The sequence below is a fragment of the Ostrinia nubilalis genome, chromosome 2 (assembly GCF_963855985.1).
Source record: "Ostrinia nubilalis chromosome 2, ilOstNubi1.1, whole genome shotgun sequence".
Taxonomy (NCBI): domain Eukaryota; kingdom Metazoa; phylum Arthropoda; class Insecta; order Lepidoptera; family Crambidae; genus Ostrinia; species Ostrinia nubilalis.
Window position 1 is genome coordinate 3,814,890 of NC_087089.1, and position 288,358 is coordinate 4,103,247.

At 37.3% G+C, this 288,358-nt stretch overlaps 12 protein-coding genes and 1 long non-coding RNA gene across 13 annotated transcripts; 6 read left to right on the forward strand and 7 right to left on the reverse strand.

The window, feature by feature from the left end:
- The first annotated feature begins 11,551 nt into the window (after window positions 1-11,551).
- On the forward strand, window positions 11,552-15,314 carry LOC135079809 (chymotrypsin-2-like). The gene is made up of 5 exons (XM_063974422.1): window positions 11,552-11,669; window positions 12,854-13,034; window positions 13,524-13,770; window positions 14,250-14,396; window positions 14,863-15,314. Exons 1-5 carry the CDS (start codon window positions 11,621-11,623, stop codon window positions 15,001-15,003), a joined length of 765 nt encoding a protein of 254 aa, XP_063830492.1. The 5' UTR covers window positions 11,552-11,620; the 3' UTR covers window positions 15,004-15,314.
- A 15,223-nt stretch (window positions 15,315-30,537) lies between these two features.
- Window positions 30,538-32,083, forward strand: LOC135079817 (deoxynucleotidyltransferase terminal-interacting protein 2). Its single transcript, XM_063974432.1, has 4 exons — window positions 30,538-30,748; window positions 30,835-31,199; window positions 31,399-31,563; window positions 31,808-32,083. The coding sequence occupies exons 1-4, from the start codon at window positions 30,661-30,663 to the stop codon at window positions 32,063-32,065; spliced, it is 876 nt and encodes a 291-aa protein (XP_063830502.1). The 5' UTR covers window positions 30,538-30,660; the 3' UTR covers window positions 32,066-32,083.
- A 151-nt stretch (window positions 32,084-32,234) lies between these two features.
- On the reverse strand, window positions 32,235-34,322 carry LOC135079824 (estradiol 17-beta-dehydrogenase 8). The gene is made up of 7 exons (XM_063974443.1): window positions 34,180-34,322; window positions 33,969-34,106; window positions 33,670-33,863; window positions 33,315-33,420; window positions 33,099-33,183; window positions 32,899-33,014; window positions 32,235-32,569 (listed from the first exon to the last, which is right to left on the reverse strand). Exons 1-7 carry the CDS (start codon window positions 34,220-34,222, stop codon window positions 32,484-32,486), a joined length of 768 nt encoding a protein of 255 aa, XP_063830513.1. The 5' UTR covers window positions 34,223-34,322; the 3' UTR covers window positions 32,235-32,483.
- Window positions 34,323-38,790: 4,468 nt separating this feature from the next.
- Window positions 38,791-45,890, reverse strand: LOC135086112 (paired box protein Pax-6-like). The gene is made up of 3 exons (XM_063980899.1): window positions 45,626-45,890; window positions 39,492-40,006; window positions 38,791-39,316 (listed from the first exon to the last, which is right to left on the reverse strand). Exons 1-3 carry the CDS (start codon window positions 45,639-45,641, stop codon window positions 38,840-38,842), a joined length of 1,008 nt encoding a protein of 335 aa, XP_063836969.1. The 5' UTR covers window positions 45,642-45,890; the 3' UTR covers window positions 38,791-38,839.
- A 7,417-nt stretch (window positions 45,891-53,307) lies between these two features.
- LOC135078199 (uncharacterized) lies at window positions 53,308-54,321 on the forward strand. The gene is made up of 2 exons (XM_063972789.1): window positions 53,308-53,452; window positions 54,008-54,321. The coding sequence occupies exons 1-2, from the start codon at window positions 53,335-53,337 to the stop codon at window positions 54,319-54,321; spliced, it is 432 nt and encodes a 143-aa protein (XP_063828859.1). The 5' UTR covers window positions 53,308-53,334.
- A 556-nt stretch (window positions 54,322-54,877) lies between these two features.
- Window positions 54,878-56,745, forward strand: LOC135078211 (zinc metalloproteinase nas-13-like). The gene is made up of 4 exons (XM_063972800.1): window positions 54,878-55,036; window positions 55,398-55,608; window positions 55,922-56,058; window positions 56,496-56,745. The coding sequence occupies exons 1-4, from the start codon at window positions 54,878-54,880 to the stop codon at window positions 56,712-56,714; spliced, it is 726 nt and encodes a 241-aa protein (XP_063828870.1). The 3' UTR covers window positions 56,715-56,745.
- A 2,063-nt stretch (window positions 56,746-58,808) lies between these two features.
- LOC135086113 (low choriolytic enzyme-like) lies at window positions 58,809-62,409 on the forward strand. The gene is given in 7 exon segments (XM_063980914.1): window positions 58,809-58,887; window positions 58,890-58,940; window positions 59,402-59,626; window positions 59,893-60,002; window positions 60,375-60,585; window positions 61,259-61,395; window positions 62,151-62,409. Coding segments are annotated over 7 exon segments (1,017 nt in total). The 5' UTR covers window positions 58,809-58,823; the 3' UTR covers window positions 62,370-62,409.
- Window positions 62,410-63,130: 721 nt separating this feature from the next.
- On the reverse strand, window positions 63,131-67,346 carry LOC135079835 (astacin-like metalloprotease toxin 5). Its single transcript, XM_063974453.1, has 6 exons — window positions 67,179-67,346; window positions 66,394-66,597; window positions 65,239-65,348; window positions 64,480-64,690; window positions 63,887-64,023; window positions 63,131-63,291 (listed from the first exon to the last, which is right to left on the reverse strand). The coding sequence occupies exons 1-6, from the start codon at window positions 67,294-67,296 to the stop codon at window positions 63,196-63,198; spliced, it is 876 nt and encodes a 291-aa protein (XP_063830523.1). The 5' UTR covers window positions 67,297-67,346; the 3' UTR covers window positions 63,131-63,195.
- Window positions 67,347-70,992: 3,646 nt separating this feature from the next.
- LOC135080079 (nuclear hormone receptor FTZ-F1 beta) lies at window positions 70,993-115,285 on the reverse strand. The gene is made up of 17 exons (XM_063974759.1): window positions 114,930-115,285; window positions 94,436-94,877; window positions 93,358-93,473; window positions 89,991-90,129; window positions 89,354-89,532; window positions 88,237-88,402; window positions 87,508-87,643; window positions 86,648-86,786; window positions 85,881-86,017; window positions 85,098-85,309; window positions 84,069-84,205; window positions 83,634-83,714; window positions 83,066-83,290; window positions 77,335-77,471; window positions 76,112-76,227; window positions 75,841-75,995; window positions 70,993-74,990 (listed from the first exon to the last, which is right to left on the reverse strand). Exons 2-17 carry the CDS (start codon window positions 94,521-94,523, stop codon window positions 74,883-74,885), a joined length of 2,271 nt encoding a protein of 756 aa, XP_063830829.1. The 5' UTR covers window positions 94,524-94,877; window positions 114,930-115,285; the 3' UTR covers window positions 70,993-74,882.
- Window positions 115,286-115,725: 440 nt separating this feature from the next.
- Window positions 115,726-129,305, forward strand: LOC135080173 (ras-related protein Rab-9B). The gene is made up of 5 exons (XM_063974858.1): window positions 115,726-116,205; window positions 117,832-118,032; window positions 122,300-122,442; window positions 124,614-128,593; window positions 128,752-129,305. The coding sequence occupies exons 1-4, from the start codon at window positions 115,996-115,998 to the stop codon at window positions 124,744-124,746; spliced, it is 687 nt and encodes a 228-aa protein (XP_063830928.1). The 5' UTR covers window positions 115,726-115,995; the 3' UTR covers window positions 124,747-128,593; window positions 128,752-129,305.
- A 1,402-nt stretch (window positions 129,306-130,707) lies between these two features.
- Window positions 130,708-138,032, reverse strand: LOC135080184 (retinol dehydrogenase 14-like). Its single transcript, XM_063974868.1, has 5 exons — window positions 137,549-138,032; window positions 137,028-137,263; window positions 135,871-136,110; window positions 132,838-132,910; window positions 130,708-131,534 (listed from the first exon to the last, which is right to left on the reverse strand). The coding sequence occupies exons 1-5, from the start codon at window positions 137,831-137,833 to the stop codon at window positions 131,355-131,357; spliced, it is 1,014 nt and encodes a 337-aa protein (XP_063830938.1). The 5' UTR covers window positions 137,834-138,032; the 3' UTR covers window positions 130,708-131,354.
- A 1,439-nt stretch (window positions 138,033-139,471) lies between these two features.
- LOC135078220 (uncharacterized) lies at window positions 139,472-209,297 on the reverse strand. Its single transcript, XM_063972811.1, has 12 exons — window positions 208,212-209,297; window positions 155,421-155,518; window positions 148,463-148,676; window positions 148,162-148,308; window positions 147,861-148,016; window positions 146,729-146,880; window positions 146,118-146,308; window positions 145,497-145,607; window positions 143,612-143,706; window positions 142,737-142,988; window positions 142,195-142,315; window positions 139,472-141,735 (listed from the first exon to the last, which is right to left on the reverse strand). Exons 1-12 carry the CDS (start codon window positions 209,223-209,225, stop codon window positions 140,519-140,521), a joined length of 3,768 nt encoding a protein of 1,255 aa, XP_063828881.1. The 5' UTR covers window positions 209,226-209,297; the 3' UTR covers window positions 139,472-140,518.
- Window positions 209,298-210,431: 1,134 nt separating this feature from the next.
- On the reverse strand, window positions 210,432-211,530 carry LOC135086119 (uncharacterized). Its single transcript, XR_010260302.1, has 2 exons — window positions 210,902-211,530; window positions 210,432-210,541 (listed from the first exon to the last, which is right to left on the reverse strand). It is a non-coding gene; the product is annotated as an uncharacterized LOC135086119 (long non-coding RNA).
- Window positions 211,531-288,358: the final 76,828 nt, after the last annotated feature.

The window sequence follows — 288,358 nt, forward strand, 5'->3', positions numbered from 1 at the left end:
AAAACACAGAATTTCACTTATGTATATTATTGCATTTAATACACCTTAATGACGTCACTAGTCATTGAACAATGTCACTAGTGTGTTTGGTGTCTTAGTACCATCATCATCATCATTTTACTTATAGGACGTCGACTGGACAAATGCTTCCCGCAATAATGCCACCCTGTACTGTTCTCATCCAGATGCCTCCTACCTTCACCAGATCGTCGGTCCACCTTGTAGCCTGCTCACATTATTAAATCCATAGCTTAGTATATCCAATCCAAGGCTTTTGCCTTTTATACCCATAGCTAGGTACGTTCTACGTAGCCCGCCTGGCCGTGAGAGGTGGTGAATATTTAAACGAGTGCCCACTTTTCATCTGCCCTCCGGACCGGAGCACTTTACTTGTTTTATAGCGATGTGGTTGCAAAATTGAGATCTCGTTATTCTATACCAGATTTGGAACGAAATGGATGTTGGAAAAAATCAACTTGTTTCCTCTTGCGGGTAAACCATGGATTTCAAAGCATACATGCTAAATTATTTAAAAATGTGGGGCTTTCGGATCTTTGTAGCATTGATAGGAGTCAGTTAAAATATGTAGTTGTTAGGTATCTAGCTCCAGATCATCATCGTGAAATGATGTACAGTTTCTGTTAACTTCTAAAATAATTTCATCATCATCATTTCAGCCACAGGACGACTGCTGAACAGGTCCTCCAATGATTTCCAAATTGACCTGTTAGTAGCGACTTGCATCCAGCACCTTCCTGCTTTATGAGGTAAAATAGGTTAGTTTTGGTCTTCTACTGCCTTTATATAGCTGTGGTTTAAATAAATAAAATAAATGTGAGATAAAATACGCCCGTATTAACAAATATTACTAAGAGGTCTTACAGTGCGCGTGGACGCACATGAACCAATCACAGACCTCTATTCAACGCTGTGCGTTCGATTTGCTGCTTCACTTAAGCAAGCATCGTTTGAGAATACGGGCGTTAGTCTTCTGTGCATCAAATAATGTTCATATTTAGCTTGAACAGTTTATTAGAGTAGTGGTCACATTTCAGTTTGAAATTTGTCACGGTACATTAATTCACTCTGCACAAGCTCATCGGTGTTCAAACACACTATATTCTCGTGGACGTTTATGAGCTTCACTTTGCAAACAATATAAATCTCCAACATATTTAATGAGTAGAATACTCTTACTTAATATTATTTATTATTCAGGTGGCCATCAATATAAATAATTTTGAAGTTAAATGATTAATAAATTGTACTTTTTTTTCTTTAACTTATTAAATTAAAATTTAGTTCTGGTAGTTAAATAAAATGGACTGGATACGTAACAAAAAAAGCTAGGTCAGTTACTTTTGAAGATGTTGAAGATTTTCTAACCGACCGTTTTTCCTTGCACAATGGACAAAGAAATTGATTTCAATCGATTCATGTGGCAATGGTTGATCTTCATTTATTTGTGACAATAACCTAATTAGTTATACCGATACACACCAAAAGGTAGGCAATTATAATAATATCGCTTGGAAACACTCCGTCATTATCCTGCTAATTGCGGGATTGTTTGCTGCTCCGATTAATTTCACGTTTGAGTTTGAGTGGGTTCGAATGGAACCTTTTGAGGTTTAATTATTAAATTTCATCATGATTTACTAGTGGTTGTCAAATTATTACCTTATTACCCATAAAATACGGTAAGTATAACAAAAGCGAATAAAATCTAGTTTTTTTTTAAGTTTCTTCAAGAGTATTAACTTTTATATCTACCTGAACATTAGCTTGTTTAATACGTACATATTTTCATTATTTCCACACATAAACCATCTTTTCAAGAAACAGGTTTTTATTTTAGAAAACTTAACCTTACCTTTGTTTATTCTTCAGTAAACTAAAATACTCCATATTTGGAAATACAATTTGAATCTTTGAGTAAAACATATTTTGAAAACAATTTGTAAAGACACTTATGAATTGATATTGGTGATTCATCCCTCTCTTAAAATATAAATGGAGAATGATATTTGCAGCCTACCGCTCTGATTTTCACTGCTCAATACATTTCTATAAAACATTTCATTCAGAATTAAAATTATATTCCGTACAAAGGAACAAGATTTCATTTCGTATTGCGAGCGAGCGATTCGTTGTATCACCGAAAACATTATTACATTTACCAAATTAAATATATTTAATTAAAAATATTGTACTTATTTATCAAAGCAAAGCTTTCAAAACCTTGGGGTATAAACACAGTTCAAAACAAGCGAAGTAAAAAAAAAGCTTGTAAAAATGGGAAGGCGCTGAGGCCTAGCTGAAACAACGTTACAACAGTATTTTATATCTCTCTAGATATATAAAAGCTAAAGGTCACTGACTGACTCACACTCTCTCACTCACTCATCACGAAATCTCTGAAACTACAAGTGCTAGGAGTCTCAAATTTTGCATGGGGTTCCTTTTAGAACGTAGGTGCTCACTAAGACGGGATTTTGCAAAATTCTATCTCGCACGAAAACGCGTAAGAAGTCGCGGGCGGCCGCTAGTTACAAATAAACACAAAGAAATCATTCACCATCATCATCATCATCATTTCAGCCATAGAACGTCCACTGCTGAACATAGGCCTCCCCAAATCTTTCCACGTTGATCGATTGGTAGCGGCCTGCGTCCAGCGCTTCCCTGCTACCTTTACGATGTCGTCGGTCCACCTTGTAGGTGGACGTCCCACGCTGCGTTTTCCGGTACGCGGCCTCCATTACAGAACCTTGCTGCCCTATCGGCCGTCAGTTCCGCGTACTATGTGCCCTGCCCATTGCCACTTCAGCTTGCTAATCCGTCAATTCCGTAAGAAATCATTCATACAGAGCAAATAGATTGCATACCTAATACTTATTTCCTCCACAAAATGATAAAAGATGTTACACACAACACTAGCTTAATCCCCCGGGACGCCTTTTATCTCGAACACGGCTCTGCACTCTTGTCGAGTGCCAGTTTAATAACAACACGGGAAACTATGAACAGCTAGTGCGCGCCAATGGGGACTGGAAATTCTTACAAGTCATATAATTATTTTCTGAAAATATTGAATTAAAATGAAAAAACTAACATGAAATGTTTTATTCAGCGACATTTAAGAGTTCAACAGAAACAAACAAAACTAAATGAAATAACAAGCATGTCACCGATACGGCATCCACCCAGTATCACCATAACACGCTGGTCTTCTGTGGATACCTCAAAGAGCAAGAGGCTATGCTAATCATATTGCAATACAAATAACAGTAGTTATTACTTAATTTAATTGGTTAACAATGATTTTCCGACTGGTTTTACTCGTTCCAATATTACGTTAACTCTACAACTGCTTCGGGACAATAAGTGGATCATAATAAGTGCTGAGAAGAAGCAGTGCAAGAAACTCAGTCTCCTTTGTAAGCTATTGTAAACCTACTCCATTGCAATACATCTTAGGCAACTAAATATAAGCACCTGTCTTTAATTTACTTAATCACAACTAAGTTCGCAATAAAAATGCAAATAAAGTGCGGTAAAACTGGACTCGAACAGACATTGAACTGTCTCTGTATCCCTAACGTTAAGTTTAAACTAATACATGGTCGGCTCTTCGCAAAGTTTTTCAGATTTATTTGTTTCGCCATATAGGCAGGCCTCCCACTCAGTGGACCGACGATCTGGTAAAAGTAGCGAATGTGGGGAGCGCAGGACTGGTCGTTCTGAAATTCCTTGGTTGAGGCCTAGTTTGTTACAAACATTGCCAGTCTCTACAGGTGCACACAATGCTTATAAAATGTACCATTCAACTAGTACAGAAATAGCTCGGCTTTTAGCTGAACGAGTTAGATTTTTGTTTGTCTAATGGGTTTTCTGTTCCTTACATTTCTCCCTAGGTCAACCATTTTCAACTTATTGGGTCTAAAATGTTGTAGGCCAAAACAGGTTTATTTTTTTCGTGTTTTATTGGACTACTCTGGACAAGTAAGTGCTCAAAAACAAGATCCTCAATGAAAAGGTAGCCGTAAGCAGGCCGCTACCAACCGATCAACATGGAAATCACTAGGGGAGGCTTATGTTCAGCAGTGGACGTCCTGTGGCTGAAATGATGATGATGATCTCCAATCACAGACGAACTGGAACGTTCATGCGAACTACTACTTAAACGGGATCCTTCAAACAAACAGTTCCTGCAAAAAAACGGGATATCCCTATGGGAACCAGCCCTTTCATTGAACCCAACACATTGAATATTACATTGTGATCGCTGAAACTACTAATCAATTCTGAAATTAATTTCGGCAGCAAGCAAAAACGTTCACTATTCGCTAAGTGCCAAATGCTATTATCCCGAGTTATCTTGCGACCCGAAAACGCTTTGAAAAGCCTTTTCAATCAATTGATAATTCCCCTATTATGAAACGACACTCGAGTACGAGTCTACACTTAATAGATTTGAGATATACCTAATTGGTTTCAGTATTACGCAATAAATCTTAAAATAAGGCCTTTTATCTTGCTTAATAGAAAATGAATAGCATGATCTATAACATCACCTAAAAATCAAAATTAAACATAGTTTAGTAAAACCAATATTTTGGCACTTTAGGTACATGTCAGCCCTGCCAGCGCTTCGAGACAAACATTTATGGCAAGTGCTGAGAAGATATATGAGTAAATACTCAAGCGTTTTCATTAACCAAAGGGCATTCAAATGATCCGTACCTTTTACAAATTCTCATCATCATCATCATCATCATCATTTCAGCCACAGGAGGACTACTGCTGATAATGGGTCTCCCCCGATGAATTTCCACATCGCCCGGTTGATAGCGACCTGCATCCAGCTCTATCTACATAAATTAAAAACTTAAAAATATCAACTGCCTTGAGAATTGAACCCACCATCATTGGCTTGCCAGGCGACTTTTTATATCCTTGAAAATATTTTTTTTATGCATAACAAGGCAAGGTCGTGCCTGTAGGAGTAAAAGAGAGAGAGTATTAAAAATACAGACACAGGGTAGACATCGGTGTCGAGTTTTACTGCAGAGTAGACCGTTTAGTTAATCCTCCCGGAATTGTTATTCCGAGCAGTTATCTTTATCCTGCAGTTAAGTCGACCCAGGTAAAGTTAACCTTTAGAGGTACTTTCAGCTTTAAAATAAGTTTTAAGTAAACGTACACTTGAAAGCACTTAGTACAGTCAGAGTCAAATAGTTCGTGACAAAGTAGCCAAAAAGTTCGCAACACGTCTTTGTCACAATTGGAATAAGGCTGTACAGTCAACTTTTCGACCATTTTGGGTGTCGAACTATTTGACGCTGACTGTACTTTTATGTAACGTTTTATTGTAAAATCGCACTTATAATCTATACTTATAATAAATCTGCAGAGAGGTCAATTCTGTACATGAAATATATTTTCAAAATAACTATCAGGGGGTACGATACTGATGCCAAAAATGCAATCAGTAAAATTTTTGTCTGTCTGTCTGTCTGTATGTTCCTTATAGAAACAAAAAGTACTAGACGGATTTTAATGAAACTTGGTACAAATATTCTTCATACGCCTGGGCAGGTTATAGTATACTTGGGAATTCCCACGGGAACTGGAATTACCGGGAAAATCCTTTTGTATTAAAAATCTAAACCGCTTAAGTTAGACGCTTCAAATTTGGCATGCAGGTACCTTAGTAAACTTAAAGCTTAGTTACAACAGGATATTGCAAAATTCTCACGGGAACGGGAGTTAGCGGAAAAAAACATTTGTATGAAAAAAACTAAACCGCGTAAGATAAATGAAGGGGGTAAAACGGGATCCACGCGTACGAAGTCGCGAAGTACGAACTACATAAGATGCTAAAAATTAGTTACCTACATAAGCAATCGTCGTTTCACAACACAAGACTTCCATTGCTGGACAAAGGCCTCCCCCAAGGATTTCCACAACGACCGGTCCTGTGCTGCCCGCATCCAAGTACCACCCGCGACCTTCACCAGATCGTCAGTCCACCTAGTGAGAGGCCTGTCCACACTACGTCTTCCGGCTCGTGGTCGCCACTCGAGAACTATTTTTAGCCAGTGTCATTTATTAAATTAGTATAAAGGTTAGCTATTATGGAAAACAGTCAACGATGTAAAATACCTCTTTTTGAAAATGTAAGTATAATCATTAATACTATGCTTGACTGCTTGTATACAAAATGAAAGAATTGAAACTGAGTATTTTGCCGTTCTGCAGAATACTCAACCAATATGCTAATTTGCCGACAAAACAAACGCTGTTTAAGAAATTATTTACTTACTGATGGGTTTCTTCTTCTGTTGAATATTGCCCGTTACTTACCTTTAATTATATTATATAAGCAACCATAATATTCCTTATGCATACTTTTAAAGTTAATTAACTCAGTGCTTTTAAAATAAAGCGCAATATTCATAAATTAGCCAGCGTGGCATTTGTTGAAGGTGTGCAAAAATAGAGTAAGACCACGTTTATGTTGAGAGCTAAGCGCGGAGCTTAAAGCTTCACAGGAAAGGTACCAACGCCCGTATTCACAAACGATGCTTGCTTAAGTGAAGCAGCAAATCGAACGCACAGCGTTGAATAGAGCTCTACGATTGGTTCGTGTGTCACCCTGTGTGTCCACGCGCACTATGAGACCTCATAGTAATGTTTGTGAATACGGGCGTGAGTAGCTTAAATTATTATAGATCGTTTCATCCACGAAGACGCGCCCCACCATTGTTCCGCTAATGTTTGAGTGTTATCGGTATACGCTAAAATATCAATGAATGCACACGCACACTACAATAATGACGCTCGGATTGGTCGGATCAAACTTCCCGCACCCCGCGCTTCCCTCGACCAAACATTGGTGGCGCGTCTTCGTGGATGAAAACTATACAAAAGTTTTTAAAACTTATGCTTTAACACCATCCATCTCGTAGAGAACAAAATGGATAGGTACGCAAGTAATAATCAAATTAAATCAAATCTTCTATTCAGTATTTAGGCCCCTATTCACCCTATAAAATGTATCGGACTTTCTCATTATTTCCGTCCATTTTATCCGCTTAGCGCCCATCTTATCCGCCTAAGTTCTGTGTACGAACATGAACAGAATCCACACGTAATTTAATGGAAATGAAATATGAATGTGGAAAGGTCAGTCTCGTGTTGACTTTGCTTGTTCGTCTTTGTAGCTTTCATTTTATAGTTTGTTCCATTTCACTGTTAATATTGGTTCTAGTTAGTCCTTATAGAGTTCTTTTATCATTTGAGCTCTAACAATGCCTCGAAGCCGTCGCGTAATTTCGAAGAATTATTTAATAGCAATTGTGAATGAAACAAAATTAATAACAGCTAGGTTACCTAAGTCTAAATTCTACTTTTTCAGCCGTATCTCCTTTTTGTACATTGTTCATAATAAAGTTAATTACATTTCGTAACTCTACACCAGTATTCTTCAACCTGTGGGTCGCGAAGCCTCTATAGGGGGGGGTTGGAAGCCTCTATAGGGGGGTCGCAAAGCCTCTATAGGGGTCGCGAGAGGTCGTAAAACTACCTCAGTAAAATAAACAATAAAGTTTTAAGATAGATTTATCCAAATCTAATTATGCAAATGCGTAAATGTTGTATGGATTGAAGTATTCGGCCCCTACAACATCTTTGTAACATTATAAAATTCATGAAACAAAAGTGAAAGGTCGGGATTGTGGTCACCAAATATTTTTTCATACTAGGGGGTCGTGTCATGAAAAAGGTTGAAAAACACTGCTCTACACAATTTATCATTTGTTATGGTTTTGAATTCGAATCAGTTAGTACAGGACGCACAGGTACAGATGCATGACTATAGTCTGGTCTGTGAGCACGTAGAATTTGGTCCAATGACCCCTAGATACCCATCCTTGTCGCTCGCGCGTAATTATGTTGCTATGGCGCACGCCCACTCACTGCGGGTGCCAGTCGCACAGTCGCGACAGCAATATAATTACGCGCGAGCGATAAGGATGGGTAGCTAGGGGTCATTGGAAAAAATTCTACGTGCTCACAGACCGGGCTTTAGTAGTTTTATGTCTACCTTAATATTTTAAAGAGGAAAGAATTGATTTTTTGTATTGAATCGGCTCCGAAACTGAAAAATTCTTTCACCATTAGAATTACATTATCCCTGGTGAACATAGGCCAAAGAATATTTTCAAAAAGGCCGCTACGAAGTTCGCCTGGTCAGCTAGTAACTGTAATACATCGCTGAATATTCATACCGACTTCTGAATCCGTCGATTTTCAATCAGAATACTCGGAAATTGGGGATAAGAGGGATTTAAATACATAGGCTGATCGAGAACATGTCGGATTTGAATTTTAGATCCCATTTCAATGTCAAGTCTGCTTTTTACAGCATGTAAAAAACCTCTTTCCCCCTTTCCTGATCCGATAGGGGGCTCTGGCTATTATGTATGTATTCTGTGCCTCTGGTGCTTAAAAACAACTTTTTTTATGGCACCAAAATCGAAATGGCAGAAATAATCATTTGACTTCTCCATAACAAACCAGTCGGAGAGTATTTTATAGTAATTATGATTTATGTGTGTTTCTTTATGGTCTGCGAGAAGATATAAATATGCGTGCATATTAAACTAAGTAGATAGCAATTTTGAGATTTTGAGTAATTAAACACTGCAAAATAAATAATATTAACATTGGACCAATTTCTAATGGCGCTGAGTAATAAATTAATCATTAATTAATTTCAACGTAACGAGTAGATATGTGTCATAATTTGTTTCACTATCAAGATTACCTACAAGAATACAAGTACTCCAGATTATAAAAACATACTCGTATCTAATTGTAGCTACTTACATAATTGCCTACATCACAAAATTATATTTACAAAAATCTAAGAATTATTAAAATCTTCATATTGTTTTCCGTTTTCTATTTAAGGCATAACCACATATTTCGTCATCATCATATGTTCTTACAGAAAATGTCACCTTATTTTGTTCTGCGTTAGTTTCAGTATATTGCTAAGCACAGTTCAAAGTACCTACCTACCTAGGTACACATACTCATACTCGTGTCTTGAGGGAAAATCGAGAGCTCAAGAACATCCAGCACGTGTTTATATAGGCTGTTTCTTTTCTTATTTGAATAAGAAATATCTCTATAACATACAACAACATATTGTAACCTAAACCAATTGTGTTGTGTACTATCCCTAAATAAATAAATAAACTGCTAACAAAAATAGTGTGCTCTTATTAATTTAAATTTTCATCATTTCAGCCAAAGCTCGAAGGAAGATAGGCCTCTCCTAATGATTTTGCAGATTAGCCGGTTGGTATCTACTTGGTAGCGGCCTACATCCAGTGCCTTGATGCTACCTTTATGAGATCGTCAGTCCACCTTGTGGGTCATCCTACGCTGCGCTTACCGCTTACGTGGCGCGTCTCCCTGCTATTTTCATGAGGTCGTCTGTCCACCTTGTGGGTCCACCTGCGCTGCGTTTACTGGTACCGGGCGTCCCCATTACGATGGCTCCTACGTATAAGGGCGAAACTGCCGCTTACGCCTTTTTCCAATTATTTAAGCAATGATTTCACTTTGCTCTAATCTATAACATCAGTAAGAAAAAAAAAATTTTTTTCCATTAGATACAAAATAAAATTTTAGGCAAATATGCGTATGTGCAAAACTACGCCACGTATAAAGCCCAATCATACGATTCGTCAATCTATACGAGTAGTTGCTTACATAAACATATATTTTTTATAATCCAATGCTTAAATAAAGCCATGAAAATATTTAGCAAATTGTTTTATTTATAAATTATGATACATTATATAGTTATTTAATTTTTAGCGTTAAGAGTCGCATCTCAAACTAACTTGAAAATATTAAATAACTTGAAAAAATCGAACTGACTAAGGCATCGTGGGTTCAATTCCCGCCTTAGGCAATTCGATTTTTTCAAGTTATTTATATTTTTTAAAAATATGACACATTATGTTAAAAGACCTAACTAAATCTCGAGCACAGTATATGGGCGTATTTGCGTTAAAACGTAAAACGGTACATTAAACGACTTTTTCTAACTGATTTATTATTGATATAGCACATGATAACAATTAAAATAATTACATGCATAAATAAAGAGAGTAATCGCTTAAAATATTATATTTACGTTGTCATTTAAGTCTCTTTACGTTGAACAATATACATGAAATTATAGAAATATGCCGACGTAAAAGGGCAATGCGTAAAATCTCAAAATATATAAGAAAAATATAAAAATTGATAACAGCAGTAGCAAAAGCATTACATGTTAAGGCTAAATGTGAAATTTCATTAAATTCGTTTTAGTAGGTCAGAAGATATGACCCAAAAATATGGTTCTGGCCACTAAAATGGCTCTCCTGTAAAATTTACTTTTTTCACTTACGCCAGTATACGTAGGAGCCATCGATTAGTACATTACGTCATACATTTGACAAACAAACTGCATTTCAGTTTGGCTGCAATGGTTTTGATGTGACTTCTACCACCCTGTATAAGTGATTACACCACTCAACGATAGTCGAAAGTCAAACAGCAGCATAATGAGAGGCTCTTAATCAGCGAAGATTGATGAAATTACAACATTTAGAAGTACTAGCCATCGAGCACTACTCAAGATTAATGTGTACTTACACTGAGCAAATACTACGTCGTAGACGCCGTAAGGGCGAGTGTATACTGGAGATAACAAAATTATCGTATTATTTAATAGTCTGGACGAAAATATACTTGGTAAGTATATGAGACAAATCAATCTTAAAAGATTTGAACTGCGATCTCCAATCCGTCTGCCAAGAAGCCTAGGGATTATGGCAAAACCCTTCTATAGTGGAGGAGGCCGTTGATGATGATGATGATGAGACAAATATTGAAGGTGGACTCGAGGAGAAAGAAGGAACGGTGAAGGTCGAGATCCAAGGAACGCTGGTTCGAACCCCGCCGCCTATGGACTATTGTGGTGAAATCACTTGTAACACAAGCAAAGTTAGCTTAGTACGAGCTTATAAAAAAATGTAAAGATTCTAGATTCGACTTCATAGCGATGAGGATTTATTATGAAGTAGACGAGAAGCCTCTCTCATATTTCTCACTTCTTCTTGCAATCAGGTCAGTTATAACAACTGAAATCACAGTCTCGAACTACCCATAAGTTGATGGCGAAAACAACTTGACACCAAAAACAGTCTTGGTGGTAAACACAACTCGTCAAAAACTTATAAAATACTATTTGAATGAACATAAAACCCTAAAAGAACTACAAAAAAGTTTTTAAAGCTTTCTGCAGACTAGCCATAAAATCGAGAATAAATAGACACAGAGCGTCCAGTCTAAAAGCCCTTATAGATCCAAATAAAAACGTAGGTCCTTAAACTTAGTCCAATCGAGTAAGTTGCTGCAGATAACAATCTATTTCAGACTATATCGTTCTAAGAAGGGTATAAAAGGTCCAATATAGTTCACAAATAAGTATAGAACGTTAGAAGCGACTGCTGACTTTTCGCGTCCAATTTTTGTGATCAGCTTTAAAATGATTGCTTTTCTTTTAATTATTAGTCTTTGCGGTTTTTCCGTTCACGGTGAGTTTTTATTATGTTTTTTCAATTTGATTTGAATTATTTTACGATTATTTCTCGCTGTTTCGTGTGATCATTGATAGACAAATAAAAGCTGGCGAAAGCTACTATTTGGTTAAATTCACAAAATGGAGTTTGAATTATTCAGTTTCTATTTGCTTCAATTGAATTAGCTGATGTCTAGTTATTTAGATAGATAAGTAATTCGGTTTCTGAGTAATTTTCTTGAAATTTTAGCTGATTGAAAAGTAAACTAGTTACTGCGTTTAACGAATTGGTTTTACTTTGAAACTAAAACAGATCGATCATTAATTATGCAATCATAATCGAAATAGTAAAGATTTCAGATGTAACCTTTACCACCCTTTACTGTAATTCAGTCATTATAATATAAATAGAAAAAAAATTGCCAAATAGGTAGTTGTAACTGTTCTGAATTAAAATGCATAATTACATTCGGCAATTGTTTTTTACAGGTCTAGCGCATACGCATTTAACTAAGTTAGTGCCTGAGGAAGGTGACATAATAATATGATGTGACAGAACATACAAGTCTGTGGGTCTAGACAAAGTGCAAATTATAATCGCAAACCAGTCGAAAAGTGGTCGAAAAGCCCCTTTTTTGTATGGAGTTTTGACGGATTTGATTTTCGATTCGATCAAAAAGTGCGTTTTGTCTAGGGGGGGGTTGAAGCACCTCTGAAGTCTCGCTGACAGTTGACATTACAAGCACGTGACCTCCCGTGCCTCTCCCATACCTCAGGCACTGACGCAGTTTATGCGCTAGACTTGTTATTGTCTTAAAAAAAATTACAACAGTAGAGCTTTTTTGTGAAAAATATTATTGGCAGGTAGCTCATAAGATAGGCCCCCTTAATTGATGTTTATTGTCCGTGGTGCAAAGGTTTAGTATCTTTTCATAAAGGTTACTAAACCTTTATTTGTCACCTGTCACCCGCTTTGCAACAGAGGGAAGTCGAACCTTAACTTCGAACTCCTCCTATGTTCTTCTGATTAATTTCGTTGCGGGTCCAATGACAGTTTAACTTTCCCCCGGGACAAACTTGCCCTTCATTGGTTGGGTTTTTGTGGCGGTCAAACTGTAGATCCTGGCTACACAAGAGTAGCAGCGGTGGGTAAGAGAGGTAACAATAGAGCAATTAACAGCCAATTTGTTCCCTCATCAGGGTCTGCCATCCCGACTTATGACATCAGGCTCCAGTCGCCCCGGATTGTGGGAGGGGTGGACGCGCCCGACGGTGGTATACCCTACCAGGCCTCTCTGAGGACCATCTTCGACTCGCACTTCTGCGGCGGATCCATTCTGAGCAAGAACTTCGTTCTGACTGCAGCCCATTGTACTGTCGGGTATGTGCGTTGAAAAATCACGACCTAGTGGTTCACGTATAGAGGATAGAAGTCACGGGGTTTTGATTCCTGCACTATACAAACATTTTGTTATATAGGTACCTTTAGTTCTTATTTCCAAATATAGCCAGGAAGAGTATGTTCTAGACTAGTTATATCGTATGTACGAGTAAGCCATTCTATTCAAAATTAATTATTATTAATAACATTGACACTGTACTTAGCTCGAGGGACTTATTGCATGTCACATTTCAAATTTTAAAGACTGTAAACCCTTGAAAAGGAGGCTGACAATAGTGACTGAGTTTCTTGCGCTGCTTCTTCTCAGCACTGGCCCATTTATTGTCCCGAAGCAGTGGTAAGGTTAATACTGGGACGTGTAAAAGTTCTATTTAAAAGCCTATTTGCAAAAATAAATGAGTTTTATGAGTTTTTTTTTATTTATGTCACATTGTGTTATAAAAGTTAAAACTTCTATTTCTCTTCCAGCCAATACCCAGCGTTCATCAAAGTAACGGTGGGCACCAACAGCCTCGTCAGCGGTGGTCAATCCTACGCCGTCTCCAAGCTCATCGTGCACGAGGATTACGACGCCTCCCTGATCGCCAATGACGTCAGCTTGGTCAAGCTTGCCCAAGACATTGTATTCTCAAATAGGGTGCAGCCGATTGAGCTGCCTGCTGGTGATACAGAGGCAGGAGCTGATCTCGTGCTCACTGGCTGGGGAAGGACTTCTGTAAGTAGAGGTTTAGTCTCCTTTTTGATATCAAAGCTTCTTAAGCAGTTACTGAATCCGAAGATTTCCAGACTCGCTGATGTTCCAACTTTGTTAGAATTTTATATGTTGGTCAGGCTTGTCAGTCTCAAAAGACATGTGAAAGTCAGATCTAATTCCGACACTATTAACAGCACGACCCAATCATCGGCCAACCAAAAATCGGTGGTCTGCGCCGTCAATTTAGAACTTAGGCCCGCTTGATAATATTTTTAATTGTTTCACTTAGCTTAATACCACTTCTTATCGACACAGGGCATATGTGAGGGTGTGGTCATTATGATGAATTCCCCCTGTGATGATAGAAATAAACATTATATTGTTCATGTTGTAAGTTTTATTTAACGTGCTTCATATGCTTAACCAATTACCTTACTATTACCTTACCTTACTTACCTTATTATTATTTCCTCATCGTAACCGTTACTTTCCCACCCCAGTACCCAGGAGAGCTCCCCGACAACCTGCAGATCATCAACCTGAAGGCAGTCAGCGTGGATACCTGCCAGTCCCTGTACAGCGGCATCAACCAAGTTTTCAGCTCGCAGATCTGCTCCCTCACCAAGAGTGGCGAAGGAGCTTGCCACGTAAGTCGCTTCATCATCATCATCATCATTATTTCAGCCATAAGACGTCCACTGCTGAACGTAGGCCTCTCCCAATGATTTCCATGTTGACCGGTTAGTAGCGGACTGCATCGGAAATCGCTTGTACGAGACATAAATTGGTAGATCAGGATCTCCGATAAAATTAACGAACGAGATTCAGCCTGTATTATTCAAGCACATACCTATAAATATTTTATCCATAATTCCATCCAGAACTTTTTCGTAGAACAGTGATTCAATCAACGATTAATATTGCTCTCTCAATTACAATCGTAGCTTTTTAATTATTCCATGAAAAACGTCTGTCAGACTCCTTGAAAAACTCAAGAAAACATTTTAGCTGACTCAGTTGGGTCAGCTAATCTGACAGACTCTCACGAAATTTATGTGACCGTCACTAATCGAGTTCATGGCAGAATTTTCCATGGTTTTTATCATTTCTCAGGGTGATTCTGGCGGTCCTCTTGTTGAAAACGGCAAAGTGGTGGGCATCGTCTCTTGGGGCATGCCCTGCGCGCGAGGCTACCCAGATGTCTACACCCGAGTCCACTCCTTCAAGGATTGGATCGTGAAGAATCAGCAGTAGGAGAGAAGAACGTGGAACCTAGTCTGCGAGGCGGTTGCGTACTTTCAGCTTTGTCTCTTCTCTTAAGGCAGCATCTCGAATATACGCACGTTTTGCAGAATACGGCCTCAAAATTCTTGAGGTTTATACCTATTTGCCTACCTACCTAGTTATCTACTTCTAAACTATTTTTCATATTAACTAGGACTTAAATAATGCGTCTAATTCTGAAGTTCTGGAATACCAACCGGCCATAAAATGTAAAAATATACCTAGATAATAAAAATGTTTTTTAAATAAAAAAAATCTGCCTTCTTAATACATACAATATCTACCTACATTTTTAAATACCTTAAATACCTACTAGGCATTCATAAGCCAGTTTTTTTATATCTTGAAGAATAGTCATAGGGCCTATAGGCTTATCTTTTCCTTTTGACATAAAAAACGCTACGAAACATCATCAATATGAATTTAAGCAATACTCAACCTCTGAGGTCAATGTTATTGATGGTAACCTTTTTGAAAAGTTCCCTGAGCACGATTAATGCGGTTCTGTCATACCTTTCATAGCTCTGCTCTAAGCTGATTATGATAAATGAAATTCATGAAAAACACGATGTCACTGACCTCGGGCTTTCACGTCCGTAAAAATTTCCACAAATGTTGAAGAAAACACAAAAAACACATACCCTTACTGTAAGGGATACGAGGGATCACCTTTATAATTTGTATTCACTACATGTTTGGTTTGCTACATCATCGGAAAATAATCTGTACAAATCGCGTGGGATATCTGAGATTTGGGAAAAGTTCAGCATCACAATTTCTTGTAATATTTTCCTCGATGAAAGTCAATATAACTTGCTGTTATGAAAACATTTTTTTTTTAAGATTATTAGCAATTTGTATTGCCCAAATTACTAATAGTCCGCCCTTCCCATTAGCCCCTCGAGTAAAGCTAAATAAGCTTGTGTTACGAGTGGGCTCACCACAATAGTCGAGCGGCGGTGGGATTCGAACCCGCGTTCCTAAGATCTCGAGACGGAAATTACAAAGACTTAGTTAAAGATAATATAAACATAATTATATCTAATAATAAAATTAAAAAGTTGATTTCTCTAGCTACACATTGATATCAGAATTTTTTTCTTTTAAATTATGTTAACCAGATACCATACCTTCTTTGTTGGCCAGAATACTGAATTCTTATTGATTATCATTTTAGCCATAGGAAGTCCACTGCTGAACATAGGCCTCCCCCAATGACTTCCACATCGCATGGTTGGTAGCGACCTGCATCCAGCGCCTTCCTGCTACCTTTATCAGGTCGTCTGTCCACCTTGTGGGTGGACGTCTCACGCTGCGTTTTCCGGTACGCGGCCTCCATTCCAGAACCTTGCTGCCCCATCGGCCGTCAGTTCTGCGTACTATGTGCCCTGCCTATTGCCACTTCAGCTTGCTAATCCGTCGGGCTATGTCAGCGACTTTAGTTCGCTTACGGATCTCGTCATTTCTGATTCGATCTCGTAAAGAAACACCGAGCATAGCCCTCTCCATAGCACGCTGTGCAACTTTGAGCTTCTGTATAAGGCCTATAGTGAGGGCCACGAATTCTTATTGATATGAACATCTAGTAATTTAAACATTAAAACATACGCGTACCTATGTAATTATAATAATATTTTAGTTCTGTTTTGCAATAAATGTAGGTACTGCAGTGCTGCACCTACCTTTCAGATGGAAGCATCAATATTGACAATCAAACACTTTTACTGTTACCATCAAGCATCAATTAACAATGCAATTTGCAGGGGAAACAAAAGAAAATTACCTTTCATTTTATTGCACAAAGAACAGAGAACGCTATAGATAATAGGTTGGTCTTGTATAAAACAAAGATACGAAAAGAGATAAATTGATCGATAAATACTGAAAGTACTTTTTTCTATGAGATATAAGTCTTGCTGACATTGAAGGGTACCTACTCAGATCATCGTCGCTTGCCTCTCTAACTGACGTAACTGACATTTAGCAAAATTTTCAGGCGATTAGACAGATCGATTCGTCTTGCGAAATTGATTAAGATGGTGTAGATAACTCAGCTTCGAAAAAAATGTCAGATACGTCAGTTAGAGAGGCAAGCGACGAGATAATGCACTATGGCTGCACACTTCGTTCGTTCCAACCAAATGACGTCCACTGCTGGACAAAGGCCTCCCCAAGGATTTCCACAGCGACCGGTCCTGCGCCGCCCGCATCCAGGCACCTTCCGCAACCTTCACCAGATCGTCGGTCCACCTAGTGGGTGCCTACACTAGAGTGCACTTGAACGGTGAACTTTGTACCACCTATATATATTTATTTACTTATAGGTACAACAACAGAATACAATCTCAAACATTTTTATAGAAAAACATTAGTTTTTTGCATTCAAATTGAATTCCTATAAATTTTGCACACAACGTTTACATAGAACAGATACAATTAAAAGAATGTAATGTGAGTACATAGAAAATAACGTAGGAATATGTTGAAAGTGTTGAAAGAATGACTCAAATCGGTCAAGTGTTAAACATTGTAAGAATTCCCATACCCATATCGCGAGCCGAACCACTGACCCTTCAAAGCTCAGGTTTTTCCTATTTTGAAGGTCAGGGGAACAACAAATTTGCTTAAACGAAAAAAACAAGAAAAAAACGTAGTTTCAGTAGTAGCTTATTCAATGCAAACAAACAATAGACGTAGACCTACGAAAATCTTCTTTGAAATCTTTCCACATTCCAACTTTCCAATAATACTGAATGTTTAGAGTAGGCGCACACCGTTGATTTTTAGTTGGCCGATAGTTGTGCCCGATTTTAATTTGTATGAAGAATCGGCCAAACCGAATCGGCGTAGTGTGCGCCCTCCCATACATGCCCATACTGATCAACTGCCCGACTAAACTATCGGCCGACGAAAAATCAACGGTGTGCGCCTACTCCTAGGTTTCCCTTTAATCGAAATCATCTCGTTTCCAGCCCAGTGAATGCATAGCGAGCTGACAGTTTCTAATTATGCCTAAGCGTCGGATAAACATAAATATTTATGACGTACCCATATTAACTCGTCGCCGCTTAAATTTATCTCGGGCAAAATATTCGTTAACAATTCAGCTACAATGAACGAAGATAACAACATTGTGACAGCAATTTTAAGCTGATTTGTTTTTTTTTTTAAATCAGACGAAACCACTTCTGACTGATTTTGTGCAGTCAATAGTGGTTTTGACTAACACCCTTGGTCAAAACCGCTTTTTGACTGGTAAAATCAATCGAAAGTGATAAGGGCGTCAGTTAATAAAACCACTATTGACGGATTTTTGCAGACAAAAGTGGTTTTCACCGATTATAAGTTTTGATTGTAACATAATATACTTACATTACCTATAATAATTAAACTTTCTGATTTAACAGTATTTGCGTTTTCGGTTTAGAGAAAAAGTTAGCACTCAAGTCAGTCAAGTGCGACTTTATTTGTTAGCCCCAGATTCCGAAACATATTGTTAGTTAATGTTAACTGGACTTCTCCACCTAACAGTGTCAATACCTACCGAAATAAAAGGTCATCATCATCATCATCATTTCAGCCATAGGACGTCCACTGCTGAACATAGGCTTTCCATGTCGATCGATTGGTAGCGGCCTGCGTCCAGCGCTTCCCTGCTACCTTTACGATGTCGTCGGTCCACCTTGTAGGTGGACGTCCCACGCTGCGCCTCCATTCCAGAACCTTTCTGCCCCATCGGCTGTCAGTTCTGCGTACTATGTGCCCTGCCCATTGCCGCTTCAGCTTGCTAATCCGTCGGGCTATGTCAGCGATAATATTTTGGAAAACATCATCATAGAACATTGGTTGACAGAAAATCAAATAATTTTTTTTTAATTACATCCATGTTGGGTTTATGTGACAAACAGTTTGTATGATAGAAAATTGCGAAAATATTGTAGAATTTTGCTTTTCGAGTTCAAACGAAAAATATTTAATATAAATTCGGTAGGTATTTAATCTCTGCTCCTGCCGAGTTTGCGGAATTCGAAACCACAGCGTTGAAAGGGATCTCATGGAAATATACCTACCTACTTTAAAAATGAAAATTATTGCGTTCGAATTCATATTACGAGTATAGAGTCAATTTAATGTTGAAAATATGTAATAGGTACTTATTTTAATGATTTTTCAGTGAGTGTTTTTTCATAGGTAGGTAGGTAGGTACTTTACTTGATTTTTTTATTGGGTCAATGCATAAGTACTTTACATAATATAAAACAAGACCCTCCCGCTGTCTGTACGCTTAGATCTTTTAAAATTAAAACTAACGGAATTTAATGCGATTTTTATCAAAAGATAGAGTGATTCGAGCATTCTGGGAGTGGGTAGTCAATGCGAAAAAACGCTCAACGGTTGGAATGTGCGGGTGTCAAAATGTCCATACGGACCGGCTGTTAGTGTGGCAAAAAGTATGAACGTCGAAATGAGCAATGGTTAAAATGATCTGAAGTTAAAATGACTTCGGGTTTATTCGAACAAGCGTCTTATTGTATAATAGCTAACGTGAACACGTGCTTAAATGCATCAACGTAAAAATGTAAAAAAAAACCATGGTAATAATGTACATTTTGACACTGGGTCTTTTTGACGTTCATACTTTTTGCCACACTAACAGCCGGTCCGTATGGACATTTTGACACCTGCACATTCCAACCGTTCAGCGTTTTTTCGCATTGACTCCCAGAATGGATTCGAGAGAAAGGTTTTTATAATTATAAGTTTAGTACATTGCACTTCGAACTCCTCCTATGCTCTTCTGATTAATTTCGTTGCGGGTTCAATGACAGTTTAACTTTCCCACGGAACAAACTTGACCTTCACTGGTTGGGTTTTTATTGGCGGTCAAGCTGTAGATCGCTACACAGGAGTTGCGGCGGTGGGAACGAGAGGTGGGAAAAGTCCCGTGATGGACGATTCCTTTAATGCCCTTATAAATAAGTAGCTATTCTATCGAAAACATCATTTCTCTTGTGAATAAACCAGGAAATTCCCACTAAACCAACCCATTGAATAGTTGAATATTTAACGTGGCCAAATTGCGGTAAGCGTTGTCGGATCGGTTCGCTCTCGTCTCGAAATGATGTTCCCGCAGGAATGTTCGCGTTTCGATTGTGGGAACCGTTCCAATACAGATAAATTTTTGCGGTAACAGTTGCTGACGTTGGCTAAATTAGGTAATTATCTTTAAATAGGTATTATGAGCCCGGCATTAAAATAACATTGTATTTACAAATTCGAGTTAATAATAATGGTTTTTACAATTTTGATATTAGGTACATCTAATAGACTAATATGAGGTTTTGATGATGAACCTTCAACATATCAAAATTAAAATCAATAATGTTTTCAGTAGTTACTTAGACCCTTTCCAGTGCACTTGTACACGTCCCAAATACTATAGCTTGCCCTACCACCACTTTGGGACAACATATGGGCTGGTACTGAGAAGAAGTGGCGGAAGAAACTCAGCCATCTTTCATCCATCAGCCATATTTCATCCATCAGCCATATTTCATATCAGCAAAACAAAAGCGCTAACTATAGGTATCTCATCAAAGGTAAAATAGCATCATAGTATAGCACATAGGTAATCTTGATCAGTCATGGGGACAATGAGGCAAGACGGCTCCGTAAGCGTATCCGTGATATTTAATTCAGGGCTAATGAAGTAGGGTCACCATGATTTGAAGAAAGGACTAAATTAAAACGCCATTAAAAAGTATTGACGTAGTTCACGAATGGAGACCAATGGCACAATGGCGACATGATGACTTCACCCGCTTCGATCGAAAACGGATTTAAATTTGACAGTTGATTGACGGATAGCGGGTGTTAGTTAATGGTAAGCATCAATGTGATTTCGACGAAGGCAGTAAATAGGTTTACGAGATCGAATCAGAAAGGAGGAGATCCGTAAACGAACTTAAGTCGCTGACATAGCCCGATGGATTAGTAAGCTGAAGTGGAAATGGGCACGGCACATAGTACGCAGAAGGGCAGCAAGGTTCTAGAGTGGAGGCCACGCACTGGAAAGCGCAGCATGGGACGTCCACCCACAAGGTAGGTAATAATAATTACTGCCTTTAAGTGAAGTTAATGCCTTATAACGGAGTTGTGAAGATGATTAATTTCATATGAAAACATGGATTTGAAACAAAAATATCAGTAACAGGCTTTAGTTTTGTATTAGGAATCTAGGCTAATATTTCGCTCAATCCTTGGCAGACTGGTCAAACCACAATAAATTCTCTATTTTACCATAACTTATGGTAACCCTCAAGTCTCTCCCTCATGGCAATAATCTCGTACCCCGTATCATATTGTGCCACTGCGTCGACATAGTATCCCTCACTCTCCTTAACCAACTCTTTGACCTCACGTTTGTACACCTACCCTAATAAACCCGTCACCCTAGGGTAAAACCTAATGGTAGTAGTTTGTGCGTCTGTACTAATATTAGGTAATTGTCATAGTAGCTTTGTACGTCTGACTGTTAGTTTTTCACTTGGCACCAGACGATATGTTTTCCCGAAGTGATTACATGTGAAAGTTGTGTTTTACATTAGCCTTTAAAGGGTTTTCACTAAAATAAAATGTGAAAAGACAAAATGTTAAATTAACAAAATAAAACAGCAATAAAAGTGATCTATCAACGCACAGCCCAAACCACTAGACGGATCGAGCTGAAATTTGGCATGCAGGTAGATGTTATGACGTAGGCATCCGCTAAGAAAGGATTTTACGAAACTCCACCCCTAAGGGGGTTAAACGGGATCCACGCGTACGAAGTCGCGGGCGGCCGCTAGTTATGTATAAATAATTATTAGAATAATAAAGTTCATAATATCCACATAGAACTAAGGTGCGTGTATCATTATGAAAATTCCAAATGCCTTTACCAATATTGCAAAATAAATGAAATGAATAAAATAATTCCGCTAACCAGTTATATTAATGCTAACAATGTATTATGAATAATATTACTTAAATTCTGAACGTAAATAAGTGTGTTTAATGTTTGTTTATTAATGCTTACACAAAGGACGAAATATTTCACAATACAAATTACACGTGTAATATCAGAAACATTGAAACCTATTAAAATTAAATTATACTTGTATTAACACGCTTTAATTTTGTAACAGCTTTTCGAATTTCCAAATAAACAAATAATAATATTTTGACATAACATAATAATATCACGAATCGCTTCAAGGCATCAGAGAAAAATGGAGTTTGTCTACGCTTCCCACCCTGGCCAGACGGGTTAGTTCGCATATTTTTGTCCCTTAGCGCTCCTGCACACGACGCCACCGCGCCGTCAAAGCATAATTTCACCGGTTCGGCTTTGACGGCGCGGCGGCGCGCGGCGCGGCGGTGGGCTTTAACGCGGCGCGTATGAACAGTGAACGGGCGCGGCGTCGGCGTGGCGGCGGCGCGGTGGCGGCCTCGTGTGCAGGAGCGCTTATTAGTCGCTTTTTACGATATCCACATGAAAAATAGGAGTGGTTCTATAGAATAGAATAGATTTTATTCTGTCAGAAGTATACGGCAGTTTAACTCTGTCGAAACCACATGCACGATGCCTAATATTACCATAGTAAAGTTTTAAGTTTTTAATAGCCTTGGCAGCCCTATAGTTTCCTCATTTCCTGCACAAGCAAAAGAAACGTGTGCTCCATATTAAAACCTTCATGTGCAGTGACCATGCCGTGCACGTAGATGAAGATTTTTAAATTAAAGTTACCTTTGAATAGAGAGACAGAGGTGTGTATGAAAAAGTAGTCGTGTAATTAATATTTCAAGAAGCTACGTCTATGTTATACAGAAAAAAGTACTAAAAAAGTACTAAAAAGTACTTTTTAAGTAATTTTGGTTCCTTCGATGTTAAGCAAGGATATCTTACACTGTCCCCTATATTATACTGTTCTCTCCTAGAGTTGTTTAGAAGCGATCGCTCAGATAAGACGGCCTAAATTGTACCGTTTTAATATTGTATCCTTTATTTATCTGTTTGTGTGGTGTGCGAAGGGCAGGGCACATAGTACGCAGAACTGGCAAAACTGACGGCCTATGGGGCAGCAGGTTCTGGAGTGGAGGCCGCGTACCGGAAAACGCAGCGACGACATCATAAAGGTAGCAGGAAGGCGCTGGACGCAGGACGCTACCAACCGGGCAACATGGAGAGCATTGGGGGAGGCCTATGTTCAGTAGTGGACGTCTTATGGCTGAGATGATGATGATGATGATGTGGTGTGCGAAGAGTAGGTATAGAGATAGTAGCTATATCTATCTACGACTTATGTTAAACATTTTTCTGAACATTGCAATAATATGAAATGTTACTGAATAAATCTTCCGCCAATGCAATAGGTAGTTTGAGTAAAATCAATAAGTCTCGTACCCGGAAGCGAACAAAGGATTAATAAAACGGACTTCACATTTTGTGTTGCGGCTAATTTAACGTCTGGCACGAAAACGGTCAAGTGCGAGTCGTTTAGTATTGAATATTTAAAGTCAAAGTCAAAGCTTTTATTCAGTACTTAGGCCCTTTCCAGGGCGCTTTACATTCTTTAAATGAAATAGAGTTCATTAATTTTTTGTACTTAAATTAAATGATGTCTTAATTACGAGCATAAATCGTCACACGTCTACGCTATAGGTTCTTTGGCTATTTAAACTCAGTACATACTACCTTCTATGTAAAGGCCTGTATACATTGGTCATACTTACTTTCAAAACAAACCAAATTACTTTATTTGCGTTGCGTAATTCCAGGTAAATAATACAGGGTTTTGGTTAATTCAATACAAACTGACCTCAAACCCTGTCATTTATATTATCGGCGAGCCTAGCCGGTTCATTTCAATTCAATGTGGATTCCTAGAAATAAGGCCTGTTTAGACCAAACGGACTACTACACATCCCGATAAACACTGACAATAGTAGACAAACAGTGACAATAGTTGTAATAGCTGTTATTTTCCATCAAGCACGTATAAATGTGCTGAATACTGTACGTGCTGGGTAAAGGTGCTCCCCTAAACGGGAGCATTGGCGTGTAACGTTACAGATTCGAACATTACATCAGTGAGGGAACAAATCCGGGCGCATCTTGTAATGATACAAAAGGAGCAGAACCGAGCATTACTATGCGCACCTTGATATATCTTGATACTTACAACTTTATAATGTATTGCTCAAAGTTGAATCTATAATGTACATTACACGTGAATGCTCACGGTGAGGGGTTATTGTGTGCTTATTAGAGCATTGGTTTTCATACTGAAATTTTCCGGCGGCTAGCCAATAAGTAATTTGAAGAGCAATCGAACTAAATGGACTTACTTTTCCCATGAAAACTTCCAACTCGGACTGATAAGATTCAATTGGTAAAACGAATTAGGAACACTCATTGGGAAGTTTTTGATGGAGATCTGGAAAAGTCAGCTGTTTTTGCTGAACTAAAATCATAGTAGGTATAATTTACGATAGCTGTAACTACCTACAACTTTTTAAGACACAGTCAAATAAGAACTTGGATTTATTTAGGACTTCGTCCTAGTAACGACGAGGTCAGGTTAAATCTTAAAATGTAGTTTAGTCAAGTAAGGTGAATACTAGGTTCTGGTACTAAATAAACCCTGATAATAAATGTAATACTTAATGTACTATTTTCTATTTATGATTTTACCCAATAATCTTATTTGAAAAATAACTTATTTCTTAGGTAACACATTGATGTTTACAAATAAGTATTTAAGATAGCAATTAAATGCAGAAATATTTTAACTTTACCTACTATCAAATAAAATTCAGAAAGCAATTATTAATCCGATATTAACGAGACCTCTCTTCTCGGAACGGCCATTTTTAAAAGTTCTCCAATAATGAAAAATATGAAGAGCTCTTCGACTGTCCCAGGTATTATTTGCTAGGCTACGACTATTTTTGTTCTGATTTTATTAATACAATACGATGCGAATTAAAAACAGATATGTACCATCTTAGACTGCATCTCACTTAACACCAGGTGCGATTGCGGTCAAATACCTGCCTTGTCTAGCATTAAAAAAAAGTTACAATACACCAAAGCTTTTCACATTTTTGTTGAGCTTAACAAATGTTACGTGATAATATTATTAATAAATTATTACATTCTATATTACGAGTAATTATCCCGTTCCAATTAATTACCTAGGTAAATACTTGTGGACTAATTATCGAGTTTTTGCACATCGGTGAACATTACTAGTTAGCTCAATCCGTTAGATTCGCCCGCGTTAATTTCGACTTGTTAGAATGTTTTTATCCTTCCAATTCCATATTCTAATAGACTATTTATTCATCAGGGATAATGTAGAATTCTAATGGTGAAAGAATTATTCATACCGCTTAAGTAGATACGGAGCCTATTTAATACCAACAAACAATCAAATCTTCCCTCTTTATAATATTAGTGTAGACCATTATGTGTTAACTTTTATTTAGCAAATAAACTCTGTTACATTTCAAGTTAGCCGACAACCCTGTGTTGAAGCTTCATAGCACTCACGACGCTCAAAACATGAGCAGTTAACAAAACAAAGTTCTCATCTTAAAACAACTTGAAGAGCCCCATGCAAAATAATGCAAAACTGGGTAATTACGAAAGAGTCTCTACATACAAGACTTAAGAAGTTCCACTTAGAAGATATTAAAGAAAACTGAGCTAAAACTGTGGCACTTTACGGAGTTGTAATAGATGAGATGTTGCATCGAAAATGTAGAGTCGACGTGCTAGAAACTTCACCTAATTGAAAGACTAATTTGGTAGAGTTCTGTAAAATGAATTTCTAAAAAATGGGTTAGAGAGTCGCATCTACCTTTTTCTTACATTTTTGTCAATCTCAAATTGTCAATGTCAAATTAGATAATTTTAACTGAAGAATAAGTTTGATAGTTTCAGCATGGGAAATATATCAAAATGACAAGCTTATTCTTCAGTTAAAAGATATCTGACGATTGAAAAATCAGCCCTTAGGTAGGGTACACAACCAAATATTTCTGTTTATACTTTTGCCCGCAGCCCGCCCACTTGAAATTCAGTTTCTCACAGAAAGACTTTACTTGACACTTATCCTAGTAATTTGGCCAATCATCTCAATATTGTTTATCGCAGTCCATATTATATCATTCTGATGTATAAACAATAATACTGTGAAGTTTCATCAAAATCCGCTCAGAACTTTTTGCGAAAAGGAGTAACAAACAGCCATCCACACATCCTCAAAAATTTTCACATTATAGGATAGCTTAGTAGGATATTAGTGAGATTTATACGTCCCAAAAGAACCGTAACGCACATCACTAGAGCCAAATGACGTCGTTCCCAGTCCCAGCGGTCGTAAAGGGCGCTGCAACCTCGCAACTGCACTAAATGCAAATGCACTCGTATAGTTTTAGGATACGTAGCGAGGGACGGTGGACCGATGACCCTGGGTGAGATGCTACTATGGGTTGCCAACTCATCCGATTTTTCTTGTGTTGTTATTGAATAGTTGCAGGTTTTTTCAGAATTCATCCCCTAAAAGGGTCAGATAATCAGCATGGGTATTTTATGATCCGTTAAAATACTAGTTACAAAAACAATACGCGATAAAAACTTGCTGTGACAGAACGAAATTCACAAATTCACGCTGGCGAAACCGCGGGCAAAAGATATTGCCATAATACCATGTATTCTTCATCACCATAATCATCAAATCAGCCACAGGACGTCCACTGCTGAACATAGGCCCAATGACTTCCGGGGATCTGAAAGTCCCTATTTTTGTTTTACACTACTTTTCAAAATAAATCTAAGGTAAGGGACCCGCAGCTCAATAACTTTAAAACAAGTTTACAGCTCGCAGCTGTAAATACGAGCAAACTAGAAGATAAACCGGATCTTTAAATTCTCTCCAGTCTTCCATTTTACAAACAAGATCCAGCGAAAATGGATCGTGAATCGTGATAGCGCATAGTGACGTTTGGTTCCAAGTTTCCAACTTATCTAGAGTTTAAACTTAAAGTTTTATGCAGTTTATTTTACTTTAGGTACACCATTATTAGACTAAAATTTGCGGACTTGATACAATCTTGTAAAAGTAAATATAAATTGATAACAACCTAGAGTCCTAGATGTGTCATTTATATGAATTAATATAGCTCTGCCCGCAACTTCGTACGCGTGAAAGTGAAACATTTTTCTTCACTGCTCCGTCTCTATTGGCTGTATGTTGATGATAATAGCCTTCCTCGATAAATGAGCTATCCGACACAAAAATATTTTTTCAATTAGGACTGGAGTACTTCCTGAGAGTAACAAACTCTTCAGCTTTATAATTAATATAGATTATAAATTATCGTCGTCACAACTACATATCTTATATCACTCTCGAGTGATCTACGAGTATGTAGGTTTAATAATAGTATTTTAACAATAAATCTATGTGTCATTTTAACACATCTCAAGAGCTAGATTACGAGGTCTTACCACAATTATTAACATCAGATAACAGCTATTGAAGATAAAGTACCTATTGTCCTTTTGTCAAACATTTCGTAATACAATAAGATAGATAATACTTTAGGTAGGTACAATCCCTAATTTTGAGTGAAGTATTTGTAACTCTACTGGTATTATCAAACTTGAATTTGAACAAAAATAAACGCAACTTTTTTGTTTCACTTTCGAATTGATATAAACAATAATACTTATCATTAAAAGTTCTAGGATTAAACCATTGAAATTGAACTCAGTTAATTATTATTATCGATGGACAAAGGAAACTCAATACCTAAACCATCGTGGCTTACGTACAACAAACTAAATAGAACAAAACCGACGGCCATGTTTTAGAATACACTTGTATGCTGCTGCAAAATCGGTGCACGTTTGCGGGCCGATTACAAAAGGTATTTATTTAACGCAATAGCAGTGGTCTCTATAATAATGTAATGATAGAGACAATTCAAGAAACAGTTTATAATCGAAGTAAAATGTGTGTGAGCCACACCTTTGCGTTAGGAATTAGGAGTAAGTAGATTGATCTGCTGCCTTCTCCACTCTCTGTCATAAGGGTCCCCTACGTAGGTTCGAAAAACGTTGTAGCGTTTGTTGTAGTGAAAACGTTTTTCGAAGCAGCGTCGTTCGCGACTAGGTACCTAAGTACGTCATTCGAGTCCGTAAGCTTTCGGACCTATGAGGCAGGGGAAAACAAATTCGCAACAGCGTTCGTCGCTACGTTTTTCGAACCTACACAGGGGACCCTTTCATAAATAAGTCAAAGTATTTGCTTCTGCATAGTAAATTAGAGAGGCTGAATGCCCTGATGATTACGCTTTATCTTTTTAGGTCTCTTTTTTCGCTTACTAAACGAGTTATATAAGCTCTACTGACCAACAGTCTCCTTCTGTTTCCATAATACAGCCTCTGCTCCCCAACATGTTCTGTCTGGGAGTTATTGAACTTGTTGGTGCATTTTCCGATAGTTTCCAACAAATGACTCTGTTTTATGTATTGTTTATATCAGTTTGTACTCGTGGGATTTTCTCTATTAGGTACTCTTAATTAGAGTTGGAAACGAAGGCGTTCTGGCGAAGCGACTACGTGCTGTTATTCTTCTTTTTAACTTTTTAACTAGAATGAATTAGAGAAGCATTTAGTTTATTTATTTTTACCGTTACCTTTTACGTTACGTTTACGCTATATTTATGAAAATAAAACAACGGAAAATGCTTGGATTACGTTTACTTCATATTACGTTTTTATTTTCCCTCAGAACAGCTCTAGCGGAAAAGGGCTCAGCCGAGCGAGGTCTTGTCACAGACAAAAAAAAATCTCGCAGTATTACAATGTAAGCAGGTTTGGTACGTACACAATATAGTTGGTCTCTCAGTAGGACTATGTCAGGCTAATACCTGAATTAGGAAAATCCTGTATCTCAGGTAATATTATAATGTTTATTATCGAAATAAAGTAAGTCCTACTCTAGATTTGAAGTTTCGTATCGTATCAGTTAAAAAAACCACTCACACTCATGGACCAGGGCCAGGTAACTGTTTGTTGCATTTTTTTCTAGCCACTCTGTAGTCATTCAAATCAATAGGAATTTTGAAACCAGAGCCTATTTTATGACAGTAAACAAACAAAAATTGGGTCAATGCCTCAGTGGCGACCCCTAGCGGTCGATACCGTTCAAGGGCGGGATACTGCACGCTGGGCGGAAAAGCCTGAGAGTGACAACTCTCAGAATAATAGTGTGGTAACTAATTATAAGAACGAATGAGGGTTACTTTGAAAGGTCATCTTATTTATATAATTTCGTGTATTTCGACTTTTCAGTTAATTTTGAAAAAATGTGGGCAAAAATTTTAGTGAACCTCGTAAAACATAAATTAGTTACTATTAACTTTATTGTTACACACCAGATACAGGAACAAAAACAACTGTACTGGACACAACAAAAAATGAAAAATATTCGCTATTGCGATATTCTATAAACTCAATAATTTGCAATTATTGTTCGTGTTTGACACTGTAATACGCATAGGACTATTATTTTTACTTTTGTTAATTGTGTATTTTTTTTTTATAAATTAAAGATCTGCCGCCCCTCAAAATTTACTAAAAAAAACTGTCGTTGAGTCCGTTTGTAAAATGGGGTCTATTTTGGCTTCTAAGGACACCGAGACAGACTGCCTGAAAACGGGACTGTATAAGTGACCATAATGTAAACAAAATTCCTGTTAGGTGTTACCATAGGGGTCACTTAAAACTTGGGGATTGATGGTGAAAACGGGCATGTCCCGCCCAAACCGGCACCTTTGGTCACGTCACGTTATTATGGTCTGTGTTCTCCTGGCAAAAGATCGTATTTCCCCCGTTCAGAAATGTGAAGGGTTGTTCAGGCAACAGCTTGAGTTTGACACGACACGACTCTCCAAGAGCCTTGAATAATAATGTGCATTGCCCTTGGGAAATGCATGACGTAGAAGTAAGTATCGTTTGGATTCGTAGTAGTTTAAATTTAGTTTTTTTTTATTCCAGATTATCTGCATGATAGAATAGTAACTTTGCATAACTTCATTAATTTAAAGTCTCTTGGCTTGGTATAAGTCGTATACAATAACAATAACAATAACGAGAGGAGATGTTATACAGATATTTATTTGTTTCATTACATATTGTAGGTATATACCTACTGTGTTAGATTATAACTGGACTCTGGCGTGGCGAGGACGTAGTAGTCCACAGGTACAGGGTATACCCCTACGCACTCAGGAAATAATTACTATTTAATTGAATATTAATTAATAATACATGGCGTATCGCATTTATGGGCATAAACTGTTTGCATTTGGTAGAAGTATAATAACGATTAACGTTATTCAGTATTGTAATACAACTTTTACAACCACATTACCGAACGAGTATGACATCTGTCATCTGTCAAACTTTGTTGACTAGATCCATTGAGATCCATGCTTGTTCTTGTTTAATTTTTGCATTCTATTTCTTTTCTGATTTTATTTGGCCCTCGTTTATCAATGACATAAACGATGGATTTTATAATTGATACAGCTGGTGATGAAGAACTTCAAGTAAAAACAGAATTGCTAAATGAAGAGGAGACACCTTACTTTATAGGTTAGTTTTGTGAATCAAAAAAATAACATGAATCCTAAATTATGTTTAATTCAAGGGAAGGTGTAACATATTTTTACTTATTACAGATAAAGAACAAAGAACACATGCGATCCTACAGTTGTTTGAGAAAAAGAAAGAAGAATTGGACTCCAAAGCTTCAGCAGAAGAAGAATTGCAAAACAAACTGAAGGGTTTGAAAATCGACAGCGTCTTTGATGAATTCTTCGATGAAATGAAATGGAATCATGCTATTGCTGTCAAAAACGAGAATAAACAAAGGCTATTCCACTTTGAACAGTTGGATGTTGAAACTGGCAAGCTCAAGTCTAAAATAGGCTCGGTAGATGTTGAGAAAGAAATGCAAAAATCTATTCTGCACCCGGGAATAGAAAAAGAGCACAGTTTACCTGCATATTATGTTAGCCAGAGGAAATTAAAAGCTATGAGGAAGGTATGTATCATAATTTGAACTTACTTTGACGTATTATTCTAAAGAATAGGCCTTAAAAATAATAAGTCTAACTTGTGCCTAATAAAGTCCCAGCTCTACTCTAAAATTATCACTGTCAATTTTAACATCTGTCTACAACACTAATCAGTTGAACTTGTATTCAAGATTATTTATCGTCTTTTACTTTTGTAATTTGCAGAAAGAACGAGAGAAGACCAAGGGTCCCGAATGGTTCAACTTACCAGCCCCTGAGATGACTGAAGAACTCAAGAATGACCTTGAGGTCCTGAAGATGAGGTCAGCTCTTGACCCTAAGCACTTCTACAAGAAGAATGACATGGAAGTGCTGCCTAAATACTTCCAGGTGTGTATAAAAAATCTATAGTTAGTTACTTACTACATATAAAAAGTATAAGCTAAGGGTTAGATATGTATGTTACCTCTTGTTAGGATTACCCTTCTGCCATGTTGCTTTATTGATTGCAATATTGACACTCACCTATACTTCATTTGATAAAATTTTATGTACTCATCTGACACTATCTAATCTCGTTTATAATGCAATGGAAGTAAAGCAGTAAATAAATAAAGTCATGGAAAATTTACAGGTTGGTCGTATAATGGATTCCCAACTTGACCATGTCAATGAGCGGTTAACCAGAAAAGAACGGAAGAGGACTATGGTGGATGAACTGCTGGCCGATGCTGAGTTCCAGAAGTACAACAAGAAGAAATATAAAGAAATCATAGATGAGAAGAGGAAATCTGAGTACAGAACGTTTATGAGAGATAAAAGACAGAAGAATAAAGCTGAACACAAGAAAAATAAGTTAAAAACAAATAATAATAATAAGAAAAGTAAATAAATGTTGGTACCATTACTTTTTAATCATTTTCATACTATGGAAAACCTTACACCTTACATAATTTGATGATATACATCTCTATCTTCACAATGACTATTGTTTTATAACACACTAGATAAACGTTTTGTACACTGAATAATCTGATAAGATAATAATAAAAATCCATGCATATTTTTTTAACTCATTTATTTGCAAACCTATCACCAAAATGGCATAAAATATGACTCTTATAAAATACATTCTATTAAGTATCAAAAACCATCAAAATTAATATTTATTTTGTTGCAAGATAAGTAAAATATCACAGTAAGATGGAAGTTCACTTAGTTTCGACTTGAATATTGTAGCATTAGATTTATATTATTTTGTAATATGTTGACTTTGTTTAATGCCCATAGACATGATTTATTTAAATAATTTAAAATCCACCAGTCACATCAATTGCAGCACCAGTTACAAACGAACTCTTGTCAGACGCCAAAAATGTGATCACTTCAGCTAACTCTGAAATAAAAAATCAATTATTAAAACATTGTTACAATATGTGTACAGTTGACAGCACATCAGAATATAAGAATACTAGCTTTCCGCCCGCGGCTTCGCCCGCGTCGAATTTTGTCTGTCACAGAAAAACTTTATCGCGTGCGTCCCTGTTTCAAAAACCGGGATAAAAACTATCCTATATCCTTTCCCGGGACTCAAACTATCTCTATGCCTTTCATCAAAATCGGTTCAGTGGTTTAGGCGTGAAAGCAAGACAGACAGATAGAGTTACTTTCGCATTTATAATTATTAGTATAGATAGCAAGTAATATCCATTCTACTGTACTAACCTGAGGGTTTACCCATTCTACCCAGGGGCACCAATTTCAGGATGCCTTGTAAAACTTTCTCAGGTACTGTATCTACCATAGGTGTCTTTATAAACCCAGGCAAAATTGCATTTACTCTGTAACAAAAGTAAATTTTAGATTTCCCAATTAATTAATGACTTAGGTAACCTTGGTAATAGTTTAATTAAGTAGAACTTTACCTTATGTTACTCTTCCCTAACTCTTTGGCTGCAGACTGGGTCATACCAATGACACCTGCTTTACTTGCAGCATAATTTGTTTGACCTGCAAAAATTAAAGCAAAAAATAAATTAATAATCACACCCTTTTCAAACCTATTTTGCTTATAGATATTTTATAGAAGCTATTTTTTTTTTTGTTAATTATATTTTATTTGAATGAAAAGAAAAACAAACCCATGTTTCCATATTTTCCTATGATACTAGATATGTTGATGATGGAGCCAGGCAATGAAGCTGCAGCCATTGCTCTGGCAAAAGTTTGCATGACTAGGAATGTTCCCTGAAAAAATCAAAAGTTGAAATATTGATCCCATCAAAAACAATACTTGTCAAAAAAACCAAGTCTCGCAACTCAGTTGTTCTACGGTAAAAAATTGTGAGATCCATGTAATACCAAGTCCAGGCCAGGAAATCTTTAACGTTTTACATAAATTATTGACTTGGCCATCGCACTAAATAATTTAATTTACACGTGTTTTCATTCATTATCTTCATTCTACCACCATAGTTCGAAATAATGAAAACAGACCTTCAGGTTAACGTCAATTACAGCATTATAGTCTTCTTCTGACATCTTCAGGAGCCAATTGTCACGGGTGATTCCAGCGCTGTTGACCACAATAGTAGGTGGTGCCTTATACTGCTTTAAGATAGTGTCCAATAGGTTCTGTACTTGCTTTGAATCAGCCACATTCAACTCTACGGCACTGTGGTCTCCAGTTGCTATATAAAATTAATTTTATACATTAGTTCTCCACAGTAAATTTGTACTGTAAGTGTAATTTATCAAATTTTTTATCTAACAGGTGAAGAAGGCGTATACAATACCATTAGCTCCTGACGCCAATGCAGTATGAGTTTTGATGGTCTCCAAAGCACTTTCATAGTTCTTGTCTGCTGCAATAACCGTTGCACCTTCACGAGAAAGGAGCTGACATGCTGCGCGCCCTAATCCAGACCCAGCACCTAAAATCATAAAAGGTTTGGAAAAAATGCATTTTCAAAAGAATAATGAAAGAACACAGGTAAATTCTCTTACCAGTCACTAAGGCTAGACGTCCAGCAACAATTCCGGCGACCATTTTCGTCAAATAATTTATGCTTTCTGTAATATCTGTTAAATTTTATTTTTACCAAAAACCACTGTGCCCAAAGTTTGACTTTGAACTTTTGACTTTTATCAGCGAGTTCAGCGACGTTGTCGCTTTCGTTCAGAAATCACAAAGAAACCGTTTAACGTGGTAACGTTATTAGTTACAGGTTTGTAGCGTTTGTTCTAACATTTTGTTGTGTTGATTAAGAAATGCATTGCTAAAAAATCAATTTAATTACTCCAATTAATAGCCTTTTACGTACTTTCCAATTGGAAAAAAAATAATTTCCAGAAAAAAAAATTAAATTAATTTAACAACTTTGATAAAATTACTTCTTTTTTTGTACAGTCACGGAATGAAGGTTCGTCAGTTTTCAAATTGATTCCTTCAACGAATCGCGAGCACATATTACCTTTTGAAACTATGTTACAGAATAATCTTGAGTTAGAGAAAATAATCTTTAACTGTTCGTCAGTAAAGTTCAAAATTATTCAGATGTTGATGTCAAAGTTGTTTGACGATTTATCTTGTCAAGAAGATTATTATGATTGATAAACTAAAACCTTTTTGTTTATTATTTTATTATTATTTCTATTAAATAAAAAAAACTAATGTCAATTGGTCAATGTCATCATTGCATTGCACTGAGCCCCGAGCCCCGATTACGGTAACTTTTAACGTTTCCAATCCAGACGCGCTTCTGATTCTGCGATACGATTGGTCGTTCAACAGCGTACGTCAGCTGTTTTGACCAATCGTATCGCAGAATCGATGAAGCGCGTCTGGATTGTTAGACGTTAAAAGTTACCGTAATCGGGGCTCTGATGGGATAGAAAAATAAACAAGCAAAACCTTTGGGTCTAGACAAAGTGCAAATTATAATCGCAAACCAGTCGAAAAGTGGTCGAAAAGCCCCTATTTTGTATGGAGTTTTGACGGATTCGATTTTCGATTCGATCAAAAAGTGCGTTTTGTCTAGGGGGGCTTATTCGTTAGCAAACGTCATATTTATTTAAATGTTAGCAGCACTGTTTCTTGCACTGTTATGTTGGCAGGTTTGACTCTAGCGAAAACCGACACTAAGGTGACGAACCTTTTCTGCTTTTCATTCCGCGACTGTACTTTACCTATCATATTTTTCCACGTCCCTAATTTTGTGTATAAATGTAGGTAGGTAGATAGAGAATAAAGCACATCAGATCATAAGACTACAATATTTTTTTTGTAAAATCACCTTTGACTGTAAAAAATATTTTTACTTTTGCAAGTAATGATAATAGAGGGACAAAAATACAAGACAACTACAAGTTAATAATATTAGTTTATTGCTATATTTTTAAAGATATAATTTGTTTAACTTATTTATTTAACACAATCATTTTCTGAAAAGATCTTGTCACTTTTAAAGATAACCCTTGTATTTCACTTAACAAATTACAAATACCCAATCATATCAGGCATGTTTTAGTTAACAAGAAAAATCAAAACAATATGAATTAATAAAATTTTAAGTCAGGAGCGACCACAGGCTTGAACTCTTTCCAGAGCTTTTCAAATCGGGCCTTGTACTGATCCACGATAACTTCTTGTGAAGTGACGATTACATCTTCCCAATTCCCATAAAGAGCTTGGTTCGTCCAATTCAGAGAACCCGTCATCACCACCGGTGTCACTTGCTCATCATCTGTCGACGCATCAATCAAGTAGAACTTATGGTGCATCAGTCTAGTGGATTTCATCCAACGGACTTGAATACCTTGTTTCTCCAACCTTCTAACCATAGAGCCTTGAGTGTAAGCCATATCTGCATCAATTAAGACCCTCACTTTAACACCTCTGAAGTGAAGCTTCATCACCGCATTTGCTACATCCATATTGGTCAACACATACATGCAAATATCCAAGGTCTTTTTAGCGCCATCCAGGTATCCCAGCAACTTGTCCATACTGTGGGTAATCTTGCATCTTGAGTGCTTGCTTTGTCTGAACTTTCCTTCCATGTATTCAAACATAATGACATCGTGTATCTCTTTACGGGTCTTCTTCTCCTTCTTTTGGTAGAACTTGTAAAGATAATGCGATGTAAATGCAAACGAAACAATTAACAGGAAAGGCCTGCTATAAAACAGCGATAGAACCATTTTGTGACTTAAAAATTACTGCGGTAGTAGAAAATATATGTACATTTTATTCTAATAAGTATTCTACACTACTCTACTAATTTCAACTAATTATTTTACATTTTCTAAACTTTGCCAACTTTCGGCGCGGTAGTTTTCTTTTTGGATGTCACATTTGACATATTATGTCATTAACTGACAGCCAATATTTTTTTTAAAACTAAGTTAGTACTTATGAAATCAAATATTATACAGCTTTTGTGTAGGTTCGTCAGTTGCAGGTTCACTTGGGGTAACTGACAAAATACAGTTTTTCAGTAGAGCCGTTTAAAGTTTTTTTTCGTCTTAAATCGGACATAACTTTTTTCCTATTTAACCTTTTTTGGATCTGTTTTTACAGAAATGCTTAGAATTCTACGCGGTTTTAGATTAAATAAAAAGAATTATCTAATATGTCTTAGTTAAGGAAATAAATTGCAGTTACACCAATGTATTTTTGTACTTTTGACAGTTACTGTTCAGGTCTGTCTAATGACGGCCTAGGTAAAATGGTAGAGGTAGCAAATGTACGACCAAGCTCCTTGGCCGCTCGCCTGGCTGGCGAGAAACATTTTTTCTTTTATGTGTTTCTTTTTCGATTGTCACTTTTTTCTCTTCTCTTTACTTTTCTACTTCGAACTAAACATGTAATTTGATTTTATTATACAATATAATTTTATTTTACACCAGAAAGCCTTTCAATCAATAATCTCTCGTAGTGACAGACGTAATTCGTTCAGTTACACTAATTTTACACCAATCTTTTGGAAAAAACATAGGTCAAATTGGTGTAAGTACTGCCAAATTTAAAATAATTTGATGTATTTGCTGGGTTTTGTTTACTTTATTGCTGTATAATTTATGTACAAGTATTAAAAAATAAGAGAATTCATGAAAAAAATAACATTTTGTCGTTTTCTTTATTTTTTTTTTAATTTTATTAGAAGTAACTTTTATTTTATTCAATAAAAAATGTTAAAAAAGCCACGAAAATCAAGAAAATAGGTGTATTTAATTTTTTTAAGACAGAAATATTGAAATAACTAAAGTATTACTGTGAAACTAAGTAATTTGAATATTTTTTTAAGCTTTGACTTACCAATACCGTATTTAGCTCTACGGGGCAACTTAAACTGAAAACAAAATGGATTTAATTTCCCACCTCTTCATAGCAATATTAAATTAAGGTCATGAGTACTACAACAGTAACAGTAACAGAGTAACAACACGTTAATGTTAGCAAAGCGCAGTGACGCCTAGTTGGCTGGATAGTTTGCTCAATTTCAATAATTTTTTTTTGTTGAGCTAACTTTAACTTCTTTAACTGATGCTGATGGTATAATAATAATGTAATATGCCTTAAAACTTTCTAAATTCCTATTTTAATAAACCTTAGCAAATCAGTGTAATTGCAAAGTTTTGTAGCAAAATTTTTACATTATTACAGATACACCAATTCAACCTGGTAAAATTATTATAATGTCAGTTACACCAAAATTGTGAAGGAAATCTGAAAAGTTCACACCTGAAAATGTCCGTGTAATTGTAATTTTTTTAAAGCTAGAATTTTTTTACGTATACCATTCGAAAGAGCAGAAAAAACTAAGAAAAACTGTATATTTAACTCAAAAACCGTATTTTGTCAGTTACCCCAAGTGAACCTGCAACTGACGGTATGTCGCGTCTATAATACAGGGTGGAAATGATAAGTGATCTCACTCGATTATTTCTAAACTATACAAGATATCTAAAAATTGGTTACTGATCCTGAAAGTGCTTCACGAGCTCTATCCAACGGTATCAATAATAGGTTACAAAATAAACTGGATCTACCCGAAAATTCAATGTTTCCAGCTTTCATATATTTAGTAAAACCACATAATATTAAAAACTATACAAGATATCTAAAAACTGGTTACTGATCCTGAAAGTGCTTCACGAGCTCTATCCAACGGTACCAATAACAAGTTACAAAATAAACTGGATCTATCCGAAAATTCAATGTTTCCAGCTTCCATACATTTAGTACTGCCACAGTCATGGCACTCATGTCTTGATAAATTATAGCAAGTAAAGCCTAAAACCAATATTTTCCATGATTAATTGTAAAATACAATGCAATTTACGAGTTCAATTTAAGTGTTTATTATTTAGTAAAAAAATTAACACTTCTAATATTGTGTGGCTGGCATACATTTAGTATGGAGACTGAAAACATTTAATTTTCGGATAGATCCAGTTAATTCTGTAACCTATTACTTATACTATTGGAAAGAGCTCGTGAAGCACTTTCAGGATCAGTTACCAGTCTTTCGATATCTTGTATAGTTTAGAAATAATCGCGTGAGATCACTTATCGTTTCCACCCTGTATATTTTCAATAAATAAAACACAAACTACGTCCAGAAAATGTTATTTACTCACATAATTCATAATAATGTACATCTCATAAAGTAATATTATTTATACTAAAATCATGGGGGCGTAATCGTAGATTCAAGTTGTAAGAACTATGATGTGCGGGTTGTAAAGAGCCACTATAGCCACTAATAAGTGCGCACGAACCGTAAGAATTTTCCGTTGAGCCTCCGTAGCCCATTACACCTTGGCTCATCAAAGTATTTGAGTTAGGAACGTATTGCCTGTTTCCCATATTTTGCATCATCAAGGAATAATCGTTTTGGTATAGCCCTGAGTTTGGGATGGGGATGCCGATGTTTAAGTTCAGATTATTAGCTTGAAAGTGATGTAGCCAGGGTTCTTTGGTGTTTCTGTTGTAATCTGGTCGGGGGTCAGCTTGGTTTGGGATTCCGATTGGAACTGGTATAGGTTCAGGAGATCCGTGACTTGTGGATGACCGGTGACTGGACAATGCAGATCGTTCATTTCTCCGGAACTTGGCCCGTCGGTTTTGAAACCATACCTAGAAAGAAAAAAGTAATGAATATCTTTATTTTTATACCTTGTAATTTCCCAGCATCAGTATTAACTGATTGAGTCCCAGACGGCATTAATTAATGTCATAACAATTGATTATCTATTGTGAAGTACCTATCTAATAGATTCGCGGAGCATGAAGGATTAATTGACAGACGTACCTGAACTCTAGCTTCAGTCAAATTGACTCGCGCCGCCAAGTCCTCTCTAACAAAAGCGTCTGGATAATGGGTTTTTTCGAAAACCTTTTCCAATGCTGCCAGCTGTTGGCTCGTAAACGTGGTCCTGTTCCTCCTTGGCTTCTTTCTATCGTCTGTTTTTCCTTCTTTTTCTTCTTCTGACTCTTTCTGGCTTTCTCTTTCTTTAGTGCCTTTTGCTTCATCGTACTTCCTTCTCATTTCGTCGTAGGTGTAGCCAGGTTTGATGTATTGTCGTTGGGTGTCTTTAGGGTACCACATTAGGTCATTTTGGTAAGAAGGGTCATAGGTACCGTTCATCTGGCGTCCAGCTGTGAGGTGATGGAGCCTCAGAAGACTGTCTTCGTGGCATTTGATCATCTGGAACAGGTTGTGATTGGTCTCAGTGTAGTTCACGTGGTTTATCCCGTAGTTGGCTTGGGCTGCTGCTTTCATGTCGTAGTTTTTTACGGCCTCTGGTCTGATGCCATTGGGAGTATCTGAGGAAGAAAGTAGATATTTAAAAAAAAATTCCAACAACCAATATTATGGATTTAATTTTATCTTCTAGGAGTTAAGTTAAGTACCGTTAAGTTCTTAAGTACCTACTTTGAAAAGAAATCAATAGGAATAGGATGTAACCTGTACCAAATAATTAGTCTGTAATGAACGTTCTGGTCTGGTACTAAGAAATACTTACAGGTATACTTTTAATTAAGTAAGGTAGCGTACAATAGTGTGTTAGATACAATTTCTTATGAAATTTATTGAATTATTGATGGCCTACAAACAGTAGCTAATCAAATAACCTTCAGATTTAATTGTGAATTCCACATGGACTAACAAGACACCGTATACGTAGGTAAAGTTTGCGAAGGTCTTCTACTAATCACAAACAAAGATCTTTGAGTGCGCACGCACCGACGACTGTTCTCAGTGGGGCGTTGTTGGACGGCGGACGCAACCCTATCAGTTTCGCGGCACGTGGTAATGATTTGATGCTTGTTTGGACACGAGGTAGTCAAGAGTCTTTATAAAATCATCTGTATTAGATCATTATGATTGCCTATGTACGTATTATAAATCAAAGTCTTCTGCCGCGTTTGTGTGTGCTCGCGATAAACTTAAAAACTATTAAAAGGATAAGTATTCATGCAGTTTTCACCAATTAAGTACTCGGACTAATGATAAGGCATATAGGTAGGTCTTCAGATAACAAGTAATTTACTTGACTCATATTCTATTAACTTCGTTAAGTTGAGACTGGCTGTGGCGTTCCTCAAGGATCTATCTTGAGACCGATTAACAAACCGGTGTTTATTTTTTTTATTTCTATATGAGTTGTAGCTGGATAAATAAATTATTACTACCGAATACACCTATATACGAAAAAATAGTATTGCTCTCGTGATTTTTCGTAAACGAATATAAATCTGCATAATAAACTTTATTTTTTAAACTATTCGTCATACCTACTATCAATTTTTATTGAATTTTCCCAGCAGCGGCTCCTTTCATATGTATTTTAAATTAAGGTCCGGGAAATTAAAAATACATTAATAGATCTGATCAGTTCTCGTCTAGTTAATTCGCTGAAAACACCTGCGGGCCTAAAAAGGCCAAATCACGCAACATTGCTAAAAGGAATTCATTTCCAGAATTCATAGCAGATCATAAGCAATTCCTCTAATTTTCATAAAATGGTCTTACATTTTGGCAGAATTGCCGCAATTCAATTCATTCGCAGATTCATATTCGGCGTCTATGTTGCCACATGTGAATAATAAAAACCGTACTTTACCGGTTATCATTTCTACGACTTTTTTACATTTTAAACTGAAAATCTTAAACAATTACCTCATATCTTGTTTTAAATTAATAAAAGTAATTTAATAACATCAAAATATTTGAGTTTAGAAGCCAAAAATGAGAAATGAAAAATCATTCACTATTTTATTTACGACTGGCAACAAGTTAGGTGTCGACTTAATGAAGGTCAAGTCAGGGTGCGGAAACTTCCATACAACGGTCATCAAAGTGAAACTTGCTTCCAAACAGCGACATCGGTGAATAAATTCAAATACTTTTTAACTACCCTAAAACGCTCTAGATGTCGCTGCTCCTGTTTCCTTCATATTTTCATTTTTTTCTTAATTAAAATATATTTGAGAATATTGTTAATTACAATGTGAAAACATTTTTTAAATGAAATTAATTTGTTTTAATTTAAAACTGAACGGTGACATTTTTTGTTATAATTTACATAATATAGTAGAAATTACTATTTAACATATGGCAACTTTGTTTTTCCTCCAAAATGGCCGGTGTTGTGTTTGTTATGTTAAATGCATTCTTGTTTTCTTAGCCATCATTTAAGTGTTCTGTGGCCCTATTAAAGTATTGAAGAGTCGTCGAGTCAAATTCAAGTTCATTCCTTCGTACCTGCTGCTGTTCTGGTTCATCGGAGTTTTGTTCGTTCCTTCGTGAATCGCGAAGAAACTTTCTGTTATGTTCACAAGTGATCTGAGTTTTCTCAAAGTGCAAATGCTTTTTTAGTGTTGTTGAAAACTTTGCGAAAAGACGCTTTTGGTGTATAATATTATGTGTGTTCATAAATAAAGTAAAATTATTAAATTCAAAAGTTTTTGTATATTTGCATTTCCATGTGCAATGTAGAATTTTTCCAAATCCATTGTTTTGAAAATAATACAATACGTACACCATAAAGATAAATATTTTCAAAATAATGGATTTGAAAAAATTCTACATTGTACATCATAAAAACAATAATTCTTTTGAAGGTTATGAGGGCCTATGTGTGCGTGAACTGTTTGTATGTGTGCGTGGACTTTATGTATGTATGTGTGCGTGGATTATGTATGTATGTGAGCGTTACGTACGTAGGTTAAGTACAGGGAATTTAACACCAGGCTGTCAATTAGTAGGTTCAAAAATTTGACAGAGAGGGTTCTCTATTTCCTATGTATTACTTTTCTCTATGGGTCAAGTTAATGTAAACAATACCATTGTTTAGACACGGATTATTATGGTTGAACTAAACTCTTATGATTTAGGCGATAAATCAAGGTTTTAAGTGATTGACATACATTCCAAGCGTTATTTTATGTTATTGACAAAAGAAACAATATTCGCTTAGTGTGATAGGGAGGGATTGTGCAAGGTTTCGTTTATGCATTTTGTTGTGGAAACTCAGTGTCCTTCAAAAAATTATGCACTTATCTTAAAATAGAACTCAAACATAAAAGAAAATACGTATATCCTCTTAATATTGAATAGTGATCCAGCTAATTATATTTTTTTAACCGAATTAAAAAAAGGAGGAGGTTATAATATGTTCGACTGTATGTATTTTTTTTTTCTATGTATGTTCACCGATTACTCCGTCAATTGTGGACCGATTTTCAAAATTCTTTTTTTGTTCGATAGGGTACACTTCTGAGGTAGTCCCATTGTCACCAAGTCAGGATCTGATGATGGGATCCTAGGGAAATCGAGGGCAACCCTTAAATTTTATAGGCACGTATATCGTTTTTCAAACTTTTTCTTAAGTTATTTAATTTTTTGCTCCTGGAAATCATCATCTAATATTAATGAGCTGATGATAGAAGGTAAAACTCCTTAATGATTAGGAGTTGGAGGATAATTCTTTTAATTTTATAGATAAGTATAGTTTCTAAAGTTATTCAAGTGTTTGCATCAGATAGTCATTAGGTACAACTCCATAATGCTTAGGAGTTGGAGGATAATTCTTTAATATAGGTACAAATAGACCAACAGTTGTATTATTTTATGTTTTTAAGCTGGGCTGACGGTTTAAGGTCTTTTTAGGTTGCCGATATGGTAACCTGTATTTTGTAGGGAATATTATTTTACACTAGACATGAAGAATATGGTCTCAATGTACTGTCTACCTTCAGTGGTAACATCAAGGTAATAATTAGTTAACAAGAAATAGGTTAAATTTTATAAAAAAAATTAAACCAACTATTATTAATTATATTTTAGTTTTTTTTTTGCTTTTAAATAGCTACCCTCTCCCTACCCTCCTCAATCCTGCCCCTAAATCGTGGACTCATACCTAGATAGTTATTTACTATAGGATTTAAATTAGGTAGGTACCTACTTAATACTTGTAAGAATCGATTGAGGTATAGGTACACATTTTTCAACAAATATTTTGAAGTTTTATAATGCATTTCTATTTCTAATTATATTACTCAATTCTAAGTCCAAAGCACCCTTTGCGAACACCCCATACTAGCCTAGACGATGTAAAACACTTTCCATAATACATAAATGCTCCCAAAAGTTTACATAAAGGCCTAAATATGACATAATTAATTTATTTTTTAAAATTACGAACTAGCTGAATTGTAAGATGTTGCTCTCGAGTAACTTCTTATGATTCTGCTAATTGACACATTAGCAATTCCTATTTTGTGGGCCATTTTACGATTTCTCATACAAAACTGTCAAATAAATGAATTGCCGAATATGAATTGTATCCGAATCATAATATGAATTGCCGACAAGTGGCCATTTTGTGTTTTTAAATCTGAATCATATTATGAATCTAATGAGAATTGCTCAAAGCGGCCTTTTTAGGCCCGCTGGATGCGGGTAGCGCAGGAACGGGTCGTTGTGGAAATCCTCGGGACAGACAAAAATAAATAGACACTCACACGACATAAAAGAATAAACAACCTACCTACTTTCTGCTTTCTATAATTTGTAAAGTAGGACAAATAATTTTATATTACCGCAGATAATTTTAATCAACTTTATATAAGGTCACCTCCAAAATACAGAAGAGATTTAAGGGACAAATAAAACATCTTAAATTAATTCGTTTTAGACAATACAACCATATTTTTAGAATGCTAGTTTTCGAGATTTTTTGATGATAATATGTCGAGTGAACCCGAAGTGCTCAGTGCGGTCCGGAGGCATGGCATCGATCGTGCCAGACAGTGCATCCGTCACGTCCAGCAGCTTATTATGTAAATCATGTGAAAATGACAGAAAGGGTTTAAAAATAAAAAATTAAGTACATTTAGTTTGTTAGGAACATGGACCTGTTAGGAAAAGTAAAAACAAAAACTAGCCATTTTTTGTTTTGTTTTAATGCTAGGGTCAAATTTTTCTAATATAATTATATGCCCTATTAAAATTTCGTCTGTCTTTTGGAGGTGACCTTATAGAATGAGTTAGGTAGGTTAGGTCATAATAAATATTTATGTCATCATAGCTTTCCGCCCGCGGCTTCGCCCGCGTGGAATTTTGTCTGTCACAGAAAAACTTTATCGCGCGCGTCCCTGTTTCAAAAACCGGGATAAAAACTATCCTATGTTCTTTCCCGGGACTCAAACTATCTCTATGCCAAATTTCATCAAAATCGGTTGCGAGGTTTAAGCGGGAAAGCGTAACAGACAGACAGACAGACAGAGTTACTTTCGCATTTATAATATTAGTTGGGACTAGTTGGGATGAGTACCTATGTAGGTATAAAATGCGGCCAGAAGTTCAACTTTACAATTTTATTCATTTAATTTTTAACTATAAATTTTAAGTAAGTGAGTAAGTAGTTTTTCTCAACTTTAAGCGAAAGGTATGTTACTTAATTTTCAAATCTTTAGGAGAGAAGTAAGTATAGGTAGGTACTATCCGTTCGCTTTAAGTTTGCTGCTGGCGGGCGATACGACGTCACTCGAAGTATTAACAAACTATTATTTAAAATATTTTTTATTATTGATAAAAATTGTGTGTTTGGGTAAAATAAGACACATTAGTTGCGTTTAATCGCGGTTGGGGGAGGGGACGCGCATTCCACGGGCAAACTTAGCGCGAACGGGTTGTACGAAAGGTTTCTGTAAGGCAACACCATTTTTATTTGGCAAATTACCTACTATCTGAAGGACTTAAATCTATCTAAGTAATGTGAAATAATTATTTTATGATTTTTTAAGTAATAACCTGCTTTGGTAGTTCCGCGACGGCACATTTCCGTCAGTGTGACAATGGCCTAAGTAGTTTAGTAACGGAAAGTGAGTTTTTAAATAACAAATCTACTACTTCACAGATTAAAAATATAGACATACCTTTATTCTGCTCCATCTTCACGAATTAAACTTAAAAATTAATTTACAAAGTCGTTTCTTTCAATAATCGGGCACTGTCACTTCATTTCAAAATAAAATCTTCACTTGTCCACTTCAACTTGGATGAGAGCCGGCCGCATCGAATAATCGTTATTAATTCACTAACTTATTCAATTACTTTATTTAATTAAATAATTCGACTAACTCGGTCTAATGTGCGAACTAATGGAGTCGGTGCCGTGATCTGGCTCTCTTTGGCACTGCTCAGAACCTGTGGGGGTTAAAAAATGTCTTGTTAACATCTTGCCGCCTAAATACTCCCACAAATGTGCAAAAACTAGGAATCACAACCCTATTACATTCAGCTAAGATTGAAAGTTTAAAACTTTTATTGGCTGCGAGCCTTTTTGTTCTATCGATCGAAAATGCACTTTAAATTGAAGACGCAGAATTTAAATTGCTTTTGAGTTGATCTCGATGGGTGTTCCTCTTGGTTCTAATTTTGATTTTGTCTGAAACAGTGCAACCGCGAGGCGTGGTTTTTCTTCAGCCCGCCCGCGAGCCGATAGAAAAAAAAATTAAGCGGGAACGGATTTGAAGTAATAATTGACACGTCAACGCGTATTATTTATAGTGGGCGACGAGAAAATTAAAACAAACCTTTAAAGTAATTGGTTCTGATAAGTTTATGTCCGGGATTCCAACGCGGATGTGGAAATTAGTTTTTATGATCAACAAAATTATGCTACAATGTTGGGAGAGACATCGTGTTTTACGCCGCATGATTTGAAAATAGTGTTCCATTTACAATTTTGATGATTGAGCAGAAAAAAAATCCGAATCCCGGCTGGTTCTTTTTTGTAGGTAAACTGGTAGATTTTTTACATTACGGTGCCGCGCCGGACCAAAATCTCAGGTAAACCTGACTGTATCCGTACGTTTAGTATTTGTAATACCTATTAGGTTACAGAGTTTTAACATAAAACGGCACTGTAAAAGAGTCCTTTAAAAAATTTACTCAGAGGTAAATGCAGGATTTGGCCTGAACTCTTCGTGGATGCAGGCTACATGGCATGGCTCTCCCGTTTTTAAACACTCACAACAAAAGAATAAAACTTATGAGCAATTATTATTTATTGTTCTCCATACAATCCCAATTTCACAACCGTTTATGAATTAGGTACCTACTAACTATCTATATCTTAATTTTGAAAAAAAAACGTAGTCTGAAAAAACTTATAGGAACTTTTTGTTAATGATGTTTTTGTTTTAGCCTAGGCGCAGACCACCGACCACCGACTTTTGCTTAGGCGATAGTTGCATCAGTAGGTATGGAGATGTGTGAAAGTGCGCACATTACACCGATTTGGTATCGGCCGATTCTTCATACAAATTAGAATCGGGCCCAACTATCGGCCAACTAAAAGTCGGTGGTCTGCGCCTAGGCTTACAGTTTATTGTATTAAGTACGGCTACAACCTTTGTTTTACTACCAAGCCAAGGGTTGGCTGATCCAATTATTATCCCAGACATAAGAGTTTGCCAAATCTACAATTAAGATGTGAAACTGTGGCGTGATGCGATGTGACGGTCGTTTCTCTATTGCCAAACGTTCTTCAACACTCATCATCATTAAAGTTTCAGTGTGCAGACGTCCGACATATTTTTTTCACATCCAATTATCTGGTCCAGAAATTGTACGACGGCATTTAGAACTTTACTCGTACTGCGCTAGATCTCAAGCTAAGAAAAGCTGGTTTAAGGTAGCAGCAGACAACAGCAGCCGCAACATTTAATGGCATATTATTATATCAATCCTAATAAAATTGAGAGCATTATTTCCAAAGTTCGATTCTTCTGATCGCTTCGAAACTGAATTAAGTAATTATGCATCATTACCATCGTTTCAGGTGGTTTCAGCAACGGGCGTCCACTGCTGAACATAAAGGCCTCCAGTCCAGAATGGCCGGTTGGTAATGGCTTATATCCAGTGCCTTACTGTTGCACTTTTATAAGGTCAGATGTCCACCTTGTGGATGAACGTCCCACGCTGTGCTTGCGCAGAATCTTGCTGCAGACAAGTTGCGATCATGAAATCGAATCAACAACAAAATTGTCTAAACCAGAAGTTCTCTCAGAAAAATAAGTAGGCAAATATTCTCGCCTGCTGAAGAAGGCAGATGAACTTAAAAGCATCATTGGCGATCGCGCGTAACACGCGCGGCATCCGCCCGCAACGAGCCAGCTCTCGCCGGGAATAGAACGGGCGACCCGTCGCATCGAATTAGCGGGAAACGTCCAAAAACCACTCGTCTGCGCCCGCGCGGCTACAAAGTCGCTCGGGGTTCTGTAGAAGATAAATTTAATCTCGAAATAAAAACGTTTGATTAGTTTAGTTTTAATTAAAGGGTTGACTAGCTTTTGTGTGCTGTTTCGCCCGCGCTGAACTGCTTAACATTCTTTATCCGTGGAAGCAGATATTGAAGCGGTCACCGTTGACTGTTCTCAAATGACGCAAGCCGTAGAAAATCTTTATTTTCTTTATCCAATCTGATGCGTGTAATTTTCAAAACATCTTTTGTCGAATCGGTTACTGAAAAATGTTCTTGTTCTTTTTTTCACCACATTCTTTTGTACTTCTTATTATCAAGGCTAAATGATGACGTACCTATTACAGTCGCTGGAGGACACTATGGAATTCCGGAAAAAGGCTTCACTGCCTTAGTACGAGTAGTGGAGATATCGCCATCATAGACAGGGCGGCGAGTCCAGAAAGTTACTTATACTTAACTAGAACTTGGTTAAAGTTATGTTGAAGTCCTATTGTTGCTTTTAAATTAACCGTTGAATTTTCGCTTTGTTTTGCGACGTTTTGGTGAACGATCTTTGACTTGCTTCTGCCTACCAGTTTTTAAATGTCTTAAATATTTCAACAGCGAAAAATTGACCAAAAAAAATTTATGATGTTTTCCATTCCAAAATACTCCACCATAAACAAATGTAACAAACCGAAAATTTTACAAGGAGCAACAACATCTTCAAAGCTTGGCAGTACGTTAGCAGATGCTGTGTCATTATTTCGTCAGGAAATAAAATAAAAAAGAACTGTTCTATATTCAAAAGCAAGCGCGCAAAACTGTCATGGACGCCATAATTGGGGGTGACAGTTGCCGGCGGAGCGCGCGCGTCTCGTTGGATGGCGCACCGCGTAACGAAACACATCTTGTTCTTTGATTATTATAAACGGATCAACATTAAAGCAATGTGATTCAATTTGTGTTTGTAACGGTGCCAATAGAGTCGTCGATGTATCTAGTTTCGTTTTTCAGACTAACAATATAATTCAAAGTGGAGGAGGATAGGTCGACGAACGGATAGCCGTCGTATTCGATTTGAAACTTCACTAAATTGAAAGCCAAAGCTTGTAGGTTTCAGACCCATCTGATGGGGAAATTTTCTGGGCAAATATGCCTGAAAACTGTAGGGCGGTGCGAGTAAACCGAGAAGTGGGTAATCTTTAAACAACTAATGTTGGAACTGACAGTATCGTGACTGAATGTCCCAGTATTCAGAAGCTATTGTAGTTAAAGATCACATAAAAGCTTTAAAAAGTTTTCAATCTCTATTCTAGGTAAGTAATTAAGTAATGAAGAAGGTAATTTTGAAGACAAGACAGATGACGGTAGCTGAACTGCTGCTTTCGTCCAAATATCTGAAATCACATCACCAGTTATTTATTGATCCTTTGTTTAAGAATCCCTAACATAAAGGTTCTACATTTAGATCTTTTTCAGAATTCCCATCCTAATTGGACCTTAGTAGGTCGTCCCTGCACTTTGCAAGCACACAAATCATCGACACGTCAGTTTCCGAGGAGTTTATTGTCGTCGGTTGTTCCGACACGGTGTGGTCTATTGCAACATGTTCATGCTCACGCAATAGCCCGTGGAAGAACGCATTTGTCACGTGTTCATCCGGTGTGGTGGCCATGATTTGGGAAGGTGACTACGGTACTACACACCACAGCCGCTGAACTGTTGGGACATTTTTTTCAGTGAGTGTAGGATCTGAAAAATGCAAACCTCTAACATAATTTGCTCCCCAACAAAATAAACCAGAAACAGGAACACGCGGAAGTAAAGTAAGCAAGTATCGCTGCAAATGTAAGAATTTTCAGGACAGTTAAACACTTGGGTGGATTTCCTTCCAAATGGAAATAATGTATCGTAATTAAGTACGATGGAGAAATGAATCATTCACCTAGCTATTAAAGCACAAAACATATGGAGTACAATGGATGGATAGATGATTGGAAGGAACCGACGTCTTACCAATTTCAATCATTTATTAAAAAGCTTTAAGAGGTATGGCCTAGTTGTATTGTAATACGTCACCTGTCCGCCATAACCCTTAAATCATGGCGACATGCTCACGCGCATGACAATTACGGCAAGTCAGTGCGGCCATCGCTCATGTCTGCTCGCGCAGGCGCCTGACGATTAATTAACGACGATTTTAGCGCTCGCAAGAAAAATACCCAAAACACACAATTAACACGCAAATAGAATAATTGATGACGGATTGTGCGCACGATTCGTTCGGCTTTTGCGGGAACTCTATATTTGGATCAGTATTTTTGTTTAGTTAGTTTTGTTTCATGCCTTTCACACACATCTATTAAGTAGTCTCTTTTAGATCGCAATTTTGGAACGTTACGTTTTTTATTAGTTTTGCAATTTCGTCGGCTTTAAACTTATTGACGAAAATTCTCTCCTTTCCTACTTAGCTAAATTATTACTACTGAGCATAATTATTTACTACACCTAACCCAATTTGAGATGCTAATTAGTGAACGAGTTCAAAAAGTAAAGAAAATGGTTCATTTAAAATGTGTTCAGTTCTGAAAAAATAGTATTGTATTTCTTAATTTTTATTATGTATCATAGTGGATTCGATTTCTCCATCAAGTATCAATTTGCTTACTTTAGTAACGTAGTTCAAAAAACCGCCTACACCACCTACGAAGCCCGACACATCCAAAAAACTTAATTGGTTGGAATATTCATCATTTTTGGGGACACGGCTCATCTCTGCGCACCGCCGTGTTGACATGCGCGATAAATGGCGACGCTAACGGGCCGTGCGAATCGCGACGCACGCGCAACCGGAAGCTGCGGGCGCCACTGGTGGCGAAAAAAATGAACTTTTTGCGAGTGATACGAGAGGTGAGCGATAGCTTCACCTAAAAACTTTTACTACCATTAGGTACCTATATTGTCATAATCAATCGGGAGAACACAGATGCACAAAGTTGTTTTTTAATTTGTGCAATCCATAATAGGTATGAGAATCGAACGCAAGGTCTTCAGATTTCCGAATCGAAAAGTTGTTGACTCTCTGTTCTCATCCTATCCTAAAGAAGTAAAGGAGTTGAAAATCTTAATGCAGAGTTTTAGGAAGACACCACTTATTTCCAACCATGATTCAGAAATTTGAACGCAACAAACGAACACACTCAGATATTTTTGCATTAGCTAGTTTTTTATGAAATCCCAACGAGCCCAGAGAATTTGTTTTCAGACTTTCAAACTACAAACAAGCCGAGATAAAAGTAAATAGATAATTTGATAATTAGATGTTTCCTGAGGAAACATTAAATCGGTAACCTCGTAATTTGTAGACAGATAAGTTTAATTCAAAACACTCCACCGAAACTCAGAGCAATGAAAATAAAAAACTGTGTTTTTAAGATGGTCGTTAAGGTTTGACACTTTTTTACTGTTTTATCTGTAACCTATGTCACGTTAAGTGCATGTCAGTGTCATGGTGTTTTACCACATTTGCAGTTGTCATCCTCTAGAGATTTAAAAGTCCTGACGTACCTTTTTGTCCCGCCATTCCACTTTTTGCCGCATAAGTGGGTACTAAGTAGCTGAACTTAAAAAAGATACAAATATTTATAAATAGGTAGGAGTCTGTAATTTGAATAATTCTCTTAACCATGCATCAATCAATTTGTGCATTTGCACTCGGTAATTTCTAGAATTCATTCAATATTTTTTTAGTAATAACGTTAAAAGTCCGTTGCCAATCATATTAAAATACATTTTACTGAAAAAATAAACTGAAAAATATTTCTGTTTTTCTTTGTATCACGAATTTACCTGAGTGTTTTTCAGCTTTCAAACAGAACGTAACTTTTCACTCAGCACCACATTCAAATTTAGCGATTACTAAAGTTATTCAAATTTATGTATGCGAGTCATTTCTACTAGTACCTTAATATGTAAGTCTAGACATTAGCACGTCACTACCTTGTTTAAATACCACGCAATCTTGTATACCCATTCTTATGATACACCATACAAGAATGCATGGTAAATTCAGTGAACTGCTCCTGAATCGAATGTACCTACTACTACTATTTCTATTTATTTATATTAACCGGCAGACAGTGGTGACTGAGTTTGTTGCGGCGCTTCTTCTCGGCACTTGCTAAATGTTGGTCTCGAAGCGCTGGTAGGGTAAAAAGATTATGAGACATGTAGAGGCTCCTTAAGAGCAAATGACGATTTGTAAGAACTATTTATAAGTCTAAACAAATAAAGAAATTTTGACTTTGACTTTGACTTTGAAAAAAATATTCAAAAATAAAAACGCCTTGCCATTCCCAAAACATAATTCTCAATGGGTATCATTGTGCAGCAAGTGTAACCGAATCCGGCGTTCGGCGAATCGTTTAAAAACGGCGACCACCCCGCCTTTCGGCGATCTCACAAGCTCGTCTGGATGTCAGCGCCGGCGGGCCGTGACCTGTCACTTTGACTGACATGACATGCCACTGAAACTATGATACCCCTTGGATTTGCTTGAAAAACATTCTAAGAAATTAGCAGAATATAGCACTTACATACCTTCATTTATTTTCAGATCTGTATATCGCATTTAATCTAAAATTCGATAGGTCCTCACGACTTCCGCGTAATCCACGTAAGTAAATCACCAATCTCCATCCTAGACTCCCCTACTGTTATTTTGAAAATTTTAACTTTAGTTAATGATCAGTACTTACCTACTTCTTGTGTAAAATCGATTGCAGTGTTTACGGATACGAGCATTTTACCGATCATTCAATAAATACATTATCTTTGATAACGTAACAAAAATGCCAGCTTGCCGCCAAAATAGCTGAGTAGTATTTTTGTACTTTGTACTATCAACACAATGTCTTAGTTCCAGGATCTGTCTTGCATGCTGGCTGATCATCATCATAGATTAAAGGGTATGTCCACCAATCAACAATGTTCCAGAAAATATCAGGGATATTTATTTTGGTGATAGTTTTTGAAGTACTGGATCGCTGAAATTGACGAATACCTCCGGGCCGGGCATTTTTCTTAGGCCGATGATTTAACTGACCTAGGCTGGCACCTTACCCAATTCATAATTTAAAAAGTAAGCTTATTTATTATCTTTTAGCTAGAAGAGATTCTTTCTTTCAATAATATCACACACAGACAATTGCATTACACGTGCAAGTAACTAAAAATCACGATATTATAATTACTTAAATGAGCATATTATTATCAGTCCCCTGTCAAAATTAATCGGATAATGTAATAATTAGGCACCTCCTACCTACTTAAAATGCTATCATTTCGCGATGCTTATAAGTAGGTGTTCTCGTGGAAAACCCACCAAACGTCACAATGATCAGGCTCCTTGCTCTGTCTTGCTTGCTGACGCTGGTGGCTGCTGGCCCCAGGTTTATGAAGACCAGGGCTGAGATTGAGGAGTATAAGACGCTCCTGGAGAAGACTAGAGAAGGTAGGAACTGGATTAGATATTTTGAACCACATAAAACCATGATTTTAGACAAGAGTTTAAAGGTCCCAACAAACCTAGAGGAAGAAGTGGCGTGTACTGAACAGTTCCGCTATTGTGTATAATGACGTCATAATAGTGAAATGAACTGTGTGTCTAATGCCCGTTTTCACCATGAATCCGTAATTTTTAAGTGACCGCTATGAAAACAAAATTCCTGTTAAGTGTTACCATAGGGGTCACTTGTGAAAATGGGCATAAGACTCCGAACCTATCAAAGTTTGCACCTCTACTAAAAGTTCATTAAAGCTTTTGATATTAAAAAAATATAGGGACTTCCTTACATCATACAAGATTAATTGTAGATTCTAATTATAGTTTTCACTTTTAAGTACCTACGAGTACATATTTAAGTTTGCATTTTGTGAATGTTCATGGTGTACAAATAAATAAATTCATTTTGAACAAAGTGTCCTTTCCCTATGTTGTCTGGTAGAGATCGCTTCCTAGTTTTTCCTCCTGAAATTTTATTACATGCACACTTACACATTATTTCAGACGATGGCCTTACTCTCGAGGAGCGCATGGAAGCGCACCCTCAATCGAATGCCTGGGAGAACAGTGGCAAGTTCCAGGGTGACATCTACCTGGATGACGACATCATTGAGGACCTGGTGGACAGCTATGCCACAGGAGATGAGGAGGGCCGCATGGCGTTCACCAGACCCAACAGCCGTTGGCCGAGCAACACCGTCGTGTATGAGTTTGGACACAACGAGTTAGTGAGTGCAATCAATTTGTATATTCAAACTTTTAATTATAATACGGGAGTATTCCCTCCCCTCGTTCCCACCGCTGCAACTCCTGTGTAGCCAGGATCTACAGCTTGCCTGCCAATAAAAACCCAACCAGTGAAGGTCAAGTTTGTCCCGGGGGAAAGTTAAACTGTCATTGGATCTGCAACGAAATTAATCAGAAGAACATAGGATGAGTTCGATGTTAAGGTTCAACTTCCCTCCATTGCAACTTTTAATTATGAATATTATTAATCTTATCATACTATAATTAGTAAATTCCACGGCTGGGGGTATACCACGACGTAAACATCAACATTATTCGAACCAAAAGCTATCGCATGGCACGTTTTAAAGTGCAAATAAGTTACGTCACGTGTGAAAAATTCAAAATTTTGAAAATAGGATGCTGAATAAAATTATAATTTGACCATTTCCATTTTGGGCTTGCGCTATAATATTGCCATAATCTTGAGAGTGGTAACTAAACCTAAAACTCTATATTTTATAGTTTTTATTTTCACTTGCTAACAGTCTTATTTACTGGATGGGCTTCCTTACCAGTCATCTGCCTATATTATTGAAGCTTTTAATCACAATATAACTCGAGAGAGGCATCTAAGTATGATGAAAGATGTCTGTTAATTCTGTTACTATAAGAATTGAACCTAAACCATTTACAGCCTTGGATCAACAAAGATGGATCCTAACCACCATCGACACACTCCAGCAAAGAACCTGCGTCCGATTTCGCGTCAGGACCGCTGCTGACCGCAACTTCGTCAGGCTGACCGTAAGTGAAATAAGTTACAAAATCAAAAAAATCAGTTGAATCGCATTTCTTTGATCGTTGTTCTCTTGTATTGGCTCTTGTTAGAAAGTCCGATGCCCTAATTTTGAAGTGACCCTTATGGTAGTTAACAGGAATTTTGTTTTCATAGGGGTCACTTAAAAATTAGGGATTGATGGTGAAAACGGACACGAAGCTCCTCCTCTCTGTCACATACGATTCGCTCAGCCCTTAGCGGCCATCCTTTGAGCTAAAGACAGTTAAAGAACTCAGGGGTTTCACACCTTGATGCAGTCAAGCTGTCAAACGGCTGGTTCCTTGTCTAAAAAGACAATATTAAAACACAATAATCTTAAACCTACAGGGAAGGCCAACTGGTTGCTACGCCAGCGTCGGCTTCGACCAAAACAGGGGCATTCATACGATGAATGTAGCACGTGACCAGCCTGGCCAAGGCTGCTTGAACTGGGTCGTCATCGTCCACGAGTGGTACCACTTGCTTGGATTCTTCCACATGCAGTCCACCTACAATAGGGACGACTACGTCCGGATCCACTGGGAGAACATCGAGAGAGGTGCCTTTGAAAATAAAGTAGCATTATTATACTAACTTAGGTCGCGCAGCAAGAGTTGTATCTATAAATAAAATTTTGCGTAGTCTGACTGAAAAACGCTTTCTGTGACTCTTGCAGACTTTCAAAAAGCTAGCTAGTGTATTCGATATTTGAACTTGAATATAAATAAATACCTATTTGTGTTCTGTATTAAAATATTAGATACATCAGTGTGAGTACCTACGCGTTCGCTTCAACTGCTGCGCGACCTATAACGTAGCCAGAATTTGGAAAAATTGCTTTATCTTGAATTGATTTACTATGATTTTTACAGGGTACGCCTTTGCCTTCGACCGTTATGATAACAGCATCGTTTCCAACTTGGGACTTCCTTACGAGTACAGCAGCTGCATGCACTACGGAACCCACTTCTTCAGTGCCAATGGGCGCCCCACTATTTCTACCACCAGGGTAAGAACTTGGTTATGAAATAGCACCGGTCGTCTGTCTGTATGTTTCTTTAGCGCCATTTATGTATTAAATGAAACATTATTTTGTTTATTATCTATTCTCTAACGTGGATTGCAGGCCAAGATGTACGGCTCTTCATTTTAATTTCTATTTAAGATGCAAAACAAATTACAAAACATGAGCAACACACAATTCTAAATTTCTAATAATAACTACCTAATATAAAGAGCTAGTAGGCAAAATAGACTTGACCTTCACTGGTTGGGTTTTTATTGGCGGTCAAGCATCCTGGCTACAAAGGTGGGAAAGAGAGGTGGGAAAAGTCCCGTGGTAGGCACATCATCCCATTAAAACACATAAGAGATCCAATAATTACTAAATAATCAGCAAAGGAGGACCCCTACCCACTTTTTAACAGGCTATTCTTCTTCTTGCAGCACTACGGAGGAGTATTAGGCCAGACCTCAGTCGTGACGGGCTTCGACATCTGGCGCCTGCAACGCCACTACAACTGTCCCGGAGCTTGGAGCGCCGCCGCCGAGATGAAGGCACGGACCACCAACTACGCGATGGAAGATGGAAAAGTGGTGGAGGTGCCGGCTGACAACAAGTTCGCTGATGAATACGAGCTGATCGAAGAGAATGAGGAAGAATAAACGCTGGAGTTCAATAATAATGACCTATTAACCCATGTTTTTCTTTTCTCACCTGATCTTTGCAAACTTCCTTTGAACTGATGTTTATAACTAGCATGAATAAGACTTTTAAGGGCGCCAAACACAATAATAAAGACATGGATTAGTCCGGGATTCCCTCTATATTTATCAAAGCAATTTTCGCTCTTGTTCTAACTTAACAATAACAACTAAACGGAAACAAGTACTAACTAATACAACAGAAATACTAAGAAATACAACAAAAACATAGTATAAAAGTATGACTACTTAAATTTATCTAATAATATCAGTACCTAGATTCTTTGCCATAAAGTGAAACATCATGTATCAAGTCCCTAACCTATCAAAACCCAAACATCGTTGCGGTTAATTCTCAATTTAAACGCAATAAATCTGATCAAATCATCGGCTGGGCGCTCCGTTATTTCAAAGAGTCGAAATTTGTCCTGACAAAATTTACGACGCGCGTTCGGTAGCGATCAAAGCGCGCGCGCAGCCACGTGGTAACACAGAGGGCGCTCCTCGGGGAGTTTAAAAAGAAGATTGTGTGTTTTGTAAATAATATTTTATTTGCGCCCTTTTGAACAACCCGACGGGAATGGTGTCATTTTTTTGCTGCCATTTCGGGCGCTAAATGTGAAAGTGTAAAAACTAATAAAAAGATTTTAAGTGTTCGTTGAGGATGATAAGTACGTCAGGCTGAATAGTGTGCAATCTAATTATCTAGTTCGTAATAAGGTCGTCTATTTTTGAACTACAAATTCCAATATTTTTTAAGGAATGTTTTATAACAATTTGTATCTTATGTGTATGCCAGTACATTCGTATGACACAAATTACTAATAGTCCCGCTAACTCCTCGTGCTAAGCAAAATATCCACCAGTCCACCATTAGGTCCAGCAGCGGCGCCGGGTTCGAACCAGTGCAGCGTTCCTCGGATCCAAACCCCATTAACCGGTGAATTTGGGCTAATAGTCGCCTCAGTCCAGCGGCAGACGGCAGATTGATTCCAATAAAATAACAAATAAAAAAATACACAGAAAAACCTGCGTTGAGTAAGTGTACCTTTTAGTAGATAATAATTAGTTTCTTATGTAAATTCAGTGTGAGAGTGCATTCCCGACCCTGACTGCATAACTTAATGATTATTAACAATCAAGTTTCATTGATGTATAGGATTCCGTACTCGTTTTAAATAACGGTAATAAATATTTTTTCGGTTTAATGAAAACCAATAAAATGGTAAAATAAAAAATATAAAAACTGAAATACGAGTATTACCTTAGATATTTACCTGTAAAATAAGTAAGTACCTAGGTACCAAACAAAACCCAATGTTAATGAAAAATGACTAACCAAATAAGTACAAAATCACAGACAAACACTTTATTATTTTATTTGTTTATTTTGATAGATAAAAATAATGAATTAGCTTTATCCTTTGCAAAAATAATTAGTCAAAGTAGGTACATAACAGATATTGATAAGATATTGTAAAATGCAAACTCGCCGCGATACACTTTTGTTTTGGTTCCTGACTCTGTCTTTCAGGCTGAATACTTGCAAGAATCTCTGGATTCCTAGAACAATCCCTGATTATGGAAGATGCAGCACTTTTGATGGGTAGCATTTCACCACCCCAGCTCAATTGCACCAACTCAATTCCCGAAGGCTGCTGGTGTTAACTAATCTCTACAAAACGTGCGCACAGGACCAGAAAAGGAAGGTAGGTTTACAAATTGTCATTAGATAAGAAGTAACAATAAGTATTTTAAATAAATTATTAAACTTGTATTTTATCTGCGGTGCTTATACACGCACCTGTGCTGAAAAAAGTCTATTCAACGTAATTCATTCTGAAAACTTTATATGTACTTCTACGCTATGTGCCTTGCTGTGCTGTATAAGTACCTAATCACAAACAGACACTTCAATAAACTGACATTATTATATTTATAAAAATAACAATAATTTGAATTATCAGTCCCTTGCCATATTTAATCGGATTAACAATTAATTAGGTATAACAAATGCAATCTCGCCGCCTTATAAATAAGGTGTTGAGCTAAAATCCACCAAACGACACAATGATCAGGCTCCTGGCTCTGTCGTGTTTGCTGACGCTGGTGGCTGCTGGCCCCAGGGTGCTCAGACAAGGGCAGAGATCGAGGAGTACAAGACGATCCTGGAGAAGACCAGAGAAGGTAGGTACAGTTTGTGGCAATAGAATCGGGAGATCTTGTAAACAAAGGTTGGCTGGTACAGCAACTTGGATCATCACAGTCGACCGTCTCACACTACTTACCTATACCTACTGCATCGTAGACTGCATCTCGTGCACTTAACATCAGGTGCGACTGCGGTCAAATACCTGCCTTGTCTTGCATAAAAAAAATATGACTTCCGTTTCCATATCGGAACTAGCCCCATTGTTGTTTTTAGGATCACAAAATCATCCTAGCTTTTACCCACAAAGTAGACACGCAACACGAAAGAAATACTTAGTTAAAAAATGGTAAAATTAGATAAAAATATCCTGAAACAAAGGCGTATCCGTAATTGAATAATATTTTCCTATCTCTATCTCTGATAGCAATGTTTAGACTAACGAAAAGATAATTAATGCCAATTAGAAGCAGAAGTACCTATCATCAAATTCTTACAGACGATGGCTTGACCCTCGAGGACCGCATGGAAGCCCACCCCCAGTCAAACTCCTGGGAGAACAGCGGCAAGTTCGAAGGTGACATCTTCCTGGACGATGACCTGATCGAAGATTTGGTGGACAACTACGCCACTGGAGACGACGAGGGCCGCATGGCGTACATCAGACCTAACAGCCGTTGGCCGAGCAACACCGTCGTATATGAGTTTGGAGCCAATGAATTCAGTGAGTGCATGCACTTTTTAGCGATCAAGTAATCATGGCCACAAGGTGGATAGACGACCTCATAAAGGTTGCACGGAGACGCTCCGAGGAGGTATCAACCGACCAATCATAAAATTATTGGCCAATGTTCAGCAGCGGACGTCCTGTGGCTATCTTGATGATGATAATGATCATTTTATCTAAGTTTTTTTTTTCGTAATTTAAAATTTCACTAAATTTATTAAATTTAGATGTGTCGTCTTTCTTACACATTTTTATTTTTTCAGACTTGGATCAGCAAAGGTACATCATCCAGACCATCAACCTGCTCCAGGAGCGCACGTGCGTGCGGTTCCGAGTCAGGAACAACAACGACCGTAACTTCGTCAGGCTCACTGTAAGTACGGACGACAGTACGTCAAGCTACACACGGTGGCCTCGAATGTAACAATGAAGTCAAATTATTCGTATAATCTTAACAAGGCTAAAACTCTACGTTTTGGGAGATGGCATGTTATACTAGATGTTCGAGCTGAGAACGCACCTAACTTTCTTCGCCCATCCAGTAAATAACGCTCGTATACACAAACATTACTATGAGGTCTCACAGATCGCGTGGACGCTCAGGATAACACACGAACCAATCACAGAGCTCTATTCAACGCTGTGCGTTCGATTTGCTGCTTCACTTAAGCAAGCATCGTTTGTGAATACGGGCGTTAGTCAATAATTAAGCCTTGACTGCTAATGCGTTTGGAATATTTCACAGGGAAGGCCCACTGGTTGCTACGCTAGCGTGGGCTTCCACCAAAACAGGGGCATCCACACGTTGAACTTGGCTCGAGCGCAGCCAGGCTGGGGCTGCTTCAACTGGGTCGTCATCGTGCACGAGTGGTATCATGTGCTCGGCTTCTTCCACATGCAGTCCACCTACAATAGGTACAACTACGTCAGGATCCACTGGGAGAACATTGAAAGAGGTACGGCAAATAGAGTAATCAGATGAAGTAAATTATAGAGTTAGGTAGGTACTTATTTAAGTTAACTCTACAGGATGGTGGAGAGCGCAATAGCGCCACAAAAAGATGTCCTCGTGGTCAAAAGAAGGGTGTGCAACCGTGGACAAACTAGACATAGGCGGAAATCAGGTCAAGGCGTCGCTACACCGGTACTTCCTCTATGCTCAGAGACATGGACATTCGTGGTTATTTTAGTGGGTAGGCTCCGCCCTTCTGGCGGGGAGAGCCCAACATAACCCGTCGCCATGACCACAGCGGCGGGTATACAGTTTTATGCATTTTTTCCACGTAAATAAAAAGGTAAATAAGTATCTAGGCGAGTAGCGGGGTTACACTCATTCACACTTAATAATATTACTTATCCGTGAAGCCACAATCACAGTTCCGTCAACGTGTTCTTTCCGTTCAGTTACGGACGGGCACTTGACTGCGGGCAGTCACGGACGTCTAAAGGGCGAAATACTGATATGTCAGTACTCAGTTCTTGAATCATTGACGCAATACTGAAGCACTGATGCTGCAACTGAGCGAAACTGTGGCTTGACTGTATGCGTGAATAGACTTTTAAACGGTTCCATATTATGGATTAGGAATATTTAAGTTCCTTATTTACTTGAATTAAAACGTTTCACAGGCATGGAACACAACTTCGACCGCTACGGGAACGACATTACCTCAAACTTGGGTCTACCTTACGAGTACAGCAGCTGCATGCACTACGGAACCCACTTCTTCAGCAGTAATGGACGCCCCACTCTTTCCACTACTAGGGTAAGCAGAAAATTAATAAATATTTTCCCTGTGGAGGTATGGAAGTTGCACGATTTACAGGCAGATAAATTGGTACAGCTAAGCAGATGTAAGAGCAGTAAAAGCTTTTGGTGCCCAGAAAAAGCTAAATTGTTTTAAATTATTCTACATTTTTTGATAGTTCAGTCAGATCATTACAATCTTAGCAGTTTCTTTGTTGATTCTTCAAAATGTCATTATCATCTTAAATTTTATTCATACTTAAGCTATATCAAAACACCTAATCCTGATAGATTTTAAGAGGCATGCACATGCACAATATCAAAAACCTGTGGTGACTGTCAACCACAATCTTAACTTGGACCCCCACCTCAGATTTCGGAGCAACCCGCTCCCGCTTATGAAATTGGGCCAGGTCCAATCTGAACGAACGAAAGTTCGGCGCATGCTCACTGCTCCGCTGCGCGAGGGACGCAGGCTTGGTGGAAAGTCACCACAAACCCTTCGCCCTAATCATCCATTACCATTCATCATCATCATCATCATCATCTCAGCCATAGGACGTCTACTGCTGAACATAGATAGGCCTCCCCCAATGCTTTCCATGTTGCCCGGTTGGTAGCGGCCTGTGTCCAGCGCCTTCCTGCTACCTTTACGATGTTGTCGGTCCACCTTGTGGGTGGACGTCCCACGCTGCGTTTTCCGTTACATTACCATTATCTTCAAGTAAATTGTAGTGTTTTCTTTCCTGTATCTTATTGTTCGAAATATTCCAGCATTACGGCGGCGTATTAGGTCAGACCCACATGGTGACTGGGCTCGACATCTGGCGTCTGGCCCGGCACTACAACTGTCCCGGGGCTTGGAGCGCCGCCGCTGAGATGAAGGCCCGGACCACCAACTACGTAATGGAAGACGGACAGGTGGTTGAGATTTCCGCAGACAACAAGTTCGCTGATGAACTGGAACTGCTCGAAGATAATGACCAGGTGTAATGTTAGGATTTCTGTCTGAATAAAAAAATATTCCACTCCATTTGTTTTTGCTTTTAATGTTCATAATAAAACTCTGAAAATAACGTTAGAGTCCCAATTAGAGTCCCTTCTTACAATGGTTTAAATAGCTAGACGCTGGAAATCCCCTTAAAGGTTCATAAAAGTGACTGAGTTTCTTCCGACACTTTTTCTTAGCACCAGCCAGCCGATGTGTTGTCCCGAAGTGGTGGTAGGAAGCTATCCAAAAATCCCTGCACTCAGTTCACATCTGCCGAACAAAACATATTGGCGACGTACTTACGATTATGTTTCATCAAGAATATGTTTAATTTTTATCCAATTCGAAAGCTTCACTATTCACTATCTCCATCACTCAAAGCGATAAAGGACGAAACTGTTCCCTAAGATATTTGTTCCTTTATCTCCTAGTGGCTAGTTTTTAGGTAAAAAGCCAGTCTAAGCAAATTATATGTAGCCAGAGTCTTCAGCATGACCGCCAATAAAAACCCAACCAATGATAGCTTTCCCCTGGAACCAACTAGGTTAGTTGGTTCCAGGATTGGGCCCGCTATGAAAATAAAAGAAAATTTTAGGATTTTCCGGGACCTCTCGGCATAGTAGTCCGTTCTGAACCACTACACCAAATGGCCGACAACACAATGACATTTAGTGCGTAGTTTCCATTTGCGATCTAGAAAAGTCCATATCCTACGAAACTTAGTTAACGAAAACACCATATTTTCTAATTAATAAAACAAGAATTATATCAAATAATTGTTTTTATTGTCAGTCGGTACAAAAATAACTAGTTAATTTAGGAAAGTTCTCAGTCCCAGGCATGGGGACACTCGTAGTGCCTGTTGATGCGCAGCCAGTCCTTGTCTGTGATGTACTCGCGCTGGCCCATCACTCCTTCATGTTCCTGTAATAAATGAAAATTATGAAAAACATTCTCTTCTAAAACATTGGTCGAACTAAATTGCTTTTGCTTTACGAGCCTGTGAGGTTTAAATCCCTGAAACTGTGTTTCAAAAATACTTCTTAACGTTGTACCACTGTGACTGTGATGTCTCCTCTCCTCTCTATGCACTAAGCAGAACAGTAACATAAACCAATTCTGTGGTCTAAACAGTACTGAACACCAAGAACATCATGGATCAATTTTATCGACCAGCCGGGCTGTGATGCGCGCCGTGATAAATCTTATCGATGATTTTATACGACTAATGTATGGGCTTGTCGCGTAAAATCGATAAAATGGCGTGATAAACGCTTATTGCGACGCACATCCTAGGCCTACTGGGTCGTCGTCACAGTTGGACATTCTGTGCATAGTCTATTATAGTCTCAACCAGAGTCGGCGCCTTCTTATACCAATGGCATTCAGATTAATTTACTGTTTTAAGTAGGTATTTCGAGTAGTTGAGTGAGCTCCGTAGCTTACGAGTGTTATTTAGTTGAGCTGTGCACCTTATGACCAAAATGTGTTCTTTTGTGTTCCTTATTTGGAAACTGACCTGCAAAGCGACTATGGTCTTCTCTCCGTTGTTGCTGAACGCGTAAGGCCCGTAGTGCAGGCAGCTCACGTAGTCGTACTCCACACCCAGGTTGTCGACCAAGTCCGACGCGTAAATGTCGAAGTTGTGCTCAGTTCCTAAGAAAATATCATAGAATCTGTCAATAACATCATCGTACTGAGTGCTGAATACGTCTCTGACTAAATCTTAATTAAAGACAAATTAAATCGACTCAGAAAATTAGACGAGACTGTTTTAATAAACATCGGATTCCCTTTAACCTGCATCATACAGTTGTCCATTGGGGGTTGCGCTCGTTTCACATTGTGAAGTGAACTAAGTCTAATAACACTTTTTCATTTACTTAGGTCAGTTCTTTGTATGAAACTCTATACTGCAACGCACACTGAAAAGCGATACCGTGTTGATCCTTTTCCGAGTAGATAAGTCTGCCATGACCTTTACTCTGAAAGAAGTTTCGAATGTTGCCATCTCTCTCATCCAAAGCCAGATGCCAGGAGCGATGGTGACAGACCTGAAACTACATAACAGAGTACCCTTGAAGACTATAACAGGTGGTGTAGCAGTCTTACCAGCAATGAGGTTCTCCTCGACAATCTTGACGTAGTTGTCCCTGTCGTAAGTGGACTGCATGTGAAGGAAGCCCAGGATATGCATCCACTCGTGGACGATGGTGGCGTGGCGGAAGCAGGACACTCCAGGGAAGTTGCGGGCCAGGTTGAGGGTGTGGACGCCTCGCTGCTCCCAGTAGCCGACGTGGGCGAAGCAGCCACCAGCTCCACCCTAAAGGAGAGAGGAGATAACCATGAGAATATGCGCGTGAGCTTGATGGAACAAATAAGGTGTCCGCAGAAGATCAGCGTCCTGGTGTAGATCGTTTAATCCACGAAGACGCACCCCACTAATTTTTAGTCGAGGAAAGCGCGGGGTGTTGGGAGTTTGATCCGAGCAATCGGAGCGTCATTATTGTAGTGTGCGTGTGCACTCATTGATAATTTAGCGTGTACCGATAACACTCAAACATTAGCTGAAGAATGATTATAATAAGCTGTCACGAATAATGTAGAGTAACTTTAGTAGACAACCTTTTTTTGTCTACTCTTATTTTCTGACTCTTTTACAGCCGTCTCTGGCTTGGTGGTCCGCGTACCATGCAACTCCCTCCGGAATAGTTTTAATACATTTTCTGGAATTCAGAGGAATTCTAGACGGGGCAAATTCATTCAAACTTGACGGAGTCATGGTTATTTATGTATTTGTACCTACACATAGTAGGTAGGTATTCTATTTATCTTTGTTAGTCGTTAATCTTAATATCATAAACTACTTACGGTAACTCTCACGAAAACGGTGTCTTCAGGCTCACGGTAGCGGAACTTGACGCAGGTGTGCCTTTCGATGTCCCTGATACCTTCGAGAATAGCTTCCTGCTGCAGGGGTCCTGAAAGTATTTATTAGTTTAAATGTACCAGATAGAGCTAACTGTTCATATTTCATTGATACAAATGTACCCGAATCTGGATTCTGGAATCAATCGAAACTTTTACAAAACCAAACATAGACTTTGAAGTAACTTGAAAGTGCCTTGTACTTAAGTCCTTAATTCAGGTATGGAATCGAAACTCCTGACTTTTAGTAGCTACAATTTTGTTACATAATATAATAATAATAAAAACAAAACTAGCCCATCATTCTCAATCTGATTATCAAAACAATCAATAAAAACCCGACGATAAGACAAACGACCTCATGTCTAATTAGTTTAATTACTGATAAAATAAATATCTGTTTAAAATCTAATTAATTTAATTTTTATTGTCATGATTTCGTCACAATAATGTCATAGTCCTTTTTCAGGTTCAAACGTAATTGTGACATTTCAGTATTTTAAAATACCTACGAATGTATGTGACATTTCAGTTATTGTGACGTTTTCATACCCCTGAACATAATTTTAAATGGACAATGCGCACTTTTTCAATTCCTACTCTGATGAACGTTAAATTCTGATACTGAAGTACGTCGCACACCTTTGCCTAATTTCGTTTATAGAATGGACAACGGGCAGTGGCGGCGTAGCATGGGTTGGTACCCGGGGCGACCGTACCTACACTAGGCAGTTACGGAACTATTCCCACCGCTTCTACAGCTTGACCGCCAACAAAAACACAACCAGTGAAGGTTAAGTTTTTCCCGGGGAATGTTATAACTCTCATTAAACCCGCAACAAAATTAATCCGAAGAACCTAAGAGGAGCAGGCCCCTCTTTCCTACTGAGGCCCCGCGGCCGAGGGGGCCCCCGTCTGCTCAAAAGACCTTTTTCCAGATGATAAGAGCCCCCTATCCTTAAGTGCTCAGGGCCCCTTGTAGGTTAAAGACGGCCCTGAGAAGTTCGAAGTTAAGATTCGACTTCTCTCCAGCGCAAAGTGGACGTCAGGTAACAAAACCTCGTAACCCTGAAAAGAGTATTAAGATAAGGTACTCACCAAACTCGCCCTCTCCGAACTCCCAAACGACCTCGTTCTTCGGCCACTTGGTGTTCGGCCAGGTGTACGCGTTCCTTCCCATGGCGTACTGCATCAGCATATCCTTGATGATGAAGTCGTCGAGCAGAATGTCTCCCTGGTACTTGCCGCTGTTCTCTTCGGCGTTCGCCATCGGAGACGATTTGAGGAATCGGTGGCCCTCCTCTAGAGAATTAGGATAATAAAGAATAAACAAAAGAGAATAAACAGAGTCCTTTATAGTGCTAAGGGCCCTCGCCCACGGCGACTTTTTGTAGCGATGCAGTCGCGCTGCTGTAGCGCGTTAGTAGCGTGTTGGCATCACTTCTGCAGTGTGATGCAAATGCGACTAACGCGCGTTAGTAGCAATGCTGTCGCGCGTTTCTTAAACGTTGCCGTGGGCGAGGGCCCTAAGAGTTAGTTGTATTGTTTGGTGATTCTAGAGCTAGAGTTGCAGAGCTTTTTAAGTTGATGTGATTTTAGTTTCAGCGGCATAGCCTGGTAAAATAGTAATGTTACTTGAACTTGGCTTGACACGCTATCACGTATTTACGTCGTTTTTCATCTAACTTTAACTTTCAGCTTTTGAAGAAACTTGACAGTATTAACAAAGTAGGTATTATTGTTTAAAAGTCAAAATAGTGTAACTTAAAAGCTGTAAATTATAACGATCTATGACAAACTGAATTTCACATGGGCGAAGACAATAGGAAAAAGAAAAGGGGCAAAAGCTACTTAATAGACAATATTATTTTAAATTCGCTCACCATTCTGAGTGCTTTCCAAGAAGTGCCTGAAGGCTTCGATCTCCTCCTTGGACCTGACCACTGCAGGAGTAGCCAGGGCTGCCCCCACCACACACGAGACCAGAATCAACCGCAACATCTTCACCTAACCAGGGTCCTCACAACACAGGCGTAGTTCAAACAATCACCTCATATAAATAACGCCATCCTTATCATAATTTTTAACTAATTGATTATCTAAATGCGTTGTCATGTATCAATGAAGTTGATCTATTAAATTAAGTTTTGGCTAATTGAATAGGTAATTGGTTTTCCGTCAAATGGTATTTCCATATCGCAATCAGTGGGTTTTCGTGGATAGCTTCAGGTGATGAAGATATACATTTACACCTACCTAGGTACGAAAGAGATGAATGATCTCTATAAAAAGTTATAGACATTAAAATACTGAACCCAGAACCCTGTACTTTCAGCAATTTACCCGCACCGGTCTGCTATAGGGTGGAGTTAAAAATACTTACGAAAAGGGCAGCAGTGTGGGGCGAAGGGGAAAGGTCGACTCTTGTAAAACTAGAAATAATCTTAACAAAGAAATTACAGGACCGTATTTTTATAAAATACAAATCATAAATCGGTTATTATCGGTGGCTCTACTTAATTATGCCCCTTTTTTTGGCGAACAAACACAACCCATGTAGTAATTATGTCTCCACCACTTAGGGGGCGTCCATAAATTACGTGAGGCTTTTAGGGGGGGGAGGGGGTCAACAAAAACCTCACCAAATCTCACGTGGGGGAGAGGGGGGGTCTCGGGAAATATCACGTATTTTTTCCACAAGAAATAGTTTGCCAAAAAACTGGGTTAAATCTTAAGTAAAAAAATTGGCCAAGTGCGTGTCGTGCCACGCGCAGTGTAGGGTTCCGTAGTTGTCCGTCGTTATCACAATATATTTCAGAAGTAAGCAATTACTTCATCTAAAGTCACTTTTAATATTTTCTTCTAAGGAATTTTTATTAGGTATGAAATTTTATAATACATGAGTAAAACGACTATTACTCTTGAACTAACTGATCTATCTTAACCGCTATAGTTTTCCTTGAAAGTTCATAAAAAGCACTATAATCTTGAATTTTTCCAGATTTATCAAGCCAACAGTTTAGTTTTTAGCGGGGGGGATGCCCTACTTGGACAAAAATTGGCACTTTAAACTTTAACATTTTGCAAACGGATCCCTTAATCGAAAAATGGTCTTAGAAACCCCTAAGCCATTTTAAAAGACCTATCCAACGATACCCCACACGATGGGGTAGAAGACGAAAAAAAAATCATCCCCACTTAACATGTAGGGGAGCTACCCTAAAATTTTTTTTTTTTTTAATTTTATTCTACCGTTTTGTCGGCATGATTAATATACATACCTCTACAAAATTACAGCTCCCTAGTGCCAATAGTTTCCAAGCAAAACCTCGGAAAGACAGACAGCCATACGGAACTAAAAAATGATATTTGTATGATGATAATGTCATTTTATTCTATACAGTCTAAACAAATAAAACTAAAAAAAATGCTTCCGTCTGCATGTGTGAATACTAAAATGCAGAATAAATGACGAAATTAAGAAAATTATAAAACAAGTTCTTTTTTTATCAAAATCGATTTTGCTAGATTATTAGAGATTTTGTAGAAAGGAACAATTAGACTAGGTACTTCTGTAAAAAAACAATGTGACCCTAGTACTAACCGCTGTCACTACACGTGTTTTTCGGATCTATTCGTAATCAGTGGGCTTAGTGCGACTTTACACGATCGTCATCCGCTAGCGACTGCGTAAAAAATGACATACATTAAATGTATGATGATTGTACAGCGTCCCTAGCAGATACTTTCAAGAACTAAAATCTTTAACTTTATAGATCTTTTTGATGCACTCGTTAGCGACAACGTTAAAGCACACAAAAAAAAATTTCTCAGTTATATTACTCCAAAACTATTAAATTTCGGATTTTTCTTAATATCACGTGAGATTTTGGGGTGGGGGAGGGGGTCAGGCAAAATCTCACCAAATCTCACAAAGGGGGGCGGGGGGGTTTAAAAATAGCCAAAATTGTCTCACGTAATTTATGGACGCCCCCTTACGAGACCAGAGGTTTTCATGGTTTTCAGTTGATTATTTTCGAAGGGAGTCCCATATCTATGCTAATATTAAAGCTGAAGATTTTGTTTGTTTTCATTTAACGCGCTAATTTCAGGACCACTGGTACGATTTGAAAAAATATTTTTGTATAGGATGTAGCCCATTTATCGAAGAAGGCAGAGCAACAATAAAAATGTTGTGAAAGCGGGAAAACTTACTCAAACAATTTTCACGCGTACGAAGCCGCGGGCACAGTTAGTAACCTATATCGGCCTTTTACCCTTCATATCAAGAGATAAGTATCAATTAGGATGGAAAAGGATTTTCAATAACGTAATAACAATACTGACTGCATAGGCTTTATCGGTTTAATTAATTGATATGATTTGATTATTAATCAGATACCATAAAGCGTAATTTTAATTCATATTAATATAGTAAATGGATAAGAATGTTTGTAAATATGTTTGTATCGTAGGATGCGTAAGAGCCATAGTATTAAAGTTAAATTGACTCAATTGTTTTAATTATTATAAAGCTGCTTTGTTTGTTTTGAAGAACCAATCAGTCTAATGCCCGTATTCGCAAACGATGTTTGCGAAGCAGCAAATCAAACGCACAGCGTTGAAGAGCTCTGTGATTCGTTCATGAAATGTGTACCCTATGCGTCCGTGATCACTGTGAGACCTCATACATATTCCCCTCCCCCCCCCCCCTCCTCCCCCCTCTAGGGTTACCTACGTGAGTGCCACAAACGTTACATCGAATTTTGTTTATTCGAAAACCTTTCTGCGAAGTTACTATACTGCGACACCTTGTTATATCGATGCCTTGTTACTGCGATGTTACGTTACATCGAAAAACTTTACTGCGAACGATTTTATAGTCGTATTTTATAATTTATTTATATTTATATTCTTATGTTATTTAATCAAGGATGTAACTGTTAAATATATGTAATAAGTAAATAAAATGTAATGTATTTATAATCTTATTTCATCTATAATTTTGTACCGCCCACTTTATTCTATGTATGTATGTAATTTCATTTTTTTTATCTATCTGCTAAGTCAAATAAGGAAGGCTTCGCAGTAAAATCGTTCGCAGTAAAGTTTTTCGATGTAACGTAACATCGCAGTAACAAGGCATCGATATAACAAGGCGTCGCAGTATAATAACTTCGCAGAAAGGTTTTCGAAGAAACAAAATTCGATGTTACGTTTGTCGCACTCACATAGGTAACCCTGTGCGGGTGCGTAAATGTCTCGGGAATTTAGGTCATAATTCCTAAATTATGCCTATTTTTGGATTCTTTTGTGATAGATTTACGCTTTTCTAAAAGCTTCAACGTGCCATTCTGCAAAAATGTATTGAATTTTAAGCTTATGGCTTAGGCTTATGGAGTTAAGACCACGGGATATTGTTTGTTATAGCGTAAAAATGCATTGAACAAGAGTTTCGTCCCAGCATTTGTACTTAGGGGCGTCCTTTAGTAGATAATGATAATCGGATTAACTAACTGTTGCAACATCGTAATTAATGTGTAAACGATTAACTTTGATATAATTTGCGTACGTCAAGACTTTGTATTTATTATGTGTTATGATTTTAATCTATCGTGGGGAATCAAAAAGCTTTGATTTTCATATACAAGATAAAAGACAAAGAACTAAGGTTAGGAAATAATGGAAAAACAGATATTAAGTCAAAGTTGTATTTATTTTTTGCTCTATATATAGAAAAAAAAATCTTTTCATAATCTACAAAATAAAAGAATAATATATCACTATAATACTTATTATAGATTATAACAAAAATACAAATTACAAATTATTGGACGTGATACCATTCTTACGTTCCTCTTAATTTTTAATATAAAAATTATTCGGATTTACAATCATCTGTTGCCACACATACTGCTTTACTGAATACAAAAATATCTTACGGCTAGCATCTTAAATTATCAGTTCAGTAAAGAGTTTAAACTATCATAGATGCCAAATTATACAATAACTATGTATTGGCAAAATGTTGCGAATTGCAAATTACAATCACATAAAAATCTCAATCGTGAATTATATCAACTTTCTTTATTTTTTATTATTGTTTTTTCATTAAAAAAAATAAAAATAAGTGTTTTTACGCAAAACACGTAGAATTTACAATTTTTAGTTCATCCAGATAAAAAAAAAATCATAGTAAAATAAAATAAAAAGTAAAGTTGATACAATTCCTTTTTTTGTGGCACTTTGTTTCAGAAACAATTATTCAACATTCCCTAAACATTATACACAAGTGTCTTACAATTACAACTAGAAATCAAGTACTTGTGCCCTTTAAATTACATTATCATTCTATAAGGACAACTTTGTCAAGTCTTATAACGTCGATAGCACTACAAAAAGCCGCCGGCGGCTCTAAGCTTTACAAAAGCTAGTGGACACCACCGGTCAATTGACATAATATTATGTACTTTTTACTACTTAATTAGGGAGAGAAGTTCTGTAAAACAACTTTTTTTTAAAAACTTAATTTTAGTCCTTAAAACTTATTTTTTTAATTCATTTTAACAATGACGCATGACGTTATTACCATACAAAATACATGGGGAAATTGCGTTTTGACAGCTCATATGTCAATTAATTAGTGGTGACCACTACCAAATTGCCTGCGTAAGCGCACGTGAAAAGATAAAGCAATAAATATGAAATATTTGATAGTTCTCAGTCAGTTCAGTATTTTAGAATTATCCATCGAATTAAAAAAGTTCATGTAACAAAAAATGCATGCTTAAATTGTTAATCACTCTGGTCAATCTGGACCCTTACATAAGTCACATACGTCTTGGTTTACAGTCTCTGTCTTGCATTGATTTGATTTAATCTGGTATTATTAGTTTGAAAATTTAATTAAAAAAATATTGGCACATTTTTTCTGTAAAAAAAAATACAATTTACAAATCTTATGCTATACAGTAAATTATGAAAGCAATTGCCGAATTTTTGACCAAATTTTCATGAAACGTTCCACGTTAAGGCAACTCCCGAAATTTTTACGCCTAAAATATTTTAACTAGTTCTAAACTAATGCACTAATCTTAGCTACGCATAAATGAGAATATTTTTTTCATAAAACAAAAAGTATTGCAACATTATACAGATGCTCATAGCAACGTTATATTTTTACAACGGCAGTGTACGACTGGTTTTAACTATTCAAAAATAGTTTTTCTTTTAAACTCTATAGTGCAAAAGCATAGCATAAAGAAAAGATAAACCTACAGACAAACGAAGCCGAAAATTACAATATAATACCAAAAACTTTATGCTATGTATTGCACCGAGAAATAAAAATATAAAAAACAAAAATATTTCTAGTCTACGTGAAGAAATTCATTAGAAAATTTTAAAAATATGTATAATTTATAAAGAAGAAATAAGTGTCAAGAAAATAAGAAATTTAAAATATTTAGAAGTAAATAAAGTACGTACAGCGTGAGAGTTAAACTCTCGGCAATTTCTTACGAACTAAGATACAAAAACTACATTAATCTAGCTATTAAGTAACTTAACAAAATGGCAATGATTACAATTCAGCCCCTATGAAACAGAGCATTTTACACACATAATTACAATAAATAATCATGAAAATATCAACGTCTTTTAAATAGTAGAGCAAAGTGTTGAAAAATATAGGATTTGCTTATATTTTTAAACTCACTGACCTGTTTTTCAGTGAAATGTCTGTGAAATGACAGCATTCAAATTGGCCATTTAACACCAAGAATGAGCTACTGAATATTGTATTTTTTTTAAGAAATAAATATTTTTATACTCCATATATTTTTTTCACTTGAATTTGAATAAACTGCGTATTTTTAGATATTTACATTATGTATTTTCTCAGCATGTTTTACCACAGCGAAATTATCAATAATAAGTCCAAGAACTGAGCCTGTCAGTGTTTGCTATAAGATTGTCTTTATAAACAGACCTATGAATATAATTCATAACATTGTTGTATTTTTTCTGTTAAATAATTTACACCTTGCCAGCAATATTTTTTATGAATTATTTTAACCAGGGCCATTTATAGAACAAAAACACTAATTGAGTCAGTAATTTATAACGTACGTACTTGTTAGATAAAATGTTATTTACGTACATGATTCAGGTATTTATCTATTTATACACAAAGTAGGTATGCATTCAGGCATCGTCCTAATCATTAATTGTTCCCTTGGCCTTAAAATATAAATATTACAGTATAAAAGAATAATGGCAGTGCAACATTTACATAAATATCACCGAAAAGCCCTACCCCGTTACTAATAAAAATATACGTGAATTATTTTAACTAGAAGCTAAATTGTTGAGTGTCAAACAATTTTTCTGATTAACTGAACAGAGGGCGCCACTTCCAAGCAAATCTGTCAAACTATTTTTAAAAGAATAGTTGTAATAACCATAGCCTCTGTGCCTTACTTTATATTTGTGTGCCAATTGTATAGTTTCTGTCTTAGCACCTATTCCTACTTGTTTTGTAAATAAATATCGTTTAACTCAAATTCATAAGTACATCAAAATAAAACCTATTTTTATGAAAAAATGTACTAACCCCTGAGTAGGTGTATAAAATATGTACAGTTTTATTAGTAAAGGAGTATTATCTTTATTATGTACAAGTAATATAAAAATTACATAAAAATAGAGATACTGTATCGAGTAAAGAGTCCAAAATATAATCTAAATAGTTTGGAGAGCAACTGTAAAATGGATCGAAAAATAAATGCATTTAAATTGTATATGTTACATAAACTACATTGGCACGATATATTTACTAATATAAAGCGAATGTAATGATATTTACACAGTCTTGTATAAAGGCCGAAACAAATAATGATTTTTAAATTATTTTTAATGCAATAATGATTGTCGCCATTATTATCAGTTTTAATGCATTTCTGTGATGAGTATTATAATATTTTTAATGCCAAACACACAGAGAATACAATAAAAATAAATGTTGGAATATACTCGCCAAATTCATCCTTAAAATACGAGATAAAATAGCAAAAATTGCAAGCTACCATAAACAAGTTTGTTCCCAACGATTATTTTTTCATCCCCGAATTAGACGAGTATTCGTTCACCTATAATCCAAATCTGAGTACAATATGACACAATTTCATCAATAAAGCTCATAGCAGACTTAACAACTCGGAAAGGGATCAACTCCGTATCGCCTTTCGGGAGCTGTCATCGCCTTTCGCGCGCTGTCAGTTGCGAGGCGAGGCGTTTACGTTATAAGTGCGTTGCAGTATGGAGTTTCATACAAAGAATACTCACCGTCTCGAGTTGATACGATTACGATCCCTTTCCGGGTTGATAAATGTGCGACGTCCTTAAATGATCATTTCAAATCTAGGTGATGATGCGATGTTGATGATAGACACTCTGTCTATGATGACAATGACGTGACTAAGATTAATCGTCGTAGAAAACTAGAATTTCATTTTTACTCTTGAGCAATATGTTTCATAAACCTGTCAACAGGCTCGAAGTTTGACCTTAAAAGTGGGGGGTGGGGGTCAATGGTCCCCCCTTAATAGTTCCATAAGGAGGTTGAAGCTTGGCCCCTCCCCATCTTTACCTTTGTTCGCCGGGTTGAGCATCTCTTTGCCGACTTGCATGAAAAACTGTAACAAGAGCAAAGCATGACGTGAACACTGGAATATCGACTCTAAAACTACTACAATAAAGTTTGTTTTTATTCAGAAAGTCAGTAGCAGTAATAAGAAACTTCGCCCTGACTGCTTTATGTCAGTCCCAAAGGAATTAGACTTTCAGAATACTAGCTGTTGGGAAGAAAATCTCTGGAGACGGTATTGTTGGTATGCGGACCAATCGATAAAAAGCAGCACGCACAGATGTAGCGCTATCTATGTTTCATTGTATTAATTAGTTTATCCCGACTCTCGGTATAAAGTAGTTTAGGTATAGTCTGGTCCGTGAGCACGTAGAATTTTGTCCAATGACCCCAAGCTACCCATCTTTATCGCTCGCTCGTAAATTATGTTGCTATCGCGCTCGCACACTTACTGCGGGTGCCAGTCGCACAGTCGCGACAGCAATATAATTACGCGCGAGCGATAAGGATGGGTAGCTAGGGGTCATTGGACAAAATTCTACGTGCTCACGGACCGGGCTTTAGTACAAATATTGGTTTACAACATAGCATAGTGCAGGGTTGGCGAACCAATGGCACGCGTGCCAATGATGGCACGCGACATAATATTTTGGGCACGCCACCAATCACAAATTCAGTAATTCAATAGTAAATAATGTGTTTTGATTATGGGCTATCGTATTTGCCCTCATCAGTTAGTGCCACTGTAGAGTAAGGTCGTGTAACTCACCAGCGGTGCTACTTGATGGCATTAGGTGTTAATTTAATGGCACGTGTCTATGATTACTTCAAACATTTTTTTAGAATAGTGGCACGTTGATACTTAAAGGTTCGCCATCCCTGGCATAGTGTATTCTCACCTGGCAAGTCCGCTGTAGCTCCGGTATGCGCAGGAGCAACTCTCCAAACTTGGCGGGAGTATCAGGCGAGTGCGCCGCTGTGTACGCTTGAAGCGCTGCAAGCGCTTTCTCTTGCGACGCTCGCACTTTTTCTGATTCGCGGAGTTCGGGTGTATCTGTAGAGAAAGTTTTATTCTACCTTTATCTATCTATTTGTAGTGGTTTACCCCCTTTTTATGGTCACTTTAGTGCCTATGCATTATTATAAATCCATAGACAAATGATAACTTACCTGACGTCAGAAGTACGATGACTTTCAGCGCAACGTATTCGTATCGGTCGACTCGTAGTCTTCTCAAGTGGTCGGTGAAGCTTAACATTCTCTCTATACACGGTGTCAAGCCCAGCCTGCAAACAAAAAATAAAGGTGAGTTTATGTAACTAATCCTACCACTCTTTTCCACCATAGCAACTCCTGTATGGTCAGGATCTACAGCCTAACCAATGAAGATTGAGCAGTCCCAGAGGATAGCTTGTTGTCTTAAAGCCCGCAACGAATTTAATCAGAAGACTATAGGAGTCCGAAATATATCCAAGATAACTGAAAACTACTGAAAAGGTGGAGGTGAGTGTGGCGTTGTGGTTCCGGCAGAGTAGAACAGGACCACTAAGAGGACACTAAGTGGAGAGTCTTATAGACTAATGCCCGTTTTCACCATCAATCCCTAATTTTTAAGTGACCCCTGTGAAAACAAAATTAATATTGTTGTATTACCCTAGGGGTCACTTAAAAATTAGGGATTGATGGTGAAATATGACCTTTTTTTAAAGGTTATTAAACCTTTGTTTGTCACCTGTCATCCGCTTTGCAATGGAGGGAGGTCGAACCTTAATTTCGAACTCCTCCTATGTTCTTCTGATTAATTTCGTTGCGGGTCCAATGATTTAACTTTCCACCGGGACAAACTTGACCTTCATTGGTTGGGTTTTTACGGCGGTCAAGCTGTAGATCCTGTCTACACAGGAGTTACAGCGGTGGGAACGAGAGGTGGGAATAGTCCCGTATATTTTAAGGTCCCTATGACCTGCTGATAGTTCACTTACTTGGCACTCTGGTCCAGCGTGATACCGCGGCCTCCACCCACGCGCACTTCTCCAGGAGTGCCCACGCCGCGGTAGCAGCACGACAGCACCAGCAGTTCGCACCAGCTGTTACAGCAGGTCCCTATGACCTTTTCTTAAAGGTTATTAAACCTTTATTTGTCACCTGTCATCCGCTTTGCAATGGAGGGAGGTCGAACTTTAATTTCGAACTCCTATGTTCTTCTGATTAATTTCGTTGCGGGTCCAATGACAGTTTAACTTTCCCCCGGGACAAACTTGACTTGCATTGATTGGGTTTTATGGCGGTCAAGCTGTAGATCCTGTCTACACAGAAGTTGCAGCGGCGGGAACGAGAGGTGGGAATAGTCTCGTATATTTTAAGGCCCCAATGACCTGCTGATATTCACTTACTTGGCACTCTGGTCCAGCGTGATGCCGCGGCCGCCGCCCACGCGCACCTCTCCAGGAGTGCCCACGCCGCGGTAGCAGCAAGAAAGCACCAGCAGTTCGCACCAGCTGTTGATCAGCAGGCAGATCTGGTCGTCGATCTGTGGATAAATAAGCGTAGTTAATGGACCTGGTAAATGACAGGGTCATCCTACTGCTAACCATTATTAATGGACCTGGTAAATGAGAGACGCCTCCTGCATTGGAGATAAGATGACCTGATGATGATGATTGTGGCTTGCCCTAAGGTCGTTGGTATCGAGAAAAAGCTTGCCTATTCCTCATTGTCATCATCATTTCAGATACAGGACGTCCACTGCTAAATATATTCCTCACCCAATCATTTCTATGTATATTGACCGGTTGATAAAAAGTTTATAACCAATACCTCATTATCATTTCAGCCTTAGGACATCCAAATCCACTGCTGAACATAGGCCTCCTCTAATGATTTCCATACTGACCGGTTGTAAGCGGCTTGCATACAGCGTCTTCCTGCTCCTTTATGAGATCGTCTTCTACCTTGTAGGTGTACGTCACACGCTACGCTTTCTGGTATCTGGCCTCCACTCCAGAAGCTTGCTCATCGGCCGTCAATTCTGCGTACTTGTACCCTGCCAACTGCCACTTCAGCTTGCTAATCCGTCGAGTTATATCAGCGACTTTAGATCGTTTACGGGTCTCCTGATTTCCGATTCGATCTCGTAAAAGAATCAGCCAAACTTGCAACAAATACTGACCGGTTGAAAGCGGTCTGTATCCAACGGACACGTAGCCTCCACTGCAGAGCCTTGCGGAAACTCTTCTGGAGATACGAGGTTACACCTTGCCTGCTCTATCTAAGTGACAAATAATACTCACAGAAATATTCTTGAAGAGCGGCAAGCTCTTGCACCACTTGACGATCTTGTACAGCCTGTGGTCCGCGATGTTGCACAGGTCGGCCAAGAAGTCCGGGCTGGAGTTCTGCGCGGTGATCCCGCTGGCGGCCAGGAGCGGGTTCGCTGAGGGACTCCCAGGGGACTTACCTAAGTCTTAGGTATCGAGAGACAGATTGCCTATCCCTCATCATCATCATTTCAGTCACAGGACGTCCACTGCTGAACATAAGACTCCAATAATTTCAATACGAACCAGTTGATAGCAGCCTGCATCCAGCGCCTTCATGCTACTTTTTTGAGGTCGACTCACGTTGCGCTTGCAGTACGTGGTGACTCCAGAATCTTGCGGAGACTCTTCTGGAGATACAAGGTTACTCCTAGCTAATCCCTGCTCTATCTGCAGACAATACTCACAGAAATATTCTTAAATAGAGGCAAGCTCTTGCACCACTTGACGATCTTGTACAGCCTGTGGTCCGCGATGTTGCACAGGTCGGCCAAGAAGTCCGGGCTGGAGTTCTGCGCGGTGATCCCGCTGGCGGCCAGGAGCGGGTTCGCTGAGGGACTCCCCGGGGACTTACCTAAGTCTTAGGTATCGAGAGACAGTGTGCCAATCTCTCATCATCATCATTTCAGTCACAGGACGTCCACTGCTGATTATAGGCCTCCCCCAATGATTTCCATACTGACCGGTTGTAAGCGGCTTGCATCCAGCGCCTTCCTGCAACCTTTTTGAGGTCGACTCACGCTGCGTTTTCAGTACGTGGACACTCCAGAACCTTGCGGAGACTCTTCTGGAGATACAAGGTTACTCCTAGCTAATCCCTGCTCTATCTAAGTACCAAATAATACTTACAGAAATGTTTTTAAAGAGCGGCAAGCTCTTGCACCACTTGACGATCTTGTACAGCCTGTGGTCCGCGATGTTGCACAGGTCGGCCAAGAAGTCCGGGCTGGAGTTCTGCGCGGTGATCCCGCTGGCGGCCAGGAGCGGGTTCGCTGAGGGACTCCCGGGGACTTACCTAAGTCTTAGGTATCGAGATACAGTGTGCCAATCTCTCGTCATCATCATTTCAGTCACAGGACGTCCACTGCTGATTATAGGCCTCCCCCAATGATTTCCATACTGACCGGTTGTAAGCGGCTTGCATCCAGCGCCTTTCTGTTACCATATAAGGTCGTCTGTAGGTGGACGTCATACGCTGCGCTTTTCGGTATTTCATTGTCACTTCAGCATGCTAATCCGTCGGGCTATATCAACGACTTTAGTTCGTTTACGGATCTCCTCATTTCCGATTCGATCTCGTAAAGAATCAGCCAAACTTGCAACAAATACTCACAGAAATATTCTTGAAGAGCGGCAAGCTCTTGCACCACTTGACGATCTTGTACAGCCTGTGGTCCGCGATGTTGCACAGGTCGGCCAAGAAGTCCGGGCTGGAGTTCTGCGCGGTGATCCCGCTGGCGGCCAGGAGCGGGTTCGCTGAGGGACTCCCAGGGGACTTACCTAAGTCTAAGGTATTGAGAGACAGTTTGCCTATCCCTCATTATCATCATTTCAGTCACAGGACGTCCACTGCTGGACAAAGGCGTTCTCCAAGGATTTCCACAGCGATCGGTCCTGCGCTGCCCGCATCCAGGTACTTCCCGCGACCTTCACCAGATCGTCAGTCCACCTAGTGGGGGGCCTGCCTAAACTACGTCAATGAGGGCTATCGTTTTAGCGCTCACCAGTTAGCGCCACTGTAGAGTAAGGTCCTGTCACTTGCTAGTAGCGAAGACAGTGGCACCAACTGGTGAGCGCTAAAGTGGTAGGAGGACTATCGCATTTGCACTCATCAAGATGGCGCCACTGTAGAGTAAGGTCCTGTCAATCGCCAGGGGTGCCAACTGTTAAGTATAAAAACGATAGCCCTCATTGCGACAATAATACTCACAGAAATATTTTTGAAGAGCGGCAAGCTCTTGCACCACTTGACGATCTTGTACAGCCTGTGGTCCGCGATGTTGCACAGGTCGGCCAAGAAGTCTCCCGGGGACTTGCCCAGGGTCATAGGTATCGAGAGACAGTGTGCCAATCTCTCATCATCATCATTTCAGCCACAGGACGTCCATTGCTGAACATAGGCCTCCAATGATTTCAATACGAACCGGTTGATAGCAGCCTGCATCCAGCGCCTTCATGCTACTTTTTTGAGGTCGACTCACGTTGCGCTTGCAGTACGTGGCGACTCCAGAATCTTGCGGAGATTCTTCTGGAGATACAAGGTTACTCCTAGCTAATCCCTGCTCTAAGTGACAAATAGTACTCACAGAAATATTCTTGAAGAGCGGCAAGCTCTTGCACCACTTGACGATCTTGTACAGCCTGTGGTCCGCGATGTTGCACAGGTCGGCCAAGAAGTCCGGGCTGGAGTTCTGCGCGGTGATCCCGCTGGCGGCCAGGAGCGGGTTCGCTGAGGGACTCCCCGGGGACTTGCCTTAAAGTCTAAAGTATCGAGAGACAGGTTGCCAATCTCTCATCGTCATTTTAGCCATAGGACGTCCACTGCTGAACATAGGCCTCCAATGATTTCAATACGAACCGGTTGATAGCAGCCTGCATCCAGCCTCTTCATGCTACTTTTTTGAGGTCGACTCACGCTGCGCTTTCGGTACGTGGCGACTCCAGAATCTTGCGGAGACTCTTCTGGAGATACAAGGTTACTCCTAGCTAATATTTGCTTTAAATAGCCAATAATACTCACAGAAATATTCTTAAAGAGCGGCAAGCTCTTGCACCACTTGACGATCTTGTACAGCCTGTGGTCCGCGATGTTGCACAGGTCGGCCAAGAAGTCCGGGCTGGAGTTCTGCGCGGTGATCCCGCTGGCGGCCAGGAGCGGGTTCGCTGAGGGACTCCCCGGGGATTTGCCCAGTCTTAGGTATCGAGATACAGTGTGCCAATCTCTCATCATCATCATTTCAGTCACAGGACGTCCACTGCTGAACATAGGCCTCCCCCAATGAATTCCATACTGACCGGTTGAAAGCGGCTTGCATCCAGCGCTTTCCTGCTACGAGTACCTTTATGATGTCGTTGTTCACCTTGTAGGTGGACGTCTCACGCTGCGCTTTCCGGCACGTGACCTCCACTCCAGAACCTTACGGCGACTCTTTTGAGACAAGAGGTTACTCCTAGCTAATCCCTGCTCTATCTGCAGACAATACTTACAGAAATGTTCTTGAAGAGTGGCAAGCTCTTGCACCACTTGACGATCTTGTACAGCCTGTGGTCCGCGATGTTGCACAGGTCGGCCAAGAAGTCCGGGCTGGAGTTCTGCGCGGTGATCCCGCTGGCGGCCAGGAGCGGGTTCGCTGAGGGACTCCCGGGGACTTGCCCAGGGTCATAGGTGTCGAGAGACAGATTGCCTATCCCTCATCATCATCATCATAATTTCAGCCAAAGAACATCCACTAAGCACCCCTCAATGAATTCCATTTTGACCGGTTGTAAGCGGCTTGCATCCAGCGGGAGACAATTCATCTTCAGATGAAATTTCCTCGGATGAAACGTCCTAAGATGCGTCTTCCTGCTACCTTTATGAGGAGGTCTGTCAACATTGAAGGTAGACATCCCATGTTGCGCTTTCTGGCACGTGGCTTCCACTCCAGAAACCCTACGCAGACTCTCTGGAAATACGAGGTTACTCCTTGCTAATCCCTGCTCTATCTAAGTACCAAATAATACTCACAGATATATTCTTGAAGAGCGGCAAGCTCTTGCACCACTTGACGATCTTGTACAGCCTGTGGTCCGCGATGTTGCACAGGTCGGCCAAGAAGTCCGGGCTGGAGTTCTGCGCGGTGATCCCGCTGGCGGCCAGGAGCGGATTCGCTGAGGGACTCCCCGGGGATTTGCCCAGGGTCATAGGTGTCGAGAGACAGATTGCCTATCCCTCATCATCATCATTTCAGTCACAGGACGTCCACTGCTGAACATAGGCCTCCAATGATTTCAATACTGACGGATTGTAAACGGCTTGCATCCAGCGCCTTTGTGTTACCATATAAGGTCGTCTGTAGGTGGACGTCATACGCTGCGCTTTTCGGTATTTCATTGTCACTTCAGCATGCTAATCCGTCGGGCTATATCAACGACTTTAGTTCGTTTACGGGTCTCCTCATTTCCGACTCGATCTCGTAAAGAATCAGCCAAACTTGCAACAAATACTCACAGAAATATTCTTAAATAGCGGCAAGCTCTTGCACCACTTGACGATCTTGTACAGCCTGTGGTCCGCGATGTTGCACAGGTCGGCCAAGAAGTCCGGGCTGGAGTTCTGCGCGGTGATCCCGCTGGCGGCCAGGAGCGGGTTCGCTGAGGGACTCCCCGGGGACTTACCTAAGTCTTAGGTATCGAGATACAGTGTGCCAATCTCTCATGATCATCATTTCAGCCATAGGACGTCCACTGCTGGACAAAGGCGTTCTCCAAGGATTTCCACAGCGATCGGTCCTGCGCTGCCCGCATCCAGGTACTTCCCGCGACCTTCACCAGATCGTCAGTCCACCTAGTGGGAGGCCTGCCTAAACTACGTCAATGATGGCTATCGTTTTAGCGCTCACCAGTTAGCGCCACTGTAGAGTAAGGTCCTGTCACTTACTAGTAGCGAAGACAGTGGCACCAACTGGTGAGCGCGAAAGTGGTAGGAGGACTATCGCATTTGCACTCATCAAGACGGCGCCACTGTAGAGTAAGGTCCTGTCAATCGCCAGGGGTGCCAACTATTAAGTATAAAAACGATAGCCCTCATTGCGACAATAATACTCACAGAAATATTCTTAAATAGCGGCAAGCTCTTGCACCACTTGACGATCTTGTACAGCCTGTGGTCCGCGATGTTGCACAGGTCGGCCAAGAAGTCCGGGCTGGAGTTCTGCGCGGTGATCCCGCTGGCGGCCAGCAGCGGGTTCGCTGAGGGACTCCCCGGGGACTTGCCCAGTCGGTTCAGTTCAGACTCGTTGTATTGCCATAGATGCTCCACTTCCATTATTTCCTGGAGGATGTAAGGTATTCTATTTAGAAAATAGTCAGTGGGCTTGTTGTGTACAGTTTAGTTAGGTAAGAAGAAAGGTGAATTGAAATAAAAACTGCTTTCGCATACAATGTCCTTGAGTGTAATTTTTGTCATCGACTCGTACTCATGTCATACTGGCTGTGAAAATTAGTTGTTTGTTTCTCTTACATACAGCTAAGCATAGGTAAAGGTAGTCCGGTCGCCGAGCAAATAGAATTTCGTCCAATGACCCCAAGCTACCCATCCTTATCGCTCGCGGTGCACAGTTTTGGGATAAAAAGTTCATCAATGTAAAAATCCCGGCTTCTTCAATTTTACAAACCTGCAATAATGGGGGTATGTCAGGCGTGAGTCGACTGTTACTCGATTCCCCTCTACTGTTATATGACCCGGGGCCATTTACCTGTAAACAAATAAAATTGGTTTATAACTCATCTCAATCGTTTTGCAATTACGAGGAAAAGTGTCAATGCGATTTTTATATCTTACTTTACACATATTTGCAACTAGGTACTTTCACAGAAGAAATAATCTGCATTCAACAAGATAATGCAGTTTTACGTGGTTTTACGTGGTTTTACGCATCAAAAAAGGTTATATTACGGTTAACGTAGTTTTTTACGTTACTTACGTTGGACCCCCATTTCGTCCCTATGACGTGTAAATTTCAGAAAGTTTCTTAGCTGATGCCTACGTTATAATAACTATATAAAATACTATGATACCATTGTCATGAAAAATAATAATGTACACTTACGCAAGTGAGACTGTTCGCATGTCGCAGCGTAGACGGCACGTGCGCGGATAGCAGCGAGCCCGTAGACGCGGCGCCTGATAGCGAGTACGAACATTGGTACGTCGAGCGACCGCCGCGCGTTCTGTCCTCTCGTATTGCTGTAGGAATAAGGTTTAAGATAGATAATAATATGTCACTTTACACTGCGTCTGGCAAACGTGGCGATTAAGGCAAAACAACCGAAGTTTCGAATGTAGCCATCCCTGCATGAAATGCCAGCATGAGCGGTGACAAAACGGTAGTATGAGTTCACATAAGTCGTTATTAGGCACTAGGTACTACCGTTTTTAGTTCTGCTATTAACAGCTAGGGGCGCTGTACAATCTGCCATACATTTTTTAAGCACTTAATAGCAAAATGCTCGATAGGTAAACTCATGGTAGAGCTACTGATGATTTGTAAATATGAATCTCGCACGTAGATACCTTTTAAATGCCTGATCATAGATCTAATCCCTTCCGGTCCTGATGACTGCTGATTACATATCTATATCAAAGTGTCAAGAAATCACGTACTTTTACGCAGTTGCAGAGGTAAGTACAGTCGCGGAATGAAAAGGTTCGTCACCTTAGTGTCGCTTTTCGCTTGCACTAGGTACTGTAAGAGTCAAACCTGCCAACATAACAGTGCAAGAAACAGTGCTGCTAACATTTAAATAAATATGACGTTTGCTAACGAATAAGGTTTTGCTTGTTTAATTTTCTATCCCATGCAATGTTACAAAATGTAGTTTTTTTTTTATTTAATAGAAATAATAATGGCAGGTTGAACCAACAAGAAGGTTTTAGTTTATCAATCATAATAATCTTGACAAGATAAATCGTCAAACAACTTTAAATAAATAAATAAATAAATAAAATATGTAAAGGTAATATGTGCTCGCGATTCGTTGAAGGAATCAATTTGAAAACTGACGAACCTTTTCATTCCGTGACTGTACATCATAAAGAAGCGCCATGGGCTTAAATACTAAGTAATATGATTTCTCACCTTCCAGCTTCATCCCGCACCCTAAGCACTTGTCGAATCTACACGCCGGGCACTTCTTCCTGGTAGCCACGGTCACCGGACAGTTTCCTCCGCGCAAACACATGTAATTCTTGCGGTTCTGCACCGTCCGCTTGAAGAAACCCTTGCACGACTCGCACGAGAATATGCCGTAGTGGAAGCCGCTTATCTTGTCGCCGCAGATGGGGCAGGGGCTGGAATAGGAATACAGATCAGTAGTGATTGGCGGCACTTCGTGAATACCAAAAATTCTCCAAAACACTCTCATTAATTGCTATTCAAAAATGCATGCCACGTTTTTAAAGCATAAGTCATGTGGAAATCCTACGTATTAAATACGGCACATCATGCAGCGTCTATCCAACACGCACTCTACAGCATAATTATTATTCTTAACATCATTGTTAATCATACATCCACAATAATGGATACGAATGGACACAACTAAAAAAAGTCTGGTCTGTGAGCACGTAGAATTTTGTCCAAAATTCTACGTGCTCACGACCGGTCTTTACTCGTACATAATTCAGCCAATGGTCCTTTAAATAGCTTTCGATTTAAGAAAAAAATATATCTTCAATTTCACCACGTTGAGACTGCTTTTCAAGTTTTACAAAGTTGGAATATTTTAGTATTCAACTTTGAAATTGAGAATCAGCACTGTAGTGTCAGTAATTCTTTCATTCATCTTTGGCTTTGAAGAAGGTCTTGGTGCTATATTCTCATTTTGTGTTGTTTTAACATCACCCTTCTTTCTTCCGTTACCTGTTGATAAGCTGCTGCCTGCTGATCCCCTGATGATGGTGCAGCCTGTCATCAGTTTCCGTGTCCTCGTCGTGCGCGGGCGACGCGGGAAACACCGGCGCTGTCGCTTCTCGGTATACCACATGCGGATGTCGACCCTGGGAGAAAATTATAAGAGGTTTTTGAAACTTCGTGATATTGTTGATATGAAGTAATCGAAGGAACTACTTGAGCCGCTTTTGAAGAATCTTTTGACAGTAGAAAGCGTCGTTATTCGTGAGTGACTTTCGCCATGTAGAGAAACCAAAATACACGTTGACGAAGACATGGGAAAAACTGTTGTCCGCTCTAAGGAGAGATGTTTTTCATTATCTGAATCTTATTGGACAAATGGCGCTGCTAAGTATTCTTTTATTTTTTTCTGGTTAAAAGGCGATGGTAACTAGGACAAACTGTATGTAATTTAAGAGGCAACAATAGCCCATTACTACAGCCGTGGTCTCAAGCAGAATGCAGTACTAAATAATAAATGTCTCATTGAGTCCCGTAGCTCTTACTTTTAGGACTTACGATAAAACTTGCGTGGGTGCATGGGGCGGATATTCGTGTAGACCCATATAGTCTGGTCGCCGAGCACATAATTACGCGCGAGCGATAAGGATGGGTAGCTTGGGGTCATTGGACAAAGTTCTACGTGCTCAGAGGTGCATGAGCCCGCGCGAATTTTAATGGAGGCCCTAAATACCTTGATGTACGCCGTTTGTACTCAAAAAGCTAAAGATATGTACCTGGACAGGCGAGTGCGTGGGCGAGAACTCCGAACTGTACGAGTAGCAGGAGGAGTGCGAGGCGTCGCTGTTGTTGCGCGACAGAGACGGCGTGTAGTGCCGCGAGGCCCGAGGACTGGCCGAAGGACTGCTGTATACGCTGCGAAAAAAAAATGTTTATAATTAAAATAATATTCGTAACGTTACACATGACGTGTAAGCGATACCGTTAACGTTTATATTACTAGCTTTCTGCCCGCGGCTTCGCCCGCGTGGAATTTTGTCTGTCACAGAAAAACTTTATCGCGCGCGTCCCTGTTTCAAAAACCGGGATAAAAACTATCCTATGTCCATTCCCGGGACTCAAACTATGTCCCTGCCAAATTTCATCGAAATCGGTTGCGAGGTTTAAGCGGGAAAGCGTAACAGACAGACAGACAGACAGAGTTACTTTCGCATTTATAATATTATAATATAAATATATATAATATATAGTTGGGATTTAGTCTGTGGAACGATTCGCGCCCTTTTCTTGGCCAACCAGCGCATGGTAATCCCGCCGCGTCGCGACGTTTCTAGATGCTTCCCCTTTTTTTCACGGTGTGCGAAAATAAACGGAAGAGTACCTATAAATTATTTTAATTGATGGAAATAATCTACATAACGCAAACGGCATCGCTCGCGTGATTTAAATACGCTCAGTAGTGTTCGATACAAACTTTCTAGTCTAGCACAGAATCATGTTTTTTCGAAGTTCAAAGCGTTGACAAATTGTAACGTAAATATGTTTAGGTTCTGCAATTTCTCCGTTTTTATGAGCTATACAAAAATGAGTATCTAATGTCTATCTATGCTATAGAAAAATATAAAGCTGACTATACCTGTGCGTGTACATGGAATGCACTGCTGAGTCGGTACTGGCGCTAGACTGGACCCGTGGTAGCCGGCCCAGTAAGGGTGATCCGTGCAAGGCGCCTAACAGCTTGTCCATGCCTACAGACGGCTCGCATTTTAGCTCTGTAAGTAGAAAGAATAAGGGTTATTATAGCTTGACGATTAGGCAGTTCTAAAATCCTCTGGAGTCATTTACTTGGCGAAAAGAAAACACTACATTGCTACAAGCAATGGCTTCAAGGTCATAAAGCATGCTCTCCTATGGATGACCATAGTGAGTCATGAGACTCATGATCTATTTTGTTAAGATCGCCAGTCCATCGAGCATGGGGCCTTCGTTGTATTTATCAAGATGCGTTTTCTATTGTACTCGGCCGCAAGTTTAAGTTACTCCAGAACCAATTTTTTTAAAGAATTTTAGGATTTAGTATTTCATAAAAAACGGATAGTTCCGTTAATCCCCCCACCCCTACTAACTTTAAATACGAGTATGAACTTGTGTTAGGAGCACAATACGAGTAGTCCAGTGGCAGTAGAGATCGAATCAACGTTCCTGGGGTCTCGAGTCAGCCAGTCCGAGACCTTCACCGTTGTGTTATTGTCTTCATTAAGCTTTTTGAAGAAGTAAGTCCATCGAACCGGGCGACTTACACCACGTTTGCACAGAAGCAGTCACCACTAAAGTATCCATTTACTCTACCTTTTTTCCAACATACCTGACAGCTGCGTTTCCTTCTTGATGGTCAAGTTCTGCACCTCCCCTAGCGAGGTCTGCGGCATGATTGGCACGTTGTTCTGGTCGAGGACCAGTGACGTGGCGCTGCTGGGAGAGGAAGGCCGCCTGGCTAACGAGAGGGAGGTGTTGTCTGTGAGGACTGATATCTGAAATAAAAATTATAAATGAGCGTTTTGCTGAATGTCGGTCGGTCCCTTTGACTAGGATTTAGTCTATTGCGAGGAATTCAGGGAGCTTCTATCTAAAATGTACTCGGTACTCTTACAGGATTTATTAGTCGATTGCGAGGAGAATTTGGGGTTTTGAAATACACCCAATTTGTGATACATTGCATACCTACTTACGAACGAATTTTCTTATTCTAATTCTGAGAACGTTATACATGGGAAGACCATGTCTATCGTCTGGGTTGTGTTGTGACATTGGGGTTATACGCGTGTGACATGGCTAAATCAAGCCAATGACTCTTAGCGTTCCCTCTAAAGCACGGATCCTTTCTTATAATTTCAATCTTGTGATTTCCTAACCAAACTAGGCAACAAATACAAGTTATTTACACTATCTGGTATCTATCTCAGAACCTCTGTGTCTAAACAATCCCATACTTCGCACTGAACCCTCCGTTATCAGTAGTCCTGTAAGTATGATGATAATGCAGTACCAACCCTGTTCATACTGAGGCTCCTCTGATGCGGCTGCAGCGCGGGTATTTGAGGTCCAACGCTCTGTGGTCATCCAGGCTCTGGAAGCCCTCGGTTTTGATGGCCGAATGTGACTTCTTAGCCCATACACATGATGATAATGCAGTACCAACCCTGTTCATACTGAGGCTCCTCTGATGCGGCTGCAGTGCGGGGTACTTGAGGTCCAAGGCTCTGTGGTCATCCAGGCTCTGGAAGGCCTCGGTTTTGATTGGCGAAGGTGGCTTCTTGTCCCTAACACATGATGATAATGCAGTACCAACCCTGTTCATACTGAGGCTCCTCTGATGCGGCTGCAGCGCGGGGTACTTGAGGTTCAAGGCTCTGGAAGGCCTCGGTTTTGATGGGCTAAGGTGGCTTCTTGTCCCTAACACATGATGCTAATGCAGTACCAACCCTGTTCATACTGAGGCTCCTCTGATGCGGCTGCAGCGCGGGGTACTTGAGGTCCAAGGCCCTGTGGTCATCCAGGCTCTGGAAGGCTTCGGTTTTTGGCTCCGTCTTGATGGTGACATTGCGCAGCGTGTCGATGGAATCCCGCGACGACTGCAGGTCTAAAGAACTGCTGTTTTCATCTGTAAATTAATGGGTTTTTTTTGGTAAGCTAAGATACATTTTTCTAAAGAGCTGTTAAATTAGAAGAGCTTCGAAACGATATTAGGGACTCTTTCGTATAATGAGGGGCTATCGTTTTAACGCTCACCAGTTGGTGCCACTGTAGAGTAAGAAGATCACTGTAACTGGCAAGTGGTGACAACAGTGGCGCAAACTATTGAGCGCTCAAGCGGTAGGAGGACAATCGCATTTGCACTCACCAGGATGGCGCCACTGCAGATAGAGCAAAGTTAAAACCGATAGCTCTCATTAAACTAAATGCATTTGTAAAACCACGATTCTATCTGCGTTTAGAATACCAGCTTGCCAGAGTTTGAAATTACCTTTGAAGCCCAAAAAACTGTAAAACCTAGATTTAGATAACCTATCCTTTTTTTATAACTTCCATAGAAAATATTCGATTTATAGTGTCTATTACCATTATTGACACTGGTGTCTATAACCATCTCGGAGTCCGACAGCTCTCCCTCCCAGGACATGGGCCTCTCGCGGTCGCTGGACTGAGGCTCGGCCTGCGCGCCGCTGGCTGGCCTTTTCTTCTTGTTGCGCATGTTCACCTGCAAGAAAACAACTTTGATTAAGTTATCTATCTATACTTATAATAAATCTGTAGAAAGGTCAATTCTGTACATGAAATATATTTTCAAAATAACTATCAGGGGGTGATTAGTGATCGATACTGATGCCAAAAATGCAATCAGTAAAATTTTTGTCTGTCTGTCTGTCTGTCTGTACTATGTTCCTTATAGAAACAAAAACTACTCGACGGATTTTAACGAAACTTGATTCTTCATACTCCTGGGCAGGTTATAGTATACTTAGGAATTCCCACGGGAACAGGAGTTAGCGGGAAAAAACATTTGTATGAAAAAATCTAAACCGCGTAAGATAGATGAAGGGGGTAAAACGGGATCCACGCGTACGAAGTCGCGGGCGGCCGCTTGTTTATGGAATAAAACAATACATTGTTCCATCGGTAATAGAATTCCATGACATAAGCACATAGACACCACCTCCAACCAAAACACGTTAATGTTGACCTTCTCCTGTTCTTCGGTCTACTTAGTTAAGGCCTGCTACGTCTACGATTTCCAATCCTTAGAGCCACTCGAAACTTTTTAAATATAACCTGATAGACCTGATAGATAATTAGTTTTACGAACTATGAGCTTAGGGTTTAATTTACAGTAGTATCTAGGGTCATCTGAGTGACTTTATTGGAGTTCTGAAGGTCTACAGAGAGGAGATACAAGATGTTGTTAGGGTTTCTGCTCGAGCTTTCTTGAACTCGAGAAAACTCGAGAAATTTGGCTTCATTCGAGACGAGAAAAAAATTACCGGAGCTCGAGAATTCTCGAGTTTTGAATTTGAAGCTTTAATATTCTTGAAAGCCTATTTTCTTAGACAAAAGTAAGTTTTTTATTATTTAATAGGTCAACGTTGCTTTTAGACTGGCCTAGTCTTTCTTTTTTAACTGATTTGATTTGCAAGTAATGATCTCAATCGAAACTAAGTAATAATGTTCACCAATGAGTATGCTATATTTATTATGTATGTTTAATCTGACTGAAAAATTTGTTAACTAGACAGTTACATTACCTAACAGACGTTAGGTTAGGTACTCGTGCCTCCTCGTAAAGTTTATTCAAGTCGTTATCTGTATGAAAGGATGATGGGCACAAATGTATGGAAAGTGGTACCCGCTCCAATAGCCATAACCAATATATATTTTAAAAGGCCTTTAGATGTAGGAAAATGTCTGCTATGGGGCCAGTTCTAATTCACGTTTTGAAAGCAGTAATTCCACTAAGTATTATAATGAAAGTATAACACAATCATCCATGTATACGAGTATGTATTATGACTACAATCTATTAATATACCTAAAAGAAGCATTGAAAAGGAAAGGATTATACCTACGATGAACTACCCAAGCTATTAGCCCTTTATTCGCTTTCATCATCATCATCATCATGATCATTTTAGCCATAGGACGTGAAGTTGAACATAGGCCTCCCCCAATGATGCATCCTTATGAGGTCGTCGGTCCACAAGTCTTGTGGGTTTATTCGCTTTAGCAACTTATAATAAAACCATTAAGCAGTAATAAAACTTAAACCCCTTTATTAATAAAAGTTACACCCTAGTTGATCTTTGGCTTAAATTGTCAAATGACAATACCAAATGGTATGGTAATGTCATTTTAATCCAAGGTTCTTCCTAGGTGTAGCTTTTTATTAATAAGGGGGTAGCCTACTTCTTTAAATAAAAATATTTATTTCACAATTATCCCCATCAATAATTATAGAGTTAAGGAAGGATGTTGGAACAGTAAACCCTTCCTGCCTCGCATAACCTAAGACCATACGATGGACACGTATGATACTTCTTCTTCTTCCTCCGTCCCTCACTGATGAGGATCGCGACCACAGATAGTGTTCCTCCACAGACTGCGGTCATAGGCTGTGTGGACCGCACGATGCAAACTCCCGCCCACCGTCTTCCTCACCGCGTCCAACCATCTCATCGGTGCCCTGCCCCGAGCGCGTCTGCCTTCCATACTGTATGATACTTAGGTTATACAAAAAGTATCTTTATCTTCGAACGCAACCAGATCTGAGGCTGGTGGCCATAGTAAATGTTGTTCGTCTTGGTAAGACCTTTTAAATGACACTACAAACATAACTATTGGAGCCGGGTACCATTCTGCAAAAAAGTATGTGTATCTTCGTACACAACCAGATCTGAGGCTGGTGGTCATAGTAAAAGTTGTTCATCTTGGTAAGACCTTTCAAACGATACTAGACACATATCTATTGGAGCCGGGTACCATTTTGCCCATTGTCCTTTAAAAATTTATTAAAAAGTTTCTTTTGTTCATAAAAAAAACTATTTATTTATTGAAGGACAGCTAACAAGACATACACAATTGACTGGAAAAAAACATTAAAAACAATACGTGTTACTTATAGTGTAGCCTTAATTAAAAGCTGCCACGACATGTGCATAGATTGCGTGGAAGCGTAGTATCGACTAAAGTCTAAAAAAAATTGACAATTTATTTATTTATTTATCGTATTTTTGCTATTTGGACTTGTGTTCTTTAGAAAACAAGTGATTCAATTGTAGCTCCAGATTTTTATTGTTATTTATTCTTAAAGTACACGCGACTTTATGACTTTCGTTATGATTATGAGTAAATATTAATTATGAAAGAAGATTTTATTTTTTGTTTATTTCCTTACCAAAATAAGTGGTACTAAATTGTTATATTGATTGTTGTGCATAAAAGTAGGTACCTATATTAGATTAAAAAAACCTGTGTTTTTATTACATTTCAACCGATTTCAGCAGTTTTCATTAAAGACTCGAGACCCGAGAAAACTCGAGACTTTGGCCTCGAGAATTCTCGAAACTCGAGAAAAAAAATAGGTCGAGAAATCAGAAACCCTAGATGTTGTGATCATCAAAGACATTGAATATTTTAAAGACTATAATTTGTATATTTTAAAGACTGTAAACCCTTGAAAAGGAGGCTAACAATAGTGACTGAGTTTCTTGCGCTGCTTCTTCTCAGCACTGGCTCATTTATTGTCCCGAAGCAGTGGTAGGGTTAAAATATTGGGACATGTAAAAGTGCTTTTTAAAAGCCTATTTGCAAAAATAAATTAGTTTTATGAGTTTTTATTGTGATTGTGACCAGCAAACGCTGCGGTGTTTTTGCTTATTTTATCATTGACAAAATCATCATCATTCATTTGTTTTTAATACAAGCTTCTTTTTACCTCGTTCTGATGTTGTGTGAAGTCGATCTTGGAGACCTCGGCGTCGGTGGAGTCCTCATCGTGCGGGTCCGAGGACACACTGATGCGCACCCCACTTGAGCTGTACGAAAACTTCACTGAAAAACACAATATTTTATATTTTAACAAAGTCCCACGCTATTTGAAAATGTCGAACTAAAGGTAAAACAATAATAGTGCTCTATCTAGCTGACTAAGGCCCAGAACAGGCGGTGAAACGCAACTGCAACGAAACTGCAACTTTCTGATGATTCTGATGAATGAAACTGAAACTGAAAGTTTCAAACTGGTTGCGTAATGTGTGGTCTCTCAACGGACGCTATGGCAGAAACTTAGATGCAACTCAAAAGTAACTAGCAGTTGCAGTTTCGTTGCAGTTGCGTTTCACCGTCTGTTCTGGGCCTAACACAAAAACTGCTACAAAGTTAGATTAACAAACTAATTATACTTATCGTTAATTTATTAAATTTCCGGACACTAGGTGTGAAAATTCCACTTTTCCTAAGGCCCTTTTATTTACAAACTCTACAATAATTTCAAGAATTTGTATTGCACATGGCCCTAACTTCCTATCCTGGTAGATATTGATTAAATTTTTATTCTCGTGTTTCTTCCCTTCGTATAAATATAGTGTAATCAAAATTCGATTACCATAATGGAGTCCGCTTCGTATATGGTAATGTAGTTCAGTACCCTTAAGTGGTGCGCGTGGTATGTATATTTTTATCGATATGAGGGTAACGGCCTCTCCCTTCGCTTATCTTTTTTATTATGCAACGGAAAATAAGATCCTCTTTGGTGTTGACAACGTTAATTGGGAGTGAATCAAATAACATTGGAACATGAAGCTCTTATCTTTAAAAACAATTATTCACGCCTTCCAGTTAGTTTATTGTTTGGATACTCGTTATCTAGGTAGGTACGCACTTATTTCCCTAAACCATCGTAGCTTTATTATTACCCTGATTTTAACAATTTTAAGGAAATTGCTTAGATAATCCTAAGGCTTTTAGTTGTAGGACGCCTGATTGTTTATAAAAAGCTTATGAAAAACACATACCGTTATTGGTCTCCGGGCCGGACATGCTGATAGTGGTGACTGACACGTGAACCCCTTCCACCTTCACGGGGTCTACCTCGCTCGACATCGCGCTTATCACCACCCCGAGCCACAGACACTCATTACACGACTATCGATATCGATAATCGACGCTTTCACTTCACTACACTGTAAAGCACCATTCACATGTGTCTACTAAAAATCCTCCAAAAATAGCGTTTTAAAATTTTGCTCAAAAATTATTGATTTCTCCACATTATAAACTCTTGATCATCTCGCGTCGCTGCTCATGGTTAAGGCAGATGAAGTCAGTCTTGCGAAATAGGCGCTGTAGGCTGTGCATAGTCTTATTCCTTTGCTTGTGTTCAGGGATGGTGTTCTATTCGAAGCCAAGTTTAGAAGCGGATTACAGCCCGGTGACGGTAAAATCATCTTGGTTAATCTGGAAAGAAGAGAAAATTTTAATTAGTTAAAAAACATTTAAAATAAAACCAAAACAGTTTATAGTTTCGACACCAAAAAGTGAAAAATTAATAAGAACCTTAATCAATCACATAAAACAAGTTCATAAAAACTTTTTAAATAAAAACAAAAGCTTTAAAAAACAATGAACGCGGCAAACGTCATACACAATTCAAATTTGGAATGAGCGGTCTGTTTCGAAACCGTCGTGTTTGTGTACACGTACGAGACGCGTCGCGCCGCGGCCTTGCGATCGACTAGTGCTGCGAGATAGCGCACGATAATAATATCGATACCTACGCTACGCCCGACCTCGTGTCATTGGCATTTTGTTTACAGCGCCGAGGGCGAAGCTCGCCCGCGATAACGTAGATACTGCGTCAGACATGTTGAATGAATAGTCATTTTAGCGTTGTTGCCTTAACGGATATTTTTATGTAATTTTCTGATCTGATGATTAATTATTTATACGATCCTTTGAATAATATGTCAAAGAAACAACATAACGTTGTGTTTAATATTTTTTATCGATAATAGCTTAGTCACAAGCGCAATGGGAAGAGAAGGGGGGAGGTGTAGCGGCCTTCACGAAGCCGGTTGTAGCGACCGGCCGGCCGCCATTTGAGCATTTCGCCTTTCGCGCAGGCAGGACTGGTCCGCCGCTCCCATTACTCCAACTCGTGGTAACGCAGCTAATAACATTGGTTTGATGCGAAAATCACGAGGATCGCTAGTTTTATTACGACTTACAACGTTTTCATGAACTTTTTATGCTAAATAGTTGTTTGGCTCATAGGTCTGTCACCGTACAATGAACTTTTCACAGAGGACGTTCACTTTTGTAATGGGAAAACTACGAGCAATTTTTGGCAAGATAATTGTTTAGAAACGATCAAAGTTCAAACATATAAAATATATTTGCGGAACAACGTTGCTTTGGTATTCAGCAGCTATTGCGAAGAGAAAATACTAAAAAGGAAACGATAGATATCAGACGCGAACGTCTGGCAGGCCAATTAGCATCCAATAAAGTCCTTTGCCCCCAGACATTTCTCAGTTATCGCTTATCAACAGACAGTCTTGGGGACACCATTTAATTGCCAATTGCATAATGGCTGACATTATTTTGCAATGCTACTAATTTTAGTTTAGTTACTAATAAATACAAAGCTATGAGTCTCTAAGCTTGGTTGAAGTTAATAGATTGAAATTGTCACAACACTTTCGGATTAATCCTTTGATGATAATATTAAATAAATCAATTTATCAATAAATTATTTGTTTATAATTTAAGTGATGATTTAAGTATTTGGACTAATAAGCCCTATATCAACAATATTATCTAATTAAAGGCGACTTATATTATTGCGTTCTTTAATTAATTCAAGGAACAATCGAATTAATGCCGTTTATTTCTACCCATTGCCACGTGGAGCAGTGTGAGCGAGATAAATATAAATTTTGTGTCCTAATAAAAGGAGTTCATCTGCACGCAAGATGGCGTCATCGTGGCCTAGACAAGGCCGAGCGGTCATTTGTACGATACACCAGACATGCGGCTTTGTCCGCGGCAAGATCTTTTATGTTGATTTTTATTCGTTTTAAGCCAGAATTACCATTGAACATTCTTTTCATGCAATGAGAGGGTTTTTATATGTCTCTATCATTCAGATTCATATTTTTGCAATTAATATTCACGTCCAGCTGACAGCATAAAAAAACTGAATGGTTTCAATCAAGAATATCAAAACACATAAATTGTTTGATATAATGACGTTATTTATAGGTAACAGGACCACAGGAGGATTTTTGTACCTATATTAGACCAAAATGCAAGAATAAAAACAGCTTGATTCAATTGATCGCAATTAAAATTCACGTCCAGCATCAAAAACTGAATAGTTTCAATCAAGGATATCATAATGTTACCTACTATAATAATACTGTTTGATATAGGAAGGTTCGAGCAATGTCCTTGTGTTGTTATTAAAACTTATCAATAAGGTTGCTACTTGAGACGAGGCGTCGACCGATAATTATCATAAGGTCACAGCTTTATCTATGTGACGTAAACATCGTGCCATGCATTGTGATAATGTCAGCAGGTGCACGTACAGAAAACAGGATTATAAATATCAAAATTATCCTTTCATGATACCACCAAATTGATCTAGTATTTTTCCGATCGATTACATTTAAATTCGTGACATTTACAGCTGCTAAAATTCAAAATAGGCACGTGACTTGAATTGCAACTTGAATTGCAATCGTAGTTAGATTCAGATTAGATTGGTGGCACGAGACAAGATGTTTTTCAGTGACGCAAAATAAATTTTAACAAGTATCATATCAATTGGTACAGACGATAGCTTGGCTAAACAACTAGGATCCATTAGAAGTTAGAACTAACAAGGTGTTGACCAAACTAATTTGAGTTGTTTACATTCACACGTAGCTGCTGAAAATCTATGCGCGTCATTTTCCTATGTCCTTGACACCTATGACTGATGTGAGGTCGTGAGTCCCCTAGAGTACGACGCACCCCGTCGCCCACGCGGTACTAAAATAGAAGAGGTTAATACTCTCCAGTTTCTACGATCCTATCAAGGAACAAAGAACCCTGATCGATTCACACCTGCCAAGGAAACACGCAACGGCGAAGGCAACAAACTTTCCTTCCTACTTGGCAAGGTTATTAGTTTATGTAATATTTATATGAAATATCGTGTGATTCTTGCACGTGTTGCTTTACAGTGGCATCAGTCATTCACTATGTTGCCTCCTTCCATTAACCTTTGAGTGCGAAAACCTGTCTTAGAAGCAAAGCTCGCACAGGACTCGACTTTTGTCTTTAAATCAGCTATTTTTAGAATGTTCGTAGAACGAATTTGAAAGTCTTCAAACAGATCAAGTAACAGAATGCGTTGGAATTATTGGAATCACAGCAAACTCAAGGCGAACCTGATTTAGAGCTGCAAAAACAGCAATAAAACCGATGAGATTAATCAACTAAATTTGGTCAAGTGTCTATCTATATGGTGGAAACTTTATGCAAATGGCTCATAAGTCAAAAATATTAATAGATAATATTGTTGATGTTCAACAATATTTAAACATTTAACTTATTTATTCACCCAGACTCTTCAACAACAAAATCATTTTCTTTTTTTTCTGCAGAATATTTTAACACAACTGCAAATTCCTCAGAAGTATCATTAATGACAAATTAAGTTGAATGAAAATAGGTATGACCTTACGATAAGACCAACGCATCGATGTTTTAGTCATTGAACGTGTCAACAAAATTCAGATTCTCTATTATTAGACTAAGATTAGACATTATTATTTGGCAGCTGAAAATTTTAAATCACTAACATAATAATAATACCAACAGATGTTTGCAGTTGGATTCAGTGAACTCATAACAAATGTAGCTTTATTATCTATCAAATAGCTAAAGTAATATATTATGCAAAAAATAACACATTGCTTAGAAAAGCGCAAAGCAATTTTCACAACTTCCTCTGAACAATAAATAAATGTCGCATATAAAGAACATAAATAGTTGATAACAAAAACAATTGCATTGCGAAATTTGTCGCTCTAGACATGATTGCCTTTCAGTAGCTAGCACAGAGACAAATTAACCTAGTTTTATTTGAAATAAAATGCTTTTTTATTTAACATTTACATTAGGATGGCATTAATATAACATTGAAATTAAACTGATGAAATGACACGTTATAATCAGAATGTAGCTTAATCGACCTTCAGTCTAGTTAGTGCTCAATATAAAGTGTATTTTAAACATAAATCAGTACCGTCAAATTTTAAATATCATTAATATAATTTAAGTCAAATTATGCGTCGCAAGAACACGTTCTTCATCGGCAATATTATTTGTTTAACTTTCAGAAACCAGACAGCAGCTGTCCAAACTTTATGAGCAAACACGAACGCGAATATTGAGGCTGTAATACATTCATTATACTCGTAGTTAGCAATTATCCAAGGCTAAAAGGTTTATTTGTTCAATTCATAGTATCGATAAATTACTATCGATATTTTTTTGATGCGAGGACATCACTTGCGAGTTGCGTCTTAGGTAGGTAAATAAAATTTCAATCCTAAAGTATTGCATGACGTAGACTGCTTTAGCAGCTGTAATAAACCAATTTATAAAATCAAATAAATTTAAATTGTTTGATTGATTTTGATTAATTCTATCCAATTACGTACTTGAAGTTGCTGTCTGTCTAGCGGTTAATACAAAATTATTGCAAATTAGCGTAGGTAAGTACTTACGTTGTGTCATAGACAAGTTGCCTTAATGAACTGGTTGGACCATAAATAACATAGGTACCTACAAGCTGTAGGGTCTGTTGCGAATTACAATTACAATACAAAATGCAGCTGCAGTTTGATTTTAGAGTTGTTGTAATTTTGGAACGATCCAAATAGTTTAATTAAATACTGAAGTAATATAACATCGCCGCTCTGCCAAGAGCGTAACGAATAAGAAGAAGAAGAATAACATAGGAAAAAAAATTAGTAATCTAAAGTTAGTTGCTTTTCTAATTGTCGTATTTAAAAAGCCAAGCTATCAAATATTTTGAAGCCTCTACATATGTAGAGGCACATCTTTTGTTTTTTACACCTACAAGGTGTAGATTAACAATGCTTCTCTACATAGCTTGATAAAGTAAGCTAATATTGTAGAGTTAAAAAAATTACAATTATTGTCAACCCTAGGATTACTCGTTATCGTTAGCAAGAGCCTCTAGAAACGAAGCTTGCATGTCACAGGCCTATTTTGCAACTAAATTGCTATATGAATTTATTGGAAGTTTATCGTTATAGGGAAATGAAATAGTAAAATGCTGGATAAGTACAGCTATAAAACGTAACTTTCCTACTACATAAAACATTCCCTGAGACCAACTTGGCCCCCAGCGATTAGTTTTTGCATCAAGATGTTAAGATCCTGGCTACCTACCCAAAACTTGCAGTAGTGGGAACGAGAGACTTCATCTAGAAATAAAATCCAATCTAGTTTTTTGTGATTTAGTGGCTGTTATGTTTCTTGAAGATAATAAATTACATTTTAAAGATAATAAATAATAAACGATAATTCATTGATGCAACATTAATTAATGGATTTAGTTTAGCTAAAAGTACCAAAAAAACTAAAATATCATTTTAAATAACAACAAATAATCAAATGGTTCTCTAAGTTAATGGCTCATAAAATAATGGTGTCAATTCATTGCGGATTTCACCATCACCACATTAAGTAAATCATGTTTTTCCATCGTTATTAACTAAGTCATGGATTCTCAAACTCCTCTAAAGACTCATGGGTTTACTTAGCAAATCATTTTTGTACGAGTTTAAGAGCGCTCTTTTCGTCTTTTTATATTGTTAACAGGCCAACTTGCCAAAGGATGCAAGTTTAACAAATTGAAGCATAATTATCAGCAAAGATCAATAAATCAACATAATAATGCTCTACATAGTAAACTATTATCGTTTGGTGACGCTATTCCTTGATTTCTTTACAATTTTTAGACGATATTAAACTATCATGGTGACGCTACTTAAAAAAATGATTGATTTCTTTGTAATGTTAAAAAAAAAATTAAGAAATGAAGTCTCGACTTTACGGATTGATGTGAAAGACTGAAAATTAAAAATTGTTTTACTATACATACCAAAAGTTTGAGAAGCGATGTTCTCTCAATAACTGTTCACTAATGCCTCAGCAATGCTGGTAATGTCACCGGTAAATGTTGAACACCTTGGCTGAGCAAGAAGTGTAATTGCTACGAGATTTGTCTGTTTTGCTCTAGGTAACTGCAGTTACAAGATAGCTTTGCATGTTCAAGTAAATTAGAATCCAGATGCATTCCAGAAGTAATAGTCGCCGGTGGTGTCTGATGTAGGTACTTTCGTGAAAGAAAAAAATTCAACTATTACCATAACCTTGCTTACAAAATAACTAGTGTCGATAGTTTCCAAGCAAAACCTCGCACGAACAGACGGACATGACGAAACTATAAGGGTTCCTTGTCAGGACTACGGAACCCTGAAAATGTCAGGCTACTGTTTCTTTAAAATCGTTTAAGTTGGTAGAGTTTAGTTAATGATAAAGATTGGGTTCTGACTTGGGGAAAGAAATACGAAGAAAGAATATTACAGATTTTGATTGAAACTGATAAGGTGATTCGTTATCAGAGAACATTATCAATTTGAAAGTAGTGATATGCTCTTTTTCGCTATTATAATCATGATGGATGGTATTCCAACATAGTATGAATATTTTACTGTCTATCATCCGAATTCTTTATTGGGCCGAGTTGCACCAACTTACTATAGCAATAACCGTACACCGTTTGTTTGGAGTTTGTACAGATTTTTGACGTTACTAAATTAAAGTAAGATGGTGTAACTCAGCCTTAAAGTTTGGAGCGGAATGTTAACTATAAGTTAGTTATTTCTAGTTTAATTAAGTATTTAAAGTCTAATGGGTTTAAGAATGTAGTCCCAGGTTCCGTGCCCGATAGTATCAGCACAAAGTTGGTAGTAAGTAGGACACTATTCATTTAGTGGACAGGTACCTCCATTACGAGCATTTTGAGCATGAATCATAGCAACCTTGGTTGTGCGATATCGACCAAGGGGAGAGGAAATATTTCGCATACCCCATTCCGTTATCTCGAAATCTATTGATAAATGTTTGTGTATTAAGTTATGCGTTAAATATTTGTATTGAAGTTTGTTTTTCATTTAGGTACTTCTTTAATTTTCCTTTTTTCAAGAACTCTAATCTTATTTTGTGTTCTTAGTTCAATAACTCTATGCAAGTGCCTTAGAGTGCCTCTAGCAAAATCCAAATCCACACTGCAAAATCATCTGTGATCGCTTCTCTAAGTTCTATGTATGTAGGTAATCGAAATCGATAGCGATTGTTACATTTTCTAGGTACAGAATTTAAAGTGAGTAGTGTAGAGAGGACGCTTCTGTCTTCAATTTACGCCAGAATTAGTCATACCTATCATTAAGCAGTGGACGTCCTGTGGCCGAAATGATGATGATGCGTCATATCAGACATAGGTACAGTCTATGGCCATGATGACAATCAAATAACAGTTGTAGAGTTCGATAACTCCGTTATTTACCAACCTTTTTACTTGTTAAAAACCCCACGATAGCAGAAGTCAAACTTTAACCCCAAAGATAAAGATATAGGGAGGAAACATCAAAGCGTTGCAGTTGCAGCTCAAGCGCTTGCGCACTTCGATTCGTTGAGGTTTTGCAACGCGGAATCAACGCATCGGGGGCAACGCAGGACCGGTACCCACCCACCAACGAGGGGGGAAATGGGTCGGCCGACACAGCCGCATTCCGTCGGTTGACATTTCTTAGGAAAACTGAACCGATACGAACGCAGATCGTCACACCCGGTTTTTGAACTCTTCAATTATGAAGTCTGGATGATTTGTGGCGTTAATGGACTGTTGACGCATGTGGCACGTGAATTTAGACTAATAATATAAATGCGACAGATAATAATAATATGGACTCTATTATGACCATTTCAAGGTCTACCAATGCGACTTTTAAAATACTCGTAAACATTAACCACGTTTCTTGAATGTCCCTCACCCCCTCCATTTTTATTAGATTTTTTTATGAAGTATGTATTTTTATTAATTTTCTTTAATATTACTTACTTTACAGATATTTAGCATTAGTGTCACCCGCCCACATTTTTATTTATTGCTCTGCAGTCTGCTCAAATAGGAGACTAACGCAGCCTCTCTAAAAGCACAGATGATAAGATATTAGTCTAAAAGGAAGGACTCTACATCTATCAATAGCACGTCGCCGCTCTAAAAATAAGTTCTAAAGTTTGTCATCCACTACAAAAATGGCTTTTATTGAGGGTAAAACTCCTAGCTCCTGCCTACACTAGAGTTTCACAACGCAATGGTAACGTAATGGTGGTAGTTAGTGGGAATCCTGAGAATCCCGTATTTTTATTCAAATTATGCCCATTTTCACCATCAATCCCTAATTTTTGAGTGACCCCTATGGTAACACATTAACAGGAATTTTGTTTTCATAGGGGTCACTTAAAAATTAGGGATTGATGGCCAAACTGGCATTAGTTCGTTACAATAAAGTAACTGCATTTGACATATTAATTACCACGAAAATCAATTTGTAATATGTACTCAAAGCTTTGATTTTAGTTGGATAATAGAATGTAGAGTCGTTAAGGATTTAGTAGCAACTTAAGTGTATAATTGTCCTAAAATGTTGAAGGACTTGAATTTGAAAAATCCACGCTCAAAGGACTCCAAACATATCTTGTAATGGATCATGATCACAACTCTAGCCAAACCGGTCCAGCCGTCACTATGACTGAGTTTACCTTTGCCAAATTTAAAGTTACTTAATTGGCGTTCGTTAAGACTAAAAAAGCTCCGGAAATTGCTATGTAATGTCGATACGGGTTTGTTGAGTTTCTAGTCCAGACAGCTAATTTTGAATATAACTAACGGCTTTTTGTGGTTTAGATTTAGATATTAGACATAGGCTAGAAAAAGGCCCTTACTTTGTAAAGAAGATAAAACATTAGTGGGTTAGTTATATAAAGAAAGTTACAAGTGGAGGCATGACGGGTGGTTTAGAATTGAGAATAAAAGTAAAAAGTAAAAGTAAAAAAGTATTTATTACTAAAAGATGTCACATTGTACAATTTATTCTGGCGGTCTCTGCACTAAGCAGGAAAGCTTGTATCAAATAGGTATAACGAATGTTACAATAATCATGTAGAAAGTAAGTAGGTATGCGCTATGTATGGTTATGTACCATCTTACACCCCCTAAACTTTAGGGGCTAAAGTCAAGTCATGAAAAAGGTTGAGAAACACTGCATTACCCATCTCTACAATCATCTCAATCAGGAGTAATTTCTTGGGTATATTGAGGGAATAAAGAGACAGTATAAGGATATGCAATATTTTTTAACCTGATTATAGGCTTATTATTACTATCTGGCGGTTGCATTTCTAATTAGGCAGTAAGTTAAAGGCCATTACGGATTGCTTCTATCTGATTGCATAATAGTGCACCGGGCGCCATTGACTTGAATGCACATTGCACTACTAACACCTACTTCGGAGGGCATAAAATGACAAAGATGAATGAAAAAATTTAATGAGTCATTGCAAGTAGACTGAGAGGTTGCCAAACCATCGCCATGGTTTTGCAATACGGTCCTGAGTGCGTAATAACTTAATAACTTTACGACTTTTCCTTGAAGCCATTGGTGGCAGTTTTTGTACGATTTTGCAATAAACCAAAATCATACCCTAAATAACACTTGTTTTTAGGTATTTAGGACTAGCTCCAGCCCATGTTTTACCTGCCTGTTTCTACGAATTCTACTATTCTGCAGGCAGTTATGCTACAAAAGTTATTACTAGTTACCTTTTTTTCCGTCGGGATTTGAAAATAAGTTATCATAAAATATGGTACAACTGAAACTACCACAACCATGGTGACAGACTACAAGTATCGACATAATCTCAAAAAGAAGAAGCATAATGGTTCTATCCTACACATCCAGTCACTCTATACCAGTCCATCTGTTTCGGTTGTGCAGGGAGCAGGGACAGAATTCGCGACCTCTAACGAAGGTTGAGTTCGTTCTCTCTCGTAAAGCGCCAAATCGTTTGTCAGATATTAATATAAATAATACCACAGGTGCTTTTATATCGCAGTCAGCACATCGCATCAGTGAGTCAACGATTGTGTGAGCTTATTAAACCATAACGCCATAAATGGATGCTTTTACAAGTCAAGGACAATCATTTGAAATGCAGCACAAGAATTTGGCGTAGTGACTCAACGCGGGAAGGTAGGCTAGGGTTGCCAGCTGTCCGGGAGATACGGGATTATCCTGGAATAGGGTGCCTTATTCCGTGTTCAGTAATTTTACTTGGATAAATCGGAATTTGGCGATTAAGTACATTATAAATAACATTACTAGATTTTTCTCAAATATACAGATATAATAAACCCACGTGTTCCTCATTTTTGGATGTGCTAGAGGCTATCAGAATAAAATGCCAAAAGGGTCTGTATTTTTGTCCCGGAATTTCCTTAACCTAGTCTGACAACCCTAAGGTGGACGCACCTAACGTCACCCGGCGCCTGCGCAGGGTTGCTACTGGTTGACATTTTCGCTAATAATTTATGGATTAAAAATGAGAGAATAAGAACAGCCAAAATAGTGTAGTGACGAATTTGGCCAGGAGATCGCCACTGACAAAACTAATGAGATAATAGAGTTACACATTAAACAACAATAGGTAAAAGGTAAAATTAACATTATATTCGAGTTGCTCCTTATTTGATAGATAGTTGATAGGAAAGATAGTTGCAGATTTAGTTGCAAATACTGACTGACGACTGCCAATTTCCCATCAAATATTAATCACACAAGAATAGAACGTCGATTCCGAAGCCATTAGTTCTCAACCCTCAAAACCTGTTCCTGGCCAGCCCGTGAGTCACGCAGTAATAACTTCGCGGAATTTGGTCGAGCAGACCGTTGCAAAAGACACGGCTCTACCAAGCCGCGGGGCTTGAGGGCTCGAAAGATGAGAAAAATCTAGATTGGGCTTGAGAGGGATCAAAAGATCAGAAAAATATAGATCGGGCTTGTTGAGAGAAGGATCGGAGAGATGAGAAACTACGGGATAACTCTGAGTAAACAATTACCGAAGTGTCAAAAATTGCCATCAATTTGCGACCGTGACAGATAGATCCAAAACTACATAAACAGATTTTTGGAGTAGCCTTAAATATCAAGATCGGCACCCAACGTTATAAGTGCCCTGACGAATTAGTTATGATGATGCCTGGGGCCTTATTTATTTACCCTCAAAAACAATGCATTCAATCGCTAAAACGATGCTGTACGTTACTGCCTGTGACTATCCCAGTTAAACGCATTTTTTTAAAAATCTACAAGAGAAGACTTAATTTATTAAGATATTTTTGTTGAAACTGGCTACAAAGAAAACTTTTTTTTGAATGACCATTACTTTCCATAGTTCCTAATTCTATTGGCTTAAAAGCTTATCAGTTTATTTTAATTTGTGTTATACACATTTTTACGAGTAAAAACAAGTCACAATAGTAAAGCATTCACCATTTGCAGTGAAAACATAACAAACAAAGCGATTAATTTCTCGGTAAAAAGGCACTTTCACGGAATGAATATTTAATCAGCATCCTTTTTAAAAGCTGTGTATTTTGCCATATTTTGTACATAAAACTTTCAATTTATAAAATGACATTTACTTAAAGACTTTAAGGTTGAGTTAAGATAGAAACGTTGGTAAAAGTAGCTCTAAATCAAGGGCATGAGCGATATGAAAGTTTGTTACTCCCACATAGTCTAGCTTGCTTCTAGATTTCAGTCTGTGTCGAACTTAGAGCGCTTAGTACCCCTTGATACTGTAGCAATAAAAACAGCTGAGTTTAGAAAATATTGAATGAAATATAGTTTAAGTATTTTTACAGTCAAAAAAATGATGAAAACGCTTTTCAGAGCACACATTTTTGCAATTTTGTTAAGTCTTATTTTTTTAAATCTGCATTATGTATAAGAGCTACTTAAGTTATTCAGTTAACATTTAAGCGGAAGATAATGTTAATTCTGAAATGCGTTAATGCTTTCAGGATTTAACTTATTAGTGAAAAAGTCAGAGGTCAGAGTCTACAATCAGGGGGATAGCCGATGTTTTACCGCATATGAGCTGGACAAAATTTGTAAGCGATAGTCTGTTAACAGACTGTCCCTTTATAGTGGGTTCGGTTAAAAAGCTGAGTTTTTGTAGCTACTCTGTCTGTATTTATTTATGTACTTAAAAATCAAGTCGGATATCCGTTGTCTAGTAACCATAGTACGAGCTTTGTTTAGTTTGGGACTAGAGCGCAGAATAAAACGTCTAAGGATATTGAATATTTATTATGTGTAGTCGACTGTACACACTCGTATAATATCGAAGGTAGTATTTACAGTGCGCTAGTAGATCTTGATACTACTAGATCAGGTAAAAGTTGCAGGTAAGCTGCGCCCGCCACCGGTTGGCCATGCATCCAGCCTTTTACTTTTGGTGTCGCAACCGGCGGGGTCACAGTGTGAAAGAACCACGCGTTCACCTGACCCGCACAGATGTTTTGTAATTTAAACCGATTTTTAGCCGAATGCATAATCTTGGCTGGTGGTCTTTTGGACCTTAAAGAAGAAGTATTTATCAAAACAGTGAGAATTAAAATTTTAAAAGTACAATCTTGATCTTTAAACGATCTACAGCGAGTAGGTAGTTCGTGATGATAGCGATAACAAAAACAAAGTTGCCGCGACTAGGTATTACTAATATTATGTGGTATAACCACGTCTGTAATTACAAAAAGCCATCTTTTCGCAATAAAATTTTAATTTCTGTTATGTAAGCAATTCTTATAAGAAAGGCAAAAGGTTAGAGAATGCCAAATTATTATGACATCACCCTGTTATTCCACTCCTCCACTTAGTTTTAGCAAAAATAAGTTACGATATGCACCAGCAAACCACAGATTTATTACAAAATTGCACGCATTATCACAAAATAAAGATTCACATGCTATTTTAGATCTCCTGTTACGTAAGTACAGCTTTTAGCAAGGATCTGTAACCTACACTGAATTTTCCCGAATAATCAGTTACAATCGCACAATATCTTATTGATGTCCCCGATAGCAATGAGGGGTCGTGGGTAAGATGGAAGATAGCTCTATAAGGCATAGATACGTTAGGTTCATCAGATTTGCCCTTGTCTAGGAAAGGGGCTAGATTTTGATGTTTATCTGGCTGGATATAGCGCCCAGTGGCATCGCGTTTAGCTACTGCCTCAGCAAAAATTGATTCCTTTTCTTTATTATGGTACTTGCGATCTGTCTGCAGCTTGACCCTCGCGGACGTGCAATTGACTTTTTAAAGTTATTATTTGAAGGTAGAGTTAAGAGTTGACGGCATACATAAGACTTAGAGCCATGATTGTGTCCAGATTATCCAGACGCTCGTCCGAGTGAATTTGCTGGGTTCTTTACTGATTTGATAAAATTATTTTGGGATTTTGGACAATCTTTAAGACCCAAATCTCTGGCTAGACTGATTTCCAAACTTTCCAACTTAGGGGGCGTCCATAAATTACGTGAGGCTTTTAGGGGGGGGAGGGGATCGACGAAAACCTCACTAAATCTCACGTGGGGGAGAGGGGGGGTCTCGGAAAATATCACGTAATTTTTCCCGCAAGAAATAGAGTAAAATTGGCAGAAAACTAGGTTATTGAAGTAAAAAAAAATGTTTTTTTATGATGATAATGACAATTTATTCCAAACCGTCTAATCAAATTAAACTAAAAATGGCTCCATCTGCATTTGTGAACACTAAAGATGCAGAATAAATGTCGAAATTAAGAAAATTCGAAATTAAAAAAAAAATGTCATCGGCATCGCTATTGCGTAAAAAATTGGCCAAGTGCGTGTCGTGCCACGCGCAGTGTAGGGTTCCGTAGTTGTCTGTCGTTACCACAATATATTTCAGAAGCAAGCAATTACTTCATCTAAAGTCACTTTTCATATTTACTTCACCATGCTCCGAGAGGCAACTTTTGCGATGCCTGCCGATGACGTCATACGTAATGCCGATCAGTGGACGCAGTCCGGCGCTCGCTTTGCATTGTTCTTCATCGCTTTCCTCCATTCTTCTCACAGAGTCCACACGTGCGTTCACTATGAAAATCCGAATGAACTGGCATCGTCAATCCGTATGCTGGCACTCACCGTCGATAATCCGTACGCTGCCGGTACAGTGGACGCACTATGAAACATTTATCCGTTTTGTACGATGCGTCCGTTGCGTACGATACCGACAAGTGGACGCTTAGCTTTAGGGTTCCTTGTCAGGACTACGGAACCCTAAAAAGTGTCATACATACGTATGAAAATATTATGTATTCGTAGTTAAAGTAACCAATAGTCAAATTTGACAGATGTCAAATGACAAGTGGTTAAATAACAGAAAAAAATGATTTTATAACAATGTTTAACTTGACTTTTAGTACATTTTTTAACTATTAGTTTTCATTTTATTAATATTTAACCATTAGTAGCAAAATTTAACAATTAGTAATTTTAACTATGAATCACAAAACTGGTACTAGGTTGAAGCAATTGCTTGTCTTACTAAACGATGGGAAGCTACGGAACCCTGCACTGCGCGTGGCACGACACTGGGTTACTGATTTTTTCATATAAATCTAATAGACTCGAAGCATAGGCAATGCAAAATAGGAATTTTATTAAATATCACGTGAGATTAGGGGGGTGGGGGAGGGGGTCAGGCAAAATCTCACCAAATCTCACCAAGGGGGGCGGGGGGGTTGAAAAATGGCCAAAATTGTCTCACGTAATTTATGGACGCCCCCTTACGGTCTTGAAGTGGTTAGGTACTTTATTTCCAGCTATCTGTGTATTAATTAGAATTGGTGAAGTATCATTATTGTTTAATTCCAGGATACAAATAATTAAATCTGCATTGTGCAATAAGGAACATAGAAACGTTTGCATAACATGCGCTTTTCGACGTAAAATCAACCTGATTCAGTTGTCCATCGCAAAACCATTACGAAAGTTTACAACTACAAGTGTATTTTAATTTAAAAGGTCATGTAACCAGCGAACCGGAATATAATAACGATTTGAATATTGGTTATTGTAAATTTGTAATTGGACACCCAAAAAAATGTAATCGATATTTTTGACAACCCTGAGAGCTTTTTTGTGGATATGACAAACAGTATGAAGGCGAGTATGAATAAGTAGCATGTCTCTCTATCGATTTATTATACAAGATATCTTTGTTTCCTATTTTTTGTTTAATGGATTTGTGAAAGCTTTTATAAGCCGTATTATAAGAATAATAAAATTAATGGTGTCAGTGTCAAGAGAGAATGCAGGAAAACGAGTTTATTAGGGGTAATTTTGAGTACCTAGGTAGGCGGTAGGTACCTACCACCCTGTACGACATATTTCGCTTTTGCCAACAATACCGATTCGCATAAAGTGTATTAGAATCGTACATGCGAATATGATTTGTACAATTCGTATAAGATAATAATTAGGATATATTTAGACTTTCCATAAATTCGTCTACTTATTGGTCGCATACTTATTGAATCATTGGGTAGGAAGGCAGTTCATATTTTTGATCAGTTTCAAGTCATGGATTGATGGCGACTCTACAGGCGACTCTACTTATTATTGTGTCGCTCATCAAAAATACGAACGATATTCCAAGTTCCAATCAAGACGAAGTCAAGTTTTCTCTACAAAATTCAAAGACTAACGCCCGTATTCACAAACGATGCTTGCTTAAGTGAAGCAGCAAATCGAACACAGCGTTGAATAGAGCTCTGTGATTGGTTCGTGTGTCACCCTGTGCGTCCACGCGTACTATGAGACCTCATAGTGGTTTGTGAATACGGGCGTTAAGCCATTGACTGCTGCCCTAGTCCAGGGTTTCCCAATTTTTTTTTGCCAAGGAACCCTAATTGATTATACTTTTCCTATCGGAACCCCCGTGCTACTCCGCCCGCACGCCCTGCCCCTCCCTTGTGCGTAAACAAGTCGGTGCGAGCGAACAACGTCGGTCACGAAACGTGGGATAATATTTTTTACGGAACCCTTGCGGCCTTTCCACGGAACCCCAGGGTTCCGCGGACCACCATTCGGGAACCGCTGCCCTAGTCGATGGTATCGCTTCGGTATTATCGGTAACAGTTCCGAGCTGTAAGCCGTATCGAGTAACGGTTGGGAGATAGCATCGCCATGATTGTGTGTCTCCGAAAGGTGCAAGCTGCAGCTTAGCTGATTATTGCATAACAAGCTTATTATTGTGTTTTTTTATTATGAGAAGCTACTTCTTGCTGGCAACGTGCAACCAGTGCAACGCTGGAATGACGTGTTCTTATTACTTTTTTTCCTCTTATCTTCATTCCGGCCAGTGCTGATTTCAAAAATGAAGGCAAGGCAGCAAAATAAAAAATAAAAAGTATTCATTCCTTTTGATTTTTTTGGCTTTTAAGTTTAACCAGAATCGATAGAACCCCACAAAGACCCTACATGTTTCGCAACAAGACACGCTTGGTCAATTTTGTGACTAACAAAGAATTCTGATGAAATTCAGAGTGAATCACCACACAATTTCATCAGACATCATTCACAGATGCTGGAAGTGCAAAAAATTTGATTTCTAGATAGACCGGTGTGTAACGGATGATACCTCCTCCTACCTAGTATTTTACTACGATGGAAGATTCATTCTGGTAGGTAGGTTACCTAACTACACAAGAACCTTCAATTATAATTACGGAAGTTCCGTTATTTCCATAACTACGTGATCACAACTTTTATTGTTTGTAGCTACTTCAATAAATTATAACAATACATTTCCAAGGCTGCCAGTAATCTATAAAAAATAAAAACGTCAAAATTGAGCGGCAAATTCAAATTTCGAACGGGTTGAAACAAAGAAACGGCGAGTTCGCGCGCCGAGAGGCCCGACAAGTTGTGTTGGCTCATCATAGGTGCTCAATGGAAGTAGGTAGTGGGAATAGACCGCACCGCGAAGGTCCCTGCTCCCTCGAACTCGGCGGCAGACGCGCGCTGACTCACGCGGCCGCGCGCTTCCGCCTGATAGCAAGGTCACCGGCCGCAGCACACAAGAACACCCCACACACACAACCAAACGAGAAAGTAGTGAGAGAACACTCGCGCTCGACATTGTACACTCATTTTGCACATCTTTTGTCTCATGCGCTCATTTGTTTATGGCCATATTGTTTAATCAACTCCACATTAAACAGTCATGGTTCAGAAATGTAACAGGCGAATCGCAGAAACCCATTTTTTATAGCGATAAAGACTACGACGGCCGTCAAAACAAGTCTATTCTGGTTAAAATAAAATTCGAGGTCGTCTCCGCGGATTGCAATATTAAAATTGCTCGCCAGGTTTTTGATACATTTGACTTTTCAAAATTAAAGACTAGTGTTGCTAAGTGCAGTGTGTAAAATTTCAGGACTAACGGTTAAATAGAGTGATCGGGATGTCCATTTTTAAAGAGAGACGAGAAAGTTGCAAATGTGAAAGCTGAAAAAAATTCGATCAAGGTGCAGACAAAGAATAGATACGTTGAACAATCGAGGATGCACTGGTGGGACTTGTCGCCAGACCCCTTTTAATCGGAATTCGGGACGTCTCGCCTGACACCTGGCAAACTGGCAATGCTATTATAAAGACTAAAACTCGTTCGAATGAAACTTGATTTAAATTGAAGCAGCAAAGGACTTAAAAGTCTGCAACGACAGACGAAGGAAGTAATAAATCCACCGTCAAAGTTACTTTTTCAAATTATCTGACTTGAACAGGAGAAAATAAAACTGTGAAGCGGAAGCGTGAACGAACTGGAGAAGGCGACGGTAAAACGAACCAAGTACACCATGATCTGGCGTTTCTGGCGAACAGTTAATGGCTAATTACTGTAGTTCAGCAACTAATCAATTCCATCCGGCTCCGAACAAACAATAAGCAGCCAAGATCCTATTTCGACATTCATTTTGCAATTAAACCAATGCTGTAGGAGAACGGCCTGTTTAAAGATAAAGTTATAACAATACTTTATACTTGCGGAGCGAGTACACTGTAATTTAAGCGCATTACCATAATTGACTCATTTAATTTGTTACATGTGTATTCGCCAAACCATTATGATAACTTATTTTTTACTTGGTCCAAAGATCTTGAACAGACGGACATCAGCTGAGCATGTTTCTTTGTTGATGACGGCAACTAAAGCTCATAACGAGATTTAATCTGCCAGTACCTAGTGATATAAGAAATAAAACACTGTAGGTACACTGTTTTGCTCTTCCACGAATTCTGTGCTAAGTGATACCAGAAATTAGCTTCGAAATTATTGATGATAAATTAATGAGTGAAAGTTGCTTGGGCCATATTTGACGATGCTCTTCAAACTTTATTATTATCTGTGTTTGTGGAGGAGTACCAGCTACCTTGGAAGAGTGCTACATGCGAATTACGATCAATTCGCTGCACATGGGTCTCATTATCTCATATCGATCGTTTACAACTATTTCGTAAGACTAACGCTCTGTAAAACAAAACATTGTATTAATAACATGCATTTTAGTTAGTCTACAAATTAATCCGGCTCGTAAAGCAGCCTTATGCAAACAACCGTTGCTCAACGGCGGAGTCCGAGCTTATACGGTACCGTTGTTTAATTAGAATATCAATATTCACTTAATCGGCATTTTGAATCAACAATACATTTCCTCCCACGGATTTGTGACGAAATAATTAGCGTATTTGTCTTAAGCTTGAACGGTAAATACTGGATTTATTGGTAAGATTGTTACAAAAATAGAGCAAGGTATTTTTACACTCGATAAGATTGAGTTTATTGGAAAATTCAAGTGACTTCGTCAAAAATTGGCTCTGAAAATCATGAAAATCCACTCTTGTCTCTATTTTTTCCATTTCTTTTGCCTTCGGTTCTCAATTTGTCGTCTAAACAACTTTTAAATAAAAATCATTGTAACATTTTGGGATGATGATGATAAAGTAAATCATTGCTCAAACATCTTGATGGCTTTTTGTAGGTGTTTGGTGCCTTTTTGATAATTTAGATTTAGGTTGCATCGAGGGTTCAGATACTTTGTATTTGAAGCAAGTCCTTATGTTTGTGTTGGATAGGAGTTGATTTTGACTAGTAAGATAGACTTCTGTTATGGTCTTGTAAATCCTTGTTTTCTCACACCCAATCACATTCCTGTGTTGTTTGGAAATATCAGTCGTTCTTTCTATTTCATGGCTTTAGATGACGCAAACATGTCTCACAAAAATACTGCTGCATGTCTCTATTTTCTTTGTAAATTGAAAGACCGTCCGTTTTATTTCTGTTGTTATTTTAAATTGCACCTCAACTGTGCAGTGTTTGTGTACACAGCCACTAGGTACACTCAGTGGCGGCGTAAGGCGTGGGCGACGTGGGCCACTGCCTACGGCCTCGCGGTACAAGGGGCCTCGCGCCTCAAAAAAATTTTTTTTAATATTAATCTAATTTGTATTTTTATGAATAAAAACTTGTCAGTGTTCATTGTTTTTTTATATTTACTTTTTTTATAATTCAGTTCGCCACAGAACAAGGCCTCGCGAAATCTGTCTTGCCCACATCAAATTTAGGTCTTGCCCCGCCACTGGGTACACTTAGTGCACCGTTATCTAAAATACAAATTCGCCAGCACGAAACAATGATGATAAGATTATTATAACTGTTAACAAGTTATTTTCTGTCTGTGTGAGAGTTACTAGGAAAGTATGATAGGTACCTAGGTTAGTAACTAATTTGGCATTGATAACATTATGTGCGGAGAAAAGTGTAATAAAAATGATAAGGTGTTGACAAACAACTTGTTTCAATAATATTTTGTTCTCACAACAATAATAAGTTATTTACAAAATTGTAAAGTCTAATAAGATTAGAGGCACGAGCTCGTGAAGTGATTGTTGTTCAAGTTCATTCATAGTAGGATAGGATTTCCTTCATTTTATTTGGTACTTCAATCTCAGTAAATAAAATAATAATAATCAAGTGATGCACTTTTGTGCACGATAGTATCAGACGAAACATGAAGGGTGCGAAGGACGCAGCGAGGGGCGGGGGTGATCGGCACCCTCCGTCACGTGACTAGCGACCTTCAGGCGGCGCACCGACCTTGAGCGGCGATCGCCCCGCGCGCGGGTCAGAGGTGAATGCACGCTGGCCCCCCCGCCCGCGTCCCCCGCGCCACCCTGCGGCCCCGAACGCCACCTAAGCCACTCACCTCGCCTCAGCACCATGCCACCACCGGCCCCATCACGGACCTCCCAGACACCATCCCAGCCAAAACACCCACCCGTCGCATACAGGTACAAACGCGACGCGGCACACCTTTCCCATAAAATACCACCGACAAGTTTATTGACATCGAGTCTCACGAACGATTGCGCAAATGAATGATTCCCAATTCAAATCGAGCACGAACACAGTTCCGTCCAATAAGAATACACTTTTCGTACAAAATACAATGTTTATTCACACAAAAAATGGATTTATCAAGGAAAACATTGAACACAACCGATACACACGAGCGAGCGCAACACTATGTCCTCTCACCTCCGCAAAACAAAGCGGAATAAAGTCGAGCGAGTCGCAGACGTGAGTACGTGACATCATGAAACGAGAGTTGCGTTCAAAACAAAGGTAGGTAAGCTAGCACTCGACACCTATCGGGGGACGGAGAACTTAACTTCTTACGCTCCCTTATATTGTATCGCTAGATGGCGTGAACAGTTTCATGGTCAACAACAAAGGGTAATTTATTTAGATTGTTACAACAATAACAACTTAATTTTACACAGTTATATCTCAGCCCGCATAATTTTAATGAAATAAATACACATGTTTACAAATTATTTTCCTTTAATTAACTATTTAAAGGACTAGTTTGCATGGTGACTGATCTTTGGATGACGTAACTAAATAGATATGCTAATAGTTCAATAAAAAAATAATAGATGGCATTAGAAGCTACTTCCGAAGTTCAATCAAGCAAGCTTGTCAAAGTGACAATGAAGGCAATTGACGTTTGTAAATGCGATGGAACAGCTGTGTCTCCAAAATAATTAATAAATTAATTATTTATTCCGTTTTAAACCTCGAAACGCGACTGCCGAAGTGTCGATTAGTGCGCAAATGTGAAGTAGATTTTGCTGAGTGCTTAACCAAGTGTGTTGTTATTAAATCCAGTTAAAAATGAGTCACTAATTAAAGTCTGATTTTGCATTAACTTCCAAGGCTGTAATAATAAAAGAAGTATTTGGGGCCTATAATGGTGATTACTTAACAGAATGGTGGAGGATAATGATCGTGCATACGGCAGGTCTTCGAATAGGAATACGTTGTTGAAGATTGTGATACTCGGAGATGGCGGTGTAGGCAAGTCGTGCTTGATGAGCCGGTTCATATCGAATCACTTCGATGATCACAGCTTTCACACTATCGGCGTGGAGTTCATGAATAAAACCATAGAGGTGAATGGCAAGGAGTATACTTTGCAGGTAAGACATTTTTATTATTATTAAACTCATAGGATTTTTTTAAAAACTTGGTATTAGCAGGCCTGTTCATCTCCGCGAGTTTACATCGAAAACAAAACACGCACGATGACCCACCTACAGGATACTATTTGACAAGGCCTCACATACGAGCGAACATTGACTCACGCACGCGTATTCTTGTGTATGATGGAAGAAAATAAAGAAAATGGTGTACTAAATACTGTGCAGTATTTAACTGCCTAAATAATAATAAAAACACAGAATGTACTTTTTTAAGTTGCCTCAAGACACTGAGAGGTAAATAAGTAGTTAATATTATTCATGATAATTCATGCTAAATCATGTATTTCCTCCGCCATTTTCCGCAGTTTGGCACCTCACGTCACATCATTTTACCGAAGTCAGCCCTATAGCTTCGGCGCAGTGCCGATCACTGACGTTTGTCAACAAAATGGTGCTCGACTCTTGAGACAGGCTAAATTACACCATATTGTTAATGACATTGAGCATACATTTTTTTAAATATCTTCGCGAAGTAAAACTTCTGTACGTAGTACTTATTATTATTCTGTGGTATTAGTCCATGTAATTTGCTATAATTTCACAATTAAAATGTATCTAGGTGAGTCGTTAGTTCAAACAAGTTTAGCCAGTAATCATGATAATTTGGAAATTCATGTGATAAAAATTATTGCTGTAATAAACCAGATCTTAAGCATGTCTAAAATCAACAGTCTATCATGCTTTATGCATGTGCAACATACAGAGGTACCTGATGTTGTTAATAAAATTATGTAGTGATGTAACTTTCCATCACACAGTTATTTTATTTTCAATTTAACTTATTCAACAATGATTAAATTAAAACAAAATCTCAAACTTTTTAATACTTCTAATATTATATGTTGTTGTTTCAGCCAAATGACGTCCACTGCTGGACAAAGGCCTCCCCCAAGGTTTTCCACAATGAACGGTCCTGCGCTGCCCGCATCCAGGCTCTTCCCGCGACCTTTACCAGATCGTCGGTCCACCTAGTAGGAGGCCTGCCCACGCTATATATTATATGTAAATACATATATTAAAAAAAATGAGAAACGGTTGTAACAAGACCTTCACATGTTCCTTTTAACTTTACCTCCAAAATCAAGGTTGCCTTATCTGATTTGTTTGCACTAAGTTTACGATTATGACTAAAAATGTATTACTTGCGTCAGAGCTATACATAACCGGCATATCATAATATGCTGTTTGACATAATTTATGATATGCTGTTTAACAATGAGTCTGAGAATCCTTTGAGTCTCTTTTTCATTTTTTCATTGCCCTGTTCTGGCTGCATGGTATTTTGTTGCCTCAAAAAGATGTCAATTTACCTGTGATTCTGTCTGCATGATATTTTTTTGGCACAAAAGATTGCCTAAAATTCTGACTGCATAGTATTTTTGTTTGCTTTTAAATATGCCTTTAAGTTAAAAATATTCAATGTGCCTTAGATACTCCAAGGCCCATATTATTAAATGACAATCATCATTTAAACTCGAGCATAATATGCATACTAAAAATACTTTTGTAGCTATTTAGCAATTTCAAATAAATTGAGACTAGACTAAGCATAAAATTTTTCAGGTATGGGACACAGCAGGCCAGGAGCGGTTCAAGTCTCTCCGGACACCGTTCTATCGCGGTTCAGACATATGCATTCTCGCATATGCCATCGATGACCGCAGCTCGTTCAACAATATCAAGATGTGGCTCAACGAGTTTCTTCACTATGCTGGAGTCAAGAATGGAATTGAAAAGTTCCCTTTCATGGTGGTTGGGAATAAGGTATGTATTAATTATATTTTATTTAACTACTAAGTTAAATTCGTAAAGAAAATAAGTAAAATCGCCGCAGTTATCCTCAGTATTCGGAAAGGGATATTGACTGAGTTTTTACATAATGTTTACTTTACTAATTTCCTTTAACTTTTACGAGTCGAAATTTTGTCTTATTGTGTATAACGAATGGTTCCGTAACATATTGGTAGAATATTATTCTAGGTATTAATACTTTCGTGTATCAAATAGAAATAAAAAACGCCAAAGAATGTCTGGTATGTTGTTTTAATGTTTAACTGAAAACGTAGGTGGAGTAGGTTCCATGTATTTTTACGTTTTTTTAGTACTTTTCGGAGTACTTACTAATAATAATGTTATTCAGCATTAGAACTTCAATAACTGCTTTTAATAATGCGGCTAAAGATAATAGCAATGTGACAACACATTTTTTTTTACAATTAACCAATTAATAATATTGATTTATTGTAATTCAAAAATATAAACGATACATGATTTTATAACGATATTAGCAGTAACAGTTGAGCAGTTTTAAAAGAATTAAAACAATAATTGAATTATTGCTATCTGGAACAATAAATTAAGATTTACTTTTGCTGTTAGAATTCTATATTTACCGGTTTCATTAACGTTATTGCCAAAGGTGATTTACAAAAGCCAAAAGGCTGTGCGTCATTGTGTCTGCAATTTATGCAAATAATCGTCCACTACTTTGCAATTTTTAAACAAAAACAAGTTAAAATTAAGCCGTTATGTATAATGCTTCATCTCACGTTTAAACCAACAAAATTGCTAGTAGTGAGTAGTAATTATAATTAAATTATTATCTTTTCTTGCACAAACTAATTATACATAATGTAGGTAGGTAATCATTTTCCTCGGTCACTTTGACTGTTCATAATGTTCCTACTTCATGTCCGGGAAAATGTATTAATTAAATATCCTCGATATTTAACATATCACCATTTAGTCGAACTAAATAAATTAGTTCGAATCTTTACATACGTATTTTTACATAGGTACGTGATATACATTAGGACACCTAATACAAACGGATTATGTTCGAACCTAGTACCGGGAAAGAACCCGCGACCTCTAGCATTCTATTCCGGTGCACGAACCAAGCCAGATGGTCTGAGTAATGACGGGGATTAACTTTTCGAGACATAAAATCAAATTATCTTAATTTTTTTTATATTATTTTAAGCTGCCAAAATGCCCTAATACAGCTGTGAGTAAGTGAAACGAAGTTAAGTTTCGAAGCGAATTTAGTTGTCTGAAGAGAATCGTTCATGTATCATTTTCGTGGTTGTATCCTTGCGGTTATTTACCCACGGTAACACAATATTTACCGCGATGTTACAACTGTAAAATACTTGTATCAGTTTTTGTATGAACATTAGCAATTAATTGTAATTAGTAGAATGCTATTACCTGCTATGCCATTTAGCTTCGTTTACCTATATGTAAAATAAGAATAGGCTACGAAGTAAGTTGGATATTTAAACAAACGGTGATAATAATACAGCATGAACTTCCGAAGTTAATCAACTGTGAGCACATTAGTAGGTACTTTAACCAAAAACTCAAAAAGTGCCGAAGCCAAAAAATAATAATAATAATAATACAGCATGTAAAAGTGCATTTTAAAAGCAGGTATATTTACTTTTATTTATGACTCTTCATGTTCTAAACTAATCCGATACCTAGGGGGACTCCCCAAAAGGATATCAATACCCTAGAATATTTGAAATTGGACCTCCTAAATGATCATCACTGTTTTGCAATAAACTGCATAATTATTTATTTTCATCATCATCTGCCCTAAATTGATCAATTTCTTAAAATAAAACCATAACCAAACCACTATTATTTGACTAATACCACCCGCCATGACAGTATGGACGGGAATAACCCGCTTGATTTGAGTTAATTTCATTATTTAACCACAAGTCAAAAATAACGAAATACTGACACCTTACGTAAAGTCGGGAATCCCATTGGTAATATACCCAATTACTCATGAGTTCATGACTGGTCATATTTTTGAGAGCATATGGTGATGGTCAGATGTTGATCTAAGACAGTGATTCCCAAAGTTGTCTGAGCTACGACTTATCTAATACAAGTTCCCAAACTCGGGACCCACCTATAGGAAATTTCGCTCGCGACCCAGTGGTGGGTCGCGCGAGACCCATAAGTAGTTTGGGAAACCCTGATCTAAGATGTAACGTATGGTGCGGTGACACTATAGAGTTAGGCCCCGGTTCGAAGCTCTGTTGGTTCAATCAATTCTTGGACTCTAAACATTATGCATCTATCATCCGACTGCAATAATCTTTCTTCCGTCTTACCATTAGCGAAAAATACAGAAAATTCCCACCTCTCGTTTCCACTGCTGCAACTCCTCATTGTATACCTACTGCTTGATGCCAATAAAAAATCAATCAGTGAAGGCAAAGTTAGCGAAATAAAAAGGTGTGGGTCTCGCAGTCGGATGGTTCATATCCAATTTGATGACTGACGGCGCATGACGTCACTCGTCAAGAGAGTCCCACAAAACCTGTACATAGTTGCCACTGCCGCAAGTAGGTGTGCCTAAAGCATTTTCTCCGAGTTATAAATAACCAAAGCATAACTTAGGGTGAGTTGCACCATCTTACTTTAACTTTGACAAACGTCAAAAATCTGTCAAACTCCATACAAAAAGCACCGGTTATCGTCATAGTTACCGTTAAAGTTAGGTGGTGCAACTCAGCCTTATTCTAGAAGTTATCTTACATTGAGGTTTACATTTATCTATCATGTATTGATATTAATTCTATGCTCTACGTTTTTCAGTTAAGTCACGTATCTATTATCTGATTTAGTAGATTAGATCTTACATAAAAGCGTAATAGGTAAATTGATTGCTGTAATCCAGGATTTCCCAATAATTTTTCACTGTCTCCCTTAATCCCTTTACAGATAGATTTATTTTACAGCGTGTTTTTTTATTTATTTCGTTAGATAAATCTAAGAATAGAACACGATTTTCTCTGATCTGTATTATAGGCGTGCATTGGACTGTTTTGTTTACAAAAAGATTAATTTTTATTTTATTTAAAAACTTTATTCCGCAAATAAGATGTACAAAGTTTGGACTTATTCTCTGCCAGTCAACCTTTGCTTCATGCAGAAAGCTGTGAGTGCGGTGTGAGCTAGGTTCATCAAACATCTGCCTACTTCAAAGGAAAATAAATGCGTGCCACTGCCTGATTTGTAGGCTCTACTAAGAGCGAGTCGGGAACATATAAATATAGTATAACATTAATTTGTTTGGCATACTAACTAACTCCGTGCTGACCTCGATGGCACGTTGTTACTTGGAATGCTCTGAAGGTCAGGTCACTAGTCAATAAATATCTAAACAGTTTAGGTAATCAATCTAGTTTTTTACCTAAATTGGTTTGCGTCTTTTTGTATATTCTGGGTAAAGTGATTGATTAATTTTCTGACGATTATTTGTTCGTTATCGTAGTGTTCACTACATAAAATAAAATGGACATAGAAATTCGGTGTACTGAAATTCTATTTTCATTGTACAATGATTGATTTCTACCAACTACTACTGAGTGTGAGGCTAGTTCGTAGTTCTATTTAAGTTATATTGGTTATATTCCGAAATATAACTAACTGTGCCCCGCGGTAAAACGTAGCATAGGTGTTAACCGCCAATAAAAATCCAACTTGTTTTTTTATTCACAACGAGGAAGCTCTTGACCTGTATCTCACCTGATGGACAGTGATGATGAGAGTGAGACCTAAGGTAGAAGCGATCTTTGCCCGGAATCCTCAACCAGTTCAACCACAGAGGAATTGGCTATCTTACCTTCAAGCTCCAACTGTTCCACAACAATTCGGTTAACATTGTTATTTTGACGACAGACTTAGGACCGGATTCCACCAAGGCGAAGCGGTGCGGAGCGGATCAGAGAAGTTTTTTAAATAACCAATTAGATTCCATTTGGACATCTTAACTCCGCTCCGCTTCGGTGGAAATGGATTTGAGCGGAGAAGTGTCGGGTGCATTTGTTTTTCTATAGAATTTGACAGCGGCGTTTTACGCACAGCTCACACATCTCTCGTCTCCGCACCGCTCCGCTCTTCTCCGCTCCGCTTTGGTGGAAATAGCCTGCCAGCTTCGCCGCACATCTCTCGTCTCCGCACCGCTCCGCATTTGAACCCGGGCCTAAAGAGTTCTGTTTTTTTCCAGTCGGACGTGTCATCCAAGGATAGGGAGGTGAGCCACGACCAGCTAAAGCAGTGGTGCGACGACAACAAGATCGCCACGTACATCGAGACGTCGGCTAAGAACGATAATAATGTCGTGGAGGCCTTCTCGCTGGCTGTGCAAAGGTTTGTGGCACTTTTTGTGTCTTTTGAAATAAATAACATTAAGGACCGGTTTCCACCAAAGGATAGGAGATGTTTGAATATTCCGAGCCGAAGCTGAGTGAGCTGAGACTGGAAATAACAAAATCTGATTGGTTATTAAAACCAGTTCCTCCGTGGTTGAGGATTCCGGGTGAAGCTCGCTTCCATCTTCGGCCTTATCACTTACCATCAGGTGAGATACAGGCCAAGAGCTTCCTCGTTGTGGAAAAAAAATCTCCTCACCTCTCCGTTTTAATCGATAACGGGCATAACTAAATCCACAGTTACACCAGATGATCCACCAACCGAAAAAACATACGCGCACGATCAAATGTGCATATGCTCGCGATCGGAGCGCAGTGGATCGTCCGGTGTGAACCCGGCTAATAAACCCGGTTTATCCCCAAAGCAGAGAGAGGAAAGAGATCCAACACATCTCCTCTCCGCTTTGGTGGAAACCGGGTCTTAGACACTAGTCTAGGTGTCCTAAACTAAGCAAAACTTATACTATTTTTTTACTTTTACACTAATGCACATGCACCACTAGGCCAGACAGCTGCTAAATGTCAATGTGTCCTACTTTTTGTGCCGAAGATTTGGGTACAGTCAGCGTCAAATACACTCGACAGCAAATAAATCGCACCACCCGCGACAAGCACTTTCAAACGTATGCATCCCCACTTCACACCAATATTGGTACCATTCAAAAGCCTAGTTCTAAACTTCATTTCATTATAGGAAAGGTTTTTACCCCAAAAATGTTTCTTTAGAAGGATCCAGAGTCACTTCTTCAAAAAATAGATAGTTACGCTTGAGCCAACTTTTATGGCTATAAAACTGTTAAGTTGGGATTAATCGCTATCCATCTGTTAAAGAGGACACGTGTGATCATTATTTGGTTTTATAACCATAAAACTTGGTCTAATTGATCCCAGAGGTGAGCCCAAAGTGAGGTCTTTTTTCAAGTCACATTTATGGTATATGTTAATCATTTATTAAGAAATTAAATGTGTTTTTCTTTAAGGATATTTATTGGGCTTTCAAATAATACCAATATTGTTGGGGCACCATTATTGTGTCAAAAGAAAATCTTTAAAGTTCGCGTCGCGGGTGGTGCGATTTATTTGCTGTCGAGTGTAGTTCGTGACACCCAAAGTGGCCAAAAAAATTACAAGAACACAGTCATCTTTATTCTAATTGTAACAAAGACGTGTTGCGAACTTTTTGGCTACTTTGGGTGACACCCAATGGGTGTCACGAACTAATTGACTCTGACTGTACACATTGAAGGTCTTTGCCAATGTCATGGGCAAGTTAGGTGTCATTGTTTGAGTTATAAAGGTTGTATTTATTATACGCACACAATACATTTTTGCTGTGTCAAGGGCGTATCGTTTGAGTAAAATTGTATAGGCAACTTCATGATCTCTCAATTAAGCTGTTGGAGTGGTAACTGATAAGTTAATATTTTTGAATTAACTTATTGAATTCTGTTTGTCATTCTTAATGAATATTTCCAAAGTTAATTGTAAAGTCGACTGTATTATTATTATCTCGTTTTATGTAATTACATTAGGATATTCTAATTAGAATAAAAAAACATTCTACTACACAGACCTAACCCCCATTTGAATTAAGAATAGAATCAAGAAAATAGTGATTTTTTAAATAACCCTCGTGATCTCTTGCGCATAGTTTTCTTTTGTGCGCTATGGTGAAATTTGAGTTCAATCAATGATTCTTTGATTTTTAATTGAGTTGTCGCAAGTTTTTCTTGAGTTACCCATCTCTAAAGCAAAAGCGACCAACACCATTCCCTATTGCGCGCCCTTATGGCCAGTAGACTGACCTAGCTCACTGTGACATCAGATTGTATGTAACTCGCCTTTAAACCTGTCTGACACTGTTTGGTCAAACCGTCTCGACCAGAAGGGCCCGCAATCCTCATCACGCATTGGTTCCTGCTGAAAACCAGCTTCTCGGCATGACGTTTGTGTCATGTCGCGATTTTTGCTGAGCGGGCGCCTATTCAGCATATGTTTTTATTTATTTTTTATGTTTACTCTTGCTATGTATTCCTTGTGCTGAATAAAGACATTCTTATTCTTATTCTATTTGTCCATCTCCTCTTCAATTATTCTTTAATCTTCCAGGTGGGTAGAATTAGAACAGAAGGCAGAGAAAGAGCTAGGCATGCTCCATCATCCAGACACAGTGACGCTACACGGCGCAAGCACCGCCTCCTCGCTGCGGTCCACGTGTTGTTCCCGATTCAGCGACGCGTGAGTCGATGATTGATGCCGGATAATCGAGACTTAATCGATTTACCCCAAAGTCCCAAAAATTCATAGGTTGGTAAAGCCCGGTCTGTGAGCACGTAGAATTTTGTCCAATGTGCGAGCGCGACAGCAACATAATTACACACGAGCGATAGGATGGGTAGCTTGGGGTCATTGGACAAAATTCTACGTGCTCGCAGACCAGACTATAGTATTTTGTAAACTTGATATGGTTTAGACGCTGTCATTTTGCGTTTCTTAAACCACTTACGTTAGAGCAGGATTCTCTTACTGACGTTCTTATTGGAACAATCGATGCGAAATGCAATTTCCTAGCAAATGGCATCTACATAAAACAAAACTTAATAGACCCAATATACTGAACTATCCCTGCTGGTTCCGATTTTTGCCATGTTGGAAACTATGTAGTTAAACGCTGGTGGCGCCCCCCTGTCAGGGAGAATAGTGTTAGAACTTGCGTTACATAATTTCAAACTGTTTCGTTTGTTCTACTCGTGTCAACACTGTGGTTTCTGTAATCGATTATGTTGAAAGATTTGGGGTGAACACTATTGTCTATGATCGATTATTCTGCAAGACGACATTCCGAGTCTCGATCGAATAAAAGGTCCAACTAGTTTCGTATTGTTTGAAAGTATTTTACTAAGGCACTTAATGTTAAGATGCAAATTAAGTAGTTGATACCAATCAATCAATTAATTTTATCGACACACCTTATTTAAAAATCACTTAATTCTATCCCATAATGTCATTAACGGTTCAATTTGAACTTTGACAGTTCTACTGTGTCGTTTTCGTTATTCGATTGGTTGTGTCAACTACTCTATTGCCCAATGTTGCTAGTTTAAAAAATAAATGAAAATGGGACTATTCTGGATTGATATTTTTATCTATATTTCTAGATATGCGTTAGGTGCTTATTTAATTGATCAGCATAATAAATATGAAACTCATTTAGTTTTAAGTTCACATTAAATTAGGTACTTAATCGTTTTTGAGGAACAATTTGCATTTTTTAAGTGTCACGTTTTGATAGGCTATTTGATTGGTTTCTAAAATATTTAATTATTCATGTTATGGAACCAAACAGGTTCTTTTTTGTAGAAAATTAGCACATAATTTACAAAAATACTACCTATGTTGTCAAATAGCCTATGCAATTTCCCTCATTATTTAAAATGTAGATGTTCTATCGATTTCAATTGATTAGCATGTTTAAAGTAATTAAATAGCATCGCTTTGATTTTTTATTTGTAATTTTGCAGATAATTTTCAATGCACATGCGTTGTAAATATTTTATGCTTTCTATTTGTTTACCTCAATGACGCTTGATTTCGCCGTCCATTTATATCTTCAATTTAATGATACAGATGCCTTGAAAGTTTCGCTAGATAGATATAATAATGTTACTTAATCTATGTTTATGTAGATTCTCACGCCTGTAGATTAAACACTATATTATTTACATAATTTTATCATAATTATTGTTATTGGAATTCCAAAAAAATAGAGGCAGTTTTTTAAAATCGAAATAGTAAACATTTTACATACTTATTGACACTACTTATATTTAAATCTGTTAAATTATTTTGGTAATCGGTCCTTTACTTTAATTTTAGACATTCCTTTTTTTAACATATAAGTGTCCAATATTTTGAGACCGCGAAAAAGACGTTTTGGTTGTGGCTTCGGTTGAATTAAGTATGCATTTATTTTTTTATAAATTTACTAAATAATTTATTTCCATTATGAATTGCTTATTTATACTCGTATATAATGCTGCATTTGCTTCAGCTCCAGTAGGCTATTTTTCCTGTATACTTATTTATGCTTAACTTTACAATGAAGGAAAGAGCTAAACTGAGTCTTAATTTTAAACTTAAGAGAATAATATACGTAGACTAATGTATAAAGTTGTACGCACCCTTAACTCTCTGCATTTTACTACGCTGCTATTCTAAAAATAGTAATTTGCTTTGTAAATGTGACTCTTTTGAAATAATTATGGCTACTAATATTTGAACTGTATAAAATGGGAACCAAAGAAAATATTCCTTCCTATGTTAAATTATTATTTTTAAGAATAAGAATTGCCTTTTCCTCCAATAAGTCAGCTACCTAAGAATGTATCTACTAATAGGTTTTGTGTTTTCCAATATACAAGTATAGCGGCCTATATTATAGTTATTGGTAGATAGTAAAAAATCGTGCCCCATTTTATTTGTGTTTCAAGAAGTAAATTAAGATTGTAAAGATTGCATTCCAAACTTCATTTATGTGAATTTTGGCGCGAAAGTGTGCGGACTCCGCATCTACTAGATAGAGAATCGGTCTATACTACTTTGATCACCTGTAGGCATAAGATGCGCGTCTCGATAAGCGTTTATCACGCCATTTTATCGATTTTACTCGATAAACCCATACATTTGTCGTCTAAAATCATCGATAAGATTTTATCACGGCGCGCATCCTAGCCCGGCTGGGCGATCTAATCCAGTTAAAGTGGACTTCTTATCCATGGGTGATCCAAGGACACCACAGTGTCGCCTGGAGTCCACTTTGATGACCTGGGTGATGTAATCCAGGTGATCAAAGTGGAATAAACCGAAAATACGTAGATTTAGTATGTAAATATGCACAAATGTTTAAATATACTTCACAGTTTAAAAATCGCATTCAATTTTAAATAGCGTATCTAACAGTCGGATCGATTTTCTCAGACATATCTAAAATATGTAAAGATAGTACCTAAATGTATGCAAAAAATATGAAGACTACTTAAATACCTTAAGCGAATTATTGCAATTGCATTCCTAAGTAAATATTACGAAATAGGTGCTTACATGTAAAGACTTACTATTGAGAAAGTTTAATCTTAAGTCTTGTTAAAACTGCACCATGTTTGGAATCACAGATCTAATAAATATTGTTGTAGATTTATCAGTGGTTTGTGATCTAATAATATTAAGTTCAACTTATTTAATAAATGGCAATTCATTCACATTTTATAGAATGCCTTTTCGCAAAGTATTATTTCCAATATTTCAGCGTAGTTTCACGCATCATGATCCCATTCAATTGTCATTATTATACAAGGTGATTCACTTCTATTTATTTATTTATAGAACTTTATTGCACAATAAAAATCATACAATGGGTAAAGCCTGGTCCGTGAATAGACTTAATGCTATTGAAGCATTCTCATTATATATTTTCATAAACGGCGCTCTACCCTAAAAAAGATAGGAAGTTTACATTGTAGTACGTGAGCTTATTTAGTCTTAACTTTTTACTGGGTCCCAGCAAGCCTAGCCGCAGACCACCGACTTTTAGTTGGGCCATAGTTTAGTCGGGCAATCAGTATGCACATCTATGGAAGTGCGCACATTACACCGATTTGGTATCGGCCGATTCTTCATACAAATTAGAATCTGGTCCAACTATCGGCCGACTAAAAGTCTGCGGCTAGGCTAGCCATTCCTTCCATCATCAATCATGATTACGATTTATATTGCTAGATCCACACACTTGCACATTCCTATTTCATACTGCCCGTCACCAAGTGCCTAGCTTCATAGTGAGCTATTGAATTGTTAATTAGGCGTTGTAATGATTAAATGTTTAAGAAAACACCGTTAAACATAAACTACATGGAAGTTAACCCATGAAAAGTAATTATTTACCAAGTATTGTAAAAGATCTAAACCTTATAGCTACCTCCATAGGATCTGGTGATGATAACAATTCCTTTAGATAAGACCCAATAAAGACAATTAAGTATGTACAGTCAGCTTCAAATACTTAGTTTGCGACATCCAAAGTAGCCAATAAGGCGGTTATCACCACACTGCGTCGCGCTCCGCCGCGGAGCGCGGGGCGACAGATTTAATCATTGTACTTCACACTGACAACGCGTCCGCGCGCGTGATTTTTTATATGAAAATCACGCGCTCCGCGGCGGAGCGCGGCGCAGTGTGATAACCGCCTAAGTTCACAACATGTCTTTGTTACAATTGAAATAAGGTTGTAGTCAACTTTTTGGTCACTTTGGGCAGAGTAAATTCAAATGAGTAGATCGTATTCATAGAAACGCACGGGCGCACGCACACACTGAAAAAATTCGGCGCAACCACGACTGGCTCCCCGCTAAATTTTGTCAGTGTGTGCGTGCGCGCTGCATACGTATATTGGCGCGCTCACATACAAACCGCGCTCGGTGCGTTTCTATGAAGATGATTTTTATTTACTCTGCTTTGGGCGTCACGAACTATTTGACGCTAACTGTACACCGACAGCACATCAGGCTGTACATTTTTGTTGCAATATCGCACCTATTACGAACTACATAAGATACCGGTTGATGTGCTGTCTGTACTTGTTGAGTGCGCAGGATTCGTAGGTATTTCAAACAATATTATTTACTTATTAGACAAGACTTTTGTATTAATTGTGTAAGTAAAATAACTGTTACTTATATTGTATTTGTTCTTCTGGAATGATGCTTCATAATATTTTTATCAGGAAATAAATTATATTCCATGCTATTTTTGTGTTTTATTTTGACCAAGTCATCAAGTTACATTTTCTGATACGATGAACAAACGAGACTATTCCCATCGCTGCAACTCCTGAGTAGCCAGGATCTACTTGAAAGCTTGAACGCCAATAAAAACCCAACCAGTGAAAGTCAAGTTTGACCCGGGGGAAAGTTAACTGTCATAGGAGGAGTTCGAAGTTGATATGATGAACAGAGAAACTGAAAATGAAACACATACTTATTACCCAAACATTTAATAAATAGGTGTATAACTTGTACGTCTTTGGAATATGCACTACACTAAAACTACCCACGTTTCTTACATATAGTAATATTTAGAAGGCACTGACGCATAAAATTAAATGGACGCGATTCTGAAGGTCGCACTATCTCGAAATCTAATATAAATAAAACAGTCATAAAAAGTTATGAATTTATAAATAAGATTGACAGCAATTTAGTCGATTGAATTTGCTAACATATTCTCTTTTTTTTGTCTAGTTTTGTCCTTTTTAATTCGTTAAGGAAAAAAGGGACAGAGATAGAAGCCTCACAGAATTGGGACCAATGTTTATAGTGCCCTGTCCATTAATTTTATTACATTTTATAATAATATTACTACAATTTACCGCCTCGATAGTCACCTAAATAAATAAGATTAAAAATAATTCTCAAATAAAATTCATAAACCATATTGAAGGTGTAAGTAAGTGCATAACTTATTTTGGACGAATCCATAATCTTTTATTGCGAAATTATTTCGATCACACGATGATCGATTTCAGTTCAAAAACATAATCATATTATTGTCAAAACAAAAATATAACAAGTGGGAAAACCTAAAATTGAGTATTTAATTAATATTACGTGTATATTAAAAATAGTTTGTGCCCAGTATCCATAGCCGATTATTGTTCCGAATAGTTAGATAATTAAAATTAAATCTACTTCATTTAAAACAATAATTTATATTATGCAAGATGACTGGAAATGAGCAAACATTGTAAGGGATTATAGTACAGGTCCTTTGCAACAAACAGGTTAAATTTTATACATATAATATTTCACTTAATATTACATTCGAGATAAAGATAGCGTACACTTTGGGTATACATATTATGAAAATATTAAGGTACCTACCTACAGTAATAAAATTAAATATGATATACGACGAGTATGTAATCGTAAAATAATGATTAAAAACATTCAACACAAAACAATATAATCATGCCATTAAGTTCTAATTACAACAGCTAAATTGCAAGTATTCTGATTGCCACCGCCAACGTTTTTATCTATGACTAAAACATGCCCTCAGACCTCAAAGATGACTGATGCAATGCAAACACTATCTCCTGCTCTTACATAATTATTAACTTAATTTTTGACAAACTATTTCATGTCAAATATTATTTTAGAGCCAAAGCACACGATGCGTAGCGGTTGCGGCGCCGCAGATATTTCTATGTAAGACAACGCAGCTACACCGTTCCGGCGTCGCATCGTTGCCGCAACGCATCGTGTTTTGGCTTTAACGGCTCAATTGCGCCCGCGCATTCTTGTAAATTATTATTGTCATTTTGCCACAAAGTCGATTCGTCGCACTTGTAAGTTTCATACATTGAAAGAAAAATAATCGTCATAGACGCGGATAAGTACAGTGACCAGCACACCAGACTATACATTCCAAAATCGCCTCTATTACAAGTGCAAAAGATGCACAGAGTTTACCTACATGTGCTGTCATCCGTACGTATCAATTTGCTCTTAAATTAATTATCTAAAAAGTGACGAATTCATTTTTTTTTAAAGATTATTAGTAATTTGTTATTTCACAAATCACTAATACTCCCGCTCGGACTAAGCTAAATATGCTTGTGTCACGAGTGAGCTCACCACAATAGTCGCGCGGCGGCGGGGACCGAACCCGCGTTCCCCGGATCACGAGTCGGCCAGTCCGATCCCTTCACCGTTCAGCTATCGTGGCTTCATACATTTCCTGTGACGAGTCGACTCTGTGACAAGTCCACAATAACTCCTGGTATTAGCTAGTAGTTTAAGCAATAGGGATAGGTTTTCTAGCCTTAATCAGCTGTTCGGAGACCTCCCACAGCTTCGTCTCGACCTCCTTGTCGAAGGGGTACTTGGAATCATACTCCGCGCACTCCCGATACATCTTACCGGTTTTACCTTCAATGCTGTAGTCACTGGCGCAGTACACCACTGTTTCGGAACCCTGGAAAAATTTAAGTTTTTTTTAGTATTACAAGAAAAGGATAGTGCCAGGGTCTGGACCAAGTGTTGCCCAGAATCAACCCATAGTGCATTTTGTTCCTCAGGCCTATACTAATGTGTAAAGCGAAGCGCACTGAAATCTATCCCTGGAGTTAAGAGAAAAAAAGAGTTTTGTTTGGAATTATTTACATACAAAATATCATCGATGTATACGTACTACGCATAAGATTTCGCGATTGTGGCATTAAATAACACTTGCTATGTTGAACTTAACCATACTGCATCCGTACACGTTACTATAGTGCGATTTAGACATTCTTTATAAAAGATCTAGCGCTGTTTTAATTGTTTGGTTACTTGACAGAAATTAATTATTTCCAAAATGAAGCAAGAAGTTTTACTTCTCTATCCTTGCAAAAAAACAATTTATTGGTATATTACAATCGATTATTGAAGTTATTGTAAGCTAAAACTTCTTGCTCCATTTTGGAGATAATTAATTTCTGTCAAGTAACCAAACTACTGCAACAGCGCTTGATCGCTTATAAAGAATGTCGAAGTCGTACTAAAGTAAGGTGTACGGATGCAGTATGGTTAAGTTCAACATATCGAGTGTTATTTAATGCCACAATCGCGAAATCTTATGCGTAGTACGTATACATCGATGATATTTTGTATGTAAATAATTCAAAACAAAACTCTTTTTTTCTCTTAACTCCAGGGATAGATTTCAGTGCGCTTCGGTTTACAAATTAGTATTGGCCTGAGGAACAAAATGCACTATAGTTTCATTCTGGGCAGCACTTGGTCCAACTTCCATACATGGATTGGCACTGTCCTTTGCAGCTGTGGGTATTTTTAAACTGGAACTTTTAAAATTGGAACATTTGAAAAGCCATTTTCACCTATAAGTCTAATGAATCAATCAAAACCGAAGCAAGCTATTCGTGACCATATTAGCTCTTGGTTGTGATAATAGAAATTAGCAATTTTGTAAACTACCGAATTATTATAGTGAATTTTGAATAAACTAATCTTAGATTCTATTGAAATAACCACTTTTGAAATGATTGCAACTCATTGGTATCCACAAGCGAATAGATACTGGATTTTACTGAGTAGGTAAATAAGATGTTTTCACACCTTGTATAAACTCGTTTTAGCGAAAAAAGCGTCTTGTGTAAACGTGGCAAAGTCCTACCACTGACGCAAGTGTTTTAGTTCAAACAAAAACAAGCATAAAACAGAAGAAAATACTAAAAAATTTCAAGAGTTAGGACTCTTGAACTTTGAGATTAACTGACCTGTTTAGCAGTCTTCATGAATAGCAGAAATACAGGCGCCATTAGAATGTAATGATACCATTTGATTGAGTACCTGAAAAATATTAAAAACCATTAATTAATAATATCTTAGCCTATTATCATCGTTAGTTCGTTCGTTTCAGCCGAAAGACGTCCACTGCTGGACAAAGGCCTCCCCCAGGGATTTCCACGAAGACCGATCCTGCGCCGCTCGCATCCAGGCACCTTATTATTAATATTATTTAGCGCCATCTAGCGCCTAAACTACATAGTTAGGCCACGAGTATACAGTACAGGTATACTGTACATATGTATACCGTATACATTAATGTTGAAAAATAGTCTTTAATAGAAATACTTAGGGTGCCACAGTATAAATTGACTTGCAGTCGTCCTACATTGGCCATGTTAGGTACAGTCAGCGTCAAATAATCCGAGACACCCAAAGTAGCCAAAAGTAAGCAACACGTCTTTGCTACAATCGGAATAAGGTTGTGTTATCAACTTTTTGATATCTTTGGGTGTAACGAACTATTTGACGCTGACCTTTACTGAAAAACTTTTTTTTTATACTTAATGAGGAAGCTCTTGGCCTGTATCTCACCTGATGGTAAGTGATGATCAGGCCGAAGGTGGAAACGAGCTTCACCCGGAATCCTCAACTACGGAGGAACTGGCTATCTTACCTCTAACTGCCGGAACACAACAATCCTGTTAACATTGTTGTTATGGCGACAGACTTAGGTAAGATGGTGGTAGCTAGCCAGGCGGACTTACAAGAAGCCCTACCACCAACCAAACCGAACAGAAAAATCTGCTCCCACTGGGAATCGAACCTGGGACCTCTGCGTCTGAAGCAGGTGGTCTTACCACTAAACACAGAGGCGGTTATTGTCATTGTCATTCATCACTAGTTATTCTTCTTTTCTATCCACTGGATTACACACCAATTTTGAAGATCAAGGAGTTTCTTTTCAAATATCCTGCAGTGCCAAGGCTATTCTGGTACATTTGACTCAGTGCCTGAGGTATGGGATCGGCACGGGAGGGGTGTTGACATATTATGTCGTGACAGAGTATACAAATCTGTGGGTCTAGACAAAGTGCAAATTATAATCGCAAACTAGTCGCAAAGTGGTCGAAAAGCCCCTTTTTTGTATGGAGTTTTGACGGATTCGATTTTCGATTCGATCAAAAAGTGCGTTTTGTCTAGGGGGGCTGATACCCCAGGCAGGCACTGACTGAATTGAGCGCTAGACGTCAAACTATACGTCATCATAAATAAATGAATTCATTTACGTTTGAAAAACGTGTTGTAAACATAAAAATATGTTTTTTATTTTTTGCATAAACATAGGTTTGCAACAATGTTTTTCTGTACGTCATGTTGTTGTAAAATCAGTAGTACATATTAAATATCAAACAGAAGGTAGAAATAACAAACAAAGTCGAACTATTGTTTATCTCGTATTAATGAAATATTTTTATTTATTTCTTTACGTACCTATCTAGTCAGAACACGTTTTTAGTCAGCCTTAGGTATCTTAGGTATACAGGGTGTTTCTTGTAAGGTGTCAAGCCGAAGGCAGGTGATAGGTGAGAACTAGACCTATCGATTTCACACCCATGTATGTTCTACGATTTTTCGTAGTTTAGAAGTTATCGTTAATTTTGTGATTTTTTCAAATTTCATGACCTAGTGGCTTAATTTTTTTTTTATCTTTTTTTTGGGTTGACTTTTCTCAGATTTCTTTTTTTGACAGATTCCCTATTAGTTGCAGATATTTGAAAAAAATAATCACCTTCCTATCTTTGATGCAAGATACAAAATTTTTGCTAGAAACATAAAAATATGCTTTTAGCAGAACATTCTAAAATTTTCAACTGAAATGTATGAGAAAAAAAAAGAATTTCCATAGGTCCAAAATAATTTTAAAAACTGCGCAGTTTTCTGAACTTTCATAATAACACAAAAAAACATGTACTTAATGGGCCATTATTTTCTGTAATCGCTCTACTAAAGTAGTAAGTCGGAGATTTCGTTACATGTTTTTGACTTTCTTAGGACTAACTAATGTTTGCAATCCACTAAGTGTACGTTACGTAGAACACGTTTAGAGACAATAACTGAACAGAACATTTTTTATCCACAACGAGGAAGCTCTTCAATAAACTTATTTACCTAGTTAAGGTATTGCAAATTACATAATTTATTAATATGTATGGCTGCTATTTTATATCATACTAAAGAAGGAGCGATTTTTAAAATATACTAACATTACTCGTACAACATTTGTATCACACCAGTTAGTTGTTACGTATATCGCATCTATATTCGGTGCACGTACATCGCACTACAAAACACAGCATACCTAAATAAACACAAGGTCGATCTGTTATAACGTAATCATGCTGATCTACTTGTATGTTTATTGAGCGATGTAAATTATCACTGTGAACAAAAGTATAGTTAGTTTCTCTCACAGATATGGTTAACTACTTCAGATAAAGAGCATTTTAATTGTCGCCCTTATCGCGGAGCGTGATTTTTATATTTGGCGTGTTTCTTTCTTAGAGATCCCTTTGTATAGAAATTAGTATTTAGTAGTGCGAGCCAAGACACTTTACTTTGTTACCTCTTTTTTAATTTGGAAATCGAATCGAATGCTTTAAAAATACGTCTGCTGCGTGTGCGCCGGAACAAGCGTTGTGGTTCGATGTTTTCGAATACTTTTACGTTTTACTTGCGTCAGTTATATGCCATTTAACCCGCTCTGAGCTCAAGATAGTGTTGGAATTTTTAAATCTGGGGGACTCGGTTTTGATATCTAGGCAGATGACACATACTTTAAAAATAACTTGGACTAATTGTTACCAATTCACTTAGGGCATTGCAGTCTTGAATCAACATTCTTGTCCAAAAAACGCGTAATATAAACTTATTTATAGGAAGGGGGACTACCTTTTGTTAAGATGGATAGAACAACTAGACCAAGCTGTTAGCAGTGAAGACAAGCAATAATAATAACTCACCTAAATAAGCTAGTATAGCAGAACCCAGGGCAGCAAGAACTAACGTCAATGCCCGTGCCTTTCAGCCGATCTGCCAGTGCTCTCATGAAGTAGCAATTCATCAGCTTAGTGTTCTGGTATGCAGATATGTGACGGCCACGAGTCTTGCCCTGCTTCGCCTCTTCGATTTCAGCTCTTGAGTTCAAGTCGTTAAAGTTTATTTCACCTTTTTCATGCAGCGTTGACGACACTATAACGATTCTGAAAATGTACATAAATTATAATCAACACGTTTTTTTTGTTATTGTCATGTTATTCAACGAGTTTTTATTTAAATGATGTACAATTACTACATTACTATGTAGTATACCTACTGCTGTCATGCAAAAATTTTTAAAACCAACAATTTGTTTGTTTATACGGTTTGGCTTGTATTCGTATGGTTTTTCCAATCTATTATTATTATTATCATCTTATCCAATTTCAGCATCTTTCATAATCATTATTAGTAGTTAATGAGATTGAGTAATTATTAAATGCTTCAAACTCCTAATCCTTTGGAATGATTATTAAAAAGATAATATCGATAATCCTTTATTTATATTATACTAGCTTTTGCCCGCGACTTCATCCGCGTGAAATTTAGTTTGTCACAGATCGTCATAAATTATAGCATATGTATATGTTATTCTGGGTTATAAACAATAATACTGCAAAGTTTCATCAAAATCCGTTCCGTAGTTTTTGCGTGAAAGAGTAACAAACATCCAGACATCCACACAAACTTTCGCATTTATAATATTAGTAGGATTAGAAACTTACTAGACATAGTTATTAAATAATACATAAAACACTTTATAGCTGCTCGTAACTACAAATTAAAAACCTAAAAATGGCAGTGTACTAAAAAAATAATGGTAATTAAGTTGAAGGATAATGTTTATTTTTATACGTCTTGTACATTAAACTTTAGATATCATAGTTGTTTAGTATCTTTACATGTATAGGTAGACATTTAGACAACAGCTTAAAAGGCAAACTAAATGCTTTAAGGATTTATCTTCCAATAATATTGGGCACAATGATATGATTTATCTTTATTATTAGTAGTTTTAACTACTGCTACATTATAAGTTGTTGTCTCTTGTCTAGGTAAATACGCTTAACAATAAGCTTGCCTGCTGGGAGAGCCTTTCTTCAGATGTTCGATTAGAAGCTGTGTCAAGTAGAAATGTCCCAAGTGGTTAACACCAAAATGTATTTCAAAGCCTTCTTTGGTTTTCAAATCCAGTTTCAAAGGCACAGCCACACCGGCATTGTTGATAAGTACGTCTATTTTGTAGAAGCCAGCCTTTATAACTTCTACAAACTTCTCGATGGATTCTAATGAGGCTAGGTCTAGCTGCATGGGAATCTGCAAGGATTTTTTTCTAAGTTAATAATAGCATAATGATTATTTTTTTCCCCCATTTTATTGCAATCTGTCTTTAGGAGGAAATTCAGCAATATTTTAATTTTTAAAATGATTCATGGTGAAAATTTGATAGTTTTAGACAAAAGGAGTCCCGCTAATCACTTGTGTCAGGAGTGGGTTCCGACCCTAGAATAAATTAAGGTCACTATTGTGTCGTTTAATGCTAAAAAGAAAGAAAGAAAAAAAGAAAAAACATTTATTTGCTACTGCTATTATAATACTTACAAGCTCTCCACCATAAGGCTGCTCCTTCCGTATACCGGCAATCAAAGCCTTTGCCTTCGCGACGTCTCGGCACGCCATTATAATCCGCGCCTTTCTTTTCACCAGGGCCTTAGCTGTCTCCAGCCCAATCCCACTGCTGGCACCAGTGATCAAATAAGTCTTGCCCCGCAAGCAAGTATTACTCCTACACTTAGCCCAATTCCTGGACCTCCATTTGCGCAGTAACCCTATCGCAACCAGCACAGAAATAGGGACCGCAGCGTAAATAACTGATGGAGCCACCATATTATTTATTAAACTAATTACGTCTTATTTATTATTCACTAAATAATATTTTTTTCCACTGAAAAGTAACACGACCAATCACTACGAAAATGAAACACAAATGTCAATGAAATGTCAATCGTTCAAAGGTCAAAGACTTTTCGTTCAGAAATGTCTACTCTTGATAGAATAATTTAATGGATGCGTTCACTCAGCGTCAATATTAAAAGGCGAATGGCCGGTTTGAATCGCATTTACGCGCGAAATATTTAAAAAACTTCGCGATCATACCGACCGAAGTTTGTTAAATGAATTTCGCGTACCTACGCTTTATTCAGTTGCAGAAGATTAGCAGATATTGTATGTGTATTATATACATGGACGAGATTACATATAGTGATTTCGAGAATGCAAAAGTTTATAAATGATAAATAAATAAGTAGGTAGAACCTATACCTACCTACTTAGGTTGTTTTTCCTAAATCAAATCAAATCAAACTATCATTTATTGTGTTAGTAGTAAAAGCTGTGGTAAAAGTAACTAGTTAATTTATTATATTTTAATACTGTAGGTAACATTACCCCCAAACTAAAAAATGAACCTAGCGCTCACACTCACACGAATTTATTCGAATCTTTAACGATTGTACGAAGCTTTTGTGCTTTCAAAAATCTGTCGGAACGGGGTAGGTATCGGAATTTGTGATCTTTATTTGTTGCTACTTATAATGCTAATGGCGATGTAGGTTACTTATCGTGGCCCATGGCATTGTTAAATTGTTAATGGGTTAACTTTGGTTTTAGTTCTACAGCTCGTTTGAAGCATCAGGGTTTTAAAAATACAAAACAAAAGTATTTTATAGCAGGGCCGTTTATTTGAAATACATAAGGGATAACTAGATAAAAAATCTGTAATCCAGACTATGAAAAACAATTGATATGGCAACATCATGAATATATGTATGAAATATCTTTACGAGGCGTTTACAAGTAAATATTTATAGTAGGTATAGTAGATTAATTCGAAAACGTCTAAATTATAATATTTACGATAGAACATTAGAAAACATTTAATTAATGCAGCTTTATTATAGCATCGCTGACGCCGATTAGGTACGGGAATTACATTTATTTTCATTAACATTTAGTACAAAAAATATTAGATTTAAAAACCAGCCTGTATAGCGAAGTTTATAATGATTTACACTTTTACTAAATTAATTAAGTAGTAATAATAGTTTATTTATAAGTAGGTAGGCATTAAATAAGACAAAAGAATAGACGAACAACCAAAAAAAAAATTAAATGCATTATGTGTTGATCAATAATAATCTAAATATTCGTACAAACAGACAATAATATAATATGTTTCGCTATGAAGTAGGTATTGATAGGTTTGGGTATTTAAAGTCGTAGAAAAGGTAACAGACATACATTTTAAAAGATTTTTTGTGTATTCCATGATCTGTAATTTGGCTGCTTAACAATAACGAAGCACGAGATACAAATTTCATTAATTTTCATTGGCACAAGTAATTACAAAAATATTATGATAAGTTTTGTGCCTGTAAACAACCTCATATGAATTTTACGATTATTTTCTCTCCAGCCTTTTAACATTTATCACCGACTCATTGCCCTATTTTGTTTTAAAATAAATTTAAAATTAACGCCATCTTTTACAGGAATGTTGAAGTATAGGTACCTCAGATCATACTATGATCTGAGATAGGTACAGTCGTCAGTAAAAGTGTTTCAGACAAATCATTTTACAGGTATTAAATACCCTCGATTATGGAACATTCAGTCGATTTTCAGATTAATTATTTAAGTTAAATAGTTACTAAGATGAAAACAGCTTTACTACTTGTAACAGGTTGTGGAATGCGGTTCTAGGTCCCTTCTACAGCACACTAATAATAATTACCAAAGATAATTAATAAATTAGTGTTTTGTCAATCTCTATCTAAAGACAAACACTATATTTTTCTCGCAAGAACATGCATTTTATAAGCATCTTTGTATAAAAATCACTCTTTATATGAACAATAATTTAATAAAAGCATACTCGAATCTATTTCTTCGTTTAAAAAAATTCTAAATACATTATTCTGTGCCACAAACCGGCATGTAACATTATTAAGTACGATTAATTTTAAACTATTGTCAAATTGCATAAACAAGTTCTTAACTAAGATAAATATTTATAAATAAATGCTTCAGTTACAAAAGAATGTACTTTTGATAACATGCGTCACAACATTGTATATTTTTTTACTTAAATTAAGTGAACATTTATTTCAACGAGAAAACAACAATCATACTTGTAAGCACTAAAATTAGGAAACATTCAGTTTAGAGAAGATAATGGATCAAAGGCAATTCAAAAATAAATAATGTTAAACATTTTGCTCTCGATTGTACTTCATCGCTTCTGTTATGTAATTTATTTTTTGCGTTTATGTATCTATGATTTGATCTTAGACTTTAATTACATTATCTAAAATAATTACAATTTAAGGGCACATTAAACGTTACATCATTCACACACGAGATTCAGGGAGAGTAAAATATTAAATAAAACCGCCACGTGGCGCAAGTAAGGGCATATACGACGATGATTCTCAGAGCATCATACACGCTCGTGACTGCCCTTGACAATAAGTGCGTCTGCGTTTGCCAGATATTACCTACTACATAAGTCTTTCACATAGGAGTAGACAGCTGGTGTCGCGACCGGTCTATTCCCACGTCCACTGTCACCGCTTTGCCGTCTACCGGCGATCCACTGTCCATTTCACTATCAGGCATGATTATACACATAAACGACCGGCCACTGGTCACATCTTTAGGGTAAATAGTCATAGGAATGAACCTATCGCTGGTGCCATCGACGTACGCCGCCAGCCTCGAGTAGACTTCAGGGAAGTGCTTCTTCATCGCGACTCCTCGCTTCTCGAGCTCGTGCGATATGTTGTGAAAGCATATCTCCCTAAATTTGTGAGCAGTGGCGGCATTTTTCTCGCCGGCGTTGCACAGTTTCGATGTCAGGATCAACGTCTCCCTGTCCTCGGGCGTGCCCTTACTGTCCCGCCTGTGGCGCCGGCGGTTCTGCTCTTGAATAGCCGCCGTGACAGTCTTGCTCAGACGCAGCTTGGCGCACCGCGACACCATCTGCCGCTCCCATTTCACAGCACCCTTTGTCGGCACTTCGCTTATGATGCACACAGCCACGTATAATATCACCCTCGTCTCGGGGTTGTACGCTTTGCACAGCTTCACGACCTCCGTGTACAACTCGACGCCCATCTCGTTGGGCTGGAGAGACGTCCACTTCACGAATTCAGGCTCGCTTAGATATTGGAAGCCGTGCGTGACGAATTTTTCCGCAGCCTCAGGACTCGTGAAGAAGACTTTGACGACGCCTCGGCCGAGCGCCAGGTAGCCTTTGTGGGCTATCGTGCTGATTTGGTGCAGCGAATCGGCGTCTTCCTTGGCGGCGGCTATGATTTGTCTGCAAAGGGCGCTCGCGCGGGAGTGCAGGCAGACTTTTCTGTGCTTCTCCCAGTGCGCCCTTCGGCACTCTTTGGAGCAGTACATGGTGGTGCAGTTGTGGCACGTTTTGTAGTGTCGTTTGGCGTCCGCGAGGGGAGCCCGGGAGGTGCACTTGGGGTATTTGCACTTGACGAACGCGTCGTCGGTGCTGTTGTCCGTTTGGAGGGAGGCGAGGGAGGTTTTGGAGTCGTGGTGGGTGAGGTGTGAGTCTGAGGGCCGGAGGGCGGCGGCGTCGAGGCTGGTGCGGCGGTCGCACGAGGCGCTGGGCTGCGCGAAAGGCTCGCTCCTGCGCCGGGAGCGCTCGCCCTGCGCGGACCGCGGCCGGCGCGACTCCTGCATCGCGGCAGGGCTATCAACTGTATCCTTGCCTGGAAAACGATAAACTGACTATTAGTTAGGACTCAGGACGAGGGAAAATTTTGAAATCTAATTTTAAGACTCAGAACCATGTTAAGTATTTCCAATAATGCTTTCACACCAACTAAACGGGGACATGCTGCGGGTGATCATGCAAAATAATATTATAAGAAAAGATAAGTAATAAACATCGATAACATCAAAAAACATCGATTAAACTAGAAGTAGATAATTTTGGACAGATAGGTAAATAATAAGAATAAGATTATCCAAATAGCAAAATGAATAATGGAATCGTTATTATCAAGTCTGTTTTATTGTATCATACGAAGCAGTTTTTTTACAGAATTAAACCTACATTCTGTTAGCATACGAGTAAGAGTACACTGCAGTGCAATGAAACCGGTCATGTTAAAAAAGTGGTAAGGTAATAAAAATTGGAACGGCTTGGACTTACATATCGTTCCTACCTGGTCGCTCGGGGCTGTTGTCTGTGACCGAGCTGGGGGCTTCGCTGGGGGTCCCGATGAAGCGAGAGGCAGGCGAGCTCGTGCTCGGCCCACTGCTTACCAGCTGCTCGTAGCGAGGGCTCTGTGTGGGGATTTATATGTCGGTACTTGCTGGAACTACTTTGACTACGAGTATGTGTAAATTTTGAGCGGTCTAGGCTCAGTCTAGGTTCCATTAATTGGTCTGCACTTCATTAAAGGTCCGAAAATAGGCGTCGACTTTACTTTTTTGAACTATTTAAAAGTATGATGATTGTCATAAAGTACTTTTGTTTAGAAGTACGCATTTTTTTACAGACCATAGCATGATGCAAATCTGACTGTTGCATGTAAATAGGTAAACTATTTTAGTTCGTTTGAGTATGTACTGAATAATGTAGGTATGTATGATTCATATTAGAGTTTGGATAATGAACCCAAATCCCAAAATTCCTTTTAGGTTTTAATTTTTATGGTTTGAAAAACTAAATTATTTGTATAGTATTATAAGCTGGTGATTATACCTTGCCACCCATCAAATAATATGGACTAGAGGCCTTCCTAGGACTGGGCTGAGGGGTTGGGATTCTGGTCGGCTGCGAAGGCAATCCCAAGAGCGAGTCCAGCACGTCTTCGAGCGTCGTGGACCCAGGAGACGGCCTAGCGATACCCAGGTTAAGGGGGCGCGTGTCTTGCCAGTCTGCAAATATACGCTCAGTTATTAATCTGGCCTTTTTACTTTTTTTTTGGGGCAAGAGAAGTATGCAAGCAAGAGGCTAGTGTGGAAAAAAGTTTCTATTTTCATTTCATGATCTAAAAAAATGGCTATCTATGTTTTGTGTCAAATCAAAATAATGAAAAGCTTACTTACGCTCTCGTTAGTCACGAATTATTCTGCTATTGCGTGATTTATTAATTACCTGTTATATCAACGTGTGCATGTGATGACGCCACAAAAATAAAAATAAAACCAAATATAAAATAAAAAGAATATATTCAATAATTATTATAATTAAAACATTAACTAAAAGTACAATGATCGAAATCATAATAATTTGAAGACGTTTTTACACTATTTGAGTCTTCGGATTATAATTTACACGGAAAGGTACCGAGATTCTAACATACAAATATATCGCTATATCTATCATCGTTACATTTTAGGTACATATACTATGTTTGGAATACGAAGATGTAGAGAGCTACGATGTTGTCTAAGAAGTGCCTGCAGTGTGTTAAAAAATAAAAATAAAACAAAAAAACTAATATTAAACGTTTAATCGTCGATTAAACATTCGATGCCCGATGGCGGCGTGTCGGCGGTGCGATTCATTGTTTCTAACCTAATCAGAACCTGTATAATTTACTTAGGAACAAACATAGTCCCAACATAAATTACGAGGTGATTTAAGTAGAAGGAGCTGGAGGTTCGAGACTTAAAGTCTGACGTGTCACTTCTCACCACCACATTCTCTTGGTTCTGATAACTGTTGCCTTATATATTGTATACATAACACAGGCATGTTACTGGCAATAACTACATATCGGTTTGTGACCCCTATTAAAGCTTCAGTGTGGTATATTTAAATAGTATATAAATGAATGAAAACCAATAAAAATACGAAAATAATACACAAAATACGTTAAGTTAGCACCTAAAATAAAATATAGCAACATATTATTTTTATTTACATCACTGTATTTACTAGCTTTAAACTAAAACTAAAGAATTTAAAATAAACACACAAACAAATAATTTACTCTGTACATTGATTGAAACTACTAAAAATATCAACTGGTTGTTACGTAAGATTTGAAGTTAAAATTATGGCAATATCACTAAATCAAAAATATATTCTTAACTATTGACTATTACGTTAAATTGTTTAGGTATTGAGGTGCCAATAACACTGATATGTTCTCGTAACTTTAGCACTATTACTACAATTTAATAGAATTTATAAGTATACAAACTTCATATTAGAAATGCATCAAAATAACATTATAATTGCATTGATGGTTACGCAATAGTCTTGCTTCATACCCATTTGTCGTTAGTCAAATAGTTACCATAATAAATTCCATAATATTTGTACTGGTAACATTAACTTCAATCATAGTTAAACTTGCCAAATAAAGTAAAAAATAAATGATTTAGTGAAACACAATACATAAAATAAAATTCATCGGAAGCCACTACAAGCAAGTGCTCTTTATTTTAAAGCGTAAAAGTGTAACACTTGACAAATGAACAAAAACATTGGAAGTCCAAAAATAGTGCATAAATGTCACAAAAATAATATATTATTCGATAAAATTATAATGGTCCTGAGTCTTAAACACAGTCTATAAAGCTCTATTACACATAGATTTCACAAAAAGAACCAATCGGTTTCAGGCCGATTGGTTCATTTCACAAAATAACTAAATACACAGAACAGCACAAAAATTAACGCACAGAGTATTTAAACGTAACATAAAAATAACAAGTGACACAGCGGGTTCAGACTCTGACATAACAATAAATGCATTGACCGATTATTTTGCACCGAGTTGTACTATTAGTTAGCCGCTTCTCCGGTAGAGGCAATAAGTGTTGACAAGTTGGATAGTTGCGCAACGTTTCTAAATGCAGTTCATTTATGTCTAAAATTGTAATTGTATTCAATTATCTGTAATTAGATTTTTTGTAGTCGCTTAAATTGGCGAACCAGAACAATCAAAGGTACTCATTTTATTAAAAGCTGTGACGCAACTTGTGCATATTCAATCGCTCTAAAAATCTAATTTACAGGAAATTCTAAACTCGGTTATCAGGGCTAAAATGAATTGCTTTTGAAGAACATTGGCAAACTATCCAACTGTTATCGGTACCTTTGGGAAGTAGCAAAGACACTCGCATTACCAATCGATGATTAAAATTTGTCTATCGATAGAACTGCCGACAATCGAGTACCGATCGGTAATCCCTATCGATAGTACTACCGAAATATCGATAGTACCTACTACCGAAATATCGATAGTGCTACCGAAATATCGATAGTGCTACCGAAATATCGATAATACTACCGAAATGTCGATAGTACTACCGATATCTCGATAGTAATACCGAAATGTCGATAGTACTACTGATATATCGACCGTACTTCCGATATATCAATAGTACTACCGATATATCGACCGTATAACCGGTAAATCGACTGGCAACTAGCCATCGCTACCACCGCTTTGGGAATGTGCCTAGGTCAGGTCTGAACCGGTGCGGTCCGGTCACGCTCGCTCACCCGGCGCGGCGCGGTGGTCGAGCCGAAGCGACGACGGCGGTCGCGGGTGCGGCGGCGGCAGCGCTTCGGACACCACTAGGGGAGTCTGTGGGGACTCCAGCGGTTTGGTACCTTGAAGGATAGAAAAAAACTGTTGAAAATGAGTTTGGCTTAAGAGGATACTGTTTTGAGCTGAGCTCATAAGACTTTGGTAAGCTATAAAGAATAGTCACATTTTAAATTCTTCTTTTTCGTGTGGGTTGTCACAATTGAGGTCATAATAAACGTGGGATCTTCTAGGATTACACTTTATGAGTCATTACAGATGTATGAAATTGTTCTATTGCCCAGCATTTAAAGCACAAAATGTCATTAATTTCGTAACCAAGCTAGGGATAATTAGGTACACAAAATATTTTTTCAACTAGGTATGCCCTTTTTGGAAATGTTAGATTCTAGGACCAGCACCGGATACTCATAGTCTATCTTTCTTACTGACCACTATTATCGATACGAGTAACAATCAAAGAGCTAGTCACATCACTAATGACATTGCCATTAGTATGAAACTGAATCTGAAGTCTATTACTCTCATATAACCTTCTTGTTTGGTCTTTCTGGTACGGGGGTACTTTTACTCACCAACAAAAGAGCTCTCAAGCCAGTACAGCTTTTGACTGGAGCGCGGGGAAGGCTGCCTGTCAATATCTCCGTTGGAAGGCTCCAGCCCCGAGACGTAGTGCACGATGGCTGAAGTCACCTCCTTGATAGAGGTTTGGATCTCTTCGGCCGCCTTCGCCGAAGCAGACTGCTGGAGTAAAGATGACGCTAGCCTGGAATGGTTGAGAATGGTTTGTAAGTTGGAGTTGTGAAAGTTTCTTTGTCTTACGATTTGAAAAAGTGATACAACATTTTCCACCTTATCTAGTGATGAATTTAATTTGAATATCAAGCAAAACAATGTTTGATTGCAGTCACTAATAAGTACCTACACTTAGACCATTAATTTGTCTTCACTATCTGTACTCATCTGTCCCGAAAGTTTCCTGCTGCCCTCACTTTATAGTATCAACAGTTGAGTATTCAATCAATCAAAATTAAAAATCAAGTTCAGTGAAGGGGAGAGCTAGGTCAGGTTATACCTGAATTGGAGGATAATCTTTATCCAGGAAATAGCAACGTGTTTCTGTTACGATGTTGTCAAAATCAAAAGATTAAAAATGATGAAGATAAACAGTGAATCTAACTCTCACCTCTCATGCGGTGTCCGTGGAGTGTTATTGAGGCGCTCCTGACTCCTCCAGCCGAGGTAGGGCTGCCGGGCGCTGAAGGAAGACCTGGTAGAAGGCGAGCAGAGCGGGCTCGTCCCGCGGATACTGCTGCGCGTAGATGAGCAAGGTGACGTCTGGAAAATGCAGTTAGGGGTTATAGAGTGGTGGCACTGTAGATCCTGGCTATACAAGGAGTTGCAGTGGGAACGAGGGTGGGAATAGTTCCGTTGTAGAGCGGTTATGGATAGACAAAAGATGGTAGAAATTCATTGATAACCAAGTGAAAAGGCTAGTTGTTCCATTGTAAGGGAACTTTAAAGTCTCCTCATTGTCAGTGTAGAGGCAAGACCTTCCTATTCTTGAGTAAAAGGGGCTCTTCCTCTTTGATTAATAAAATGTTAGTTGTCATTTGGTTTGTCGCAACAGCAGTGGTTTTCAACTTGCATGGTCCGGAGTGAAGTAGGACTAGACCATTTTCCGATGGTGGAACTGAAGCGGCGGAGAGTGGTGTTCGCTTTATTGGAATTGCTGAGTCCTTTACTCACTTATTCGACTTGATTTGAATGAGCAGACGATAATCTACGGAAACTGTTCGTGTACGATGCAAACGAAGCGATGTCTCAGTGTTAGCTATCGAGTTAGCTGAAAGAAGTCTTCTACGATTCAAGGCTTGGTCTACTCACTTGATTCGAGTTAAGTCGGCTAGTAGACCACCTTCCGAAGCTGTTGGTGTGCGGCGGGAGCTCTGGCAGTGGCTTATCCTAGGTTTCATCGAGGTAGCTGCAAGAAAGTCTTCTACGAGCGTCTTGGTCGGATTATCGGATCCAAGCTTGGTCTACTCATTTGATTCGAGTTAAGTCGGCTAGCAGACCACTATCCGCATCTGGTCTTGTGCTCCTATGAGCACGGGTGTTGGGTCAGCATTTGTTAAATTGAAAGAAACAGTCTTCTATGGTTCAGGGCCTGGTCTACTCACTTGATTCGAGTTAAGTCGGCTAGTAGACCGTCTTCCACATCTGGTCGTGTGGCGAAGGGTATAGGAGTTTTCTATCGAGGTAGCTGCAAGAAAAATTCTTCCGCGACTTTGATAGAGTACGGGGCTTGGTCTACTCACTTGATTCGAGTTAAGTCGGCTAGTAGACCACCTCCCGAAGCTAGTGGTGTGCGGCGAGAGCTGCGGCGGCGACGGCTGGGCGGTGACGCCGCCCAGGCTGCCCAGCGACGTGGTCTTCGAGTTGAAGCCGCTCCATTGTGTCGCTGACTTCAGGGCCTGATCTACTCACTCGATTCTAGTTAGATCTATTAGTAGACCATCGTGGAAGCGTGATTAGAACACAAGCAGGTAACCCAGCGTAGAGTCCATCAAGGGAGCTGAAAGGAACAGTCTTCTACGCTCCAGGGCTTGGTCTACTCACTTGATTCGAGTTAAGTCGGCTAGTAGACCACCTTCCGAAGCTGGTGGTGTGCGGCGAGAGCTGCGGCGGCGGCGGCTGGGCGGTGACGCCGCCCAGGCTGCCCAGCGACGTGGTCTTCGAGTTGAAGCCGCTCCATTGTGTCGCTGACTTCAGGGGGTGATCTACTCACTCGATTCTAGTTAGGTCTATTAGTAGACCATCGTAGAAGCGTGATTAGAACACAAGCAGGTAGCCCAGCGTAGAGTCCATCAAGGGAGCTGAAAGGAACAGTCTTCTACGCTCCAGGGCTTGGTCTACTCACTTGATTCGAGTTAAGTCGGCTAGTAGACCACCTCCCGAAGCTGGTGGTGTGCGGCGAGAGCTGCGGCGGCGGCGGCTGGGCGGTGACGCCGCCCAGGCTGCCCAGCGACGTGGTCTTCGAGTTGAGGCCGCTCCATCGTGTCGCTGACGCTGATGCGTCAGATAATCGCTTTCGGAGTAAAAAGCCCTCTCGAGGCGTTGGGGCGTTTTTATACCTGGAAAATATGACACATTTAAATGCCATGGGTTTTTTAAACAACCCGTTAATCTCCTTGTGGTAAGCTAAACTAATTATGCTTGTTTTACGAGAGTGGGATCATCACAGTAGTCCAGGTTTCGAACCAGAGCTTCTATTTCCTCTATCTCGAGTCAACCAGTCGGACACCTTCACCGTTGTGAAGTGTCCACTGTCCTATTGTCACCTCAAAAAGCTTGGACGTTTCTTATGACTTCGATTCTTCTGATAATCGTTTGGTAGGTAATGTTATTTTAGATTAGGTAGAGGAGCAAAAATACTTGTCTTGATAACAGCTTATCATAACATAAAGAGTAGGTATGAGTACGAAGCATGAGTTGTTAATTATTTTGAATACATCCACAGTTTTGCATAAAATCGCGTTTAAATGCTAATTTTATACGAGCACGCACAACGTGCGGTGACGGGTCACAAAATCACAAATTAGGTCCATTGTTTCCAGTTTAAGTAAATGTTTTAGTAGTCGTAAAAGAAAGGGGAATAGTCTGTCTTTCCTTTCGCACTCATAAAAACTACTCTTAACCCTTACACGCTTATAACTATTCCAAACCATAAAATTATTTTTTCTTTGGTTATATCTATTTATTTTAGCCTAATTTAAGATAAAAGTAGTACAGAAAGTATAAGTGCTATGTATTTCAGTGTTTTTCAGTCGGGGACACATATGTCCCTATATGCGTTAAGGTATACATTGCCTCATATATTGAAAATAAAATACTTCAACGCTTTTATTGCAAAATAAATACAAATCACACTAAAAATACACATCAAATTTAATCAATAAGCTTATTTTTAATATTTATAATAAGAAATTTAAAATAGATAGCATCATATCTTACGTATTTTTGTATTTGATCCTCATCTCATCATAGACCTCTTTCTTGAAGTTAGAACTACCTAACTAGACTGTTAGTTTCAAGAACAACTTTGAGTGTAGAGTCTCCAGCTTTTAGAGGGGTGCGTGTAACACGGATATTTGACATAATTTTTTCGTCTTGTCCATGTTTATTTTGAATCCCATTTATTGAGAGCCTCTGCTGAGGCCATAGAGCATTGATTCTAGGTCTTCCAAGGTCTCAGCCGTGCCGTGACTACAATCGTTGAATCTTACTTGGGGGACAGCATCCGAGAGGCTTTGCCACATCTTCTTATCCAAAATACCGCAGTGTCTGAAAGTCAGACCTTTGACTGACAGTCTTTGACCAATGTGTGTTGGCTTGGTGGCGATGACGCACGGAACGGAGACGTGTTCCTTACTACTATGAGCCTTATGAGAAGGCTCAAAGTTACCAAAAGGGTGATGAGGAAGTCCGCAGGAGGCTCAAAGTAACAGACATAGCCCGCATAATTACCAGACTTTCGCGGCAATGGGCAGGGGACATAGCTCGCAGAAGAGATGGCCGTTAGGGCAGAAAATTTCTCGAATGGCGCCCACGGATAGGAAGACGTGGTGTGGCAGGCCTCATGTTCCTGTGCGGCTCATATACATTCATGTATACGAACAGCACAAGAACGATTGGTGTAAAAATCCTCAGGGAAGCCTCTGTCCAGCAGTAGACACCCTTTCATCAAGGAGGAAACCATCCTCGTTGTCACTATTGTCAGTCATCATGACTTCTCAGTTTCGTCTTTCCTGAGCGAAATTTCTTCAAGCCGATTTGAAGACAAATTATGTACAAAAATACGTATGAATTATAAATAAAACATCAATATAAACATACAAATTATACTGAGGTAAACAATATCCCTAGTAAGAACCAAGTTGCCTTTGACGCACATAGGGACACCCGTGTCCCAATACAGATTTTTACATAATATTCATTATACATACGAAGAAAATCGAAAATATGTAACAAAACGATAATTATACTTATTAGTGAATGTAAATCGGAAGAAAAATAATGGCCAAAAAGCTGCTAAGTAATATTAAAATATTTTTTAATTTTGACGTGTAACGAATTTTTTTTTCACATTTTGTGCCAGTATTTTTTTACACAAGGAATCGCGTTTTTTATTATTTATAGCGCATAAACATAAAAGATAATAATACAATTAAAGAATATTAAACTACAAAGGGCTTAACTTAACTAGTATTACTGTAAATCGTAAAAACTATGCGGGGACAAATGTGTCCCATATGCGTGAAAGGGTTAACTTGGAGAATTCAACTGGCGAAAATAAATCTATACTTATAATAAATCTGTAGAGAGGTCAATTCTGTACATGAAATATATTTTCAAAATAACTATCAGGGGGTGATTAGTGATCGATACTGATGCCAAAAATGCAATCAGTAAAATTTTTGTCTGTCTGTCTGTCTGTCTGTCTGTCTGTCTGTCTGTCTGTATGTTCCTTATAGAAACAAAAACTACTTGACGGATTTTAACGAAACTTGGTACAATTATTCTTCATACTCCTGGGCAGGTTATAGGATACTTAGGAATTCCCACGGGAACGGGAATTAGCGGGAAAATCCTTTTGTGTGAAAAATCTAAACCGCTTAAGTTAGACGCTTGAAATTTGGCATGCGGGTACCTTAGTAAACTTAAAGCTTAGTTACAACAGGATATTGCAAAATTCCCACGGGAACGGGAGTTAGCGGGGAAAAACATTTGTATGAAAAAATCTAAACCGCTTAAGTTAGACACTTGAAATTTGGCATGCAGATATCTTAGTAAACTTAAAGCTTAGTTACAACAGGATATTGCAAAATTCCCACGGGAACGGGAGTTAGCGGGAAAAAACATTTGTATGAAAAAATCTAAACCGCGTAAGATAGATGAAGGGGGTAAAACGGGATCCACGCGTACGAAGTCGCGGGCGGCCGCTATCTATACTTATAATAAATCTGTAGAGAGGTCAATTCTGTACATGAAATATATTTTCAAAATAACTATCAGGGGGTGATTAGTGATCGATACTGATGCCAAAAATGCAATCAGTAAAATTTTTGTCTGTCTGTCTGTCTGTCTGTCTGTCTGTATGTTCCTTATAGAAACAAAAACTACTTGACGGATTTTAACGAAACTTGGTACAATTATTCTTCATACTCCTGGGCAGGTTATAGGATACTTAGGAATTCCCACGGGAACGGGAATTAGCGGGAAAATCCTTTTGTGTGAAAAATCTAAACCGCTTAAGTTAGACGCTTGAAATTTGGCATGCGGGTACCTTAGTAAACTTAAAGCTTAGTTACAACAGGATATTGCAAAATTCCCACGGGAACGGGAGTTAGCGGGGAAAAACATTTGTATGAAAAAATCTAAACCGCTTAAGTTAGACACTTGAAATTTGGCATGCAGATATCTTAGTAAACTTAAAGCTTAGTTACAACAGGATATTGCAAAATTCCCACGGGAACGGGAGTTAGCGGGAAAAAACATTTGTATGAAAAAATCTAAACCGCGTAAGATAGATGAAGGGGGTAAAACGGGATCCACGCGTACGAAGTCGCGGGCGGCCGCTAGTCATGAATAAGTTTACTACGGCCTGAAGGTTGAGCGGCTGCGTGCAGCGATGGCGATCAATGCTTTTAAGTCTGATTACCATCGCTGCACGCCGGCTTATCGCGTTGGTTTGGCTGATGGACCTTAACTAGAGAAGAAGGAAACAAGAAGTTTGAAGAATGAAATTAGAAAAGGGTATATTTATAGTTCCAGCAGTGCCAACTAATTAACCCTAGTCCCTGGAGCGGTAGTTTAGCTGCTGAATACAATTAGTGCTGTTGATTACCGGCTAGACTCTCAATTGCCGCGGGCGTGGGAAACTGGAGGTTAACTAGCGTTTAAGGATTTGCTACACTGAATGCGTTTAGCGGCGGGCAGGCCAAAGTGAACGCAGTCCGCATCATATGATAGTCCAACGATTTTGAAACGTCAAGTGGCATTAATCAAAAACCAACAACCCAGTAAAAAAATAGTAGCGCCCTCCTGAAAATTTCATATTTTATGGTTGTCCAACGTGGCAATAATCGGAACTAAGTAATAATCAGGGCATATAGTACGCAGAACTGACGGCCGATGGGGCAGCAAGGTTCTGGAGTGGAGGCCACGTACCGGAAAGCGCAGCGTAGGACGTCCAACCACAAGGTGGACCGACGACCTCATAAAGGTAGCGGGAAGGCGCTGGATGCAGGCCACCACCAACCGGCCAATGTGGAAATCATTGGGGGAGGCCTATGTTCAGCAGTGGACGTCCTATGGCTGAAATGATGATGATGAAGTAATAATCCAGTATTGATAGTAGCGCCATCCTGAGTAATCCTGACTATGTCATAGCTAGCTTAGACGGTTCAATTTAGGTCATCTTTAACAACTTTGTCTTTGTACACAGATTTCCTTGTCTTGACCGCTGACAGATTGTTTTGTCCGAACCAAATGTTGTTGTTCGACATTGGCCTGACCGCTACATCTGATCGACTTGAAATATACCTAATTTTAATGTAAATTTAATTGTAATGTAGTAAAGGTAATAATCCTACTAATATTATAAATGCGAAAGTTTGGATGTCTGGATGTTTGTTACTCTTTCACGCAAAAACTACTGAACGGATTTTGATGAATCTTTACAGTATTATTGTTTATAACCCAGAATAACTAAAATTTACGCGGGTGATGCCGTGGGCAAAAGCTAGTATGGTTGTATAGTAATCTACCAGTATTATGTAGCTACATGGATATCAATTAAATTCTCTAATTTATGTATACCCGAAGGCTCATGGTTCGAGGAACAAACATATTATTTATTTATTTATTCTAGGAAGACCAAGGTTTACATAGTTAGTATATAGTTCATTTTACAATTAGTAACACTTGATAACAACTTATAGATCCCCACAAATTTTCATATCATATCGCTTCAGCACCTATTGGGTCTGATTGTTATCAAGAGCTCATTTAAAAACAAAAATGCTAAGTTGCAGTCGCATTAACATGAAAGTAATAAACAAATTAGTATTCATTACCGTACAATATCGTTACAAGCAACTAGCGTGTGCAAAATACTATAACCTTAATTCTTTAAAATTCTAGTTTAAACAAACTGATAGAACTTGATTCGTAAAGAAAATATAGCATCATTTTCTAACTAAATCTGGAGACCCTTCCTTATTAGCAGGAAATTAATTGCCCTAAATCAATCTCAATGGCTCATTGATCACGACATCAAGACGTAAAGATCGATCAGTCAACAGTCACAAAAGTCACCTCTGACAAAGACAAGTTAATTATCTACTTCTTGGTTTATTTTATTTAGTTCCTACATTGTTTCAAATAACATCTGGTATGGCCTTGGTCTAAGAAGATAATGGAAAATGAAAGATTTAAAGCTATCTATTTTTCATGTAGTTTAGTCATAAAATTAACATACATGAGTTTGCCTTCACGTTTTATTTATTTATTTATTTGAACACCAACAAGGTTACATCACGTCTTTAGGAAAGATAAAAGAGATTTTGTTTACTTTGGTACATGAAACCTAGACAATACTAATGTTATTCAAAGTAACTATTATAACGTAGACGAAATCACGATCAATAGCCAGTTAAATAAGAAAAACCATACCTAACTCTCAGAAATGTTGTTGACGTTCGTAAGATTTAATTGTTAGACAAGAGACGAAAAGAAAGATTGTAAGATTGTAGACAAAGCAACATTTGTTCTAGATTTCGATTCGTTAAAGTGCTACTTGTGGCTACTTAGTGACACTGGCAACTTCTGAGTGACGGCGCTTAGTGTCATCATGACATATTTTATGCCTCTTGGGAAGTTGTGATCCGTCTACCTAATGAGGCACTGCCACCGTAATCACCTCCTCAACCTTGTGCATTCTACGTGGCCCACATTAGCATAAAACCTATTCCCAAATACTTTGCACCGATAAAAATAACCGCACATACTTAGCAGTTATTGTTTTATTTAAATGTTCGCACAGCCCAGACGTTTTTCTTATCACTGCCAGCTTTATCGTGTTTGGTGGATGACGATAAACTCTAGATGTTACATATTATTGCGAATGATGTCAGTATGTCGATTATACATTAAATTAAAGATTAAAGTCGAATAAATACACTTTGAACATGCAGATAGTAAAAAAATGCATAATTAAATTAACTACTAGAAAAAGATAAGCAAAGAAAAAACACTATCTTTGTTACCGACAAATTTAAGATTCGAATCGAATGAGTTCAGTGTGCTTACCATGAGTTTACGTCAGCCCCCCTAGACAAAACGCACTTTTTGATCGAATCGAAAATCGAATCCGTCAAAACTCCATACAAAAAAGGGGCTTTTCGACCACTTTTCGACTGGTTTGCGATTATAATTTGCACTTTGTCTAGACCCACAGGTGTGCTCGCTAGCGAGTACGTCAAAAAAATCTATCAAGATTTTATTTCTTGAAAGTAGCCGCTAGGGGCGCTGCACAATATGTCATACATTTAATGTCATTTTTTTACGCAGTCGCTAGCGAGCACACCTAACGTAAACTCATGGTAAGCACACAGTTTGCGTTACATACCTACATCAAGTATCAGAAAAGCCAGAAGAAATAGTAGGTAAAACTTCTTTATGAGATCAAATTTTAATAGCGTAAAAAGCACGTGCTCTACATTATTTTGCCAATAAACGTGAATAGATCTATGCCTATTACATGGAATTTAAGGTTTAAATGTGATTCTGAATTTATGTAAAGAAAAATCTCTTACCATTCAGGCACATTGAGCTTCTGCAGCGATCTCTGTACCCGCAGCTCGTGCTCAGAGAGCACGCGATCAGAATTCTTCTGCAACTCGTTCTCTGGAGGCTGAAACAAAAAAGATCCGATTAATCACATTGAAATAAAACACACAACAAAAAACAAAACATAATCGTTACCTAAATGTAGTGTTGTTGGCCATGTCACGTGAATGGAGTGGAAATGAAAATAAACAATTCCATGATAAGTTTTATTGTAAAGTAATAATGTAAATAACAAAATACTTGCAAACTAGTTCTAAACTAAATTACCAAATCTATATCTACTGGCGCTAAACGATAAATGTTTCTGTTAAAAGAGCTGGCTGCTTGATTTGCTTTGTTTTCTGGAATTTTATTATCTTCCTCGATTTTTAAGTCTCTCATCGATGATGAATCTGCCATTCCACCTTCTAATTGCAATGTTTGGTGTATTTTGTATACAGCGAATCTGGCATAACCAACTTCTTCGTCAACCTCATCCTCGTCCAACACTTCGAAAGATCGTACGTCACCGCAATGCGACCTACTAATAATATCATCTGTTTGCTTCAACGAATCCTCAGATCTTAAAATTGTATCACTCACTCCGCAGTAGCTCATTATTTCAGACCATGAAGCCATGTGCTCAGATTCATTAGGGTCATTTATGGAGCCTACATCATTAACAGAATTCATATTAATCTCGTTCGACAATGAGTCAAACTCCATTTCACAAGCATCATTCAAAATATCACCACTTTCATCAGTAGTACTAGAACTGCGTGTTTCACTCGGAGCTGCAACTATCATATCTGATACCCCATAAATCGACTCATACCACGATTCAGGATATTCGAATTCAGATTTATTTGATTTCAAATTAAAAGTGACTTTCCGTTTTATCTTTTTCCACGTCGATGTACCAGCTGGTATTGTATTTTTTTTAGATTTAATTTCCAATATTTTGTCTTTTTCGAAGTCAGCGTAATCGGGCAAGTCTATATCGTCAAAACATGTGTTTTCCTTGGGCGGTTCGGTTATGGAACAGCTGATTGCGTTGTTTGAGCTTTCTTGCAAATCGTGCAGCGGCGGTGGAGGTATACTTTTTAACAAGCGTTCGAAAAAATGTCTGACTTTCTTGTCATCATCGGTCTGGCCGTGTGAAGTAATTTGGGGCGTTCGGTTCTCAGATAAATTAACTATGGAAGTAACTCTCCTTGATTGCTTGTTCAATGAACTGTTGCTATTCGCTGACTGAATACTGATGCTCAATTGCATTGAATTCCTTTTTTGTGCGTCGAATTTTCTGATACGTATTTTCGATCTCCATTCCCGGTGTTTGGTTCTAAATCCATTGAAGCTTATGGAATTTTCTCCTTCAGATTCACTGCGTGGTATATCAGGGAATTTCGTGTAGTAAAGGTCCTTCGACAGTGGTTTTGAATAAACATGTTCAGGTTTTACTTCCTCGAATGGCTCCAACTCTTCCGCGATCCACACACTGTCCAAACAATACCAGAATCCATTTCTTTGAAGCACCTCTTCAGTTGTCAGAAGCACTATTGACACCATTTTGCACAGAACTATTTCTACAAAGTTGCAAATATTAACTGACTGAAAGTAAGCCGTGTGCTAAAAGTGATTAAAAAGTGGAAAAACTATTAAGAAATTAATGTTATTTGTATTTATTTGAAGAGATCAAAACATTAATTAGTAAATGATAATGTTCGCAAACAAACAGTCATATCTCTAAGCCCCATTTAGCAATGTGCTAGCGGGTTTTAATCACTCCTGTCAACGATTATTTGCAAAAATATTTGCTTTATTAAAACCAATAGCAAATTAAAGTTGTTCTTTGATTTGAAAATTAAATTTTTGACTGACCGTATGGGTATCGCAACTAAGTTAAAATGAGTTTTGGGACCTTGAAAGTTTGGGGGCGAGTGCGGATGATCAGTCGACTCACCCTGACGTCAGACGAGGCCAGTAACGCGCATGGGCCCAGGAGTCCTACACTCTCCCAGCAAGTCATTTCCACAGAGACGTGCACTCACTAACTCTGTCCGCCGCACTATCACAACTAACGCGTTATCGCATACTGATGCACCAGTGACTCCGTAACACTAGGTTACGTAAGTCATATCGCACTCGACATCTAATCAGTTTTAATTTTAAAAACATATAAAGCCGCTACATTCAAAGCTACAGCCACCATGAGGAAGTGAGGAAGCAAGCTGCTACGTCGAAGCGGAAAGCGTCGCCAATCAAATGAGAATAACGTTGCTTATTGAACGATAAAATCCAATTACGAGGCTGAATCGGAGCGACCGCGGGGCTTCGGAACTTAAGGTCGCTCTGGTCGGGGCCGGGCCTGCGGGTGGGTCTGGCATGCGGGGCTCGTGGTGGACTTACGGGGCCACTGCGGGTGCCCGCATCGTGGTGCATGGGGCCGGGAACAGGCGGCCGCGGCGCTGCCTCCCGCCAGACTGAGGCGCGGCGCGTGTCCTTGGCTCTCGCGCGTGCGCCGTACCTACACCCTTTACTAAGTTTCTAGTGCCTTCAACAATGCGAGCATTCTAATGGTACATCTTCTCCGCTAACAGCTTTGTCTTTGGCTATCACTAATGCAAGCCGGCGCGCGACTTTCTTCTGTTTTTGAAACGCGAGTGTCAGCTTTTGAGCCGCGTGTCGTCTTGAGACAAATGGTATCGACTTTTACCAAATTGGCAGACGTGAGATACGCTGTTTGATGATTCTTCTTCGCGATTCGCAAGTCGTGTTTTGTTTCAGTACGGGGTGTGGCATTGCGTGACACGTCTGACCCCGTGTAACCTCTCTAATTAGCTATTACGGTCTTGAACATAACTTGTTTAATTTACAACGCACGATGTCAATGTTTCGGTTTTTATGAACTGTAATAATTTCAGGAGGTAAATGTACCTTTGCCGCTGGGGTAGTTTCAGTTGATATGTAAGGGTATGGGACCATGACCTACATACGTCAATGCGCGCTTTATATTGTATGATATTGGCTCTACGTGAGAGCACAGACGCTTAATGGATATTGTCCAATGGAGTTTTATCAAAAGCGGTTTTAATGGAACGTGTGGTCGGATTAATAGCCTTTTGGTAATGTTCATTTGAGTGGTTTATCGATATTATCTGCAGGTTATAAACGGAAAATGTTTTGCTGTTATATGAATAATGATAATGGTAAGCACCTATTATGGCTGAAAGATATAGTACTTAAAAGTATGTCAGGATACTTTTTACCCTAAAATCCACATTAAATTAAATGAAAAAATTAGAAAAAAAGCTTTTACAATATAAAAAGCTAGTACGATAATTGCCTTAACTAGACTAAATAAGGACTAAACAATAATAGAGCATAACAACAACCTGTGCAAAGCCGGGGCAGCTAACTAGTTTTCGTGAGATAAAGTTTATTTTCACGTAAGGCCCAGTTGCGTCGTTAAGAGCAAACTCAAGGCGTGATGTTTGTAACCACTCAAATATTTAAAAGGGCCGGTGTTTTGTCACAAACTCTCACGTGACAAGAACTCTACGGCATGTTTAAAATAACTCTCAAGTTATAATCTACACTCAAGATCTTAGCTATATTTTTTGTACTATTGACGAAAATAGACTGAAGAATGGAATTGTTACTGTTTTAGTAATAAGTAATTACCATTTTTCTTAAATTATTGTTCGCAAAAGGAAACGATAGATTTTTTTTAAATATGGGATAAAATATTTTAATTACATTCAGCAACTGAGATATTGATAGTGTACATTGAATAAGCATTAGGTAGATAATGTCATTCGACATTGTAAAAGACCTATCCCAATATTCTTACCATATGCATTGAGGAGAAATGGAGAGAGCAACTCCTAAGATAACAGCGTTGTATGTGATCCATGAAAAATACTAGAGAGTGCAAGTCCTCTTAAAATGTCGTAAGTATTATGATGTTCATCACGCAACGATCATGACACTTTAACGAGGAACAAGACATCCCTATTGCAATCCACGGGCCTAATCGTGGAACGATTCCATTGCAATTTGCTCTATCCTGGAAATCTGTTATCAGGAAGGTCGTTACGTGGCCGTCAAGCGTGATCTTCCACGTCCTATGACGGAATTAACGATGACTGAAGACTGCAGTTTGCTAATTTAGTGAAGTAAACAGGATGGAGAATTCAAAAAAACAGGATGGAGTAAGAATAAAGTATTTATTGATATTTTGAATTAATAGTAATTATTCTTATAAGAAAAAGTTTTGGCTTTAGTTCGCAGGGACGCACCCCCTTAATAAGTGCTAATGCTTGCCGGCTGCGTAGAACACTTCGCTGGCTCAAGTTAAATCTCTAAAAATTCTTGATACAAATTATCACAGTGGCGAATATTCGTGAAAAGATATAAATTATTGCTTTAGTCACTTTAGCTATGTACTATTTAAAAAGAATTACCTATAGGATAGGTAAGGCTGAAGCCTAAATCATGTTCTAAAATATTAGACCTTTCAAATTTCAGATTCAGGGAGGTATTTTACACAAAAGCATGCCTAAACTTTCTAAAATAAGTGCCCACATTATACTTTATCAAGTTTCATCGTGACAGAACAACTTTGTGAAGCGTCTCCATCGAAGATTGGATAACTTGAGAGCTTCATTTGATCGATTTTCCGAGGAATTTTCCAGCGACGATAACGTTCTGTCGGAAAATTTTGTTACGAATGCGAAACGCAGTCGTGATTTCATTTCGCAATAGGTATATTGGATGGATCAAGATTGATTTGATGTTTATTAATATCTCTCTCTGTGCGTTTACGGAGGCGAATATTACGTCACAATACGTCCTACGCATCATATTTTGAGATAAAAAATGTAGTAGCTAAAAGTGTAGTGAACAAAATTACTTGTTACAGTACACTAAGCTACATATTATAAGCTAATTTGGTCACAAAAAGTGAATAAAAAGTGGAAATCGGTCGAAATGGACTTAGAAAAGTTTAGAAACTCATTTTTTAATGCCATGCTTTCTATGCCAGTTCTAAATACATCAGTGAAGTCAGAGGCAGGAGTTAGCCTTAAATATCATAAAGTCTAGCGTATCGTTTACCACCGCTGCAACACAGGGTGTTAATGAACACAATTCGCGCCTTCCTCCGCTAATGGCGGTGCACTAATTTAGCAACGTGATAATACACTGACGCAAGATGTCCTCTTACGACAATAATATTTGTGTAACTTTGTAACAATGAATACAGTCATTAAAGGAATGGTCAAAAACTGCTTGATAGAATCGTACCAACGATTACTGAATTGAAAATGAAGATTAAAAGTTCAAATTAAAGGCCACGATTAGTGGATGACAATGTCGAATAGTATTCGAAAATGTTGTTTAGGCAAATCTTCATAACGAGCCAATCTAGAAATCATTGGGGGAGGTCTATGCTCAGCAGTAGACGATCTATAGCTGAAATGATGATGACGATGATGAAATCTAGTTAGCTATTACCACAATTAGTGTCTTCAAAACTTAACCTCGCTTTTAATTAGCAAATAAATATTTTTATTACCGGTTAAGGAACATTTTTGGTGAGCTCTAATATGTTTAGCAGTGGACGTCCTATGGCTGAAATGATGATGATGAAGTAAGTATTTTTACATAGGTATACTTAGGTATTGAAATTCAAACAATCGTAACCTTTATGATAATGCGCAAGCTTGGTTTCAGGCGGATTTTCAGTGAGTCTTTCATATTACACATCTTACTTCACTTACATAATTCTTCCACCAGATGGATGGCTTCATCAACGCAAATTAGCGCCGTACAATAAATTGTAGTGACGCGCTTGTCATTCATCATTATTATTACAATTTATTAGTCACGTTTTTGTTTTACGTAACATGAGGATAAAGGAAAATACGAGTGTCTATGTTTTAAATTGGTATATGTATTTCAGCGCAAAAAGGTCATTTCATGTTACTTCATATTTTAAACAGATAAAAAGCTAGGTAGGTATTAATATTATTTTGTGGAGCCATTGCTAAAGGTTTTTTTATGTGATAGGTGGCAGACAAACAGGTAAAATATGAAATACGAGTATCACCTAGAAGGAATTCATAGATCAATTTCATCACTAGAATTGCATAAGTAGAGATCTGGACTTAAAAAGTAATACACTAAAATATTACGTTAGTAAGTAGGTATGTACCTACTTATTTTAACCATGTCACCCAAATCTGCACAAAATATGATTGACATTCACACACAAACTTTTTCAGTTCTCGTTCTCATCCATTATTTATGTAAAACAACCGTTTGCGAATTTATTGAACCAGTCACTTCAAAAGGCAAATTTAAAACTGAGCTGAAAGTGCATCGAATTTGGCCACGAGCCAGTCACGGCCCGGCGAAAAATGAAATTGCCAAAACGAAAACTCGGATTCAGGCGTTTGGGAAAATAATTCAGCAACAGCAGGCGATAAGGCGGAGCTGGTTTCGTCTGTCGTTAGTGGAAAGAGATAAACTTAATCTACTATAAGAACGATAGCTATTGAAGTAACATGACTTAGAGATTGTATAAGACTAAAGCTCTAACTTTTGACTTTGGACACACGTCCTAATTTCTATCGAACAATTTTCTCGCAGTTCATTTTCATGCGGTACTGGCTTACCTAAGTTTTGAACAGTCTCATCAAATACCAATAAAATCATTCCAATAAAGTAGGTACCTAGTAAAATAACTGAAATTCCAATGTGCTTTGCGTTGACAGAAACTATTAAATAAATAAATAAATAATAAATAAATAAATTTATTCAGTTAAACATTTGGATCTAACAAGGGGTGAACCCTGACACCGAAACTAGTAAAAAATACTGTATTTTCAGTGTCAGTGATTCCTCGACATTTGTGGGCTAACATAGAAATATTTAGGTTTTACATGCTAGGACTATAACATGGAAATTTCAGCTGGTAACATAAAATAACATTAAGGTGATATGAATAGGAGCGATTTTACAGAACATTTTATAATCGTGTGTGTGTGTGTGTGTGTGTGTGTGTGTGTGTGTGTGTGTGTGTGTGTGTGTGTGTGTGTGTGTGTGTGTGTGTGTGTGTGAGTGTGTGTAGCAAACTTTAATGGGTAAGCAACTATTTTAACAGATTTTCAGTATCAGCATATGACATCTTCAATAGGCAAGCTGTAGTTTTCTTTTTTACCTCGAATCTATTGAGAGTATAGATATGTGTAGACTTATGTATCCTGTTGTATATAATTGAGGAGAGGGCTGCATATTGACGTCTAGCTAAGGCTGTACGGCATTTTATCGTGGGACACACGTGAGTTGAGGCTCGTCGGTGATTAAGGACATCCTTATCAAGAGGAAGAGAGGCGTGTCTTCGCAAAATACTTCGAAGAATGAAAAGTTGCCGAACTGTGAGGACCCGGCAGTCCAAGTATAACATGTTGGTAGAATATCTAATGCGGTTGTGAGTCATTACCTTTAAGATGGCTCTTTGGGCCCGCTCCAAATTCAGCATTAGGGTACTGCCAGCACCTCCCCAGACCGGGATGCAGTAAGACAGTAAAGATTGGCATAAAGCAAGATATATAATTTTGATGGTTTCCTGGTCGACCAAGTGTCTGATGGTCTTAAATATATAAATTAACTTGCGCACCCTACCATTCAAAGTTTCAATCTGTGGACGCCACATTAGGTTTGAATCAATAATGACGGTATTTTACGTTGTGAGTGATGTTTAATGGGTGACATCCACACGATGCTGACGGCAAATTACAGGTGTGCACGACAATATTACAGGCATCGGTTGGTGGAGAGGAGGTAGATGAGATGTAAAAGGGGAGAATATGTGTCTTCTTTAAGTTTAAGGTGAGAAGATTTGTTGAAAGCCAGTCAGTCACCTTTTCCAGAGCAGCCCGGACATATTGCTTAGCACTCCTCCAGTCATTGCCATATACCAAAAGTGCAGTATCGTCTGCGTAAGCGAATACACTACAGTTTGGTATTTTAAGTTTGCACAGATCGTTGACATAATATCTGGAAGAGGGTAGGTCCCAGTATGCTGCCCTGTGGGACGCCATAGTCTATGGACAGAATGTCACTAACGTACGGGCCGACCTTGACGCATTGTTCCCTGTGCAGAAGATAACTTCGAAAGATGCTAAGCTCCCGACCACGTATGCCATGGGATTCCAACTTATCGATCAAGATGGGAATTGAGACCGTGTCGAAGGCCTTGGAAAGATCAAGAAAAACACCGAAGCACTTCTTTTTGCCGTCAAGCTTATTTACTACTTCACTTGTGAGACTAGCGACAGCGTCCTCAGTGGAAATTCCAGATCTAAAGCCGAATTGATTTTTTGCTATCAAGTTATATTTATCCAAAAATTTAACTAGAGCATTGTTTAATATCCTTTCCAAGACCTTCGAGAGAACGGGCAGGACAGATATTGGCCTGTAATTAGCCGCATCATTTTTATCCCCCTGCTTAAAAATGGGACTAACAAGTGCTCTTTTTAGTATCCTAGGGAAGACACCGGTAGAAATTGAAAGATTACACATGTGCGTAATTGGTGGTATCAGAACATTCCTGCAAGTTTTTACTAAGGTCGGAGTGATTTTATCCCAGCCAGAAGAGCATTCATCTCGCAGACCCATAATAATGCGCTCCACCTCCCCGAAATCAACCTCGGTGAGTGCCAGAGAGTTTATTGGATTAACGAGTACCGATGGCGAGGTTGTAATTGGAGGAGTTATCTTAGCAGCTAGATCATTTGCTATATTGACGAAATACTTGTTTACAGAGTTTAAAGCAATTTGAGGATCGCTGTTTTTCGCAAGAAGTTCACGTGGAGGTTCTGCGTTACCAGTAGAGTGAGTCACTTCTTTTACCACTTTCCACATAGCTTTGGGGTTATTTTTAGCCTTATTAAACTCAGATCTTTGATATTCACGCTTTAATTTATGAAGAAGATTATTCAAAAAGTTGCGGTACCTTTTATAGGTAACTTTGATTATATGATTTTCTGGATCGTGACGTAGCTGTTTATGAATTTTATCCCGGTTTTGAATGCATCGCAGTAAGCCTGGTGTGATCCAGGGTTTTAGAATATTTTTCCTACGAGTTGTCACAACCGTTATTGTGTGTGCATTAATAATGTTGGTAATAATGGATACTAACCGATCAGCTGCTTGGTCCGCATCCAGGGTACATATTACAGAAGTAAAGTCAGCATTAGTGAGAGCTCTTTTGATGGATTCGTGGTCTGTTTTAACAATTGTTCTAGGTGTTTTAGAGTTTTTAAGGGGGCCACTTTCAAGGCACAGCACAATTGGCAAATGGTCAGTTATCATGCAGTCCAGAATCAGAGCTCTAGAAGGTAGATTTGTTTTCAAAAGTATATGATCTAAACAGTTTTCTAAGCGTGTAGGATACGTATGGGCCGGTAGCAGACCAAGTGCTGCGGTAGAAGTAAGGTAATAATTAGAGAATCTGTCGTTGTTATTGGTTTTAATGTCGATGTTTAGGTCCCCCAACAGAGAAATGTTTCTATATGTGTCGAGACTAAGGACAAGATTATTTAAACTAGATATAAAGTTGTCTATATTAGAGTATGAAGGGGATCTATAGATGCCTATAAATGCAAACTTGTCATCTATTGTACAAACTAAGCAGTTACCGTCCTCGAATCTGGGTTCCCACACGGAAACATTTAGACCTTGTTTTGCATAGATCACTACACCGTCATTCTGCAGTCTGTTGTTACAGGTATGAAATGAACTATATCCATCTATCTGTGGTATTCTATTTATGTTCTTAAGCCAACACTCGCTCAAAATTACAATATCAAGGTTGAGCTTCGTAGTACAAAGCATAGCCGTGAACTGATCAATATTTTTGTTAATGCTCCTAATATTCATGTGAATTATTTTGAGATGCTTATTATATATTAAAATTTGATACTGAAATTAAGACCATAAAAGTAGCATCTAGAATAAATAATGCAGTCACGAGACCTAAGCAAAGAAAAGCGATATCGATAAAAATAATAGAAACGAAACGTCGTCTACTTGCAAGCTTGTAACTTTGTAACCCGAAGGCGGGTTGAGTGATCGTGTTTACAATTTAAATGAAACTAGTTTAGTTTCTCTGAATAAATTGGATGCCAATTTTGCATTTCTCCTTGTCCTCTGTTTGATGTTATTGGACAGTTGGCGGGTTTTATTTACAAGTTCCGATGGCAAAATAACTTTTTCTTTATTGTATTACGAACTTTTTGTATGGAAGAGAAAAATACTGGCAAGTAGAAAATGCATTAGCAGCATTCAACCTTTTAAAAAATAAATGTATGTTTTGTGTCAACTTTTTTCTTCTTTGTGGTTTAATGTGAAAGTTGCCAGTGTTTTGTGAAAAACTTAAATTTTTATCTTCTTACCGGCCAGTATGTTCTGTAATTTCGAAAAAATCGTAACTCCACATCTTTGAATGCTCTCCAGTTCATTTTAGGTGCCAGATTTTAGGCTTCAGGTCCAATGAACTTATTCTGTTTCTGATCCACACAACTTATTGGGTATTGATTCTAGTTTGTGTTGTAAGGCACGTGATATCATATGACGTGGTTAGTAATGCCTTTGCGGTTAGCTATAGTCCAGTCAAATTAGACATGAACCCTGCAATAATTCGCATACAGCTGAAAATTGGTACGAATGTTCGGAGCACCATTATGAATTAACTGTGAAAAGTCCCCATCGATCCGACGTGTGCTAAAAAAAAAATTCAAGGTCAAACTTAAAAAATACGGGTTTTTGAGATTTTCAGCCAAATGGTAAGTTTTATCACAAAAATATGTATGACAAGGTTTAAGACCATACAATTATCTATCAAAATTGTCTATACACTTTCTCCTAAGAGTCAGCGTTTCTGAGATTCGATGATCCGAAGAGTCAAAAAAGTGTTTTCTTCATAACGGTCTTACACATAAATCCAATGTGATATCGCCTCGTGCCACGACTCAGCATTGTATCATGATGTGTTGTCGACGTCGAATATAAAATAATCAACCTCAGTGTCGTCTGTCATCTTTAATTATCGAAAAATGGGTGCAACTTTGACGAAGGACTGCACCGTAAGTTTCTAAGATACGAAGTTTTCGTGTCTATTATGTTTAAGAGCTCTTATATGCACACGTCACTACTCTACTTGTAACTCTATGGTCACTCTTTTAGCCCGACCAAGTTAGACAGTCCAGGTTATAATAATTCACATAGAGCTGAAAATTTGTGTGAATGTTAAGAACACCATCCTAAATGAAATGTCAAAAGTCCCCGACGATCCGTTATTTAAAAAAAAAGTTTTCGAAGTCCCAAGTTTTTTGCATTTTTTGGCCAAGTAGTAAATTTATCATAAATATAGATAAGAAAAAATAGTAGATCATAAAATTATCTATTAAAATTGTCTTCATCCCTTTTTCCTAAGAGTCACCGATTATGAGGTAGAACGATTCAAAAAGTTAGTTTTGATGTTTTCGTTATATGCACATGTTTCCACAACACCTATGAGGGTTATTTGGCGTATTTTTTTTACCAGGTTTCCCCAGTAGGCCTTTTTTAAGATGTATTTGTTATCCTGTTCAATTCAAAACTATTTTAATAGAGTTGAAGTTGTGGACTTTTGGAGTAGTTAACAGAATGCGAATTCTCCAACTTTTTGCATCGTTACCACATAAACGGTGACTCTTAGGAAAAAAGGGCAAAGACAATTTTAATAGATAATTTTATGATCTACTACTATTTCTTATCATTTCTTATGATAAGTTTACTGTTTGGCGGAAAAATGCAAAAAACTTGGACTTCGTAATTTTTTTTTTCAAATGACGGATCGCTGGGGACTTTTGACATTTCATTATGGATGGTGTTCTCAACAATCACACAAATTTTCAGCTCTATGCGAATTATTATAACCTGGATTTTCTGACTTGACCGGGCTAAAAGAGTGACCATAGAGTTACAAGTAGAGTAGTGACGTGTGCATATAAGAGCTCTTAAACATAATAGACACGAAAACTTCGTATCTTAGAAACTCACGGTGCAGTCCTTCGTCTAAGTTGCAAACATTTTTCGACAATTAAAGATGATAAATGACATTGAGGTTAATCATTTTATATTCGACGTCGACAACACATCATGATACAATGCTGAGTCGTGGCACGAGGCGATATCACATTGGATTTATGTGTAAGACCGTTATAAAGAAAACACTTTTTTGACTCTTCGGATCATCGAATCTCAGAAACGTTGACTCTTAGGAGAAAGTGTATAGACAATTTTGATAGATAATTGTATGGTCTTAAACCTTGTCATACATATTTTTGTGATAAAACTTACCGTTTGGCTGAAAATCTCAAAAACCCGTATTTTTTAAGTTTGACCTTGAATTTTTTTTTTAGCACACGTCGGATCGATGGGGACTTTTCACAGTTAATTCATAATGGTGCTCCGAACATTCGTACCAATTTTCAGCTGTATGCGAATTATTGCAGGGTTCATGTCTAATTTGACTGGACTACTAGTAGAACGCGTAAATCACCGCTCGAGTAAAATAGACCTAGTTTTAACAGAATGTGAAGAAAAAGATATCACCGCAGCCGTACAGACAGAGTCGTCCAAAACGTAATAAAAAATCGCGATTATTTTATACAATTTGTGAATCGAACAAATTGGAATCGGAACCTACGAGGGGCGGCTGATAAGTTCGCGGCCTAAGGTACTTAGCGATGAGTAATTAGCTTGTTACTCATGTCACTAGTTGCGACACTCAGTAGTATTATAAAAAGCAATCACTAATTAAGTTTGCACTGATAGTTCAATTTCTATCGAACAAATGACATCACCATGTCCGCCGAATCTGGAGATTTGCGGAATTTCGACACCGCGCGCCGCGGACATAATTCCTCGTAAAGAAGGAAAATAAACCGAAAGACATTTTTGAAGAGATGTCATCGGTTCTTCAGGATTCTGGACTTTCATATACCATGGTTAAAAAATGGGCCCGACTATTTCAACACGGATGAGAGACCTGTGAAAACGACCCCCGCCCTGTCACGATACTGAGTGAAGGAAACGTTCAATAGTCGAAAAAATCGTTCCGGCTGACCAAAGAATTAAATCGTGACAGATAGCTGAAGAATATTTCTTTATGTTTGCGAGGCTATTGTACAGAAATGACGTGGGAAACTGACACGCGGATTGCTCTTTCTGCAAGACAACGCGCCCGTTCACGCCGCACGTATTGCGAGGCCAAGCCCTGAAAGACACCGGGTGCTCAGAGATTGACCACCCACCATATAGCCAAGACCTATTACCTAGCGATATTTTCCTGTTTTTCGATTTGAAAAAGGACTTATGGGGCCGGAGATATGCAGATGACAACGAAATTAAAGCTGCGGTTGGTCGTCATTTTGAAAAAAAAATTTTTAGGTGGGTAAAAGGCATTGTATGCGAGATTTAAGAAATGTATTTCATTTGAGGAAGATTATATTACAAAATAAAAAATAGAAACCATTTATTTTATTTCATTAAGTACCTTAGGCCGCGGACTTATCAGCCGGCCCTCGTAAATGTCACTTACGTGTGATTGTTAATAGGAAAATTCATTGATATTAAAGGAAAAAAATACTTTTAATCGTAACTATCGAATTAACTGCTTACTTAAACTTTTAACTTGGGGTCTTTTGAAGAATAGATTGAGAACCATTGTCGTAGACTCCAAACTTCGCGAATTATTCCTTTTAACCCTCGGAAAGGTCAACAAGAGTTCCCTTAAGAACTCTTAGCAGCGCCTTTGTTTAGTTTTCTGTTTGTTTTTGTTTGTTGTTAATTGAAATTAGGGTTCAGCTGTGCACTGTACAGTGGCCAATTTAATTTTCCTTAGTGCTATTTTCTATCTTTATGATGCCAGAGGTGAAAAAGTTTAAGGTTGCGTACTTATTCAGAAACGGTGCTTTACTCGGTTCTAACTCAAGCAAAGAATCCATCAAGAAATTGGTATATTTCAATATTTGGACCAATCCTTCTTGGCTTGAATCAATTCCTAAGTGTAAATTATTGTAGAGTGTTATTTGGAATTTTTTTGAGCAGCAACACTAAGACAATGACGTGATCCATTAAACCAAAATGCATGAACACTATAATACTTACTCCGATTTAAATGGGCCTATAGTTATTGCCCAACAATGACCCATGCGGGTAACGACTGTCGTGTGCATTAGAAACGGGCAGGTCACGAATTCATTAACCTTGATTTAAAAGAGAGTGTTAAATATTAGGTGCATTAAAGTGCCCCTTTCATTTGAGGAGAACTCAATTTTTAATATAAATATCAACAAACCACATCTAGAGGCAAAATAACCAAACACGTAACAGCAATATTATATTTTTTTAAAGATGAGAATCTGTGACTTGCTCCTGATTTTTTGGATATAAACATTAATTACTGTTATCTGCAACATTTAAATTAAACTCAAGACTTTAGTCTAGTCTAGACTATAAATCACAGTAATTTGACTAGTTTCCTTAAATATCCATTATCTGGTCTGTATTAAATCTAGCGTGTTCTTATCGCAAATGAAGCAAAAGGGGCGTTACCGTTGCAGGAAAAATTATTCCTTGTATTTTCATAAATTAGTTTCCTACAGAAAATAGAAATATTTTGTTTTAATGCCGTTTTTTAACGCTGAAAAATAATAGGTAATACGAGGATGTCGTGGGGCGAAAAGAGGCAACTAATATTTTAGAATCGAGAAAAAATCTATACTAATATTTAAAGAGGTAAAGTTTGTGTGTTTGTATATTTGTTAAATTGTAAGGGGTAATCTCGGGATCTACTGAACCGATTTTAAAAATTATTTCACCAATAGATAGCCACATATTGCTGAGTGTCATAAGTTTTAAAATAAACCGAAAAAATCCACGCGGGCGAAGACGCCGGCGGAAAGGTAGTTCTTAATAAATTTGTGGAGTTTTCTAGAAGAACTTCGGAAAACTTCTAGGAAGCTCTAGAAGGCTGGGAAACGCACGGATAAAAAGGAAAATCCTATTATTTATCGAAAGTTATGGTAGGAAGTTAAAGAAACAGATGACATATTGTTATAAATTGTGAAGGTTCGGGTTATAAAAGCTGCGTTAGTTCACCAGAGGCTATATTTATTGTTTTTGCAAAATAACACCTATTATAAAAAACCTAAGACGGTATTTAGCTCAACGTGCTGTGTTGTCTGCGCTTTATCCAATAAACAGCCGTCCAGCGTTAGAAAATCAGCAGCCAATCCTCACATATCCTGCCGACCAATCTAGCTAAGTGCTTTTGTGACGGGGACACGCTAAATTGGATTGAATTGACCCTCTGATAGACCAGTTGAAATCCCCTATGCCAGGGAAGGTGAACCAGCTGGTCGACCGCAGATTAGCGGAGTATTTATACCAACTCAAAGTACGGCGATTTGACTAAATAGGTTCGTTTAGTTAGAGGGATAAATTATGAAGAAAAAGCTTTTCTTGAGTAAATCAAAACGAGTGCATTTAAATAAAGGTGAAGATTTGAAATATTTTTTCTCAAATCTCAAAAGCATCCTTATTTGGATAAATCTATGTTAACAAAAATTGGAGAGATAAGGGGGCTCGTATGCTACTAAACGTAAAATCTGAAAAAGCTACATACTTAATACTCTTACTTCAAATTAACAGAAAAACTAACGTAACGTTTTTGAAATACAATTTAAACAAAATTAACTAATTGACAAATGAAAATACAAAGACGTTATTACGATGTAATAAACTTGATTTTATTTAACATCGAAAAATAATGCTAAGTGCGAAAGCACGGAAACCTGTGCACCCGATTATATTTCTTTATTATAAAAAGCTCTATTTCATATAAAACTTTCTTTTAAAAGGTTTGCTATCCCTGCTCAATACGATGACTGATGCCTACGAACCAGATATAAAAGTTAAGTTAATGTCTTTAACCTGATAAAGATAAAAGGGGTCAGCCATTTTGAGTTACAGTAATAAATTGGCTTTTAATCTTATGTGGCATGGCATGGTAGTATTTAACCGACTTGAACAAAAGGAGGATGCTTTATTTAGTGATCTTCTATTGAAAGCTTGACAATAGTTAGGTGGATCATTAGTGTTTAAAGCAGCCTAATGATAATAAAAATTACAAATACTTATAAGGTATTTACACAAATGTAATTGATATGGAAATAATTAATTAATTGAAGCTGCATTTATTTAACAAAAATTGTCCGTAACTTTTCACCTACAAAGTTTTATATGATTTTTTGTGTGCTCTAACACATAAAAAATTTCAGACAACCTTATAAAACGTTTTACCCCAAAGTAGAGTGGATCAATTGAATATTAATTAACTATGTTCCGGGCATAAAACACGAATGGCTCATCAATCACGGAACAACACGCGTGGACCCTTCATAATAAATTCATTATAAAACCTTTAACACCAATTTGCGGCGTCCAAACCCCTGTGGGGTTATTTGTTCCCACTTCCCACTTTCCGCTAATTTGCAAATCGTGTTTTTACACATGTCCCTAAGGTCCCAAATTAGGGTTTGTTTAATTAATTGATTTGAAAATAGTTTCAATAGAACTGACTTGAGGTTGTTATTCTGTTCAAACTACTGAAGGGATTTTCATACAGTTTTCACCAAGTACACATGTCCCAAATTAGCGTTTGTTTAATTAATTGATTTGCATTAAAACTAATTTAATAAAATCGGTTTAATTGGTGTTGTTAAGTTCTGTTCAAACTACTAAAGGGATTTTCATGCGGTTTTAGTACTTTTCACTATAGATTTATTAGTTTAAAGAGCGATTTCCTCGCGGGGGAAGCCGCGGGCAAATGCTAGCTTGTTATAAATATCACTCGTTTTATAATGCTGATTGTCATACCTATATCTTAATAGAAAGCACTGTGTGCCTAATTTCTACAGCTCAAGTCGTAAACTTTAGAGTCATACAATAATAAAACATGCAAATAGAGTGAACCAATTTGTAGGGCGTCTTCCGCGTTGTATGATAGTTATGAGTGCCATAAAGTTAATTATTTTAAGACCCCTTTCCCTTTAACTACTTACTATATCTTTTATATTAAAAATGCCAAAGTAATATTCTGTTCTGCTTATCTGTTACGTTTTCATGCCAAAATGGCAAATTTTGATGAATGTTGGTATTAATAAGATAACGAAGAACATTAAGCTACCCTTGTCATAAAAATTAAGAAGGGATGAAAGCCGTGGAAGTTTGGTAGGCGATAACATCAGGTACCGTGAACCTTCAGGCCTTGCAGCGAACCAAGCAAATATCATCTTTTCAGTGATTTACAAAACCACAGAAAATTTTCAAGTTTTCAGCAAGAATTACGCCCGTATTCACAAATGATGCTAGCATAAGTGAAGCAGCAAATTGACCGCACAGCGTTGAATTAAGCTCTGTAATTGGTTCGTGTGTCATCTTGTACGTCCATGCGCACTGTAAGACCTCATAGTAATGTTTGTGAATACGGGCGTAAGGCTTTTTGTTATATGCATGAATATTTTTTATTGTTAAAATCAAGTGGCAGTGGGCGGGGCACATAGCTCGTAGAGACGATGGCCGTTGGGGCAGGAAAGTTCTCGAGTGGCGACCACGGGCTGGAAGACGTAGCGTGGGCAGGCCTCCTACTAGGTGGACCGACGATCTCGTAAAGGACGCGGGAAGAGCCTGGATGCGGGCAGCGCAGGACCGTTCACTATGGAAAACCTTGGGGGAGGCCTTTGTCCAGCAGTGGACGTCATTTGGCTGAAACGAACGAACGAACGATGAATATTTTCCCTGTGTTAACTGCACTGGTGTGCATTACCTCCCAGAATAGTTTACGGCCGCTCGTCGTCCACAATTGATCGTAAAAGCTAATTGTAAACACAAAAACAAGCCAATTCTGTGCTAAACACCGTCTCACTTTGTCAAGAGTTACACAAAAGTAAGACATTTTGTGTATAGGTACAGAATGGATTCGGTTGCCAAAGATATGCAGTACCAAATTAAAATACGAGTATAAACGGCTTATCTTTCAATTACAATTACGCGCTTCAAGAACAAGACTATGCAGTCATAGAACTTCAAAAATCTGTCAAATTCCATACAATAAACACCGGTTATCTAGTTACGGTCAAAGATAGGTGGCGCAACTCAGCCTAAACGTTTCGGTGGTATCATTTACAAGCATCTCTATTGAGAAGAACATTTTTATTACAATGAACACTATTCCCTTGCGAATAATATTACATTATATCTATGGGATTTACATAATGTACCGCAAAAACTACTCACGTAAGTCCTGACTCCAGCCATTTGCGGAGCGAGACCTGAATAACTGCCGTGAATGGATCCTTCGGTTATGAAAGAACTGGCGATGAATGCCTTGAATGGCTAATGCACAGGCTGAATATGTGCAGGATAGGCGGGGAAATGCTGACCTCCTTTTGCGTGCACGTAATATTTTATCTGTGGAGTCTGGCGTAGGTACTCTATGCACTAGGTATGAATCTGTGGTTGCATTTTCGCGGGAAAATTTTCAGGCGAGCCGAGATTTTAGGGACTGCGGATTTTTTAAAATCTTTGAACTTTTTCGTTCGTTACCAAAACTATTTTTTTTTAGTTTACAAAGGTTAGGAGGACGATAAAAATAGATCTGTCGTTTCTAGCCTTAATTAAAATTAATTAATTTTGCTACATAACTCGATTAATTCTGCAACAATCGAGTTGAATAATATTCAATCATCTGCCATAGAACATATTAATTAAATTACGGAGTCGGCAGTGCGGAGCTAATCCAATTTGTGCCCTACACGAGTTTAAATCAACAGATTGTTTCAGAAACGACAGAGATTATTAATTTAGTTACTCGTGTTTGTAATAAGTTTAATATTTCAGTATTAATTACTTACCTTATGTGACAGTTTTCCTTTAAATTCTCGTACTTACTCGAAATTACGTTTATATTAATTTTCACTTTTATGTGCTTACCTGGAACAATAAAATAATCGAATTAGTATCGTTAGTCTTTTATTTTTTTCCTAACAAAGTTTTGGTGCGATCATAGTGTAGGTAGTTGTTGACTTGTTTGTAGCCTATATTCAGGTAACCTATTCGTGATAATTTTCTTGACATTTGATAAAAATACTTTATCAACCTATTAAATATGCTTTTGGTATTTTTATTATACTTTCAGCGTACCTTTTCATATATCGGCATATTCATACAAAATTCTCTTTGCCTTTGCCATACAAATTGAATTCACTCTCGATGTAAGGGAGATGTAATCGAGTAACCGTCGGCACTCGAAAGTAATCGAATACTTCCTCCACCGAGTGATTAATCGTTCGTCAACTCGCTATCGCTATCATGATCATATCACTTTTACAATGCGAGCGAAAAGCTTTAAACTTAAAATTTATTATAGCGGATATTGTCATTGGTATTTGATTACGTAGTTCATGTCTCTATTTATAAAAAAATTCTCAATCAAGTTAAAACAGCAACATAATAATGATGGCATTTATTAACATAATAATGATGGCATTTATTAACATAATAATGATGGTATAAAAACGTAAGTTTGTATGAAATCTACAGGAATGTAATAACGCGTGTACGTCGTAACTAAATCCTTGCGTATCTAGAATTTTAGAATATTACAAATTTACCGATGAAAAAACTTTTAACGAGGCGTCTTTGCAAAATTTTCGAAATGTCAATTCGTTTAGAAGCGAATTTTCATCGAGTAACAAAGTAAACTTGTTAGGAAATAAATAAATAAATAAATAAATAAATAAATAAATTCTTTATTTCCACCACAACATTACATGTTCACTATATTGCATTACATAATGAAGTTGAGAGTTGCTAAGTTGAAAATAGGGTAAGTAAACACATAATATTGGAGAGGACTGGAGCCTAAACTAGGAAATTCCTGTATTTCAGGCCTCCAGACTCTCCGCCCGAACCGTGTGTTATTGTTTAATTTTGCTTATTACTAGTATACACATATAGAAAAAGAAATAAAAATATACCAGAGAATCTAAGATAATTTAAACCTAAGTAACTCAGGAGGTGTGTGTGTGTGTGTGTGTGTGTGTGTGTGTGTGTGTGTGTATGTGTGTGTGTGTGTGTGTGTGTGTGTGTGTGTGTGTGAGTGTGTGTATGTGTGTGTGTGTGAGAGAGAGTGTGTGCGAAAACGATGAGTGTTGTGTAAGCGTGTAAGTATAGTGTGTGAGTGTGAGATGGATGTGTGCTTCGTGCTGTATAGAATAGTGATTGTTATTATGTAAGTAGTGCTTCCGTTTGGTGATAATTTAGTTCCAATAAGTAATTACTAAGGATTGACTTACATTCATATAGGATTTTAGGATATATATTTAGTGCTGTGTTTAATTTATTATACAGAAATTTTTCGAGAAAGGGTGTATGGCGACGAAAGAATGCAGTGTTGTGTTTAGACATGGGACAAACTTTTGGCGGCCTACGACTTGTGGGCTGTTGTGTGGGAGGGTTGTAATTTAAGAATTTGTGTTGTCGTATTGCCACTTGCATGATGAACAACTGTCTCACTGTCATTAGATTCGCATCTTTATAGAGAGTCTCTGTGTGAAAGTCATTACAGCGTAATTCTCGCTGCCCACTCAACCTCCAGCATCAGAATCTGGGACGAGATCAGAGGCTCGTGATAGCATCTCTCATGGCGATTTGATAGCGATTGACATTGATAGAAAGTGGCAACAAAGTTATTGTTGCCGCTGTAGCAAGGTTGATAAAAGATAATTAAACCTAAATGAAAAACACATGAATAGTCATGTGCAAAAAAGACCATCTTAAGTTTTCTAATAATAAACAGAGAAAAAGCTGCCCGTATTCACAAACATCACAGTGCGCGTGAACGCACATGGTGACAATACACGAACGAAGAGTTCTGTGATTGGTTCGTGTGTCACCCTGTGCGTCCACGCGCAATATGAGACTTCATAGTAATGTTTGTGAATACGGGCGTTAGAGTCCAAAATAACAGGATAGGAAAAGATTTATGAATAAGTAAAAACTTGTCTTCTAAGTGACATTACTAGAGAATGCATTTCACCAATTTTAAGTCGCTATGACAGTCTCTAATGCACCCTTCGGTATTTACTTATTTTGCTCCCAGTTTGTCAATCTAGCTCGTTGTGAGAATCAGGTCGCAACCCGCACATTGGTTAATTGCTGTCGGTACAAATTGTAACAGAGCTCACTCTCCTAAAACCAGGGACCAAAAGGGAACAAACAAAAGAACGTTTGTAAAGGACTAGAAATAATGCCCGATATGTGCTTTTTGCGAAACGAAGCGTAGAGGTTCAATCTTTTATACTTGTGCAGAGACAATTTTCTGAGTCAGCAAGGTAAAAGTTTTCACCAAACGACCGTTTTGGAGAGCTTTTACCAAAAGCTTCTCCCTATTACGCAACTTTAAAGTGTGTAATGTGTGCTTTGTGTGTGTACCACTAATACCTATTTTATGGTTCGTTTAGGACTTGCGAAGGGAAAAGTTGTGGGCAGTTTGGGAAGTGGGAACATAAGTACCAAGAAGGAGAGGTCCGCATCAAGCATTTCTTCCACAAAAAAATAATTACTTGTAGCCTAACAATGAATGTATGTCAGCAGTTGTAAATTAAAGATTGCCAAACAAAACTATTGTACCGTAGGTAGTCCTGCCCACTGGGTTGCGAAATTATTCGCATGTAGGAGGCGGCCCACGAGGTATCCTGCCGCAATATTTAAGGTATTCGAGTGGTTTAGCTTTGAAATACTAGTTAAGTGATGAAAGGATCTTTAGTAGAAATATAACTTTTAGAGCTGGTTACATTTTACATTGAGCTTAGATTTTATAAGATACCTATGTACATACCTACGTACAGCTTTTAGCTTAGTCACTTTTAACTCAAGTAACACTACAACTTCTTCGTTGACGTTTACTTATATGCTTTTTAAGGTCGTCTTATATGATGCCACTTTGATAAAGTATTGATAGTTTTTTTAAAAATATCTAGAATTTCTCCTAAAACCTATTCAAATATCAACTCTACACTTATCGTTTACGCGTCGTTGTTTATGCCTTGTTTTTTTTATATAGGTTTTATTCCGTAACAGTAGCTCTATTTAACGTGATCTCAAAATAGCTTAGAATTTCATTTTCTGACAAGTTCTAAGAAACCTATATCATGAAATAGTTGTTATTGATTGAGCTATAAATAAATAAGCTTTCAATCCCTAAAACTATCTGACCGTTAAAGTGACATCCCAATTCATACGAGTCGAAGTTGATCGCTCTTAAATCAAGTCTGTACCTTCAGATAAGCCTAAAGTTCGGATCGTTTGGACGTCCATTATGGAAAGATAACTTTGATGGCCGCCGTGTACTAGGACAGGTTTGCAGAAAATCTGTTTTCAACTTTGATTGCGAAGTTAGGGATTGTGGGACATCATCTCAACAACTATTTAATTTGTTAGCTTTCACATTCGCACCTCGTATATTAGTTTGAAAAGTCGCAGTCGACATGATATCAAAAGTTTCTATAATCTATTTGTCAGTCTTTCACAGCACAGTGAACATAAACGTAAGTAAAACAGTCGCTTTGAAGATTATTACTATACACGGTGAATTTGATAAAGCTTAGATTAAAATAAAAAGAGAAGATAAAGAGAAGTTCCGAAGTCACTTTTTTTTGTGCAAGCAGTAACCAGACCATTTTTTTCAGTGCGTCTCGAAAACGTACGTCTCATGCTTCAACCACACCAACGCGTGCAGATCGCCATCGCGGCGCGTTCACGGCGCGATCATAGGGAAATGACAGGTCGCGTGAACTGTCATGGGTCGCGCGACCTGTCATTGGCCTTTGATCGCGCCGGCGATGGCGATCTGCACGCGTTGGTGTGGTTGAAGCTTCACTCTGAGGATGTTCTAGGACATACTTTTGACAGGTTACAATCAAACTTATTGAAATACTACTTTAGACTCTACATTTCCATCAAAATATTACTACATTAAACATGCTCCAGCAAGTCAAGCAATCTTAATACATAACTCGCGTATCTTTATCCTTTGCTCAACACTGTAGCAGGTGTCAACGCCCCACTTAGGATATAGGCGTATAAATCTTGCACAACGGCTCAGCTGTGCATGGCTTATCACGGAACCCCCGCGTCGTTATCGGCATTCCAAGGATTAGCAGCATCTCAGGTGTGACGTCATCTCCGCTAGATGCAGCAGTGCTGCTGTTAATGGCAGGTTTCACAACTAGGGTGGTATTTTTAATACACATGTAATATTTTATTTAATAGACTGATTAGTTTCTCAAAACTAACTTTATGCAAAGATTACTAAAAGTTATCTTAAGAAACCCTATTATTATGGAGGGACTTATAAGCTGTGTAAAAGCAATTTCCCGTAGATTTTTATGGCAAAGAGCTAAGTCACTTTTACACCAATATAATTAACTTACATTTTATAGATTTCATAGCTATTCAAATACCACAAAGCTTATTTAAAGTTATCAGATAGGATTTCTTACTTTTTCTCTCGTTTTTTCGAAACATGTTTTTTGCAAACTTACGCACGCATAAAGAACTTGTTAAAACTATATAAAAATCAATGTAAAACCCTCGAGGCCAATGACTATAAATGATTGAAAGTATCTACGCATACAACATAGTCTCCTTTCTTCTGGCCAGCTCATCAGCGACGCCCTTATACTGCAGGTTGTCGGCGACCACTTTCTATTAGATCTATCCATTATACGGTGGTTACCATCGTCGGGTTACTTTGTATGAAGTACAGTCGACAGCACATCATCTTAATAAATTATTGAAAAATCGAGTATTTTTTTATTGCACCGTGAATTTTCAACGGGTAACTTTTTTCCACAATGAAGAAGCTCTTGGTCGGCATTTCACCTGTTCGAAAATGATGATAAGGCTTAAAGTGGAAGCGAGCTTCCACCAACCATAGAAGATCTGGTTATCGTACCTCCAACTGCCGGAACACAAAAATGTTAACATTGTTGCTATAGCGATAGACTTAGGTAAGGTGGTGGCTCTACTTCCCAGGTGAACTTAGAATTATTAGCCCTATCACCAAGCGAGCAGAAAATTTTGCCTCCACTGGGAATCGTATTCGGGACCTCGGGGTCTTAAGCAGGTGGTCATTAGACCACAGAGGCAGTTGACTTATACAGTTATGTTTTAAGCATCGAAGCACGCAGCTTCAGTCTTATCACGCTCATACCTTTATGTATTGTAACGGTTAAATCATCTATCCTTACTTCCCATATTTTCCTTCTACAAGCAGCATTTATGATTTTACCAAAGTTTTGAAATTATGAAACTAGAAAATGAGTCTGTTCATAGTGTTCATATCGCATTCACAGAAACACTTTACACATGTGTATTATTCGAAATGGAACACCGAGCGGAAGCCGCAGTGTGTATTTATAAGCTAGTGTGCACGTGCACCCGAGTCGGGCCACACACGGAATAATGCTAAAACTACTAACCATTCATCTTGCAACTCAGCACTCGGGTTAAGAGTTAAACCTAAAGTACGAGTATACATAGTGATGTCTCAATAGAACGATTCTTGAGCTTAAAGTCGTGTGAGACACATAATTTACCAAAATAATAATGTTTGTGACAGATTAGAATTCAAGAAGAGTGTTAGTTGCATAATATTTATAAGCTTTAAAGCTCGGCTTGTTAGTAGCGATTTTGAAACGTTTAGAAAATTATTTAAATGAATGATTCTATTTTATCCTCACAGGGCATCCCACCTCGCTTCCACTGTCGGCCTGATCATCACTTTCCATCAGGTTAGATGCAGGCAAGAGCTTCCTCATTGTGGATAGATAAAATAAGTTCTTTTAATTAGATCTATCAACAATCATGCGGTCAATTTGCTAATGCATTAAGCTCTTATAGTACCTATTATGTTATTTTTTGAATTGTAGAGCTCGTGGGCCTATAATGATTAATTACTTACTCGCACATTGCAACACGCACCCTACTAAGCCAGCTGACTTTTTAACTTGTAAATTAAACAAGTGCACTTCATTTAAATTCCCAGTGGAATGTTAAGACCCTGCACGACATGAGTGCTCAAGTCATTGTCTCAATGAATGATTGATCTCATCAATGACTCACAGAGAAGCCGCTGGTTCAGGATAAAACTGTCTTGATACTTGTACAGTCAGCATCAAATAGTTCGTGGCCAAAAAGGTTATTCCAAAACAACACAACCTTATTCCAAATTGTAACAAAGATGTGTTGTGTACTTTTGGCTACTGTGGGTCACAAACTATTTGACACTGACTGTATTTTAGTGGTAGAATTTTAATTAATTTTGCAAAACACCGCTGCCACAGGATGAAACTGTCTTGATACTTTAGTAGTAGAATTTTCAAATTAATTTACACAAATACGACAAGTTACTATATTCTTTAGCACGATGTAGGTAGGTACATTCTAACCGTATCTAGGACGAAAAAAGTTATGAGTGCTAAAACATGTAAGCACGTGTGAGATGTGAGGGCATATCAAGCTAAACACTGGCATCTTAATGTAGTTGAAATAGGGGTGATATTGCGACAAAAATATAGAGCAGTTGTTGTACAATCGTAATTATTTTTATGATCTGTGACTGCCATTGACGGATGTGAAAACAAGAACGAGAATACAATGAGTTTCATTATCTCGAATGATCCACTTAACAATGGATTAAAATGCAGATTTAAATTAGGCACGTGTATCTTTTTGTTTTAATTTAACTGTTATTATAATGCAGATTGGAGACTAGTATTCTAATCGCAATATCAATAACAGATGTAACTTTCTCGGTTAGATCCTTCAAGACTCGATTCCAGCCTTGTTAAATTATTTTTAGGGCTCACAATTAATGATGTCCGACTTATTTTAAGTTATAACCCGCACGGCAAAAGAAAATTTCAATTTAATACAATTAGTATCTAATAATGGGTATGAAAAAAGAACAGCAAGCTTTTTCAGGAAAAGAGTTTTCACGAGTGCCTTGGAGATTCAAGCATGCAGGCAGATACCATAAGAAAACTCCTTACTGGTTTTGTGTAGTTACCTACTGGTTTTTATGCAGAGTTCCAAAGTTAGATTTAAACGTAAACAAAGCAGATTGATTGAAAGCTTTTCAAGCTCGATGTGGCCTGAAAATGGAATATGGCCGAATATGTTTACGGTATTATTCCAGTATCGTGTCAAAACATTCAACGTTTGGGCGCACTGAAAGCTTTCTCGTAGTTTATGTAACGAAAAGCTTCGTTTGATGTAAATGTTTTCCCTCTATACATTACATAACATTGTGGTAAGATCAAAATACTAACTAGCTATGATGCATTAAAATACAAAATATTACAATAAGGTAACTATAAAGTAGTCCGTTTAATCCAATACGTCTACAAATATCAACCTTAAGGGCATAGGAATAAGAAAATAACAAGATTATAATAAGTTGATCAAGATTAATTATGTTTGTCTCTTAATTACAGCGAAATCAACATCGACAGAAACTGACAAGGCATTCAGCTGTTTTTAGTGAAAAAAAAAAAAAAATGGTTAAGCCGATTCCACACTTGCGTGCGATCCGAAATGGTGAACATTTTTGTACTTCGGATGCTTCGGATCGTTATTAATTTCTCGAATTCGAATCGGATGCAGGATTCGGATTAAACAGAAATAGTACTACAGTTAAAGCTTCAAATACATACAACCATGTGTAATTCGGAATGTTTGTTTGTATTACGTGTGCCAAGTGGCGGCCTTCGTGAGCGATCACGTTGCAAGTTCGGCTATTTCCATTTCTACTCTCTCGATTGATTGATCGGTGTATCGAATCGAAACGATTTTGGCATCGGTATTTGAGTTTGCATAAACGAACATGCCAGGGACGGATCTGGAGGTTTTGAAATTTGAAGAGATATAAAAAATCGGAAAATTTTCGCTTACCAGTGTTTCAAGAAAAAATAATAACTATAGTTTGTTCGCGTTAAGACTGCAGTGAGTCATCATTGTCCGCCGTTGATATTTAGGACAAACTTATGATTTTAAGCTCTTAAAGTGTATTTTTATTAATTCATTAAACTTAATCTTTTAAAATATAATTTGTTTGTGTTTTAACACCTCTGTGAATACACCTTTACCCGGCAGTTGCACTGATGATTCACTGCATTCTTAACGCGAACGAACTATAGAGCCCGCGAACAATTTTATAAATTGTATGCATCTAGAAGTGCCTAAGCAAAAACTCAAAGGAGCTGGATGGAACGTAAATCTGCATCAAAAGTTGAAATATTAGCTGGAAGGGAAGCTGGAATTAATTCAGTCAGAAATTAGAACTTTATTATTTATGCCTTAGATTCGGCCCTGGCTACATTTTTATGAGTAAGCGAGCATCAATCGAGCTTTTAATAAAAGTAAAAGTTGCTGACAGCTGTAAGACTTGTAATAATGATTTGTAGAAGTGCTTTCATAGATTGTGCTTAGAAATATTATTATCAAAACAGATTCAACTTATGCCTGTGGAAATAAAAAATCGATACTATTCTCAAAAATAAAATCGAGTTTTCCGTGTTATGTTATAAAGTCTTAAAAAGGGAACGCTAACATCATTATTTCATTGCCAAGTGCTTCTTGACGATTAGAATATTTATTTACCAAATGATATGACGTAATGCACAGCCATGTAAGGCATTATGTATTTATTTATGACATAACTAGATAAACTGTGATGAGTCAACTGGATGAGGAATGCGGGTCAGGTGTGGTCTGCATTTATTGATGTATGATGACTATTGATGACATTGATACAGCAGCTTATGCTTAGACATAACATGATTTGAATGGGAATTGGCTTGTAAATTATTATGAGATTTAATTGAATAACTCTTCATTTGATGGTGACGTGTTGCCATTATATATTTTGAGCTTTTTGGTATGAGATAAGATTTAACTTAAGAGAAACATGCCTGGCTGAAAATCAAAGCGTTGTTGTACAATCGTAGAAGCATGAAGAACTTGGTATTTATGCTACCCTATTAATTACGTTCATACTATAGAAGTCCCTGTAACTTATTTGTCATTTTTATTTTAATGTGTAGTTTTTTACCAGTCTTCGGGTTAAATAACTCATGGATTTATTTATGCCAACGCCAAATGAGTTATGTTGATATTTTTATTTTATCATTATTATTGTAATTTTTAGGGTCTACCAGTAGAAATACTTAAACGGTTTTCTTTCCTAAATGCCTTTGTGTAAACAAATTTAATTTCGTTACATTAACTCCATAAACGTATCTTCATCAATTCATTAACCGATTTCACTCACGATTTCTCATTAGGTCAAAGGTCAAGGGTCACATTTGATTAACCTCAAACAAACCGCCCAATTAAAAAAACCCAAACAGAGGTAGACTGTAGTAATTCCCCGAACCATGGCCCGCCGGGGAATCGAACAGGGGTCCCTTGTGTTGTAAATGTTCTTTGTCGGTTTATCTACAGTTAATAGTTTTATTGTGCAGTACACAAAGCTGGTTTGAGTTTCACTTTCCATTATGATATTTGCTGAAATTTCTATACACTTTTTATACTGTCAAAATAGTATTCTATCTATTAAAGTTTTTGATTACGATTAACTATGATACGATTCTTTTCCCAGATTGTTTTCTATATTACACTCGTACCTTGGTTTACCAAATTACACTTAAGACTGATATTTGTCTCAATAGATCAATCTTAAGTATTTAAAAGCGCCAGAGACTCTATTTGCAACTTTGAACCACCGAAGCAATTTTGGTAAAGTTTCATAGAATAGTCGCATAGAATTAAAAGTTAAAACATTGCATTGAAGCCTACCTAACTACGTACCTATCTATTTTACGTATCAATATTGATTGATAAAAACTTTGCCAAAGCAATTTTTTTCAATAAAAAAATTATAACGTCATGCTGTCATAGCATTGTGAACTTATTCTATCAAGCAATAACTAATCATTTGTTTCATCACTTACACGCGCCTATAGCAAGCACAACGCTATCTCAAGCGTATCCAGGTCTACCCGTTAAAGCTCGGCTACCGGTAGAAATCGCTTTGTGCAGTAAACCAGCACGTGGCTTTCTCTGCAAACAATGACTGCGGACGTCCGATGACAGAGATACTGGAAGCGATTTATTTATTTCATTTAAATGGCATTTTAATGAGAACATTAGGTCAAATTAATGCCATAAATAAGGAATCGTTTGCCAGTTAACTAAATTAAGACGGCAGCGAGCGTTGTCTAGATTAATACCGTCATCTTTCGTAAAAACTTAATTAATATCCTTGGACATTGTATACAGTGAACCATCTTATCTGCTCCCGATAGTTGAAAGGGCGCATCTAACACCAAATCAAAACGGGATAAAAACAGTTTCAAATAATTTAAATAGCAACGGTAACTCGAGTTTAGCTCATATCCGAAAAAAAGGGTTAAGATGCCTTTTAATCATATCGGGGATAGTAATACTAAACTAGTAGGGAACCTGAAAACTTCATAGAGTTCCTTCAAGTAACTAAACCGAAACGAAGATTAACATGCTGTATGAAAAGCTAGTTAGTTATTTTCGTTACGATTAATCGACTGATAAGATCCTTTATCCTCATTTAAAGTTAGTTACATGATACAGTATAAAATTCCTTGTTAGGTACTTACGTTATAATAGCCCATAATTATATTCTTTGAGCTTTTACAAAATGCAAAGCTGTTCTAGTCCGCTAGTTCGTTGGCTTTGCTGGACATAAAAGGGGTCCCATGTGCACACAATTTCACCCTCGACTTCTTTAATATTGGATCACGTTGTAATATCAGGGGCATATTAGAGGTAAATGTTAAAGGACTTTTTTATAAGATTTTACGCAACGTATCCATTCAGTACAAGGTAAATTAGTGTGACAAGGGTTCTTTTAGGCACGAGTCACAAAAGCAATTTAATTTCTGCAAAGAGGCTTTTAAAAAAAAGCGCTTTTTATTTTTACTGTGACCCAACTTCGACAATTTATTTGAACTTTTAAAGCTAGGTAAAATCTTTTTGAGACTATCTTTTTGGAAGTCAATCATTGACAATAAACACTTGCTACATAAGAGTGTCTTACAAGTTAACAACAACTTACCCTTGGATGTCATAAATGGTGAACAATATAAACAAAATTACCTGAAACAATATAAAACAATACATTAGTATACAATACCACTGGTTTCTGATGCTTTTAACAAAAAATCATCAAAATTTAATCAACAGCTTATGCATATCCCTAATAACCGACTTCTTTATAATATTAAAGCTAAGCGTCCACTTGTCGGTATCGTACGCAACGGACGCATCGCACGCAACGGATCGTAATATTATTTATATGGAAACTCATATAAGTGCGTCCACCTGTCCGCATCGTACGCATCGCACATCCGATACGATGTGTTTCGTACGATGCGTCCGTTGCGTACGATACCGACAAGTGGACGCTTAGCTTACAGGTTTAAGCATTAATGATCTATCATTATTGCCAATTACGTATCTTATTAATGGTGTTTCTTCTCAGAAATGTGCTATTGTTGCCACGAGAAAAAAGCTTCTAAAAAGGTTTGAACTACTAAAATCTACAATGAATATGTGAAGCAATACGCCTCACCTTTCTTTACTAATTTTAAGTGTTAAATGGTAATAAAAACTCCTTGAGGAATTAGACCATAGACACGCATTCATTCATGATGCAACGCTAACTGGCAGGTCACGATCGAAGTAGGGTTGGGAGTGTTTGATGCGGGACTTAAGGGCTTTTGTTCAAGTGAAGCTTACTTTTATAACCTTGGGTTGCAAACAATGTCAAGTCTGTCAAACTCCATACAAAACACCGGTTAAAGTTATAGTTACGGTGACGCAACTCAGCCTAAGACAAGATGTGGACGAGGGTGGCAAAATTTTTACTTTTGAAACAGTCTTGACCTCATCTCCAGCTAGGAAATGTTTTAACTTAAGAGATATAGGTCTGTGATAAAAGTTCTAACTCGAGCATTAGATTCTTTGATTGATTGAATTTTGTGTTTTCATTTCATGAATATTTTCAAACAATCAAAGGCCAAACTTCTAGGGGGGAGGGGTAGGAGTTCTATTCTTGAATGTGTATTCATAAATTGTTTATCCTTTTTCCAGCATTTGACAGCCCTAACGTGAGGTAATGCAACGGCAAACAGGAGCGGGCTGGAATGCGGGCGATGCCGCGATCGCCACTATTTCTGGACGCGGAACCGCACCATCCTGCGTTTCATAGTTTTGTTGACGGGAATGTTCTGGATTCCTAAGCTTTTAATCCGTCTAAAGGTCGCTACTTTTGCATTTTCGAATCTTCTTTGACACATTTTGAATTTCGTAATCGAGTTTTCTGATCTAGTGAAGGTAAGAAAAAAAGAAAATTCTTAGGCTGAGTTGCACCATCTAACTTAAACGTATCTATAACGATAACCGGTGTTTTTGTATGGATTTTTGACGTAAGTTTGTTACAGTTAACGTAAGATGGTGCAAGCATTTGCAACCCAGCCTTATTGCTTGTAACTCTCACTTGACGCATTTTGAATTTCGAATTTCGTAATTTAGTTCTGTGTGAACGCGATATTCGAGAAAAAAGTATAAACTTGATACTGGCTAGCTACGCTTACGCAAGCCATAAAAAAGAAAAAAGAAAATTCACACTCTCATATCAAGTTGTTAATTTTTTGTTGAAAGAAATCTTTTCGAAGGTGCACGCGACACCTTTCGTTGGTTGTAGACGTGGTCTTACGTAGACCTTTATTTTTATGTTATTTCTGCTTTAGAAAGTATCCAACATAAATACTATTTGTCTGCACGTATTGCTATTTGATTTTTTAAAGTTAGAAGAATCATTTACCGCACAGTTAGTCAGGTACCTTTTCTACATTTGGTATCGCCATGAGAAACTCATTTAACAACCTACGTGAAAAGTGAACAATAGTTTGAAAGAGAATAGTCCCCATATTCGACACTTTCTTTCTATTGTTTCAAGAATGAAACAGGCGACCCAATTTTTATTATTAAAATAAAAACTCTCGTAACATTATAACATTTTTCGTTAAAAAACTTAAAAATGCCCATCGAATTTAAAAAATATTTTCACTCATTTCGGATGACAGAAAAACAATTGAAGAATGGCGGGAACAATAACTTTTTTTTCAATGACATAAAAAAATAGTAACAACCAGCCAGATACATACATTAATCCATTTTTAAACAATATTGAGGTAATGTAACCTCAGTCACACAAGGCAAATGAAAATTCATTTCGCAATTATGAAAGTTGAGCTTTTTCATGTTTAATCAATTAAAGGTCAAATGAAGTACCTACCACGTTGTTAAGTATAGCCTGACCAGGAACATAAAAACCCTGGCATAGAGGCGCGTCAATTGCATTTGATAGTGCAACACTGAGTACAGTCGTACCTGTGTTAAATTAATAGGCTAACTTTATGTATCAGGATTCAGGATTACGGGCTAATTTGATATTTTCCTAAATTAACGAAAAAATATTATTATAGGTAACCTGGTTTAAATAAATTAAATGAAACCATCAATCGAGCTAGTAGGATTTATTTTATTATTCATCAATAATCAAATTCAGAACTTGAATATTCAACTGCAATGTTTGCTCATGAACGCTTCAAACTCGGTACTTCTTTCCCAATTCCATAAAATTCAACACTTAGAAAGTGACAAAAAATTTTAAAATAGGTAGTTGAAACAAACCACAGCTAATTTTCATAGTGGACTGTACTATGCGATAAACATGTCAGTCAATTTGACAACCTTTGTCGGAAACATTATTCAATGAAAATATTGTCCGAACCCTTAGTATTTCTCTTCGACAAATACTTTAATACATTGTAAACCACTTTTCTTTCACGACTTTAAAAAGATTTTAGCAATTTAATTCACAAAATCAATTGCGCACATTTAAAATAAAGTTTGTTTACACTTTGACAGCAATAGACTGACATGCAAGGTGACATGACAATGAAGTTTTCAGTTACTGTTGCCATTAAAAGAAATTAGTACCATTAGTTTTCCGCAACATGGCGAGGGTTTTTATGTTCCTGGTCAGGCTTATACATAATTATGATTCAAAGGACTTCTAAGTCTTGTTAAGAAGCTCCTATCCCCATTTGCTGGTTAATGGACGTCGTTTAAATTTAATATCGGGTTCGGTTACGTTTAAGGACACCGCACATGTGGTAGCGTTCACAAAAAAGTTTTAGGAACATGATAATGTAACAATTTGATATTTTAACTAAAAAACTTTCTTGTCCTAATAATACAAATACTTTATCAAAAAATAATTCTGAATCTGCAATAAAAACTCATTTATTTATTTATTTTATTGGGCTATCAACATGAGATACAGTATTAAACACAATTAAAAAATTAAGCCAAAGGTCTCTAGCTAACTGCTCCCACACAAACGATAACCACAGCATGCATAATATTATAATGTTATCATTATCATTGGCTGGAATATGTTGTATGTCTTGTTGGTTGTCCTATAAATAAATATTTTAACCAAAATCTGTGCTTATGAGTGAAAGTGTTTTTTTCAGCTTCGTTTCAGAGCACGTATGTATCTACTACGAGCACTTACTTATAAACATTTCTACAGTCGATCCACTTTCTTTGCGGACTGTACAAGAAAGGGGTATTATCCTTGTATAAATAGAGACAAATCTTCACTCTCACATTATACGGGCCCCTAATGAGTGCTTGATGGTAATAAACAGACTTCAATACATCGTATTTGGCTTTGAGCCAATCTTGTAAGTTATATTACAGCCGTTATGATAGGTAAGACACAATATGAGCTACATAATGTATGTAATACCTAATAATCAACATGTTACAGTTGAGGTATAAAATCGCAATCGATCTACCCCAAAAGAGAAAAAATATGTGGTGGCGATTAACTACGTCACTTTAAAACATTGTTCGGGACTATTCCCACCTTTCGTTCCCACCACTGCAACTCCTGTGTAGCCAGGATCTACAGCTTGACCGCCACAAAAACCCAACCAATGAAGGTCGAGTTTGTCCCGGGGGAAAGTTAAACTGTAATTGGACCCGCAACGAAATTAATCAGAAGAACCTTCCCTCCATTGCAAAGCGGATGACAGGTGACAAACAAAGGTTTAAAACATTTTTCATCATCATCATCACAATTTCAGCCATAGGACATCCACTGCTGAACATAGGCCTCCCACAATGATTTCCACAATGACCGGTTGGTGGCGGCCTGCATCCAGCACCTTCCTGCTACCTTTATGAGGTCGTCGGTTTGTTCAAGGCGTGTTTAGTTTTAATTAATACTCTTAAGAGGATAAGAGTAGAAGCTGCAGTTTGACTACTTTTTAAAAAGAGAATATACCTACCGCAGTAAGATTTATACTTTAAAGTTACATCCTATGTCTATTTAATTTACATTGCATGTCCATCGGCCTGTTTGAAAACATCTCCCTTGGCATCGAGCCAGTGTTGTGGTAAAGTGATAAACGACGAATTAATCGAGTTAAGTTTACCGCGTGGCCGATACGAAGATGAAAGGTGGGTTAACTGGATCGAAACTGAACTAATAGTTCCTTCCTGTTAGGCGAAACATCTCTTGCTTGCCAGTAATTGGTTTCTTGGGTCGGGTTTCCTTTTTTAACTCGTTTAAAAAATGAGGCCAAGGAAGTAAATTAAGCAGTCTAAAACGCGCCAAAGGAACTGTCAAATTAACTTCACGGAAAAAATAAACAATATCATGCGCTAAAGAAGAACCTACTTGGCTGTATGGCTAGAATATGCCTTTGCCTTTTCTTCTAAAAGAAAAGAACCATAAATGGCAGATGGCGCTAATGTCGTGCACGTTCCCAATACGCGTCCTAAACCTGTCAGCGCCAATATTACCAACTTTTCTCTAATTTATTGTGAAATTAAGCAACACAATTTCTATTCAAAACCATGAATTTTCTTGATATTTAGAAAAACAATCACGTAACAAAATAGTGACCTACCTATCTGAAACTTTTAATTGTAGTGCATGTTCGCGGAAAATTCAATTTGAAATGCTGGAGTGAGCTCAAAACTAGTTCCTAGGTTTTGCAATAGGAGCCGTTGGAGAGTTGCCAGATTTCAAACAATTTTATGTCTCTTCAGGTCTCTTCAGATGTGGCTAGGTTTTAGGTTAGTATTTAAAGTATTTCTAGCTGAACTTAGGTTATTATTATACTTAGCGTTATATAAATATTTTCAGTTCAGTTCAGTCTCAACTTCGCTTTTGACTGCTACAGTCTTACAAATAAATAACCCTCCTTATAGCGCGGTCGGGTAAAAAGTAAAGCACACGTCGAACTTGTTTAAAATAACATGTTCATACTAAATGCCAGTTTTTTGCGCTGCTTCTTCTCAGCAGTAGCCCATTTGTTGTCCCGAAGCAGTGTTAAGGGTAAACTTTAACCGCTTAAGTAATACTGGGACGTGTAAGAGTTTTTAAAAGCTTACTGGCAAAATAAATTAATTTGAATTTGAAATTTTACTTTAAGCAAGTGTTCATCGTATGTTTAACTTTTAATATTAAGGTCTTCATGTTTAGCGTTTTAAATGTTTATTAGCTTTTAAAAACAACAGAAATCAGATTAATTAAAACAAAACAAAGGACCCTAACTTAAATTACACTTCTCTATGTAAATAAGTACCTAAAGTAGGTAAATACCTAAGTAAATATCTAATGGATTTCGCTGGCCTCTTCTTGTCTCTTTTATTTAATTTCAAGCTTGAAAGAGCTAATTACGTAGAAGTACTAAGTTAAAGGGCCTCGAATAAACAAGATCAAAGTCGGATCAAATGGGCCCAAGGCTGTAGGAGTAGGTACCTACTCCTTTTCGTTATCGGCATAGAAACAACTAAATTGAAAACTAAAAACAGTAAATAGTTAAGTAGGTATAGTAACAATATGTCAGGCTGTAACCGTAGTACTTATTATTATTCTGTGCTGTAACTTACAAATTTCTTGCTAAATAGCAACTTTACAACTAGATAAAGAAAGATGTCACATTCACATCACATGTTGATGTGCTGTACTTGGTTACCATGTTGTATTTTTTGTATAAGGATATAGAGCTGTAGGAAGAATAATGATATTATGGTGTACGTTCAAAGAAATAAGTCTAGAAAGTGTAATAGTCACAGTTTTATTTTGTAATAAGCTAAAAACTTCTTCATTTTGTTTTCAAATAATGCTATAAGCTAAGACGTATTGCCACCACTAAGTAAATCACGTGAAATCCCAAATGTAAACGATAGCTATGAAAAACTTTTCCATTTATCGTGACACATAGACAGAAATACGATTCCAATTCCAACATATCGCCCAGAGACCAGCATTCCAGATAACTGGAAAACTCTGCGAGAGGTAAAATGGGTGACCTGGAAACCTGGGAATCAGGTTATCGACAATTCCCCAGTCAGATTCGCTAACCTACTTATGGTTGAGGTTTCCCGGAATTGGGATTGCCTATTATTGGGCCTGGGCATTGATTGGGTTCACGAGCAGTTTACCTGGACGGATGGATAAGTGGAACATTTCCCTTTTTACGATTGTGGAGCTGAATTTTCCGGAGCGTAAGGTCGTTATTAAAATCATTAGCCTGTTTAGACAAGTAAAAATAAATATTGATTTTGCTTAATAGCATTTTTTTAAAGAATATCGTACGGAAGTAATCAATAAATAAAATGAACGACAAATTTAATTTAACGTATACTTACTAACATTCGAATAATTAATACGGTTAATTGCTAAACATTCATCCGTCTACTTTCGTCCCTATTACCGGTAGTTAATTATTAGGTATTAGTATTTTTGACATAGTTCCACACAAACGAATTTAGAAAAATCCCCAATATTTCTTGACGATATAACATAAATGCAACACTGCATCTTTATTATCACTAGTGCAAGCAAGCAACTTTGCATCTGGAATGCAAGCCATCCGATTATGAATAATGCACTTATGCGCTCCAGTGCATCTGCAGTCCAGTTTGCATTAACTTCATTTTCATTTCATTCTATTATTTTGAAATGCAGAGGCAAAGCATGCAGTTTTGTTTCATCTAAATTCTTTTAAAATAAAATAAAAATACAAAAAAGTAGTAAGCAAAATCGATTTCAAAAAGTTTTATCGCTCTTGTCTGCTCTAAAAACGATCGTAAACCTATAAAAAAATAGCTTCGAATAGGTTCAAGCTAAATTTTATCATCGTTAATCTAAGCACTCCTTAAACGAGATCCACTTTCAACAGCGATAAAAACAGCTTTGGCTATTATTTTTTATATTAAGAGTTTTTCCAACTCAACGCAAAACTTGTCGATGGCTAGTTGCCAATTATCCAGAAAATCTGCCGCCTCATTTAGGTTAAGACATTGCAATTTTTTATTAAATTAAGAAAAATTTGTTTTGGCTATTTCTTTGCATTAGACAGTGACTAATGAAAAGAAATGGATGAAAGTTGTATAATAATTACATACATTTGTTTGGAAATAATATCGACTAATAATTGACTTCAAGTGTATGTTATACTTTAACAAATTGTTAACACCTTCCGTTCCGTTATTGGTTTTTTAATTACTTAAAATATTTATTTAGTCTATACGAGCACTCGATACAAATTAAGATAACTCGTTTATTTGAGTCATTAATTGCTTGGTTTCACTTTCTATCTTCAATTTATTTTTATCCAACTAACAAATACGTATGCAATTAATTTGAAGATAATATAAATAATTAGTACTTTGTTCAATTTAGTATATTTACTCAAACATTTCAAGTAACTAAACACTTTTTTCAACCGCGAGCTAATCAGTGTAACGTTAGGACATTCAATTGCTTTTAAGGCAAATAAATTGATGTTGTATGAAAGGATAAACCAATTTATAAGTCCTTGCAAACATTTTAAAGGACATTTATTGACAAGTAAACAATCTTATTTTCGTCCCGCACAACAGACGAGGTTACGCAACAAAATGTCGGCAATTCCTCTGGAATTGTCGCATCCGCCATCTTTATGATGAAGATGACAAAGCTTCGTCAAAGGAAGAATCCTTTGTGGGTAAATTTCGACTAGACCTCACTTAGGTAGGCAGTAGAATTTGGAGCACTTGAGTCAGCGTTGACGTTGGGTCTAGTGGGCTGAAATTCTGATGACGGGTAAGGAGATAAGTACTGTTGGTAATTTAAATTTTAAATTGTAGACAGTTCTGGACCACATAGATTTTGTACCTATATGAAGATATGGAAGTGCGACATTTCGTATGCCATGAACGAACACCAAAGTATTAAGTAAAAAATTAGAATAAAGATATTGTTTCTATTTCGAAGTCTATATGCAGACAACGAAAAAAGCTTGAAATAATGTAAAACGACTGAAAAAGGAATGAAAATTTGCGATAAGAAGATAAGATGGGTTTTTAAAGATACCAAGTTGAGCAAAATTTTGCAGTTAGGTATAAAATTTAGTTTTATGAAAAACAGGCCCATGGACAAGAAGATATTGACTTAGGCTTTTGGTGAGTGTAGAATTGATGAAGGATCCTATCATTCAGGAACGGTGTCAAGATGAGGGATAAAGATAACATTTCGATTGCAATCGTTAAATCGAAACAAACAGTTACTTACTGATAGCCGAGACTTTTATAAAACACGTTTTCATTACACAATTTTTACAGAAATGTTTAGACAAACGCTGCGCTGGGGCGCGTGGATAATTTATTATCTTTACTATTACGCCAGCCTTGGCAGCCAAACATTTATTTGTACGATAAATATTTTCGAATCGATACATACGGATACGATCAATCGGCGTGCTTCGAATCCGCAGAAGCACGGACTAAGGGGGATAGGGCCCATTTCAAAGAGAGAACCGAGTTTTTAATAACTTATTTAGGTGAAAACATAATGGCTGTTGATATTATATGATTCACATTCATACCATAGTGAATATGATTTCTTAATTGAACAACAGAAAATCTAGTAGTTCCAATTCGAACCCACGCTTGCTAGGTGTCTTATCCTATGCATGTGCTGACTTGGTGGCTATGTTAAATGATAATTTGCAGAAGAAGTATGAATTTTGTGTTTTAACTTAAGTCTGTTTAAGGGACACAGAGAATTAATGTGTAAAGGGAAATTATGGAATTTTTTACATAACTTTTTATCAATCTTGCTGTTTTCAAGGGAAAATTAAATCAAACTACTTATGACAAAGAAGTTTTGGGAAAAGCAATACTAGGTGCCCCCAAGGACATCTCTGGCAGACCTTAGTCCGCCCCTGTATCAAATGTCTATGGCATTGCTCCTGCAGCATTAGCATTCGGACACCGTGTCTCTGGAAATGACGTTAACGTTAATCCAAATTTAAACCGGCTTCCGTTGGCCAATAGCAAGTACATCCGCAGTTATGTAACCGGCGCTCTAAACTTTTATGGTTATGGCCAATTCCATCGATTAATTTCTTTTCTATTTTAAAAATTATGTATAATTTATTACAAAATTTCACAGTTTTGTTTCAATAAAAATGTCATGATAAATCAAGAACGAGAACAAGTTTTGCTGGTTTAACATCTGTATTTTTATAAAACGTAACGTGAAAATAGCTTTTTATTATTTTTCTCCTACTACACATTTCAACTAAGATGTATTACTTAGCACAATCCTTAGACGCAAAGCTCTACGTAATAAATTAACTCAAAGAGGTAAACATTGTTAAGTTCTAACATTTCGTAAACTCGAGAAAATGATTAAAATTCTAAGTATGTTTTCGCCTTTGATCTATGACTTCTACTCCTTAAGTTCAAGTTCACCCAAAAATAATTTTAAAAGGCAGCAACTTTTGCGTTAATCCAAAACTAAACTAAAAGAACAGTAAAAGCAAATTCTGATATTATACCTAGGTAGCGGCTTCGCCCGCGTGGAATTTTGTGTCACAGAAAAACTTTATCGCGCGCGTCCCTGTTTCAAAAACCAGGATAAAAACTATCCTAAGTCCTTATCTGTATGCCCAATTTCATCAAAATCGGTTGAGCAGTTTAGGCGTGAAAGCAAGACAGACAGACAGAGTTACTTTCGCTTTTATAATATTAGTATAGATAGTGTGTAGATAGTATAGATAGATAGTATAGACTTATATGAATGTTGTAAGCAACATGAAGACCACAAATCCGTTGCTATAGGAAACTGTTACATAGTGCATTTAACATAATTCTGCGGACTCTGCGGTTAAAGCGGTTTGCGTCGTGTGGAACAACGATCCATTCGAGTGTAATATACCATCATTTCTCCAAATATTAAAGTTCACTAGTAGGTTACAATCATCTACCGTAAGTCAGAGCTTTAGTGCTTGCTGTGGCTACAAACTGCACATTACAAAAAAAATCTAACGTCAAAAGTTAAAAAAAAAGGTATGTTTATTGAGGGAGTTTTTTGGCACCGCGTTTTAGTTTTAGAATTTTCTTTTACATAAAGAATCACAAAATATCTAGTGCAGTGTTTTTCAACCTGTGGGTCGCGAAGCCTCTATATATAGGGGCGCGAGAGGTCGTAAAAACCACCTCAGTAAAAAAACATTGGTTATGAAGACAGATTTATCCGAAATCTAATTATGCAAATGCATTAAAATGTTGTATGGATTGAAGTATTCCATCCCTACAAACATCTTATAACATTATAAAATGCATGAAAAAAAAGCGGAGGGCCCGGTCGCCAAATATTTTTTTTATACCGGGGGCCGTGTCATGAAAAAGGTTGAAAAACACTGATCTAGTGGGTTTCGTGATAGAATGTGTAACTATCTCGTTTATCAACTGACATACGAGTAAACCACAAAGGCCAAAAGCTCGTTTAACAATAGTTAAATTCAACACGCATACCTATTAATAATGTTAAATGACATTGATTGATGAGTAACAACACAATTTCCTCTAAATTTTGAAATAGTCCCAAATCGATTCAAAAACCTCAAGGGGCTTGCTATGTATAGTGATCCTTTGAAAGGAAATGACCGAGGAGCTTCAGGTCGTTGACAATGTGACAGGTGACATTTAGTTTCCCGCCATTAAAGTTACCTGTCAATGAACGTCAGCTAAAGGGCGCCAAACGACGTTGGAAACTGATGATAGGATTTTGTTTCATGAAAATGTTAATGACTCTATCCTGTTAAATAATTAATTCATTGGATTGGATTAACTGAAGTTAATACGTCTTAATCGCGTACTTTTGTCCATTTGACGTCAGAGTGACGTACCTATCTATAACGCAGACTTTCTAGTAAACTTAAAATAAAAAAATACAGTCGGCTAATGGCCATGGATCCATGGATCTAAAACAAAATAATGTATTTTATACTTAAAGCATATTTTTTAGCGAATTTTGTTCTAAAGCAAACAAACACAAACGAGGTGATTCCATACTTTTGCTCTTATAAGTATAGTCAAAGATATACGTGTTATCATAAGAGTTATTTAGCTACTTGTTCCAATTCTGACAACATCCTAAAGTAAGTACTACTCGCTTTAAAACCGTCTTTACAATCCCAAAAACGCTCTTCCATTTTGCGCACCTTTCACCGAAATTTCCCCAGTTTATTGCCCCGAACTCCCCTGTTCGACTCCACCCTTACCCAAATAGGGAGGGACACACGTCGGCAACAAGGCCACGTCGACGTCAAACTTGATAGCACGGATAAGACGAGCTATATCGGGATTGGGAGCGGAAAATCCGACACCAAACCGGGGCAAAGTGTAAGTATGTTCGATTAATATTTTCCGGGGATCTTTGGAGAAAAATACTATGTTTATAATTTGGTTACATTTATCACAACCAAATAATTTTGTTTACAAAATAATGTAGAACAAACCACGCGCAGTCATCAAAAATACTATTTAGGATTTGATAGTTTCCGCGCAATATCGGATTCGGATGTTTATTTTACATTTGTTATCGATTGATTCTGAGCTCATTTTGTAAATACATAATTACTCACACATAAAATTGTATTAATCATAAATGAGTAAAATAGTTAAAAGTCTACTAAGTAAATTTTTTGTTTACAATTTTAATTTGAGCCTACATAAAGGTAAAACTGACTTGAGCTACATTGTCTGTGTAAGAAAGCTTAAAGATTTTTCAGACCGGGTCAAACAGATCATAGGTTTATAATTTTCACAACAGCTACATTTACTTGCAGAGCTTTTACTCGAATGTATTTTTTTTTCACTTTTCTATATCTTGCATCGTAAACTACCTAAAAGTGTTATCATATTTCTGTCTTGCCATCTAAAGGTTGTTCTATAAGTAGTACATAGAGTCTTTTAGAGACAGGTCGATCGGCTGGCTGGACAAGTGGTTCTAAATAAAGAACTGGGACGAGCCCACTGATAGGCACGCCATTTTTAACCGTTACCCTTAAGTGTACCCTTTATGGGTCCTTTAGAGCGCAATGGGAAAGAACCTTCGTGAATTCCCTTTGACCAGTCATGCTTTGCGACCGTGTTCTTTTACTGTGACGGTTTTTGTTCTTTTGCAGATGTTCTTTTTTTTAACGATGTACAAGAGATAATAAACAGATACTGGCATAATTATTGACGATAATAAATAATAACAAAAGTAGGTAAAGTAAGTAATAGTAAATAAAGCTCTATCTAGAGCTACAGACAGTGACGAGAACGCAATGTGGAATTAGTCTCCTACTGCTGTTAACTTTATGAAATTATTACTGAATTTTGTTGTATCAAACCAGTCTTCACTCCTTAATTTCATGTTATCTATCTTTAAAAACAAGTAATGTTTACAAAATCATATTACACAAAAGCAATGCATAACAATCAATTAAAATAATAATTACACAAAAAATCACCAGACGTTGTTTGTGCAACGCTTTGTTTTGGAACTGTAGATTTTTCAATCAGCTGATTCACATTCGCCATGTTTACGAAGAGCGCTAAAAATAAGCGACTTAGTCACGGCTCTATAAAATATTATGGCCTCTCCCGAATCGCTCCAGTTTACTTTGTGTCTAGTTTATGGGCAGCTTTATGGGCAAATAAAAAGAATAGTCTGTGGACCAGATGATGCGGAGGCAGACGCTTCTGGTTCGCACCAATTTTAGCTCAATAAAAAGTTTGATAGGACCTATTGAGTAATCTGTGGCCTGATAACACTTGAAATGAAAACAATAGACAACAGTACCAAAAAATAAAACTTAGATTTTGTAATCAACCTATGATGTACATAATTTTTTCATACAAATACCAGTAAACACAATATTCTTATTTTTTGTAGTTAAGTTTTCAGTTTCTTTTTTCTAGTTTACGAATTCTCAAAGACTGTAGACTTAAAAGCCTACAATTTGTACAAATGAGTACTTTTCCAAAAAGTAACTGTAATTAGAAACCATAGTTAGAAACGGAAAATCCTTGATTGATTATGTTTTATTTGGTAGCCAGTATTAAAATAACTCTCTGCAAACGATAAATATAAATATTTTCCTTGATTTCGCTGAAACACATAGCTGTTATTAACTCTTTCCAAGGTTTGCAAACACAGATTGATTTCCACTTTCCACGAATAAAGTGCGGTGGAAATTGCCGTCGTATTAACTAGAGCCGGGTATTACCGGGTATCCGGGCGGGCAGCCGGCCCGGATACCCCGCCGGGCATGGAAAATATTACGAGAGATGGATGGCAAGTTTTTTAAATGTTTTTAGGGTTCCGTACCTCAAAAGGAAAAAACGGAACCCTTATAGGATCACTTTGTTGTCCGTCCGTCCGTCTGTCAAGACCCTTTATCTCAAGAACGCGTGAACGTATCAAGCTGAAATTCACATGAAATACTCAGGTCTATTGTCCCTTTAAGCTGTGAAAATATCAAACTTCTAAGCCAAGCCAATCAAAAGATACAGCCGATTATGTCGATATTTTCAACAAATTTTCGACACTCGCAAAGGAATCAAAACCTACAGGATACTTCCCGTAAACTCAGAATCTTGAAATTTGGCATAAAGCATTGTCATATAATGCAAATATAGGAAAAATTGCGAAAATTTTTATTTTTTATTTTTATTTTGTATGTAAGCTGTATTTACCTATAAAGACACATCTTTTGGTCTTGTCATCATTGCATGCATTACTTGTTTATGTAAAGTTGTGTTGTTGGTAGATCTTTGTCAATAAATAATAAAATAATAATAAAATTACATTTTTTTAGTTATATAATATAATAAAAATATTTTAATAAAATGAAACTTACTACCTTATTTCTCACGAACGAATAAAGGTATCAAATTGAAATTTATACCAAATACCTAGATCTATTGTCCCTTTAAGAAGTAAAAAAATCAAACTTCTAAGTTAACGCGATCAAAAGATACAGCAGTTTATACCGACACCTTAGACGAATTTCCGTCACACGCTAGGGAATCAAAACCTACAAGGTACTTCCTGTGAACTCAGAATCTTGAAATTCGGCACGAAGCAACGTTATATAGTACAGATAAAGGAAAAATTGCGGAAATGATAAATTTGAAGTTATATAAAATTTAAAATATTATTTTTGCTTACATGACATAAAATATTTTTTTAATAATTATAAACTTACTACCTACCCTTTTTCACATGAACGCGTAGAGATATTAAAGTTGAAATTCATATCAAACACTTCTTAAATCTAATTGCCTCTAAACTGTGAGAAATTCTAAATCAACGCAAAAATTCAAAACGCTGAGGTAGGTACCTACCTATAATGCAAATATAGGAAAAATAAATAAATAAAAAATAATCATACCGCATATTTTGAAATTCGCCACTACTCGCAACGGAATCAAGTAAGTAATTTGATTTAATACGTCATAAATTGTAAACCGCTACGTTTGTACGGCGGAACCCTCGGTGTGCGAGCCCGACTCGCACTTGGCCGGTTTTTTCTTAGAATACGTTGGAAAGTGTTCGTCAAATGAAAACAACCTTAGGCTTAAGTTGATTGTTTCATTATGTTTTGTTTTTGTTTCATAAATTATGTTTTGTTATAAATTATTATGAACTAACTTTCCGCCCGCGGCTTCGCCCTCGTGGAATTTTGTCTGTCACAGAAAAACATCATCGCGCGCGTCCCTGTTTCAAAAACCGGGATAAAAACTATCCTATGTCCTTTCCCGGGACTCAAACTCTATGCCAAATTTCATCAAAATCGGTTCAGTGGTTTAGGCGTGAAGGCAAGACAGACAGACAGACAGAGTTGCTTTCGCATTTATAATATTAGTATAGATTATATTATTTATTGTATACGCGACAGATTTATCTTGTGTTTTGTATTTGTCTACCTATCTCGAAATAATACTGATATCCCCTGGAGATTCAGTCAATCTTTTGGTGAGTGACTAGTCAATATTTTTATGATAGTCATTGCAAATTACTGTTAGATGAGGTTCGTTTTCGCCTCGAAGCTATATCGGTATCAAACAGCCGGATTCGCTATTACCGGGCGTCCGTTCCGGACAGGTGATGAACCGGATATTTGGTTAATGTCATAACCGGGTAGGAAAAACATTAGCATGATTATAACGGCTTAAATTATGTTGACTAAAGCATTATCTTATTTTACTTTGCCCTATATGGATCGATGTTTTAAAATGTAGAGTAAGTTCTAAAAGATTTTAATTCAGATTTCCATGACCGGAATTAAATTTTGCTTCAGAAATTAAATGTTCCTATGTTTCTAGACATTTTCTATGCTTATCCATTAAAAATTACAAAAATAATATAGTTTCATAATTTTACCCTAGTCAACTTGAACTATAAACTGATAGCAAATTACGTGATTTACACAAATCCATTAACTTAATATCCTACATAACACAGGAATATACGAGGAAAATAACAAATTACCTAAATACATAGTAAATAATGATTCACAGCGCACGTGTTGCCCTACAGCGCCCTCTATGCTGCGCTTGCGCATGCCTCAGTTTGTTATTCCACACATAGCTGACACACATACACAGACACTTGCTGTGCGTCCGGCACATGTCAAACTTATTTTATTTTGTTCCTACTATGCAGTATGACGTCACACAGCTTTACTGTAAACTTGTGAACAGCTGTAAAAAAGGAAACAGCTGTAAAATTTTTGGGGGGTGACAGAATCGAATCTTCTATCAAATCGATTAACATAATTGTGGCCATTTTAAACCATTCCTATTTTTCTTTCTAAGTTTATTTCACTAAAAGGGTTCTTTTCAGGAGATTTAAGGTTTGGGTGCTATAAATTAACAAAATCTGACCTAACAATAAAATGAACCCGTCATTTCGAAAACGGCACGAGTCACACTTTTTTAAATATAGTTTTTTGGCGCCATTTTATTTATTGAATCAATAAACAAGGGTTTAAATGGTCTCGACATTAATCCTTCTAGGCACTTGTGTTCTGTCTACATTAGACGCCAGCATATCAGACTATACTTTCTATTGCAAAATCGACCCTATTCCAACTGTTTAAAGATGTAAGTGTTTGTGACAAAGAGCCCCTTAACTGTTCAATTTAACTTTGAGTTACTCTTGATTAACAACTTTGTGATTAGATGCGGGTCCCCTAAGACAGTAAGTGTTATCCGAGACAACACAGACGAAACGTATCAAGATAGGGGTTTATCTTTCAAAATGTATTTTAAAGGATACAGTGCTTGAAAATATGTAGGTATTATAAAATGGTAAATCCACCTCCCTTTCCCACCACTGCAACTCCTAGTCCTGTGTAGCCAGGATCTACAGCTTGACCGCCAATAAAAACCCAACCAGTGAAGGTCAAGTTTGTTCCGGGGGAAAGTTAAATTAAATAAAATGGTAAGTGATTGCTCTTAAATACATCTAAACCTAACCTCCAAATAGAAAGTCTAAAGTCTAACTTAACCATCCTGTGCCATAAATGCTTGCAATGAAACTAACTAAATACCTTTTCTCTCGCGTTGAGGACAGTTTCTTCCGACACATTCCTTCGTAGACCTTTGAATAACTTCATTGTAATTATATCAAACAATAGCCAATTAAAAGATTTTGTTATTTAAGAAGAACACGGTTCTACGGCGCGGAGTTTTTACAACTAATGACGTAAAGCTTTGTAAATGTTAATTAAAAATTCCGAACAAAGACAATGAGTATTTTTTTTCGTTAAGAGGAAAGAGGGTCACCTCTGCTGTTATATTCAAATCTCTGACACACATAACTACTATGTATTTCTGAACATTCTTCCGTGTATAGTGAATATTATCCGTATATTAGTTTAGCATTTTGCTATATTTTGCCACAAAAAATTGCCTTGTCATCTCTCATCCCAGGCATCTCTATCTTTATGCCAGAATTCATTAAAACTTCTATCACACAATAAACATTAATGAAACCTAGTTATGATTATGATAGTTATGACTATGAGTCAATTCTGATGATTGATACCGCAGTAGAGTATTTAAAAGTTTTGTTAAAAGGAACATTACGTTTGATATTATACTAATTTAGTGTCTGTTTGTGTAAAAACCAATAACAATTAGTTACTACAAACGTATTATAACACCGCATATTGTTTTTCATCTCGCAAAAACTTAACGACATCGCAATTGCAATGTTTTTGCAGTTCACAAGTGGTTATAATGTCAGAGGCGCAGGATGTGTGCGTATTGACCCTAACGACGTTAGTTGCAACAATTTGTTTACAATACAAGGCCAGATGTGCAGAACCTAACCGGTTGTTTGTAGTAATGCGCAGAATGATGTGAGCATACCTTACATGATATACGTAATTTAGCTAATGTAGTAAATGAGATTAACATACCTACTACGATTTATTTCATGTAAGTAAGGAGCTTGAAATTAAACGAAAGAAGGAAATGTAGTAAAAAGTTATTCAATAAATGCTAAAGGACAATGACCAAAAGTGGTCCAAATGTCCGCCACTAATGAGACCTATATTGGCTTATAGTCCATTAAATAGAGATTAACTTTCAGTATGGGACGAAAAAAAATAAGCTGTCAGTAAAAAGTTATGACCGTATGAAAAATTGTAGTAGTTAACGCGCTAATCTCAGGAACTACTGGTCCAATTTGAAAAATTATTTTTGTTATGGATAGCCCATTTATCAAGGATGGTTTTAGGTTATATAACATCACCCTACAACCAATAGGGGCGGAGCAGCGACCACCCGACCATAATTCCAATATTGATGTCTTTCTTCTGAGCTTTTTTTTTTCTTTTAGCGAGAATCTAACACGGCACACTAAGCGACATGACATAACATGCATAGATTAATCCAAAATGTGCGATGGATAGAATGATATCAAGAACATTTTTCGGATGAAAAGGTAAAAAACATGACTTTTCATTCAGTCATAACTTTTTTTACTGACAGCATATTTTTGATTGCGGTTTGGTTATAATGAATCAGTATTTAGTAGACTATTTTACTACATAGGTCTCGTTAGTGGTGGACATTTGGACCACACTCCATACATTTTTGGTCATTGTCCTTTCCTGACGTAAACTATATATTTCCATTTCAAAAATGTAACTCATGAAGAATTAATTTGAACTCTGTTGAAGACGCTAATTACAACAATGTTAACGAAAAGAGAACAGTTATTTAGTAGCATTTCAGGTGAATTGTAATTACTGAAATTACAACCTTGACGTCAGATTTAATGAGCCGTTATCGACATTTGACATTTTAATTAGATTCGAAGCAAGAAACTAAAAGCAATATAAGTTAAGTTGTGGAGTCTTAACTGAATTTTAAAATTAAACTATGGGCGTCAAAGTATTTATTTGCAAATAATAGGTACAATAGTTTGTCCCACCTGTGAATCAACTTCGAAATTTCCTAGTCGAGTTAGCCTTAACGCTACTGGATCACTATACAGGGTGTCCCAAAAAGTAGTATCAAGGCGAAGCCCAGAGGTAGAGCATCACTAGGGCTATCCGAAGCACCATGATTTTCGATAGTTTTCGAGTTAATTTTTTACAACATACAGGACTTTTTGGGACATCCTGTATAACAATCTATGAGTTTAATATCAGAATTTATGGTCAGGATTACCTCCTACAAACATTACGCTTCATTAAATTACAAAACAGATTAACCTACTCAGTAATATCATTTACAAGGAAGACTCGAAGTAACGTTTATGTGATTCATGCTATTATGAATGCTAATGTAAATTGCGCACAGCATTAAATTGACTATGTGTGTCAACTCAAGCCTACAGTGAATAGAAGACACCCAAGACCAGTATGCAAAATAGTAGTCATAAATACCACACACAATATTGTATGAAACCTTCAATATGTTAAGCATTCCGATGAAGCGCACTCTCTCTACCGCATTTGTTTACAATGTGCGCGCGCGCAGACTTAGGCATAGCCTGGTTTAAATTTTAATCCAATGATGCAGCTTTCTTCTTTTATTTGTGCTTATTTAAAGGCGAAGATATTGCAAGAGACCAATCAACGTGGAAACTTCCTAACACGCATATCAGCAGTTTCAAAAAGACTGACAATGGCGACTGATTTTCTTGCGCTGCTTTTTCTCAGCATCTAGTTTTTCTCGAAGCCGTTATAGGGTTCAATCATGTAGAGTCGCGCAAATGAGCTTCTTGAAAACCTAATGGCAAAAATGTATATTACTTACATATTTTGTGATCATTAAATTTATACCTTACTTAGTTTAAGTCTGATAAGACTTGATCGAAACAACATACGAGTACTTATCTCTTTCTTAATAAAGGTAATTTGCCATATAGCTTCAAGATGATTTTCTGTGTATTGCATGGAAATCAAATACCAATGTAGAGTCTAAAATTTCGCGAATATCTCACTGCGAGTAAGCAAAGTGAATTGAAGAGAGAGTGGGTAGTAGAGCTAAGATCTCGATTCAAAGTCGACTATAAATAAATCGACTTCAAACAGATTCCATTCGGTGCTTATTTTACTGATATAATATTATTATTGAAGAGTACATTTTTGCATTGATGGTACTCTTAGGTCACGTGTTATTTTAGAGCATGAGTCAGGATTTCAGGAATTCTTTCTATGAAAAGAAAACACTAGCTATTCCTGGATTCAAAGAATTCTATCAGCCGATACTGCACCTATTGGATAGGTAAATCATTCAGTACGTTATTCGATTTTAATACTCATAATATTACTTGGCTATAGCTCATTTTGAAGTAGGTACTGTGTAAATGACGAATAGTAGCATTGGTGACAAATTCCATGTTATCAATTTGAAGAAGCATGAATAATTAATAGTCGTTCCTAATAATTATGTTCTTGAAGGAGACATAATTAAAAGTCGAAATTAAAAATGTCTAATTACATAGTTAAAAAGCATACGATGAAATGTAAAGCACGTGAGGATTTTTACTAACGAAGTATGAAATATTGAAACTGAATAACAAAAAAATCTTAGTTAGGCAGTTTTTGTAATAATTTAACTACCATTATTCTATTGACCTTAGTTTTTTACGTCAATAATTGATTAAAAAATAGAAAACTGTGTTCTTCATTCCACTTGAGTAGATATTTAACTACTTGTTATGAAATAACTTGACATAACACTACTCGAGGCCAAATTGTACAAATTTGGTCATGGCCAATGGCCGAGACAAGAGTTGTATGGAATACTTGAATGGGCTAGCATAGAAAGTCTAGGTGTTGAACTATGTAGATAAAAACAGTCAAGTTGACATGCAAAGTTTTGTTAAACTCGTACGTATTCATAGCGTTGTAGTTTAGCGCGTGTGTTTTTGTCTGTAAGGCCCAGAACAGACGGTGAAACGTAACTGCAACGAAACTGCAACTTTCTGATATTCTGATGAATGAAACTGATACTAAAAGTTTCAAACTGGTCGCGTCCTGAGTGGTCTCTCAACGGACGCTATGGCAGAAACTTAGATGCAACTCAAATGTAACTAGCAATTGCAGTTTCGTTGCAGTTGCGTTTCACCGTCTGTTCTGGGCCTCAATGATATAGGTAGAAAGGATAAAAGTTTGTTACATTTGTGTTTATTATTTGATAATACTGCTTAATTTTGCTGTTAGAGTTTCTTTAATTTACAGGTTTTGTGTGGTATACATAGGTATGAAATGAAATGAAGTAATGTGGTTGCCTTGGTAAAGTGATGTCTTTACATTCCTATCAATAAAAACTTATTTAGACATCAACTTCTTTTATAATATTTGTGACTCTACATTTCTGGTAACGATTTTTAGAGCTATATCATCGGTTCTTTGACTTTTATTCAACAATGATAAAGGTTAATTTGGCAAAAAATGACACCGGTAGGTAATTGATTCCGAAGCGTTTGTTGTAAACAAACCGATGTTATTTTTCTTCCTTATTGACTTGTAAATGCAAACTGCAAATGTCATTAGACGATCAAATAAGCTATTCGCAGCAAGAATGACATCAGAACTGCAATCGTGTTTATCTGATTAATATTTCATAGGTGACACCCAGTATGCGATACAAGGATAACCATTTATTACCATTACAATTGAGGCCATCTACGTACGACAATCTTCGTCTAAGGGACTCTACAAATTGGACATTATTTCAAACGGTATTTTACCGTGGGAACTTTTATAGAAAAAAATATCAGTCTTTTGTTCGTAACGTCCACGCCAACATCAAAGACACCAAAGGCAGATAATGACTCGTTTCAAGGTAGTCACCAGTCATTCTTGTCTCCATTATCGTGCATTGTGCACAAAATAAGAACAAATGATTCGTTAATTGGAAGCGTTTTTATTACCGGCGGCTCCTACGTCGCCTCCATTCAATTGTTAAGGGCTTTTTGTTATCTAATCCGAAAGCCATTCAGCTCCCAGTGCTTATAAATCACTGTCTGCGCTTGTGTGATTATCTAACAATGGGATTTCTATCAGCTGTGACGCATAGCTCAGGGCTAGGTCCCAGACTTAAGGTCGGGATTCCTGTGCTGGGGCCCGGCGCAGTCGATAGCAGTCGCAATTATAGCGCGCATGCTTTGATAAAACTACAGTTACGCCCACCGCGCGACGGATATGGCGGCCACAATGCGGTGCAGATGTGCGCACTTTCACCTCCGCCCTGTGTTAATGCGTGTGAACGCGGTGGCGTAATTGACCCTCTCGGGACTTAGCTGCTCGAGCTTATTACGTTATCTATTTCATGCCCCATGACAGCTGTTACGTTCGAGGGTTCAACGACACTCTAACAACGATTTCCTATTGCATTATTTGTGATAGAGACACCATTGCGGTTTCAAAAGCACGTACTTTTGCCGCACGTGATCTAGGCGGCGCTTTCGCCGAAGGCATCTGGCGTGTGAAATGTAGAAATACATATTAAGCTGTCGCAAAGACGCGCGGGTCGTCGGCCGGCATCGATCGCGCTGTTTGTAAACATTGCGAAAGAAAGGCCGGCAGCGAATAATACCGAGAAAAGCGACTCACCTGTACTGTCTGCGCGCTGTCCTTGTCGAGAAGGAACTCCATAGACTTGTGCGGGCGAGGGGCGCGCTGGTCCGGCGGCGCCAGCGCCAGCAGCGAGCGCGCGTGCAGCACCGTGCGCTGCGTGTCCACGTCCGTCTCCAGCACGCCGGGCGCCGGCGCGGGCGGCGGGCGCGGCCGCGGCGGCTTGTGCGCCACGCCGCCCGGCGCCGGGGGGCCCGCGGCCCGCGACACGCCCTCCTCCTTCAGCGGGATGCGCACATACTGCGGCCCGGCGGCCGCCGCGCGCGGAGCCTGCCCCGCGTCTGCCGCCGGCGGCGCGCTCCCGACCGCCCTCCCGTTCGCGCCTGCGCCCCGACACTTTTTCTCCTTGCGCCCCGAAAACCTGAAGTTCGCGAACCTCGACAGGAAGCCGGCGATGCGGCTGCGCGGCGCGCGCGCGCCCGCGTCGGTCATGGCGGCAGCGCGCTCTGCGGCCGGCGCGCGCGCCTGCGCCGCCCCCACCACCTCCACCTCCGCGTCCGCCGCGTCGTCGCTCGCGGTCGTCTCGCTCTCCGTGGTGCTCGCGCTCGTCTCGCGCCAGCTGACCTCCGCCACCACGGGCGAGAACGTGACCCCCTTCGAGCCCGCCGAGATCGAGCGGACGGGCGGCGTGGCGCCCGGCGGCGGCGGCGCTACCAGCTGGAGCGACGCCCGGAGCTCCTCCGGCGTCTCGCGCTGCGGCGTGGCGCGCGCTCGCAGCTCGGGGGTGGACCGCACTCGCGCGTCGCCCGCTCGCAGCGGCGTCGACGTGAACGAGGGCTCCCGGATGGGGTCCGGGGATGGCGTTCGAGGCGGGGAGGGCGTCGCCGACTGGGGTTCCATCCGTCGTCGCAGCTCGTCGAGGACGTCGTCCCAGACGCCCCACGAGTCCCGGAGTCGTCTCGCGGTTAACACTGACAGTTCGCGATCGAAATCGCCGCTCTCCGCGAGCGCCCGCCTCGCGGTCTCGTCGAGTTGTCGCGCGGTGGTTTCCATTTCGCGCGCGAACGCGAGTTCGGATTCGGTGGTGGAGTCGCTTCCGGCGCTCGGCTCGCGGGCCGGCGACGCGGCGGGCTGCCGCACGACGACATCGACGGGCGGCGGCGGCGGGGGCGGGTCGCGCCGGGTTCGCGGCGGAGGCGGCGGCGGCGGCGGCAGGCGCGGGCGGCGCGGGCCGCCGCGGTAGTCCAGCGCGGTCAGGTCGGCCACGCTGACCGTGAGGCTGTCGCTGACTTCGAACGTCTGGCGGAAGTGCGCCCGGTGCGCGGGCACGTGGCGGCGCGGCTCGGCGCACACGTCGAGCTCGGCGGGCAGCGAGAGGGCGCGCGCGGCGCGGCACGGGCGGCGCTCGGCACTGGGCGACGCGAGGCAGGGCACGCTGCCGGCGGCGGGCGGCCGGTGCGCTATTTCGGGCGGGCGGCGCTGCGCGGGCGGGGGTCGCCGAGAGCGTTCACTGTAGCCGCTGTCCTCGCTGAGGTTCTCCGCGGAGAGATGCGTCCGCGGCGCGACAGCGCGCGCCGGCGGCGGGGAGGCGGGCGGCGACTCCAGCGAGTCGGGCGAGAGGCTGGGCGAGGCGGGCGCGGCGCAGGAGCGCTCGAGGGACTCAAACTGCGCTAGGCTGGAGGAGCGCGAGAGGGAGCCCGAGCTGGCGGGCGAGGAGGCGCGCTCCCGCCGACGCCGCTTCGCCGGGCAAGCCCATTCTCGCTCCGATTCGCTGTCCTCTGACCCTGCTGAAAATGTTTGATTCGGTTACTTCTTTCTGTTTGCAGTAATATTGTTCAGGAGTGCGTCTTCTGTGACGTCGGTAATGACAGTGACACTAAATGTAACACACGGTTGTTCTATTTTGGATCAAGTCCAAGATTTGTGATCGCATCGCATTGTTGCTGCCAAAAAATTGCTTCACGAAACCAATAACGTCATCTCATTAGAATCATTATTTACATAGTGTTAGCATGCATAAATCACAGCATTGAAAATACTATAACCACCATCATCAAAGACAAGACCCGAAAATATAAATGAGTATTTCTCAAAAAAAATGTACGTAACGAAACGGTAGTAACGAAATAGTAAGGCCATAAGGCTTGTTATACATTGGCGAAATATTTTGAATGCTCTTCATTTATTCAATTCGAAATATTTGTAAGTATGCACCCAAATACGGGGTAATATTAAGGGGTTAGAAATAAAATAAGGGAGTAATCATTCATACTATTTTAATAAAATTATTTTTGTTCCATCATGTTTATCCATTTTGAGTCGTTCTCTGTAAGCTTTTTGCCTTTCGGCATTGGTTTTTGGCGGCATTCCTAAAAAAACAAAAGAAGTAATCACATAAAAACGTAATCTAAATGATTTGATTATTTTTTGCTGGTGGCACTTCTGTAAAGCAGATAGTATCCAATCCTTTTATTATTGACGCTCTATATTTTTTGAAATAAATTAAGTAGTGAATATTACTATGCTTAGTCAGGTAATAACAGTATACACTCAGCACTATGTTGTACTTTTTCGTAACGTAACGAAATTCCTAAAAAACGTAACGAAATATTAGACAAAATGAGATCAGAAACAAGTATTTTTTTGATAAAAGCTGTTACAGCAAATATAAAATCTTACTAAATGTTCGTACCACACGTATTACAAAAAATGGTTAAATGAAGACTTACCGTTCTATATAAAATCGCTGATTTTACTTCCTGTTACGAAAAAGTAATCCCACAAAACACACACGTTTTCACTGATTTTCGCGATAGATGTATGGCGGAGACGTCAGGCCAACAGCCATTCACAGTGCAGCTATTGTTGTCCGTGTAAAAAAAATATGGAACTGTTCAGAAACCATGGGAAAGTAGAAATAATCGTAACTAAAGAGTAAATAACGAAATAGTAAATGAGAGCGACTCATTTTGTTTTTTTGCTTTAAATTGCTAATTATTATATCACCCCATAGAAAATCAATTTGATACAGAAACTGCGATTACTGCAGAACGATAATACAAAGAAATTTACAATAATTTAGTTACGTATCGCATTTTATGAAACAAAAACACATGAAAAAGCTAGGGTGGCAAACAGGTTTTTGTATGAAAGGTAAAAAAGGACTATTTTTAAAATATCTAAATATTTGGTAATAAGTAGGATTATAGCTATAATTCTTCGTTATCTTAAAGATTAATATTCATCCTTCAAAATTGTGTGTGTTTTTTTTGTGTGATGATTTATAAATATAAAACTTTTGAACTGTTTCAAAGCACACTTTTTTTTTTCAAAATGTACATTTTTTTTGAGAAATACTCAAATCGACTCTACCTCCACAAACTAAACATTAAAACTAGCGTTTAGCGCCATCTATGTTGCTTAGTTTAGACTTAAGCGTATACTTGAGCAGACTGAATGGCGCATACAAGCATGCTAAGTCAGGTGCTTTGCTACTGAACGTAGTTCGGATGCGTTATACTAGATGGCGCTGTTAGCTTTTAGTTTGAAAATTGGCTCTATTTTATTTTTTTATTCATAAAGTTTACAAACTATATTCCTAGTACCTATTTTGAAAAAGATACCTACTTAAAAATTTATTGTGGAATTTAAAACTCCTGTAATCACGCCACGGCCGGACCGCCAGGACCGGGCCAGGCAGGTTGTTCTCATTCTAGCCTATTATAAAATGAGTAATTAGACTCATGTCCGTTTTCACCATCAATCCCTAATTTTTAAGTGACCCCTACGGTAACACTTAACAGGAATTTTGTTTACATAAGGGGTCACTTAAAAATTAGGGATAGATAGTGAAAACGGGCATTAGGCCACTATAGTTTCTTCAAAAATCAAGGAATAAGATCTCACCAGCGGCTCCTCGCACGTGTATAACGGAGTCCGCGTCAGAATCTGAGAGCCAGGTGGCGGCCGAGGAGCGCTCGGAGCGCAGGTCATCGCTCGTCTCCTCCACTATCGTCTCCAGGTACAACGCGTGTGTGCTGCCAGTTTCACCTGCGACAAGGAAATTGTACTTTATTAACTTATTTTATTTATTTATTTTATTTTATTTTATACGGAAAACCAACAGCAATACAATACAAATAATGGGACCTTAAATTATGTACAGGAATTATAATTGCTTTGTAGAAAGCTCGTAAAGGAGAGGTAAAGGGGAGTATGTTCTCGTTCTCTGTGACTTAGGAGACGCTTACGCATAGGTTAGCTTTTCTAGCCTATACAGGGTGTTAGGTAAATGGGTATAATATGAGCCGACACTAGCCCATGTTAACATGGTCATATAAATGGTACGGTGAAGTCAGAAAATTGATATCTTTATTTTAATTATTTTAATTTTCATACAATTCGGTTTTTATAAAATTTATTTTGTACGAAAATTTAAAAAAAATAAAATGATGTTATCAAATTTCTGACTTCACCATACCATTTATATAACCATGTTAACATGGGCTAGTGTCGGCTCATTTACCCATTTACCTAACACCCTGTATAAAAGAACGCCCACCTAATCAAAGTTTTGGCACAGATAATATAATACTAGTGTTTTGGTTTTTGCTCCTGGAACTCAAAATATGGCAAGGCTCTTTTTACGAGATGACAATGTTTTGGTCCCACACAAGTTATATTCAACACAATATTGAATAGTTTTAACAAATGAAGCCGTGTGAATATGCAAAATATTTTTTAACGAGCTGAATATACATATAATAGACAATTAATATGTTTTATCGGTATACTGTAGGTATTAATTAAAATTCCTCATTTTGTGAGAGTATGTTTGACTTTTAAATATCTTAATTAGGTAGGTATAATATAAAAATGTAATGTAGGTACTTGTCACATTTAATAAATAATGTATGTAGAATTTTATGAAAATTCATTCAAGTTATTTTTATACATAATTTATAGACTAATTCATTGAATTAATTGAACCTGATCGTCAAAATAAAAAGTGACTTAATTTAGAAGTAGATGCTACGATTTTATTACTTTGTTTATTTATAAGTTGTAGAATATTAACATAATTATTATCGTACGATTCGTGTGAAATTAATGAATTATTTATGTTATTTGCTATCCAGACTTTAGGTGCGATTAAGATTTTTTAATTATCATCCATCAATAACAAAACTCCATTTGAATAATACAAAGAGACTTTCTCCAGTTTATGATCAAAACACAACTAATGTAGACACAGTAGGACCTAGTCTCTATCATCAGTGTAATTAGTTGAACTAATTTTATGAATTTTATGAATAAGTCTTAAAACAATAAAATTGTTTCAGATATCCGCTTACATGTAGTGTTTAAAAAAAGAGCTTTAATAATGCATGTTACGGGAAATAAATCCCACCAAACACATTTTCATGGAGAATGTTGCCAAGAAGAAACTACAATCACTCGTATTGTTAAAAAATTATCAGATCGCATGTCAAGACTATCATAAAACGTCATAGATAAACAAACTCTACGCTTTAGACAAAATGTTATGTGCACTGTCGTTTCGCTATCTTCACCATGGAAATATGATAAACCACTAATTAACTGATCCTTACTTTTAATTCTGTTATACCTTTGTTTTGTTACCTGTCATTCGTTTTGTACTGGAGGGAAATTGAACCTTAACCTCGAACTCCTCCTATGTTCTTCTGATTAATTTCGTTGCGTGTCCAATGACAGTTTAACTTTCCCCCGGGACAAACTTGACCTTCACTGGTTAGGTTTATATTGGCGGTCAAGCTGTAGATCCTGGCTACACAGGAGTTACAGGTGGGAATAGTTCCGTAATGTAATGACCAAATCACATGTTTTATTTAAGTACTAGTTTTTTCAAGGTATCGGCTATTATTAACAGTTAACCCACTGTTCTTTTCTCAATTGTTATCAGAAGCTGACGTAACATGATATATTAGTCATACAGCTACTGACACTGGTCATTGAAGAACAAATTGCTACTCTATTACGACCTCTTCAAAGTATAAATTCTATCACAACTTCTGTGTAAATAATAGACCTGAAAAACTGTGCGTTTGAGAGAAAGGAGAGTTTTTAATACATACGATGCACATAATAATGTATGTATTGTAGTATGTCATTATGTACATACACGTAATACATATTTAAAATTCTTTTGTGTAAATTTTTTAGAAACAACTCACAACATAAATAAATAAGTAGCCGTATTTATTTATAACCCTATGCAATAAATGCTATAATGAAAAGGTATTTCTAGTCAATATCTTTTTTTTTGCGTATACTTATCTCACTTTATCCTACATCAACAAAAATGACGGCAATGTTTTAATCCGCTAACGGGCAGGCGGCGCCCGCGCACTGCGGTACTACGCATGCGTAGACTTTCTAACGGTATTTGAACAATTTAAATCCTTACTTCCTTGAACAGTTCACTGTTAACGTAATTTTATACTATCATGCAATTATGCTGTCTTATTATTAATTATCCACGTGTATTTTAAGTAATAACTGTTAATTGTTGTATTTTTTTTGTAATTTGTTCTGAATCGCCACCTGTCGCTGTTTTAGGGTTTTTCAACCCCACACACCCCTGGTAATAACAATAAACCCTTCATAGGAGACAAGACAGGTGTTAAATTAGAATTATAAATTATAAAATAACGAAGCACTAGTTACTAAAATTAAATAGCAGTCCCAAAAAGCATTTAGCGAGACAAAATACGTACAATACTAGTTACCTAACCTAAGTACAGGTGGGTTGAATGGTTTCTACATAAGTAAGATCGATAGCGTTTACACAGTACAGGCATCGTCTACATAGGTTAGTTAGTATAAGAAAAGTACATGGATTGGTCAAACAATAAGGTTAGCTATAACTTTAACCAATGTTTTTGTACGTTGCAACCCAGGGCAAGAGTTTCTTTCCGCGGGATAGATACGATAGAGTCCATTAATTAAAAGAGTTTCTTCAGAAATATCATCAGTCTGTAATAAGCTGTTGTTTGGATGATAGTCGTCTGTCGTTTGATATGAATGTTTCTTTATATGTTGTTGCTGTTATTCTGTTCAGAGCATCGTCGCACATTATGTTCTTTCCGCGATAATTAAGGTTAAACAGAGCTTGTAGTGCCAACTCGGTTGTGCAAGAGACTAGCGATAATGAGTTGTGTAACACGGTTGCTAAGTGCAGCGGACTAGGCTGCAAATTGATTACCTATCTTAATTTGAGGAAGTTACTTCTTTTCTTCTTGTTAGAATCCTCCAGGGATGGCATTAACAAGACGATATAGATAATCTTTATTATTATGAGCTTATATCCATATTACTAACATCATAACTAAATGTTCCATGGGTAAGATATGTACATATTTAACTATGAAGATAGGTGATTGTAGTGACGTGCGGAGAGCTGTATCCGTCTCTACAACCAACGTGAACGCCTCAACGTGACCACAACCTCTCTGCCAAGAGCTCGTTTGCCTCCTGTCACATAAAAAAAACCGGCCAAGTGCGAGTCGGACTCGCGCACCGAGGGTTCCGTACCATTGATTTATGAAATTAAAATTATTATTTTTTATTTAAGTTATTAGTATGAAAGATTACGCGGTAATAAGCGGTTTACGATTTACGAGGTATTAAAAAAAAACTACTTACTAGATCTCGTTCAAAACAATTTGAAGACCTATCCATAGATACCCCACACGTACGTGTTTGATTAAAAAAAATTTTTTGAGTTTCAGTTCTAAGTATGGGGAGCCCCCAATATTTATTATTATTTTTTTATTTTTGCATCAAAATCTTAATGCGGTTCACCGAATACATCTACCTACCAAGTTTCAACAGTATAGCTCTTATAGTTTCGGACAAAAATGGCTGTGACATACGGACGGACAGACGGACGGACAGACAGACATGAAGAATCTATAAGGGTTCCGTTTTTTGCCATTTGGCTACGGAACCCTAAAAAGAGCGAAACGAATAATAAGAAGAAGAAAAATGTTGAGACAATTGTTACTGTTGTTTATTTATAGAGAGAGATAATAGTGATGGATATTTAAAACAGGCTAAGAATATTCGAGCAATCAAGATGAGTACTAAGTATAGACCATGATGAGACCAATAAATCTGCTAAAAGCAAGCGGAATTTAATTCACAAATCGTGTGTAGGTTACATTCGCCTATTATTTAATTTTATTCCTTGGTGTAGGTCTCAATTGGAAAGTAAGGTCGTCGGTTCAAACAATTTGGCCAAGTTTAATGGCAAGTGAATAGATTTTCGTGACTCGATTGTATTTGTTGCATGACGGCGACCTAAAATCACCTGTTCACTTGACTGATAGTTACGACACTGAATGGATTTACAACCTATGTTTACTTAATTTTAATGGTCTATTTCTAGGTGAATGGTTTGAATTTGGAAATTAATTACACCATCTTCATGATTTCAGTTAATTGCGGACCACTGCTGGAATGGGACCATAAAGCACAAAAATGTCTTATTTTTTCATTTAAACATTGCAAGCTTTTTAAAGTTGTTGGTCCTTTCAGCAGTGAAGCATCCTATACCGCGTTTGCTGAGTCTGGTCTTCATTCGAGGGCCCGTTTATTCCATCTTTTAATGGATATGCGACAAATATGGTCAGTCTACTCTACTACCACTTCTTCGAAAAACTTCAGTGAGGTTCCAAGCTTAATCTTTCCATATTTATTTGTAAATTTTATTGCATAACACAAATAATTTGTGTAGGTGTCACTAATTAAAGTATTCATAATATAGATAAATTTAGATGAGTTGGTTCCGTTAAGCCCCATTTTCAGGCGTTAATTACTGAACCAATTTGATGTAACTTGAAGCTTGTGGAAGGGTATTTGATACTTTTGCCCCCAATGAAGCCGTAGGTTAGGTTGATCTCGAATTTTAGGGATAATTAAATTGATAGAATATTAATTAAACGGCCATTTAGGTTTCACGTCCATCACACAATTTATCCTTTCAGTCTTATATTTTTTATTACAAGTATGATAGGTAATCTAAACAAATAACAGAAGTGTTGTTTCAAAAATAGCAATAAATATTATTTAAAATACTGACAGGATTTATAATCGGTACATCGCTTTCTCCAATTAATTACCTAAGTAAAGAGGAATCTTATTAGTTCCTAATTACTCAATACTTACTCAACATTATCTAATACGAGTACTATTATACCTAGTTTAAATATCGTTTTGATCACTAACTATATATTTTTATCACGACTGTATCTAGTTTAATATTACAAATGCGAACGTAACTCTTTCTGTATGATAGGCATATATCGTATTATGTATTTTTAGTTCATTGTAAATTAATTGTAAATAACTGTAAATAAATAAAGTTTTAACCTTGGAAAATAGAAGAAGAAAAAATAGGTACTTCGGCATACAATTATGTATTGAGATTAGACCTGACAGGCTACATTTTGTTGCATAAAGCTTGAGAAGGGGTGAAATAGGAGATGAAATTTCGCATAACTAATAATAAGTAATGAAAAATATGAAATAAGTTTTCGTGATCGCAAGACACGCGTTAGACTTTCTCTGAGGGACTCAAAAGTTCAGTTTCTTATAGGTAATTTGTCACAAAAATAGTAGACATGACACTAACTCGATACTCTGCCATAAGCACCGGCACTAAAGCGTAATGACGGTAAATACATATTTCCTAGTTCTCACAATGTAGAGTTTGCGACACATACTATAATAGGAAGCTATTATATCCTTATCAAAACTTCGCAATATGATCATTTTAAACGAGTAATAAATAAGTATAGGTTCGAGATATTTCTTCACAAAAGTAAAAGTAGTGTCTTGTAAGTAATATCTCTCATCTGAAGATAAAATCTCACATTAATTGTATTTTTCTATTAAGAGAGATCAAAATTAATAGACAAAGAAGAAACATAGGAATTCCTTCTTCCCTTAATAGGAATAATTGGCAAAATGACAACTTCTTTATTGTAGTCCAGTCAATAAAGCATTATAGATGGAAAACTGTAGAACACAATTTCTGACTTTAGGACTTTATTTAGACTAGTTAGGAGGTGAACATAGCAAAAGTCCCCGCCCTTAGCCCTTGAGCCGGCGGGGAGAGGGGGGTTTAAAGGTGCCACTTTTCGGTTTTTCGCTTAATCCTCGGAAACTATGCGTCCTAGTGACATGACTACTTTGAACCAAAAAAAGCATATTCAATTTGCTACAGGTGAGATAGTCAAGTTTTTCTATAAATTGTATAGTTTTCGCGGCATCTGCTCTAGAAGGTCTGTAAAATTGGAAATTTTATTTTTGTCTTACATGTTCCCATCAGGAGAAAATCGACTAAATCAACATTGAGCAAACATTATAGACATGCGGGAGCATGTTAAGCCTAGTTCCAGCGAGGGGACTACACCGTGCGTATATTTAGACGAATCACTTTGAGCCACTTTTGAGTCCTCATCACTCAAAAACTACTGTGCATTAACACTTCAAATTTGGCTCATGTGTTGAGACTTGCAAGATATACATCAGTTTCAAATTTCATAAATATGCCTCAAACGGTTCTTTAGATATTGACGTCCAAAAATCTACATGTCTGACCTATAGACCAAATTCTAACCACTTCCAGATGACCTCGAAGGTTCAAATTTGGCATCCAGAAAGGTAGTTATGTAAATACAAAGGAACAAATAAAAAACCAGTAAATTTTAACATTTCACATGTGATAGATAGATTTTAGTGCTCTAAATATCGATTTTTGAACGTCAATACCTAAATAACCGTTTGAGGTATATTTATGAAATTTGAAGCTGATGTATATCTTGCAAGTCTCAATACATGAGCCAAATTTGAAGTGTTAATGCACAGTAGTTTTTGAATGATGAGGAGTCAAAAGTGGCTCTAATTGGTTCGTCTAAATATATGCACGGTGCAGTCCCCTCCATGGAACTAGGCTTAACATGCTCCCGCATGTCTATAGTGTTTGCTCAATGTTGATTTAGTCGATTTTCTCCTGAAAGGAACATGTAAGACAACAATAAAATTTCCGATTTTACAGACCTTCTAAAGCAGATGCCGCAAAAACTATACAAGATATAGAAAAACTTGACGGTCTCACCTGTAGCAAATTGAATAAGCTTTTTTTGGTTCATAGTAGTCATGTCACTAGGACGCATAGTTTCCGAGGATTAAGCGAAAAACCGAAAAGTGGTACCTTTAAACCCCCCTCTCCCCGCCGGCTTAAGGGCTAAGGGCGGGGACTTTTGCTATGTTCACCACCTAACTAGGCTAAATAAAGTCCCGAGGTCAGAAATTGTGTTCCACGGATTTCTCTCTACACCGTCGTTAAGGCATTCATTGACTGGACTATTGACTGATTGACTAACGTTTTTTCAAGCATAGTAAGCATGAAGCATACTTAGTTTGTCATATCTTTATTATAATGCGCTTTATTCAGTTTTGTTTAGTGCATTTTACTACTTTATAAATATTGAAAAATTGAGAGTTCACGTGGACTTATTACCTACTTAACGAAAAAGTAGGTAGGTATAGGTGTTTGACGTAAAGTTACGTAAGTTTTTCGCATTTCCCTTTTTTCTGAGTAAAACATCAGCAGTTCAAAACGTTTTTACCGTAAGCGGTGCCTCAGGGTCATCTAAATTCACCGAGCGCCCTGCGCCCGCGCACCTGTCGACACATGTCTAACGGTCGCTCGCAGTTATTCAGGTTCGATTCTCGCCCGGAATTATGCAGTTGTGAAAGGAATTGCTGAGCGAAATTGTAGAGCTGTGGTTGTATACCTGGTTGTTAGCAGGCCACAATACTGGTTAATAATCAACAAATGTCAGTGTGAAAACACAGGATTTTGCGCGAAAACATGGAAGATTTTAGTAAGCAGATACATGTAGCTGCCTTAGTAGAAGTTCTTCTTAGTTTTAACATGTCTGATATCAGCAAATTGGTGGGATATATCGTTTAAATAACTAACTTTTGATGTCAATGTCAGCTGCACTAATGTAATATATTTATATATTATTAAGATATATCTTAATAACAGTCATCAACCGGAAAACTTAAGGAAACTAATAAATGAACCAAATCTGGACCGACTTTTTAACAACTTGGACATAACTTGAAATAAGTGTGGTCATGATGTGATTCAAGGGAAAGTCAGTAGGTACAATGTCACGTCATCATTGTACACATCAAACCCATGAGAATTTTCACACTTTTCTTTAGTTTACATATAACTAGGACAGTACTTGTTTTGGTTACGCACGCCAAACTACATCATGATTATTTTTTTATCTATAAATCCTACTTAGTCACCGAACGAAAGTGTAAAGCTGTTCAAAACTAAGAGCAATTTTAGTAAAGTAATACTTAGTTGAATAATTTAATTAGAGTTCGTCGACCGTGGCGTGCCGTGGCCCGCGACGGGAGCAGGTTCGCTTCCGGACCACTTTTTAGATTTGATTTAGAGGGGACGTGATTTAAAATAAGAATAACGTATGCCAGCTTTTGTTTTAATGGATTTAACCCCATTAAGAACACAAAGAGCGCAGTGACTTATCGACCAATATACATAATTTCGTATTTCTCAACTATGTAATTATTACAAAAATTAATAATAACAAAATCTACGTACAATGTTTTTGCAAATATTAAACAAGTGTTAAAAAGACTCTTCAAGTAATAAATCACAATTAAATATGTAATTGGATCATTATCAAATCACAATTGGAAGACTAACAGTGTCGTCATTTCAATCAACTTCACTAAACAAAACGACAGAAAAATCTATATAACATTCGTTAGTCAAAGTCAAACTGACAAATAGCGATAAATCAGTATCATATTCTGACAACTTTCATCAACCGACGCATGTTATAAAAATCAACAATTTTTTAATGTATTTTTTGTCGCAGATATTACGACTAACGTCGCGCGTGCGTCAACAATTAGTCCGAAATAATCGAGAAATCGTGTCAATTTCCGATCAGAAACAAGCGTCAATAAAAACTCGTACCTATTTTATTAATCCAAAAATATTTTTTAAACTCCGAGTTTCGCAGTTTTTTGCGGAATTCAATAGGGGTTAGTTTTTTTTTGCTTAACTGACTGATAAATATCACGTAACGAATCTTAATGTTAGGTAGATAGAGTCAGATCATTACCTAAATACTGAACTCTGAAATTAAAGTTTAAAGACCAACTACTACGAGTGTCTACAAGTAGTACCTTATTGTTGATTGTTGTCATTAGCATAAAAATGACATTAGCTGGTTGAAAAAAGGTGTAAACAACATAATATTTGTGCACCTGCGGATTTTATAAAAGTTAATACAGTACCTGTCTACACATGAAATATTAATGATGATTGATTTTCAGTCACTGGTTTTTTCTATTTACTTTAGTAATTTAAATCTGACACTGATTTATAACAGAAATAAATGGTTGGATTCCGCTTTTCAGTTGTAAAGAAATGTGAAAGTTGTATGAAAGATACCGAAGGAATTTAAAAATACTGAACTGAACTGAACGAATGAAAAGATAATAATTAATACACCTGAAAAAATATTTTCAGCTGTGAACGTCCTGTGCTTGTGAAATTATAATGATGGTTATGAATGATACTTTGTTTTGATCTTTAGCTGCAATATAGTATAATATCCTCATTAACCGATTGAGTCCCAGACGGCATTTTAATTAATGTCATAACAATTGATTATCTATTGTGTCTAGATTCGCGGAGCTTGAAGGATTAATGTAGGTATAAATCTTATTATGATAAAACTAAAACAAAGCCTGATCGTTTTACTTTAAAATCACTGTTATTGAAAGTTCGATGTTGCAAGATTGCCAAATTCTATCGACTTTTGGTGGATTATGTTTAGTATTCACTCCAAATAAATACAAATATTCAATAATTGATGTATAAATTATCGAATGATAAATTAATTTATTTAACTTTAATTGTAACCTGTTAAGACATCTGTCAATCATGATCAAAAATAACAGTTTTCTTTTATGTAACTAATGATGTGTTGGTGTAATACAGGTGTTTACAGGTGTTAGTATAAAAATAACTGATCGTTTGCAATGCAAAGTGCATTTGCACAGTGTCATCCAACTTGACTTGTTTTTGTTGACAACAATAGAGCAATAGTATACAATTATCCGTTTTCCATTTCACTGGACACTATGCGCGAACGCATGTTGTGTAACAAAATTACTAAGTGCGCAACATTTGATTATAATTAGGAATGCTACGGTATGTAGCTTAGTTAATTAGTTCATTCAGTGCACATTGATTGATTGGATGTTGTTAATAAACCTGATATAATAATAAAAACATTAAGGCTAGAAAATAAAGATTATTATCCCTTGGACATAAGACTAGTCGGAAAAAAGTGTAAATCATATTAATATAAATGAGTTTTGTACAAGGCATTCTCAGAGTTGTAAAAGGCAATATCCGTTTCTACAATTTACTAGTGGTAGGTACTGATTTAATTTAATTTGATTGATTGTTACACAACAATTTATAATACGTGTGCAACGAAATTCATGCAACGTTGATGTGACATGACAAGTAAATAAATAATTCTTGTCATGTCATACTACTTTTAAGTCTTAAATTAATGCTTATAAATACTAGAGCATTTTACATTACATCTCTATGACATCAAATCGAATTAATAAATATCTGCCTTGTCTTGCATAAAAAAAAACTTAAAAAAAAATATATAATATAAAAGTTGCACTACAATCAAATGCCCAACCTCTCATTATGTAATAGCTGATATTATTATATCAAATAATTGCTCTGACCTTTAGGTTCCGTTGTCCACTGACCTACATGTCACGAGTAGTACATTATGACTTGTATACGCAATAACTTATCGAAATATATTATTATTATGTCGTTTTAAATCGTAATGATCATTTTGATGTCTACTAACTACAAACGTGTTAAAAATCAGTAGTTTTCCTCTTTGTTTACAAAACAAGTAACTTATAAGATAAAGTCTCAAAACAAGTACGGTTATGAGAATATTCTTTGTGTTACAAGTTACATACGAGTAAACAAAAAAGGGAAATAAAAATGATGTTTGTCAAGTCATAAGTGCAGCAACAAAAACAAAACATAAATGGCAGAAAAAAAACCTATCGCGATATTTTAAAAACTAAGTTGAAGAAAAAAATTCTACAAGTCGCAAGATAATTATTCTTTAAATCTGTATTTAATAAAATCACAATAAGTTGTGGACCTACTATTACGAAAGGCGCATTAACCCAAATCTATTTTTGTTTATAGTTTTTTTCTCTTCCTTATTAGAAGGGAGAGTATTTTATCGCTTCCTCTTACATTTATGACAGGTTTTTATCGTTTTAGTGCTTAGTTGTAAACTTTTTATAACGTAGTCATCATAATAGTAGATCGCTGCCGCTTTATATAAGGGCGATTCTCTGTAAGCTCGTAATCGGCTGTCCCGGCCGATTTTTTCAAAAAGCAATTAAAATATTTAAAAAAAACACACTCGTAATGAAACTTTAACCCCAAAACTTTACGGGCCCTTTGTTTTTAGAACCATAACTATTTTTAGTTTTTTTCTAGACTCGATTGAAGCCCGAAAAATACAGTCCCCTGGCTGTCCCCATCACTGCATTTCCGCCTAGAAATGAGATTTACGAAGAAGATATTGAAACTACATACATCTGGCAGCTCATAGCATAAAGAATAATAATGAAATTATATTATTTTCGTAAAACAATCTCTCATTACCAATTTTATTTATTTAGTAAACTCCTGTAAACTTTGTCCCCAGAATTTTAATACAGTCCCCTGCCAAAAATTTTAATTCATAATATAAAAAAACTATAATAGCTACGATGTTTTTTTTTGAGTGAAATGAAATGCAATTGCTATAAAATAGGCAACCTTGCCGAATGCGGCGTTGAGATGCCTATTTTTTTAGTGTCAGAGCGTCATTTGTGAGGTGAACAAGCGCTTGAATCGCCACCACACACAGTCCTCTGGTAAGTCATAATATGCATGTTAATTACTTAATAATCTCTAAATAAAGTATAAATTGATATAATATTTATGTCTCAATTGATCGGTAGATTCTTAAAACACTATTTAACATCATTTTCGTAAATATTGTCAAATCTAGCCGAAATACACAGTCCCCTGGCAACAGTCCTCTGCCTGAAATTGCACAAATATGTGCATCAGGTCGCAAGTATTCATTCCTGGTCCATCCTCGGCTTTCCAAATAAATATAAAACACTAACAATGAGGCAGCAAGGTTCTGGAGTAGAGGCCATGTACCGGAAAACGCAGCGAGAGACAAGCGACACCGAGCCACCTTGTGGGTGGACCGACGACCTCATAAAAGTAGCAGGAAGGCGTTGGATGCAGGCCGTTATACCAACTGTGCGATGTGGAAGTCATTGGGGGAGGGCGGGAGGCCTATGTTCAGCAGTGGACGTCCAGTGCTGAAATGATGTTGATGACTAACAATGAAAAGTGTCAGCTGCTTTTGCAACAGTGGTTCTTGTGAGCATTATAACGGAAAATCTTTAATCTGCTGAACCTGAATTGACCAAAAATTCCCCTCAAAGATTTGATGATGAAATAGCAAGAACGGGTGGTACTCGGAATTCAGTGCCTCAGAGGTTAAGGTGAATTTTTGATATGAATGTTTATTAAGGAAAGTTGTTATTTCTGTTAATTTTTTATAAAGAAATTTTGTTTACTATTGATTTGCTATAAAATAATAAATAATTGATCAATTTAAAATGACTTTTTCTTAAAGTATAACAGTCCTCTGTCTCAATTAACAGTCCCCTGTCATGATTTCTTGGAAAATCGCTAATAACTCGGAAAATATTAATAATTTCAGTGGGACTCCTTATCTAACTAAAATAATAGTCAATTTTCTTTGAAATGGATCACGGTTTATTGGAAAATGTTAAAAATAATTGCCAGGACAGCATTTGTATGGGACCTGTACGAGCTTACAGAGAAATGCCCATAAATCAGAAAGTAGGAAATAAATAAGTATGTACCTAATTCTAACAATAAATAAAAATGATTGTTTATATAAGATTCCAATTCAAACACACTGAAATACTTTACAACGTCGTACAATCCGTTTACGAGTATCAATACGATAAATAACTATTTGGCAGTATCCCCAAAACGATCTGGGACTAAATTAGAACAATAGCAAAACCAATCCACGATAACAGTAAAATTAGTAGAACATAGACGTCAATGCATTCCACCAAACCCACGATTTGTTTGGAATGTTATGCATAAGGTTAGAAGTTTAAAAACAATAACAATTTGAACTCTATGTAAGTTGGAATAGGGAAACGAATGTTGACATTTCAGAGAGACTGGCACGTTGCATTAAGGCTGCATTCCAGGAAGTTTTTTGTCATCATTTCTTGTTTTGAGGCCAAAAAACCAAACAAAGCTATGCCAAACTACCTGGTTTTAAAAAATGCTAATGGATAGATCAAGATAAAGTTTTTCTTAAGCAAAACCTATAGTGCAAGTTGATAAAAGATTTTTGGGGTGATACTCCTACAAATTGAATCAATTGTTATTGTGTTACTCGTACAACGATTCCAGTAAGTTTATGTACTACTCTACAATTTCTTTTGGTTTCAGGATTTATCATTTGATGTGTATTTTTTAGGTTTTAACGCAGTCAAATCAAGGATCGATCGAAAGTTCGATTAAGAATAGAGGTTTTTCATAAAACCTACTGTCGAAACACATGTAAGTCATGACTACATAACATACACATTTCTAATGCAAATGTAGCACCTCTCATAACTGATGCACCGGTCGTCTCTACCTATTCACCTGGGACTTAATTTAGGTACAATGAGCGGCAAATAGTTTGTGAACTCAAAGTGGCCAAAAAGTTAACTACACAATCCTATTCCAATAATAATAATAATAATAAATAAATAATAATAAATATCTTTATTTGCATAAAACATGGTAGAAAATAGTTATTACAAAATTCATAAGCGAGTACACAACATGTTTAGTCGAATAAAATAGACATGCAAATTTATATCGTCTCCGCAGAGCACCCATTTCGTATTAGTACTTATTTAATGAATACCTTTATTATCATCAAAAAATTCCTTTAAGTCATAAAATGTTTTAGTCAGTAACCACCTCAGCAAGGCTGTCTTAAACGATTTATTGTTTAGAGTTTTAAAGTTATCTGGTATATTGTTGTAAACTTTTATGCACATGGCTATACAGCTCTTACTAAACTGCGCTGTTTTAGGCATATCGTTAAAAACCAGTCTATTGGAGTTTCTAGTATTTCTTGGATACACATTGGATGCCCGTGTAAATAAGGTTTTGTTAAGCTGTACAAATACACAAATTTCATAAACATACAGAGATGTTAAAGTCAGTATACCATGCTTTGCAAACCATGGCCGGCATGATGTGCGTGGAGGAAGTCCACATATTGCTCTCAAGCATTTTTTTTGTGCAATAAATGCTCTTTGTACACCTGTACCATTGCCCCACACTATAAGGCCATAGCGTAGTATATTGCAAACTAATAATAATGCAAACTTTTTGGCTACTTTGGGTGTCACGAACTATTCGACTCCGACTGTACACGCGTCATAATACTAAATACCGCAATCGTAAAATATATTGACCTCATTGTAACACACCAAAATGTTAAGAATTTTATACGCACTAATAAAATTTTATGTCTTTGAACTTGACCAAGAAGTTATCGTGATTTTCAACTATTTTTCTATAAAATAAGTTCTTACCGTTGTGTTCGTGATAGATCTACATAATAAGCTTGCGTGTTGCTTATCAACAACTTATTGGAGTAATTATAAGGATTTTAAGGTTTACTTTAGTTAAATATTTAGGTCTATTAGCACCTACCTACTTCAATTTTATTTTGTCCATTAGGAGAATTCGAGACTCAGGAAACCAGGTTTTCTGTTCCATTCTTATTATTTCGATATCATCAACCCAAATAAAAATAGTAGTGCTCTGCTCAGTGCCTAAGCTCAAGAAAAATGCTGAGCTTAGCTTGAAATATTGGATTAAACTAATGCACGTGGTCTAGTCACATTAAATGATAGTGTATATTAGCTGTAAGTAAAATTATTAATTTGTTAAAACCTTACTCTGCCGGTAACCGTAGAAAAATGTTTCTTCTCTCTTGCGAGCTCCCCGACTGGTACTAGCAAACGAATTTCTATTCATACTTCTTCATAGCTTCATATTTTATTATTCATTCATATTCATTAAAATTCACATTTCGTATTCGTTAAAATAATGAAAATATATTGTCAGTGCGTTGTTGGCAATGAATATGTTATCTACATAGATTGTTAATTACAATTATTGTGAATATTGTTCACTTCATTTAATTAGAATTACAGTTACAACTTTAAATAATTTTAATGAAGAAATGCCTTTTTTCACTGCAGGAAATCGGTTCTAAATTATTGGTTACTGCATTATTTTTTTTACAATTTTTAATTTATTACTTGTAAATAATTAAAATGTTGTAATCTTCTTACTGCTTTCGAGAGTCTGTTTTTAACAATATTCACGCACGGTCCAGCTTTGAAACTTCGAAAAGATAAGCCCCCTTTATAGCAGTCGCACGTTTAATAATGTGAAGGCTTAACTCAAAAATATTAGTTTTTTCGAGTTTGTCCCAAAAACTTTTTACCTACCTACTTGAATTTGAAAAATTTCGTATAACTTTATTGTTGTTTTATCGCGATAGAATCGATATGTATTTGAATTGGAAATCAATTTTACATAACTTTCTCGTCGTTTTATCACAATAATCGATTGTTTTGACCAAAATCACGTGCTAGTAGCGGGAGCCGGCCCGCTAGCCGGTCATGGTCCGCGGGCTTACGGTCTGCGGCGGCTCCCTCACTGACGGAAACTTTCACGATGTTATCGCCATGTGGGCAATAATGGTGTGACCAAAGAAACGATACAGTCACGAAATAGGAACACTAGTTGGGGTATTCGGTGGAAGCCTGGTACGTGCGACAGCTACATAGCATGTGAACCTATAAATGATTATAATCGTAAGTCAAGTAGGTACTTCGTGACACCGAAAGTGGCCAAAATGTTGATCGCGCCAACCTTACTCCATTGTAACAAAGAAGTGTTGCGAACTTTTTGGTTACTTTGGGTGTCACGAACTATAATATGACGCTGACTGTATCGCATAAAAACCAGGTGGTTGTTCAGGTATTGATAGCACACTACTGGACAGAAGAAGCTAGATTATTTTAGATATAAGTAAAAGTAATGCATATCGATAGAATTAAGAATAATGAGATTTGAAGGTCAAACAAACTGTGATTGTGCTGGGAAATGCCACCAGTGAGGAAGGAATCCGTTGTCCGTCTTTTATCTGGCTACACGGATGTAATTCCTTATATGAGGCCATGACATTTGGTACGTTTTAGGAGCATTTTTATTTCCTTTTCTTATTTGTATTCATATTTATTTATAGTTTAGGTTATTATAATATTGCCATTCAAATTCTTAATGATCTAGGCAGGCACTTAAAATTAAATTTTCTCACACTATTCATCGGTATTTGGACCAAAACAAACATTATCACATTTTACTGTAAGATACGAAATTTTAAGGTTTTGTTTCTTTCTATATGGACTGGATCTGTCTAACTAACATAAAGTCAAGTAAAGTAGATTCTGTACTGTAGTATCTACCTAGTCTCATAAAAATAAGAGGCTTTTGTTGATAAAGAACTAACTGAAATGCAAATTCTACAGGTATGTTGCGGAAATCTTTAGTTCAGACGACAGTATATCAAGCTTAGTATCTCCTGTAGTTGCAATAAGAGTGATTTGTGTACTAGTCTAAAATATACGAGTGTACATAATTAAGTGTTCAAACAGCATCACCCATTATTGACTTTACCTTATTACGCCTCTATTAATTACGGACTGCCAAGGCCAAAAAGTCGATAAATATTTAAGAACAATCTCAAGTGTTGTGAGCAATAATAATTTTATGAATATTAAAGTTATGAAACTATCGTTAACAGGTCACTAAAAGTAATTGCCTCAAAATAGCCAACGTCAACACTTAATTGTGGCGAATAGCAGGCAAAGCGTTTGTACATAGTTCGGCTAGAATAGCCAATTCAGTTTATGCAAATACATTTTATTAAATGAAATTATCAGATATCTTAACTTATCATCAGATATCTTAACGGAAATTCAAAGAGTCAATGCTTTTATTGCTATAACTAAACTTTTGGTTTCAAAAGTGAGTTTTGTTCATCTCTGGAATATGTTTGTAAATAACTGGCGATTTTATTGCCTGAGTACTCTTCTCTTAATTAAAGCTGCCATCGAATTGATTTTGTCAGCAATAGCAAACAAAATATCTCAGATTTGTTAATATTCCACGAAGAATATCGCAATTCGCAGCGATAAAGAATCAACGTAGGTTACTACTGTCATAGTGACTAGCTATTTTATTTTATTATTATAACCATCTAGCTTTCCAAATAACAGCGCCGAAGTGTGTCGTGGTTTGCTCCATTTCTTTAAGCTGTGGCCTGGTTGTGCGGTGACCAAACGATCGGCATTCTTCCCAAGGTGAATGCAATTCCGCCCAATGACTCCACGTGATCAACTGATCATGGCCGGCTATATTGATCGGCTGCAAATCAGCCAGTATGTAAATCATAATCATAGCAATCACTATTATGACCTAGCAGGTCAACTAAATATAAGAAACGTATGCTACATTTCCGCAACCTGTTGGGTTTAAACAAATTAAAAATAAAACCATTCTTAAAGAAAGAAGGAATAGAAAAAGTATAGACATATCCTGAAAAGAAGCCCGAAAAAGAGAGGATACGAAGGCTCGTAGTCGTAGAATCTGTGGAGCAAATATTAAGCTAACCGAAATTATTCCTTATCAAGTTTTAAATGCATACCATTTGGTTTCATACTCGTTGGTTTACTTAATTGAGAATACCAGAGCAACTGTAGTAGGTACCTAGTAATATTAATGTTTATCATTATAATCATATACTACGGTACAAGTAACCGCAAAATACCATACTTAATGAGCATAGAGCTTCGTAATACAGGATTTCTCTACAGTGTTGTATTAAAATCTGACTTAAAGATAACCTTCAGGCTTCCGATATAATATTAGACCTTAATAAGCATACATAAACTAATATCTAACAAAAATCTGGCATGGAAATATTTACTTCATACAATTCAGATTGTAAAGATCAATGAAAGATGATGTTAACCTCTAATAAGCGTACAAAAGATGTTCGAACAGTATAGGCCCGGGAGTACCGCAGGGCTCTACTTTGGGCCCTCTTCCTATTTCCATACATATATTTGACCTTCTACTCTTTAAACATATAATTAGTTCTAGACCTTTTCAATATGTTGATCTGTTATTAGTATAGTCAGCTTAGGTTCTTCTGAAATATATTTCCTTATCACCATATCACAGCTTTTAAGCAATTTTTTGCTTGCTTCAGCATTTGCAATCACCTTGCCGAGTCCTACAAGTTCAAGTTTCGTGTTTTGGCCGCCATATCAATCAGTTTGACAACATCCGTGTTATGTACAATCGACTGTACATTTCTGTTGAAAAATAGCTCCTATTACAGTTACATAAGATTCAGCCTGACGTGCTGTTATTGTCTGTACAGTCGGGTGTAAAAACAAGTCTGCGTTGCATCCTTATGACCAGACGAGGAATTCAGAAAGTACTTTATTTACTACTCAATATTATAGACAGAATGATAAATATACAGGTAGCATGTACTCATATTGGCACTGACAATAACTATCGAACTACGAGTAAGTTCATGTTATGTAATTTTGATAACTTTATTTGTCATGGACTGATGTCTAAGTGTTCTTAGATAATGTTCCTAATAAAGCTAAGCTTTTGCCAGCTTAAAATTATTTCCACAGTATTTATTTTTGAAGTCGAACTGTACTTTAGTTAATGATTTAAACGGATTACCGGTCGGCTATGATCATTGATTTTGAATTATTAGGTAGGTATTGTAACGGTAATTATTACAAATAACATTTCGACACATTCGCACTCAAAACTATTGTGTCTATTTAAAAAAAAGTGTACTAATTAATATTTTGAAGGAGCATTAAATTAATTAAATTCGACGTGCTAGACAGGTGCCCGACAATAACAATAAATAACAGTATCACTGGTAAATAATTTGCTTTTGTTTTCATTAAATTACTTTTGTCAATAAAAGCGGTGGAGTGTGAACTGACAAAATACTTTCATTTGATTTTGTAAGTAAACAAACGAAATACGATCGAATTCGTTCGAATGCGAAATCTTTATTTTTAATCCGGAAAAAAATCTCTATTCACTTCATTATTGATTAAGATAACTACTTTTTTTTTAATAAAAAAACTTTTTTTTATTAATTAAAAATAAATACTGGCCTATCTGTTATTTCTTCATAAAGTGCATAGAACTCTCTCGCGACAAAAAAGGCGGCACGATTTGAAAATCGAACGCGGCCATTGAAGGGTGACGGTTGCAGCTGCGTTCAGGAATCCGTTGAGAAATCGTCGCTTGAATATTTATCGGGACGTCAGCGGTTGCATTCAGTGAGTTCACCGAGCAGACAATTGCAATGGGAATTGTAATTTATGTACAGCAAGCAGCTTGTAACCCACCGGCCTTGTACAATCTAGATTTTCCGATACCATAGATGCACGATCTGCATACTTTGTTTATATGCTGTTAGCTATATTATTATAATTATCGATGGCTATACAAAGCGCTCCGATCATTACACTATTTGGACAACACTGAAGTGTCCCTTAAGACATAAAGAAGGGTTTTACTGTCAATTCTTTCGAGTGATAGAGTCAACATGCCTTTATTTGTAACCTATTAGAAATTGATAAAAACAAAACTGACATCCAGCTTAGTTAGAAACATCTTACTAGACTTCTATTACGTTCAAATGACTGCTTGCACAGGTATGCCTTTATGAATTCTAAAACGGTTAGCGACTGTTGACAAATTGCGCTATTAGCTACAATGGAATATTAATAGCTACCCGAGTATTAGTTAGTATTCGCAAACGCGAGCAGGCGACGTAAACGTGCTAAAACAATTATTTGGCTCCAATGCACGTTTATATTCAAAGCTAAATAAATATTTAATACAATGGTAGAGACCTGCAGGGGCAGGGTATAATCAAAAGGGTTTTCCGAAGTAGAAAGTAGCCTATGAAACATAGTTATTTTTATTTTTATTGTAGTGATTAATTTGAGATCTAAAGTTGTTCAGAACCATTTACGACACAAAATTTATTGACAATGTATTATCGGTCTCATTAAAGTTTAATGATTAAATGATACGAGTGTCAGTTTGCTTACTTCATCTTTGAGCTCGCAACATGTTCGCTACTAAAAGAGTTGTTGCTATCAGTAACAGTTCAGCACAGCCAGTAGGTATTTAGAAATGTTCTACCATATTCTGAGCTGAAGTTTGCATTGCAATATTTGGCAAAGCTTCCCCACATAGTCTTGGCAACCATTACAGTCCAACACCTGTTAAATTGCATCAATTTTGAAAAACAAAACATCTGCCGCAACAACGAAGTTAAAAGGTGTAAGAGATACTACAATGCAGCCCTAATATTTATGTTCCATATTGATTATAAGATATTGAAACATCTGCCTTTATTATATGTAGGAGGACCTACGAGTAGACAACGGCACTACATAAAGGTATATAATATACTGTATGTAGTATACTCGTAGTAGTAGTAGTTATTATAGTTGTCATAGGAGATATATTGTGAAAATAAACTTTCTTGTGTGCTGTCGACTGCAGTGTAGGCATCCAAAATAATCACATAGAGGCTTTTCTTTCAGATTATGTAAGTAGTATGCACTATATGCAGTTACTCTGTACAAATGAGTACTAATTTTACCATACATCGCTCATTGTGTATTTTGCCGTTTTTCGTATGAATGTAAACTAGATACTTTGCAACAAGAACAATTCGGTGTTGTTTGCGTAGAAAACGTGTATCAGAGGTGTTGAAACGTGTAGCCTACATTTCAGTGGGTTACATTTTTGTTTGTTACACTAGGTTTATTCGAGTTATACATATTCTCAGTCATTGAAAATATTGGCATTGCCAATGAGTCAGTAACCTTGAACAACTAAGCTAAATATTTAAATTTCGGTCAACAGCACCAAATTTCTAGATTCAGATGTTGCTAAAAAATTGGCAAAAGTTACAGGGACTTCAACAGTTACAAAACCTACAATATCGTTCCAGAATATTTTTACTTACATTCATTATTAGTAATTTCGTATGCTCTACCTAGTACTTCAATACGCTTCCAGGATCTGGACCGCTTTGAACTGTCTAGCAGGGCTTCGCTTTTGGAGACTCTATAACATTTAAAAATATCGAAGTAAAAAAAAATGTTTCTACAATGCCAGTACCGACCAAGTAGATTAGTAGTATATTAAGTTGATTTTAAAATTGCAACAGCGTGAAAAGTGGCGAAAGTTACATAAGCTTTAAAGTCAAGCACTCTTAAAACTCCAGTCCCCATCCACAATCAGAGTCGGCTATTCGGCACCAAACAAATAAACAGGCAAGGCCGAGAAACCGGTCCGGCGCCGGCTGATCGCGACACGAGGCACGAAAGGAATGCAGCCGCGATTGTACACGAATGTGGACGATTAAAGGTTAAACCACAGGAGGTCTATTCCGAAACGCTGTTTACATAGTTTCAGGTCTATCTGTCACCGACGCTCGCGCTGCATCCCGCTTTGCGTGAGAGAAATGCAACATTCGAAACTTCGGATAACGTTTTTCGGAGTAACCCCGCAGATTTTGTAGATACGGTGGAAATTGAGATCTATATCTGACAAGTGGAGGTTCGTATTTGAATGCAACTGTCTTGGATGCAATTGTCAAAGTTGATCTGCGACACAAGGAATGTAGCCGTGATTGTACATGAAATGTGGACGATTAAAGGTTAAGCTACAGGAACGGAGCGCACGCGCAATTTTGTGGATACGATGGAAGTTGCGTTCTATATCTGACAACTAGAGGTTCCAATTTGACTGCAACTATCATAGTTGCCATAGAAGCGACTGTCAACGTTTATCTGCGATCACGTTAGGAATGCAGCTCTTGTATGAAAAAAGCGTTCCACGTGAACGATTATAGAATAAATAGAGACTGTCTGATAGGATAAACTATAGAGACTGAGCGCATTAGTCTACGACATTAAACTCACTATTTCTGTGGACAACCACAATTTAAATCCACTCTATCAGCATAAGGATAGATCAGTATGGAGGCATCAGCAAAATCAAGAGCGTTATTTGCTGCACAAGAACTACCAATGGAGAGTGTCACTAATTGTTGTGGACCGCCTATAACTATACAAATTCTAATATAATTTAATTTATTTAATTTAAAGGCACAACCACAGAATACAATTCAATAAAATTTGCAGTGATAACTAGGTTTCACATTTAAATTATATTCCTATGAATTTATGTAGAGTCTTACTACAGTATTTTAAGTTGAACTTAATCCGCCATGGTAGGTGAATGGAAACTTACTGTGTATGTATTTGTAGTTGGTATACACAATTTGTAAAATAGTGGGCGGTCGGGTAGAGGTGTTCTTAAGAACTTAATTGCTTTTAACTGATAATATCTCGTAATTAATACACTTATGTTTCTTTTAGTTTCGCGCACTTATATGTATTGTTTCAATACACCATTGTACATTTTGACGTGTAACAATGCAAATTTTGCCGGCACGTTTGAACTTACATAAACGGTTTATCTTACCATCTGCTGTCTCTTACAACAAAAGTGAACAATTAAGACGTTATGCACAAAGCCGTCCGTGGCGGGCATTATGCATGTAATGCTAATGTCGTATTGTAACGTAAACGACACGGGCAGGCGCTTCCGGCACTGATCAAGTGAAGATAGCTAGCAGTTAATTTTAACAAACTTTTAAGTCGCATTTACACTTAGTTTTGTTAATTAAACCATTGATTTAGGTTCTAGTAACATAGGTTCAATATTGCACATTGAATTTATATCGGTATTTAACCAAGTAATAATCTTTTGTTCCTAGGACATAGCGAATTCTCTTTCATACCACGATACCTCTATCACTGAATTCTTAGTTGCCTAACTGACCAATTTACTTTGATTAAGTACTCGAATCTCGATACAAGGCAATCGTCAAGAAGATTTAATCAATGAAGAGCCAAAGCATAGATATTCTATTCATTTTTAAGCCAATAATGTATTACAATAGAATACGTTACTTGCCTGCGCGCCGCCTGGACGACATTCCACACACCACCATATTTGTCACATTTTCACGCACTCTCGCGCACTTTTACTCGTTTTTCTCGGCCATTTCATAGACAAAAGACGGCCGTCAAAGTTCATATCGCACGTTCGCTTCATAAAAGTAACCGGAGGATACTAACTAAAGTGTTGTGAATCACTTGCCTCTATTAATATGCGTGCCGAGTGACCGTATGTCAAGTCAAGAGCAAGGCTCGACGGACCGAATGAGTTGATTGAACACAGCACAGAGAGAACAGTTTGATTTTAGAAAAAGCTCCATGTCAAGCAAGTTTACGCAGTATCCATTCCATCCAGTACCAATCCTGTGGTGTTATTTTTAAGAGAGCTTACACAATGTAATTAATTTGCCCTCAGTGACTTTACCAGTAAGTTGATGCCACAGAACATAAGTGTTCTGTCTTCTCAACGTCGTTCTTGCAGAAATTAAAAATATCAATGTATGTCTTATATAAGTAACACTTAGGAAACTGCAGTCTATTCTGGAAATGGTTATAAAATAAATAAATAAATAGTTTATTCATTTAAATAAGAGCATTACAAGAACTTATTATGCTAGAGTTTACATATACAGTTCATAGTCTTTTGTAGCCTGAGCTAGGTTAAAAACCTGTGTTTCAGGCGAAAAAAGCTCACGAAATGGGCTCGCGAAAGGTTATGAAAGAAACTAAAAATATTTAGCTCGCTCCCAAACGTTTTTGCTGCATTGTAATTTCTGAAAGAGTTATCTTTTCTGTTTATGCTATGTCCAATACTATACGCGTCACTAATGTGTTGTTATGTAAATTCATAGAGTCGGTATGAGGCGAGGAATGCTTTACTATTCTTCTTGTTAAGATATATTAAATTCATTGAACAGATTTTTCAGTGGACAAAATGAGTACCGATTTAAATCAATGAAGCTCTACAAATGGAAATTACTGCAGTGCGTAGTGTTTAGTGTAGGCCTTGTTATTATGGATGTGGTTTTATGATTGTCAAATAATAATGTTTTATTATTATATAATACCTATTACTAAATATGGATGATGCAACAGGAAACTAATAGAGGAAAGAGGAGCAAACGTCAAGCGTTCTAATACGGCCCGAAATTATACCATTTCAAACCACAGCATAATAATTACCTGTAGTAACTAACATACGATTGTTATATCACATGGACTTATTACCTAAACAAACGCCGTTGTATCATAACAAATTAAAGTAAACAAACAAACTATTATCATTATGTACTAACAAACTGGCAGGTCAGTGTCCCCGATCTTGAACCGGTGACCCAAGCGATGCGCCCGCGCGCCCGTTTTTTACGCGGGGCTTACTTTCCCGCGGTTACCGTTGGCCACGCGGGTAGGGCTACCATATTTCAAAATTTGTCTTGAGATTTCATGATTTGTACTGAGATTTCAGGATTTGTCCTGAGATTTCAGGATTTTTGGACTCTTCTCAGGATTGCGGCAGGATTTTGTACATCTACAGGATTTTTTGAGTTTTCAATCAAATAGGTACAGACACAGAACATTTAAAAGACTTATTTAATAACAATTTAACTAACTAAAAATAATCTTCCTGTAGGCCTAAGATGCGCGCCGCGATAAGCGGTTATCACGCCATTTTATCGATTTTGCCCATACATTTTGACGTCGATAAAAGTTATCACGGCGCGCATCTTAGGCTTACTGAGTTATAAATTGCACAAAAAATTAATACTTACTTATCCAAGTGGCAATGCGTGAGCATGATCCTCCGAAATCCGCAGAGTATAAAAACAATACTAATGCTTAAAAATGTTCAGTAAGTTATAGAGAAAATTCTCAAACTGCAATAAAATCTCAGGATTTTTCAATGAAAACCAGGCATTTTCTCCTGACTAGATTTTTCATCTGGTAACCCTACACGCGGGTCACTCGGCAGCGTATTGTGACTACAAATCGAAGATTAGATTAACTATCCGTTAGCGCCGTTGGAGGAACACGCCCTACATCACGACGCTGCTTTGAAGGGATTAACTTTGATCTACTTATAAAGCAACTAGCGGCCGCTCGCGACTTCGTACGCGTGGATCCCGTTTTACCCCCTTAAAGGTGGAGTTTCGCAAAATCCTTTCTTAGTGGATGCATACGTCATTACATCTACCTGCATGCCAAATTTCAGCCCGATCCGTCAAGTGATTTGGGCTGTGCGTTGATAGATCACTATGTCAGTTAGTCAGTTTTTTGAGGTATAAATATTTAGATGTGGCTCTCATTTGGCTCTGCTAATGCGTGTCTATTCAATTTTTATATCATCTCTATTATTTATCCGATGACTCATTCGAATTTAAATTGTATAAGTTTTTTGCTTTAAGGCTTGGTATTTCTTCTAAAGTAGGTATTTCGCGCTGTCAAAATCTGCGCGCGCAATTCTTCGCCGAAAACAGCGCGTCAAAGAGCTCCCGCCACAATTTCCAGCTACACAGTATAGAAATACGCAGTTGGTTAGGTTAGGTTGACTTCCTTCCCTTCAAGCGTCACACTCACAACACTTTCTACTAGAAATCATATCCAAGTGATACAAATTAAAACACCTTTCAGACTTTTTGGGAATATATTCTAGAATCGAATAAATATAAAATATAACTGCAGAAGTAAACACGGTTCAAAGTGGCCGTGGCGTCGCCCGACCTTCTGGAAGTTCTGCGCCGGCTTGAAGAATTTCAAGATTACGTCACCCGAAATATCGGTAGGCCCTTGGGAGCTTGAGGGATTGGAATTTTTTTTTATGATAAGTTACTCTTAGTAACGATTATTTAGAGCTTGGATAATAAATTTAATTATAGTTGTTGCAATTCACGAAGCTTTGCATGTGGTTAATAACATTAATCAGTATAGGTACGCATCAATTTTGTTCAGTCTCTTTGTTTATTAATAAATAGAAATATCATACTAAAATTGCAGAAACATATTTGTTTGTATTGGTCTGGGTGTTTTCTTTCTATAATATGTATGACGTATGTACGGGGTTCTGTACCTATCGAAAATTGCTATGAGCATCACACGCGGTTACCTGCGTACCTCTGTGCACTCATGGGAGTTTAAGCAGAGGTCCCTAGAGTTTGACTTTGAGCTTTGTTTATAGTCATTACGAAGCAGACTGATGGGAAACTGCACTGTCTTGAATTCGAAAGGGTAATTTGACGGTGTTTGGGGAATTCTAGGAATAAATACAGAGTCTCCTCATTGAGATTGAGACATTTCAATTTGAGATTTCATTTGACATTGAACACAATCTGAAATGGAGTTTTCAAACACTTGTAAAAATAAAAAGTAATTAAATCAAAGGCACTAAGTAGTATTGATATCAACTTCGAAGAAAATGACTGCCAAAATTACTTTCTACCCGTTCCACACGTCTTTCATGAATTATATTAAGGTATTGTTAAACTAAATTTCAAGTAGATTGAACCAAGGAATCACTTTGTCCCATACAAACTTTGCCCCCTTTTTTCACCCCCTTCATTTCATGACCCCATTTCGGAAAATCTTTTCTTATGAGATGCCTACGTCATAAAAAGAACACACCTTCCAACTTTCAGGTCTCTACGATATCCGTCAGTCATTTAGGACAAAGCATTTTTATTAGTTGTTCAAAACTCTATCGTTCCAGGTATGTCATTGACAGGAGGGCGCTACTATCTTAATGGGTTATTCATTACTCCACTTGACATTTCAGAATCGTTTGACTTTAGATACCTAAGCGATTTGATATTCGGAGTCTTTTAATGAAATCAAGTTCTGAAATAACTTGAGGCGTTGTACCCGATCAAGCTTTTCATTGCAGGACAGTTAGTATTAGTTTCTTCTCTAGGTCTTAATTTGTCAGAGTAGGTAAAGGCTCCATGAGAGCAAAATTTAGCTTTATAATAGTTTTTAATTAATTTTTTTCTTGAAATATTTGACGCCTTGTAATCTCTTGTAATCTCTCGTTAATATAGGTCCACACAAATAAAGAATGTTTGACTTCGACTTTAATAATTATGCTCTTACATAATTATAAATAAACTAGCTTTCCGCCCGCCGCTTCGCCCGCGTGGAATTTTTTGGTTTTTATATAACCTATTACACTCAGAATGATATAATGTGGCTTTCTATTGGTGAAAGATTTTTTAAAATCAGTTCAGTAGATCCCGAGATTACCCCTTACAATTTAACAAATATACAAACACACAAACTTTACCTCTTTATAATATTAGATTATAGATAGGTAATTTGAAACCCTATTTTGTTTTATTCTTTTTTTTATTTTAAATATTTCACGATCCAAACTAATATTTACTGTAAGTAAATGCTGAACAGTAAATATTAGTTTGGATTGTGAAATATCCTACTAATATTATAAAGGCGAAAGTTTGGATGTCTGGATGTCATGATGTCTGGATGTTTGTTACTCTTTCACGCAAAAACTACTGAACGGATTTTGTTGAAACTTTACAGTATTATTGTTTATAACCCAGATTAACATTATGACGATATGTGGCAAATAAATTTCAATAAATAAATAAGACGTGTCTAAAAGCGCCATCAATCGTCATTGGTTAAAATCTACAGCACTGGACAAACTACGGTATGACGTTCATAAATATTCATTCGGGGGAAACCGTGAAACGCCATCTATCAACATGGGTAAAATAAGGTAAAACATCATATCTAACGGGGGTAAAACGAGGTCCACGCGAACGAAGTCGCGGGCGGCCGCTAGTTTATAATAGGTAGCTTTCCCTCCGCAACCTTATTGGTATTCCATGTATGTGTCTTTTAACTGAGTTCTGTTAAACATTTTATGTAAAATTTGTCCAATTATAACTCTATTTACATCTGCATCTGTAAGCAAGGATTCATGTTCTCCAGCCCAGATGCCGAGTAAACAGAATCGTCTTTCAGTGACGTGCAGCTGCCCCTATATTTGACCCACTGACCTAATTTTTTATTATTTATTTGTGTCAGTGTGCTCTTCTAAAGAGTGAAGACGATTGTATGTAGGTACTATTAAAATGTAATTTTAACTCATTGGTTTTGTCTCATATTTGAGGAATGTACTATGTATCATGAGTAGAGTCTTCGTTTAAAAGGATGCCAACGATTTAAATTTCAATAGGTAGACAAAATTCAGAATTCTTAATTATCAAAAATTTTAGCTTTCTCCAGTAACACTGGTATTATTATACTGTGACTCATCAAAGTCATCATTGTCAAAAATATTGACAAATCGAGAACTGTCACGGCCAAAAAACTGGCACGCGTCCGTCCTCCGTAAGCGCCACCGCGCGACTGATTGAGATTGTCCAAGCCGTCATGGGCGATTTTTTCCACATTTTTTAACATAGTAACTAAATAAGACGCAATATAAAAAATTCATCCGTTAAAAGCCCTCAAGTTATTTCTGAACTTTAGTTTAGTAAAAGATTTAGAATCTCAAATCGCTTATTTTAAAAATAAAACCATAATTAGAAAACGAATAGAGGTAACTTTGGGAATTTATTCTATCGAGTCAACTTCATCAAATCGTGTTTCCATCCGTTAATAGCCCTAGAAAATATCCTCAACTATGCCCAAAAAAAATCTTAGCCTTTTATTTTACTGTTTAGTACCTCAAAAATGAAAAATGAAAACCTCATTTTCGCCATTTTCTCTGTTACCCGGCCTTAATACCAAATGAGATATCATCGCCTATTATTGACGCGCGGATTTGTTAACACGCAGTCAAGAGCATTCAGTATCCATTTTTGTTGTGAAATAGCAGCTATTATTTTAATTACATAGTGCAGTATTTGCCTTGATATAATATTGTTTAAGTAACAGAATAAGTGTGCTTGTCAACATGAGCTAATTTAGCAGTCTAATAAGAACATGACATTTAGTCGTAATTTCGTAAATAAACGCAAAGTCCTGACCTTTTTATTATCCTGTCAACTGTTCTTAAAATAGCGGGAAAATTCTCACAAAAATAGATTCGGTTTGACCTTTTCCAATATAACCTTATCGAGAGAAACAACATTATTTTTACCTTCTTATTTATTTAGAACAGTAACAAACATATTAAGTCTTCTTATCGTATTGAAAGTAGAGCAAGAAACTAGAACTAGACCAGTTAATTACAGGTTTCCCTTAACGTGAGTTATTGTTTGTATAATGTTCTGTTTTTCCGGCTGTAGCAGGTCAATTTTATTTACGAGTACCATAGAATTTAGGTAGTGGAACAACAACCATTATTTAGTAAATAAAAACAATTTGACAATCTTGCCGTTATGAACTTTCTTGAGTAAATAAATACTATAGTATAGACTATTGGAAAATACCTATCTCTTTTTCATAATAAATGTACCGAAGACATTTTTGTGGTGTCTATTATAGACGTATTTTTTCATGAATATCAACCTTAGGATATTGCTGAGTAAGCCAACGTTCGCAGAGAAACCTATAAAATAAAATTCTAAGGCTGAGTTGCACCACCGTAATTTAACCGTGACTATAACCATAACCAGAGTTTTTGTATGAAGTTTGACAGACTTTTAACGTTTGTTAAAGTTAAACTAAGATGTTGCAACTCAACCTAAGATTCGCTAAATAGAAAGTAGGAATATCAGACAGCTCTACCATCACTTTTGTTCATACTTAGCCGAATGCCTATCCGGCATTTAGTAACAAGATTTTGTTGTGTAACTAAGGATTACCTACGTATTTGTAATGTCTTTAAACACGTGCCGTTTTTTGAACAAAACCTGAGGAAAATTTTCCCCTTTGAAGCAAACTCGGCTTCGCAAAAGCAATCTAAAAATATCAGTTGAACCCGAAACTTCGAGTTACTTTTAAATTAACTTTCCCAGGCTTCTCTTTACCCTTCTAAGATTAAAATAGAAATCCTACCAATGAACAAACAATTTTACAAACTGCGTAAATGCCAAGATGCTATAGAAATGCCAAGGGTTATTCACCAACTCGACACAAAAGATTGGACACATATTGTGTGTCCAGTTGATGAAACTCAAAATTAGTATCACTTAGGCCCAGAACAGACGCTGAAACGCAACTGCAACGAAACTGCAACTGCTAGTTACTTTTGAGTTGCATCTATGTTTCTGCCATAGCGTCCGTTGAGAGACCACACATGACGCGACCAGTTTGAAACTTTCAGTTTCAGTTTCATTCATCAGAATTATCACAAAGTTGCAGTTTCGTTGCAGGTGCGTTTCACCGTCTGTTCTGGGCCTTATATCATAGGACACGCCAAGAATTTCACGCGTTGGCGACATGTAAACCTAAAAATCTTAAGTGTGTCCAGATGAGGAATTAGTGATCCTAATTTTGAGTTTCATCAACAGGACAGACGTGTCTAGTCTCTTGTGTCCAGTTTTTGAATAACCCAACGCCAATTAGTTGGTAGGAACCGATTACCATTTTATGATGTCATAAACTCTGGTCTTCCACCCACACTGCACGTATAAGGAAACAAGAAATGAATAAATTCACTAATCATTTGAACGTCTTAAGCTTCGGCCAAACCAACGCGTGCAGCTCCCATCGGCGATGGCGATGGCGATATCGATCACTTCGCGTGCATAGATCGCAACCAATGACAGGACGCGTTGATGTGAACTCATCGCTACAAATTCATACACGACATCTGATCGCTACATCGCGCTCGCAGGCTGCACGCGTTGGTTTGGCCGAACCTTTAGCCTGTTATGGGGAATACGATGACCCCTGAGCTTCAGAACCAGGCATAAGATTTGCGATGAAGCTGAACTTTAGCTTTCCCAGTGTAATGTACCTATTGACGAAGAAAGTTGGCGCTTCTCATACAAATTATAGTCTCTAAGGTTATCTGGTAGCTGAACGTAGTTTAAAGAGCTTTTAGCGATTTAGAGCTTTCATTTCTTCATACAATAAACACAGCTTTCGAGTTGTTTTTTTTTGTGATTTTGCCTCAACTTAGTGGTGGCGTCTCTTTTGCAGGTTCTTGCAAATGTTGAATCTAACTTATTTCCAATGATATACGAGTAGATAAGTAACTTTTTGGACGATAATATTATTACAATTTACTATTGCTTTCAAACAAGAAACTTAATTGCGTGGGTTTCAGATATTACACAATTATTCAACCACCATCGTTATGAAATTGCTACGTAATAAATTATAACAACAATCTATGATCTCATGGGAGCGGTATAACGATAAAGTCTGCGTCTCTATGGGAACTCGGGAGGCATCATGCTATGGGAATTTCACGGTACATCTAACATAAAGGCATCTTGGGAAAGTTAGCATGTTAATAACAAGTAGGAAATCTTATAAATTGAGAAACTAACTTCTATGCCCACAAAATCTATACTTCTATACTAATATCTATACTTATATTATAAATGCGAAGGTAACTCTATCTGTCCGTCTGTCTGTCTATCTGTCTTGCTTTCACGCCTAAACCACTGAACCGATTTTGATGAAATTCGGTATAGAGATAGTTTGAGTCCCGGGAAAGGACATAGGATAGTTTTTATCCCGGTTTTTGAAACAGGGACGCGCGCGATAAAGTTTTTCTGTGACGGACAAAATTCCACGCGGGCGAAGCCGCGGGCGGAAAGCTAGTCATATGTACTATATTTAGGCAAAAAACCGCAAACAGGTTCTACATAATAATATTCAGTTTTTCTTTACAAGTTTAAGGGAACCTACAATTGATAATTAAAATTATTTACATCTTCACCCGATTGGTAAAAGTCATTTTTGTTTTCAACAAAATAAGTAACGATGGATAGCGATACCGGTATTAGATAATAATGAAAAGCTTGTTGTAAAATAGTAAATAAGACTGTTGAAAAAATCACGAACAATAAATTACCTGAAAATGTGCAAAACATTAAAAAAAATCAAAGCAATCATGATTTATTGTTGATCTGTAATTTTATCGTTTGTGAAAAATATTAAATCATTAAAACTGCTTGTAGCGAAACCAGAAATGAACGAATTAGGTTTACCAACCATAAAATAAGATCCGCTACATAATTGTAAAGTGAAATTGTTCTTGTCTACTGTAATAAAACAGGAAAATTCGTAGGTTAATTAAAAAATTATAGACTTATTTTGTTGCAAATAATACCTTGAAGACACGCGATTACAAATATTACAATTCATTAGAAAGTATAATTTGTCAAAATCATGAAGTCATCAGTTAATCTGGCCAATTAACATTCAATTTACGAGCAATAGACATGATTAGGTGCTCTAAGTGGAGTGCTATTCGTGCAGGTGCTATTTGGGCGAGTGCTCAAAGTGAAATAAGTTTATATTATTAACCTAGCTAGCTTCTCAGTCGGTCTCATAGATTCCATGCTCTCTGATTGTTTTTTTAGTTAAAAGTAAATACAAGTTCTCGATATCATCAAAACAAAGTTTTTTTAGTTAAAGTTTATTTATTGCAACATGTTTTTATTTAGTTGAATATTTATTGTTGCGTTTCATATGCACTAATGAAATAATGTCACTTCGATTTTAAAATAATGATTTATTTTGTTTTTTGATACATTATTGTATACATAGTGTGTAATGCCTTGCTCTAGTAGCATATAAAATTTATTAATGTTTTGATATCTTTGTTACTTCAGTCATAAATTACTTCATAGACATTTAAACTATTTTTTTATTAATTGAATTTTCTTTACAAATAAACATTTAGTGTAATGGTCATTTATTTTACTGCCTCGAATGAAAATAAAAGTAAGCATTTTGCTTTCTTTAATTTCTCTCATAATAAAATATGTGAAAGCGTTGTTATGGTTAGTTGTAGTCAATTATAGTGACGAATGGTAATTTTATTACAGAATATAATAATTATTAAAATAAGCTTTCCAGTATGAAAGTATTTCTACATTCATCTAGGCAGCTGAAGCTGAAGTATTCTTCAAAGGGGCCTATTTTCTTGAATAGTTTTGTTTACATATTACTTGTAAGTATGTAGTTTTGGTTTTATGAAGATTGAACTCCATCTCTCTCAACATTTTTGGGAGAGATAGATTTTACCTTTTCACGAATTTTTAAACTGTAACAACAAAATAATGAGCTGTGAATGAACTGATAAATGAAATAGAACATTTTTAAAAAGTGTAAAATATTTTAGTTTTTCGTCCAGAAATTCCATGTATCTTCAAATTCGGAAGGATCTCAAAACTCCCTGTTGAAGTAGAGCATGTCTATCACACCGAATATTACTGTCAATGTCATGTCAAACACATTAACCTGTGTTCATAGATTATTGACAGTGCCATGCCAAACACTTTAAACTGTCCAAAAGTCTCAATAGCTACATCGTCCGTCCTACATCAAGTTTCTAGTTTATTTTGCTGATGCTAATTCTTGTTTGCATCAAGATCTCGCTAGATATCGACGAACAAAGCACACCCACGTGTGTAATTGTTCGAAAGTAGGCCACAATGGCTTGTTATTACGTTGTACAGCATTTGCTATGGTACTACTATGCTCTGTGAGTCTATGCGCTGCTTGCTTAGAAAATCGTTCAACTTTTGAAGCTGATTTGCGTTTATTAGGGCAAAAAGAACTCGCCGTTTTGGTCGAAGATTCCGTTATGTAAACCTAGTTGTTTTGTTTGCATAAAATATTTCCATAGACGGATAATTTGGCCCACGCATAGGTATACACAGTGGGCCTACTTTGAATTCTTTTTTCGAGACTCAAACCTGTGAAGCTGACAGACAATTCCATTGAAATCCTAGAGTTAGTGAAAGGTGAAGCTATACAAGATCTTGTGCATATTCTTAGAGTATAACTTAGAAAAACTCTATATTAGGCGATGAGAAACTTTAAAGTATAAAAGCATAAATATGTATTATTATCACAAACATTAAGAATGTGTAAACAAATAATTTTAACGCAAATCATAGGAAATGTAGAGTCTTATGCAGCGTTGCCAGACGTCCTGATTTTGGCGGGACGTCCCGATTTTTAAATCAAATTTAAATGTCCCGCGCGGGACAGGCTCGGTCCCGCTTTTCGGAGAGAGACACTGACTTCACCAGACTATTGTTTGAAACGCCATATATTCTAAAGAATAAAACTTTTTAATTTCGATTTTTGTTTTTTTTTTTTTATTCTAAAGACGAATTTAACGATAGAGTTAATCTGATTTAAAATATTTTTTTTGTTAAAATACATTTTCTATGGCTACTTTTGCTATATATTGTCTCGTAAACGTAATTTTAAGTCAAATAAAAAGATAAATATTTGAAAACCTTTGATTACCTATATAAGTTTTTTTACTATGTCCCGCTTCTGACGGAAGAATCCCGCTATTTTCACTCAAAAAGTACCAAAGTCCCGACTTGGCGAAAAAAAAAACTGGCAACGCTGGTCTTATGCCTCTTACGCCCGCATTCACAAACATTACTATGAGGTCTCACAGTGCACGTGGACGCACAGGGTGAACCAATCACAGAGCTCTATTCAACGCTGTGCGTTCGATTTGCTGCTTCACTTAAGCAAGCATCGTTTGTGAATACGGGCGTTAGTAATAATAGAGTCTTATGTAGAAACCATTAAAGAAAGTTTGTCCGAAAATGGCGATGAAATCATCTCAAGAGTCAAGATACTGAACGGTATGCAAATTTTTCCCATTTACATAAACCTGATTCATAATACTAAGACGAAAATAATTCATACAAAACTTCATAAGAATGAACAACACCGTGAAATTAGATTTCATGGGATTTTTTCTATTCAAGTTGAAAAATATCGAAGGAGCTCGTTTAAAACTTGCCAGTCTATACAATTTGACGTCATTTTATTTATTGATATTTTAGAAAAATAGAATTGCAATTCTTACAATCAAACTTTTAAAACAAGTAACAAAATATTGTTGAGGTAATATGTACGTGTACAGTGTACACGTACTGGTAATCACCAGTATGTGTTTAATTATAAAACTTATGGCAGTTTTCACCATCATTCCCTAATTTTAAGTGACCCCTATGAAAATAAAATTCCTGTTGAGGTACCATTATGGGACACTTAAAAGTTAGGGATTAATATTGAAAACGGGCATTAATCTAATAAAAACAAATGTTTATCAGCTAACATTAAACTGCTCACATAAAACTTTAGACCATTCGTTGTGTCGGTCAGTGACCCGGTGACGTAAGTTCTCAAATCAAATCAAATCAAATCAAATCAGTTTATTTGCGTGAAAAGTGGTCTACAAGTTCTTACAATATTAAAATGTCCGCACAGTCCACCAGAAGCTGGCATGCAAATATTGTTAACATTATATTTATAACATTAAAAATTAATAAATTACATTTTGGTTTTTAATTAATAACTTTTAGTGTCAATTGAAATTAATTAATAATACATAATTTAATTAGTAAATAAGTCGGTATTCATGTCAATTTTAAAGGTTAGGTACAAAATTTATTACACAGGACAAACCACTGTTTATAACAATAAAATCATCACATCGGTCAATCATAAACTAATACGAGAATATAATTAGGTATGTCATAAAACATACGCGCGTTTTTGTTAGATTTGCTGTAAACGTTTTTGCTAATGTTACTGTCAAAGATAATGAACAGAATATGAGATCTAACCAAATTGCGGTTTTATTCAACCTTTCTTATCTAACTCCCTTATTAATAATATTTACACCGCAGCAGGGTTGCATGATTTAAATCAAGTTGATTTAAATCATGATTTAAATCACGATTTTTATTACATGATTTTTTTAATAAAAATCATTGATTTAAATCAATGACCGAAAATGGAATTAATGAAAGGCTGGGAGTTAATATTAATCAACTGTAATGTTCGAAAACAATGTTAATATTAGGTGTTAATGTATGAAATTGTCGTTTTGTATGGAGAATCTGAAAAATTTAATTTTTCCATACAATCACATTTGTGATTTTTCAGATAACCACATAATTAATTTTTTTTGGCGGTGTTGCCTGCTCCATACACCAATTCTACGTAAATAAAAATGTATTCCGTAAGAAAAACTAAAGAAATGATCGCAGAACCTAATAAAAATCAAAAAAATCAAATTAATCAAAAAAATCGTGATTTTTTTAAAAAAATCTGATTTTTTTGATTAAAATAAAAAAATCGTGATTTTTATCCACCCTGCACCGCAGTTGGCAATTGATTGAACACAGGCTTAAATTGACATAGTATGGAAATGACATTTTAATCCAGTATTTAATTCATCCTAGGTTCAACTTATTATTAATATCGTGTAATCAGTGCTTTTACTATGGATATAAACAATTGCTCTTATGTAAGTAGTAGGTAATGTTCTAGCGGAAAAGAAACTGACTAAGAACAATCATACCACTAGTAAGTAGTGAGAGAGACCATAGTACCTACTAATCAAGCGATACTTGTCATTTTATCTTATGAAGTTTATTATAATTTACTTCGTGATAACTTGTCAAATTACTGCTGTTCAATATACCTAATTAGCCCAATAGTCAGTTTAAACTAAAAACTAGTTAGATTGTACGGATATAACTTTCTCACAATAATTGGCTCCGATGTCTTATATTAGCCGCCGATCAATATTGCCCTCGACTACTTCATGGATAGGAAGTTATTACTGTAAATTAAAAGGTTCACTGTAGTTGTAACTAATCAACGAGTCATGTTATTAAGATGTATGACGTCGACGATAAGCACGTCATAATTAGTATCTTAATTGGCTTAAACGACAACATAATAGTGTGAAATAAGCTTTTATAAAGCTTTTTTTTTTGTAGTTGGAAGTTATTTAAAATACAGTTTGTTCACATTTTTTACATAAAATATATGTTTAAAGGCGTACACAACATTGACAGATAACAAAAACTAAAACTACCTACTCCAGCTTTGGGAATTAATCAACACTTTTGGCCAACACTTAACATTTTCATTTTTCAGTGGGACTCATTCGATAAAGCAGGCAAATTCACACCACGGTGCGAGATTTTTATGTCCTGAGAACACTCAGGTGACATATTCCTCTGATTAGATTTGTTGCGGGTTCTAAAACACTAATCTCACTGGACTTATTTGGTGGGCAAGCTGTAGAAGTAACTTTTACTCGTATCGTGGAGAGAATGATTTTACGCTCATTTTGTTCTTTATTTTTGTGATACTTAGGTGGCAGATGATTTCACAATGTCTTTAATCCTTTAAATATTTTTTCATCATGTTATTTGCTTCACCACTGCTATATCTAATAAGGTCATGTCAAGCTATGACTGCCTGTCAAGAGGATAAGCGGTGTCGCAAGCTGTTACAAAGGCAGCGATGATCAGAAGACAGCTTGGCTGACAGCCAGATAGGTGGCGCAACCACTCGGTCAAGGTGACTAAAAATTATGAGGAGCTCTACTTGATAATACCTATGTATGTAGGTAACTAATAAAAAAAATATGTAAAACTATAATCCGGGCCTCTTCAAGGCGAGAGTGAATAAGCACTTACAGGGCAGATATGTACCACCATCCTAGACTGCATCCCACTTAACATCAGGTGCGATTGTGGTCAAATACCTGCCTTGTTATGCATAAAAAAAAAAAAACTATAAACATGGAAATTAAAAGAGAGAGAGAAAGAGAGTAGGTGAGAGAGTATTTCGGCCATTTCTCATTTACAGTCGAATATGATGTTAGGCGAATGAAGGCCTATTTGAAACCCAAACAAATAAATTGTTTTGGAATTTATTAAAGGAAATGTAAGTGATTCTAAGATTCAAATCTGCAAGTTTGCCAACTTAAAAAAAAATCTTCTTTATTCATTTCATTTTGCAATAAACCTTTTTCAGGGTTCCGTAGTTCTGACAAGGAACCCTCATTTATAAACTAAATATAGTGGAAGTGGCTTGCTTCTCTACCTTTTTGTACGACAGATGTTCCATAATAATGCCTAATAAATTAACTACGTAGACGATGATTCATGTTAAACAAAGAATAAGTGGGCGTTCGTCTCTTCTATCTGAAAAACGAGAAATTTATCAAATTTTAAAATGTAGAGACGATTTGAGATTGATAAATTAAAGACAAACATGTTCTTGTTATTGATCTTTAACAGTAAATAGTTCCCAGGTACTGAAAAATAAAGTATTGATTGTTTTCTATTTCAGTAATGTAACATAGTAAATAATTTCAACTTTAAGAAATAGCTATGAAAAGAACAGTGTGCTACCACAAAATTAAATGATTATACGGTTTGTACCTTACTTATCTCTGATATTAAATGATTGACTAATCTGCAGTCAATTAAAGATGAGATCATTCATAAATGATCTCTCATCAGCTACCTACTTAAAAGATAATTCGTTTGACTGAATTACTTTTCATCCACAATTTTCATGCGTCTGATAGCCATATTTTATAACTTCGAATCTTTTTACAACATAGACACATAGTGAATAAAAATTGAAAACAAGGTGGAACTAACTTCTATAAGATAATGGTAGTCTACCATTCACATTTAGCTGCATATGACCTTCGTTCGTGTCTGTCTAGTTACAACAAAAGATGCAAGGTCTAATTCAATAGTCCATTATAAGCTTTATTCCGAAGTAGGCTTTATTGAGTAGATTCATACGTATAAAGCTCTATCATATGATTTGTGAAGGTCGCTGGGAGAACCTGGATGCGGGCACCTGGAGTCGTTATGGAACTCCTTGGAGGAGGCCTTTGTCCAGCAGTGAACGTCATTTGGCAGAAACGAACGAACGAAGAACTTAGCACTCCTTGAGGACGCTTATGTTACGAGTGGTGGCGGGGTTTGAACCAGAGTTCCTCGGTCCGAGGACCTCGGATCTCGAGTCAGCCAGTCCGACCCCTTCACCGTTCAGCTTTAATATATTATGTCGTTTCATATCCTATTTGCACCCGTAGGCCCTGACCTACGTATAGTTCCTGGAACTATGCAAGACGTAACACTACCGCGTTATAAAAGTTTACTCACGACCTGAGAGTTGTGTGAGTCACACTCGAGTCTTAAGCCCGACACTTGCAGCTGATTACGTGTGTCAATATTTACACACAGATGGTAATCGTTATGACTACAAAAGATACTAATTTGATCACTTGTGTTCACTAGATTAGGAAAAGAAGCTTCTTTTTACGTATGCGCAGTATCCTTCTTGAAGTTTGAACCTTACGCGCTTGTTATAAACGTTCAACAGCTACAACAACTATTTTAGGAAATAGGTAGTTACATATTATTTTTATCCGATGACCGAAGTAGGATAATGGTAGTAAAAGTGTTTTTAACGTTATTTCTTTGGCACGTTCTGAAACCTCAACGGTTTGACGGATTTTTAGATATTATGTAAGCTACTGAATGACTTCAGGTGTGAAAGGTCACGCTCGTCACTCTAACATTTGCTCCCCACAGTATTTGAACCCGTACCAACGTCGAACCGCTGACGATGTAAATTCTATTTACAAAACCATCATAAGTTGTGGTTTAGTTGCCTATCTCTACCGATACAGTATCGATTTTGTTGAAATTGCCCTGCTATTACATTTCAGTTGACACAATTTCATTACCAGTAAACCAATGTTTCCAATATGTCGTAAACTTGAACACAACAAAAAACCAATTAAGCTGTAGATCGGCAAAAAGCAAATTATGTTTTTGTTACTCGCAGCATTTCAGGTTATCAACTTTCTATAAATAAACACTGGACCAGTAGGTGTCAAGGTCTGGGCGTAAATGCTCTGAGCTATTTATGAAACTTCGAACCTACAAGCTATGTCAATAAATATTTATAAATTATGATAGATTTTTGTTTGTTTTTAAGTCCCGTTAACCCCTCGTGGTAAGCTAAATATTATGCTTGAGTTACGAGGAGATTCACCATAATAGTCCAGCGGCGGGAGTTAGAACCCGCGTTCCTCGGATCTTGATTCGGCCAGTACGTTACCGACATCATTGGGCTATTGTCGCTTCAACTTCCTAATATTGTCTAAATTACGAACCCTTACTGGAGTCGCTATAATTTATATAGGAACATGTCTATTAAGAGATACCTACTTAGAGTAGAAGATTTTCAGAACGTGTCGTTAAACACATGAATCACAGAAATCATCCTCACTGACTGCACTGACCTATGATGCACAAACACCAATGAGCTACAGAATTAATACTAAGCAAACACATCCTAGATGAAGTAATGCATTCGCAATCCAATAGATACCTACTGAAATGTAATAGATGTATAGCTGGAGTTAATATAAAATCGGAACCGGTCGATATTAGAAGTCCATGGAACTAGAACAGCACTTGACATAATGATATTTTAGTCTTATTTACAATGTACTAGGAGGTAACAGCTTTTAGTAATTACATTCTTTAAACATTTTAACCGAATAATATTATACTTGATGCGGGGTCTCCACTCCAGGGTCTTTCTGGCCCAGCGATCCTGGTTCATCCGTGCAATGTGCCCTGCCCATCTCCATTTACGGCTCTCAATCACTTCTACCACGCGGCAGGGGAAGACCGCCTAAACGGTGGACAGACGATATCCGGCAACAGGCTGGAGTGAACTGGATGCGTGTGGCCAGGGACAGAAGTCGGTGGAGGGTTGAAGAGGAGGCCTATGTTCGAAGGCGAACCCAAAGGCTGCTATAGATAGATAGATAGAATATTATACTTAAATCTACATCATCTAGCAAGATGTATTCTTATCACCAATAACGAATTGTTTTCAGTGTTCGATAAAAGGAATTATCTTATCGGTGATCCATTTTTATTCATGTTATTGTGATGCTTGCAAAATGTACCTAATGCAATGAGCGATAACGGTACAGACCATGCATAGCATCAAGGTAAACACTGTGCTGTGCGTCAGAATGCTGTTCAAATATTAGAAATAACCATTTAAAAATATTCATGCTTTTTTTTTATGTGACAGGCAGGAGGCAAACGAGCAGACGGATCACCTGATGGTAAGCGATTACCGTCGCCCATAGACACCCGCAGACCCAGGGGCGTTACAGGTGCGTTGCCTGCATTGCAGCTGATCATGCAGATGGATTTCCTTACTGACTAGTAGTTTTTAAAAGCGATTTAACGCATACGGGACTATTCCCACCTCTCGTTCCCACCGCTACAACTCCTGTGTAGCCAGGATCTACAGCTTGACTGCCAATAAAAACCCAACCAGTGAAGGTCAAGTTTGTCCCGGGGGAAAGTTAAACTATCATTGGAACCACGATTTAACGCATGTTGAAATTTTTTAACATTACCTACTAGATATAATTATAACAATGATTAAGTAATAAGCGAAATTTACAAAATCGATGACAACGAACTAAAGAATCATGTTTTGATTCGTCGTGGTACAGCTAAATGGAACAATTCTTAGAAACAGCCGTTATTTTACAATGGCAGCTTAAATTAAGTAATTGCCCTCGATAATGTTGCACCCGATCGCAATAAAAACAATTTCCAATTGTAAAACGGCGTGAAAACCATTCCTGACCTAAAAAAGGTGATACAATTTCAAGAAATTCGCTTCTAATACGTCTGCTTTACATATAATTAGAATATATGAGAAGTAGAGTTTAAAAGAAGTTGTTTATTATGTAGGTAACCATCTATTTTTCTGCCAAAAATACTTTTGCATTACTTTTTCTTACAGCATGACTGCTTCATCTTTTGGTTCTATCTCCTATGTTTTTATATCTTCAGAAGGAAAGTAAAAAGATATTTCAGTAAGTGTTGAGTGTTCATCCCGGATCTACAGGCATCCATCCATCGAGAACAAATGAGGACTGAAATGACTGACTTACAGATTGATCGCGCTACAATGGTAGTAGATACTGTCTGTCATAAGCTGAAAGAAACTACCAATTGTTGGAGGAACAAACTAAATAGAATGGAACGAATGATTTACATTCTTATTTCATAGTCCCATTTAAGTTTCTTGTATTTAGGCTAAGTTTTTATTCAATAAATTTGTCTTATCTTATCTTATCTTATCTTATCTTATCTTATGGATAGCCTATAGTTATTTTTGTGAGCATTCTAGTTCAATGAAATCCTAGTATAACTGCGATTGGTATCGATCTATTGTGATCGCCACTATTATCCTTTACAGTTCGCCTCCGAGTCCTGCATCTTAGTTCGAATAGATGTCATTAATTTCCAAGTCTCTGAATATAAAACTGTTAGCAACATAACATGTAATAGTACAAAACTACTAACTACTGTTCAACAATAAACACTTGATCGTTGTGAAAAGACAAACGGTAACAATAGAGATATTAGTTCAAGTAAAACGTCACAGCAGCTGTTATCTTGAAAGTTAGTTCATAAACTATTAATTTAATGTGTAATGAGTATGAGAAACTTGTAGTAGCATAGTTATAAGTATACAGTAGTGTACTTTAATAGGCATGATAAAAATCTTAAGCCTTTGAAATAATAGCTTGTTTCACGCAATTCGCAAATAACTGCAGAATTTTTCAATGACACTGATAAATGACCATGAATCATTTTGAGTGAAAACACATAAGTATGTAACTGCACGTCATGTAAGAAAGTAGAGTAAGAACGTTATTAATATGGAATAGTTGGAAATTAATGAGGTAACAAATGGGATACAAGAATAGTTAAAATTAGGAGTTTCACGAAAAGAAGAGATGCTTTCAAGAATAATTAAAGGAAAATCAAGGCCCGGTATGAAACTACAGTCATATAAATATAGTAGTAGATACACACGACTGCAAGCCTAAAGTCGGTCTAACTATTGAAATTTAAAAAATCACACTCAAATCTGTGTTCACTCAAGACAATCGGGTTATTTTGTGTAACTTACAATATTGAAATACAACATGCTTGAATTGGAATAGAGTTAAAAATAATTTCGTCTTACCCTTGCGTTCATGCATATTGAAATTCCATAAAGCCACGTCACTTTGAAACTCTTTCACTTTCCATATTTTTATGACAAACAAATTAAATTACCAGTACAAGGCCCGGTATGAAACTACAGTCAAATAAATATAGTAGTAGGTACACACGACTGCAAGCCTAAAGTCGGTCTAACTATTGAAATTAAAAAATAACACTCAAATCTGTGTTCACTCAAGACAATCGGGTTATTTTGTGTGACTTACAATATTGAAATACAACATGCTTGAATTGGTTTGGAATAGAGTTTAAAATAATTTCGTCTTACCCTTGCGTTCATGCATATTGAAATTCCATAAAAACGCGTCACTTTATAACTCTTTCACTTTCCATATTTTTATGACACAAACAAATTAAATCACCAGTCAGTTTACGATAACTCTCCACGTAGGTAATATTATTTATAACTCCGAATCAGTCGTCGATTTTCACCAAACAACCGGCTAAAATGAAACTACAGCATTGTCAGGCGTCTTCGAAGTTTAGTCAGCCTCTCGAATCCGTCACCTTGCTCCAAGATATCTTGGTTATCTCAAATGTCAGACATCTGAAGGACACGGATAATCTTGGCGTGATCTTGGCATGAGCGAGGAAAGTCTGTGGATGATCGGATTAGCGAGTAAATCCGCAGACGCGCGAATTGCAGTTAATAAGGATGTGCCCGTCAAAATTTGGATGCCCTCGCGCATCAATTGACTCGAAAAATGCAAGGATTTTCTTCAATTCTCGTTCATAATGTAAATTGATATGTTGTTGGTAAATCTTTAACAATAAATAAATAAATAAATAAATAAATAAATGCTCAGAGTTCATTAAAACTTTTTGAAAAATAAATAAATACATTGAGGGTGTTAGAGTATTATTTCAAAATATCCAGCGATGCTTAAGCGTAGAAGAAGAAAAACAGAGCCAGACGGGCGATGATTGATCGCAGCTGACTGAAAATTACTCATATTTACAGTTTGCGTTATCTCCGTAGTGACGCGCGGTAATTTTAGATTGGGGCCAGGTGAAGACAAAAATCGTAAATCGTGAACCTCTCACATGGCTACACTTAACGTGTCTCGTATACCTACTGCCTGCGTACGCGTGCATTTGGTATGAAAGAAGATTTCGTTTTGTGGCAATTGGTATTGCTGCAAAACAAGAAGTCAATGACCAAAATTTATGGCAAATTAGTTCAGACAAGAGATCATAAATATGTTTTTTACGTTTTTAATTTAATTTTCAGACGCTTCTATGATTTAACATTTGTTCTAAATAGATTCGATTACATTATACTATTGGTAAAAGGGACTTATTTAGTTCAAATGGGGCTAAAAGCGGATTATTTGGTGTGAACCGGGAAACTTGACACCGTCCACAATAGCGCACCACAGCGCATCCGGATCCCATACATATTGTATGTATTACACAATGCCTCCGTATCATGTGCCGTTTTACTTGGTAGCGGTCTGTCTGAGTTCCATGAACTTTTGACATTAAGTACCTACACGTTTACGTATAGTATTCTAGCATTTTCATAGTAAGTTTAGTAGCACCGATTGATAACAAAATAAAGGTATTCATTTTCTTAGTAAAAATCCCATATTTTACTCAACATGATGATGCCAAGGAGTAAAAGAGGCAGTTGATTTCATCTAAAACGCTTGTTCAATTCAGACTATGTAAGGCAAGCAAATATTTCAATAGCAAAAGAGATAGCTCAATGGGATGTCACGGGCTTTCCAAAAAGGCACAATATATGGACGACGCGAGAGCATAAGCTATGCGATTCGCTCGCGATAAGAAATGACCTTAAGGGCCCGGCGACCGGTCCGACCACATGCTCCCCAGCACTCCACTCCATTTGGCTCTCTCTGTCCTTCGAATTTGAATTCTAAACCCCAGGAAATAAGATCTCAGGTCTGATAGCAGGAGAGTGCAACGTGCTGGAATTTAAACGCGGCGTCGTCGTACTAGCCCGTAAGTCGAGTTTCATTGAAAACGCTCACATTTTATCTGTCGAATTGAGTGTTTATTTTCGTCGCTGTATCACCTGTCCTGCGCAGACGCTATCTACCCAAGGTTGGCTGAATAATTCTTGTAAATTTTGCCGTTTGAAACTTAAGTACACCTTGTTAAGTACACATAAGGATTAGTTTGGTCTTCTTTAATATGTGAGCTTCTCTTGCAGAACTTTGTTTGTTCAAAGAAAAAAGTATTAGCCAAGCTCAAGCACATAGGACTTCTTAATTTTCTCTACTTTTAGCAGCTTCTAATTTACAGGTAAAGTCACAATATTTGCGTGAGACTTTATATGACTCTACTAAGCAAGAAAAAATATGTTTTAGTACCTACATAAGTAAATCCAATAAACAATAAGTTTAGTAATTATTACAGTATTAAATCTCTAGCAAACTAATTACTTGCTTAGTACAGTTTAGTCTCATCTCATGTAACGTCTATTATTGCAGTAAAATGAATTACAGTTAAAATAATTTAATGGACAACCGAATAATGCTACATCATTAGTTATTAATACAGATTGCCTACAAAATGTTATTGGCTATACCGTTTCGCGTTTATACCATTCTTATAGCTCAATAAAATGTTCTGCTCCACTTTAATTGAATTTTAAGTATTTCACGATTTTATTGCCTAAGTTATTAGGTTTTCTAATAATGCTAAGCTTTTTAGCTTTCAAAGTTTTAAAATTTAAACATAGGAATTTGTACTTACTTTAACAATGAGTTTCTCTTCGTCATAATAATAAAGAGGTTGATGTACTTAGTAGATCCCGTTATAAATTTTAAACTACTCTATTCTAAAATTGTTAAACCAAAGTCGAAGTTTTCCATGACAGTCTGAGTAATATAGCAAAAGTTGATTCCATTCTTTCCTCCATTTTCGACGAAATTTTTCCTAAACGACCTCAAATCCAGGTCAATGGCCAGTCCCACGTAAGTTCTTTGTTACAATTTCGGGCCCTATGTCACCATGGCGGTCGTTACCATTAAGCTTACTATGAAAAACGCATTGTGTCGCCGAAACAAAACTTTGACACGTGAGTTTATGTGCCAGCGCATCAAGCTAAATACCTTAGACAGACACCTTAAGCTGTTGTATTAAGAGCGAATTTGCAACAAAAATGTATAGCCTAATGTGCTGTTGTCTGTATAAAAAACTGTTGATTGTCCACATTTAACCTTGCGTTTATTTGTGGGAAACTTAATGGAACCTCGCAATAAACTATATGGAGGTCTTGATTACCTCGCCAGACGAGATAGCGGCAAAGTAGTAATAACCTGACAATGATTTTAATTATGTTAATTTACTATTTCGTGTATCACGTGGAGTAAGATCTTTAACTTCACATACGACCGCAACATAAACCATTTAAGTGATTCTGAACCTTCTACACACAAATCTGTAAACATAATTAAGTAAAGTCGTCATAATTATTAAAACATATAGAAAACTAAATATGCCTGAAATTTCGTAGGTCGCGTAGGATAGGCGTGAAAATAGTTTGAATATAATTTCCCGTTTTTGAAACATTTTTCTTTACTGCTGTGTCTTCAGTTTCTTCAGGAGTCAACATTCACAAGGTAGAAAGAGAAGAGAATAGTAAAATTTTAATCGTCATCGACAATAAATTCTCGGGCACTTAAAATAGTGTAAGAAAAGGTGCAAGTAACAATATAATGAGAATCAATAATTGCAAGCTTAATTGCACTTATTATTGAGAGTACGATGACTTTGATAATAAAAAACAAACTTGATAATGAAATCCTTTCGATAACAACGCGAAAATTACTGGCGCCAGCCAGTTGACGTATTTCCTTTTCGTGTATCTTTTTACTGTATATTTGATCATTAAATCATATCTTATTGAACAAATATTAGCTACGTTAGAGTGTATAAGGTAAAAGTAAATATTTTATCTGTAAATAAAAGTATTATCGTGGGTTGAGTGGTACAAGTAGCGAAGTAGCAAGCTACGTAATACCACAGTTTACTAATATACTTCGTAATCAATGAGTCTGACGAGTTATCAACTCAAATACCTAATGATGGTGGATAAACGTGCCCCATGTTTTGACTAAGTTGCAGAACTTATGGCTGGTAGAGTTAAAAGCTCGGCTCTACATGATATTAACTGGATAACTTTTTCCCAGTGCGAGTCATCATGGTCCAGTCTTGGAAAAGTTTTACATTAAATGTTATAGGTGGGATTGGCTTTTTTCGGAACTGCTACTTGACATTTTAAAATTCTGCATCCCATTCATCATTCTAATTTTCCACACCTTCAAACGGTGCCCTATTTCTATTCTGGACGACGAATCCCAGTCAATTAGGTAGTTATGTTGCAATAAACCTTTCGTGATGACCACCATTGCGTTTGGAACTGATTTATTACTAGGAAAGCGTAATTATTACCCAAGGTGACGCTAATCTAATACATATGGATCATTGAGTATGAATCATAATGCGGTCGTTGATCCTTGTGCACTGTATGCTTCCTGCTTATTAGAATGTATTATGGTAACTTGTAAACAATAGAAATTCACATAGACTCGTGAGGAGATTGATATGTTAGGCTGAAAGGAGGAACTAACTGACTAAAAACATTATTATTGACATTATAATTTGTTGGTTTTTTGTCGAGACTAATTTGATTGCTCTACGTAACCAATGTGTGTTTATTTCTCATTGGACTTGCTCTTGATTACATTATGTAGTCACCTGAAAGTTAGTTACAAACAGATGCAATAACAACTTTAAATGTAAACATAAATTTTGTGTAATATTTGATTTGATTTATGATAGAGATAGCGTCGGCCCTAATGTCATGGTTCTTTGGTTCTAGATCCATCACTAGTTACTTCATTCTCATATCCTCCTCGTTACGTACGTTGGTTACGTAGACAGAGGTAGTTTATTTTTTTAGAAGTGCGCCTGGCGCCTAATCGATCACCCCATTCGCGCTACCCTGGCTGGAGTCAGCAATGTAGGGAGTGAACTATCAACCTCGACAGTTTTTTATTATTTATGTAAAGTTCTAAACCAACGAAGGCAGTCTTTGTATTTGCACAATTTTCTTCTGCCCGTCGCCATAATAGCGCATTGAAATCTATCAGAGCGTGAGAAACGCATACCGATTTGTATATCCGATACTCGAAACGTCTGATATTTCTAATTACACACTTTCGCTACTGCAATTTTCTCCCGAGATATCAAAAACTCTATCTACCTATTATTAAGAATGATTTGTTTAATTATCTAAATACAAAGTTTCACTTTTAACGCAAATTATTCGGGGTTTCCTATTCGGTTCCCATGCGAGTCAGATTCTGAGAAGTAGAAGATGCATGTTGCGTGCTAGAGATTGCTGCGAACGTAAATTTAGTTTTTACTTTTCCTTCGCAACCGTAATGCAGTTGATATTTACCAGTTTTTGCAACAACCGCGTATAATTTGTCGTTTTTACTTCAGCGCGGGCTTTGACCTTTCCGTTCATGTCATAAGGTGCCTTTTACTTTTCTTACCCTCTCCTCAATTTCAGTAAATGTCAAAATTAAGAATGGATTGTCTTTTTGGTTCATTTCAAAAGCTATTATAGGAGGACTTCAAAATCTTTTGTCTCTACCAACTTTCACTCAAAAAATGAGTTACTCTGTGAACATAACTCTAATTATCTGCAACAACAGCGTTCGTGTGAACATAACTAATTGCTCTGAGTTATTGAGTCATCAAATTCGCGTTTTGTTCCATTTTATGACCATAACATCAGATTGCTGTATCGTCCGTGCTATCAGTTCCGTGGCCTATTGTTGTAATTTAGATACGTAATCCATCAAAGTAATTAGTCTCGTTGCAAAAACAGTCCTTATCGCCGCCGGATCCGTCTTCAGTAAATTAGTTACTCAAAACTAAATTAGCATGCCGCATTGTGTTAAATACAAAAGATGCAAACTGGTCGGTTTAGGACCGTCTGGTTATTCGGTTTGAGCACTAATCTCAGTCAAGGTCGGTTGCAATTAAAAATACATACAATCAAAAATAAAACACAATACAAACAAAGCGACAGCATTCCGAAGAACTCAGACTCTTAAATCAAAAGGCACTTTTTCTTGTTAATGCGTTTAATAAATGGAAGAAAAAGACGCTAACTCAACATTGTAGAGTAAGAACATTTGCTTGCGTGGATAAGTTTTGGTGCGTTTGCAATTTGGACGATGAACACTTTTTGCCGATGTCAAATCGGGTTTTGTATTTGGGTTGAATGAAAAGGTTACCACTCGCACGAGTGGCACTCACCGTTTGTGCAAAAATAGTCATCTTTGTCCAAAATCTCATGCTGGAAGCCGTAAGCGGGCAGCCATGCATGTGAGCCCGGTGGATCGGGCCAGTCCGATATGCGGACCTCCTCCATGTCATCAACACAACACTGCACTCCACTGGTATTTCACTGTGGCACAAGCATGCATGGACTACCTTTTCGTTCGTCCATCAGGCTGTCATGGGGCTATAACGGTGGTATCGGCGCCGGTGACTGGCGAACGCGCGCGCGCGGCGGGGTGCGGCGGAGTACTGGCGGCCGGCGTATGGCGCGCGCGCTGCGATCTCTCCAAGTCTCGATTCTCGATATCTATTGCAACAAAAAACCGGACAAGTGCAACTTGGGGTTTCGCTGACGGTGTTCCGTGAACCGACGGAAGACTGCAAGCTGTGCCCAGCTGAGATCAGACAACATCTGCTGCTGAGACGTGCCAGAAACAAATTCGTTTGAATGAATGCTAGGATTGAGGGGCAAATGAGAGTAAATAGCGGTATTTACGGTTTGATTGAAAGTAAGACTTTCTTGCCAAGTTCTCGACCCGCCGTTACCTGAATTAAAATCTCATTTGGGTTATAACATTTGTGTAGTTTTCTTCAATGAACTGCAACAATACGTATGAACAAGCAGTGGCGAAACACGTAAAAAACTCGTGCCCGGCACTGGCAGCTGTCAGAGTTTCAGCTGTCTTGGCTTCGCTTTGCCTTCAATTTCGAACCAATGTGTTGTAACAAATTGCAGCGATGATCCATTTGGTAATCAGCAAACCTAATATTACCTACTACAAAATATTTGTTGCGTTGGTGTCCCTCCAAAGAATTATGCTGTCCACAAAGAAGACAACCATAACAGGACAACGCCAGAATTTGCACCGACAAAACGCAGGAATGTTGTTAACCACCACCAACAGACATTAACCCGTTCGCCGATTCCTCCGCGGAATACTAAAGAGGCGGCTTTAGCTCGGACTGACTGGACGGAAACCGTATCAGCATCGAAACTAGATTTACAGGCTAAGAACCAGTTGTAGACGTGACTTGCTCACATTCGGGAACAATTAAGCTTGCAGTACACCTCGCTGAGACATGCAAAGTTGCTGCTGTTAACCCCAAACTCGGATGCTGAGATGGGTTTTATGGTCGACTCGAGAAAAGTGGGTTTTGTAGTGCAATTTTACGGTCAGCAGTAGTTCTGATGTTGATGAACCTGATATAGGTTGAAGCTTAGTTATTTTTCAAATGAAGATAATTTTGTTGATCGATCATTTTGCTAGCAGGCCTTATTCGCTAAGTTGCCCGTATCATATCAAGTATTTATCAAATAGGTACACCTACACCAGTGTACTAGAATGCTATCACTGATGCAGATATTACTTTGTAGAGTCTACTTAAGCCTCTTAATTCCGTTTGTTTGCATCATAATAAAATTAATTGCTCCTAGACCCTTTCTCTTTCGATGAAACTCGAACTATTCGCTCACTTCACGAAAGGCATTTCGTAAACATTACATTTGACAGTCGCCGTTCTCTACATTTGGGTTTAACGGTGAAGTTAATCGGTTCCCAGCTCACGGTTAACTTACTTACGTGCTGTTACAAAACTTGAAAGCAGAAATTAGGAGAAAGCCTGCCTCGCCGCACAACCCAACCTTTGTGGTAAACACTACTTAAGATTATAACAATTTTGCTTCAAATTGTTACAATTTAGGTAAATATTGTCCGCGCTCGGAAAGTTAAGGAGTATAATATTTTTATACATAACTTTTTACGAATGCACATTTGATATCTAAGTAGGTAGGCACCTACTAAATCATCTGATACATGCCTGCTTACCTAAGATAATCAAGACAATTAATTTTTAAATGACATTTTAAATCGTAGATTGGGAAAGATTACACTAGTTTACAAAAAAAAAGTTTTTCTTTTACCCAAAGATAAATCATATTGGGTGTGTTTTCTACCAGCCCCCTTATTACAAAAATATATGTCTCAAATTTTTATCACGTCAAGTTTTTGAGATATCCACATTAACCTAAGTAAGCTGTCTTGTTAGCCGTGTCGGAGTTTCTACTTTATTTTAATTGCGTTTAAGTATTATTTTAACATTTCCACTTGTTTTAAAATGTCACCAAGGCAGTGTAAATTAAGCCCAAATAACTTATGCTATGTTTGTGGTCAAATTATATTGTCAAAAAATAAGAGACCAATCACTGAGGCCGTAAAACGGGCCTATTTCTATTGCTTTCGAATCTCGGTAACAAACCTGATAAAAAATGGGTTCCTGGTGTAGTGTGCGAAAATTTGAGAAATATGTTATTGCACTAGGCTACAGGAAAAAGAAAACATATACGAATCGGCACCCCAATGTTATGGAGAGGATCAACAAATCACTCTAATGACTGTTACTTCTGCCTCACTGAAACCGCAGGTTTTAACAACAAAAACCAAGAACATACAATATCCTGATGTTGTATCAGTCACAAAACCTGTGCTACAATCTGAAGGAGTTCTTTATCCGTCATTACCCAGCAATTCCAGTAAGGGAAAAATACTTGGTAATCTTGGTATTAATTTAAAGCAGCAATGAAAAGTTTCCTGAGAAACTATAAATTTATCTGAGAATTATGCAGAAATTGTTTCCAAATTATTGAGGAATTACAAAAGAATGGGTGCGAATAAGTCGTTAAAAATTCATTTTTTACATTCTAACCTGGATTTTTTTCCTGAGAACCTGGGAAGCGTGAGTGTTGAGCATGGCGAAAGTTTTCACCAAGATTTGAAGGTTTTTGAGGAAAGATACCAAGGAATTTGGGATAAAAATATGTCAGTGGATTGCTGCTGGTCTATAATAAGGGAAAATGATACTAATCAGTATAAAAGAAGGAGTAACACGACTTATTTTTGATTGTTTTTAGAGATAAATGTATAAAAATGATAAAAATTAAAATAATCAATATTTACAAAATTTGACGTCCTAAATTTTTTCTAAGTTCAGTTTTTAAGTAAGGGTTAATAACTCTACCGATACATATCAGTTTCATCTCTGGGTAAAAAACCTTGTAAACTAGTGTTACCAACCACGAATTTGTGTTGAATTCATGACAACACATATTTTTATATAAGTTATTTAGGAGGATAATTTCTAAGTGCATTATTTCCCTCTTCATTGAAATAAATATTCCCACAGTACAAAACCATGTCAAAGCTAATACACAAACCCAAATGCAGGTGTAATTGTTAAAATACAAACAAGAGAAATCACTGTCGTTAAAAGTAACGTTAACGTTCGCTATTCCGCAGTCATCGTTTAATCTCAGAGATAATGTAAAAATGATGGGCGCAGGTTGCGTGATCAGTACTTTCCTTTGTTTGTATAACAGCCGTTACAAATGCCGACAAACTTTGAACTATGAACTGGAAGAAAAGACATGCGCGTGCGCAGTTTTGCAGGTTGGCTACACTTTTGTGAACCCAGTATTATTTAAGTTTGTCAGATTCTGTAAAATCTACTTTAAACCATAGTTAACATTAGTTAATTAAGTACTTACATACTTGAATGCAAGATGCGAGCGATATATTTGTAAAATTTCTGGACATTCATCGGCTCATGTTTCATACACTTTTCGTAATAAAAATTGAGGAGACATTGAATTATTTTTTCTTGCAAAATGGAGACGTCGAGTTCACTAACCTATGTTGTAAATGACAGTACGTAATAATCAGTTAACTTCATGCTTTCAATCACTATTGTAGGTAGCCGAATTCAGATGAATTTCAAAAGCTATCAGAGTGTACCGTTTTTCAATTTAGCAGTGTTGTAATACAGATAACAAAATGTCTGACAGTGCTGCCACCTAGTGTATGTATGTGTAATGTGTACTAACTACGGGTTTGTCAAATAAAATAATAGTCTGTGCTGAACAACCAATGCGTTTTATTAGGTTATGGGCCCAGTCCCGACTTTTTTGTAAAAATTACCAGTTTAATTCACATTGAGTTGCACAAGAATGGCTGTGAACTTGTTAGTAAACGTTCCCAAGTTACGCGGACGAGAAAATTATGACGAATGGGCTTTTGCCGCCGAAAATTACCTCCTCCTAGAAGGCTTGGAAAACAGCATCAAGCAGGAAGATTGTGATGGCGTCAACGCTTCAAATGATGCGAAGACAAAGGCAAAATTGATTATGACCATCGATCCGTCATTATATGTCCATATAAAAGGCGTAAACTCAACCAAGGCATTATGGGACAAACTCAAGAATATGTTTGACGACTCCGGTTTTACTCGCAGAATAAGTTTACTCAGAAACCTGATCTCAATAAGACTCGAAAACTGTGATAACATGACTGCATACGTTACTCAGATAATAGAAACATCTCAAAAACTTAGCGGAACCGGGTTCAACATAAATGATGAGTGGGTGGGCTCATTGCTTTTGGCCGGTTTACCAGAGAAATATGCGCCGATGATAATGGCCATTGAACACTCCGGAATTAATATAACAGCAGATGCAATCAAAACAAAATTATTGGATTTAGAAGTCAGTACCGGAAGTGAAAATTGCATAGAAACAGCATTTGCCGCCAAACACGTGCAGCGTAACAAATATGGCGTCTCTCATTCGTACAACAACAAAAGTAATAATTCAGCAATGAGAAATACGCAAGCTGAGTCAAGTAATTCAACTGTGAAATCGACCAATGGAAAGACAATAACTTGCTATAATTGTAAAAATGTTGGCCACTTCAAGAATAAATGCCCATACAAGAACAAAGCATTCCAGAAAAATAAACAAATGAATGCATTTAGTGCCGTATTTTTGAATGGCTCATTTAGTAAGCAAGATTGGTACATTGACTCCGGGGCAAGTTTTCATATGACATGCAACAAAGACTGGTTGAGAAATGTGTCTGAAAATCCACAAGTTACAAGTATTATAGTTGCCAACAACAACAAAGTTGAGGTTATGTGTTGTGGTGAAGTACAAGTTACAACTTCTGTACATGGCAAAGAGTGTGATGTGATCATAAAGGATGTGCTGTATGTACCCAGCTTGGCCACCAACCTGATATCTGTGAGCCAAATGATCAACAATGGAAGCAAACCATCTTTCAAGTCTGATGAATGCCGTGTATACAACCAAAACAATATGTTGATAGCTACAGCATCACTGGAGAATGGCATTTACAAGTTGAACTTGAGTGAAAATACCAGTTCTTGTCCAGCAGTAGCAGCAGTGGTTGACAACAGAACTTGGCACAGACGGATGGCACATATCAACAGCAGAGCTCTCAATTTGATGAAAAATGGAGCAGTTGAAGGCATAAATTTTCCTGATGAAAGCAACATAAACATGACAAGCTGTAAAGTATGTTGTGAAGGGAAGGCAACCAGGTTACCTTTCACACATGTTGGCACAAGAAGCTCTGATGTTCTGGAAGTGATACATGCTGACATTTGCGGCCCAATGGAGACAAAGTCAATTGGAGGCTCCCGCTACTTTCTGACTTTAGTAGATGATTATAGCCGCATGTTGTTCATCTATTTTTTGAAGAGTAAAGATGAAGCACTGAATTGTTTTAAGGAATTTAAGAGTATGGTAGAAAACCAAAAGAATAAAACAATTCAAGTATTTAGAACAGATAATGGTAAGGAATTCTGCAACAGTGCCTTTGATAGTTTTTTGAAGAGTTGTGGAATAATACACCAGAGAACTAACCCCTATACTCCGGAACAAAATGGTTTAGCTGAAAGACTAAATCGTACCATCATAGAAAAAGCAAGATGCTTACTGTTTGACGCAAATCTAACAAAGAGGTTCTGGGCAGAGGCTTCGCACACAGCTGTATACCTGAGAAACCGTTCTATTTGTGCAGGTTTGAACAGCAAGACACCTTATGAAATGTGGACAGGGCAGAAACCAAACCTTGAACATGTTCGCATCTTTGGTAGCAAGGTTATGGTCCACACTCCCAAGGAAAAGAGGTTAAAATGGGACAGAAAAGCTACAGAATACATATTGATTGGTTACCAAGATAATGTCAAGGGTTACAGAGTATATAATCCTAGCAATGGCACGATAACAACAAGTAGAAATGTCATAATAATGGAAAACAAAGATGATGATCACTGCAGCAATAGCCAAATGTTGGTAGAAAACAGTGAAGAGATATTGCAAAATGTAGTTTCAGAGGGGAATTGTGAACAGAATACCTCAGATGAAGAAATGGATAAATCTCTAGAATACCATGATGTTGAAACTACTGTACCAACTGCAGAGGAACCTGAACCTGAAATACAGCCACCACCACCTGTAACACAGGAAGAATCTGGACGTGGAAAGAGAATAAGAAGACCACCTAAGAAGTATGGTTTTCTAAACATGACAGTTGCTAATGAAAATGAAATGGATGAAGGTTTTCTGACATTTACTGAAGCTATGAGTGGATCTGAACAGGAAAGTTGGAAGAAAGCTATCGCAGAAGAATTAAGATCATTTGAAGAAAACAGTGCATGGGAGTTAGTTAGTGTACCTGAAAATGGAACTCTAGTAAAATGCAAGTGGGTGTTTAAAAAGAAAAGTGATGTGGACAATAAAGTGCGTTACAGAGCTCGATTAGTGGCGAAAGGGTATTCGCAAGTGCCTGGTGTAGATTATGAAGAGACATTCTCTCCCGTTGTGAGACACTCGACATTGAGACTCTTGTTTGCCTTGTCAGTGAAATTAGGACTTAATGTAAGTCACTTAGATGTTACCACTGCATTTTTGAATGGTGAGTTGAAGGAAAACATTTTTATGGAATTACCTGAAGGTTTTAATAATGCTAAAGATTGTAATTGTGATAATAAAGTTTTGTTGTTGAAAAAGGCAATTTATGGCCTCAAGCAATCTTCTCGTGCATGGTACCAAAAAGTTGACACTTGTTTGAATGACCTGGGTTTTAAAAGATCTGAGCTAGAGCCTTGCCTTTATACAAAAATGAGTAATGATGTAAAGTTAATTATTGCCTTATATGTCGATGACTTTTTTGTGTTCTCAAATAATAGCACTGAAACTAGTAAATTAGTAGAAATATTGAGTCAAAAATTTAAGTTGAAAGATCTGGGTGAAATTAAAAATTGTTTGGGAATGCGTGTAACTGTTGATAAAGAACTGAATGTTATTAAATTAGACCAAGAGCAGTATATTGAGAAATTGTTAACAAAGTTTAATATGTCAAATTGTAAAATGTCTGATACTCCTATAGAAGTTAAAATTAATCTGGAAAAAGCTGAAGTTTGTGATAAACAATTACCATATCAAAGATTAATTGGCAGTTTGATGTACCTTGCTGTGTTAACTAGGCCTGACATTGGATATGCTGTAAGTTTCTTAAGTCAATATAATAATTGTTATGATAATTGTCACTGGACACATGCAAAAAGGATCTTGAAATACCTAAAGAAAACTAAAAGTTATTGTATACAATATGTAAATGATAAATCAGAATTGCATGGTTTTGTTGATGCCGACTGGGCAAGCAATTCTTTAGATAGAAAATCTTTTACTGGATATTGTTTTTTAATGTGTGGTTCTGTTATCTCTTGGCAAACTAAAAAACAGAGTACTGTGGCCCTGTCGAGCACCGAGGCAGAGTACATGGCGATTTCAGAAGCTTCCAGGGAAGCAATTTACTTGAGAAAGGACATTGTCAGAAACCGCCTAAAAAACCGCCCAAAAACATTAACCCATCATAATTATTTTCTATTTTTTTTAATACATTAAGCACCCTTTCATTCTAATGGACACTTAAGCATTGAAAAATTAAATAAATAAGTCTTTTAACGTTTATTCTATAATACTATTACAACTTCCGGACGTTTTGGTGCGTGGCATGGTCTAAAACCTATCAAGTTCCATAATTTTTGCCGATAAAATCTGTACGAGGCATTACCGTACTTTATTGCTGGGAGTCCATGTATAGTGATGTTCCTGCGGCCATCATAGACAATAAAATATCGATTTTGAAAATAAAATAAATCGATTAAACTGCTTTGAAGACTAGATTTGCGTTAAAAGCTAAAAAGATATTGACAGTTTGACACTATTACAAGAAGATATCTAAAGTGTCCAACTGGTCGAAGGTCGTAAATAAAATAAAAATAATTAGGACCATAAACTGATATTCATGGTATCATAACTGTAAAAGTGTCAGAATCCGATGTTGAATCCAATGCCAGTTGAAGTGTGAGAAACATATATATATTTTTTTTATGTGACAGGAGGCAAATGAGCAGACGGATCACCTGATATCAACCTAGTATAGTTGCCAGTCTCTCATAATCTATGCCAATGAGGGTTTTCGCGATTGAAAAATCCGCCAGATGGCAATACGTAGACGTGAGGTCCAAATGCTGCAAGATTGGTTATTTTTGACATGACATTGACAGATATCCACCAATCATGCAGAATTTGGACCTCGCGTCTACGTATTGCCATCTCGCGGATTTTTCAATCGCGAAAACCCTCATTCATAGCACATGTATAATAATAGACCAAATGAACTTTTATAGATTGTGAAAGAGAAGATAAAGATTTTATTATTTTATTAAAATCTTGCCACGAGGTAGTTTTTCAGTAGAAACCAGGATTGGATAATCGCTACAGGCAAGTATCAGAACATTTTATAAATATTTTTAATCGATTATATCCATGTGAATCGTTTTAATAAATTGTCATTTTACTTTTTCAATTAAAACTTTTTCAATCCCTAGTCTTGTCAAACTGTCATAATGTCAACAAATTATAAATGTCACGTCAGTTGACTCAATTTCAGTCTTCTGTGCGTTTATTGTATTTTTATTTCAATGAAATAGTGCTAAAGGGTTAGTACTAAAACTGAAAGCCTTTTTTCAGAAAGAAAACCAATGTGGTGCCCTTATTATTCATGCTGTTTGAAAGTTACAAGTCAGTGATACAGAGTTGCCGACATTATAACTCCGTAGTGATACCATACCAAAGAAGAAGTTTTCCTAAACACTTGTGTTGTTTTTATATGTGATCGAATAAAAAGGATTAATTCTACTGCTCAAATGGAATAACTTATCCCAAGAGACCGAATATAAAAAAAACCTCTCCATAGAAATTATCACCATCACGAGGATGTGAATTTTTTTGAGAATTTGATATTGGTCCTGTAAGAAAAGTAGTTGTATTTCAGTAGTAGAATCAACCCTTCTTGTTTCATCAGCAAGAGTAACTATAAAAACGCCCTGTAGGTAGGTATTATTAAGCTGAAGAGTTTGTTTAGTGTCAAAGACTGTCACACAGTGTAACTTAAATTGGCATATTATGATAATGAACATAAAAACTTAAATAAATATTTATGTTAATATTTTTTCTATTTATTTATTTTCCCAAAGCTTCACAGTGACAGCTGAAACAGCAATACTGTTAACAAAACAGTAAAACTAAACTTGGAACAAACTGTTACAAATATGAGGGGTTTAATATTTTACAAATTAAAATAAAACCGCATGTTGCTTTACTTTCTCGTATAGGTAATTGTAATTAATGGCTAGATTATTAATGTTACTTTGTTACCCTCAATAGTGAGGAAATCTTATAAAATGGTAACCCTGATTTTTATTGTCATTCAAGTGCTCTTTCTTCGCATAGGCTTCTGTGATTTGGCCAAGGGCCACACACATTGCGATAACATTATGCGACATTGATTTGACAGCAGCGGAGTGAAGTCTTGCGACTATGCAAAATGATACCCTGTAATCGTAGCGCATACAGACATAGACTGGGCGGGGCACATAGCTCGTAGAGCTGATGGCCGCTGGGGCAGGAAAGTTCTTGAGTGGCGACCACGAGCCGAAAGACGTAGCGTGGGCAGGCCTCCCACTAGGTGGACCGACGATCTGGTGAAGGTCGCGGGAGGTGCCTGTATGCGAGCGGTGCAGGATCGGTCTTCGTGGAAATCCTTGGGGGAGGCCTTTGTCCAGCAGTGGACGTCTTTTCGGCTGAAACGAACGAACGAACGATACGTATTACCACTATTTACCAGACATTACTATTTATTGCATACTCGCCGGATTACACGTAGGAGCACGCGCGTAACAGCTTCGGCCTTGCATTATTATAAGATCTTGTTCCGCCCTTTTACGAACTTCTTCCGTGAGGATATCCCCGCCGAATTCTATGATGAACCTATCAAAAGTCATATTCTGCAATGTCAACCCACCACAAGGTGGACCGACGACCTGATAAAGGTAGCGGGAAGGCGCTGGATGCAGGCCGCTACCAACCGTGCGATGTGGAAGTCATTGGGGGAGGCCTATGTTCAGTAGTGGACGTCCTGTGGCTGAAATGATGATGATGATGAAGAAATGAATGAAAATGACAAATCTTCGCACGTGTATAATACCGTGCCAAAGTAATCATATAATTTTGGCACCTTAATAACTATTGCCGTTTTTGTTGTAAAGATCATGCAGCGCTACTTGCGGATATTATTGGAAAGAAAACTATGTGGGCTCTAGATCTGAAGCCGCTTTAACGAACACGAAGTGCTCATACAATGCGGCGTATTTTCTTCCAGTCTTTAGTCAGGACTTTAGTCGAATTAAAACCCCGGTTGAACGTGATATAGCCGCACTAGAATACGATGCTTTTTTGCATAATCGCAAGACTTCGTTCCGGTGTCGACCGAATGTTATCATGATGTATGTGGCCCAGGGGTTACCGTAGCCGCTAAGGTTTGAAACTTCTTGCTTAAAATATTGTAGTCTTTGGCATAGACTACGATGGTAGTCATGGAGATAGGAGTTTGTTATCTCGTGTCAGATGTAAATGGTGAAAAGAAAACTCATGATTCGTGGTATTTTTATGTAATATGTAGGTATTTTATAAAAGTGGAACCCCGAGTGATCTCCAAAACCCATTCTATTATTATATACGATTCGGCTTCGATATCTATAATACAATAGGAGTTTATTTCATGTGTCAGATGACAAGGGTGGAAACAACCTACGATTCATGTTGTTTATTTACGTGCAATATGTGGGCATATTGTAAAAGTGGAATGCCGAGTTGTATTTCTAAAACTTGTTCTATTATTTTATACTATTTGGCTGCGACTCGGCGTGACGACAATACAAAACATTTTTCGCGAATCGGTGTTCATACATTCACACAATACATTAGACGCCATGTTGTCATAAACGACATATTATAAAATCGCTGTGATTTAATATTCTTAATCATTAATTTTATGGCAAGTGTCCATCAGGAATCATTGTTCTTACACACAGAATCGTATTATTTCGCTTTCGGGTAGTAATATGTCAAAATTGTTGGTTCTTTAGGCGAACAATGTATGGAGAACGAACATTGTCCTTTGTTTATAGAAATTACTGGTGTGTCATGTACACTAAACTTGTTTAATGACAGTCAAAGTGCTCAAAAGTTGCTCAAAAATCAAATGTTATATAAAAGGTCCAAGCACATAGATGTGCGCCATCATTTTGTCAAAGATCTAATCACCAGCAATATAATTAAAGTTAATTATTTAGACTCGGGTAAAATGCCAGCTGATGTCTTAACAAAAAGTTTGCCATCTGTAAAACATTATTTTCTGTTAGAAAAATTAGGTTTATGTTTGTTGTGATTTATTAAAATGAAACATTTTGTTATAGAGGGGATGTTGTAATACAGATAACAAAATGTCTGACAGTGCTGCCACCTAGTGTATGTATGTGTAATGTGTACTAACTACGGGTTTGTCAAATAAAATAATAGTCTGTGCTGAACAACCAACGCGTTTTATTAAGCAGGTCCCACAATACGATGTAAAGTTAAATGATGGGGAATATACAGACTCAAAAAAACATGAACCGGGAATTCAGATCATGTCAAAAATACATTAAATGCTTCCCCAACCTGTCTAGCCAGCGTGGAGAGTGTAGGCCTTCTGGTAAATAAGTAGAGACTAAAATAACCTGATGATTATGAATTCACAAAGGAGAAGTTACCTCCCAAACGTAAACTTAATAAACTGTAAGTTGTGTAATTGGAACTCACTCTTATTAGAAAAAGTGTTATGCAGTAACTGCAATGCCGTTAAATAGATTTATTTTGTCATATCTCCGTAAATAAATGTTCTCATTTATTCGTATCAGATTGTTGTTGAAGTTTAATCGCTGGGAACGTTACCAACAACTACACTCGACATTAAATAAATCGCACCTCCCGCGACAAGCACTTTCAAACGTATGCATCCCCACTTCCCACAAATATTGGCACCATTTAAAAGCCTAGTTCTAAACTTCATTTCATTAAATTAAAGGAAAGGTTGTCCAAAAAATGTGTCTTTAAAAGGATCCAGAGTCACTACTTCAATAAATAGGTAGTTACGCTTGAGCCAACTTTTATTGCGATTAATCGCTCGCTATCCATCTGTTAAAGAGGACACGTGTGATCATTATTTGGTTTTATAACCATAAAATTTGGTCTAATTGACAGTGTTGCCAACGAAGTATCAAGCTCCCCACCAGAATTGACCTCTAAAACCACCAGAAATCCACTAATAAAAATCGCACCATCGTAAAAATCGCTAAATTTTCCACTATTTTTTTGTCTGGCAGATTTGTGGTCATTTTGAAAGAAAACAATATTTTTAAGATATATTTATTAAGAAATAACATTAAAATTACACATTATGTAACAGAATACAAAATTATAGCAATTTTTTAAAAGATATCCTTGAAATTAAAGTATGAAGTCATCTTCAGATGATTCGTTTCCGGCCGCATCATCATCGTTAAGCTCCGATTGATACGACTCTTTGGTACCAATTAATTTTACCACACTGTTTGGGATTTCATAGTCGTTGCAGCATTTTCCTACCGACTTCATACTGCAGCGTACTCGTAATATAGCACTTAAAAGATTAAATCCCATCCTGTTTCTCTGCTTGTTTTTTATTATATTCATACTGCTAAACAGTCTTTCCACATCGGCGTTAGAATGCGGCAATATTAAAAGGGTGATCGCAAAAGTCGCCAATTCATGAAATCTTGAAACCCCTTGTGCATCCTTGAAATGCAGGACTTTATACCAAAATCTTTTTGTATTTTTGGTTTCCTGCCTGAAATCGAGACTTTTAAGTCGATTTATCTTATTGTTATTAGGTAGGTACTTTGAATTCAATAAATAAGTAAGTACATGATGCGTTTTGTTTTTGTTAATTATAAAATAATTAAAAACGTATTAAAAATTTCCCTACTTTCGGGAAAATCGCCTTCACTGTCTACACTCCCCAACAAAATTGACACTAATGACATAAGATTTTTGCCTCACTCTTGACGAAGCGTTTGTATGAAGACTATCCATCTATAGTCCGATTTTTAATTCGACGGAATTCTGACAGCTGTCATTTTTTGACAATTCAGATGTAATAAGCCTTTTTTGCTTTGAATTATTAATAAATAATATGAAATGAAATTTCAACAAGTACAACTTACAAAAATAAACTATTGTTTGTTTTGTGAATTCAATGTACACTAATTATTATATACATTTTAGAGATTAAATAGAAAAAAACGTGTTTTTAACACAGTAAAACAACATATTATCATAAACGAAAATATGTATTGATCATCAATCATCATTATCGTCATCATAATCAACTTGGATTATAAAATTGGCATCTTGTTAAATTGATTATTTTATGAAGCTAAGATTTTATTAACAAAAGGATTTTCATAAAAAAATGTTTGTCACCCATGGATTATTGGCCAGGGAGTCCAGTAATAGAAAAATAATTTCCCAATTTTTTTTGTAACTTCAAAAATATGATAATAAAAATTCAAATAACCATTTTGAAATGATCAGTACATTTTTAAGCCTTAGTTTTTCAAGTGAAAACTTAAATTCAAGAAAGGATTATTTTTTAATTTGTGAAAATGCTCTCCATTCTTAGTGGGAATGTTTCAATGTTAGCAACACTTCTGAAATGTCAAAATTCCGTCGAATTAAAAATCAGAGTATAGGTTTTATTAATCTAAGCCACCAACACAATGAGCGCGAACGAAAATTGCGACTTTAGGAAAGGGAACTCAGGGAATCCCCGATAATAATTTATTGTCATTTTTCTTAGGTCTCTTTACTCGCTAGCTCGAACAGTGTTGCCTGCACGATGAAATTAAACTCCAAAAACGATACGAGTGGACCATATAATCGTTGTTCCAATGTTTAAGAAAAAAAGCCTTAATTCTTAAATTCCACTAGATAAATCCACTAGCCACTAAAACCCATATTTGTCCGCTAGTAGGTAAGTCAAAACCACCAGATTTAGTGGAAAATCCACTAAGTTGGCAACACTGCTAATTGAGCCCAGAGGTGAGCCCAAAGTGAGATCTTTTTTCAAGTCACATTTATGGTAGGTATATGTTAATCATTTATTAAGAAATTAAAGGTGTTTTTCTTTAAGGATATTTATTGGGCTTTCAAATAATACCAATATTGTAGGGGCACCATGATTGTGTCAGAAGAAAATCTTTAAGGTTCGCGTCGCGGATGGTGCGGTTTATTTGATGTTGAGTATATTTCTCTGCTTGATTTATGGTAATAATGGCAAATCATTTCCTAAGAAATCAGCCAGCCATATCGCTATTTATGCGCTAGAGCAGTTTAATAGATATCGCAATAATAACTATTTCAAAACGAGTATAAAAACATCAAACTGGTATGAATATGTGGTTATTATGTAGAGTTACGACTATTACATTTATTACTTCACTTGAACATTGTAAAGAATAGATTTAGGCAGATATGAAGTCATAAGTTGTATCCCAAAACGGCTAAATAAAACATTTTGGATTATTCAGAGTAACATAGGTTCTTTTCGTTCCAATAGTTTCAAAATACCTACCAAACCTACGCCTTTTTTTATAACCTACGCATTTTTTGTTATAACCTAAATAAGCTAAAGATAGGGCAAAACCCTTTAGTTTCTGTGATCTATGGGCAAAACTAGCTGGTAGAGAATGGCATTAAGTTCGCCTTGTACCGCTTTTTTGTGTGTGTATAAATAAAGATTTTAAAAAATCTGATGATTTTTCCTTTGCAGTTGTTTATTCCAAACAATTAAAATAGGTATCGTCAGAGGAACTATTGCGATTGCGAAAGCTCCAAAAGTATTTTGGTTGAGCTTCAGCAATTAACTCCAATCTAAACAATATGGGACGTATACAAACGGCTGATACTACTTTAGCGTTAAATTATTGTATTGCTTGGATAGATGTTTTGTGAAACTCCCATTCCCGATTGTATCTGGACGATTCCAGAAACTTTAAAATAACATTCTTCTTTTAAAGCGTTCCCTTAATTTATTGTCTTATTATTCAAAGTATGTTTGGAATTCGTCTATTTCCGTATTCTATGAGTACCTACCTACTAAAGCGGTGTTTCTATAGTTAAGCGTGGGTGGTAGCCATAGAGATTGCCATTGGAGTCGGCATAATAAAAAAAAACCATGAGAAAATGATAATGATGTACTCAATGTTTCATATTGTATTGAAATAATTAGGAAATAGAAAATGAAAATAATCACAATCGCAATTTACGGTTTTCGCATTACGGTCCATAACATCATGGCGATAACTGTGCAAACATTTATCTTCTGCCCTTGGGTAGTGGTAGTGGATTAGCCGTCAATAAAATAGTTTCTAAGCGTTCTGGCTGGGAGCCAAACCAGTATTTACCCTATCCTCTATTAATCGAAAATACTTTAATTCAGTTCCTTTTTAAATGGTGCTTGTTAATCTTGTTATTCACAAACAGACTTTTAAAGCTTGGAGTTCTCTTGGTCAATAATACAAACTTTTCCAAATCATCGCATTACCTACTTAGTGATTTATGTTGTAAGTAGAATTATACATTTTTATGATAATTTTATTTGAAACGTTTCATACGTTACATTGTTATGAGCTTTTTAACGCTCTTACCCTTTTTATGTATTAGCAAAGAGAAATACAGTTTAAAAGGCTTCACTGAAAGCTACCTAAATGTTAACCTTTTCACTGTCCCTCTGTCCATCAACGTTTCATTTTACGCCCCGACCGCACTCATCGCTTTCCAAACAGACACAATTTGTCCTTGCACAAAGAAATTGAGAGAAACAAAACACAAAACATTAAAATAACGCATTTCACATTCCCACCGCGCGTACAAGACAATAGCAGGCGACACAGTAGCCCTGCTAATGCCCGATGATACAATATGTAGGTATTTGACACATGCCAGTTGACGTGTCATTACCAGTTTACCGCACAGATATCGGATTGTCTATTGTTTCATCCATTAGTATGACATAAAGCTTCAATATCAAGCTTTCACCACCGAAAGTGGTTTTTTTGTCTAGCTTGGTAAAAAGTGCTTTCATTGAAAGTTTTAAATGGGCAGAAGATCCAGTTTTTGAATAGATTTCATTCAGGGAGCTTTCGCATTATACCTAATCAACAATATTACTTACCACTTTAATGACAGAATAAAAAGACGATATCTGATAATACTTATTACGTTCTACTTCCTCTTTCTTTATCACGACCTGAGAGACTACATTTCTCTACTCAACGCTATTGTCTTAGGTTTGGTGTGCACTGTACAAGTGACATCAGGCAGGCGGCCAGCCATTCAAATATTGCATACTTTAACTAAAAGAGCACTTTCGATTTGCATTATAATTGGCAATAATAAGATCGCTTTAAATGTTTCATTTGCTCCGTGGAGGAGGACTACCGCCCTCGCTTCTGTTGTCTTTGTTTTGGCGGGTGGTACGGGTGCGCGGGCGGCCCGCCAATACAATGTACGAGTGTGTTCATTCAAGGAGCTTTCGATTCGCATTATAACCAATATTCTACAATATGACTCTTACGAAAATTATCACATAATGCTTAATTTTTGGCAAATAGATTGTGAAATAAAATAAAATCATGAGCATCTTCATCATTATCATATCATCAGATTATTCGGTTCACTACAGGAGCACGGTACGCTGCACGATACACTCTACTTTGGCAAATGGAGGATTTGGTCTACACTCCCTACGCTTAGTCAAACGGGTTAGGGAGGCGAAATAAAATAACCCAAATCCATAGAATATCCCAAAGGAATCGAAACCCGCTTTACTTGTCACTGAAAATTTTGATTGATTTGAAAATTGAATTTGATTTGATTTAAAAAGATGAGACATAGACAAAGTTTTTTAAAACTTATAAATTGGACTGATATTTAAATTGCTAACCAAAGTAACGGCTTGCTTATCAACGTAACCAGCAGCTTCACCGTAACCACCATTGTTCTGGTTTGGAGGGCAAGAGTGTCGGGCCAATTACTGCGAGAAGCAGGGGAAATAAGATACGAGTACTTCCTCAGAGCTAAGATAAGCAATACAGTAGCTTAAATTTAACAGTATTTAAGCTTAATTCTAATAGGATAGAAGGAAGTTATAGCAAATCCAATGACATATAATTATAGTCACGTGCAACGCTCTATGCTGCTAACGTGCATTAGGAAAAGATGACAGCACATCAAACATTACATTTTTATTGCAAACTAGCTGACCCGGCGAACTTCGTACCGCCTTAGCGTAGAGATTTTCTTTATATTTTTTTCCGTAAAAACCTTGTACAGAGTATTAGAAAACTACAAAAAAAAAAATCAGCCAAATCGGTCAAGCCGTTTTCATGTTATGTCGTGACAACGGAAAACGGGTTTCATTTTTATATATATAGATTCGCCACTATTACAACTATACAAGAGACCTTTATGTACAGCTTAATATGCTGTCGCCTGTACATTGCGGTCGCGAGGTATGCAGCGCGAAAGTCTGCGCGCTTATTCTGATATAATTTATGAATAAGTGGTACTCTATTTACTGAAACTATACCTAAAATAAATAAATAGGTACGTATTAAGAAATGAAGCTCAAAAGCTTAAACTTATATAAGCACGGTGTCAAGCATTCATCTAAATCTGAACCTTAACCAAAAATAACCTGAGGTTTAAACCTATTCTTGATCTTAGACTCATATTGAAATAACCTTTTATAAAATGGACTTATGTAGGATTTTACTTTTTACACAATGCGCTTGAGTCAGACACAAATGAATCGGTAGATAAAACTGCTTATCGCATATCTAAAACAAGATAAAGTTGTTAACGCCGCTTTTAAATATCAGGGTTGATATATGCATTTACATTATTTCGTGTCGACTAGGAGAGAATGATTGCTAATTTCATTCAGCTCTATTTATCCTTCAAGGTAAGGTATTATAAATATGTGCTTTACGTAAACAATTTCGTCGGTCTAATTCAATTAAGTCAGTCACGATTTTTTCTAGCAAGTGTGGTTTAGTGATGCATTTTCATGATCAGCCTTCAGTTTCAGGAGTTCCCCTGTGTGACCGAATCAGAAATGAGGAGATCCGCATCCAAAGTGACCGACATTATTTCTATTTAAAAGAAATTCTGTTTTCAGGACTAACTTATATACCTATTATTTTAGATTGCTTTCCCGCTGACAGTAGGTACGCTTAGATCTTTTAAAGTACTCTACTAATGTGCGTAGCCCTGGCGGGTCTTACTAGTATATTATGTATGTTCTTTATTTTGGCAAAGTTTAAGTTTATAAAATACAAGCATATCGTTCAGAATACGTGCGTCTGTCGTAAGGTTCTATGAGCAAAAAGTTGCGCGACACCATCACCGAGAAAACTAGGAAACGACACTTTCATTCGCATGGAAACTGCATTACAGAAATTGCACGATCCAGTGGAAATGCAATCCTTTCCTAAATCTTTGTGAATGATGAATCACTCTTCTTGATCTAGTGGTTGGGAAATCAGTGTTCCACGTCAATCCTGGGTTTGATTCCCAGATATTACACAGAAATTAGAAAATTCCGTTTTCTATAACTAGCTTTATAAATGAAGGCTTGTAAAATTTTGAAACCTGTAACATTTTTATTCAGCGTCTAAGTGGTGGTAGGTACAATCTTACCTACTCAAGTCTAAGTACCTATCCAGTATATTTTTGAACACTTTGATTGTAGAGATATTTTTGTAAAATGTTTCAGAATGATAGGAAGTCTGATCTTTTATCCTCATATTATCAGTTTAGCTTACCTTCACTGGATTATGTTCAATAACGAACGTACTATGATAAAAACTATGTGGGTAGGTAAAGGTTAACTAATCTCATTTAAATTCGCTTTCTGCGAAGTCATTATATCAAGCTAAGTATTGTTTCATCTTACGTAGATGCGATTTTATTGTAATGTCCTAGTAAATTAAAAATGACGCCATTTTGCAAAAAAATTACAGTAGCCTTTAATGTGCTATCGGTTTCGTCTTTACAGTCAATCCAGAAATTGCCGTAGGAACTCTATTTATGTTCTCTGGACCCTCACTGAATAACCGAGGCGTATCGAGGTAGGCAGTGCGTAACAGTAGGGCCTTAGAATGGGTTATTAGAAGTTCAAGTTTATGTGTGCTGTGTCTACCTATCATCATAGTTGAGGGCAAACAGCATGCATAATAGGCACCAATTAGTTTTTCTAGCTTACATAGAGCAGGGACCTTTGTGATAGAAGGGATATCGCCTTAATAACGTGTTTTCATCGTCAGACCACTTTATGGTTATTTATGACTGTGTGGTTTGGGTGTACAAGGTAGTTAGGGGTTAGTTATTGATGCGTTAATTGAAACAATATATATTATTGCTACAAATAAGACTAAGAAGGGGAAGCTTTAATTGAATATTGCATTTAGTAATAGAGGTCAGGAGATGTGGCTGAGAATCAAGCGATGGACGATATTCACAAATACGAAATTTTAGGAAAAGCTCTGTTGAAATCTTGTTATCTTTACAACAGAACAATATCACACAGACAATTCCAGGCAATTTGAAGTCAATTGTTTCAAATCCGCTAACTGTGAGGCCGGACCGCATCATAAGTCATAACTCACTTTCTCTCGTGGACTCTAAAAATAATCTGTTCCAATTTGCGCCTTATCCATTGACAGCTGTCAAGATACTAAGACAAAGCGTTATCTGCCAAATAATAAACTTGCGATATGAATGTACAATTGTACACTCTGTACAAAATTTGGCTCAACTTCTCGAGTTTTATTTTGCCTTTCGACTCACCTTTACTTATCGCCCCAGTTTTGTTTTAGCCAATTTGTTTGGTACGCTAAGTGTCGTTCGATATCTCTTATGGGTTATCTTTCCAAGGGCATTTTGACGCGAAAAAAATACATGCAAAAAAGTACATAATTAATGTAACTAGCGACTAAAACAAGGTCTGAACTCAGCGATGTCATTATTTCGCTTTGCAATCAAAATTGGTTCATTTCTGTTTTCTTTTCTTTTTTTCTTTACTTTGTCAGTATGTCTCAAAATTATAGCTTGCTCTACCACCACCACTTCAAGATAACATAATGGCTGGTTCTGAGAAAACGGAGCAGTAATGACCTCTGTCAAAGAAAGGTCAATGTTAGTCGCTTAAATAGTTTACAAGAACGCCGAACTTGACTAAACATTAATTAAATTGTAAAACAAGATCAGGTACGAAATGGCACATCAAGTTATTCACTAATAGCATCTTATATCGTTGTAATAGGTGCCATTTTCCAACAGGAATGTAGGTATAGTCTGATGAGCTCAGTACAAATTGCAGTCGCAAGTGCATTGCCACTCGCTGCTGTCGTGACCGATCGCAATACAGCGCGGGATTATCGCCATTTTTATCGGCGCTCGCATTTGTCAACGCGCGATTACTCGTATGTTTATAGACAGGTAGGGGAAGCCCGGGCAAGAAACATAATGTGGGTAAGAAGAATAATCGATTTTACTAAAAACCTACAACACATGGCGCTACTGGACGTTTGCGGGTCTGTAAAACAGCAACCTGTGTTGCTCCACACGCGTGGCTGTCCACGCCATGACAGTTCCACCAAAACAATACGTGCGTGAACTTTTTGTCATTAGAAATCAAAAGTTTTTGGCTGTTTTCTTAAGATTTTTGGCAAGGTATGTGTGTTGATTTCTTGTATTACGTATTAAGGTATCCGTGCTGCCCGGGCTTCCCCTACTTAGTTATAGTTGTACTAGCTTTCCACCCGCGGCTTCTCCCGCGTGGAATTTTGTCTATCACAGAAAAACTTTATCGCGACTCAAACTATCTCTATACCAAATTTAATCAAAATCGGTTCAGTGGTTTAGGCGTGAAAGCAAGACAGACAGTCAGACAGACAGAGTTACTTTCGCATTTATAATATTAGTATAGAAGTATAATATTATATAGATTGGGGAAGGATTTTCAATGTGCTTGCTTTTATTATTAATTTTTTTAAGGGTTTCTAGTATACGTATACTCGTACAACTTGCAACGTTTGCAGAACTAAGCTGGGGACACCATCTACTTGCTTTTGCATACCAAACCCACCTAATGTGGATCGTAGAGCCCTAAAATATCGATTTCGGTACATAATACAAATTTATTCACCACTGGACGACGTAGGATGGCCTTTTCTAACTTTTAATAATAAATGTCTTACCTAATTTATTGTAGAAATTTTCACATTTGGTATAATTTCTGCTCTATCGCAGATTCCAAATGTTATTTATGATGTATGCTCTACTTAAAATAAAGAAAAGGTAGGTACATAGACTAGATACAATAATGTAGCGAAATTAGCACTCGCAAACGCAAATCAGCACTAAGTAGTCGTATTTACATAGAATACAATAGATGCTTTGATCTCGCCTGTCACAATTGAACTGGATGGCAAAATGATAGCTTGAAAGTTCAATAGTTAACTAGACAGTACTCGTGCCTCCTCGTAAAGTTTATTCAAGTCGTTATCTGTAAGAATTCTAAAAAATATTTTTGTTCATAAAAAAAACTATTTATCGTAATTTTGCTATTTGGACTTGTGTTCTTTAGAAAACAAGTGATTCAATTGTAGCTCCAGATTTTTATTGTTATTTATCCTTAAAGTACACGCGACTTTATGACTTTTGTTATTATTATTAGTAAATATTAATTATGAAAGAAGATTTTATTTATTGTTTATTTGCTTACTAAAATAAGTGGTACTAAATTCTAATATTGATTGTTGTGCATAAAAGTAGGTATATTAGATAAAAAAAACCTGTGTTTTTATTAAATTTCAACCGATTTCAGCAGTTTTCATTAAAAGACTCGAGACCCGAGAAAACTCGAGACTTTGGCCTCGAGAATTCTCGAAACTCGAGAAAAAAAATAGGTCGAGAAATCAGAAACCCTAGTGTTGGATTTCCTTCACGGTTAGTTATTGATTTCGAATAATTAAATAATAATATATTACTAACTTAGTACCTACCTACTACGTCTTTATGCCAAATAAAGATTTTCTTTTCTATTCCTTTCTAATTAAACTCTACTTAACTATAAGACTGAGGTAATACAAATAAATGTAGAATCATTATTTATCTATTACGCAATCGTATTAAGAAGCTATACTAGGCTGTAAGTGGTGTAGGTAATGATGGTAGATATTAGTCACAAAAAGTACATGAGATATACCTACTCAATAGTATATAATATTTCACACTATTACCGAATTGATTTATACCTCATTCATACCTGCCTACAAGTAATGACTTCAAACACACTTCATCATTGTCTCAGACGTTGTAATCAGGGATGTTATGGATATCCGTAACCGTAACCGAAACTTTCAGATATCCGAAATAAAAAAATGTCCGAAACCGTAACCGTAACCATAACCGATTCAAAAGTTTCGGATAGTTTCGGATGTAGGCAGTTGAAATTGTTTTTTGTATAGCATTATATGTAAAGGCATAAAAGCCTGATTTACCTTTATAATGCCATCTAGTATCAATTTTTATTTTTTATTACTTTTTTTATTCGATGTAGTGTGCGGCCGTGAATGAACCGTGTTGGACAACTATTGCAAATTGCATTCTAAAGCACAGATATACGTAACCGTAACCGAAACTTTCCGATATCCGAAATAAATATCCATATCCATAACCGAAACTACATATCCATAACATCCCTAGTTGTAATGACCATTAGCATTGACGTAACACAGCCCACTTTCATTCCGTCATCGATCGACTCCGGCGCATTGCATTGTGCGCGACAAGTGACCCGTGACGCTGCATGTCGATCGGTGACCGACTCCGAGCTTCCTGCGTGACACAAATGACAGGGTTCACTACGTGACAAATCTGTAGGTTCAGTATTTTGTGACAGGTATAAGTCATGGAACGCATTGGCAAATAGTTATAAAGCTAGAGTTTTAATGCTATTGTCCACGGTTACATCCAGTCCTATTAGGTAACCGATGAAATCAGAAAATTGCAAATCGTAATTAAACTTCATGACTTTAAAGGTAACTATTCGTCTCCTCTAAAATTATCTCTACGATTTCTATGGCAATTAGAAAACTTCGTAGGCTACCTAACGTAAAAAAATAGCTTGATAAAACGCTGAACCTTAAATTTTGGTTATTTGCTGTAGATAGAGAGAACGAGCGATGTGAATGTCTAAATCAGCTTTGCATAACAATACATACCTACGAGTAAATCACTTTCCTCTGTCTTTCCGAAGCACACAAGCGAAGCTTTCTTCGTTTTACATATTACAATTTGAAACCACTACTTTATCATTCAGCTGCATGAAGTGTGTGGTACTCGTAGGTTTAACTAAACGAAAACTTTGACTCTAGTACTTTTTTGCTATCTATTTAAACTATTTTATAATATGAAACCCTGCAACCAATCTAAAAAGTACGCAACCCTATTTACGGTGGAAGTAAACAAGCATTGTTCAGTGCTTTGCGATGTCGTTTCGTAATATTACGACTGAATGAAACCCGGTCCATTTGTACACGCCTTGGCAAATCGGGTTTTTGCACATAACAGTTCTTTATTTATGCTTTCAATGTAGCGTAAGGCATTATATAAAGCAAGAACAGCTTAAGCCTTTTAATGTGTCAACTTTGCTGATAGATACGTTCAACACGATGATCACAGAAAGTAGAATACTTCCTCTAAAGTTATGCAATCAAAGGCGGAGTCAATTTGTTTTAGAGCAAATTATTTTTGTAATCCGAAATGCTGGCACCATAATACGTAAACAAACGTTATGTAAATGGTACAATGCAAAAGACTTGCATTCATTTCCTTCGATTGACTGAGTCTCTATGAAATATTTTAGAAATTAGTGAGTCGAGTTGTCGTAGTTAAGTCTACGTGCAATACTAAGGCTGAGTTGCACCACCTAACTTTGACCGTAACTATAACGATAACCGGCGTTTTTTGTATGGAGTTTGACAGATTTTTGACGTTTGTCAAAGTTAAAGTAAGATGGTGCAACCCAGCCTAAGAAATCAATAAAGCTTTTTTACATCAATAAGGCGCAACAGGGCTTTAGTGGTGATGATCAACTAGACGAGAGTCATAATTTCATTGTCAACTTTGAGACGTCTTTGTTAGCGTTTTAAATTTACAATCCTAAAGACGGCTTTACGAGGAGTGGGAATTATGGAAGAGCTATTCAATGATCTATATGTTGGGAAAGCTACAAACGACCCACACAACACAATGCATTGTTCCAAGGAAGGCAGCTTCTATTGTTTCGCTATACTTCGCACCTCTTATCTAGCCCATATGAACGGCTGCTTTATATTCACAACTAAACCTAATAATTAATATCAACAATATGTCTTGTGAAAGCCGCGAGAAGCTCAAATCTTTGTTTAGCACTCATTAGTCAATTATTTAATCAAGATCCAAGACTCATTATACAATGAAAAGAAGTGAAACCACAAAAACAAACGATTGCAGATCTATTTTGGTCATCTAATGAGTGCGACTGGAGAATAAATAGTATTGATTTAATCGACTCTCCAATCCACAATAAGGTATCGAATGGCCTGTAAGGCGTAAACATGAATGGCAAGTATGAATTCCATGAACAATAACTCAAATATGCAGATGGGATGCGCGCACGCATGTATCGTCAGACGAGTCGATCAGTGAAATGTGACGCTCCATTTGACCGCCTTGTATGGATACTGTAGAGCTAAGGTTTTCAACATGTCGCAGGCTCATCGCACGGATATTATTATTTAAGACATCACAAGCATGCTCATTAGACTGACAGGGTTACAAACATGTCCTCAGATCGATGCCGATCGCTATCTCTATCCTTTACCACTGTAAAGGAGATTTGATCAGTTTAATGAAACACCAGTTTTCTTTTTAGCAATCAGATAAATACTTAAGTACTTTGTTGTGCTTCCTTTCTAATATTAACTGAAGAGAAAGAATGTCGCAGTTCTTTGAAAATTGATTCTGATCGAAAACTTTGGAAACCGCTGGTATAGAGAAACACACACGTGGTGCTGGTAGAGTTGTGCGTTGTGTGTAATTGCCGGTGAAATGGTAACATGGCACAGTGGGCATTGTTCCCGACACAGGAAGAGCCGCTACTGTCCATTGTGCGGTCGTGGGTCGGGACTCGGGAGCCGATGCAAATGTATGCTAAACATCAGTGGCAGACAAAAGTAACTATACTCGTAGTATAATACTCCTTTCTTTTAAAGACAGTTTTAATGGTATTGTATAGGTGTGTTAACTAACAACTCTGTTTTAATGAAATAAAGAATCGAGAAAAATATTCAAAAATTCAATCCAGCGACTTGGCCCGTAGAGCAAAGCTAAAAGTGGGCCAAGTCACTGGAAGACTCAAAAAATCTCCTGACTCACTGATCTAAACAGTAGATGGCGTAAACTAGAATACTCGAAAATGATATAGGGACATCTCGTAGTAATTTGGTTTTAGTGTGGGTAGGGTATAGTCTAATAGACAGTTGTATAGGTTGCATGAATTAAAATCCTGTTTCTAGTAGGGACAGTCCCCACAAAGCATTTCCCGACGTCAAAAATGGTAGTCACTTTCATTACTTTTAGGATTTTTCTAAATACAAAGTGAACTAGAAAAAAAACAAGTTGAGTGAGTTAATGGTTCGAGACCCAAGCGCAAACCTTTTTGTTTTAACGACTTGTTGAACGCATTGTTAAACGCACCCACTTAACCAGTACCGTGCAACGCGTGCAATCCGGCACCATACCAGTTTAGGCTACACAATGTGCGATTAGTTCGATAAGATCGCTCTCGGCAGGCCAGAGTAACTGAGAGTACCTACACACGTGTATTGTACCGAGAAAATGTAGTTGAGAGTGGTGCACACGTGTGAATTTCAATGAAGAGGCGGTCAACACAAAAGTGAGGCAAAACGCCAATAGTGATGTCCCGCGTTCCC

Bases quoted from the DNA above. Each gene is read 5' to 3' on its own strand.
- LOC135079809 (XM_063974422.1), top strand. From the start codon at position 11,621: ATGATTGCTTTTCTTTTAATTATTAGTCTTTGCGGTTTTTCCGTTCAC. The intron at 13,771-14,249 runs GTAAGTAGAGGT...TTCCCACCCCAG, and splicing joins CTGGCTGGGGAAGGACTTCT to TACCCAGGAGAGCTCCCCGA. The intron at 14,397-14,862 runs GTAAGTCGCTTC...ATCATTTCTCAG, and splicing joins GTGGCGAAGGAGCTTGCCAC to GGTGATTCTGGCGGTCCTCT.
- LOC135079817 (XM_063974432.1), top strand. From the start codon at position 30,661: ATGGATTTTATAATTGATACAGCTGGTGATGAAGAACTTCAAGTAAAA. The intron at 31,200-31,398 runs GTATGTATCATA...TGTAATTTGCAG, and splicing joins AATTAAAAGCTATGAGGAAG to AAAGAACGAGAGAAGACCAA. The intron at 31,564-31,807 runs GTGTGTATAAAA...GAAAATTTACAG, and splicing joins TGCTGCCTAAATACTTCCAG to GTTGGTCGTATAATGGATTC.
- LOC135079824 (XM_063974443.1), bottom strand. From the start codon at position 34,222: ATGGTCGCCGGAATTGTTGCTGGACGTCTAGCCTTAGTGACTG. The intron at 34,107-34,179 runs GTAAGAGAATTT...TTATGATTTTAG, and splicing joins ACGTCTAGCCTTAGTGACTG to GTGCTGGGTCTGGATTAGGG. The intron at 33,864-33,968 runs GTATTGTATACG...AATTTTATATAG, and splicing joins ATTGGCGTCAGGAGCTAATG to CAACTGGAGACCACAGTGCC.
- LOC135086112 (XM_063980899.1), bottom strand. The intron at 39,317-39,491 runs GTACGTCTGTCA...TTTTCTTTCTAG, and splicing joins TGACTGAAGCTAGAGTTCAG to GTATGGTTTCAAAACCGACG.
- LOC135078199 (XM_063972789.1), top strand. From the start codon at position 53,335: ATGATCAGGCTCCTTGCTCTGTCTTGCTTGCTGACGCTGGTGGCTGCT. The intron at 53,453-54,007 runs GTAGGAACTGGA...ACATTATTTCAG, and splicing joins CCTGGAGAAGACTAGAGAAG to ACGATGGCCTTACTCTCGAG.
- LOC135078211 (XM_063972800.1), top strand. From the start codon at position 54,878: ATGTCTGTTAATTCTGTTACTATAAGAATTGAACCTAAACCATTTACA. The intron at 55,037-55,397 runs GTAAGTGAAATA...TTAAACCTACAG, and splicing joins GCAACTTCGTCAGGCTGACC to GGAAGGCCAACTGGTTGCTA. The intron at 55,609-55,921 runs GTGCCTTTGAAA...TGATTTTTACAG, and splicing joins CTGGGAGAACATCGAGAGAG to GGTACGCCTTTGCCTTCGAC.
- LOC135079835 (XM_063974453.1), bottom strand. From the start codon at position 67,296: ATGTTGCGGTTGATTCTGGTCTCGTGTGTGGTGGGGGCAGCCCTGGCT. The intron at 65,349-66,393 runs GTGAGTACCTTA...AAATACTTTCAG, and splicing joins GTTCGGAGAGGGCGAGTTTG to GACCCCTGCAGCAGGAAGCT. The intron at 64,024-64,479 runs GTAAGACTGCTA...ATATTTTCTTAG, and splicing joins CGAGGAGAACCTCATTGCTG to GAACTGAGCACAACTTCGAC.
- LOC135080079 (XM_063974759.1), bottom strand. From the start codon at position 94,523: ATGTCGAGCGAGGTAGACCCCGTGAAGGTGGAAGGGGTTCACGTGTCA. The intron at 86,018-86,647 runs GTACATATCTTT...ATTTTCTCCCAG, and splicing joins CCACGCACTCGCCTGTCCAG to GGTCGACATCCGCATGTGGT. The intron at 85,310-85,880 runs GTAACGGAAGAA...TTCCTATTCCAG, and splicing joins AGGCAGCAGCTTATCAACAG to CCCCTGCCCCATCTGCGGCG.
- LOC135080173 (XM_063974858.1), top strand. From the start codon at position 115,996: ATGGTGGAGGATAATGATCGTGCATACGGCAGGTCTTCGAATAGGAAT. The intron at 116,206-117,831 runs GTAAGACATTTT...AAAATTTTTCAG, and splicing joins GCAAGGAGTATACTTTGCAG to GTATGGGACACAGCAGGCCA. The intron at 122,443-124,613 runs GTTTGTGGCACT...TTAATCTTCCAG, and splicing joins TTCTCGCTGGCTGTGCAAAG to GTGGGTAGAATTAGAACAGA.
- LOC135080184 (XM_063974868.1), bottom strand. From the start codon at position 137,833: ATGGTGGCTCCATCAGTTATTTACGCTGCGGTCCCTATTTCTGTGCTG. The intron at 137,264-137,548 runs GTAAGTATTATA...AAATCCTTGCAG, and splicing joins AGCCTTATGGTGGAGAGCTT to ATTCCCATGCAGCTAGACCT. The intron at 136,111-137,027 runs GCAAGCTTATTG...GTACATTTTCAG, and splicing joins AAGAAAGGCTCTCCCAGCAG to AATCGTTATAGTGTCGTCAA.
- LOC135078220 (XM_063972811.1), bottom strand. From the start codon at position 209,225: ATGGAAACCACCGCGCGACAACTCGACGAGACCGCGAGGCGGGCGCTC. The intron at 146,881-147,860 runs GTGAGTAGACCA...TGCATTTTCCAG, and splicing joins GCCGACTTAACTCGAATCAA to ACGTCACCTTGCTCATCTAC. The intron at 142,316-142,736 runs GTATAATCACCA...ATCCCCACACAG, and splicing joins ATTATTTGATGGGTGGCAAG to AGCCCTCGCTACGAGCAGCT.